The sequence below is a fragment of the Cygnus atratus genome, chromosome 1 (assembly GCF_013377495.2).
Source record: "Cygnus atratus isolate AKBS03 ecotype Queensland, Australia chromosome 1, CAtr_DNAZoo_HiC_assembly, whole genome shotgun sequence".
Lineage (NCBI taxonomy): Eukaryota > Metazoa > Chordata > Aves > Anseriformes > Anatidae > Cygnus > Cygnus atratus.
The window spans coordinates 145,392,060-145,644,756 of NC_066362.1; the positions used below are offsets into that span (position 1 = coordinate 145,392,060).

The 252,697-nt window shown below is 39.3% G+C and overlaps 2 protein-coding genes across 5 annotated transcripts; one reads left to right on the forward strand and one right to left on the reverse strand.

The window, feature by feature from the left end:
- Positions 1-560: 560 nt before the first annotated feature.
- Positions 561-128,713, reverse strand: ATP11A (ATPase phospholipid transporting 11A). Of its 3 annotated transcripts, none has more exons than XM_035565552.2 (30): positions 128,403-128,713; positions 65,347-65,469; positions 53,694-53,783; positions 52,624-52,704; positions 48,993-49,100; positions 45,719-45,847; positions 44,764-44,867; positions 40,615-40,665; positions 38,270-38,334; positions 36,642-36,723; positions 35,397-35,547; positions 34,383-34,580; positions 32,035-32,208; positions 30,460-30,623; positions 30,110-30,181; positions 28,864-28,937; positions 28,544-28,647; positions 27,064-27,245; positions 26,088-26,339; positions 23,337-23,511; positions 22,556-22,658; positions 22,144-22,289; positions 21,144-21,203; positions 20,353-20,480; positions 18,429-18,564; positions 13,778-13,843; positions 13,369-13,472; positions 11,420-11,585; positions 6,842-6,946; positions 4,821-4,948 (listed from the first exon to the last, which is right to left on the reverse strand). In XM_035565552.2, exons 1-29 carry the CDS (start codon positions 128,439-128,441, stop codon positions 6,857-6,859), a joined length of 3,417 nt encoding a protein of 1,138 aa, XP_035421445.1. In that variant the 5' UTR covers positions 128,442-128,713; the 3' UTR covers positions 4,821-4,948; positions 6,842-6,856. The 3 variants fall into 3 exon arrangements, with proteins under 3 accessions (XP_035421444.1, XP_035421445.1, XP_035421446.1); XM_035565553.2 differs by having other exon boundaries at positions 4,829-4,948; positions 6,831-6,946; XM_035565551.2 differs by lacking the exon at positions 6,842-6,946 and having other exon boundaries at positions 561-4,948.
- Positions 128,714-164,001: 35,288 nt separating this feature from the next.
- Positions 164,002-218,518, forward strand: TUBGCP3 (tubulin gamma complex associated protein 3). Of its 2 annotated transcripts, none has more exons than XM_035565548.2 (22): positions 164,002-164,309; positions 173,554-173,661; positions 175,410-175,477; positions 176,476-176,553; positions 177,140-177,357; positions 183,051-183,223; positions 186,029-186,147; positions 189,657-189,782; positions 193,173-193,241; positions 197,439-197,571; positions 198,915-199,081; positions 200,820-200,930; positions 201,339-201,447; positions 206,285-206,474; positions 208,317-208,452; positions 208,867-208,935; positions 210,153-210,288; positions 212,806-212,894; positions 213,031-213,162; positions 213,606-213,746; positions 214,413-214,529; positions 217,371-218,518. In XM_035565548.2, the coding sequence occupies exons 1-22, from the start codon at positions 164,234-164,236 to the stop codon at positions 217,527-217,529; spliced, it is 2,724 nt and encodes a 907-aa protein (XP_035421441.1). In that variant the 5' UTR covers positions 164,002-164,233; the 3' UTR covers positions 217,530-218,518. The 2 variants fall into 2 exon arrangements, with proteins under 2 accessions (XP_035421441.1, XP_035421443.1); XM_035565550.2 differs by having other exon boundaries at positions 164,048-164,309; positions 201,339-201,444.
- The last annotated feature ends 34,179 nt before the right edge of the window (positions 218,519-252,697 follow it).

The window sequence follows — 252,697 nt, forward strand, 5'->3', positions numbered from 1 at the left end:
GTAAATATGCTTGCATATTGTTTGATAAAAAGTTCATATATGTGCAAAATCATTACTCTAAAATCTTTATTATGGGAACTGAGAAAGCAATATACAAACAATGTGCCTAAGCACCAAGAAAGAGAGAGGCACCTAACCCAGTGCTCTGAACCGCTTTGTAGAAGCACTCTAGGATAGCTTCGGTCTGACTGCACGAATACATTTGCTGGCATAATCTGTAATGGTTTTGAAAGTACAGGCACTCTCCCATGATACTGTACCACCAACCAAAAGAAAATTATGTTTTCTGTGCAGTCAGTCTATTTTGTAAGAACACCGCTACCAACTCGGATGGCAAAGCAGATTGTTTTTGCCTTTAATTCTGTTTCTTTAAACTGCCAACATTGCAAGAGAAAGGTGAACTAGCTCAGGGCACCCAGGACAGCAGAACTGTAAGGAAATAAAGATCTCCTCACGCGTAGCCTACTAGCTTAGTTTGTAAAGAGCTTCAGCACCTACCTAGTCTATGTGGCAGGAGCAAGGCTCTCCTAGACTGACTAGTACCTGGTACCTGGTAGTAGTCTCCTGGTACCGAGTTGTGCTAGCTTTGCAACACCCCCCTCACACCGTTCATCTTCTGGTCTTCTCTGACAGGCTATGGGTAGTCTCTGAAAATAAATGCGACTACAAGCATATTCAATAACAGAGTCAGACACCCAATCCATTTTCTGTTCTCTACTTACATTTTATTACAGACTAATATGAAATCATTTCATATTCATACTTGAATTGTTTTAATTACTCGTGAGCAAACTTAAACCAGTCTTGAATGTTTATATTTATTGCAAGCAGATCCATGTCTCCTGCTTATATATTCTACATAAGGATCCAAAATGTGACTGAATATAAACAAGTTATATTTGGTTATCTACAGAAATTAAAGTTAAAAATAGCACTGAAAAGAAACTTTACAGTAATGTATTCACACACTGACTCTTCAAAGCAAATAAATGAAGTGGTATAGGATAATCTAAACATTAGATTTGAAGGCTGATTTATTTTCAAATAAATGCACCTATAATTGTACAATTAAAAACAAGTGTCAGTATTTGGTGCTGATGACTACAGACATCTTAAATGTTTAATGCACAGAAAACTACCCCCCAGCCCCCATACAGCACTTTCGCAGATTCTACTTTACATTAGATCATGAAAGGACATTTAAAATGCAGCGTGTACATAGCACAGAATTTGTCAGAGACAACGCATATTAAAATTCTGTGAATTTTCATAAGGTAAAAAATTAAAGCTATATAAACTGATTTTTAGATTATTCTGCAAAGTAGAATCACATACTTTTTCACTTTCATAATACTTTCACAAATTTCCATTAAAGCTTTTTTTTTTTTTTTTTTAAACAGAGACAGTAGCATGAGCACAATGATCCCACTGGCTTCCAAAAAGAAAAGTAGTACAGTTGGCTCAATTAAGCTATTTTTAACTTTTATATTTGCAAACCAGTTGGGACAAGACAGGCTAATGCAAGCAAGAAAGTAAACTGTAAGCTTTTATATTAAGTGGCTGAACAAACAATTATTGTACATTGTAAAATTAAAAAGATCCATGTCTTTTGCCATAAGCCACTGCAGAAAATATATGGACTTCAGTGGCTGAAAAGCTTGAAATACTTTCTAAGTCTTCACATACATTTGGTTAGCGCTTACCAGTTTCAAGACATTTATAGAAGCAGTTATGGAGACATTATGCTGTTAAAGCTGCAACAATTTAAACAAGGCGAGTTAGGAAGTTATATAGATTTTTATACTTTTCCCCCTTAATTCTTATAATATATAAAAATCTGTCTCCTCTCAGTGCCCCATCCATAATAAAACATTCTAATTCATTTTGATCTAACTTCTACTTTTTCATCTCTGAATTTTACGATCCATTTACAGCGAAACTCCAAGTTACCACCTGCTGCAGTGGACTAGGTTTGCATGGCAAGAGTAACAGGGACTGAAGCAAAAACATAGCAAGTGAAACCGAGTTGATGTCATTTGTATTTTCCATTGAACGTTCTATTTTAACAAACAGTACCAACTTTTAAAGGTAAAAGTATTGCTAAATCAAAGCAGAAACTTCCACTTAAATTCAAGCATTCTTCCTCCTCCAAAAAATGAACATGGTCGACTAAATTTTCCCAAGCACTTATGTAGGTGTTTTGGCCTGAATAACATTGACGATAATTTCTAAGTGCTGGTCTACATGAAGTTTGCAATGAACTGCTTTGTTAGTAGGCAGAACAGGAATGCAGCATTTTCGAAAGCATCAAGCAAAAATCTCCTTATTTAAGGCTAAAAGATGGAACTCAGTAAGTAAAAAAGCAGGAGGCTTTATAGAATAGAAAAGCTAGCAGTAATAGCACAGCACAGAAAGTATATCACTCTACTTGCTGCAATCACAAATCCCAGCAAAACATGAATAGTTTAGGTGACACTGACAGAGCAACAGACCTATATTTCTAATTTAACATTCATTAGAATTTTAACATTCAGCCACAACTCCACTCTAAGCTAAATTTAAGTGGCCCAAACTCATAAGTATAAAAAAAGCCTTCAAAACATATACTTAAAAAAAATAGAAATGGTGTGTTAACAAATGTATGCGTAAAACAGATTTATAAATAGCTACAGTATGAAAAATATTTCAGTGCAAAGGCAATTTTAAGATTTCTAAAAAATACATTACAAATAATTTGTTAACTACACACAAGAAATTTGTCACTGCTACTGGTATAAAATTTATACCCATATTAACTTTTTTTTTTAAAATATATACACCAGTGTTTTATGTAGGGGACGGTTTGAACTGACCAACATTCAAGTATGCAATGGCGTATATATGTACACACACCCACACCCACATACATATGTATGTATTTCAAAATGTTTCTGCAATGAGGACATTCTTTGAAACTTAAAAGTGCTACATGTTAAATGTTAAAGATACCTTCATTTGTGGCGCTCACCATTAGCCTTTTTAAGTCCTCTTCCCCTATCTTTGGTATAATGAAAATTTCACAACTCACTTTACAATCTCTGTCCCAGGGCATTTTCAATATTTCATTGTTGAACTGGAAAGTCACTCGGAATATTGTGAGGAATACTTCCTAGTAAGTTGATTGATCTTTTATTAAAAAGTAAATTGTCAAGTAAATTATTTTGTCTCAACTTTTTCTTTTTTAAATGCAAAAAGGGGAAATATTTTTTCTCCACCAGCCTTGTCCATTAAACAGACAACTAACAAGATATTGGTCAAGTCTTCCAATAAAGGCTGCAGCCCTGACTCCACATATTTCGTTTTCACACTGCAATGAATTTTTAGCTAATATCCTTCCAGAAGTATTTAATGACTGTGGTTATTAACTGGTTATAAACATCAGGCTAAACTAGATTGAAATCAGATTACTCCTTCAGGTAGTTTTGCACCCCAAAATAAAACACTGGACTAAAGAAACAAGACGAGAACACAGCTAACAGTTGAATTAGTGCAAGGTAACATATATGTAGCAGAGAAAACAGGTACAAGTTGGCTGTCACACTTGGAAGTATTTCAAACAATCTTTGCAGTTCAACTAAATTCTATAATAATTGTGTTCCAACTGTTAGTAATAGCCGTGTGCCACCTACTGGTTTGCTTGCAAAAGGTAACGGCTGGGTACTACATGCTTTGTAATGTATCTACTGAACCAATCAGCTTGTATTTACCCACATAATTAAAAAAAAAAGAAGATTAAAAACAACTGAAAATTAAAAGGATGAATCCAGATAGTAAAATATGCTTATTTGGAAAAATAGCCTTTTTTAAGAAAAAAAAGACAAAAAAGCTCAATATATAATATTTTCTACTATGCATACTTCAAAGTTACAGAGAGTTAAAAAGTGGGAATACTGGTTACCTGCATCTCTGATGAATTCACAAGGACATTTGAGGCAAAATCCTTACATTCAGTTTTTGAGTAGATAGAAACACTGATATCTACCTATTGAACAGCCAACTTGACTTCATATAGCGTGCACATAAGGTACACAAGGATTGTTATGCCTATCTTTCTACAGGGGAAAACTAACTGCAAACCATACATAGCCCTGATTTGGCCACTTACAAGGAAGTGAACATTAGAGAGTGTTTCTTGAAAGCAGATTTGCACAGAGGAAACACCAGTTTGTTCTATAGAAAGAGCAAAGAAAGAAAAAGGACAGAGGAAAATCAGAAACAGCACTTACTAAACATGCTTTAGGAGACTTTCATTGGAGATAACTGAGGTCATCGCTTCTGGCTGAAAATTAAAACTGTTGATCTCAAAATGTAGGTCACTGACTGAAACTATACACTTCAAGTAACAAATAAAATGACTAAAGATGACAGAAGCAATAAATGCTCAAAAGTTTTGACACAGGATGAAGAGAAATTTTAGTGCTACCAGTCTCACAGTACCAGACTGTGCAGATTGTTCATTGCTCCAGTAGTTCAAAACATAAAAAGAGGCCTATCGGCCTGGAAGGTTTCGTACTTCCAGCTCTTGATCCTGTTTGTCTGAACATTACCTCAGACAGCAAAAGCCACGTATAGTTTAATATGTGACATATTTGTTTCCTGAAAAAAGAAATAAACAAAGGTATAGTTTTTAAAGGCTTGAGTTGGTGTTCTGTCATACAGATGTTTCCAAACCTGACCCACTGTAGTGGTAGCCTGCACTGGAACGACAATGCTTATTTGAATAGCCAAAGACAGATGGAAGTACTGAATAATCAATGCCCCTCCAGTGCGTAAACATCATTTTTTTAGAATGAGAATTAGACCTTCTTGCTGGGGAACTGCTGCAGTCATTGCTCCTATATCTTGGGCTTTTCAGACAGGCAAGAGGTGTGAATTCCGAGATGTGGTCTCGGCAGTGCCTTGATGCATTCTGTGAAGGAAAAAAAGCCAAATACACAGTAAATAGATGACTTCAGAGCTAAGTCTAAACTTGCATTCTTTATGTCCTTGGTATATTAATGCCTTTCACCACTTTGGCTATTTGATTCATGTCAAGGTAAAATCCCTCTTTCAGCACGATTAGTTTTATATTAAGACCTGAAGAACTAGGCAAAATTTTACATATAATCTCTAAACCTGACAACGGGCTCTCCAAAGAACAGATGATGACAGAGAGGACTGCTTCCATGTTGACTTTTTTTTTTTTTTAAATCAGGTTTATATTTCCTTCTGCAGTCTCTTTTGGTACATCTTTTTATCTCAGAACTTTTTTTAGTCAGGAATTGTTAGGGGGAATTTCAAGACAGAAAAGGTTCAATACTTTGTCCTGTATTTCCAAAGAGAGGGAAACCTTTACAGGTGGTTAGTGCTAATACAGGAATGTTCCAAAAGATCCATTCACTTGTTTTGTACTTCTAAGTAATATCAGATTTTGGACTTGCTTAGGTTTACATGTAGCATTAGGTACACGTAGACAATTTATAGCACACATCACAGCACCTGGTCTGATAACTTGGTCTAATTGTCCATTCAAATTTATCTGTACCACACGATCACCCCACACTGGCAGAATTGGCACCTCAGCTCAGGAAATACTCAGGACTATGCTAATAGCAGAGTTACATGACAAGAAGCTGGAGTGTGTGAACAGACTAAAAAATAATCAGCACAGCACTGTCCCCAGTGAGTTTATCTAGTGTCCTCATTAAATGTTATGTAAAATTTCCAAGGATAGGGATATGGAGGTTATGTGACAATATTTAAGATAATAATGTATTCTAAGCATGATTCAGACCCGTGTTATCAATCACTCTCTCCATGAATACTATATAAACTAGATAATATTCCACTCTTAATCACTGCCTTCCCTCTTTTCCTGTTAACATTAACACGGTAGCAGAAGGGAGAAAATCCCGAAATAAATATTAATAATGTAGTTTAAGGAAGTTTGCCTACTTTCAATGCCAATCAAAGGCTTGAAATGCTACTCTTACATAACCAAGAGCATGTAGAAAGCTTTCTAATGGCAGTCACTCTTGGAAGAGAGTCAGCGAACTGCACCGAAATACTCACTAGCAGTGAGGCCTCAATTCTTCTAAACACACAAATAGATCAAATACATTAGTACATAAAAAAATAGGTAATTGGGTAACAGATCAGCAGACTTTATTTTGGAAATGTCAGAGGGAGTAGTCATACACCGTATAACTTATTTTTCCTATTGTTCCCGCTATAAAATGAAACAGTTACTGTGTTTCTAAAAATAAAATGGTATTTTTTCTACGCATAAAATGTTGGGTTCCAAGACAAGATATTTCAATCTGCCATGCCTGACTTAGGGTCCTACTCACAAGTAACTCACTTCCTCTTGTATGGTTATCTTCCTGTTTTACCGTCCGCATTTGTTCTATATGTGTATCCAAAAACACAAGAGATGACAGACAAACTGCTAATGTGAGATTTACTTCTGACTTTGTGTATTCTACACCACAGCATAATGTGAGTACGCTCTGCAATAATAACTGCAGTTCTTACAAAACAGATGTTAGGCAACACCTATACATAACACAATGTATGAATAGGATTTTAATATGGGTGTATTGATTCATGCAGACACGTTGTGCTGCCTTACATGGGTGTCTGAGACAAAAAGAGCTTACCTGTCATGTGGAACATCTTTTGCAAAAACTAGGCTCTCCAAGTAAAACGTAATGATTTTGTATCATATTGATAAATTACATCAAAAACTCTGGAGGAAACAGTTGATTTGTAAATAGCACAGATAGAAATCAATCCAAACTGGCAACACGTACAGTACTGTTACCTAGCTTTGATCTAATTATGTCTCGGAAGCTGAAAGAGTTCCTTCAAGAAGTGGCCCATCGCTGTTCACCAGTGCATTTAGGGCTGTTCTATGTCTCATAGTCTTCTGCAAGGATGAGGAAAAACAGTGAGACTCTTGCTGAATACAGGAGAGAAATGTGAATGAATTGTACCATTTGGTACATATATAACTACTGTAGCAAGGTCCTGTGAAGTGACAGATTTTCTGATGGATCTAAAAAGGAAAGGTTATCAGAGTAAAACAAGGTTTCTATTTCTTGCTCCTGAGGTTAACCCTTTGAGACACACTGAGAATGTTTTAATTCCATTTCAAACTCTTAAAAATGCTTAATTACTCTCAAAAGCATTTAAACTGTACCATGACTAAGTACCATGCGCTGTTGTCCTCCCTGCTGACAATAACCTGCACTGAATGAAGGAGCTCTCCTGGATACGATGATGTGACAGTGGCGTAGCTGGACCAGTGCCCTGCAGGGCATGTGGCAGCCACGCTGGTCCAGGATTTCCTTAAGGTCTTCTCTCCCCTAGCCAGTCCAGGTACTCCAAATTAAGGAGTGGATGTCCTGCTTCTCTGCCCCCCAGAACAAGAGGGGCACTGAAGGGAGTGCTACATGAGAAGGTGATGGTGCCAGTGCTGATAAAGGCTGACTTACAACTTAGTCATTGCTACCTGGTGAAAGAGGGCAGGAGAGTTCTTAAGGTAACTTCTATGAGATTCAAATATTGCAACAGCAGGACCCATTTCTATGGGATTCAGATACTGAAACAGCAGGACGCATTTCTTTATTTTCCACAGAAGAGGAGCCCAACACATGACAAAGGCAGCAGTTGGCTGGTCCAATAGGTTTCTAAGAGGCCTGTGCAGTTGTTTAACAGCAGCTAAGCCCATTGAGGAACAGAAGAATGATGAGTCCCCAGAGAGGCTTCCCCAGGCAAAAGCACCGCTGTGGGAGCAGCAAAGGGTAGAGATGCCATACCGAGGCTCATGGGCTGATCTTGTGACTGAAGTGAAAGTGAAGTAAAAAAAATCAGAAGCGAAAAGAAAAAGGAACATATTTCTTAAAAAGGGATAAAAACATAGAAGTTATTTACAGCTCATAATCAAAACACCTGGTGTTTCAGCTAAAGAGTATCTGGGATTACTGAAATATTGCCAATCAAAGTGACAATTAAAAAAACGCAAAGAGAATCATTTAAAGTGAATTTATATTTTTTTATATGAAGTGGCCAAGCTTCTCAATTTATTAGAGAGGGATAAAGAAAAATGAAATATTATCAATTAATGTAAGCTGAATATTAAAAAAGCCTTAATGCTTACTGAAAGTTAAGGATGAAAGAAACCTTACAGCTGCGTAATTTCCAGTTAAAACACAAAATTCAGCTTGTTTCATTGAGCCAAATAGTCACCGGGACTAAGCATGAGACAGACATGAGCAGGTTTTGACCTAAATTAACAAAAGACAACCGATTCCTCCAAAGCTTTTGCAGAATTAACGTTTTAGCACAAGAAAGACGACAGCTTGTGTGTATACATACATATATACACACATACATATATGTACATATGTGTATGCGTATACACACATATGTATATGTGAATGCATACATGTGTATATATGAAAGGATCTTTCAAAAACCACAGAACTAGATCTGGAATGACTAAAAACCTCTGAATGATAATCATGGTAAACAATCACTGACCCCACTCTGGAGTGACTCCACATAATTGAAAAAGTTAGAAGTGTTAAGAATTACTTCAAAGGCTTTCTGCGATCTGATTGCCTGAGCAGAACTAGTTTAGTAATCTGGGAGGTGATGTCTAGCCCTACGTTAATCTTGCCAACTGTTCCAGAAGCTCTTTATTATAAAGAAGATTATATAGTTTATAGGAATGCACTAAGTTTAAAAACAGTTACAAGCTTACTTCAAACCAATCCTAAGGCTCTTAAAAGCCAATTTTACTTAGAATTTGCAATAGTGAAAACACCTTTGTGTATTTTCCCTCTGACTTAAACAATTACAGTATTTTTATTGACTACACATTTTTGAACAAAGAAAGAAAGAAGTCATTTTTTTTTTTTTATCTTAATCATTTAAAAGATAAGGATATAAAAACTGTATTGGAAACCAAGAGTCTCCTAGTATTAAGTCAAAAGGAGCTTTCTTGTAGACCACAGTAAAGCCAAGATTTACCAGCTTTTCTTCTACTTTTATATTAAATTGTCATATATTTCTGGATCTTGAGCTATTTTATTTTTAGAAAGAAGTATAGAATTTCAAAAAATGGAATAGAAGGAAAGCTTGATTTGAAAATGCGTGCTAGAAACAACTTAGTGTAAAGAAGTTGCATTTTCAGCAGAGCAGATATATTAATATATTCCAAAGATTGCTTAAATAGCTTCCAGCACCGTATTTTCTGTATCAAGATAGAACATCAGCATTATCAGAATTATCACGCTTTGTGTGGCAACTATTCCGCTTAGAGATTTATAATGCAAGCACAACGTGCATTCACCTACAGATACACAAATGATTAAAACAGGGCCTAAGAATCCTAGATTCTTGAGGCAGCAAGACTTTGTAAATTTCAGTAAAAATCAGTGAAAAAAATGTTAGTGATAGTGACAGATTGTGACAATGACTCATACAATCTTTGAGATAAATAAACAGAAGGTGGAAAAACCGGAATTAAAAAGTATTTTTTAAAGTATAGTTGGTGTGAGTCGGAAATGGAGATAATGAATACAGTAAATAACTTCTGATGATAAACTTTTTACTGTCTTTTGAATGAAATGGCCAAGCATGCAGAAAGGCAGAAAAAAAGTCACCTTTTGTTCCATTAGAAACTTAGACTGCTTGAAGTCTGAGAAAGCATAAAGATGGTGGACTGCTCAACAGAAAGGCACTGATGTTTAGTCTGATTTCCCCAGAAGATTGTAGGAAGTAATCGTGCACATCATTTATGTTTAAAGCAAGGCAGTAGTTATTTAGACAAAGCGGATTGGAAGACAGACAGAAATAAAGGGAGATAAGAAGAAACACAAGGGATATATCTGGTTAAAAGTCAAAGATTCTATTAAATATTACAAAATCAATATTGCAAGTGTTAAGCCCAAAGTCTGCCTTAAAATTGATTCCTTTTCCAGCTCTAACATATAATGTTGGTGAAATGCCTTCATCTGGGGCTAGGTGTTTGCATTAACCCACCCTCATTCTCTCCCTAGACTTAAATTAAGCATGCAGAACCTACACCAAAATCAACTTGCACAAGTAGCACATATGACAGAGACATCTATTAAAGATATTGAAACAGAAAAATGCTAAAGGCTGATCTGCCTTTTTTTTCTGCTATTCTGTATTCTTTTTTGTTCTGAAGTGGGGCATTTAATTTTAAAGTTAAAAACTTAAGTTTTAATACATGCTGTTTTTTTAAACAGGCACAGCATCAGTATTAGTTTGCTAAGATAGTGTTATATTCCACAGATCACGAAACATGAATGTTAGCATGAGTTCACTACATATTCCTCACCAACGTACTTGGTGGTAATATTTATCACATTTGGAAATATTTATCACATTTATTTTAAGTGTGTGAATTAAAGTTTATTCAACAATAAATGCACATGCAGTTGTAGAGTCCCTTGGTACAGAACTACAATTGCTTGTGTCAACCCTAGATTTAAGGGGACTTCAACAAAATGACATGCTCCTTTCCTACCAATTTTGAGCTTAGCTTATCTTCGCTGTTTTTCCATTTTAGATAACTATGCTCAGCTTGCATGGTAAATGCTAAAACATCTGTATAAGAGATTACTTAAGGAAGTAAAATATATTTGCCCGCTATAAAAATTACTTCAACTCAGGGGTGCAGGCAGTACCCCTGAATACTACTCCATGACAGCAGGAACAACTGCTGTCCAGGCTGATTTAACTGCCTCCTACCTACCCTCAAGGAGACCCCAACCTCCTTATACCCTTCTTATTTCCTCAAACCCGGAATCACATTGAGCCATATGGCTGTCTCCCACCAGCCTTATCAGCTGATTTCCCAGTGGCTGCTGGTACAGGGGTACAGGGGTCACCCCAGGGTTCAGGTATATACCACCATATAAATAACAAGCAGCTTATTTCACCATACCGGTTGGTGAAAGAAGTGACTGGTATACAACCAGTGACATACATCACAGATGGGGAAGCCCTGTGTCTTGTCTCTAAACTTGAGAGAGGGCTAATTATTAAAGGTAATGATAGAACAAGAGGAAATGGTTTTAAACTAAAAGAGGGGAGATTTAGATTAGAGGTTAGGAAGAAATTCTTCACTCAGAGGGTGGGGAGGCACTGGAACAGGTTGCCCAGAGAAGCTGTGGATGCCCCATCCCTCGAAGTGTTCAAAACCAGGTTGGATGAGACCCTGGGCAACCTGATCTAGTGGGAGGTATCCCTGCCTATGGCGGGGGGTGGAACTACATGATTTTTAAGGTCCCTTCCAACCCAAGCTATTCTATGATTCTATGATCTGCGATACAAATAATTACCTCTACAATGAAAAATATTTTACCTGGATTCTTTCTGTTGCTGTAGGCCACAACTGTCTGCATAAGACCTTCTTGAGAACATCTGGAAGAAGGCTGACAGTTATGAGCAGAATTATACCCAGCCACGCAGGACCACTAGACAGCATTTGCATGAACACATAATACATCCTCTGATAATTGAGAAAAGGCCTGGTAGGAAAAAGATTAAACACAAGTTACACTCCAATACACAAGAAAAAAACTGACAATGTTAAATGAAAAAATTACGACACTGATGAAATACTGAAGGTTCAACTTCCCAGTTTGTGGGAATTCATCCCTGCCAGTTTTCCCAAAAGGACATCTAAACATTCACTGACTGGAGAGAACTGTTTTCCTCTTGTCTGCCAGGGTGTAGGTAGTATCAGGCTCTCCTCCAACCCAAGCTGCCTCTCCCTAACAAAGATAAACTAAGGTACATTCCTATCCTGTTTATACACTTCCAATTACTCCTCATCATGCTGCAGATATTTTCCATCTTTCTTCTTCCATTCCCAACCATTCCCTCCTATTTTTTCTGTCATGCACTCTTTTGTATATATCCTTTGAATGAGTCTTGTAGACCACACCTTTCTTCACCTCTCTCATACCTCAAGCACCCTCAAACATCTCTGATGGTCTCATGTTAAGCTCTCTAACCTATTCACCATGTTTTTATCTGCCCCCATGTTCAACGCCCTCACTTCCATGTTTCCCTGCATCTTCATGGCAGTTGTATGGCCATTAAAATTCCATCACTGTACAATAATGGAAACCAGAGGCATGTTTACTGAGAACAAAGTTCTTGACTGGTCAGTTTGTAGAAATACTGCAGTATAAATCCCTCCTACCAGCAGGGCAGTTTTCTGCTAGTTCCCAAAATTTCATAGAAGTCCTTGCATTACAAAAAGGTAAACAAGTTGAACCACATTGTTGGATGTAAATAGCAACATCCCTAATACCTAGCAAGACTAGCTGGAAAACGTTAGCAGGGAAAGTCTGCTACTATCTCTTCTACAAATCGTTTTCATTCTGATAATGATGCAACTGAGCTCTGGTTTTACTGCCAAAAAAACGTTGGACAAGTTACTCATTTGGAAAGGACACACTGAAATACAAAACCTTCCTCCAGATCACTCAAAATGTTTACTTGTATATATGAAGTTGAACAATTCCAGTAGAAGAGATTAAAAAATATAACCTTGTAACTGGGCCCTCTCTATAGGTGAGAAATGCAAATTCAACTTCCTGATGGCAATCAGGGACAGTAAGTACCCGAACCTATGTTTCAACTCAATCTCCTTCCCCAAAATTTCAGTTTCAAGTACACAGAATTTTTAAGATAGAAAAAAACTCACCAGACTTTAACATTTTCAATCAGCTATGGACAAGAGTTATATTATTTCTTAAAAAGCTTATCAACAGTAGAACAAATACCTGAATCTACTTTTCTAAACAACTTGGTAATTAATGAGCTCAAACGTACGGCTCCTGATAATCCACATGACCTCAGTGTTGGTTCTACTCCCTTGCTCTAGTTTAGGCCACTACAGCTTGTTCCCTCCACGACAAACCCACACTGTGGGTGGCTAGCCCCAAGCAACACAGACTTGGCCTACTTGGCTTGGTGACATTTGGCCTCAGAGAGACAGCCTCAGCTACTTGAACCAATAACTCGACTACTTTTAACTGATACCACTGAGATAGGTTTAATGGCAGTCTGAGGTCAGATATTGTCCTCATACTCTAACAATATTTTTAGAAGCTTTTCAGTGAAAGAGTAGCTGAGCATTCTGTAATTACCGTTACTGGTGTGTTTAAAATGTGACTGCTATTAGGAGTTCTGCAATATATAAAAGCTAAATTGAATTCTGTGTGGAAAACAACATGAGATGTGTAACAGGTTTATGCTTCTGAAATAACATTGCAATGCAATTTATATTAGGGTTCATACCAAATAATTCCTCCCCAGAGCAGAGAAAAGACAATGTAGAATAGTAGTGATCCCCAGATCATGAAGTGATTTATCCACGTCCAATAGTGTGTATCTAGTGCAAGCTGAAAAGAACAATACAGTATATGGTGTTATTATTATCTAGAAGCAACAGAATACTTGGTAGAAGTCAAATGAAAATGACACCTTTTGAAAAAAGGTAAGGATTCTGCACTGAATTAGCTGAAAAAGAGATGTTTTTGTTTTTGTTTTTAATTTTGAGCACAGTTAAAAAGGCACAGATAGCAAAAATTCTATGTAAACTAATACCTTCCAGTGTATGGTTGTAGAGAGAAACTGGTATTAATAAGCTGCAACGAGAAAACAAGCTCTAAGAAAGTTTCAATGGATAAAACATAGAATACCTTACCTTTAATGTAACTGTGAATACAAGCACAGTAAACACCAGTGTTCCAAAGGTCCAGTTTCCGAACATCTATAAAAAATGGTTCAAGACAGTTATAACAGGTTACATCTTCCACTACTTCATGAGTTGTCCAGAATAAACCTCTTAAATCTACGTATTGCTTTGTACCAGGAACTGACACTTAACACAACACTGAATTCTTGTATGATCTATACAGTACAAATTGTTCTGGTTTCTTGTCCTTGTGTATGTATACACACTTCATATTTCACAGCGCTGTATGGGATTTGCTGAAGTGTGCTGAAAAAGCTGGTCCATGTGATTGCAAGACTGCCATGAAAAATCCTGGTGATCATGGGAGGGACCAGAGAACTGGAAAAAGCCCACCAAATGGAGGAGAAGCAGCTGATTCACCTGAAAGCAGGGATGCTATTCAGACAAACCTCTATTATTTGTTGAAATGGGCTGACTAATCTCAAACAGTTCAGCAAACGCAAAAGCAAGACCCTGCACCTGGAACAGATTAATCCCATGAACCACCGCAGGCTGAGATCAACTGGCTAGAAGGCAACTTTACAGAAAAGGACCGAGGAGTCTTAGTGGGGGTGAGCAAGTTGAACAAGAGCCAAGTGTGCCCCTACAGCGGTAGAGGCTGACCTCTATAAACTATTGGCTAGGCAGCTGCCAGCAGGTAAAGGGAAGCGATTCTTCCTGTCTATCAGGACTCGTCAGACCACATCTGAAGAACTGCATTCATTTTGAACTGAAGATAAGAAAGACTGTGACATACTGCAGCAAGTCCAGTGGAGAGCAACCAAGATGATAAAAGAGCTGGAGCACATGATGAATGAGGACGAGGGAAACAGGCTTTCTCAACCCCTTAAGGAATCTTGTTGCTATCTTTAACTGTCTGATGGTTGGATACAGACAAGACATAACAAGGCTCTTCCAGAGATGCAAAGTACCAGGAGGAGACATAGCAGATCTCTTCAGCAACAAGAAAAATTCTGCTTAGTTATTAGGAGAAATGTTTTCACCATGAAGGTGGAAAAACATTGGAACAGGTTGCCCAGGAAGGTTATGGAATCTCCATCCTCAGGGATATTCAAAATTTAAAAGGACAAGACCTTTAAGAACTTGATTTTAATTAACCCTGCGCAAAGTAGGGAGCTGAATGGCATCGCCTCTGGGGTCCCTTCCCACCTACATACACAAGCTCAGTGCTAGATGACAAGGGATCCACATGGGCAAGCAATCATACAAATGTCCTGCCTTGGGAAAAACTTTGAACAGAGATCAAAGCCATCCACAGGACAGAAACCTGTAGGTAACCTGCCTGAGATAATCTGATCAAGCAGGAACAGAAAATTATTTAAAAAACCAAACTAACAACTGACTGAAATATTCATTATTCTGAGTAATCATTTCATTACTTTAAAATTACTCAGTATGAGACCAAGTGTACAGAGCACATGACGAAGTGCAGAAAACCTTCAGTATTTTGATCTGAGTTCTACTTAGATATATAATACAATCTTTTAGTAGGGTCGTGTCCATGCTACATTATTTTATGTGCCCTACAAAAATCAGTGGTTAATACCAGGAAGGAATCTGTTTCAGGAACTTGAAATTATGCCAACATTTACTCAATTTCTTCTGGCAGTTAGACTTTACAATACTCTCATGCTGAATCTGGCATCTCTTGAAGAGCCTAGCATCTAAGTTTCTGCACATTGAACAGATATGTCTGTATTTTCAGTAAAAGCTGCAAGATTAGAAAAAAAAATGAAAAAGCCTTCCTTGTTCTATCAGGCCAGATAGGAGGCATTAAGCTGCAACCTAACACTTCACCTACCCATGTTTTTGGCTCAGAAAATGAGGTCATAGCACAGGGACTGCTGTCAGACACCAAGAGTCTGCTAATTTGGCATAGAGAAAATATAAGCAGAGCAATATGAGATGAAGAGAGTTAAAAAACCCGATGGAATTTTCGGCAATGAATCTCTCAAGATACTGTTCATATCTTCAGGCTGTGAATCATTCTTTTATGTTTGTTTATTAACATGTAGTTTATTAACAAATATTTTTATGTGCTCTGCTCCCAGCCTTCCCAAGACTTTCCCCCTCCTTCTGCGACTGTATTTGTTTTATCTTCCATGTTCCCATTCATCATTCTTCTCACCTCTCTTCCCTCCTGTTGTTTTTTTCCCCTTCTGTTAATCCTTTTGACTTAGTTTTTCCTATCTGTCTCTGAACCCATCCTAATAATTATATTTAAAACCATCTGTATCAAATGTTGAAATGAAAAAGTCACACAGGACATATTACTCTATGAGTAAACTGTGATGACATTTACAGTCTGCAATCACTTCTGTGGTGCCTTTGTTTCTTCTTACCTTCCTTATGTAGTTGGTCTCTGACTACATGGTTTTACAACACCAACAATGATGTCATATCCAAAGTGGAACTTCATACAAAAAGCATTGTCACGAATTAGTAACAACTGATAAGAGAGAAATCTTTGGCATCTTAGTTTTGTTTACCAGGAAATGATTCAGGTAGGCATTTATGAAGTAAATTTCAGTGATTGAAAACACACTATTCAGTATTCTAGCAACATGACTCTACAGACTGCAAACACTTTCAAACAGATTTTTAAATACTGAGAAACATCCTGAGGGATTGTGTTTGGAAGCAACGTGAACGGTATGCAAATTTTAGTGTGATACAGGGAGCAATTCAAATAAAAGACATTGACTTTTTACTAGGTTTGCAAAAATGGCAATTAGTTCACTTCTGGAGGGAATGACAATTTTCAAATTTTTGCTTCAGCACCCATTTTAACAATTTGGAACCTAACTTGAATTATCCTTAAGGTATTAGTGTTATCTTTAGTCCTTTTATTCCCTTTTCTGCTTTCTGCCTTTGCCTGTTCCATAATAATGCATTGTTGTGGTAAACCTTTCAAATCCTCAAATCCTGTACTGCCTTTTTCCAGACACAACCATAATTTAAACACTTGGAAATAACCATCGACACCCACTAGCATTCATGTATGTATGAACTCACATACTTATCTCTAGTCCTGGACACTAAAATTTTCAAGCTTTTAAATCTAAAACTGCAACTGTAAATCTGTACACCTCATACACACAAGCATGCATGCTGAAAGGTATCGAATTTTCTAACCCACTCTGACACTCAGGAGTCAGAATGTCTTATCAAGCAATACATTTTACCATCAAATATTAACATGGGTGTCTAGTTCTAGACATACACATTCAAAATTTGGAATTAGGCACTAGTGCTAATTTAGAGCTTCAACAAGAACTAGATTTAATACATGCAACAGAAATAGACTAAAATTTCAAAATGGAACACAGAATACTTGCAGTACAAACCACTTACAAAATTTTGTACAGATATGTGAAGACCGACTTCCAGGACTAGAAATACGAGCTGATGTAGAGTTTTGAAAAACTAATAGAACATAATGGTATCAGAAAAAGAAGTGCTGCAGGGTACAGTTATGTCTAACAGACAGTCGTTCAGTCCTTAGAAAAGCTATCGTCCTTAACAAATGTTCTCTCACACACTAAAGGTTCATTTCACTGATAGATGTCACAAAGATGGCATTTTATGATATTTGAATATTGCTTTTCTAGCAAATGTATATTTTATACATAGACAACAAAATTGTGCAGTTTATTTTCTCTCTCACTTTGAGTTTTTCTCTAAAACTGTTCAAATATTTTATAGCACAAACCGCAGTAAAATTTCTATAGCAGAGTTAGCAACAAAATGTAGGTTCCAGAAAAGTATAGAACAAAATACCAAAGTGCAAGGAAGCAAAAGGTCTTTTATTTTTGAAAGTTCTTGGTTCTTTATTATACTTCATATACCTTAGTATACGTTGTACTCTATATAAGTTCTTTGTATTTTAAAAACATTTAAAGTAGCAATAAAGAGCATTTCTATTTATAGGTTTAAGTGCTATTGTAAAATAGTTATAGGAAATAACTAAACTGCTCTTTAATTAGCAGTTTAATTAAAGAACAGTGAAAGAAATGCGTATCATGACAAATCCGCAGTAGTCTTACCATGTGAGTGTTGGCTGTCATTAGCTGAGTATAGGAAGAGAAGCAAGTAGCAAAAGGAAAAAAAAGCACACAAATAAAATAGACCAACATATCAATGGGTAAAATAAATAAAATGCAAAAGGTTCTTAAAATTTGCATTGTGATTGCAAAGCAAGTAAAGAGAGATTATTTTCAGCTGCCATATGTAATAATTAATTAAAATATTTTAAAAAAACTTGTCATATTTAAGTTTTTTATGATAATTTATAACTGTTCTACCACGACTCTTTTGATATGTTAATCAGATATTCATCAGATGAACATTAAGCATCGGACAGAAAGGTTACTATGTAAATTCTGAAGGAATTCTTGGACTTTACGATACATATTTCTCCTAAGTTTTATCTAGTTCTACGCCTGTTTACTGATATACGGTATTCCTATTAAATAATTCAGATTTTACTAAACAGATAACCCATCTATCTCATCATAACTCATGAAATATTCATGATGACAGAACACACTTGACATTAAAAAATTACCTTTGATCGATACTGACTAAGTCCAACACTAACCTGTCCATTGCTGGTCACAATTGTGTTGTCAAACAAGAAATAGGCACCGAAGAAAAATACCACAGCATCAAACACTCCTAGGAATGTCCAATAAATAAACGCACGCCAGCGCAACAAAGCATTCTTGGCAACATCTCTGGGTAAAACAAGATATATGCATTCATAATAGCATGTTAAAAAAAAAACTTAGACAAACAATGTCAAATTGTTTTTGAAGGAAATACGATTAAGAAATCTCATGTGAAACTGCCACATTTCTCCATAACTCCTCATCAAAATCCTTCCTGAATATCTCTTTTTTTTTTTTTTTTTTTTTTTAATTTAATTTATACTGAACCCTTTTAACTGTTGTCTGCAGTACTTCTTATTCCAACTGTATGGTAAATTCTCCTGGTCTGCACACATTTATTTTTCATTTTCTTTTACAGAAAGTATGTTTTTACAGTACCTGCTGTGCACATGACAATCTAGTGTGGGCTGTAAATAAAAACACTAGAGGTCTCTGGAGACTTTGCTTTGTTTCCCACGGGATACTTTTACACAGAGCATTACAACAAAGCAAAATACTAATTTTATGTGGAACATGGAAAACAAGGATTTTGCAACTGAGTTGAACCTTTAGGTCAAATTGCATTTCTTAAATGTTTTCCCACAAATAAAAACATGGATTAGTCAAAAATAGAACTATTCACTGCCGTATGTGTTCTTATTACAGAAAAAAATTAAATAGTACAAGTTTAGTTCTGGCACACAGAAAGAATATATATCAACTTGCTATTTACCATAAAACACAACAGAGTAAATCAGCACACAATTAAATGAAAACCCTGAATTACAGAAATCTCGCATAGTAGCTAGAAATACTTACTATGAACCAATGGTTTTTAAACGTGTAGTTTAAAAACTGTCTGATGACCAGATTACGTCATTTCTCACTGTATGCTATCCCAGTAAATTAGTAATATATGGTGCAAAACCGTATGTGGCTAACTGTAACCTTACGTGGCTTAGAACAACTGCACTATTGCCTAAAACAGCTTGGTGATAAACTGTTAGATATCAAAAAGGCAGTGTTTTTGACCAAATAGCCTCTGTTAAAATTTCAAAAAAGAAAATGAAAAATCTTCTGAATCACCATTTCTAAACTGAAAACATTTAAAATATAGGAAAGAATGGGGAGGTTGGGGTTGATTTTGACAGTAGTATCCTGTGTTCCTCTTCCATTTCATAGCTAAACAGTATCTACGCACTGATTACTGGTTAGGCAGCTTTTAGCCCTCTACAGAAATGTTTGCTCTTTGGTTATCTAGTGTTACCACTCTCTAAAATGTACTGGTTTTGCTGCTACAAGAATAAAAAAATTGGACACTGTTCCTAATTTAGATGGTTACATGCAGTTTATTACACGCAGGGAACTGTATTTCAAGTGGCTAAGAATCTAAACCAGTCACAGTTTTAATGCCCAGTAGTGAGTAAGCAATATGTATAGGACAATGTTGGAACAGAATATTCCACAAAATAAAAAAAATTATAAAACACTTTAACTCTCAGTCTTCGTTTCTTTCACAATAAAACATGTATATAGTATGATTTCTTTTAAAAAAAATCTATTATTCTATTCCCCATGGTTGGAGGAAATAAACAGTATTAAAATAAATCACATTTTGATTTGTAGAATAGTAATTTCTATTATGCTCTCAGTAACATTATGAATGGTGTGGCTTGCAGTATATAAATATACATGTTAAAAACATGCACCTACAATAGTTTATATACAGTGCATGTGGTCTTCAACCCTTCTGCTGCAGTGTATCTGATGTTGTATTGTACCTTGTGGTACAAAAATCCTGAGGACTTTGGTTATAACAGAGATAGATTCCACAATTGAATAGTCAAGCTTTGGGGTCTAATGCATTAATTTTACCTGTATAAGGAAGGCTCTCTCTTGAGTGTGTCTGCACTGACATGTTGTTCCATTAGACTGTACAAGAGGATAGGAAGGGAAGTGAAGCTGATATTGTACAGTGTTAGATACGCAGTATCATATAAAGGCTGTAGATGGAAAAGAATTAAATCAGCTAGTTTTAATTTTAAAACAATCCACTGCATTACACTTGATTTAAAATGAATGAGTCAATTTCTTCAGAAAAACTTATTTATAAGGGAAAATACTGTTTTCTCTCCTAAAAGATGGTACTCTTCTGGTGAACAACAGTTCCCTTTTTCCCTACTTTTATGCATTTATTTTTTTCTTTTCAACTCACTGAATGACGCTATTTGTCCCAAATTAGTAGTTCATACGTGTGCACCCCAGAAAAGATGACTCTGTTCTTTCTTTTACATTCTGAATTCTAAAAAATGAACTGCTAGTTCAAATACTTATCTTTCAGGATTGCCTCTGTCTGTGATTGGTAAGTTTAAACCTAATGGACCCTACATGTTCCACAGAGATTTCACTTTGACTTGCTGTTTTTGTGTTTCTGTTATTTTTTTACTTTGAAAGAACATTGCTTTTAGGATAATTCATCAAATTAATTTCTGTAACTTAAATTGCCACTAAAAATCATATGAATCAGAAGTAATACTGTTCTTTTTACAATGTGTAAACTAACCTAGAAATTTTATCGGCTGAATAGGCACAGTGTCAAAGGCTCCATTTGTTTAAAAAATGACAGAAAATTCGGCAGTGAGGTTAAAAAAACCAAAAACACTAACCTGTTGTGAAAACCCACAGAAGAACTGATACAAAAACTGAGGAAAAATGAAGCAGACATTCTGAAAGATAAAGTGACACAGTTATCAAGTGAAATTTAAGCACAAATGCATATGCTATATAACAGTATAGCTATGCATATTACAGTTTTGTAACACTAGTAACAGTAAACACTGCAGAAAGAGTAGAAAGAGTTGCATTCATTAAATATCAACACCATCTTTCAGTAATACTGGTAAAAAATACTTAAAATATTTTGAAAGAAAACTTACAGGACTATAGTTTCAAAATTCAAAGGCAATGAATTTGCTATGCAGGAACACAGTTCAGTTAAGGCAAGGCAAAACAAGATGCAATCCACAGTAGGACACAACTTGTGATAAGCAAGGATGTTCATATTCTGCTTAGCAGAGTTCCCAGCAAAGTAATTTTTAAGATGTTTCTAGCTGTGACCCAAACTTCATCCCCTCCTAACTATAGATTCAATCAAACACTGAGCTTGAATTATCCTCTGAAACTTCCTTTCTATAATCTTCCATTGCTTACTGAAAGAACTTTGATTGGATCCCAACATTTCGATGTAATAAAACTATTTAAAAAAGGGAAAGCACATTATAAACTTTCTCCACCCACACTAACCCGATGAATTTAGAAACTAACATAAATTAAGTTCTGCTAAATTCTCAAATACTACTTGTAATTTGATTTAAAAGGCCACTGTAGAAAAAAAAACAGAAGTTAATGAAGTCAGTGCTGGATTTTTTAAGAGAGAAAAGGCAAATTTCATTTTTAACCATAGCATTGATTACAGAATGCACTTATATAAAAGATATTCCACTTCATGATCTGGTTAACAACAATAATCCCATTTCAACTCTGCATCTGGAAGTCAACAAAATCCCTTAATGGAATTACAGCTTTTTGGTACCATTGTCTACATATAGTTAGATATTATCACGTGAATTTTTGAGATTCACATAATTATAAGAAGCATTCTCCTACCTTATAAAAGAAGTATTGCACAAGTTCAGATATTCTAACATAATAGAAATGCCCATGAACAAGCAACATTTTTTTCAAATGTTTAAATTTAGGTATTGCATAGTCACTGTTTCTTGCTGCTTGACGACCTTCTTTGCCAATGACTCCTTAAAAAAAAAAAAAAAAAAAAAAAAAAGGATGAAGCTGTTTAATAATGGAAGGGCTATTTAAAAGACACAAATATTAGAAAAACTATAAAATAATGCAATGACATTGATCTAGTAGCAGATCACAACTCTACCTCATAAAATTCCTGAAGTAAATGCACTAAAAGTTGTCTATAAAATGCAGAATCTGATTGAGACCACCTACTTTAAAGAAGTAATTGTTTTTGTTATTTCATTTTAATTGATACTCTAAAAAGCACACTTACCTATACCAACATGTGCTTCTAGAATCATACTGACATCATTTGCTCCATCACCAATTGCTAATGTGATAGGGTGCTCCTTTGATAACTTAATCAATTTTACAATCTGGAAAAGAACTAGTGTTAAAAATTCATCTATGATGGCTTGGTTATTTTGTATGAGTGTACAATTAATTATAAATGATGAACACAAAAACAGTATTGCCCAGTCTAACTACTACACATTAAGATCATAGGAGACTCTCTGTATTAAAAAATTTCGCCACTAACAAAAAATAAATTTTATTTGATATAAACTAGTATACAACAGTCAACAAGTACTTAAAAATTACATAATGCACACGTTTTTCTATCTGGATTCTTCTAACTTGACTTCCCACTTATATTAAAACTAAAGATTAAATATCACTCCATAATAATAAATAATCCAGGTTCTTGTAATATCAACAGATAGTTGACAATTCAAAGCTTGTTAGATTAAAAAGGAAGCAATTAGTTCCATTCATTAAATATGTTCATTTATCAGCATGTACCAACCATAAAATTTGCACAATATGTACGTAAGTCAAATTCAGGTGCACAGCTGGGTGCCATTTTAGCATACCATTATCTAAATTGCTTGCTAGTAAAAATTAGCCCTACTCATTTTGTTTGGTTTCTTTTTGCTTTTTCCATTTTAGAAGATACAAAAGTGAATGTTAACATTTTAAGATATCGTAAGTCATACAGAATATTAACTTCCAATATTTACATACATATGCTACTTCAGAAAAGAAATACAAACCTGTGCTTTTTGTAGAGGTGCCATTCGACAGCATAACACCGCACTGCAGTTCCTGCAAATTTCAAGAAAGAGCTCTCTGTAGTTAGCTGAGCTCCCATCTTGTCTTGGTTTCATTATTAATGATAATGCCGCTCCATCAATAATTAAACCATAATCTTGCATATCAGTTGAAAGCCTGTTCAGGGATAAAATATAAACTAAGAGTCACTATAAAATTCTCAGTCATATTTTAATGTTGGCAATAGGTCTTCTGTGAAAATTAATTCATGACAAAAATAGTGAGTAGAGAATATTGCATCATTAATACACGTCAAAAGGAAATTCATTGTATAGGATTTCTATGTACGACATTTTAAAATTCTAGCTTAAGTTGAATGCATTCAGTGCTTCAACAGTTTGAACACAGCAATCTGATAACTCACTGACTTGAACACTGAGTATGAGTGTATAAGAAATGGTCTTGCAGTGGCCTGAAAGGGCTCCAAGAAATGCTGTGAGGTAAACTGAGTTGTAGAACATTCCATAATATAGGGGAAAAAAAAAAGTTAAAAAGAAATCCTTTGGTACTCCAAAATCTATTTTGATGAGGAACATAACATTGTTTTTCAGGGGCCTACATTTAAGGATTTTAAACCGTGTTTAAACCATGCTTTGAAGGCAACACTTAAAAGAGACTTGTTGGCCTGGAGAGATAAGGCTACTGTCTGCATTTACAGTAGGTACACTTTGCATTTAGTACAATGACCAAGTCTCATACAAGTATACCTGGGGAAGCTTTCAAATAGCTAATGTGGGCATTGCTAGAAGTGTAGCCATGGTTGCACAAAGCACAGTTTAGCACAATAAAATATGCTGAACAACAAGGAGAGATGCTCTATGCTGAGTGCCACGCTGCAAGAGCAGTTTTCTGTAGCATCCCAACTAGTTATTTCACAGCTCCCTTCCATTTGCCTAAATTACTCAGTAGCCTCAGGCTCTAGCTCAGCAGCGAGTGCTGTATAAACATAAAGTCAGGTTTATTTGTGTCCTAGTTTCAGTGTTCCAAGGTAACACTACTGTGTGCGGGTTTTCAACAAACATGGTTTCACCACGACCAATGAAAACCACTGCATTTATTAATGTTTTTTAACCTGTTTTAAGCATCTCCATCCTCCCTAATAGAAGCTATTTTTGACAAATAAAGTACTGCAAACTATATTTTAAAATAGTTTACAGATACTTTTCAGCAATTTGTTACCATTGGCACAGATAGGACAACACCATTAGTATAACAAAACAGCATTAGTATAACAAAATACCATTAGTATAACTAAAACATTAGTATAAAAAAGTATAAAATCTACCAAAAATTTATCGTTATGAAGTCTAGGCAATGTACTGATCATTGGCCATATCATAGTGAAAAGTTTTGAGCTTGAATTTGAACATTCAGGCAAAATCTTGATATTAATATCTTTGCATATTTTCCAACTCTGCAGCCAAACACAAGAAATTCTGATGAGTCTTAATGTCTAGAAAATTGGTATTGCACAAGAAGGTAAGAAACATGTTTAAACATAAGCTGAAAGAACTGCGGAATGTAAGCTGAAAGTGGAACAGATGATACAGAGACAATTAGTAAGTTATTTTTTAAATATGAAGTTTAAGAGATATATTAAACTGAATATGCAAATATTATTGATTAGACCAATGAGATTTAAGTATAAGGAGAGCTAAGACAGATGCTCCAGCCCTGAGTTTCAAGCCATAAGGCTAAGAGTTTTACAATATCTCTCTTAAAGTATCACAAATACTTTTTGTATTCCTTGTTGTTCCTTTACTATAAATTTATTGTAAATGCATATAAAATGTACATACTAGCTGATTCCACATTAAAAAGAAACACAAAGCGAATACACATCATTACATCTGAAAGACCAACAACAACATCTTAAGATGATAAATTCTTTTTCAGTCTAATTCCTAGTTTTTTACAGGGTATAAAAAGAGGTTACCTAAAGGACTACGTAATGTGTGTCAGCTACTAAGCTTCAAGTAAGTAGCCTAACTTACTACCTGCATGAGGCATTCATATTATACCAGTGGTCTTGCTTTTTAATGCCATTTTTCTATCCTATTCCCTGTTATGTTTCAAGGAAATCATTTCTGCACACGATTCCTATCCTTCTTCTGACATTCAAAAAACACGTAAGTCAGTGTTTTCTGTATAATCTACCTTTCTGTTTAGCGTACTTGAACTATTTTTATGCACACCAGAAGATGTGGTACTATGCTGTCGCCTGTCACCTGTCTGTAAATACATGATAATCTTCCCTAGAAATAGCACAGTAGAGAGACACAGCATAGCTCCCTTAGGACTTGGTCTTATCAAGAAAGTCACGTCATATACTGACTCTGATTACAGAAATAAATCACGTCTGCTTCCCTTTTAGAAGCTTGAAACAGTATTTTACTTTACTATTGCTTTTGCCAAGAATCAGTATTGTTGAAGTGGAAAGATATATAATTAAAATCAGCTGTGACTTTTCTTTAACAGTTCAAGCAGTACGAGTAATGAGATGGAGAGACAACCACAACTGTAAAAATTTAAACCTATATGGAGCAAACTTATACATAATTGCCATATAATAATTCACACTATGATAACAGAAACATTATATTGGTGGTCTTAAGTTATTCAGTCAATCGTTTAATTATTTATGAAATGCGCAGAAGTCCATTCCTAGCTTGAAAATTCAACTTTTTCCTTACCCTGACAAACTATCCCTGGTTAGGCTGTCACTGTGTCTTAGGACGGTTCTGCTTAGATCAAAAAGCACATCGTGTAAACTCTGTTCCTCAATTTTCTTTGTCGTTAGCTCAAGTATTTGTGTATTTCTCCGGAAGAGTTTGCAAGCATAGCAAGTAGCTGCAGCAGTCTCCATTTTGTCTCCCGTCAGAACCCAAACTTTAATTCCAGCTTTCTGGAGCGCTTCAATAGTGTCAGCAGCTTTTTCTTGTAGCCTGTGGAAGTCAATTGACAACAGACAATAGTTTGCTTTGAAATGAGAAATTCAGAGGTTCTTTTTGAAAGCTTTTCATAACCAAATAAAAAAATTCAATAAAATTAGTTCTAAGATTAGATCTAAGAATTTTCCCCAAGGTGTAAATCTAAAAATGCTTAGGGGAGTAGTACATTATGAATGATTTATTTTGACACTTTCAAAGTGCTCAAAGTTTCACCTTTCACTTATACAGCCTAAAGGACAAGATGCTTTATTCCCCAGATAAGTACTTCACTTAAAACAGTTTTAGTTCTTTCAGCTAATGACATCAAACAATGAAGTACTGAAGAGTTATTAAAGTCACCTCCCAGTTTTAATACACAGTTTTTAAATTTAAGACATAACATAGATCCTTCCTTTATTTCCTCAATACCCATTTCATAGTTATTTCTTCCAAAACATTTCCCTACAGTTTGCTCAATAAGGTATAATGCATGTACATTGCTTGACAATACTGATTTTTGTACGTATTGTTATTAAATTACTGTTTTATAAAATTACCATGAGTAACTTAAGTAAACTAGAGATATGGAATTCATTCAAATAAATGGACTTATCTCTAATCCAGAAAAACAGTTACAAGAGAGCCATTAACTACTTCCACTAGCAGACATTTCCTTGTTTATAAACACTGGAGCAAATGTCCTCAACATCCCTAAGCATAGTCTAAGAAATGTACTAACCGATCTTCAACAGCTGTAGCACCAAGTAAAATAAAATCTCTTTCTATCTTCTCATACGCTTCTGCCAATTTCTTTTCCCGGTCCTGGAGGGCCAACTTTGCATTTTGAAGCAGCTTCTGTGCATTGCTATATTCTTCGGCTGTGAGCTTTTTATATGCAACACACAGCGTTCGCAGTCCCTCCTAAAGAATGTAATCAAAAGAAACAATATGCATCCCATACAACTCTTCTTAGACTTCTTGCTGTTTACACTGTAATATTTGAAAAAATTGAATGATTTTACTGTTTACATGAAGAGCCCCACTGCTCATTTTTATAGTAAAGTGAGTATAGTATAATATACTATAATACTAAAATATATAATATTTTAATATACTTTATTATTATATTATAATATAATATACTAAAATACTATAAAATAGGGGTCAACTTGATTCTGTGCTGCCCTGGAAGCAGTTACAACCTGAGGGACAAACTTCAGTCCTCCAGAAGAGAAACAGATCAGCCACACAACTATATGCATGGGATTACCAGGGAAAAGAAGGTCACGCTAAAGCTTTCCTTCCCTATCTTTATAATTAGGCAGGATGAGTCAGAAGAAATAATAATGATATAAATAGTAGCTCTGTAGAGTCGGTCTGTTGATGCTGTGTTGCAGCAGATATAGGGACAAGGACAGAGACAACACATCACAGTGAGTGTTCAAAGTGAAAATCCAACTGTGTCATTTCAATCAAGTGAAAACTAGAATTCAGTTGTGGGTGTTTCAGGCTGGATCAAACTTTTGGATTTGGTGATGAATAAGAAAAGGAGTGCATAGACCACATAAGGGAAAAAAAAAAGCTGTTATAACACAGAAAGAATGTTTTTCTATCTCAAATATATTGCCTCTCACAACACCATTTACCTGGCGCTTTATCTTCATAAACATTATTCCAGTAGGTCTTTGTATAGGTACTTAGTACAAATGCAAGAAGAGCAAGAATTCAGAAAGTTTCAGGACTCTTGCTATTGATAAGGACAGATGCCAAATGTCTGACTGTATTTTCTCTCAGAAGTTTCTGTATGTAGAAGTAAGTCCTATACCCAATTATCTAGGATGAAGAAACAGCTGGATTTCTCTCGACAGACATTGGATCGATATGACGCATGAACACTTCTTTCAGTTTCATTAGCCTCCTTCACTTCCAATTACCTGACAACTGTTTTGTGTAGTAAAACCTACAACATACATCAGTGAATACCTAATGCATTCCCATCTCACCAGAACTGCTACTTGGAAGATGAGATGGAGGAAAAATTCAGATCAGGGAGTAACACAAACTGCTAGGCATACAACCTGCGTGCTCGTTGGTATAGAATAATTTCTGTGCCTGGGAAGACAAATCTGTTACAGTATCAATCAGGAGGTCAGGACACTTAAAATCTTTGATATCACATGAACAACTCAGTAGAAGTTTAATACCCGCTGGAATCTTACCACTGCATTGCGTTCAACTCTGGATCGTATTTGGTCAATTCTGCCTTCTTTAACTCTAGGAAATATGGAAGAATCTGCTCCCTTACAAAACAGAAATATATCACCTAGAAGAGACAGCATGGAATTCAAAACAGTCAGATATATTTGTACCCAAATTAAGAAACCTTTCAAATAGGTTTCTTCCAACAGTTTTATAACATTTGCACACATGCTGATACCCATTCCCCTTTTTTAATGAAAGGCACACAGACCTGATAAACCTGAAATAAATTTAAGTGAAATAAAAACACCTAACAGGAAAGAGCACGTGGTAGTCCTACCTGTTGAAGATTTAACAATTACACTCATTCTCCGTCTCACAGAATCAAAACTCAAAACCTCTAATAATTCAAACCTGAAAAAGAAATAGAATATATTTTTTAAACAACTCTGTTTTTTTTTCAGATACCTAAACTGGGTATTAAAGCTTTAAGCATATGGAATAAAGTATGACTCCTAACATGAAAGGTTATATTGAATACTGTGGAACATGAAACCACTACAGAATGAAATAGCACATTACAAATAGCAAATGTAGAGGTGGGGGCTCATCTGCTAATTACTTGAAACAGAATCTGAATGTGTGATGTTCTGTGATGTTCTTCAACATCTAGTTCCTGAAAACAATCAGTATAATTTATTTTAGCAGAAGACTAGAAACCTTGTTGTAGAGCACTATACTGCCTAAAGAGTAACTAAATCCTTGCCTATAATACCTAGGCATAGCCATAGGACATGAAATACAGAGATGTTTACGCAGAAGTCTTTATTTAATATTCTTCAAATTCTGACTATTCCTAAATGTGCCAATGTAATTTCATGACTCCTCCTCAAGTGTCAACTGACAAGTTAATCAAATGAAAAAAAAAATACTTATTCTTGCCACTATTATAATTGGCATTGTTTTTCTGATTTGACTTGATCCCACGTTCCCTTGTTTTCTAGGAAGAAAAATGAACAGAAACTCCTGCTGTGCTGTTTTTATATCATTCATCAGTTTATATACATTAACCATTTACTCTCTCTCTCTCTCTTCTTTTGCCTAAGAGAACCCTGCTTTTTACAGCACAAACCTAACTATCGTTATTCCTAATCTTTTCAAGATTCATTTCTATAGATATTTTGCTTATAAAATAGATCTGATCTGGCCTATGCCTACAGACTGTGATCCATTTTGGGCTCATACCATTTTATTAAAAAATTACTATTTACCATATAACAAAGGAAAAATACCCATACTTTCTAAAGCTGTTGATCTATAACATTAGGTCAAGAACCACCATGTCACACTTTTGTTGTTATTTTAATTTTTCTTATTTCACATACTGTCAAACTAACAGACTTAAAAATATAAAACTACAGTGTATGTTTAAAATTATAAGTATTAGATAATTTATTTTTATACTAAAATGCACAATTTGTGACTTTTTGAATTTAAATTTAATGTATAGGGAAAGAATGATTTATTAAACATATCAATAAAACTTTCTTTCCTCAGTCTCATTTTGTTGTATTTTAAGCACTCACTTTTCTCTGTTATTTTCCCGATTTAAGATCTCCATGTAATTGTCCTTCAGGCTTAGATAGGTGTAACCAAGTCTGTAAAATGAAACACATATCAAGAGAATGAACACAATAAAAATATAATTATCCAGTTTAGCACGTCAGACAGATTTAAAGCTGAGCTTATCTTCAGAAAATAAACACAACTGTTTTTATTTGATTTATGAATATAATCATGACTGCATATTAAGAAAACCATCAGCTATAGATGATTTGGTGTTTGCTATTAGGATTTTTTTTGCTAAAAACAACTTTGAACTTCAGTGATTAGATCTCCAGATTTAAAAAGTAACTATGCTTAATTACATACATACCTCTGTATTCCCTCAACTAAAGCAACTTCATCAGGTGATGATGATATATATATACGAGATCTTCTTGAGAGATGGTTTTTCTTCAATCCATCTACATTGTCATCATCTTTTACTTGAACAGTGTGGCAAAGACAAAGAGCTCGGAAAAATAGCTCCTCTCTCTCCTAATAAATAAAAGAAATTATTGTCATTATTTGCTATCACTTTCAAGTATTCCATAAAAGCTTTTTTTCTTTTGGAGGCTAGCAATATCAGTGATTATTACTGTTTATTATCACATACAGGCAGTATCATAGGTCACCTGCCCTTTAAGGGGAGCCAAGTCTGTCCCTGTGGTGTCACACAACTAGTTAATAGCTGCTAGTACTACTAACGCTGCCATGCAAGTCAAGCTGCTGATGGCCCTGAAAAACCCAATATGCATCTCTTGCCTCCTCTGAATTTATTCATGTGGTGAAAGTTTTGTTTTTTTTTTTAATTTGTTTAAACTTTGACAACCTATATTAAATACTAGTCAAGGTACAATTCTAGGAGTCCTGAATCCAAACAGAGGGACACAGCATCTGCAGCACAAGTGTTAATAGGGTTTAGAGATTTCAATTTCTTGCGCAGCTTGAACACCTCTCAGATCTATATAAAATAAAAGGAGTTTGGACATTCTGGCAGCTGGAGCCAACAAATTCCATAACGTTTCAGATAGTTTGGCAATAGCAGCTTAGCCATTTCTTGTTTCTGGTTTGAGAGTCACACCAGAAAGAGATTTCTATTTCATGGGTAAATGGCTGTGTTCTAACTGTATCTTTGTTTCTGAATCTTAATCTTCCATGCTGTTCAATACAAACTGTGTCTGTGCCATTTTAATTCGAAGACAAAAACACAGCTACTTTGGGACCGTGTTCAGACGGGTAAAAACCGTAAGGCTGTTGAATTTTAAGACACCTTATTTTGCCACAGTGAAGGTTATGGCTTAAGTATGATCTGAGACTGTATTGACATATTTTAAAATATATAGTCCATTGGCTGTGGTTATCCTGACCATTGATACAATGCTCATCTGCTGACATGTGAATTCTCCTTAACCTTCACTTAATTTAATTTGCTTTACATTGCAAAAAAGCCAAAGCACGTACATGCTGTGTGTAATACATTTCAGATGTGGCTATATTAATTCACTTTTACGAGTAAATGAGTTTGATTATAAACCATTCAATTACCGCATATTCACTCAGTGATGACTGGGCAAGTGTTTGCATTGAACATTCATTTTTCCCCTTTACGAGTTTCCTGCCTTGATTTCCCTATTGAAGCCAATGTAAAATGGAGAAAGTTCTGTGTTTCTTGCTTTTATTTAATTCAGTTTTACAGCTTCAGTAAGTTGGGAAACTTCCTATTAAGCATCTAAATCTTACTCTGAACTATGAAAGGAAAGTGTTCGTGTTGTCATACATTCCCTGCAGGTATATCCTTTGGTTACTGAAGTTCAAGAATGCTATATTTCTACAGTTCCCTTCATCAGCATAATTCAATTTTCATGTTTCACTGTAAAAAACAAGGACCTAGAAAGAGTCACCATACCTTTCCACTTCCTCCTGGAGAAGAATCTATCATATCAATGCCTGTACAATCATGGAGAATTTGGCCATTGCAGATAACATGTGGTATATAAACATGCCCCTCAATGCAACATTCTACAAATTCCATGTTGTTCTCAGTTAATGTTCCTGTTTTATCTGTGAAGACATACTCAATCTGCAAATGAACACAAATTAAAAACAGCAAGAATATGAACAGAGATCTTTCAAGGTATCTTAACATGAATGAAATTTTTACTGGGCTACACCTTCCTTTAAAGATCTTTATGCAAGCTATTTCAGAAAAGGAAGACAAAAATTTATTTTGGAAGTCATCTTCCATGGAAATGGGGGCTCTAAAAGATCTTATCATACAAGAGTACTAGTAAAGCTCTCCTACCAGACAACACTTAAAAATAACGTTTAACATACTTTCACTCTTCTCTCAAGCTCCTTTTTGGTTTTTAATGTCTTGCTTACTGCAAAACAGATACTCAGAGAAACAAAATGAATAAAAATGTCATTTGGCAGGGATGATTACTTAATGTACATGCCTGGATTTGCACCAGTTCCTTTCAGAACAGTCTTCAGGCTACTGTCAGAGTTTCCAACTACAATTACTCTAGTGTAAATGAACACCAAGTAATTATCACATATAGTCATATAGATGTGCATTGTTACTGTCTTGAAAGCATTCTTTCTGTCTCAATACTGAATTTTTGATTCACTTTATCTTTTACAGTGAGCCATAGCATTAAAGGCTAACAACAGCAAAAAACAAAACTGAAAAGTGACCTCACCAGAGCTGTACAAAGGGGAAGGATCCACCTTCCTCCACCTGCTGGCAACGCTCCTAATGTAGACCAGGGGGCTACTGGCTGTCTTTGCCACAAGGGTACACTGCTGGCTCATGTTCAGCTTGGCGTCCCCCAGAATCCCCAGGGCCTTTTCTGCAAAGATGCTTTCCCCTGGGTGGGTCCCACTGTGCCCCATCACCCAGATCATTAATGAAGACGTTAAGCAGGACAGGACCCAGTACTGACCACTGGAGCACTGCACTAGCTACTGGCCTCCAGCTAAACTTCATGCCACTGATGACCACCCTCCAAAGCCATTGATGTTCAGCCAATTTTCAATCCATATCGCTGTCTGCTCATCCAGACTGCACATCAAGAACTTGTCTGTGAAGATTTTATGGGAGGCAGTGTTGACAGTGTCTGCCCATAATAATGAAATGCTTGCACCACCTTTTATCCAAATAAATATAAATGTTCTCTAAAAGATTAATAACTAGTTCAGCTGTACAAAAATAAAGTAATACATCCTCTTAGGTATTTTAAATATTTTAAAAGGAGAATGCCAGTCAATTATTTGACTGGATGAAACTGGTGTCTGGATATTTGGTGTTAGTCTAGCCAGACAAAAAAGGTGTCTTTTCATCTCCTTTTACTTTAAGGAATTTAGATGCTTATATAATCTCCCTCTATAGTCAATGGAGATAAATCATTACCTTCATGAAGTGTTTATCCTTTACTAATACAGTTAACCATGATAGACAGAGCTAATTATCTAGTGTAGCTACTTACAACAACTATATAGGTATCTATAATATAGACACCTTCTTGTATCTATATTGCAGGCACCTATGCCAGGTTAAGAGGGGTGTGCGTACTGGTGAACCTATTCAGTGAATGTGGAAAATTCCCAGACAGCTTAGATTATATGTCTACTTTCTGGATAACTTAAGTTTGGTGAGATGATCCAGCCTAAGTTCTCAGAATCTGCAAATGGTTCAGAGGATATATAAATTTGCTCCTGCTTGAATATACAATAATAATATTATTTGCCAAAGATCTAATAAGAGAGCATTTGTGTAGGAAAAATTAATACAGAACTAATTTTCTAGATTAGCTACAATATATAAAATATTTTATGAAATCCTAAAATGAATTTCAACAATGGAAACACCAATGTAATGAGTAATGTAGTAGTTCTAACTGATGGAAGGGACTAAAGTTGCTTTAAGTGAGGTGATTCTGGGAAGTACTCATTAAAATCAAATTTAGATGTTTTCTATGTTTCAACACTTAGCACATCAGGTCACAGGTGTTTTCAGAAGTTCTAAGTTTTAATTTGCCTTCAACTGACATAGCCAAGAAATCAGAATTTTTGATTCTGAAAATCAGAAGATATCAAATTTGATTTTTAAATTAATCACCACTAAAGAAAATTTAAATCTGCAAAAATATATAGTTGCAATGAATTTTTAAATAAAAAAAAAAATACTATACATCAGAAAAGTTTATTTTATGGTAGAAATAGTTGAAAAATGTATCATTTGATGAAATTTACCTGTCCCAACTCTTCATTGAGATCAGATGTATTTACCAGTGGTCCTTCACCTGTGTCTTCATCAAACATCTCCTCATCCCATGTAAGGAAATAAGAACCAAGAAATTTTTGCATTTCCACAGTGACATACATGGATACAGGAATAATGTAGTTGAAAAGAACCATGAACGCAAGGAAGTCTGTAAATGCCTGAAGAAACTGCCAAAGAAACAAGACAAAAAACCTAATTTGTCATGTACCATCAAAAACTGGAAGGTGACTACTTAGATTTGCAAATTATTTTTTCTAATAATTTTCAAACAGTAAGCAACACCATTCACATCTCACAGTTCAGCACAGAATGCAAACTTTCATGATTTATATCACAACTATTTGGGCATAAAGAAATATCTTTTTAATTTTGTATTTTTCTTTACAAACATACAGTTAGAGAATACAGTTATACATTATTGCTGCAAAGTTCTAGAGCAACTAATGAGAGTCACTACACATGAATGGTGAACAACTACGTGAACAAGGACACTGGACACTGGGAACTGTGCTGGTCTCTAGTGCTCATAACGGTTACAGGACTATACGAAACTGAGAGGTATTATGACAGACATTCCTACAGTAGATTCTTTTGATCAAATGTATGTTATATAATTGCCACTAGTTGGGTGATTCCTCTCAGTCCTATGTTTCTTTGCAAGAGTTGAGCTCTTTTCTTATTGATATAACTCACATCAATAGCAGGAATCTCCAAAAACAAACAAACAGAAAAAAAAACATATTTGCATAGGAGTTTTTATACAAAAACAAAGACCTTGTAATTCTTAATCAGTCTTCAGTTAAATTCAGATATACAACTTCTGTGCAAAAATTCATATATAGGCTTTCCAGAAATATACCATCACCACTGCTGGAAAAAGTAACAATTCATGCCTAGTAAACAAGCAGGCTGTATATACTTTTCAGTAGGATTCTTATAAATGTAGGGTTTAGTGAAACTTTTTTGGTATTTTATTTCCATACCACATTCCTTTTCCTTTCTGGCTCTGTTTTCCAATTATACCATGGCTCATCACGATAGTCTTTACTCTCCCAGACATGCTTCAGGACAGTATTTATTAGTGCTTTACTGATGAGAATACAGAGGTATACAATAAGGAATACATTCATTGATCTAAAAGAAAATCAAGTAAAAATTAAAATGACAATTCCATCAGTGTACAAAATACAGAGATTATTAAAAAAATATACTTGTTCTTCAGCCTAACTTTTGCTGCAAATCTAACAATGGTATGATGTTAATAACTTCTCTACAGTGTTTTCCCAATGGAGAAAATCATTATCAAGGACCATTTTCTATTTAAAATGTTAACTGCTATAATTATATAAGAATACTTGCAAAAGTACTTTTATAGAAATAAAAGTCCATCTAGAACATTTTGCAATGTAGCTGCAATGGCTCAACTGTTACTGTTTCTAGACAGATATAAAAAAGAAAGAGCAAGAACACTGCATTTAAAATTATGTTAACATTAATGCTGGTCATGAACTACAAGCTATTGGTTATATACCACTAACGACAGAAACAGACACATCATCACTCAGTCACTATATAAGAGAAGGGTTGTCAGCTAGTCAGTACATATTGCCTAAGTCAATGACATCCTTTTTTTCCACAAAGTTAGACACCTTACTCAGATGTGATGACTTCAAATAGTAGAGCAGGACTAGAATCTAATCCTCTCTACTTATTAAAGCAAAAAACAAACAAACGGATGAGGGAATTTATGATTTTAGATAAAACAATGAAAACTTGCCACAGATAGGCTTTGTGTTATTGCAGTTGGTCCAAACTGAAAGGAGTTATTTCTACTGAATTCAATTTAATTGTAACGTAAAGTAATGTTAGGATACTGAAGAACACAACTGTGGAAAAATGTCAGTAGGTATACTCTAACCAGTGAAAGAAAAGTCCACTGGAACACCAAACATTCATATCTTAAAAAGGTAAGCACTGCATTAAGGTGGTTTCTTTTTAACATATAATAATAATAAAGTATGGAGAACCTCATCTGGAGTTATATGACTCATTTTATAAATCAAAAATGAAGCACAAAAAAATGAAAATTTTAAGTCCTTTTACCTCTTTTTTTTTTTTTTTACTTTAAACCAATAAATCACATACTTTGAGCAAAATAAAATATCCCCTTTTATTCACTATTCAAACATGCAGTTTTCTACCCCCAAAATAAATATTGAAATTTTTACTTTTCTACAGCAGATCGTTTCTGTGATTTTGACTGGTAATTTAATGCCATCTTAGTTTCCATGCCAGTGTAAATAGCAACACCTGAAATTAGACAATTTGTTTTAATAAAGATAGCACAGTACAATAACTTACTTTAATAACAATACAACTCACTAGATTATTATACCCTGTCATTTCTCCAAGTTTCTATGGTCTGAAGAAAAAGGGTACAGATTGGGATAATACTCAAACACTAAAAATGGCTTAATATTTTGGTTCTTCAGGGGAAATTTTAAGAATGGCAATTTACATGCCATTCCAGAGCCACAGTCTCCAATTCCTAACATGTTCTCTGCTATGAACGGAAGCCAAAACAAAGCTGTATTTTGAATAAATCATCTTGTGTTTTTAAGTTGTTTCTTTTTTTGGCTTTAATTTTAGAATCTAAATTACATGTTGTAAAAGAAAATTCAGCAAGGGCTAAACTACAGGATGCATCCAAGAAGAATAAGAGAAGGCTACTGATTTAGCTTTCCTCAGGAAAATCTAATACTTTATGAAAAGAGTGATCTTCTGATATTACTGAATTCCTGCTAATAATTCAGATTGAGAGACTAACCCTCAGAAGATTAAAAACAACTACAAAAAGCTGTAAATAAGAAAATGGATTTTAAGTGCATATTAAATCAGCACCCCTGCACACTGATAAAAGTAATATAGTTTAGGATACAGATCATACTGGGGTAATGGCAAACACTGCATGCATTACACAGACCAGAAACAGCCACTTACACATCTCTGCCTGATACACAATTTAACTGAGATCTTAAAATCATGCTCTGAAGTTTACAGAAATGCTACAGATTAATTGTATTAGTTATCTATTTCAGATACCAATTAAAAGCAAAGAGGGAAGTTTAAATTAACATATACTTTTAATGCTTTTTTTTTTTGAGAAAAAGTTTTAAGATTTTGATGTTTCAGGCTGAGTACTTCATTGCTATTTATGATCTCCTTTTGTGGAGTATGGAAGTTGTACACGACAGAGGATGATTTGCACCCTTGTCCCTTTCATTACCAGCAAAGAGTTGTTTGTAACACTGCAACTACCCCTACCACTAGGTTTGCTTAAAGAACGTCAAAAACATGTATTTCATATTGTGCTTCCTATTTCTACTAATGTATTAAAACACTTCCATGGAATGAAGACAGATCACACAAACAAAATACAGTGACTAGTGGAAAGTCTAATTTTGAGTCAGGAACTGTTTAGGTGGATTTTTTTTTTCCATCAGCCATATTTATGGGTATCTGTCTGTTTTGACAAGTGAGCAAAACAGATTTAACATTTTTTATCAAGCTTATTACCTTGTTTGGAACAGCATTTATTCACAATGCTTGCTCAAAACCCAAATATTTACAGGAAGAATTCAAGTTGTCTTTACCCCTCCCCAAAATCTCTATAGTCATTGAACATCATTAATACTAACTTTATTGCAATTCTAGAAACAGTACACCTTACTGAAAAGTTGTAAATCAAGTGATTCAACAGAAATCATATTCTTGGTAGCAACTCTAGAATTGTAACTTTGTTTGATGTCTGCTTATTACTTCAGCATTCATTGAAACAATCAACACAAATATTTACCAAAGATTTTTTCGGTATTCTTTAAAGTGGCTCCTCTAAGGAGCAGATTTTCGGATCCTAATGGCCTGCAAAAGACAAACATTACAAAATATAAGTATTTAGAAAGAGACAGCAGGCCTTAATGGAAGCCATCTAAGACAGGAAAGTAGTATTACTCAATTAATTTTATGTTGTGTGAAAAAATTAATAGGTGGTACTTAAAGCATTTAAGTGAATATTAAAAAATACAGATACCTACAATTAAGCTAATAACCTCACAGTCCAAGTCCAGCATTAGCAATTTCATTTTGAAACATGTTGAGAAAACAGTAACTTTCATTTCAACCATGTATGTAGATACCTAAATAAAGATTCATCATCCTAATTGTAAGTTACTTACTTTTAAAAACACTAATTCATGTCTTTTTTAGGCTTGTATAAACTATAGTTTTGTTCATGTTAGAGTTACTTATTAAGTACAATACGTTCTGCCCTTTCATTTCAAGTATAAATGGTATACAAGGTATTGCTTGAAATTTACTGTATACTCTTCATAGCATAAAGATGAATATATGTAAAATAATTTATTGAGAAGTAGGAATTACTGTAAGGATCCCCATTTTGGAGCATTTGTAATACAATCCATCATAGGAGTGCAAAAACAAGGACTACTTTACAGACAGACAACATGCAGAATTGCACAGATGACATTTTAAACTACTGCCAGACTATTTATATAGCAATGGAAAAATAAAAATAATAAAAAAAAATAAACTCAGTATTTTTGGATGTTATTCAAAGTGTTCAAAAATAATAAAAAAAAATAAAAAATCAGGGAACTCTAAAACAAAAACCCCAGGGCTGTACCTCTGATGTTCTGATGTAAAACCTGCTACTATTTCCATTTAAACCAGTGGTGTGATGTTATGTGAATGATTTGGTAATAAGATGTTGTATCCTGATATAGTAAAAAATGCCAACAGTTCTACTAATAGCACTGTCCAAGGAATACAAGCCGTAACACCACAAATTTTCTTCTTGGTCACAGTGTTGGACACAGACCAGGCTATTGCTGTTTTGATTAAAAAGGAAAGTGCTCTTTAGAAAGAATAAGGAAAAAAAAAAAAGGCAGCTTTCACAGCAGACTGTAGCAATCTACTATTAAATGACGTATCACTCAACATGGAAAGGACAGGAGGATCCTCAGGAAAGGATACCTCCTGCCTGGAAGCAGGCAGCTGTCACTGCAACAGCTCATGAGGCCAGGGCTCTGCCTGACCCGCTTATCTGAGAGACCCCCAAGCAACAACACAGCCCAGAACAGCTGAGAGGGACGTGATCTGCTCTGGATGGTGACAAGAGATTTTCACTGCTTTGCAGTGCAGTCATAGATATGTTTCCTTTGGGATCACTGACATGCTCAGCAGCCAAATTTTCCCTCCTCTTTGCTTACTGAGATAGAAAATTACCTATCTACAGACACACTGAGCTTACGAAAATACTTAGCCAGAATGAATTAACTTCCCACATGCTGGGGCCTTGGATATAATCCAAGTGAGACACCTTTCCCTCCTATTGCTTTGCTTCTTTGTGGCAAGGACCTGAACAAAAATCAGGTACACAAAGTCTTTTCCTTGCTAGTACACAGATCTTATACAGAAGAGACATGAAGACTCATGACACTTTTGTACTGCTTTATTTTTATTCTCCATTTGCCAGACAAATAATGTCCTGGGCTACACTGACTGCTCCTTGAGGAGAATCTACCTCACTCACTTCAGGATGAAACTTATTTGCGCACGAGGCAGAACCTTCTGGGTGCCAGACCCAGGATAACAAATCATCGTTTCCTGTACCACATATAAATTCCATTTCCTTAGATGCTGCCTTCTCAAACACACACAACGTTTAAGACTTCTTAGACAAATGTACAAATACAAATCCACCCCTCAGTAAAACTAAACATAACGTTTGGTATGTTCAATCTCCCCGAAGAAGAGGAGGAAGAAGAGGAAAAAGAGAAGGAATAAAAGGAAGAAGGAGAAGGAGGAGGAGAAGAAGAGGAAGAAGAAGAGAAACACAAACACAAAGACCCCCTGCTAATGCAACAATATTATCAAAGTACTGTCAAAATACTCTCAACATCATTTACAAGCTAAATACACACCAAATAAAAGCTTAAGGTAAAAGATGAAATATTTATGATATACACAAGTACAGTCTATAGACTTTTAAGATAAAAATACTTTATATCAAAAGACAAGACAGCACAATGTTGGTAAAAACAAAAGTAATTCTCATTATTGATATCCTAACAATCAATCCTAACAGTGATTACATGTGGGGAAACTCTGTATTTTCCTTACCTTGCAGTAGGCTCATTACTATCATGGTAAATATTTATTCGACCAACAAATCTGCAAGGGAAATATACAAGTAGTTTTATACCAGTGCTAATTTGCGTATTGCTATGTATATCTCTCTCAATATTTCAATTTTTTTAATGTACAAGGACAGGTAATTCTCCTTATATACAGATCTATATACACCACACACATATAAAAACAAAGCAAATTACTCTCACTTTTTAAATCTTTAAAACGTATCCTTGAGAATAGATTATTTTATTGAAAGCATGTATTAAAGTGAGCCAACAGCTTTCAATTGAACGTTCTCTGATTATCCAGGAAATAAACGAGCTCATAGATATACGTATAGATAGAAAAATAAACAGAACAGAATGTCAGTGTAAAGTCTGTATAAAAAAAGCTATGAAAGAGTATAAAATTATGAATAAATCATCTAATTAGACCTATTAGCAAGAATTAACAAGAAAATATTATTGAAACTATCTAAGATAAGTAACAACATAATTACTATCCTTTACAAATCTTAAAACCTACACCTGGGTTAAAACCAAAACAAAACGGAACAAAACAAAACAAATCAACAGCATAAAGCCAATGGGCAATTTTCCATCTAAATATTTCTAAGTACATTTTATCTGTATGTGGTGGATAGACCCCGGACTAAGCACTGACTGACTGCTTGCTCATTACCAGCAGCACAGGAGAGAAAACTGGAAGAGCAAAAGCAAGATATCAACAATTTACTAAGTGAAGGGGAAAAAAAAAAGCAAAGGCAAACGCTCACCAACCCCCATAAATAAACATCTCCAAGCAACACAGACCACCCCCTGCCTGCTGTTATATTGCTGAGCTTGACATTAATATGGCACTGAGTATCCCTCTGGTCAGTTCAGGTCGTCTGTCCTGCCTGCTCCCAGCCTCCTGCACAACCCCAGCCTACTTGCTGGTGGGGCAGAGTGAGAAACAAAGAAAGCGGGAGAAATGGTTGGTAAAGACCATGCTGTTATGTGTCAAATTCCAGGCCACCACTGATACCCAGTGCTGGACAACTACATTGCCCCTGCAGTCAGCCTGAATTTGGCCAGTTAAAATGCTCAAACATCCCACCCTCATGGCAGGAAGTTAAAAGGCACTCCCAAGCAGGCCCTACAGCCCTGCAAGGAAGAAGTTTAAAAGGTTTTCTTCCTCCTGTATTCCAACAATGGCTGCTGGAATAGCTAGAGAGCTCTCGAAATGCCAGGCAACTGTTCATCAGCCAGCTAAGTGTTCTCTAAAGTTATTGTAAGCATCAGGTTTCTCTGGGTTTTCACCTACGAATACCAGCTGAGGTGGCCTAGAGCAGTGGTCTCCACACCTAACAGATCGTGCACCCCTATCAGTAAAAATTTTTGAGCGTGCACCCCCACTATATTTCCTTATATGGGCCCCTCGCTACAGGAAGGACATGGACGTGCTCGAGCGAGTCCAGAGAAGGGCGACCAAGCTGGTGAGGGGTCTGGAGAACAAGTCTTACGAGGAGCGGCTGAGGGAGCTGGGCTTGTTCAGCCTGGAGAAGAGGAGGCTCAGGGGCGACCTTATCGCTCTCTACAGTTACCTTAAAGGAGGCTGTAGTGAGGTGGGGGTTGGTCTGTTCTCCCACGTGCCTGGTGACAGGACGAGGGGGAATGGGCGAAAGTTGCGACAGGGGAGTTTTAGGTTGGATGTTAGGAAGTACTTCTTTACCGAAAGGGTTATTAAGCATTGGAACGGGCTGCCCAGGGAGGTGGTGGAGTCACCATCCCTGGAGGTCTTTAAAAGACGTTTAGATGTAGAGCTTAGTGATATGGTTTAGTGGAGTACTTAGTGTTAGGTCAGAGGTTGGACTCGATGATCTTGAGGTCTCTTCCAACCTAGAAATCTGTGTCTGTGTCTGTGTGTCTGTGTCTTATAAACTATACACATGTACTAGTGTATTAGTACATTGTGCACATGATAAAACACACAAAAATAGAACTTAAAAAAGGATGAGATAAAAATGAAATAAACAGTATTTTAAAGATTATCTTATAAATTGTACAGAAACCTTTTTTTGCTAAAATTTATTGGTAGTAGTTTTCCTAGTGAGACCTACATGATTTAATATCCTTTATTTCTGAAAATTTTGGTTTAACACTTTGTGATTATTAAGGATTTTTTCTTGTAACCTTGAGTAGAATTAAGCACACAGTTGTTCTAAAATATAGAATGATTTAATGAACAATGCATTGGACAGAGCCCTACCACCATAAGCAGATCTACAAGGAGTCTGCAAAGATTCAACATGATCTGATTCCCTATATACATTTGTGTCAGCACCAGTCACAGGAGGGTTGGCATCAGGCACCCTAACTCAGTGGTAAAGCATCATTTTTACTTTTAAGGGACACGTTAAGTATGCTTATTTTTTCTACTGAGAGACCCTTTTCTTCACAGATAAGGTTAGCAAATTCAGAACACTTGCCCCTTTGTAAAAGAAAAATGCATAACATCTCTGTGTGTGACAACTCTGTTAAGCGCTTTGCCAAAAGGTAATCACTCTACTTCTGTGTGGTACAAAAGATTTTCATGGTCACTCCCACCCCAGCTCATAACAAAGTATTGTAAAGATTCTATTTAAAGGTCTTGTTTTTATAAAATTAACCAAATTGATGATATCCTGTAGCACTTTGTGCAATTCTGGGTCCAACCTCCTGACTGCAATAGCTTGTTTGTGACTGATGCAGTGAATGAATTTCACAGGTGGTGCCAGCTCTGTAACCTTACTCTGGGATCCTTTTTTGTATCAGCAGAAGTATCTGCTCCACTAGTAGTTATACTTGCACATTTTCTCTATAAGACATTGTTTTTATTAAAAAGTCATTTGTTGTTCAGAACATATCTTCTCTAGTGTATCTTTATTATAGTAACTCACACAAAAAAGTAGTTCTTTATGTATTCCATTATTGAAACAGAATCTGGAAATACCTTAAGCTACAAAATATTAGAAACATCTGTACTTTCAGCCATCTGTACAGCAATATCCCACACTGCATAATTTATTCTAATTCTTTAGATCTTCAGCAATGTTTCCTATGCACCTTCCAACAGTATTTGCTGGCAAAGGAATGTATTTCATTTTGTTGCCATATTGTTTTCTCTATTATTTCAGCCATCTTTCCTGCGTCAGGAAGAACAAGTGTTTCCCCAATGATATGTGGCTTTTCATCTTTCACTATTCAGTATGAAAGTTCAAGAGAGTCTTCTAAAGATTTATTAAAAGTTTACTGAAATTTTCTAAAGCACTTTGTAAAGTATTGAGTATCGCATGACTTTAAACATCACTGAAAAAAAATGTGGAGGTTTGTCTTCATGTTCTGGATGCTTAGATTTTAATTGTCTTGATAATTGTGATGGTTTCATACAACCATTATGTCAAAACACAACATGCATGTAGGGTGGTGTTCATTGTTAACAATAGCAGATATAAATCAATCTTTCAAATAGTATTCACAATTCACAGTTGTGAATAGAATACACAATTTTGAATTTGTTTGGCCAACTGCTAATGAAGAGCTCGTAGTAAGAGTAGAAGCATTTGCTCTACCATTTTCTTGTTCTCTTGTGCTTGTGTTATTAGTATTAGCTTCAATCTGCAGTTTCTTTGCAGGAATCTTTTTAAGGCACTTGTCCATATTGTGAGGGTTAGTTTAGTTAGAACTAGACAATATAATCTGTAAAACCACTTAACCAGGCATGCACAAACCACCATGCTTCGCAACACACTGAAAGTGAACAAACGAGTTTGGGTGCCTGTCAACCTCTCCACATCATGGAACACCTACTCTTGCCCCAGAACCCTCAAACCGTGGACCCTCTGACATACAGACTGAATGAGGGTGTCAGTATCAATACATACATTAAATATGAGTATTAAATACTTGATTTCTTTCTTATTTTTTTAGATTAAAAAATAAATTAGGTAGAAGTTCTGAAATTTCCTTTGTGCACCCCAATGAATTGTCTTGCACGCTCCCTGGGGTTGCTTTGGATGCTTTCTGCATCTGCTGACCATGCAGATGCAGAAAGGATCTTTTAATGATGATACTGGTAGGGTACCTTAAATGAAAGAGGTAAGAATTATTTTCTTACTTATAAAGGTCAGGCTGAGGTTGTTCACATTCAATGGTAGCATGTAATGCATCAATTTCTTGTTCACTGTGAAATGCCTTTGTATCTTGAACGGCATAGTGAGTCTGGAATGAATAAAAAGGTGTAAATAAGAACAAAAAGAATAAGGACAGATATACAAAATATTAATATGCAGATAGTTCAGTGTGAAACAGACTTACTAGCTTTCACATAAGAGCTAATATTTCAAATAAGATGCACCTTTAAATGTTCCTTATTGGGAAACTTTCTACATTATATGCAGGTACCTTGCAATATACTTACAAGTCAGGTAAACATGAAATTTAAGTACAAAAATATTTGTGAATTATCTCTGTAATCTGCATGCCTATACTGAACACAGACAAGACTGCAAATAAATATCACAGAATGTCTTGGGTTGGAAGGGACTTTAATGATCATCCAGTTCCAACCCCCTGCCACAGGCAGGGATGCCTCCCACTAGACCAGGTTGCTCAAATCCCCATCCAACCTGTCCTTGAACAACTTCAAGGGATGGGGCATCCACAACTTCTGTGGAAAACCTGTTCCTGTGCCTCACCAACTCTCAGAGTAAAAATTTTTTTTTCCTTATAGCTAATCTAAACCTCCCCTCTTTTACTTTAAAACTGTTCCCCTTGTCATATCACTATCTGCCAGTGTAAAAAGTTGCTCTCCATATTTTTTTTATGTCCCCTTTAAGTACATAAAGGATGTTTTGAATCTTTTCATAAAATAATGTAACATAAAATATATAATTTTTTACATAAAATAATGTAATTTTTGAGAAAAATTTAGTCAACTGTCAGAAAATTATACAAGTCAATGTATCTGCTCACAAATATATGCATTTAAGTTACATTATGTTCTGTGTTAAAAAAAAAAAAAGCAAAATGTAAACTTTGCGTTAAAAAGAAAATATAGAACATTTTATTACCTTATGACTGGATTCACCATCCAAACTAGCTGTTGTAACAAAACACGTTCCATCTCCTCTACTACTGGATAGAAATATTAAGTCACATGGGAATGTTTCATCTTCTTTTACCATCACAATATCTCCAACCTAGGGGAAAAAACATTTATCAATCCTGTGTCACCCCAAATTTCAGATTTCAAAACCTATTCAAAAAATCAATTTTTTAAAAATTCGCTGATTTTCTTTACACCAGGATGTTGCCACAAGAGTAAAGAACTACAGAAATATCTCTGAAAAAACAAATTACACCTTGTGAAATGAATCAGGCTTGTACTACTACCCTTCCTCTCAGGATCTCAAGCCATTTTGCAAGTACTGTCTTTTTCAGCTTTGCAACATTATTTCAGAAATGGAAGATACTATCCTTGCTTTAAGAATAAATACAACAAACCATCTATTCAAAAATAGCTGGAGATGTGGGCTACTCTCATTGGCTCGAGCATAAGCATCTCAGAATGTTATAATTAGAGACAGTTGAAAAAACTAAGAATTCCAAGTCTGCCAATGAAAACAGGATAGATTTTCAGCAGAATTTGTCACTAGAAGTCCATCCTATTCTTTATCCATTTAAAGGTGCACAAATTAATTCTCATTAATGCAAACATAGATAGCATGTTACAGTCTGTTAAACAGTGTCATGGAACAGCCAACCAACTATAAATTCAAAAGATAACTGTAAAACATCCTTTTGAGAAAAACAGCCTTCAATAAATTTTTGGAGCTCATCTTTTAAGAAGGACTATAAAAAAAGGTACAAATGATAAAGATATAGTATATGTTTTAAGAATATCAGTTTCAATTAAAAGACAGTAATTTTTGGAATTTTTCATGTAACTCAACATTTCCTAGATATACCTTTATGTCGTAATTCATTATCATAAGATTCAGCTTAATCATTATCCTCACGATACAGCTGAATTCTAACAGCCCTAGCAGTCTGGGAGAGTTCAGTTAATTCTAGTTAAGCAAAATTGTTTGAAAGCAATCAGCAATAGCAACAGGTAAAAATAAAATTATGACAGCATTGATACAATTTACTAAAATGTACTGAAAAGCTAAAATGATGATAAAAGATTTAACTTCTTGTAGATAAGCATAAGGTTTAATTAAAGACATGCTATGACAATTGCATACTTCATGTCTAGGAAAAAAGCTATACTTTAACGAAAAAAAAAAAGGAAGTCTTCGGCTGTTCAAATATAGGAAGACATTAATTCCTTCATATACTTCCTTTTGATTAAATGATTTTTCACATTTCAAGCTGCAGACCCAGGGAAATGAGGATACATAATGAGGTAGTGAAGTGGTAGGTTTCTAACCAGAGGCAGTGAATTTCTTGGCTGCGGCCAGCCTGAACAATATGGAGCCTCCATCCTGAAGAGTAGTGGAGCCTGGCTGACTACTGCATAAGTTGCCTTACTCTCCTAAGTTGTGTCTCTGAGAGAACTTGCCTTTTTGCCACAAAATCATTAGTTATTAAAAACAGTGACATGGTAAATTATAATAAAGCACTCAAAATGAGAACTTATCAAAAGCAGATAAAACACCGTTAGGGCATTATCTTGAATAAACTGTTAAAAGACAGAGAATCCACCTACTAGAACAAACCGTAAGAAATTGTGATTAGTTTGATTTTGCTAGCCCTCTTTACCACTGAAAATATTAATTTAATTGTCAGCTAGCTAAAACACAGTGACATTACTGCAAATTTAACCACCTCTAAAGACCTGGAGGCTTTCAGGTTGCCACTGAAAATACACATCGGAAAATGAATTTTCAGATACAACTCAAAGACAGGAGTCCTCTTAGTTTTGATTTTCACACATCATAATGCTGAATGATCCTTATTATTTACTAATCAATCTATCAAGCTATGGCATACAAATCAATCTGCAAACCAGGAGCAATCTATAATATAACAACCTATTAAAACATAAATTAATAACCTAAACAATTTGCAGTAGAAAAAAAGGCAGGAATCAGGAAAAAAAAACAGTAAACGAAATACCAACAAAAAGGTATCTTCTTAAAATATAAAAGGTGCTTTTTTGACAACATTTGCTAATGTGTCAGTTAAAAAGAAACCTCATATTTCAGCATTTTTTTAACTTCATTTAATCAAGTGTCCACAGGCTTTAGGGGCTGAAGGATCTGCCTTTATATGATCTAGTCTGTTTTCTTGCATAATACAGGTCAGAGAACTTTGCCCTGTTACCCATAAACAGATACCCTCTCTACACAAGTATTTCCTATGCCTGCTTCAGCTATCCTTTAGTTCCTTGAAATACAATCTCTGAAAGGCAAAGAATGGGAGAGAAATTGAGAAAATATAGGCAATGGATTCATTACGGTAATACAAATTCCAGTTATGTGGTACTTCACCATTTTTATCTAGAATGGATAATTGTTTAGGTATGCACATGAAATACGAAGCGCATGATGTTTTTCTACTTCATTTTACTGCCCGGAAGCTCTAGGCAAAAGTTATCACACTCAAAGGAATGGAAAGCAGAAAGGAAAGCAGAAAGGTTGTGAGCCCTGTAGAGCTATTTATGCCCAAACAGGGCAGAGCAGAAAAAGATATTCCTAACAGAGATATGAGAAATAAGGAAACCCCAAACAAATATCTATCATATTTGCTGAGTTCTAAAGATTATAAGGATGACAAGTGCATCTAAGCATCAGAAAGAGAAACAAACAAACAAACACAAAAGACACATTTATTTCTGAAAATAACCCTCAAAACACCAGGAAAGGAATGCAGAAGCATTCAGAAGCTCAATGAAGAGGTTGTGATTTAATGGGTAATGAAGAAAGTATTCTGAATGTGTTGTATTTTCTCTATAAGAAATAGGACAAATTGATAGGATTGACTATCATAATTGGGCTTAAATAACTTACTAATGTGCATACCCACAGAGAATCGCAAATGGAGAAAAGACAAAGGACAAATATCATGAATGAAACATTCCATTAAAAAAACAGAAAATGAAAGCAATATTTATGAGAGAAGAGTTAAAGCAAAGATAAAGCAGAAGCATCTCTAACTTTTTAAAATACTTTTCTCAGAGGCATTCAATTAAAAATTAGTTTATTGAAGGTCTATTTCATGGAGACCACCATGAAAGGTAATAAATACATTTTCTACACTACATTCCTGTGTCATTTTTTTTAAACTAGAAGTGCAATGTAAAGCCTGACTCCTGAAGTCTATGAAGTCATAGTTACTTACTCTCAATTTTCGGCTTTGCTTTCTAACCAGTTTACCATGTTGAATGAAATGAACAGGGCATTGGTTCATTGCATTGTCAGCTTTATGTCGAAGCCAATCTTCATAACCCTAGAAAACAGTGAAATGGAATGACGCAGTGATGCACATTTGGCTATAAAGACACAGAACAGCTCTATCTTGCAAAAAAAAATTTAAAAAAAAATATATCATTAACCAAAATAAGGAACATGAAAAGATTTTCACTAGAACAAATGAAATTGCGATACGGTCATGTTGGACATATGAGAAAGAGCATTCACGGTTACAATTAATCAACAAAATTATATATTTTAATGAAGACATTTTGATAAATAGGGATGTCTATAATATAAAGAAAAAATTATGTTTTTTAAGTGATCGTCTTTTGTTCACATTTTATTGACTCTTGAGTAAGTGCAAAGTACTTATAGAAGTTGCTGCTGAAAAGGCAGAAGTGGAGAAAATATGTTTTGGAAGACTGGAACTCCATCTTGAAGGATGATCAGGTGAGGCCATGACTGAAGGTGGTCATATTTCCTGTCTGTTTTTCACTTACGTCAAACTTTTTAACCCTACGTACAATTTATTAATACTGAAGAATTTTGTTTGCAGAGACTTTGCAGACTAATCTATTTTGATTGCTCAATTATCTTATGAATTTGTGTTTTATAAAAAAAAGTCAAAGTGAAGGACAAAGAATCTTTAACTTTCCATTTGAAAGGTCCTGCAGTGGGTTAAAGACCGGAATTGACAAAGGCCCCAGTGGTTAAGAGATGGAAAATACCACTTGTACTCCATAAAAATTTTTACATTTAACTGTCTTGGGCACATTTGAAAATCAAGTGTAGAACAAGAGTATCACTACCCTGAATGGTCTCAGAGATAATATGGGAACTCACAGAGTCTTTATAACTCCAGTGTAATACAGAAGCTGGTACAGCTGTTCAAGCAGGCCCCAAAGTCTACACCAGCTGTCCAAATAAAGACTCAGGGAGATACAACTGCAGTAATATGCACAGCATGTCATAATCCAGGCTTTGATGGACCACTGTCAAACTACGTTAAGACTCTTAAGTGCAACAATTAAAATAGTAAGAGTAGGAAAGTATACCTAAATTACTAGCCATGGCTTTCATTTACCATAAGTTCTGCACATCAAGAGCTGAATCCTACGATAGAGTATACTCAACTATGCATAGTTAGCACTGTAAAGAAATGAAAACACTACACTGTAGGTTTTTTTGAAAACTAATGTAGGAAAATTCTGCATTTAGTATTACGACAATGAAGGCAGTCAGTATCCTACTAAGGGACAATCAAAACTACCCTCTGTAGTGGGTCTGGTTGGGATGGAGTTAACTTTCTTCATAGCAGCCCATATGCTGCTGTGCTTTGCATTTGGGATTAAAGCAGTTTAGTTACACCCCAAATATTTTGGTGATTGCTGAACAGGGCTTGCAGTGCATTGAGGATTTCTATCCAACCTCCCTCCTCTCCAAAAGGCCAGTAGGCTCTGTGTGGGCAAGAGGCTGGGAACTGACACTGCCTGAACAGCAGACCCCAACTGACCAAAGGGATATTCCATGCCAGTGTGGTGTGCTCAGAAAGAAAAACTCAGGGAAAAGAGGAGGAAGTGGGGACATTTGTGGTGATGGCGTTTGTCTTCCCAAGCATGAAGCATGATGAGGCCCTGTGCTTCAGGAAGTGGCTGGACATCTGCCTGCTGATGGGAAGTAGTTAATGAATTCCTCTTCTTACTTTGCTGGTGTGCACAGCTTTTGCTTTCCCTATCAAGCCATCATTAACTCAATTGATGTGTCTTTTTGTCTTCCTCCTCTTTCTCCCCATCGCACAGGAGAGGGGATTGAGTAAGAGTCTGCTGGCCAGGGTCAACCCACAACATCGTCATTTTTGTTACGGTTTTAGCCATCATAGTCCTGGAGCATGACTAAAGACAGGTAATACAGAACCCCCATATAGAAGTTTTGAGATAAAATTTGGAGCATTCTGACATAGACACTGTCTTGATGTCCAACTTCTTCATTAAACTTTTTTTCCCCCAAAAGACAGAATATTAATACTGAAGCACAAAATAATAGACCTTTCTTGTGCCCATCAAGAGTATTAATTCCTTTGAGTGGCCCAGTAAAAGACGCTGAACATCAAGCTGCTTGCACAAATTTTGCTTACACATTCACATCCTATTTGCTGGTTTTATCTTGCTGCTATGTACTAAAAATGGTTTCTGTCTGGGCCCACTGACAGAGTGAAGATTGAACCGTGCAATGAAATTCACTGAGCCACTAAGTTCTTACACTGATGTCTGTCATGCAAGAGCAATTATCATTAGATCGGACTGAAGGCAAAAAGCCAAACAAATAATAGAAATACTCTAAAGACCAATATCTGTGACTATTACTTTGGAAGCCCAGAGTTCTAGAAACTGTTCTGTGGCTATACTGAAATGGTAATGAAGTAAATGAAAATGAAGAATGCAATATGTACTGCTTATAAACTCACTTGCTAATTTAAATATAGTAAAAATTTCGGTGAGTTAAATTTGTACTTGCAAGGTTTATGCAGGATAAGGTATTCTCTGTCCTTCAGTAGCTGGCCTGAAACTGCTAAAGTCAACAAATTTGGGTCCAGCTCAATCAACAGATATGCAACCATGCTCATTCCTGATTCAATTCTTACCCAGACTAAGCTCTGATAATGCATAGATCTGATCACTCTGTCTCCATATGAATTAAAACATTCTATATTCATCTGTGAGTCCACTAATTTTAATAAGATTCCATCTACATTTAAGGGCTCTTGTTAATTGGAACACTACAGCATTTGGGTTCCAGGTGAAAAACTAACTAAATCTTTTCCTTTTGGTAGTACTACCTTGAAAATGGAATAACAAACCTGTACAATCCCTTACCTGTATTATGCAATTTAAATTCAACAAACCAACTTTTATTAGGATCTTTTATACTCGATGTGGCAATAACAGATTTCTAAAAATTACTTCAATTTTACGTATTAATTTTCACATTAAAAATGAGATAATACTATAACATATTTTCAATGCTAATCTGCAGAAAGCACAGCAGCTATCATTACCAACTGTACATTACCATCAGCATATACTGAAGACTTGAGCCAAAATAATTTTTATTATCTCTTCATTCCGTAGAGGCTACAGAAATCTCAAAGGTAAAAGAAAGGAGATTTATCTTATTATTTTTTTCTGGTTCTTACTAAACTCATTTTGAGTCACTGTGGAAAAATGTAACAGGATGTGGAGAGCTGCTAAGAAATAGACAAAAGTCAAAGTAAACACACAAGAGTGCTGAGTAAACACAAGAATGTAAATGATTCCTTGGAACACAAGGAATTATAAAATAATTTATAAGCTTGTGTTGAGCTTATAGTTGAGCTTAGTGAGACATCATCATGTAACAAAAGCTTCTACTTTACCTACATAAGAAAAACTATTTTCCTGTCAAAGTTCATCACAATAGTTCTATAGGCATTTCCCTGAGACAGTCTAACACAAAAAGGTGGGGTTAAAATGAAATGCTAAACAAACAAAAAAGTTATCTTTAGTTTTACTTTTGCTCACCTGTTTGATAGCTGTTACAGTGATGACAAATAAAAGTGGAAGTCCGCTTGTAACCGGACTAGTAGGTGTATCAATAATTAACTGCAACAAAAGGAACAAATATCTTCAGGTTATATTTTTGTGAATGTAAGCAGTAAATTATTCAAACAAGATGTTTCAGGTAATGTTTTCACCAGTATGTTACGAAGTACCAAGGACCTTTAATTATAGAGAACAGTACTTTAATATAATTTTAAGGATTTTAGGGAGCTTTGGAGGCAAAACCACTGAGCGGCATTTGAAATCAGCATACTGCTGTTTTCTCATGTCATACAATACAGCTGTTCTTAGGCACGCAAGCAGTAAATCCTGAAATACTGAGCTGTGTCTTCTGTAATTACATAAGAAAGAGGTAGAATCCAGAGGAAATTAAGTTATTCTGAGAATCTGCACAGTTTCTTTCTATGCAGTCTAGCGTGTCAAGTGATAGAACTTTTCACTTAATCAATTTTTATTGTTTAATACATTTAAGTATTGTGAATGGTTCAGAATAAAGACACTGAGAAAGCAGCAAACAACTTGAGATAATAATTACAAAAACAAATATTTTATGTATTATGCTAAGCAAGAATTATATAAGCATCCATAATTTGTTTTCTCTACAGGCCTTGGTAACTGTGCAGTTGAAAAATTTCTGCCATGGGATGATTCTGTTATAAAAAAATGTAACTTTTAGCATAACTAATAGTATTTTATTATCAACAATTTATAACAATGGTTTTACTCGTTTCGATGCTTGTTTACTACAAAATAAAAATTTAAAAATGACGCTCATTATATTTAACTTCATCAAGAAATGCCTCGCCATTCAATTATCAAACCAGTGATGGTGTCAGTTTCTCTTTAGGTTAGATTCACATTTACAACCTGGGAATGAAATAAAACCTTTTTTGTCATATTGATAATTCAAAAAACTATCCAAGTTCAACCACTTACCTCCCTAGTCATAAAAACATTGGATTTTTTAACCTTTTCCAGTTCAGTCTTTTAGGAAGAATCCAGAAATTTATTTAAAAATGGGGATAGCTTACCTGAACAAGAAAAATGATGAGAAAATAGAAGTTAGCTATTCTTCTGAACTGCTCAAACAAATTTTTCGGTATAAAGTTCCAAAATGTGTACTGAAAACAAATGCACAGATTATCACTGTTTGTGAGAGAAATATTATTCATATCTTTTGTTCAAAGAATCAGACAAATTCAGAAGTCACAATCTAAGATTAAATCAGACTAAAAATTGTCTTATTTTTGTTACTTTATTTAATAGTTCACTGATATGGAATCTTAATCGAAATCATGTATTCCTGGAACCATACCATTTGCTTCAGGTAGGACTTTGTGAATTGTGATAATCTTGGTACTAGGGACTTAAGGTTTTTGAACAGTAACAACGCTCATCCGGAGATTCAGGTACAGAACAGCTCATTTGAAGATATTGAAGGATTTTTAAAAACATCTTAGTAGCTCCTAACATTGTTTTTAATTCATTTCCATTTTATACGTGTGACTTAAGGAGGTACGTGGCACTCTGAGAGTTAATTATGAAGTCATAGCAAACTGAGTACTAAATAAAAGTTGCCAGCCCGTTCCTTGACTTTGATGCAAACATATTTCTCAAAATAAACTACAGCACTGCATAAGAGTACATGGCTGCATATTTCTCTAATGATTTTACAGACACCTAAAGCTTAATAAAATAAGAAACAGTATATAAAAGTGCAAACTGAAAATGCAAAAATTTCAAAGGAAAAAAACGTAGAAGTTAGGGAGGAAGGACATTCCATCATGTAGTCCCTTCCCTTGCCCTGCAGGGGGTTCAACCTTACTTTGCTTATATAGCTCACTGTGTAGCTCCAAGCACTGGATCAGAGCATTGCTTTTCGGAATGCATGTGAAAAATGTCATCTAGAACTGAGTGAAAACGTATGAAAAATGGCTTAAGAAAAGTAACACTTATCTTATTATTCAAATTCTCATTTGATATATCATAAAATGACAATTCCAATGTAACTTTTGTTTTGAAGAAGACAGGCTAAGAAGCTTCCACTAATTATTTGCTCAGATTACACTGATACATACTGTTATGCAAATTATGCCATGAGCTATACATCTTTTGAGTTTGGCCCTGAAAGCAAAGACAACCAGAGGTCTAGAAGGAAAGTACCTCAGCTCCATCTGAGGGTAAAAAGGATCTCCAAGAAACATGCCTTCTTTGTATGTGAAACCCTTACCACGCAGACTATAGAATTATAGAACTGCAGAATCACAGAAAGGTTTGGGTTAGAAGGAACCTTAAAGCCCAACCAGTTCCACCCCCCTGCCATAGACAGGGACACCTCCGACCAGACCAGGTTACCCAAACCCCCCCCCCGGCCCCATCCAGCCTGGCCTTGAACACCACCAGGGATGGGGCATCCACAGCTTCTCCTGGCAACCTGTGCCAGTGCCTCAGCACCCTATGAGGGAAGAATTTATCTAACCTAGATCTACCCTCTTTTAGTTTAAACCCATTATTCCTTGTGCTACCACTACACTCCCTGACAAATAGACCCTCTCCTTCTTTCTTTCCTGTAGCCCCCTTTGGATACTGGAAGACCACTGTACGGTTTCCCTGGAGCCTTCTCTTCTCTGGGCTGAACAACCCCAACTCTCTCAGTATATCCTCCCAGGAGAGGTGCTCCAGCCCTCTGATCATCCTCATGGCCCTCCTCTGGACTCGCTCCAACAGCCCCATGCCCTTTTTACGCTGGGAGCCCCAGAGCTGAATGCAGCACTCCAGGTGGGATCTTGTGAGAGCAGAGCAGAGTGGGAGAATCACGTCCCTCACCCTGCTGGCCACGCTACTTTTGATTCAGCCCAGGATACGATTGCTTTCTGGGCTGCAAGCGCACATTGCCAGCTTGCGTTCAGTATTTCTTTTACCAACACCCACAAGTCCTCTGCAGTACCATTCTCAACCCATTCATTTCCCAGTCTGTACTCATGTCAGGAATTTTCCTGAACCAGGTGCAGCACCTTGCACTTGGCCTTGTTGAATTTCCTGAGGTTCATGTGGGCCCACTTCTCAAGCCTGTCCAGGTCCCTCTGGATGGCTTCCTTTCTTTCTGTCACATCAACTGCATCACTCAGCTTGGTGTCATCCACAAAGCTGCTGATGGTTAAATCAATGCCGCTGTCCATGTTGCTAACAAAGATGTTTAACAATACCAGTCCCAATACAGACCCCCAAGAAATCCTTTTATTTGTTTGGGTTTAAAGCCTGCACATGCGTAGCTCATAGGAACAAAATGTTCTTTTTCTATGATGTCCCAAAAATCAGTATATATTCTAAATATTCCCTAAGTAAGCACTTACACTGCTTCAGAAGTTGTTTAAATATTGTATCACCTGTTAGCGAGCCAAAACCCATGCAAGCGTACATGCAAAATCTGGGAAGTCAAGTGCTCTCCTCTTGCAATCAGAATACCTTCATCGGGCTGGAATGCTATTCACACTGCCCACTCCCCAGCTACTTGCTTTGGCTGCGGAGTTTTAGAAAGAACTGGTTAGACTCGATTAAGAATTCTCCTTGTACAATAGTCCCAATCATTTAAAGCTGCTGTTGTGATGTGTGACAATACAGAGAAGGGAAGTCCCACACACGCTTTCTGCCTGGTAGTGACAGACAGCAGTATCAGCAACAAGGAAACCTGTTCCTTATAATCTTAGAGATATATCAGTGAGAAGCTGAAGTGGTGATAGTGATACAGACACACAAACAAAATGTAAGTTAGCACACCACTAGAGCCGACTGCTGTGGTGATCTCACCAGACTCTTCAATGGCTACCCACAGCAATAAAGCTCCGACTGGTTGGTTTTGTACCTCTGATGACTGTAGGCATAGAGATTGCAAGCCACAACAGAGACATCCAAATAATTTTTCTTATTACTCCATTATCAAAATACCACATTTCTTCTCTTATTTCTGAAAACAATATGCATAAAATCATACGTAGTGTAACACAACTTAAACTTACAATTCCAGTCGTGGAAAGACAGGATTAAGTCAATCATGGCTTGAGATGAACCTATTCAGAGTTGGGTTTGTTGCCTGGTGATATACTACAGTTTTTGACACACATCTAGAGGGAACACACTAAGTCTATACTTAGAAGAATGTATCCCTGGACTGCAGAAATGATGCCAGATCTTTTGCTCCACAGTTTTGCTATTCCAGTGTTCAGAAAACATCCTAAGAAGTGAAACAACTTAAGAGAAGGTTATCACGTGAAATCTTCCCAGAAGCATTACTACTGTAACTAAACAAAATTATGCATTTCTGTAACTGTGTGCTCGCTAACCTTATTCACACCTCAGCAGTATTCCCAGCTACAGGCACCTGCCCCATCTTACTAACTCTTCTATCCTGTCACTTTGCTAATGCCTTGTTGGCTTCCAACCTTGCTAGAGCCAGTCCCATGTATTCAAAAATATAAAACAGGGTCCTCATAACAATGAACTGATTTAGTTTTAAACATTGCATTTTGATCTTTTCATTTGATAACTCCATTTCAGATTTTTGGCTCACATCTCAAGTTTCTCTTTTCATCCTAAGAGACAAATACTTTCTTAAGTAAAGGTTTCTCATGTAATTACTTGACATAAAAAGCTGGAGCTGTAAAAAAAATAAAAAACACTCCATTTTGCATTATTGAATTCTGTCAACATCTCATTTTTTTACAGTGTATTTTTTGTATTTGTTTTCCAATAGTCATTGTCTCCCTGCTAACCTGCTCCGATTTCATATTCTGACACTCCTCTCCCTCAATACTACTAGATACTTTTCACTGTTTCTTATAGGTGCTTAGAACTATTCTGCCAAAAATTTCACTGTGTTGCTTCAGTCCTGGTTTGCAGACATCCTGCTGTGCTGAATTCTAAATCCTTCTGCAAAACAAGATCCACCTTCAGGAAAAATAAACTCAGGGAAGAACAGAAAAAAGCTAAACAATAAATGTTTGCAGTCACTTCAACTTTTTCAAATGTCTTTCTTTTAATAAACCCAGAAACGTGCGCAAGACTTAAGCATGATCATAGTAACTTCAGTATTGTTAATATAGAGACTTTTATAGTACCTATCAATTATCTGGAGATGATATATTCTTAAGCTGCCAGTTTAACAACTGGACACGTGTATGTGTGCATATATATGCATATATTTTATAACTACATAAATATTACATACACACACATACAGCCATCCTCCTTCAACAGAATAGATAAAAAGAACCGATCAAAAGTTCGACAAATTGTTTAAAAAAATAATACTGATATAAATAAAACTAACTTCAAAGAAATTGTCAAAGTTTAACAGATCAGAGAATTGGCAGAGGCTACTATAATAACTGTGGAAGAAGAAAATCAAGTCAGCTGAAGTCCTAAGCACTGAGTCCAGGCCTGTTTATCGCAAGAGACTTGCTTTTATAACTGTATCAGAAGTTTATAGCAGAACTGATCCATGATATTTGATGTGCTAAATCAGTCTCACCTCTCTACCTTCTTCAGACATCTATACTTACATAAGACTCGATAAAAATGGAATTGTAATATCCACAGAATTCTGAAAAGCACTTTGCAATGTATAGAAAACAACTTTGAATGAATATAGAAAAAGTAGTTAGCTATATTTTAGTGAAAGTATAAACTTGTACTTCATCTGCACACTCCTTGTGACTCCATTAAGGGAGACACCCTTGTTTCTCCACACCACATGATGTAGGGCATGTTACATCACATCAATCACAGTAAACTCTGTTAAATGCAGGGCTTTTGCATGTGACTAAGAGTCACATGTATACTCGGAATGCAAAAATGAAACTGATTTGGGGAAATTAGTTCAAATGGTGTGCACGCATTCAGGGTCTCTCAGGTCAAGGGTAGCAAGCATGCAGGGGAAGGCTCTAATGCCCAGTGAGGTGCACACATTATGATATTCATAAATTCGATCTCTTAACTGTCAGACTAGTGAGTGTAGGAGCACAAATAGACTAACATTTTGTTATACGGTTCCTTAAAAACAGTTAGTCGTACAATAGGATTCCTACTACAAAAAATAATATTCCTACTACTTATCTTTCATAGCTCTCTGTTAATTTAGTCAATTTCATCAGATTCATCAGATAACATGAATCCTGTTCCTGTATCTTCAGGAACTCCTCTGACAAATGCATCCTCCAGCATCTGAAATATTATTCAATTACAATTAAAAAAAAAAAAAAGCTTACAGTAAGGATGACTGTCTAAAGACACAAGTCTCAGAGAGCATTAGCAAAAGAGATGTGAGACAGTGTATGAGGGCAAACAAGCTTCACTGCCTCATATGTAAAGTGCGGAGAATTACACCCATCCTTAAGTTTTCTTCCTTCTTCTCCCTTACCCCTCTTTCCCCACCCCTAAAGTGCAGACTTCATATTTGTATGAAAAACTTAACTCTGCCCCAGCCGAGAATAAAAGATGGCTGTTAATCCTGGACTGAGTCAGTGGGAAGGCAAATGGCTTCTCCTGGGAACACAAGAGGGTTGCAGGGAGCCATTATTCTGGAAATCCCATTCTAAAGAGGATCATGAAGAGCTTGCAGCTCTTCTTAGTTCTCTCTAGGTACTGGGGGTTTTCCCTGAAGAAAACTTTATTATCATGCACTCCATCCCATCACAGGCACTGCTGCCTCTGAGCTGGCACCAGAGAGCGAGCTGATTCATTTAGAAGCATATGAGACTGACTGTAGATTGAGACCATTTACTCTTCTTTATTGCTGACAGCTCTTGCCCCACTCACCCTTAGGGACAGCTGGGCAAACCTGACTATTTAACTCTTGCAGCATCAAATCTACCTTCTGTGCCAGCCAGCACAGCTGCGAGCAGGTGGAGTGCCAGGGCACAAGGTGGGAGCTCTGCATTGTGGCTGCTTTTAGAGCAGATCATTATGTCCACACTGAAAGGCACGCAAAACTTTCCCTGCACCGGTACCTACCCACACGCATTTATGTCTACCAGACCTCTCTGCCCCACAAGGCATGCTGTACAAATATTTGCACTTCACACAGATGACCATGCCGGTTCCCAGTGTGGGCCTAGGATGCTTTTTTGAATTTCAAATATCACTGCTCAGGGCTGTGTTTGAACTCCTCAACTTAGAGCTGCTGTGTCACTTCCCTGTAGAGGCCAGACAAATCCTCACAGTTACGAAGTATGACCTTGGAGAGGTCTGGGACAGCCTGGGTCTCTTCGGGGTTCTAAGTAGCACTGTAGGGTGGAGGTATTTTAATATTTTAATAAGCTTCAGAATTAAGATTTCTTCCAACTGTGGCAAAAAAGGAGAAATTAGAGCCTCACTGCCTCCAGTCTTTGTGGTTTAATAGCACGATGCTGGAAGGAAGTGCTGCATGGAAGCAAGCATGAATGTCTGCTGGAAGAAGGCAACATTTCAACATCCTCTGAAACATTCCAGAGTTACTTAGCTTTATTTATCTATTAGTCACTGAGATCGAGATGACTCACAATTAATCAGATTAGCACTGAAAGTAGCTAAGCTTCTGCTTTCAATTTGATAGGACTCTCAACATGCAGCATTATCGTTTCAGGCGATTCTCATACAAATCAGTGTTTGGATCAGTATGTGAAGAGAAGCCCCAAGGAAGCATGCAAGCAACAGAAGAGATTTGTGAAACAAAATGATTTGTGAAACACGGGAGTATTCTGGTCAGCGAACATTGTCATAAAGCATTTCAAAGCAGGAGTTAGTAATAGTATTGTTTTGCCATCCAGAATTCACATTATTGCTTCTTTTTAAGAACCTACACAGGAAATAAAGCTATAGTACCAGTCTGCATTTCATAATTTCATATAGTAATTTAAATTGAATGAAATCTCTTTGCAAGGACAAGCTCTTCAAGTAACTGTTCTGCATCCACTGTAGAATCAATTTTGCATTTCACTTCTAGTCTTATCCCTCTACTTTCAGCACTGTCTTTCTGGAGGCTTAAGCTCTACTGCTTCCAGTTAAGTGACGGAGGCCCAAGTGTCTTTTGTAGCTGTAAAAACCGTACGAAACAATGGCAGTAAAAGTTTGCAGCTAGACAGGTTCACCAAGGCAAAATAGTACGGACTGATTACCCACAAACTGAAAACAAGAATGAAAGTTATGTTTACATAGCTTCCAAACCCAAAGTTTTTGTAAAGTGGTACAGAAAAAACAATTAGTCCTCCTACAGAGTTCCCACTATTCTTAAATTTGTCAGTTGTTTGACACGCTGGAATGTCTGATCCTTCACTCAGGATCACTCACTGTCTTGGCATCTCTGATATCTTTAGTTCTTGTGGTTCATCCTTTAGGTTCTCTGTCTAAAACAGTAAGCAGCTGTCATTAAACATGTTCTCAGAGGACTTCTTTAACACTGCTCTCTCCAAGATTTTAGTTTTCTACGCAACTTCTCCTCTGTTCAAGAAATACAAATGTATTTATCCAATTATTAGTTCACTGATTCAGCTAGAATTGAATTTGCAAATACCTACTCTGTCTACAAATGAACGAGATTCCTGAAACACAGCAGTTCTATGAAAATACCACATCAACGTCAGGGAAAGGAAATGGAATGTTACAAATTACTAACAAATGAAAAAAGAAAGACTTATGCCATTGTATAAACCCATAGTTAGCCTATACATTGAAAGCTCTGTGCACTTCTCAATCTTAAAACTCTACAGCTTGCTTGTGAAAAGGTACAGACAAATCTGAGCAAAGGCACAAACCAGCTTCCGTACAGGATTGTTGAACAGACCAAAATTATTCAGCCTGGAAAGGAATATGGCAGAAGACCATTAACAGAATCAAGAAGATAAACAGCATACTGGTTGCTCTCAGATTCAAGAACTTGTAGTCATCATATAAAATGAGGAAGTGGGAATTTCAAAATGAAGGTTTATAGTTTTATTTGGCAAACACTTCTACAGTTTAATTGTGCATTAACTATGTATTCTGAAAATACAAGTAGGTTCAAAATGCACTGAAGAAATTCAGTCTAGAAATTCATTAAAAGCAATTAAATACAAAGTCATCACTTTTGGCTCACAAATGGCTAAATCACAGATCAGCAAATACTAACAGAGTGCTGAGGCACCAGCACAGGCTGCCCAGAGAAGCTGTGGATGCCCCATCCCTGGAGGTGTTCAAGGCCAGGCTGGATGTGGCTTTGGGCAGCCTGGGCTGGTGGGAGGTGTCCCTGCCCATGGCAGGGGGTTGGAACTGGGTGGGCTTTGAGGTCCCTTCCAACCCAAACCTTTCTGTGATACTAAGATTCAGTTGAGGGCAAGTATCACTCTATGCTTACTTGTCCTTGCTTTCTTCCCTAGGCATCTACCACTGGTGCTAGATGGGCCGTTGGCAATTCTTACATCATTGTATTAACTGGTCTGGCACACCCACATGCTTCTATGTATGTAAAGATATCCTGTCCTTACTGCCTGGGATACTCTGAGCACAACAGAAGTATGAAGTGCGGACCTTTAGCAAGTTTCATATTAATTATTTTGTAATTTGTCGCTCTTTAGAAGTAAAAATGATAAAAACTTGATGTTATGCTGATTCAGAAGAAGGAAGAAAAGGTTGATTTCCACCAAGTTCTTTTAACTGCTACTGCTATAAAATTTAACTTATCTTTTTGAAACAGTTTTAATAATCAGTAAATACAAAATGTGAAAACTTTTCAATGAAAAAAGCAAATAAGCTCCTGCCACTTCAATTACATTTTCCCCCCCCTCATTTGAAACATTAGGATTTTTCTACCAGCTTATATTTGGCCATGCTGCATCACTATCTTATGATAACTTCAATCAAGGACACACAACAGCTACATTAAAGGCTGACAGCTCCTGCAGGTAAAGTAGCAAAAAATAGAACATAAGAATCCACCTTACAAAGATCACTAACTTTGAACATAAGCCAACTACATGCACAAGCCAAAGGAGAAATTTTTGCTTCTTACTGTTTCAGCACAGCCTTTTTATAATACATCATTAAAAATCATAACTGAATTACAACACATCAAACCAAAAGAGCATTTTTGTCTGCCCAAGGTCTGTTTAGATATAATTTTTCACCACCAGGAATATGCCGTTAAGCTGAGCATTAACCACATTTCACAGTGACACTGCAATATACAAGAAATATCCCTATGTACTGGAATCAAATTATCATCTTGCTGACAACAGGAAGTTTACCTTTGAAGGAAGAGCTTTTCCCTTTCCTAGTTATTTCAAGCAGCTGTATTTATTCAGGACATTTGGACCTAGTGCTTAGGGACAAGATTTAGTGGGTGACATTGGGAGTAGGGCAATGGCTGGACCAGATGATCTTGGAGGTCTTTTCCAACCTTAACGATTCTGTGATTCTACAGTAACACAGTACGATTGATGAGGTTTCCTCATGGTTTTGAGCTACCCTTTTTAGAAACTCGGTTTGTCTTAACTTGGCAAAAGTTGTACTTGGAAGTTCAGAGTTCCTCATCCTTGAAGAACAATCATCTTCTTTCCTGTATAAGCATTAAAGTCCTATAAAACCACAGCTGAAAGTTACTGTCTATCTTACTGATGAAGGACTACAAAAATATCCTTCATGGTTGAAGTAATATTATACAGAGTGCTTGTGTGCATGTATCTTTATTTTAATCTAACAACTGTGAATTTACCATCATAATTTTGTACGTTTCATCATTTTTCAGAAAGTTTAAAGCTGTGTTTATTAAGCTGCATTAGGTGCCCCTGTGGAAGGTTTCTAAGGGAGCGGATGACAAGGACAGAGTGAAAGGTTATGAGCTAGCCGGCTTACAGAACCAGAATCAATGCAAGCCAAGTCAGGGTAGTGATTTACCCAGTCCATCTGGGAAGGAACACGTGAATAATTGAGTTTACTTGAAAGAGACAGTGCAGGCAAGTTCTCATATAAAAACAACTGTCATTAAAGCTGACCTTTAAGCAGTCTAAGGAACTGTAAGTATAATATATATATATGTAACTGTATAAAGGATTTATATAAATTATTCCCTCCTGAAATAATCACCACTGTTTACTTTTACAATGAAGGCTTAGATTATTTATTTAAAGTGCAACAACTTTAATAAACAAACAAGAACTTTGAGAAATATAGATAAATAGCTGAAATATAGATAAATAGCTGAAATCCTACATATTTAATAACGGCTGGCAAGGATCCTTAGTTGAATTGCACGCTAAACCATACTTCAAACCATACTGAAAAGCATGGTAACTTGAATCTTCCAATTTTACTATCAAAAAAGATGTTTGACATCTTCCAGAATGTAGTAGAATCTTTATATTTCAAAAAAATGTTGACAATAACTTACTGCTTTATTTATGCATATCCCAGATGACATGTAGGAGACGAAAAAATACGCAAAGTGTCACACAAGTACAAAGATCTGCAAAAACTGTGTTTAGTCTTCAATCATCTAAGAGGTAATACAAATTGATATGTGGAGCGCAGGATTTCCCCTTGTACTAGTTTGGTCATACTCCACTTAGATTTTTTACTTCATTGCCTTTTGAATAGTCTATCTAATTAAAGATGCCTAGACACTAGGCTGTTTGTCTAGGCATAGGGTCTTTGAATGAAGTAAGAAAGTAGGAAAAACTGTAGTCAAGGAAGGCAAGAAAATACAAAAAATCATGTTAAGAAATGAGACTGTACAGGTTTTATTACAGCTTTGCCATACATTAATGGAAGGCAAGTGTTCAGATCCACTAAGGTATGAGAGCCTTCAGCCCCTTGAGATTACAAAGCTAGTCTAGGAAGATTCTTAAAGTTATCCTGTGGATCTAAGCCACTGTTTAAACAGAATTTTTCCCGGTAAAAGAGCTATTTCATAACTGGGTTGCAGGTGGACCTTCATGAAGATTAAGATCTGAGCACATGAAAAACATGAAGTTCTTGAGGAGTTCGCCATACAGAAAGCTGCAAATATTCAGCTTTCTATGCCACTGGAGGAACAGACCTTTGCTAAAGCAACCCAGTCAGTATTAACCGGCAACTGAGATGTTCACAGAAAACTGCTGAAGCAGAAGGAGCAAGTTAACTAGTCAGAGCGAGGGGCAACTGGAAGGTTTCTAAAGGGCATAAATGCATCATAACTACCAGGAATGATTCATTTATAGATGGGTAACAAAATCGATTTCAAAAGGTTTCTGTCAGTCGGAGCTTTTGAAGGGAACAGCACTGTTATTGTGGAGATCACTTTCTCTGATCATAGTACTTCTAGTACTTTGAGGTGGTGCTCTAGATTACCAAGGATATGGTCATACCCTGGGAAGAAGTTTTTTACTCCAGCATCACCCCAAATGAGAATGACTTGCTCACTCCTTTGTGAAAAAACACAGCATCATTCTAAGACTTTGCTACATAAAACATTAAACAACAACATGAACAGGAACAAAATTACTCATCCAGAGGCAATCTGGCAATTAGTTTTTGTGGAAGAAATCTGAGACACCCTCATTTTACCTTTGCCAGTCATGGTATAGGAGAAATATATAGGAAGTATAGGAAGGAAACCTTGGGGGAAATAAATGAACACATGTACCATAACTGAAGCTGATTTATGTAAACGAGTTAAAGAACACTTCTACAACACAATACCTTTGATGAGACTATCCTGTTATCTGGAAATCTCTGTGGAATGTATGCTTCAGTGCCGGGAGGTGGTTCACGATGCCCCACATAAATAGTCCGACTGTCCACCCAATTCTCTTCTCCAGCACACTATGAGGGGAAAAAAGTCACATCAGTTCACTTTGTATTTCTGCAGTAAGATGAGTCACAGACTGAATTAACTGAATTAACTAATCAGGTGTCTAATCATCAGTGCACACACAGCCATCAACACGTGACCCCTTACTTACCTTCTCCCTTATTTCTCTGTATAATCAAGACCACTAAAAGACAAATCTAAGTCAATTGTCCAAACTCCTCAACTGCACCAAATACCACTTTCCCCAAGGCAAAAAAAAAAAAAAAATAGAATCCATGAAAATTGCTATTCTTTTTAGTTTTATAACTGAACAAAGAAGAATGGTTTAAGATTCTCAGTCAAATTAGTTATTTACCAAGTGGTCACTACTCATTTTACCACTAATAAAAATCAAACTTGAGATGTTTTTTACATGACAAGTACAATCTCATTTTTAACGCTAGCCAGCCATAATATGTTTTTTTTATTTGCAGAAATAAAACGTCTTTGTTTCTAGAAAGAAGCCCTGTGTTCTCTGAAATACAAGCAATAATGATTTCCCGAGACACACAGCAAGTTTAGGGAACCTTAGACTGCCAGGAAAGAACTCAGCTTGTCAGCTCAGATTCCTTGCTCTTTAATGAAAGCTGTGTCTGCAAGTAAAGAAAAGTAGATGAGAGAAATCTTCCTATTCGTTCGTGAAAACCCCCATCTATATCTTAATTAGTAATTTTAAACTTTCAAGTCACTGCAAAAAAAAAAAAAAGCACAACTCACTGCAGAAAAACACTTGCATAAAAACAAAAGGATCAATTTTTTTTTTTAGGGACTTGGATTGTAAAATGTTCATCCCTTAGTCTACAGTTTTATTAATTCCCATCTACCATATGAAAAATACTTCAGATTTATGTATTCTTGTAGAGAATACATTTCATAATCTTTTGATCTGCACGGAGATACCATGCATCAGCTACTTTAACATCACCATTAGGCCAGAGTGGAGTAAATTAAATGTTTAAATGTGTAACCAATTTACAATTAAAATCTGTTTTATGCTGTAATGATGCATATACGTATACATCCATTAAGTGTATGTCCTCGTTTTGGCTGGGATAGCTACTGTGAAGAATGTTAACACTTATATGGGGCTACGCTTTGGATTTGTGATGAAAATAGCAGTGATAACACACCAATGTTTTAGCTGTTGCAGGGCAATGCTTACACCGACTCCAGGACTGTCCAGCTTCTCGTGCTGCCCTGCCAGCAGCCAAGACCGCTGAACCAAACTGGCCCAAAGGGATATCCCATACCATATGGCGTCGTGCTCAGCAATAAAAGTTGGGGGAAAAGAAGGACAGCGGAGGGGGGTGGGATGATAAGAGTTATGATGTTTGTGTTCCCAAGTAAATGTTACATGTGATGGAGCCCCATGTTCCTGCCTAGACATTTGTCTCCCAACGGGAAACAGCAAATTAATTCCTTGTTTTGCTTTGCTTCCCTGCAGTTTTTGCTTTATCTACTAAATAGTCTTTATGTCAACTCATGAGTTCTCACAACTTTACAAATGAGATGGAAGCTTCTTCTCTGCATCTACGACATCTTTGTCTATATAGTACAGTAAATACTGCCCCAAAGTCCTCCTGGGCACTGGTGTTTCAAGTCTCTAAGGTTGACTGCTGCTTAACAAGCTATCATCAGCCAGTTATCAGGAACAGTCTGGGAGTCAGCATAGCCAAAGCACCACTGCCCTGAGCAGCAGGATGCAGCCACACCATTCTTGACAATATGAGAGTTTCATTATGTAGATATAGCCTCTTCCTTTCCAGTTAGCCTTGCTGCCAATAGCTCTGGACATATGTACTTTACTAGTACAGACGTGGCTGTTAAGTCTAAAATAAAATTTAAATCTCAAACTTAACCAAAAATATACACCCTAACATTTCTTTCATTGGTTCACTTCTATGTGATTATTCCTCTGTCATAAGTGCAACACATATGTGAACAAAGTTTCAACATAAATTGTTTAAATGTATGTATAGAAATCTTGCAATGCCTTGAAAACCTGGAGCAGCTATGCTTTTAAAAGTTACTTATGTGGCATGAATGGCTTTCTTGGCAAAATAAATAAATTATATATATATATATAAAGAAAAGCTTGAATTTGAACTCAGATTATTAACCACAGAATAGCTGAGTAGTCGAGAAGTAAAATGTAAGCGAAATAAGAGGCTTCAACAAGAACTTCTGATGTCCCACACCTTTACACTAGAACTAGTTAAAAAGAACCCTAAATAATTACTAATTCTTGCTTATGAAAGAAAACAAAGGTATTATGTTCAGAAGCTATCGAAGGCCGAAGTTACAGAACTAAACAAAAAATTCAAAGGTAAAAGTTTGCTTTCTTATTTCCTTTAATATGTGAATTTTTATTTTGCTTAATTTGAAAGAGCCACTTAAATAACATATGAATACAAATTAAAGGAAGGAAAAAATGGCAGCCATTCTTAAGAAACATCAATGGCCTAGTCACAGCTTGTGCTAAACTATCACTGATTTCAGCGGGAGCGCACATACAATTTCTCTGACATGTCAGATCCTTGCAGCATGGACCTGAAGTTAGAATGTGGGTTATTCTGAAAAAAAGTACACTAATTTTCCCACCAAACAACTCCCAGATCTCTCATGTGGCTTGTCGCAATACAAGCAGACCACCATACTAAAAGCTCAGACCACTCCTGCAGACAAGCTAGGATTCTTTTAGCACGTCAGAATATCGCAGAAGGAAGTAAAGCAGTAAAGATGTTCCCATATTCCACTGTCCTTCTGTGCCAAGAACGGAATCCAGTATCTTTTATCATTTTATTGGATGACACTTACCTTTTTGGTACACTTGAATGTACAGCGCACACAAGTGATTTACTGACTCTTGTGCCAAGCAATACTCCTGGAAATGCAAGAGTGTGAGATATCCCCAAGCAGTAGATCAAATTGTACAGTGTTGATTAATTTTTCATTAAGAAGGACATTCCAAACATCAAAGCAACACAAAGATTACTCCTAATACAGCTAAGTGCCTGACTTCATAGATGATTGCGTAAAGGGCTGATGGGAATTCAATGCATGAATCTTTGAACATCAAGAATAAATCCTTCAGCTTCTCCTTCCTCCTACACAGGCCCAGCCTGACAATCTAAGTCAACCCGACAAAGGTATTAGTTTGAATAAGCATTTATTTTTTTTTTAATTTCACAGTATAAGCTGATCTTTATCCTGACTTAGTTAAAACAGTCTTCTGAGAAATTACTTCTCAAGCTAGGAAGCACAGAAGACAGAGCTCTTTAAACAGAATTCTCCTGCACTACTGTCAATTTTTAAAGGTTTCATGCCCCTGGAGTATTGTGTTATCACCCCATAAAATAGCTTGATGTCACAGCCCAGAATTGGCATCCCTAAAGAAAGATTCAATAGAATTTACTGTAAACAAGTGTATGAAAACCAAGACAAACTCTTCTATTAGCTTAACTGGATCTGGTTTTTATCTGGAAGTGATAAATTCACTGCAAAGTACAACAACACATCTAACTTAATTTTAGCTGTCTGCTAACTCAGAACATTTTTATTTTCCAACATGTTAACAGAGAATCAAAACCAAATGGACTTTACTAACCCAATTCAGTAAGTTGACAAAAACTGAAAAACTCCAATACATTCACAGTTCAAGTGCAAAGTTTATCAGGGAGGAAAGGCTATATTGTTCAGTGAGGTACCAGGGCAATACAAAAAGTAAAATGCAGTATTCAGTAAGACCACAAGGAAACTAACTCGCTTTCACAAAGCAGAAAAAGAACAGCACTGAGTCACAAATGCCATGCACTTAGAAATCAAACCACAACATTTTAATGTCTGGTAATGCTAACCTACAATGCCATACACTTTGAACCAACAATTCTTTTACTTCTCAGATACTTCACATGAGATCATTTACTGAATGACACCAGGGTAATTCAAAGAAAGGAATTTGATGCCGCTGCCAGTACAATAAACTATATTTGTCTTTTTTTTTTTTTTTTTTTTTTTTTTGAGTTCTATTACTTAAGCTTACTCAAGTCCATTAAGGATATAGGCAAGAAACCATGAATAAATCTTAGCATTATCTGCTTCTATTAATAGTATAAAGCTCAGTGTACTGAAACCAAGTTTCATTGGCACATCAGTGAAGAAGCATTACTTAGCTTTTATTCTTTCAAGCAGGGTCAGCAATGCAGAAAGCAAAGGCCAGCAAAAGACTTTATGTAATGCTGAAGAGAGACAGTTAACAGGATTATACCTTAATACATGTACAACTTCACACGAAAATACCAAATATACACACAGCTTATCTCTGATTTTAAGTAAATATATACATCAATCTGAGACTAGCTTAAGATTCATCTTCATGCTATTCTTACCTAAATCTAAATAAAAGCGTATTATTTCAAAAGATGAGGGGTTAGTGTTCAACCAATGACAATAAGAAGACGACAGGAGGACCCTGGCAGCTGTTCGGTCTGTTACAAGGTTAACCTGAAAATGCCCCTAAAATTTTTCACAGTAAAAACAAAACAAAAACAAAACAAAACAAACAAACAACAACAAAAACAATGTTATGGAGTCCAGCAGATTAACCAGTTAAGTTGTCTTCATTTTTTTATTTTAGCTCCTTCCATCTGAAGATCATTTTAGCTCATTAACTAAAATTGGGCATACGAGGGTCATCAGTACTGTGGGTAGATCCTGGGCAGGTAACTGACCTTGAAAGATTCCAGATCTTCCAAGTATTTTTAGTAGAGATTTAACTTATGGTTCAGGAATCGATGGGAGCACTGAAGGACATTTCCTGACTCTTCACTTGAACTACTAATTTGGGTGTAATTGGAAGCAACAATCTTAGATTCAAAATTATATTTGCTCTCCAAATAAAGCAATCACGAACTCTACTAAAAAGTTAATAACGCATTAAGTACAGCTGAAAACTCAGCTAAAAATCTCTGCTGGTCAGGCTGTAAGTATGTTTTGTTGTACAACATTCTCTCCTACTTTTTTGCTAAATGCCTTCTCAGAGTCATAAACAGACTATACAGTAAGTACAGATTTGCCGGCAATGAGTTCTCCACATCAGTTGTAACCTTGTGGATCCAGGCTGTAAGTCAAAGTTCTTTCATACAAACACTTTGCGTTCGTGGAGGCAGGTTTGGCAAATGTCTGGGTGCTTCAGCAAGACACTATTTGATCTCCATAAAGCAGTTAACACCATTGTTAAAACTGCACACCAAACAAAGCTGCTCAACACTTTAGGGTATTAGGATAACAGATACTGATAAGCTATTATCATTTAATCTACATGAATCGTGGCACACAGTCGAAGAAATCTTTCACATGTAGAATACGTTGCTCCCATCTAACTGGATACATTACAACAGGTCTCCATGGCAAAAATGCCTTCAGTTTCCAATTTTTCAATTGGTGGAGAGAAAAAACAATTTCAGGATCTCAGAAAGATGTAACTCTGAAGTGGAAAAAAACTCATTTCAATTTTCTGAAGCATACTGACTTCCTTATCATACCCTAATCACCAAACCATGAGATCATACAAGCTCACCTGTGCCTGGATTTTCAAGTGTCCCAAGTACCTGCTCTTTTACACTTCACTCAGCACCACTCTGCAGGTAAATGTCAGCCATCTCCCTGTGCAAACAACAGTGCAGCATGCAAATTTTCACCCAACCGTCCTAGACCCGATGAAATCCACAGCATTTTAAAGGCAGATCTGACCTATAAATCATAAAAAGCTGAATCCCTCTAAACATTACAAGGCAGACTATTTCTAAAGAAAAGTCTTTACATTTCCTCCAATTGCTAGCCAGCAAAGGAGAAGCAAAATTGCACACTTCACAAAATCTCATGAACGTACATACAATTCTTTGTGGAAATACAGAGTGAAATTCTTGTTCACTTAAAGGACATTAGTAAGATTTTAAATGCTACGCAAACACACCAAGACTTACATGGAGCATTTGAATTAAGTTTTGTTGACAACATTATTTCAGCCCGCCATATGGCAGTGGCAGGAGCAAGCTCGGAATGAAGAATAAATGCGACTTCAAAAGCTGCTAAGATTGTTTACGCCTGTTTCATAGAAATACATAAAAGCACATAAAGTAATTCAAATATATAGTTATCGGTTAATTTCCCTGTAAACTTTCATAATCTGAAAAACAACTGCCTCAATATTAGGTACTATAAACAAGGTGAATTGCTTCATGCAGTTGTAAGCCATAGGAACACATGCCATTAAACCACTAATTTAATGAAGAATTTAATGAAGAACTAAAGCACAACACTTCAGAGGCAACCACAAAAAAAACACTAACAAAACACACAGAACAACTCCCATCCCCCCAAAAAACTCCTCCTGTGGCATTTGGAAAATCCCATGATTTAATTAACACATTTCCTATGGGAGATGTCACAGTCACGGGATCTGTTGTTTTGTACTGCTGCTACAGAGTATTTCCTGGTGCATTTCTTTTTAGCAAGTGCAGTTTAAGAAACAAAGTCTGGTATACCTTAACTATACAAAATGACTAGGTCCACCAGTACATTTTCTGACCAAGCCCTGCCTATACTACTTGTTGGATCCTGCTTTTCTGATCCTTCTTTCCAGTACGGACACCTACCGTTGTCTGCAAGGTTTCCTGTGCATGCAGGCAGTTGGGGAAACGGCTGCATAAAGCGCTGTGACATTGCCTGAACCTTGAAAGAGGAAGTACAGAAATATGATGGAATCATGTACATTTTGGTAACTCACTAGTTAGAACAAATGTTCTGACACGAGAGCAGATATGCAAGTTTCTGTAAAATATGACCTTTTCTGGACACATACTTAATGTAGATTTACTTCCACACCATTCCTCCTAAGCTCCATACTCGGAACAAAAGGTCTCTGCAGATGTGCCATGATCTGGGGATAACTGTATTAGAACATCATCTTGCATGCTGATATTTTAATATAGCATAGTAGACAGTCCAGTTTTTCTTTCTGATCTGCAATTTAGCATGTCACAATTAGCTGAAGTCCATCTCATCTATACTTGACGGATGATGTGATGACAGCGCAGATCCCAACACAGCGGTCTGCGTTCCTCTTAAAATTTACAGTAATTCTTTGTTTCAAATATATAAAAACTAATCTAAGCTATTCAAGCAAGATTAAGATCTTTCACAAGTGATGAGCTTAAACTCCAAATTTTGTTGACGTGCTGGCCCATTAGATGTAGCTATTTGTGGTGCTCGTGATAAAATGGAGTTTCCCTGTTTCCAAGAAAAGTAGCAACAAAAGCAATACGGATAGTCCGACAGAAGTCTTCACCTTTCACACATGCCATCCTCAGGTTTCAAGGAATCACTGGAATGATGGCAAAAGCTAGATCCATAAAATATGCGAATTAGTAGACATGTCTGAAACATTTTGCTCCTTGCTGTCCCCATATCAACAAGATACAGTGGCAAAGAGACACTGTGCCTCCTTGTGCATCTCCCTGGCCCCAGCCAGGAAGAATTGCTACACGGAAATCCTTTCAAGAGCGTCTCACAATTAGAAAGGCAAATGAGAAACAAACTACACTAAGCAGAGCTGATAACAGAAGCTAGAAAGGAAAGTGTCACGAGACACACAACACTTGGTGGCCTTGGCACTTTAATTATGAATCAACTTTACATCCAAGTATCTCCAGGCCAACAAATTCAGGTTTGTGCAGAAATTCTGCAGCTTCTCTTGGTGCTATCTGAAGCTACAAAACAACAAGAACAATTTTGTTTTTTGCAAGGCAACTAAAGAACACTAAGATTTGCACACCCTGCCAACCAACCTCAGTATCTGTAAAGACACTTTTAAAGAGAGATTTTTACAGAAAACACTTTACGGATACTTCAGAATGCAGGTTATTTTACCCTCATAGTTTCCAGGAAATAATTTTATTTTCAGTAATTCATCAAGAAACATTTGAGAGGGATCAAACATTTTAAGTCAGAAAGTGAATTGAAAAATACAGATTCTAAAGAAACAGGAGGACAGAGGCAAAGGAGCAGATTTTAACTTATTTTTCAATGAGTGAAAACAAAACAGATACAAACTATTTTCTTTTACATAGAGACGCTAAATGAATAAGAAAAAAAGTTGAGCGAAAATACCTGCTATAAACCTTTTCAAAAGCACAAATTAATGCACCCTAGGATGATATTGATGAGATAGATGCAACTAAAAGCCATTAAGTGGTGTTCTTAGAGGAGCTTCAGGTTATTCAAGGGGGAAATAGTCTAAAGTATGGTTTAAATTTAGAGCAGTAGGTTACTCTACCATCAACCTTCACTTGGACTTGATCAGAGCTGGCCAAAGCGCCAAAATCCTCTGCAAGGACTTGAGCAAATAGTGAACCTGACATTCAGTTTTATTTGCCAGTCTTCTGTTCAAACACTCATGGAAGTGCCGCTCTCCTTTAAGCGGCCACAAGAGGAAACTCTGCATTTTCACATAATACCTATCCTACCTGTAACATGATGGTAGCTTTGGCAGACCCTCAGGCCAAACTCTTGCTATGACTACACCTAAATAAAAAAAAAACAACGAATTGTCAGATATCTGGCTTAGGTTCCAGAGCAAAGCCAGTTAAAGTACATGAAAGCCCATATCTTTCAGTATTATTTATTACACGTTCAGTATAAGAGATATCTAGGACTTACGAGTTGGACTTTATGATCCTTGTGGTCCCTTCCAACTCAGGCGAATGTTTCTGCAATTCTGCAAAAAGCATCTCATCTAAGCTAGCCAGCTCCCTAATTGTGCAGGTGAGCTATGAACAAGAAAGCCAACTATTGTACTCTGCAGTCAACTGGCAAAGCAGCTAAGCAGGAAACGTCTGTATTAATTTCCGCTAGAGAAATATAAAGCAAGTTTGTCCCTATGAAAATTAGCTTCCTCTTTCTTTGTACACCAGACATGAACTTTCAGTCACCCTGGAAGCCTTTCAAGGTGTTGTTGCCACTTGAGACCATGAGACTGGATGCTTCATGCACTGTGGGACCTAGCTTGATATTTCGAAGCTTTCCCCCCATCCACATTACAGTAATCTACTTTTGTTACCTTTTTTTTTTTTTTTTTTTAGTTAGCAAGTATCAGAAGGCTTCATTCAACTACATTTAAACCTAGAACACAAGTTCTAGGTAAGTGGTAGCTACTCACTGTTGTGACTCATCAGTTCTTGTTAAAAAGGATTTTCATTCCTAAGTGAACACACAGCTAGTGAAATGTTGATAATGGCAGAGAGGAGGCGGGCTATTTTGTGGTATCATTATATATTCTAGTAAGTTTAACAATTTGTAAAATGATGGTTTGCCAGGCCACTGAGATAGTGGTGATCCAAATGTTGTTACATCCACTGTAACATTTATAATATTCTAGGGCATTAGTTCTTATTTTGTTGGTGAATTTCCAGTACAAAATACTTATTGTAAATTCATTTATATCTCAATACATCCTGACATACATATCTAATTATACTTAAACACTGAATTACAGTTCAGTATTAACACTTAACGAACAGTGACTTACTATGCAACACCTTGTTTTCTTTGCTACACAAAGGCTAATTATGAGAAAGGACAATCAAGCCTTAGACCTCTGAGATTCAAGAGAGCTGACAATACATAGTTTATTTCATCTAATGATTGCTTCGTGAATGCAGTTTTATCTAAATCATTATCAGAATTCAGTTTATTACCAGTTTGGAAATAACATTTCATTAGCATGAATTAAATTATATACATTTCAAGTATTACATGTGTCCAGAACAAACACCAAAACACAACGTTCTTATCACTGTCTGCACCACGTATGCAAAGTTGAATTTACAGAAAAACTAAGTTGCTGAAGGCAAAGTTGTCTTTTCCTTTTTTTCTCCCAAATATTATTTGTTGCAGTATACCACAGCAAGGGGCCTTTCAGGGGAATTTTTACCTGCATTTCAGTTTATCAGTGTATGCTTACCTGAGGTGCAACCTTATCAGAATCAAACTTCCAAAGAAAAATGGAAGAGAAAAAGCATTGCATGGATGCTGCAGAAAGTGGAACAGCTAATGTAGTTAGTACATGCTAGTTTTCCACCCCCGTATGGAAAAACCTAGTCTTTGTCAAAACATAACACACAAACTACTTTTACTAAGTTTAAAATGAAGATCCTGCTCAGTTTAAACCAGTGCCAAACTTTACTGCCTCTAAATAGGGCCAGACTGCTAGCCTCCATACTACCCACAGAAATAAATACGTAAGACACAAATGACATCTTCCCTGCATTGCTGGTATGTTTATCAACAGCCTGGAAACCTTGGCATTAGTCAAAATGACAATATTAATTAGCCAGATTTCTACCACGGGCAATTGTATTTTCCATATCCCCCTGTGGTGCAAACTGCAAATTATTTACCTCACTTTCTCTTACGTGTAATTGCTTTTGCGAGCTATTAGAAGTCGCATCATAAACCCAGCATAACTTCATTTTGAACAAACATACCTCAAGAAGAACTTGGCTATTCAGTAAGACAAATGGTTAACCATTTAGCATTAGAAACTACCTTCCTTTATTTCTTTACTTTTCACTGGGTACCAGCACCAAATCCCATGTTAGGTAAATTTTAGTTTGGTGACCACCACCACAGAGACACAGTGTACTTGGATATCAGAAAGAACCCTAAATACAGGTGGTTAAAAAGGTTACTAAAACATTTTTTGAAGCTATTTGAGCATTTCAACAAGCTTCAATCTCTTACACATTTATCCAATTGCACTCCAGTACAACTGTAGCACACTAAAAAAAAAATATAAAACATCACTTCTTTTAACACTGCAAAACAATGCCATTAGTTTTACCTACCATCATATAGATGTTGCAGATGAAATAATATCCTGTTCAATCCCTATGCATAATCATGATGATCTTTCAAATTTTCCAAAACCAGCAGGGATCAGGATAATAAACCTGACTTCAGATAAAAGCTTTTAAAAAGTTCTTTTTCCATCAGTATCTTATAAAATGGCATGGAGAACATCCAGCACCTCTGGGTGTTCACATCAGGATCATGAATAAACCTACTCGTAATACACTAAAAGCTTTGACAGCAACAATCACGAGATTTTTAGAATATTTTGTTTTCACTGCACTTGAGGAACGTGAATTCCATTAAGACTAAATATTACTTGACAGCAGCTTTGATGCACCGAGCTTTTAAACATTTACTTCTACTCTCAAAGAACAGACTTGAGGATTTGCAACCGAACAATATGTACAATAAGTACAATAAAGATTTCACAACTTACTACATTTACAAATGTCAAAAGATTTATTTCAAGAACCAAATTCCACAGTAACCAGTCAAATATTTATAAAAAGGTAAACTACTGTTTTTACTATTTTAAGCTAGATGTTCATACAAAATGAGTATTTTATATTCCAGCTTTTTTTTTTTGCCATATATATTCTCAGCAAAATTTCAAAAGATAAGTCTACAACACAGAATTAATAAAAGTACTAAGTTGAGTTGTAAGAAAATAGTGCCTGTCATTTAACAGTCAAACCCATGGAAAGGAAGTTCAGTAACTGAACTTAGCTAGATCGGAGAAACCAATTCCTAACTGATCAGTGAACATTACAAGACATCAAGACAGGACACAGAATATAAAGGACAGACTTTGTTTTGCGCAACTTAAACAGTTCAGTGCAGACTGGGTGAAGTTTAAATCAAAGATCGTTAATAACTCACATAGGGAATTTCTGCTATAATAAAAGTGAGGAACGCTTAAGTAAAACACTTCTCCAACATGGATTTGGTGACCTGCAAGGTATTAGAAGTTGATTTGCAATGACTGGTTGATCTGAGTAGATAAACCATACATACAGACTATTGCTTATTAGCAGAATACTAATAAAAGCATTAATGGTAGCCAAGAAATTCATAAGGAGATCAACATGGTATGCCCAACACACCTGAAGCCAAGTCCCAGTATACTCAATCCTGTGTCCATGACCATGTCCTGAACAAAAGTATGGAAGTGGAGCCAAGATGACATAAGGTTGCCAATAAAAATTCTACCGAACACTGAAAAATTGCTATAAAGACCAGAGAATCCCAAGCTTAACGCCAAATTGCAGCATTCATTTTTAATGCATGCAGGTGTAGAACATTGATTTATTCACAAAGGACATTTTCATCTTTCACTCTGAAGATACTTCCCCCCAAGTCTGAGGTACTAAAAAAATTACTACATTGTGAAAAGAAAATGAACACATTTATCACTCTTCCTAAATTCTGATTTTAGAAACTGAAACAGAACTTTTGAAACACAATTTTTCTTATTTGTGGGAAAGAAAGGAAAAGCTAAACTGCTTGAAAATTAAAGCTTGGCCTGAGTTTTAGAACTGCTGACCACCTGCATATCTAATTTTGACAAGGAGTACACACTAAACAATAGGACCAACAGGGAAATGGAACTCAATTTTTAACCTGGAGCCAACTTTTACTAAGTGCTAAGAACTAAACCGGATGAGGGGACAGAGCACACCCTCAGCAAGCTGACAGATGGTAGAAGACTGGGAGCGGTGCTCGATGCAGCTGATATTTCAGTTGCTGTTCAGAGGGACTTCAACATGCCAGAGAAATGGGCCCACAGGAACATCACAACGTTCAGCAAAGGGAAATGCAAAGTCCTGTAGTTGGGGATGATAAATCCCATGCTCCATAACAGGCTGGGTCTGACCTGCTGGTAGACGACTTTGCAGGGAAAGATGTGGGGGGTCCTCATGAACACCAAACTGAGCATGAGCCAGCAACGTGCCCCTGGGGCAAACGTGGCCAACAGCCTCCCGGACTGCATTAGGACAAGCACCGCCACGATGTTGAGACAGGAGATTCTGTCCCTCTACTCAGCACTGGTAAGGCCACATCCGGAGAGCTGGATCCGCTGCTGGGCTCCCAAACATGGGATGTGGGAATAATGGAGCGAGTCCAGCGCAGAGCCACACAGGTGATATGGGGCTAGAGCACCTGACATACAAGGGGAAGGTGAGAAGCTGGGTCTGCTCAGCCTGGAGTGAAAAAGGGTGAGGAGGTCTTATCAGAGTGTACGAATACCTCATGAGTAGAGTGAAGACAACCAAGGAAGACAACAAACTCAGTGAAAGGTCAAGATACAACAGACAGAAATTGAAATACAGGAAACCTATGAGGTAAATACTCAAACACTGGAACAGGTTGCCTAGAGCAGCCGAGGGGTCTCCGTCCTTGGAGATGCTCAAAACCCTCCTAGACAAAGCCCCAAGCAGCCTGCTCTAGCTAACCCTGCTTCAAGCAGGAAGGTTTCACTAGACATGCTCCGGAGGTCGAGTCCTGGAGCCAACAGACAGTCCTGGACCACGGACAGAAATTCAAAGCTTAAAGGGAAAGTCCGTCCTGTAGGCTATTAGATACAAATGACTGTTTTAGTAAAAAGCGTGGCTACTTCCCACTTGAAAATGCAAGTCACGCACTGCAGCATTTATCTATAGCTCAGCATGCAAGCTCCTAAATAATACCATAAGACTTATGTCAATATAATTAAAGAACATGGGAAACATGCTTTTGAAAGCTTTTGATGCTTCCTGTATTTTACTCATCCATGAAAGAAGAAACATCTGTATTCTACTTGAATATATCAAAACTCTTCTGTGTCCTTCATGCAGGAACGCCAAGATATTTTTAAAGACTTTTCTATCAAGTCTAGAACTGTACTGTACATTGAGATTAATATATTCTGAGCTGCAATGATTTTGACAATAAAGGCAAAGGAGGTTGTGTAGCTTTGTCTGGGATGAGACGATAAGTATAATCTCAACCTCCACATGTCTGCCATTCAGTGATGCAGAAAAGGTTAAACAACCTTTTGATGTTGCAACCTTCTGAGGTTTCTATTCAGCAGTAAAAGCTTACATAAAGCACAGGAGAAAGCAGCTATTCTAGGCTTTGATTTACTGCTGTCATTTCTTTCATGTGGGAGGGGTGGAGGTGAGTGCTTACAATACATCACTCTCCAAAAAAAGCTTGTGATTACATGTTCTCTTTGCCATAAAACCTCCCTAGGGGCTTGTAGCAATCTAAAAAATTCCCCCTTTTTACCCCAGATAATTTTAAATTTCCCACAACATTAAGTCACATCTGGAAAGAACTAATGAACTACTCCCTAAAGAAGTAGTTCTCAGACTTTGGAGGCCAGTGTTTCCATCTGCCATCGCTTCCCTTAGTCAACAACAAGAAAAACACTAAACACATCTTCTCAGTAGAAGAGCAGAAAGAAAACCAACCTTAGGCAAGAGTCTCTTACGGAAGGCTGGCGGTCTCCCATAGCCCAGGAACTCCCATCCAGGTCTCCCATCCCCCAGGAACCCCTGCCATAAGTAACTCCCCAGTACAAAGTACATACCAGCAGGAAACGTACTTCTTTAGTGCACCTGAAAAAGCACACACGTCCTTGAGGACGTTGCAGGCCCCACAGGCCCTTAAAGAACCAAGCTGAGAGCATCAGGCTTATGGATTTTCTCTGACTGATGATCTTAGGGAAAAAAACAATTCAGCTTGAAACAGAAGGAGAATACTTGAGAAGTGTTACTTCAACTGAACAAGCATCAAAACCATCAACATCTTTAGTATTATCCATTTTAATCTGCTGTACGTGACAAACTAAAGAACACACAAACTGAAACAGACAGTCATTAAAACTGAAAAATAACCTATTTTATATACTTTTTCCTTCAGCAACATTTGACAGAACCTAAAACGTACACACGTACTTCAGAAATGAAAATCATTAAAACAGCAGTGAAAATATTTAAGATTTTTTCCTTTCTTAGTGTTATCTTTTTGAAAAGAGTCCAGTAGACAGATTTGCTTTTTAAAAATTTAGTTTCTCTGCTCAATACAACTCACCTATTCCCGGAAAGGAGTGGTGTGCACTCCCCCCCCAGGCTGTCTCTTGACTAGGAATTCCTGGAACCAGGCCAGGGAACAGAAAGCAAAATTGCAAATGCTCAGGTGCTGCAAAACCGGGCCAGAAAAGGCAATAAGGAATTTTTAGCTAGCTTGCTATGCTTTTTTTTTTTTTTTTTTTTTTTGATATTCCTACATCCAGGAAATAAATGAGCATAAAAACTAAAGTGAACATCAAATACTGTTACTATACTGTAACATGTATTCCAAACAATGCTTATTTTGAAAATACATGGCCATAACAATTCTGTACTGAGTCCCACCTTACCTTAGGCCTTAAGACAAAAAAAAAAAAAAAAAAAAAAAAGAAAACCAAAGACAAAGCCCAAATTAAGTCAGAATCAATGTTTTGTACCCGTTTAAAAATAAAAAATAAAAAAGATAATCAAATATTTAACCGCAGTCTTATCACAAACATGCAATCAGAATGCAAGAGGCATGCTTGGCTTCTGCACAAAAATTATACGATCAGTTTTGTAAAATCTGTATGTTTCGAAGTAGTTTTGACTACACGCTGCACAATTCACAACAAGCATCCTGCAGGCAGGATCGGCCACCCTGAAGGCAGAGAAGATGAAGCAAGATACCAAACTTCCAGTGCCAAAAATAAAATTTCAGGTGACAGCCCAAGGAGTATTACTACAAATAAGATAAACTAATCCTTGGCACTGCCTTGGTTGGTAGTACAGTGTCTTACTGGAGTTATTTCTGTCTACTTCCTAATACTTCCCTGTCTTCACCCCTGCTAAAGGTAAGAAGATTTAATCCATAAACAAGAGGCAATTTCAGAGGGAAAAACTAATTTACTTTTGCCTTCTAGAAACAATCACCCTTTTTGTTTTAGGAAGCACTCTATTGGAAAAATTCCTTGGAAAATTAAACATGACTACGTTTAATAAAAGCAAACTGGATTTCTATGCACAGATCCCAACCTGAATTCTCTTAGCATGTACAGCACAAAGAAAATGTCAACCTGTGTCTGAAATAAATAGCTATGACTAAAAACAAGGAAAGCAGAAAATACTTCCATGTTTATTTTACTTTGTAGAATATGACTGCATTTGAGGCCTTGCCACAGCTAGCAAGCTCAGTTACGATATCCAACAAACGTGCCCTGGAACTAGTTAGTTGCTGCAAATCTAGTGCAGAGAAAGATCAGGAGGCTTCCAGCCGTCCTGCTTTTTTGCCTTTTTTTTTTTTTTTGGCTAGTACATGTGGTTCCTAAGGGGTCAATAATACCTTATAAGTTGAATTCAAATGGAGTAAATATTCTGACTGTGTAAGAGATAATTACTTACTTTGTTTCTTACAATAAGTTGATTATGTGCTTATGTAAGAGGCTATCCGGTGGCAACTGGAACATTTTACTCAGGCTGAGCCAGTGCCTATAGCCAAGGCAGCGCTGCCTGGTGGAGATGCAACTGGAATTTCCCTTCAAAGGCAGGTAAAGTCACCTTCACACCAGTTTGACAAGTTCTGGCACATGCAAAGAATAAGGATATTATGTGGCAAGTTCCATCACAAGCGAGTTAAATATGCTACTGTTCTGACTTAAAAACTACAACTCTTAACAAGATGCACTACTGATAACTCTATTAACACTTAAAAAAAAAATGATGAGGATGAAATCTAGAAGGAAGAAATCTGACTTCAGCTGCAAACTTCTAGAGACAAGACCCCTGGGTGTTTTTGTGAGGACACTGACAAACTTATAAAGCAGATAATGCTTCACAAGCACAGCAATCTTCTTTTACATTCAAAGAATAAGAGGAAAGTATAGAAGGTATGCCAAGATAATATTTGCCCTTAACATTAATCTTTCCAAAAAAGTGTTAAAGTCCTAGAATCATCATGCATCCCAGAGGACTACACCTCTCAACGTTTTATAAAGACACTTTATAGTACAGTGTACAAGTACAGGACAGGTTTCTGTCTGCAGACACATACATCATACACAGAATCCTCTTGGCTCACTGTCCTTTGTAAATAGATTTAAAATACCAACGAAGAATAACCATGATTTCTTTTGTATGAGTCAACATCTTGATTAAAAAAAAATAATCTATATACCTGAATAAATCAAACATTACATTGTCTGCATCAGAGCCTGTGTCTTCCCTTATATATACACTCTATAAATGACAGAGCTATAAAATGAAATCTTAGCACTAGATAAATGCAAAGGTTTGTCCCTGCACATAACAATGCTAACATTGGACTATTACTAGAGAACCAATACAAAATACTAAACTGTATGCTTTCATGTAATCTGTAGCAACACAGTAGAGAGACTTGGGAGATGCTGTAAGAAAGGCTTGCTCTGTCCCATATATAAAACCCATGCTGGCCTAAAGGCCCTGAAAAAACTACAGTATTTCTAGGAAGCTAAGCAGCTTTCAAAGAGTAGTAATTATTTTTAAAAAGTCCCTTTGCCACAAATCTGCAAGTTTAGTATCAAAATTAGATGTTTTAGAAAAATATCTAAATTTTGATTACTCATGGAATGACTAAATGTTTCACTCACACCAAAAACAGTAAACATTTCTTCTTCTCCAGAGTTATTCATGTCTAACTAATGAAGCTACTTGCTGCAGATCTAGTCAAAACATACAGAGATTACGGCCATATTATCTACTTTTTCTTCAAGTATTTTGCAGCAGAAACAACTCATAGGATTGATTTCAGACAACTCATCTTCATTTGCTCAGGAAGCTGAAATAGGATGCGCATCAGAAGAAATTTTCTTTTCATACATGTGCAAAAAAGGAAGTGAATTAGGCAACTGAGACAGAAGGAAGGAGGAGTCATGAAGCAATTCTTTCTGGAGAGCTTGCATCATCCAACAGGTATCAATACTCCGTATTCACATACGAACAATCAAGAACAGAAACAGAATAAAGAAAATGTACATCTGAATAGGTGGCAGAAAAAAATAAAACTTTGTTGGCTTAGTGGAATGAAATACTGTCAAGGACAAAAATATTTTACAATTGAAGCCTGAAACTATTCCACCATTGAAAACACTTTGGATAGATGAATATTCAGCATAGAAACAGGTCATCACATCTTAAAAAAAAAGAATAAATATTATTAAGATGGATTTTAACTCATAAGGTATTTAAGTCTCAGATAATAATACACCGAACAGAATGCTAGTTTCTGTGTTTCTCTCAATTTAATCAGTGTAAGATCCTCCTCCTAATTCTCAGACAACACTTTTGGCTTTTCATTGTGTTCTCTCCAACACTTAAATGTCTTACAATGTAAGTACCAGAAAGGAAGACATAGCATACTAGCATCATTCTTAATGGTACAGAAATCTGCTTACTCCTAGTGTTTCCATTTTTAATGTTACATTCTTATTGGAGGTAAGTGAAGTACTTAGAAATCCTTTTATGCCTCATTTATACATCTGTGCAGATATGAAACTGGACAGATGGGAAAGGATTTTCCTCAGATGTAATGCCAGCTAGAACCTGCATGGATAAAAAAACAAAAGCAACTCCATCTGTTAATAAATATTTCAGTTTCAAGATGAAATTGAGCATTTTCCCCTCTTTTTAATCATTTAATATCAACCTCCTTATTGACATCTCCACTCTGAGATGAAGGTCTCGGTACTTCTAAATATTTTATAGAACACAGCACTAGTATTCCTAAATATTTAATATTTAGTAAATCACTTACGACAAATACATAGAATTTGCCAGTCTTGGTGTATCTCACAGAGGAAACTATACACACTGGACACCCTTTCTGTTATGTTTTACAACCCGTCCAGCCGAAAGAAAGGAAATCACATCGACTTCATTCTTTTTCCTAATTTATTTATGATGTGACTTGTGAAGCAAATTCAGTTGAAGACTGACCTGTGAAAGAAGTGAAACGCCAGCAAGTAGAGGGTTGTGTTAGAAGACGTTAGACCTACATAGTCAAGGTAGAAGAAATGTACGTCCCTGAGAAGAATCCTGAAACAAGTAAAAAGCTTAGCTATCTATGAGATTTTTTAATTCCCCAGTACTATCTCGTGTACTTACAACAGAGAGAAGTAATTCTAGGTAAGAGCTATCACAAACACTAGAAGGGAAAAAGCCCCTACAGTTCTAAAGTCTTTGGTAAGCAAGTGAGATGCTAACCTCCCGACCAGAGGGGGATCTGCCATGAGGTAATCCTGTCTCAGCACCCAGCTCCAGAGGCTGCTGGCCCTCAGCAGACAGAAAGACGCAGCCTAAGCTTGGCATGGCGCCCGCTCACCCCTGCTGGGAGCTGGGGCTGCCAGAGGGGCCCCACAGAACCTTCCAGAAGGCAGGAGCATGACAGGCCTGGGCACAGAGACTGGCTCCATTTACGGCCTCTGCTCGTCACTAGGCGAAATTTAATTTAACGTAGAGCTCCCAAAATGGCAGGAAAGGAAAGGAAAGCAAAGGGAGAAAGGAAGGGGTAGAGAGGTGGCCAAACTCATTGTGCTGTGGGGAAAGAGGAGGGGAGGGCCCCTGACTGACATAGCTGCACAGCAGCACCCCAGAGCACCTGCTCTGAAAGTAAAGGGGTGTGTAGGCAGTTGACGTAGTTCGTGTTTAGACAGTAAGACAGAAACCAGAGTAAAACAGAAAGGGGAAGTCACACTCTGATCTTATAAAGAACTATCTCTATGCTTTCTTCTAGGCAGTCAGGTTTTAACTCAGGAGTATGTAGGTTTCGCTTTTTGTGTATGCATCTGGAGGAAGGAATTGGGTTCATGCAATATTGAGTTTTCTCATGTTAAAAAAAAAAAAAAAAATATTTTTGAAGATCTGACAAAAACAGTGAGTTCGGTATCTCTGCTGTATTAACACACCTGCCATCCTGTTTGACAGAGGATATGTACTAAAGTCTGGCCTGAAACATACAACACAACGTGACTGTTCTCAGACTACAAATGAACACAGGAAACAGGTAGAATAGCTCTGAATCTCTGGGGCCACCATAGGAGGTACTGCTGGATCACGTCAAAAAGCAGTGACTGTCCAGCACCTGCTGAAATCCCAACCTTGACCCCTCTACAGTTGATTTCAGGTGAGTTTGGCAGTGTTGGTCACACACAAGTAATGCTACCATCCAGGAGAGTCGCCATGCCCTCACTCATGTGACAAACACCAGTGTACCAATGCACTCAAATTATTAAAAAAAAAAAAATCTTTATCTGAAGGAAAAAGTGGACACAGGAAAATTGCATCTTCCATACAAATCCACTGGCACGAGCTGTAATTCTGCTCTGCTAGAGTGCATTAGCCACCTGAAGAGCCTTCTGCAGCCATGAGCTACACAGTAGCCACCACCACAAGGCAGAACAAGCATCGAAAAAGCAAATTCTATGTGAGACAAAGATTACTATCAGCCAAATCTTCATAAGATGCTGTAAAAGCAAGAAAAGAGTTTCTACCAAAAAAAAAAATAATATAGCACTGGAGATATTCATGAATTTAGAACTTAGTTTACAGGCCTGGAGATAGGAATGTCATCTTACAGAGAAGGTCACGCATACCACCTAGTGAAGCACGTAATCGGATAGACAACCTCTGCAATAAGTTTCAACCTGCACTGGGGATGCAGTGATGTGGAAGGCGTGTTATGTAGCAGCTACAACCTTAACAGTGCAAAGGGTCACTGCCTTTGCTGTTCTGGGCTTCTAAAGATATGGGTATTTTCCCTTGCTGTAGGGGATAAAACTTCCCCTCCCACCTTGTACACAAACATATGTATGCATTTGAAAAATATGAGATATCTTAGCAGAAACAAAAGGTATTTGTGACCTTTTTCAAATAACTTACGCTGAGCAAGAGTCATACAATATTTGAAGTCATAAAGCAGCTCATGAAAAGTGATCATAAATCTTTCTCAAGGCAGCCTTAAGTTAGCTGAAATGTTTATTTTTAGCCCCTGATAAGACTTGCACCTATGGGACCAAAATTTGTTCAATGATATACTGTTAAAACTGAATTAGCATGGAATTATACATAAGAGTCAAAACACAGTCTAGCCCCATATCGCTACATCATTCATCTCAAACTTCTATTAGTGTCTTTGAGCCTGAGCTTTTTAAATACTGTGGACTGATTTATACCACTGAATCAGTTAAACTGTTAATACTGCAACTGAACGTGAAACAATGTCGTCCCTCTCAGCATCAAAAAAAGGTGATGCCAATAGTAAATATTGCACTGATTTCATCACTTCATTTCACAGTAAGCCTGAAAAAAATCAGTAGCTACAAGTCTTGGAAAGCCCCTTCCTTTATGCAGAACCAGTTACGTCAACTGAAAATTGGACAGTGTTTTCATTGCTTTTTTAAAAAATGCATTTAACCTGTGTTCATGGGCTTCTAAAACTCATTTACACTATTCTTAGATTGCCATTGTCTTTTGCCACAAGTTAATGAACTCCCTAAATTAAAATAAAGTTCGAAGGTCTTTCAACATGGTATTTCACTTTAAAGTATTAGACATCTAAACTGAGGATGGCATCTTCGATCACCATGCAAAAACTTACATCTTTCCCATTATATATAGAGCCAACATTTAATCAGCTTTCTGTTTTGGACTCTCCAACATCGTTTAAGTAGTTTCAGTCTCTGAAATGATCACACACCAAAAGATCTAAGAACACTCTTATTCTTTTGAAATCTCTCCAAAAAGGCTATTCTTCTTTTATTGCTAGCTTGTCATTATTGGTTGGTGCCATTTCCTTCAAAAACAACAAAAAAGTAGCACTAAAACCTATTGATTTGAGAAGTTCCACTCCAGTAAGAACACATTAAATTCAGACAAACGATAAAATTTATTGGATTGTCCAATCACCTTTGTTCAAAAATTCTCTAGGTTACAGAACAAGAACAGACTAAGAATAGAAATCATGCTGGTGATTCCTTAAAATTAATAAATGACTGAGAAGGCCAACATTAGGCCCATATTTTCTTCAAGTCACAAAAAGTAATGCAAATCAACACACATCAAGTCATTACTTTCATTATTTCGGTAAAAGAGAATGAGGGAAAAAATAACAGATTACAGCTTTTACAAGTTGCTCCAATTACAATTACTTTCAGAGAAGCAAGTAAGACAAATTTAAAATTAATAATTTGAGGTGGGTTTAAAGAGATTATTACCAGACTCCCAAAACTAAAACAACTGACTAGCCGACATTCATTTCGGAACATCTTGAAAATCACCCCCCCGACACTTTACTTTTCCCTCTTGAGCCCTCTAGAAACATTCATAGATGGACACTCAATACTAAATGTACCAGCTGCATCTTGTAGACCAGATATGATAACAGAGGAGCTTCCACATGCAAGCTCATCATTGCTGCTCCTTTCCAACACATAGAAATGGAAGAGGAAAAAAGCACTAAAGGTATTTCAGTTTGCTTAGAATTATACCAGTGTCTAAAGGTAAGTTTTCAGGTATTTTCTACAGGTTATTTAAATACAAGTACTATTTCTGAGTATTCGTAACTACTGAGACTGGGGCAAACGTATGATACCTTTTTTGCCCTAGAAAAATAAAAAAAAATCACTTACTGCATTATCACATTCAGCTAAACATATTTTGCTTTTCCTCCCACTACCAGACATAGCCAAGAATCAACCATGCACATCTAGCTTGTACCAGAGTACCTATAACAACCATTTCAGTCTAGCACTTAAAAATCTTCTGTCTGCTTATCCTGTACGTTTCTTTAGCCATATGAAGTATCAAACCAAACAGCCAACTAGCTAAAGAGAAATGAGAAGTCTAATTAAACAGGAAAAAACCTATACATGCTGAGCAAAGAAACCTTGGAGCAGGATCTAAAGATTCCCTAGCTCAGGCTCTAGAGAGCTCCAGGGGATCAATTTCCAAGGTCAGAGGACCTTCAGTGTCCAACCTCCAAGCACAAACAGGAGAGAAGCCCCAGCAGAAAAGTGGACAGTGTCCACAGAGTCCCCAGTGTCTATCGGGAAAGGTTGTTTGACCACAGATTTATTTTTATTTTATTCATTTTACCAAAAAAAAGTAACCATAAATTCAGCAGGTTGTCAGACTGTTGCACTTAAGTATGATGCTGTCACACAAGTCCTTTCCACTCAGTAGCTGCTGCTTTGACTTAAGGTTTTGAAGGTTCTGCAGCATGTTAGGCATGATAAGAAACACTGCTGAAGCTGCTAAAAGGTAGGGAACTTCCCACATGACACCAAAAATAAAGACCTGCCACACAGAGGGGAGGATACTTCACGCTTCCAAAAGGTCCTGGTGCTTGGCTTGTTATGCAAACTCAGAAACAGCAAAAAACAAAGTGCCCCAAACATGAGCAGCCTCAAGCACAGATAAAGCACTTCGCTCCTCTGAAGGTCCTCATATTTATCAGTATCACTTCCATCTCTACCAGGGATCTATATACCACTGGACAAAATCAAATCTGATAGCATCCTTCACTGAGAATTACTATAAACCCAGTCAATGACAATACAAATTCTTATTCCTTACCGGAACAAACATCATCAGAAAAATACAGAATATTCCCAAGCATTGCCTGATACAGAAGTCAGAAACTTTTTCCACCTCTTCATTTTAAGTTAACACAAACACCTTTGTTGCAGGACTATGCTACTTTCCTTTTTTCTTGAAAAAGCAAAGCACTTGAAATTTCAAACATCAATTTCTGTGCTCCAAGTAATTGCATAATAAGAGATTAGAAGTTAACAGAACACCAGCTGTTACAGATAAGACCTACTTGTTGAAACAAACAAGATAACTGCTAATATTAATGCATAAATCCATTGCAAATGTTTGCAAAAATGAGTAAATCTATTTATCTGCAAGAACAAAGCAGAAATGCTGCAGGTTTTCTGCTAGACATCAGAAAGGAAGACTCTTCAGTCAGGACATTATAAAGTGCTACACAGTGCCAAGTTAAAAAGAAATTTAGGGTTTCAAGTTTCCTATTCAGCTTCATTCCTAATTGTGTTCAAAGGGACATAATCTAAGCAGCTGTGGTGGGAATTGTTCAGGATTATTTTAGAAGAAAATGCTTTTATTAACAAAAACAGTTCCTCTTTCATGAAAGAGAAGTAAGCCATAGCATAAGCTGTTAAGTCACCCACACGTAATACAATAAGAAGCATCCCCTTATGCAACGTGTCACTTATTCAATATTTAATATAGCTTAAATTGCCATAACCTAGATGCACGGCAAGGGAAACAAAGCATACAACACAAGCTGAACAAAAAAAAGTTTCTTTTGTAGGACATATGAAAGGACCTCTAAACACTACTTGTAAGTTTAGCTCTACGTTTTTATTCTTTCAAGACAGCCACACGAGATTTTTTTTGTTTTTATGAAAAAATACAAGTATTTTAATAAAATCCTCCTCTGCTTTTCCACTGTTTATATTTCTAATTTCAGTTAAGTTTTCTTCTATTGTATTCCCCCTATGAAAGCATTTTTCCACATCCATCCTGAAGAAAGGTTTCCATCAAAGTCAGTCTCATCCTGTTCTTGCAAAGAAGTGGGCTCATCCTGTTCTTTGCTGGTATACAACATTAACACAAAAGACCAAAAAAACTGACTATAAGAACAGTTTTACCTTGAAAATCTTCCCACTCAAGATGCGAGTGGGTCAACACAAGAAAGCAGTGTTTAGGATATCGTTTTAATAATGAATGGAAGCTTGAGGTAGGTCCAGGATCCAGCCAGCAGCAGGACCACACACGGACATGTAGCACGGTGTTGCTTTTGCATCAGTCCCCAGAAAAAGATAAGGAGTGCTGCATGATCTGTTCTGGGTTTTCTACTTTTTTAAACCAATTTTATAAATAGAAAATCAAGCTTGATATCTTTCCTCCTAAACAGGAGCAAGGAAAAGAATACAGCCTATAGTCCTGCATTTTATTACAGCAAAGCCAAATGCAATTCAGAATAGAACCACAAATCAATTTTTTTTTTTTTTTTTTTTTTTGGTGGAGAAGTGCCTTAAAATGAAAGACTGGAAGCTGCAATCTGCCAGGTAGACTAAGTGGTATAAAACCATGTGCCCAGTGGTCCTTAAAATGCCAGGCAAAAAAGTCAAGCAAGTAAACAAACTGGGAGACAGACATTCTGCATGGCAGGACGACCAGCAAAGCAAAGGCTATGACTACAGTACACGAAACAGCTAGGGCTCGGGTGAAATTAGGATTACCCATACCACTAATAAGCTTATTCCCAGCACAGTTCTGGCTTGTGCTCGCTACCACATTGTAAGATGCCTGAGAACAATGTAGGGAATAACAGAGGACAAAAACGATTCCCCCACCAGATGATATGGTGGAGTTCAACCTCTTTTGCCAGGGAGGTGTTTTGCTGTAGGGATGGGAACTATTCCATGACACTTCTTCAGATCAGAGACATCCCCCAGACTGCTTTATTTACTAGCATGAGAATGGCCAAGGAAACCCACAAATAAACTGTGATCCCCTTCCCAAATCTGTGATTACCAGGTTTCAACATCTCAACCCGTACATCCAGCAAATACAAAGCACCTGTTCCTTCCATTACAACAGCACAGATGGCACAAGGTTCTACAGGTGGCTTGAAGCAGACAACCTCCAGAGGTCCCTCCCAACCGTGCTGAGGGTCTGTGATATAGGGGTAAAAAATATATATATTTCTATATACACACACTAACTTCATCTGGACAGAAGTATAATATTTAGAGTGCATTTGCACATGCGTGGGATGACTTCATCTTTAGAATGAAACTGGATAATGACCTCTCCAAAATTCAGAAAGCAGTGATGTATGAGGAAACAAGTCAGGGAGACGGTTTTATATGCAGATGAACCAAGTCCAGGTGTTGCCACGTACCTGAACAAGAGCAAGTGTCACACCTTAATTTCTTGGGCTGGGAACGGTATGTGTTAGGCCACAGTGGTAAACAATGTCTGCAGCAAGTTTTGAAGGAAAGAATAATTAAGGGTAGAGGCAAATGGAAGACAGCACAAAATGCAGTACGGATTTACCTTACAGGAACTAGACCAGACCAACACAGGCTTTTTTCTTCCCCTGAATTTAAATACTTGGGTGATGCAGATCTGTCTGGTTTGTCTGGACATCGATTCAGCATTTGATGAAGTACCACAAAGCCACTGATTAGGTAAAACCGAACTTTTCATGGATACGGTAAGTGAAGGTTTTCAATAAAAAGTCTGGGATTAGTATTACAATCGAAAACCTTGAAAACTATAGCAAAAAAATGCAATAAAATTTAATTGTACAGCGTACAAGATGAAGCACTTCTAATGACTAACAGCAAGAATTGCAGTTATAAGCTGACAGTTTATTAGTTGGGAATGAGACAGGGGATGAGTTGCAGCCTGTAGAGACAGTACTGTACTGATGTCATTATACAAGGCACAGGTGAGATGTGTGAAATATTTGACCCTGGTCCTCCTTACTCAAATAGCATCAACTTACAGTAACACAGACATAGAACTGGGTTATGTCAATAATTAGAGAAGAAACTAATTGTAATGAAACTAAATAATTGTAATGAGAAGAACCTAGACTACCAAGGCTTGGATGGGTTGGGTGTGTGCTTCACTGGATTATAAACTGGCTGGGTGGCTGGGCCCAAAGAGTTGTGGTGAATGGAGTTAAATCCAGCAGGAGGCTGGTCCCTACTGGTGTCCCCCAGGGCTCAGTACTGGGGCCAGTTCTCTCCAATATCTTTATCAGTGATTTAGACAAGAGGATCGAGTGCACCCTCAGTAAGTTTGCAGACGACACCAAGTTAGGTGCGTGTGTCGATCTGCTCGGGGGTAGGAAGGCTCTGCAGGAGGATCTGGGTAGGCTGAGGCCAACTCTATGAGGTTCAACAAGGCCAAGTGCCGGGTCCTGCACCTGGGGCACAACAACCCCAAGCAGCGCTACAGGCTGGGAGATGAGTGATTGGAAAGCTGCCTGGCCGAGAAGGACCTGGGAGTATTGGTTGATAGTCGGCTGAATATGAGCCAGCGGTGTGCTCAGGTGGCCAAGAAGGCCAACAGCATCCTGGCTTGCATAAGAAGCAGCCTGGCCAGCAGGTCTAGGGAAGTGATTGTCCCCCTGTACTCGGCTCTGGTGAGGCTGCACCTCGAGTACTGTGTTCAGTTTTGGGCCCCTCGCTACAAGAAGGACATTGAGGTGCTCGAGCGAGTCCAGAGAAGGGCAGTGCAGCTGGTGAAGGGTCTAGAGAACAAATCTTGTAAGGAGCGGCTGAGGGAGCTGGAGCTTAGTCTAGAGAAAAAGAGGCTCAGGGGAGACCTTATTGCACTCTACAATTACCATGAAGGAGGTTGTAGGGAGGTGGGGGTTGGTCTCTTCTCCCAAGCACCAAGTGGTAAGATGCAGGGAAATGGCCTTCAGTTGCACCAGGGGAGGATTAAGTTGGATATTAGGAGAAATTTCTTTACTGAAAGAGTTGTGCATCATTGGAGTAGGCTGTCAAGGAAGTGGTTGAGTCACCATCCCTGGAGATCTTCAAGAAACATCCAGATTTAGAACTTAGGGGCATGGTTTAGTGGTGAACTTGTCAATACTCAGTTAAAGGTTGGACTAGATGATCTTAGAGGTCTTTTCCAACCTGAATGATTCTATGATTCTACCTTGGTCTAGGAAAAGTCTAGGAAACCTAGGAGTCTAGGAAAATGAAGTCTAAAAAGGTGTGGTTGTACAAAATACATCAGAATAAGAACGAAACGATGAAAAAATACCAAACCTAGCATCCCAAACTGCTCTTCAAGTCTATACTTGAAATGTTCTTCCATTCCAGAAGACTTCCTTAACAAACATGCTAACACATGACTAGACAGAGGACTACACCTATATGTCTGTATTTCGTGGATATACCTTTTGCACAGTCAGAATTGGCAATACGTCAGCACTGAGAATTAGTTCCCTCCTCAGATAAAGAGAAGCAGCTCAGATTTTGCTCATTTCAATTACGCAAGTCCAGCATGCTGTGTACGTAGCCTCCAAGCAGAAGAGTTATAGACCTCACACTCTCAAAACCACCTCAACACTAAGAAGTGGAGCCTTTACCAATTGCTATGGAACAGCTTTGGATACTGAGGAGAAAATGCGAAAATACACGGAGACCAGCACGATTGCAGAATTTAAGTTCAAGCTGCTGAACTACAACTAAAGTTACTGAAATGACCTCTGGTTATCAGTGAGGGTATTTTGTTATAATCAGTAGCACCATAGCTAAATACATAATTTTTATAGAAATGATTTTGAAGTTCCTGGATGAGTGGCAGTATCATACCGAAACAAAGAGCCTAGGGTTAAAAACAAGTGCAAGTGTTTTCTTTGCATAAACAAAAACCTATCCATAAGGTATCAGTGGATTCCTGCCCAAGAAAACAGTGCCCGAGACTGGGAGTATCCCGAGAGTATTATATAGGGATGATGCATGATGTCAGATGTCTCAAACATCTTCCTGTAATTATACTTACGTTACATTACAGTAGTTTTGCAACAGGATTTCTACACAACGTTTTCAGGGTTAAAAAGGTGACCAACTAGGAGCACCCTGAGAACAGCCATCACAGTCCGTAAGGCAATCTGTCTTTCTCTCCTGGTTTCCTGTTGGGCCATTCTTAGCTTGCAGCGCAGACAAATGATGCAACTTCTGTTCTTGTATCTGTACGATCAAGTCACTATTGTAGACTCAGTACAGCTAGATGAAGCTCCACTTCTGACTGGGCAGCTGTTGCAGCAAGACACAGATAAGAAAAAAGAGGGCAAGAGCAATTCCACAGGAATTTCTTGTGCCTCAGAAGGTGATTATGCTTCTTGGAGGGAACATTTTGCTTGTGGCACTGTCACTGAATTTCAATTCAACAGGTTATTCTAGTGAAGAAAATGAGCAAAACAGTGATGGCATGCATACCTGTCTAAGCTTGCTAAGCTATGGCTAATGGAAAGCCATGTAAAAGTTTGAGAAGACCTACAGATAACCTTTTTGGGGGCTGCCATATCAAGAGTAATGCATTTAATCTCCCACAAGCCTCCACTATAAGAGTGGCCTACCGACATGTAAGTGAGAGGTAAAACTGATGTGCTCAAAATAAACAGCTGGTCTCTAACAGCATTTGATTCACAGGCCACCAACCCCTTGTTATTTAGTGGCTGCAGGCAGCAGCAGCTGAAGTTTTAGTGTTGCCTAAGCTTTTATCAGTTACCAAGAACGGCACTGTCAATGGTACTACTACTTGGCATCTCGATGGCTCCCTGGGTAAAGTGTATTCAACACTAAGAGGCAGATGACTCCTAGCTCATGGGAAGTGACTGGGTAAAGGGCCAGAAGTACAGGTTTACACCAGAAGACCATCTAACGTCAGTTTGACTGCACTGAGCTTGAACTTGCCATGAAATGAAAAAGATAAGGCTTTAAACTATATCCTAACTGCACACATGAATATATATATGCACGTGCAACACCCAGAAGCCCAAACACCATAGCAGTGTGTATGACAAGGGAAGCCAATAAAAACATACAAAAAGTTTACAGTAAAGAAATAGCAATAAATATAAAAGTTGTCTTTAAAAGTCGCCACAAAAGCTTATTTGATACTCAACTGAAAACAAGCTAAAAATGCCGCCTAACTTTATTAGCACTGTTAAGCACTTTTCAGACATGCCGATTCACCAGGATAGCCGTCAGATATAAGAACTTTGCTCCTCTGGAGCAACAGATGGACACTCAAATCAAGTTCCAACAAAATATATTCTTAAAGAAAGTAGTTTAGGATGGCATGGGAGCAAAAGCACTTTGTGTAGAGAGAGACGAAAGAATTAACGTTGAGGAATATAAATCACCTCAAAAGGCAAAGCATGCTCTGAGCGGATGAAGATCACTAGGCCCAGTATTCTCATTTTCAATGCAATTCATGAGCCCTTTCAGGCAACAGTATTGTCTGTGAAACAGCACCACAATGCTGAATGCCAGAAGCAAGAGAGGCTGGAGTGAAGAGGAAAAATTTCCCGAAGGAAAGGAGGGGTCATAAAGAGAAAAATGGAAAATAAGTAGAAGTCTTCTGAGAAACGTTATTTCTTCTAAGCATGGCATATTTAGATGTTACCAAACTAAAATTCTTAGTAAACATGATGCTACCTTAAAACGAAAAGTGATACACGAAACAGAGAAACTACTCTATTCCTGACAGAAATCCATTTCAGACAGATGTGCTCTACTAGCAAATTGCTAACTGGCACTGACGCTCAAACAATACATAGATAAGATTTTTACTTTATACTCCATAATTTTATAAATGCTTATCTGTTGTTTTTCCAAGTTTGTTTGTTTGTGGGAGTAAACCGAGATAGCAACATTGCTGGAACTGCTTATTTTTATAAGCACTTCCACAAATACTGCAATTTGCTCGCACTGATGCTTCCATACATTGATTTTAAAAAGAGGACCTAGAAGCTAGCTTAAGAATACAAGGCTTTATTCTTCCCACACATTAAGTGAGAGAACAATGACGACTGCAGCTTTGAGAAGACAGTTTTTAATTCTGAAAGCAGAACCCTTCTGTGAAGCACGAAATCCTTCAGATAATTTCTACTGCAGTGGCATGGACAGGAAGTCACACGAGCTTACTTCCCCCAGTAACAATACAGGTACATACACTGACAGAATCACCAAGACTCATTCCGATCTGAAAATAAGGCAATAGTCCAAACCCTGACTTTACCAGAAAGTATTTTGGGATTAATTCTCAACTATTTGATGCATCCAATGCCTTAAGGTAAGGAGGAGAGAGGGGAAAAAAACATAAAAGCAAAAACCATTGAAAATCTACATTTCAGAAAGGCTACCAGTCTTAACCACTTCACATATTGTTTCTTCTGCTCAGATAAAGACGTGTATATCATTTTAGGCAGTGACCCACATCACACAGCACTGACTGCTTTGACAATGCTTAAGTAGGAAATGGAATTAAGCAATTTACTGTGTAAATGGTAAGCCACAAAAACAACACAACAGAAGCAATCTAGCGGTCATGTTTTTGTTGAGTGTCAGTTAGCACACAAAACAAAAATAAAAGGATTCATAATTACTTTACCCAATAAAGTTTGGCATTTCTCACAAAGACGAATTATCAGGGGTTGATTTCATGAAGCTTTTTGCGTAGAGATAAAACTGGCATCCACACAAACTGCAAATGAAGCCAAACGGTTTTACCTCTAAACACATCATTTCTCAGTCACAGTCCCTAAAGGCAAACCTGCTCCAGCCCGCTGCAATCTTAAACCTGTCATAGCTGACTTCCACATATATTCTTGCACGAACTAAAATATTTCTTCCTACATGAAAATTTTAAGTTGTGACAGCAAACTAGTAATGAATATTTGAAATTAAACTCAAGAAACATTTGTCTACGGTTTGTAGATCACTCCTGCAAGAAACACAACCAGTGCAAAGACTGAAAAGCCTCATTTTTATTCAAAAAATCTGGACCTAGTATGGATTAGGCTGTCTTTTAAACTGGAGTTTAATTCCCCTCTAACAGAAAGCCTTTAAGAAATTCTGCACATTCAAAGGTTTAAGAGCAGTGCTGGGCCAGTACTAAACTTTCAAAGCAGCTGGAAAAACAACCCTGATTACTACCAGAGGAAGTGTTTTGTAAACTTTGAAAAGGCTGGAGTTTCCTTGAAGCAGATAAAAATGGGATAATCTTCAGAAGAGTACATAAAAATGTTAGAGAGCTATATATAGATATCTGAAAGCTAGGTCACCTCCCATTCTTACGGAAAAAGTTCAGTATATCAGACATTAGAGATGGTAAACAATCCTAACCTCTATATTAAAGAAAATGACTATAGTCTCAGTTCAACAAAAAATAAAAGTTGCAAACTTATTTTTCTACTACTAAATAGACATCTAATTCAAAAAAGCTAGACCAGGAAATTATAACAAGATTAAAAAATGCAAAATCAAAAACCCAGCTTGAATAATTACATTTTATTGCTATGTAAATCATTCCATATGAAAAAAGCTAGTTTCATAGAATTGCAGATTACCCTCAGTTGTAACAGATTGAAGCATACCAGAAGACTCAACTATTGCTTTAGTTTCTTTTCACAGATTTTCATCTGAGGGAGAAAAAAGTCTTTCAGAAGCAGTCCTCTTAGGATACAATTTCTAACACTGTAAAGCAAAATCCTCAATTTGTATCAATTCCCCCCTCTGAGTTTGTTGGATGAGCTCTAAATATAGCACCGTGTTTTAAATCAGACTATCCCTGATTACGTAAAACTTAGTTTAGAGTTTGTCGCACTAAAAAGTGACCTCTATTTTTTCATACATTTCACTGACGACTGTTCAGAAATCCTTCTCCATTAGGGTAACTATTTCAGCGCATCTGCTTTAAATAATCAGTTGCAGAAAGCATCAAGAACAAGACTTCTTCAATGTTTTCAGCCCATTAAAGTTGCATAAATTCAAAATACAATCCTATTCTTTGCTGTCCTCTCTGCTGCTCTCCTCTCCTGAATACAGGTCCTAAAAGACAACAACAATATTTTGAAAGATTTGAGGTGTCTTCTCCCCACACTTTTACAGAAAGAACACTTATTATAATTGCAACTTGATGCTCTGCAAAGGGTGATGAGCTAAACTGATATACAACAACCTAAACAGCTCCCCCTCAAAAAAAGATGTACCAGTGAAACCACAGAAGCGAGATACCCCAAGCCATCAAGTATAACAGCAATTGTCCCCAGCTGTCTCTCTACTGTGGTTTACAATGTGGCATTTATCAGTTTTTACTTACTGTCAGTATTGCTTTTGCTGTTTATGTACTGCAGCTATGGGACATTTTTTATTACTAACTCTGGCCTTGTGCTTTACAAGCTGCTTTACCTTGTGCTTGACAGTCTACAACGTTTTTCCTTCGATTCTAAATCAATTAGAGGAGAGAGAGAGAGAAAGAGAGAGATGCAGTGGAAATATCTATTTTTATACTTACTGTTCTCAGGTTGTCTTTTTTACTAGAAGCAGTTACTCTCGATAAACACACAGACACAGACACAGACACAGATTTCTAGGTTGGAAGAGACCTCAAGATCATCGAGTCCAACCTCCGACCTAACACTAAGTACTCCACTAAACCATATCACTAAGCTGTACATCTAAACGTCTTTTAAAGACCTCCAGGGATGGCGACTCCACCACCTCCCTGGGCAGCCCGTTCCAATGCTTAATAACCCTTTCGGTAAAGAAGTACTTCCTAACATCCAACCTAAAACTCCCCTGTCGCAACTTTCGCCCATTCCCCCTCGTCCTGTCACCAGGCACGTGGGAGAACAGACCAACCTCCACCTCACTACAGCTTCCTTTAAGGTAACTGTAGAGAGCGATAAGGTCGCCCCTGAGCCTCCTCTTTTCCAGGCTGAACAAGCCCAGCTCCCTCAGCCGCTCCTCGTAAGACTTGTTCTCCAGACCCCTCACCAGCTTGGTCGCCCTTCTCTGGACTCGCTCGAGCACGTCCATGTCCTTCCTGTAGCGAGGGGCCCAAAACTGAACACAGTACTCGAGGTGTGGCCTCACCAGAGCCGAGTACAGGGGGACAATCACCTCCCTAGACCTGCTGGCCACACTGCTTCTTATACAGGCCAGGATGCTGTTGGCCTTCTTGGCCACCTGAGCACACTGCTGGCTCATATTCAGCCGACTATCAACCAATACTCCCAGGTCCTTCTCGGCCAGGCAGCTTTCCAGCCACTCATCTCCCAGCCTGTAGCTCTGCTTGGGGTTGTTGCGCCCCAGGTGCAGGACCCGGCACTTGGCCTTGTTGAACTTCATACAGTTGACCTCAGCCCATCGCTCCAGCCTATCCAGATCCTCCTGCAGAGCCTTCCTGCCCTCGAGCAGATCGACACACGCACTTAGCTTGGTGTCATCTGCAAACTTACTGAGGGTGCACTGGACGCCCTCATCCAGATCATCGATAAAGATATTAAAGAGGACCGGCCCCAGTACCGAGCCCTGGGGGACACCACTTGTGACCAGCCTCCAACCAGATTTGACTCCATTCACCACAACTCTCTGGGCCCGGCTATCCAGCCAGTTTCTAACCCAGCGAAGCGTACGCCAGTCCAAGCCCCGAGCAGCCAGTTTCTTGAGGAGAATGTTGTGGGGAACGGTGTCAAAAGCCTTACTGAGGTCAAGGTAAACCACATCCACAGCCCTTCCCTCATCCACCAAGCGCGTCACTTTGTCATAGAAGGAGATCAGGTTCGTCAAGCAGGACCTGCCTTTCATAAACCCATGCTGACTGGGCCTGATCGCCTGCTCGCCCTGCAAGTGCCGCGTGATGACCCTCAAGATAATCTGCTCCATGAGCTTTCCTGGCACTGAGGTCAAACTGACAGGCCTATAGTTCCCCGGGTCTGCCCTCCGGCCCTTCTTATAGATGGGCGTCACATTGGCTAGCCGCCAGTCAACTGGGACCTCCCCCGATAGCCAGGACTGCCGATAAATGATGGAAAGCGGCTCGGCCAGCTCCTCCGCCAGTTCTTTCAGTACCCTCGGGTGCATCCCATCCGGCCCCATCGACTTGCGCACATCCAAGCTCCTTAGCAGGTCGCCAACCATTTCCTCATGAATAGCAAAGGCCACATCCTGCTCCCCATCCCCTTCCGCCAGCTCAGGGCACTGGGTATCCAGAGAACAACTGGTATTGCCGCTAAAGACTGAGGCAAAGGCGGCATTAAGCACCTCAGCCTTTTCTTCATCCTTAGTAACTAGGTTTCCCCTCGCATCCAGTAAAGGATGGAGATTCTCCTTAGTCCTCCGTTTCGCATTGATATATTTGTAAAAGGATTTTTTGTTGTCTTTAACGGCAGTAGCCAGGTTGAGCTCCAGATGAGCTTTGGCCTTTCTAATTTTCTCCCTGCACAGCCTCGCTACATCCTTGTAGTCCTCCTCAGCGGCCCGCCCTTTTTTCCAAAGATTATAAACCCTCTTTTTTCTGCTAAGCACAAGCCGCAACTCTCTGTTGAGCCAGGCCGGTCTTCTTCCACGCCGGCTCGTCTTTGGGCACGTGGGGACAGACCGCTCCTGTGCCGTTAAGATTTCCTTCTTGGAAATACAGGCAAATACACAATACAGGCAAATAAAGGTCATGTCAGTAGAAAGACCTATTCTTATCCTGAGAACAGTGGGCATCATACAATGCTTTTCATATTATCCGGAAAAAAAAAAAAATCCTCTTTCCCACAGTTAACATTCACCTTGCAAGTTATTTTTGAATTTGGCCCTTCCTCCTCAGACTCCAGGTGAGGTTGGGAAAAGATGATGAGCAGAAGAGCTTGCACATGCGACAAGAACAGGTCAGACAAAGGACGAAGGGCTCAGTTAAATGACATCTGCAAGGGAATAAACCACATTGGAGGGGGGGCAGTACAAAAATACAGAACTGATACAAGCGTAAACCAAAAAAAATCTGATACTTGCAGTATCAGAACTGTGATGCTTTTTTTTTTTTTTTTAATAAGTTTGAGAAAGACTAACCCCACACCACTTTCAAACCCACAGTATCTCATTATTGAATTACTTACTGTTAACAGGCTTCCCATTCTTCCCACTTATAGATCTAGTCTTTTCTAAGCTTAATGTGCACACTTACACAACTCACGTTGAGAAAAAATCATTTCCATCAGGTTGAATATGCATGAGATGGAGGTAAGTTTAACAAACCACTTTATCTTTAAAGTGAATCATCTTGGAATGGACAGAGTTTTGAGAACCAACTTTTTTAGTGCCTTGTAATATTTGTTCTATTACTTACATGACAAGATAATTTATTTTACATTTTTTCTTTGGGATGCCATAAAAAATTGGGAGGTCTATTTGTCACCTTTCTGTAATGCATAGGCTATAATTTATTGAGTTGCATGGCACCTAAATAAGTACAGACAGCATTAAACAGAAAATACAGAGCTTTAAACTGAACTGTTTTCCAGATCTATCCAATCCACATGAGAAGAATTCTCTACTATTATGTTCTCACACTACTGGGGTTAAAAAAAAAAAAAGTATTACCCAGAAAACCGTCAATTTCTGCTACAGTTTGGGGGAAAATGAAAAAAGGGTTAACAGACTCAATTCCTTACATCAAATTAAAAACGAAAATGAGTTTATGGCAGTTTACAGATGATGATCAGCTTTTTCTTCTACTACTCGTAATACCTGACTGCAATTTACGTTAGGTGCTCATCAACCATCACCACCTACAAGGATGAGACTGTTCAGCTCAACCATTTGATGAATCATTCAAGCTGACAGACATTTTCCATAACCACAGTTGTAACACCTGCATTCTTCATCACAAAAGCAAAGGCTTAGCCATCAACCTGACCCAGAAACACTCACAGGTTCTCTGAAGAAGAAACAAGATCCTTCCCTTTGCGAAGGTGAAAGTTGTGGCCAAGGCTCTCACATTTTCAGGCCTGAAGGAAGGTGTCTAAGTTAAAGCTGGGCTGCTTTTAAAGCTTCTCCTGTTGTAGATGAGTGCTGTAAGTTACTAATACTTCTACTAAAAATGCTGTTAATCAGGTTTCAAAGTTCACATGCCCAAGCTAGCCCACAGTTGTACGTTTATATATAGATAAACCAAACATTTCAGTTTTACACAGGAAACAATTATTCATAGACAGAATTGCTGATACTTTACACAGCAGCCTTGAAAATCTGGGTATTTCTGCAGTGCTTTATTTTCTTAGAGCATCAATCCTTAAACTTTACCGATTGGGAATCTTCTTTAAGATCTTCTGAAACCTTCATAAAATCCACTATGCAACGCATCTTTCCATACTCATGCAGTCATTTCTGTGACTGACATCCCTTTCATTAAAGCAATGGGACTTACAAAAAAGAAAAGCACACCATTCAGGTCTATTTTCCAGAAAAGAAAAACCCTCCTGATTAAGTTTTAGCCACAAACTTTCCTCTCACTGCTCAATCCTATTTAGCTTTTCCTCAAATGGAAGTCACACCATAGTGATTATCCCAGTCACCCTTACTAGATTTACTCACAGTCTGAAGTAGCGACCAAATACACATATAATATCCAGTGCACGAAGGAATCACAGTAATGATGTTTTCTGTTCCATTTTCTACATCATCCCTGAAGGCTCCTGCCATTGTTTCCATTTTTGATAGCTACTGAGCAGAGAACATATGCTTTTGAAGAACTACCCGCAACTACTATACAATTTCTCCCAAAGGATCACAGCTAGCTCTCTGTTATGGCAGACATAAGCAGAATTGTTTTCATCCTCTTCCTTCAGCATGTGTTACTTTGCATTTATCAATGCTGAATTCCACCAGCTATTTATTGTTCGTTTTCTCTGTATTTTGAACTCCTTTTGTTCTCACAATCAGTTTTGATTGTCCGATTTTGTATTACTAGCTGGATGTCAGCATATTTCGCTCCCTTTTCCAGATGCGTGGATTTCCTGAGAGCACACATCCTTGCAGATTACAATGGCAATACCTCTGTGGAAATGGACCATTTATAATCTTGCCATTTTCTCACCTTTTAGCAAGTTATTAATACAAGAGGAGGCATCTCCTCTTAACCCACAACAGCTGACTGCCTTTAAAAGACAAGACCTCCTGCCAAAGGCTATTTACTTTTTTTTTTTTAATAAACCAACATGCATTATACCGGCTATTATACCACACTTCCCCCTTCACCCCCCCCTCCAGATTCTAACTGCTTTATGAGGTACGAGTTCTAGCTTAAAAAAAAAAAAAAAAAGGCAAAAAAAAGCTTTAATCTTAACTATATTTGTGTGTTTGCAGAATTTATTATACTTTACTTCCTTCAGACTCCCAGATCTATTTCCCTCCGAGGCCCATACAGTATCACACTTGTACTTTCCACAGCCTGATGTGACAGATTACATACTACAGATTAAAAATGACACTTCTATATCTGAAGCGCTTTACAACTTCAGCGAGTATCATCTGGTCTGCGTGATGTCCTCCTATTCGTTTTACTGACTCACTATTAAAAGACAGTTCCTCTTATCCACAGCCTGCAAGAGTACCTTCGAGTCTGGGCATTTCCACAGCGAGCAGCACTGCAAAGAACTCACGTGGCTTGTCTGCTGAAACAGCACCGCTCAAGAGCTCCTTCATGCTCCGGTCACTTGACGGACTTCAGCCTTCCTAGCATGCTGCCCACTGCCAGTGTTAAGAGATATGATTTTAATTTCAAGTTTGCTATTCTCTTCCTCCTCCTCTTCTCTTAGATACAAGTTCCACTCTTCAAAAGACTACTACCACCAGCTTTCTTCACTACATGATCAGTAGTTTTTTTTCCTTTCGATACATGTTACTTCCAAGTCTCCAATATGCTGTCTTCATCCAGCCTTCATGACATATGCAAGGCTCTTACCTTCACAGCTACACCTCCTCACTGCTTCTTAATGAGCTTCACTGTTTCTATAAGACTTGATTAGATTTTCGGGAAGACGGGGCCAGGATAAGTCTTACACCTAAAAAAAATCGGGGTGGTGGTGTTCACACAAGGACGCCAAATAGCACAATACAGGTCACATCTGCAAGATGATAGTTGAGTAGCATCTTAAACCAGACTTCCTGCCCTGTTTAAGACTATAATATCCTCTTTGCACACTGAGGCAGAGGACCGAAGAACATCCATGATGGTTGAACTGTTGTCTTTACGTTACGCCGAGTTGAGACTTGTTCTTCCTTCTCCCCTTTGAAAGCAACGACATTTTCCTGCTACAACTTTTTTTTTAAGCATTTTGAAAAAACTGTCAGCATTCCAATTAGTCAGTCAACAGCACAGCTCCATTACCATACCCCTCCGCCTCCTTTTAAGGCATATTTTGATCCCCATCAAGTAACACATCTTACATTACTCACAGATGAGCTGCCTCAGTAGGAGAGTGCTGTATGATTAAGGACAATTGGGTAACCCAATTCCTACCTATTTGCACCCAAATAGGGCTGTGTCTCATTGATCATCTTCCTTCCACCGAGTTCCTCAAAATGCTTATAGCATCAGTACACTCATTTTAAAATAATAGGCTGGAATATCTGTTTATTTATTTATTTATACGAAGGTACACAGCATTTCTGATGAAAGCACAAGACCGCTCTTAAGCAGCTTTTCCATTTTTACGCACACCATTTGAGGACTTCCTTTGCTGAAACATTAAAATTCAGGAAAGAGGCAACAAGAAAGAATAAAGGGACAAAATATTTTTCCTCAGGGCTTTCATCATTTCCTGAAACACCCAAGGAAACTTTTCTTCTGCAGTTTTTAGTAGAAATGTGAAAAGGCCGTTTACAATACAACTAGCACACTTTTTACATTTTGTTTATTTATGCAGCAGTTTTTGACACCAGATAGAACGCATCTGCAATCCTCAGGACTAAAAATCTTTGCATTTTTCATTCACCAGCCCCTTAACTGTCCCCTCCTACACCTCCCAGTAGTTTTTAACTGAAAAGCCATTCAGGCCCTTTGCAAGTTCCTGAGAGATCTAACAGCTCAGCCCACCTTCATTCAGCAACGCTGCTTCTCAAACATTGCCTTATGACAGCTCCTTCTCAGCCAAATGTTTTTCATTAATCACTTCAGTGTCTTCACCGGCATGCAACAACCCAGCACCCTAAATTCATCCTCTCCAACAGTATTAGACTGCTCCTGAGGATACCTAAAGACTCGTTTCTTACCTGAGACATACCTTTTACTTATTTTGGCTCCTTTGAGATTTATCTTTCAATTCCCCATTTCCATCATAGTTTCTTAGCCTCTTAACAAATACCTAAGTTAGAGTAAGAACGACCGAATTCTCACTTGCAGTCTCAAACTAAATTCAGTTTAGCTCCTCTCTATCTAAATATGTAGAAACCACAATTCAACCTGGATACTTCCATAAAACATTATCAGCACACAGCAAAATGCTAGCATTCCGTTTATTAACGGATCAAATTGAACTGTTGCACAATGTTTAATTTGGTAGGCCTTTTTGATGTACTTCACTAGCTGTCAGGCTCTCGATGCCTTTTGCTGCATAGTCTTGAGATGTCAAAGCTTTATAGCCTACAGCTACTATGTCACTTCATCTGGTTTTGTATATGAAATAATGAAGTGGGCATCAGATCACTGAATTCAGCCTCCTTGAAGGGTGAAAAATTCCAGTCAGATCAGAAACTAAGTAATGTAATGTGGCAGCATTTTGTTAATAGCATGAAAGCAAGTAGAGCTTGGAATAGCTTTATTATTATAGTAATAATGACATATTACAGTATGTTCCCCTCCTCCCTCCAAGTATATAGCCATTGTTTCTAGAAGGACAGAATCAAAATCTTTTATTTTCTAGGCATGATTATTTCTTTTTCCAAGAGTTTGGAGCTTTTTTGTTTAAGAACTATCATCACCAGTTTTAACAGAAAGCCCACTCTATTGAGAGCATTCACTTAGATTCTAGTTTTCACCATTGCCACAAGGTTGGTTGCTTGGCGAAGTTGCTTGTCTTGTCTAGAACTCTACTTCAACATTGGTTATGAAATAAACAGCAAAAAGCACTTCAATGAAATTGGTACGACAAGAGGTTTCATGTCTGCTGCAAAGGATCATCCAAATCTATCAATTCACTAGAACTGGAAAATGACAAGTCGTAAAGCATGCCCAGTGGTGACCTGGCTATTCTCCCTAGGTCAAAATTACAAGGAGTCCTGAACAGATTCAACAAGTATGGGACTGTTATTTGAGTTGGTTTTTGTTGTTGTTGTTGTTGCTTGTTTTTAAAGCTGTAATTCCTACCTGGTAGCAATTATATACATCATCTCTTACCCTCCTGAGGACCAGGCAGGTGAATAGCTAGCTACCTTTTTATAGTTCAGTCCACAAACTGACAGTCCACAAACTGACACAGAGCAAGACCACCAAAATAATAAAACTTAAATGATCTTTTTTCGTAAAAAAACTACTACATCAGAATTGCAAACTAAATGTCTAACACAGCTTGTTCTTTTAGTCACCCAACTCACCAGCTTTGCTTGGTAATGTAGAGCTATCAGTGGCAGGCCACCATTTAGCTTCGAGATACTTGGATGCCCTCACAGGATACTTCATCTTTGATTTTCCCATTTACGCTTAAGGGCTTAAACCAATTTAATTTTGTTCTTGGTAACTCTAAACTGCATGCCAGAACCAATGAGAGCCCTTTGTTTCTGGTGCCTTTGACTTGTCTTAGCTAAAGCACATTAAAGAACAACGCAGATGCTGAAATAAAAAATCTCAGTGAATAAAGGGCTGGTGTTTACTTGCCACCAGGAGACACCTGTCAAGCTCAACTTTCTCAGCAGCAGAGCAGATGATCGGCGACAGGAGAGCAACGCTCTCCCCTTGAAGCAGACTCACAGTGTGTAGTACTAGTCAGAAGGAAGGAAGCCTCAGGAGACAGTATTTTTGCTGGAGAGCACATAATGGGAAGGGCGTTCCATAGAAGACATTGAAAAACTGTGCCAGTAGTGGAGAGAATGAAGATATTTATTCACAACGTGTAACAGCAGCACACCAGATGTGTTACAACATGAAAGCTTCCAACACACACCCAAACAATGAACAGAGATTATATTAGGGGCCCATCCTGAAATACCTCTATAGTAAAAAGCAATTTACTTATTTTTCCAAGACACACAGAAGTAGGGTAACATCTACATGCATTATCGTAACACAGCACAAGGGATTCATCCTCTAAGATAAACTCCCAACTTTTTGACGAGTGCAATACTGAATAAAGGATGGTAACTGCCAATAAATGAAAAAAAAAAAATAAAGTTCAAACAGTTCACCTAACCACACTTGAGCAAGTTTACCTTTTCCCAAATGGTGTTAACAGCATGCACTACGACCAGATCCAGAAGACAGATAAAGGAAACCTGAAATTTACTTTCAAAAATATTCTGTACTTTACGCAGGCAACACACCTTCTTCCCCCTCCATTCATTTCTATCTCTACTGCAACAATATCAGACCAAGAGTCACATCACTCTAGGTCAACGTTGTAAATGTGGCACCATAAGCAATAGTCGTTACTATCCAAGCAGTGGCCTTACTCTTTTCTCTACTGATGAGGCTTTTATCAGTATCTCTGTAGTAATAGATGAGTCTAATGTTAGCACTGCGGTTATACAGTAATATTGCTAATCAAGAGAACAAAACGTACTTTACAGTGCATTCATCAGGGAGGCATTTTTCAAACATAGCTCTGCTGCAATCAGAGTCTTCAGGGAATTCTGCAGAAACGAGCCGAGAAACAATACTCTTGGTCTCATGCTTCCTGACTCGTGATACCTTCCAGATTCCTAGATATCAGAAAGACTTCTCTTCATGCAGTACCTTTCAATGTGTCCTATCAAAACAACCTGTGGAATTTGGAATTAATCAGTTTAAGCTTAAAGATCAACACCAACAATTGTCATTCTTCAAACCTTCTAAATAGAAGATGCATGAAGCTAAAGTTGACATGCTAAGTTCTCACAAACAACCAAGTGCTGTGTAGCATTTTAAAAGTTTAACTCCATACACCAGATTGAATTGCAGTTCATTGCCTACCTATCACATTAGACAACTGAAAGTAGGGAGAAAGTTCAAGGACAACACAAATGCCTGCCTGCAACTGCAAGCAACCACAAGTATTCAAGAATACTACTAGGATTTTCAACAACAAAAGCATTTGCTCAATGGGCAACTTTTTTTTTTTTTTTTTAAGCTTTCACTGCAAACAGCTAGCTGATCATTAACTATTTTGGCAGAATCTGCTTATACCACCCTTTCTCTAGGCAATGGGTTTTAATCAGGGGGCCACCTGAACCCGGGTATTTTCCTCCCTCCTTATTTCAAGGAGTTGAACAGAGCAATAGTAATTTATTTCAGTGGCCTTTTCTTAAAACAGCTTTCTTCTAAAAAAAATAAGCTCCATTAAAAAAGGGGAAATCCAAAAAAAAAGGCTCCATTAAAATAGGGGAATATTCTGAAGTTACTCTGATAAACTGAGTAAAACCACTGGATTTTTTTTGTCTCAGTCTTAGAGGAGTTTCAACACCCCATTTTCTAGAATCAACCTCTTCCTAGTACTCTGAAGAATCACACATCTACTCAAGGTTCACACTTGCACCTTGGCAAAGGGAGTGCCAACCATTTAGAGCTGAACTTGGATCAACTCTGCTGTTAGCTTACTAAGTGGTGAATGGGCTTTAAAGGCAGCCGTGAACATGATGGCTCCTACGTAAGACACAGGATCTTCCTCCAAGCTGAAGGAAGTAATGAGCCTTCCCATGAAAGCAGTAAACTTAGAGTGTGCTAAAAGAGTTTGTAGACAATGCAGACAAGAAAGTACAGCAGAGAGCTACAAACATTTATGAAAAGGCTCTTGAGTATGAAACCTGGGAAAGAAATGCATCTCTTAGAAGCTCAGACAGTGGCAAGAAAACCCCTGGATTCAATCAGATGTGAGTTAGAAATTTGCAGAAAAAGCAGATGATTTAACGAAACAGCTAAAGACATAGCGTGTAGCATTAAATAAAAAACATTACTTGGCTGAAGGCAAAATTATTTCAGAAGCACGAGAGTTGATGCGTTCAAATAAGGGATACAGAAAAAGCTCCAACTCTCAGAGAAATACAGGGAATTGGAACAGTGATGCACCTCTGTTTTAGTCATTTAATTTCCTCCTCTTAATATCTATATCCTTGGGATGTAAAGCATACATTTTGCTTCCACAAAAAATAATAATAATAATTTAGTTTTATATGTATGTGCATATGTATATACACACAATATACTGTTGAATATTCATCTCCCCCCTAACACAGACAGCTTAAAATAAATTGTAAAATGAGTCTACCCAGTAAGATGTTTCAGAATACAAAAAACTCAGCCCTGCAACTTTTTCCAGGTCAAGCAATAACAACACGCACATGTCTGCTCTATCTTTCATTAAGGATATAGTATGCCCAACAACTGTTAGGAAGTTAAGTGGCAAGGCTCTATTTTGGTCCCCCGTCAGAATAAAGAATTGGCAGAGATACTGTGTGCCATTGGCAAAACTGCTTTCATGCATCTTCTGAAGGATTATCACCATAACAAAGGTGAGTGATTCAGTCATATTTCTCATATCTAATAGTGTCCACCACTTAAAGCCACACCACCACCGTATTTTGAAGCAAGCTACAGTAGATTAAGCCAAATCTAATGACCAGTTCAAAGAAAAAATCATTAGAACTGCTTTAATGATGTTGTAAAAATAACTCGTATTATTCAGACATTTATTCAAACTAATTTATAACCTAAAATGTTACAGAAAAATCACAGATTATTTTCCTATCCTACCTAAAATAGAACAATATCAGGCTCTTAAAGTAGAATAACTATCGGCATTTTCAGAGGGGTTATTACTTCAAGAGCAACGTAATGTCTGTGCCTAGAACTACTTTTTTTGAAAGCTCACTTGCACAGAAGTGGAAAGCTGACAGCCAGATATACACATGCACTCTAATGGCTTAAGAGTTTATTTTAAAGAAAAGCAAAGACAATACTGCATTCCTACTGAGATGAAACAAAGCAGAAGCTTCATTTTTATGGTGCTTAAATTCCTTGAGCATCCTTGGGATCTGTCTTTCCCTGTCCGCAAAAAAAAGATATCTCCAAATTCACTTAAGAGTTGCTGGACATATTCATGTATTTTATAGAGAATATGAACTTACACTCCAGACACACTCAAACCTATAAAATGTGACTTATACTCTTGTTCGGAGTATAATAAGCAAGAATGGAAATTAATACTAGCAAATAAAAATTAAAAAAAAAAGTATGATAAATAAACTCTGCATTGCTAAGGTATAGAAGAAAGCATATTTGAACTTTGTACTTTAAGAAGTACAGTTCTCATTTATTTGCCAGGCAATCTCAAAAACTACAGAGATTTCTCATCAGACCTTCTTTACCCTGAACTGGGAAAGGGCCATCTCAGTATGTTTCCATCTTTAACACAGGTTCAGGTTTGCAACAAAAATTTATTATCCGTGAAGACAGACCTGTGGTCCGCAGGGGGGGAAAAAAAAAAAAAAAACAAAAACATATGAATATGGTGATGTTGAAAGGAAGCATATTCTCAGCTGACAGCTACCACCTCAAACGGTTAGCCCTTTGCTGTGAGAAGTAGGTGAGCTCCTACCTTCCCCAGAGGTCTTCACGTTTCTGTTCAGTCTTAGTGCTCTTCACGCCATGCAACAGAATCTGAACAATGAGAGTGAGGAATGGGAAAGGGGTTCTCAACTGATTAAACATCCACAAGCTTCTGCTGAGAGCTCCTATATCTCAGGACAGAGGGCACTCACACAGTTTTGTCTTCTGTAACATCCTTACCTCCTTTACCTTATACAACTCACTGTTTCTGTTCACTCCTTCCCTAGTTCGTTACTCTGCAGACTTTCGTTTTGCAGCTGAACAAGGAAGAGTGTTTTCCCATGCTCAGCTGTATGTTTAAAGTATCAACCACGCATGCATTGTGCATTTTCCCTTTCCATTTAAGCTGTAGCTATGCCAGTAATCATCATCTTTAAACACTAGTAAATCACAAGCAAAGTGCATGTTCCAAGGTCAGCTGATAGCTGTGTTTGCCATCTTAAAAATAAAAAAATTAAGTGACAGTTCCATTACTAATACTTTCAAGCGAACAATTCGCGCCTTTCAGAAAAAGGTTTACAAAGCAAGTTCTCCTAAAATTCAGTCAGCTGAAACATGGAGCAACAGAAGATAATACCCAGTGTCCAACTTGTACTACAGCTATCATCCTGGATGAAGAGCACCTTCAGTCATAAAACGGAATTAAAGTTGCTGTTTTTTAAAAAGCCCTGCTTAAAACTTACCTGCACCATTGATGTCTTAACTAAACTGAGACCAATCATCCTGCTATCTATGTATCATAAACCAAACAAACTCAGTCTCATTATGTGCAGCGCTTCATAAAAAATTTAGAATGGCAATTTCCTTTAGATCAGGACTTTAGCCCGCAGAGAACAAGAAATCTTTACTATTCTTATTAAATATTTACTATATGGCTGTTCTGGCATCTTCACAAGAAACACTGCATACAAATGTTATGCATTAGAAAAATACGAAAGCTACATTTAAAACACTTAGAAGATGCTGGCAAGCGGACAACAGCTGGGAAACACAAATAAAGCTGACAGCCCAACTTTCACTGCTGATTCTTTCCAGGACAAGCAGCAGCCACACAAGATAGCTTATCCCTTTGCTTGGAGGTCAACATGTGTCAAGTCGTTTTCCATAAAATGGACATTTGTCTCTACCTGAACAAAACTGAGGAACAACATTTTTAGTAAAGCGAGACGACAATCCATTTGTTTCTCCCTAACAGCTTGCCATCAGTGTACATGATTCTCGAAGTCACAAGAGTTTACCAGCTTCGTGTATGTATAAAAGCAAATCTACCTCCCCTCTGCCACAAACACTTTTACCTTCAAACACGTAAACCCGCCAAATCTAACTCATCTAAATCTAAAGGAGTGTAATGCCCACATGATAACCCACGGATGATGCAGAACGTGGAGGCCTTGAAGTAACACGCTGTCTTTGGTATGCCATTCCCTGTCACAGAAGGAAAACTTCAATGTCATGTTCAATATTTCTTTAGATGACTTCAAGCTTTTACATTGCTTTCCTACCAGGTGTAGTATAACCATATTCCAGCGCAACAGGTAAACGTAATGAAGAGACTAAACAATCCCATTACATCTCAGGATGGGAAAGCACAGCCACCTACCCCACCAACACCCACATCTTACACTCCAGCAACAGCCACCACAATCACTGGTTTCTGGCAGGACTCGTCACACACACAGTAATTTAGCAAGCCAGTCTGCAGTAAGAGGACAAAGGAAGAGGCCTTCCCCCCCACCCCTTATTCATTGCAGAACTGTCAGAGGACATTATAATGCACCACAAACTCCTCTCCAAGCCACGTGCGAAGCAGCTCCAGCCAGCACCCTACGAACTCCCCAGCCCAAGCATCAGCGCAAGATTTAGACAAACAAAAATATTCCAATGCAGAGCGGGATCAAAATAATGCCAGTTGGAAGAGTTTTCAGATGATTATCCCAGGTACAAAGCTTGCCTTCCAGCAGGTGTGCCAGGCCAAATTTCAAGCATTCAGCCTGAGGTCAAGGCAGCTATTTCAGGGCGCCTGGTTTCTGACAGAGCAAAACGCTGTCCTAACAGCAAGCAGCCCCCATTCTGAGAGCAGAGGCTGAGAACACCCACACTTCCGCACTGTGAAGAACGAAGTAGCCCTGAGCTGCTGTAAGCTCATCACCCCAGCTTCCAATCCTCTTTTGCTGCCAGTCTGAACTGCCACTTCCAAATACATCAGACAGATGCCCAAGAAATCGTGAACTACGCTCCTTCCTAGCACAGCCTGCCAAGACAGCTGCACCACTGCCTGCACTAATAACTCGAGAAGGTACTAAAATAAAATTTTGGCACTGTTGTCCACCAACAGAAGGTACTCCTACCATTACAAGAGACGGCTATCATTGTGTTTTTCTATTTAGTAGAGAAATGTCAGGCAACAATATATTTAGTAACTGAGCATGGCCTAATCCTTTCGGTCATGCGCTTCAGCTCAGCCGGAGGAAGGTAACAGCGGCATGTTTTGTCAGCTGCAGATCTCCAAGCCCCAAAGGCAGCAGGATCCCCCCAGGAAAGGAGGGTCAATATATCCGTCCTGCACAAGACCCACCACACAAACAGCTGATTTGTGTCAGCTGGGGATCAGATGACCCAGATCAGCTCCAGACTCCCGGCGAAGAGGGAGGCAACTTCTCTGCCAGGCTGCGAGAGTGCTTTTGGAGTTCGCTGCCCTGTTTCCTGTAACAGCCCAACAGGGATGCTTGCGAGAGGATAGACAAGCTAGGACAAAAGCTACAGAGAAAGTCTACAGGTCTAAAACACAAGGAAGATAACTGAAAGGATAAAACAGGAGGCCTGAGCAGGCAGAAGCCTGTAAGTAAGTCTTTTCAGGAGAGACAGGAACCATAGTAAGATAGCTGAGCTGGCACTAAAGGGAAACTGAGGCACTGGAGTAAGACACATCTGGGCCTAAAGACCTGAAGGTTACTCAGTGCACGGGAGAACAGCACATCCTGAACCACCTGGAGAAGCAAAACTGAGCAAACAGTGCTTCAGCAAGCCACGTGATACCATCCAGACCCAGGGTTGTATCCTCTCTGGTATAAACTCTAGAGCCCAGCCTCAGAATGTAATCCTTTTCAGGAACATCAGTGCTTTAAAGGCTGCTGCAAACAGACTGCATGCCCATGTGCTTTGCAAGGTGAGATCAGAATTTTAAGCACATTTGTTTTACTTCCATTAGCAAATAGCAACAGCTTACTTGTTTAATGTAATTGGATGGAAAGGCTGAGCCCAGTACAGGAGGAGAATTAATCCCTCTGAAGTATTCTCAAAAAGATGAAGCAGAATCTACATCCTGGAGTAGTTTGTCACAAAGCTTCCTGCTCCTCTTTTAGAACCCAAATCTTTTAAGAGAGCATCCCACAATTTAAACCACTTAGGCAATCTACTCGCACTTTTAAAAAAAACCACTCCAACAGAAGCATGAACGCTGCCCTAATTTGCCAATTTAGTGGTCAGCTCTAAGTAAGAGTCCCAGGCAGCTTCAACTGACCACATAAGTAGAGGACAGAGATGTATTTATAGCCCGCTGTCCCTCAGCCACCAGCTCAGAAACCACAGAAGGACACGCCACGCCACATGACTTAAGCACGCGATATCAAGTGCTCCGGCTTCTCTTCCTGCCCAGGGCTCCCTCTGTTCCACTCCTTCACCTTCCTTCTCCCTAAGATTTTAAAACAGAGAGAGAAATCCACTGTATTCACATGCCCCAAACTACTTTAAGAAAACATAAGCCAGGTATACTGAGATCAGGTAGTCTCCTTTCATAGTTTCCTTCCAAATAGTCAAATGATCTTTGCCATCTTTTATCCCGGTTAGGGCCTCAGAAACTTTCCAGATGCTTGTCAGGCTCTTAACGCAGTAAGAAATCTTTCAGGAACAGCTTACAGCCTGTTGGTTTGATCCAATATTTTATGGTAATAGGATTGAATAAATAAGTCTCTTTACATGGACAGCCGGAGCTCACCCGCCGTCGCCTCCCACTTCCTCCTCCCGTTCCCACGCCGCGCACACTCCTCGTTTCCAAACCCAAAAGCAGCTCCACAGTAACTTCAGAGCACGTGCACCCCCAGCCAGCATGCCACAGGGACACAGCCACCTCATCAGGAAAGCTGAGACCAACAAGCCTAAGTCTCAAGGACACAGGCATTTTCACACCATTTGTTACTAATTTAAGGCCAATAGCTTCTCTCTTCCAGCCGCTCAGGCCACGCTTACGCATCAGCAGCTCCCAAATTAAGTTCTTTATGGAAAAGGGTACGCACCAACTGCGATTTTGGTTGTTACAGGATTTTGTTTAAACTGAAACAACAAGAGCCAGGAGAAATACCTTAACCTGGTCAGGTTCATTGCTATTAAAGCCTTAACTCCGCCTACGGTAGTTTTTACTGAGCTCATGTACACAGGGAAGTTGCTGTGAGCCTCTATTACGGCAATCTTTAAAACATGAATGAACAAACACATCACGCAGTATAATTACTGCTCAGAATAACAACTTGCTGAGTCTGTAGGTTATCACTAAGATCTTGCACAGCTTCATCCACAGAGCCTGTTTTAAGCTACGATGTCTTAGTACCATCTGGTTGGAGAAGAACATGATATGGCTGCAAGAGAGGCAAGAAAACATTTTCTTCTTTAAGAACTGTTGATTTGTTAATCGTAATTTATTTTAGAATCAAAATAACACAGGTTGAAAGGGATCTCTCCAGGCCATCTGGTCACTTTTTATAGAAAAAGTTAAAAATTATATCAGACATAAAAATGCTTCAAAAACAAATGTTTTATTGCTCTGCATACTACACACAGTCTACTAGACAAAGCAGTGAATGATCCAACCTCCTGTTGGCAGTAGTTGCTCTGCTTCAAGCAGACTGGGCAGGATGACCCTCAGAGGAGTTCTGTGCTCCTACACCACATTGCTGCTCTCCAGTGCTGAAAGAAGAACCCAGCACAAATCAGTAAGATGGTAAACTGATAAACTGACTACATTCTGCTAAAAGGCCCCATAAGAAATACAGCCGCACAGGGCTTCTGAAATCCTGAATCTTATTCTGTGATGGTTTCCTCCCCTCCCACCCTCTGAAAGTTTTAGAAACACAAAGTTTAAATAGTTATTTTCAGTTTACAAATAAATGAATTTGTAATATCCCTAGTGAAAGACATCAGGTACATCCTGTCTCCATGTGGAAAAAGTCTTGATTTTTATGTTTCTGATGTTGGCCTTCACACAACCAAAAAGCTTTCTTTTACCAGTTCCCACAGCTGCCTGTGAAAGGGCTGAAGGTGCTCGGGGTTTTTACAGTCCTGACAGAAGACTCCTGTGCTGGCTAGCATCCCTATTGCAATAAAACATGTTCTCATATGCACACAGGAAGAGATGCTAAGCATATAATGGCTGCTCCATTTTCCCCACAGTCATTATGCTTTGATTGCACTTAGAGCTTTAGGAAGGTCAAGCCACGTGGCACACGAGTGCTACCAGACACCGCACGTCACAGGGTTCATTTGGGGAGGGTGGCTGGGTTTTAAGTAACGCTCCTTCCAGTAGGCAGTACCCAAATTCTTCTCCTCATACCATAAGTCATAGAGCTCCTTGTCATTCCCATGATGTGTTATCCCTCCTCTCCCAATTACTCCTTTTCTGATGCCAGATGCTATCCACAAGGCAAGCCAGTGTTTCACGGATGTCAGCAGCTTGCCAAATCAGCCCTGACTCACGGGTCATCTCCTTGGTACGTTGCCACATCCCAGCTCAAATCAGCACCTAAAGAACCCCAGCACGGGGCAGCACTCCCTCCCTCACAGTGAAGCTTTCTCCTACTACACGCTCTGCACCTGCAAACCCTAAGCAAGTGACCTTCTCATAAACGCACCCTCATACGCATTGCCCCGTGGTCTGCCACTCAGTGAAGTAAAATTATAATATCTCAACAAGCCAACAGCACATGCACAAGAGGAGGGAAATGAACAAGTAAACAGACTGCCCAGGGAGGTTGTGGCGTCTCCTTCTCTGGAGATATTCAAGGCCCATCTGGACGCCTACCTGGGCAGCCTGCTCTAGGGAACCTGCTGTGGCAGTGGGGTTGGACCCGATGATCTCTTGAGGTCCCTTCCAACCCCTACACTTCTGTGAAACCTGTCTCCACTGCCAAAACTCCTTCTGACAGCTCTTCAAAGCTCAGAAGAGCTCTGTACAGAGCTCCCATTTGCTCTTTTCTACATGCTGTGAGAAACTGCGAAGTCCAGACCATGGCTTTTACCACCGTAAGGAAGAGGCGACACTTGGCTGCCTGCAGCAGGAACAGGGCCACAACGGGGGGGCCTTCCCACCCCGGGGCAGATCTCGGCACCCTGCACCAAGCAGGGAGCTCCCCAGAGGCCCCGAAGCCCACATCTCCGCTCTTCCCCTGAGGCCTCAAAGGCACATATGTGGATTTGGAGGTGAAGAGTTCAGTGGCACTGCTTCCTGCCTTAACACCAAAGTCAACTCCAAGCTGCATAACCAAGCAGCTGCTGTTCTGCAGCAACCAAAGCCCTCACCAGCAGCACCACGTATTCTGACTGGGGGCTGAAGGCAACCAGCTGAAAAGCCAATGCTGCAGTCTTACGAGTCTTAAAGCACTGCAAGCATTCACAAACGTCTCACCTCGTAACTCAGCTACAACCGTGACTCAACCAAACCTTGTCTGGTTTTAGTCAATTTTAACACACACAAAAAAAGCACGGGTAAAAGCATTATTACTTTTCGTTTTAAATGCCTTAAAGTTTGTTCTAGACTGGAAAATGGCAAAGGAATACTGATATTTTAATTTCACACACCCAGCAGAAGCCTAGCCTCGAGTCATTTATATAGTTAACTAACATTATACATACACTGACATAAAAGCTCTTTGAACAAGTTTCAGCAGATACCATTAACACAGTAAGTCAAAATGCTCGTGGTGGCCTTTCCACTTCTTAGGGAAGAAGTCAGAGGCTGGAACCCTCCTAAAAAAAAGACAAGCACTTCACATTTGAGACCTCCTGGGCTGAAAGAGACAGGAGATGCAAAACCACAACCCAGGTTGCCCTTCATAAAGCTCTGTCTGTACCTGCCTATGTTCATGTGCATTGCTCCACAACAGCATCAGAAGCTTTCCCTTCATTTCTACATCATTACAGCCACTAAGCATGCAGGCTTAAACTCCTCATGTCAGACAAGAACTGGAAGCATCAACAAGGCAGCGTATTTATGCATCATGTTAATGTGACTGAGCAGTGCTGGGCTAAGGACAGAGCTTCTCCCATCTCCTTTCTTCCCTCTTGCTGCCAACACAGAGACACCTCTGGGCCAACAAGTATACCTGGTCACCCAACAGCTCCACGTAGGGAACATTCAACACGTTCAGATGAACAACACTTCGGCATTGCAGGTGAAATTATGAAATTATTAGCCCTGTTTTTTTCAGTCCTAGAAGGTAAAATAAAAGAGTTCAGCAGCTGTGCTCAGAAGAAGTGTTAAGAACAAAGTCCTCTTCTATCCCAGCTTTAGTGCCCTCTCCACCCCTAACTCCCAACTATGATACTGAAGACGAGCCACGTATTTAAGTGGCTACAGATCTATTGTACAGAAGATAGATATACATTCCTGCAAACAGCTTAGAGTCAACAAGGAAGAGTAGGCTGATCCCAAACTCTTAGATCTGCTCCAGTTTAAGGTAGCCAGGAATTAGCTGAAAATTCAGTACGAAAGGCTACAAACACTAAACGTTCTTGTCAATTGGGCAGTATATTTAAAATCCAGCATATAGATTTTCAAACATTAAATTAGCTTGACAACATTTGTAATACTCGTTAGCTGAGAAATTTTTGATTCTTCTTTAAACCTAGATGAAGAGAAGCTTTTTTTTTTTATTAGAGTTAAGCTTTCCAAAAAGTTTCACATTGCTGGCCAGGAGGCTGGAATGTGAAAGATTTTGTAAATACTACGTGCAATCTTAAAAGTTCACTGATAAATCAAAAAAGGATACACGTAACTTGCTAGAAAGGAACTGTAACTAATCTGAAACACCAAACACTAATGAGAAGCAATAGCATTTCAGTGCATTCTATGTTTACAGAGAAAATGCTGAACGTTAACCTGAAGAAAAGCATTAACATTAATCAATCAAAATCTGCTTATAGCATAGGGAGCCTTTCTGAGCAAAGCAAAATGCCCTCCCTGAACTTATTTATACTACATTTCTGCTAGCATCAGCATGAAAGTTAATTATTCTTTTAGTTATGACTTGGTCAATACACTTGCTTTGAGCCTACCTTTGCAATATCTTCTCTCATACCTATCATATTTCACATAATGAAAGAGGGCTGTTTCTACGTAGGCATATTTTTATAGTAAGATTAAACGGCAGCCTGGCTTATAAGAGCTTTCGTAACAGTGAAATTTAAAGTAGTCTGCTCTCTCTTAAAAAAGAAATAAATAGCAGAATGAGTAGTACATCAGCTTTCCCAACAATCTGTTTCCTCTGCCTTTGCTGTACTTTACCACTGACTTGATGTGCCCTTTCCTTCACCTGACAGTAAAGTTTGATACCCGGCCGATCTACTTAGGCTATCGAAAGGACTTCATCTGAGAGGTGCTAGGGTTAAAACAGCATCTGAAGGTAGAAGGTATGCACTGGCATAGCATCAAGCCAAAGCCATAAGCAAAGACATCAGATGTATTTTAACAGAAGACCACAACTTTCCTTGAAGTCAGCTGGAGCGCTCTAGAGCCCAAACCTCCACTGACTCAGGAAACACTTTATTTCAGCCTGGGCCAAGGAGCCCACTCCAAGTCACCTCACAAATAAAATGAAATAAACAGACTTCAACTTTTTCTGGCCCGTCCTTCTTCACGTGTATTATCATATATTCAAGTGTATTATCATATATTTGGGGGTTGGACACGATGCTCTCTTGAGGTCCCTTCCAACCCCTACAATCCTGTGATTCTATGATCATTCAAACAGAAGAGTAGATCGGACCCTCTAGACTACTGTTCTGGAGAAAACAAAACCAAAGAAACAGTGATTATCAGTAACCTACCTGCAATCGTTAGTATTAAGTGTAAGGTCACAAGAGCAATTTCTATGACATCATTCCAATATCCTCTTTGTAGCTTTGCTGCGTACTATTCACACCTCATGAAAGTCATTTGTCACTTATCAAATGTCCATTCTTTTAACCAAATCTCCTCTGAAATGCACAAAACAATTTTTTCCTTTACATTAATGCCATCTTATGCACATCATGTTTTCCAACGGTGGTAGTATTTCTCATGGTTTTATTTTGTAATGACCTCCTGCCAAGTACAGCAGCCTAATGTCAGTTATCAAATGCCATTTCCAACTCAGATCCACCTCAAGAGAAGCCACATAACCATCATGAGTGGCACAAAAATCAGTATACAAGCATAGATTACCATTAGTGTTTGTACTTAATCATAATGTTCATTTGTGCAAGCAACTTATTAATAGTACTTTGAAAAGATATGAAGGGCTACGTAAAATGTTAAGAATGAACTGAAAGTTGCTAATGTAATTCAGATAACAAGAAATCCATTTCGGTTCATCTACGCATCCACTTCACAACATAAATTAGAGGCATTAGAGACAAAGAGCTACTGGGTAAATAGCTCAATTCCTTTCCATGTCCTCTGTCCATCCATATTTCTTTCTGGACACGTACTTCACACACAGTTTCTTTTTCTGCATAACTGTTTTGATTATTATTACCATTAATCTTGCAAAACTTCACTGGTGCTTCAACAGATGTGCTTTTCAGAGGATTTCACAACATCCCATCTTAGTAGTAATGTAGAGGAAGAACCTAATTGTCCTTAATCCTCTATTTTAAATAGGTTAGATGAAATCCTCTTTTGACTGAAGCAAAGAGATTAGTCGGTGCCACCAGGAAAACAAAACACTGTTCTCCCCTCACCCCACCCTGTACCTAGATGAGTAATGATTAATGAAAGAAACAAATTAACCAGTCTCATATTTCAAAGAGAGAAGATAATCTATGGGGAATAGCAGAATAAATGGAAAGGTGTCCCTATGAAACCTCCCAATTCTTCAGTTCTCATGCTTTTAAGTAGCTACAACAATAACATAATAAGCACCCCAGAATGTAATTTCGCAGTATGCCTCAGTAACTAGACATAACTTGGCTTAATTGTTGACATTGCTTTCTCTTCTGCTACCCCTGATTATTCCCCACACACTCCCTGTATTCCTCCATCACTTACTTGTAGAGGTGTGCACGTGTGCTCTCTGAAATCGCATGCAGTTCCTTTGGCAGTGGGGAACACTTACCAGCAAAGAAAAAGGCACACTAAAGACAAGGATTACAGGCCCATGTTGGCACTCAGTTTTCTTCCTGTGACAGTGTTTCCTTACCTCAAAGCTTTAAACTGCCCTTAAAACTTCTCTCTGTAAAAGAGCTGGGCAATACTCTCATCCCTGTTGTAAAGAAAGCTGAAGGAAGATCAGTGAAATTAACATCCAGATTCGTAAAAGATACGTAAGTGCTTTAGTAGCCCATGGTCTTCTGTGAAGTTCCAAAGAAACTCCCTAGCCCCTGGCTCATCCCATCCATCTCCTAAGACAACCCAGGCTAGGTTGCCAGCTTCTCCTAGAAGGCATGCATTTTTAAAATAGTATCACAGAAAATAGACACTTACAAAATTAAAGTCAAAGTTAAATTGAACAAAAGCTAGCAAAGCACATTTCACGACAACTCCGGGCACGTTTGGGCCACAGGCGCCTCAGAGTCATTACTGAGAGGGAAGAAGAAACACAGAAGTGGTATCTGCGTGACAGAGAAAGGATCCTTGGTTTGCCTCGTCTACCTGCAGGTGTTGCCATGGCAATTATAGCAGGGAAGATAATAGCATTCCAGTGTCATTCTGCCTCAGCTCGGGATGAACTTCAGCTGAAACGTCCCTCGACAATTACACAAATAGAAATACTACATTACACTGTGTAATGGTAAACCAACAGAATAAGTATTATTCTGGAAAAACGTAATCTGACTAAAAGACTTAAAATGATGAGAGGCAGGCCCTCTTGTTCAAAAACAAACGGTAACATCAAATCCAGTTGCGTAACAGGTGCCAAAACGTCCGCTCCGTCTTTCTGTGGGGGTGCTTGCTTTGTTTCCTCTCCCTGCCACCGCTGCACGCGACACGGAGGAGGCATGGCACTGCTGGTCAGGTTGCAGCACCTCAGGGACACACGTGTTTCCCAGTTGCATTTAAGTCTGGTTAGCTTAAACAGGTCTGTTATCCCCATCCTGACAGCGCAAGCAGTAGCCAGCTATTATATTTGTGGAACCCTTAACTTGTCAACCCAGTTTTATTTATTTTTTTTATTAAGTGTTCCAGCTTTAAAAGGCTGACTCATTAGAAAAATCCCACTTCACCTTGCCGCTTTTCTCGTTTCAATTACTGTTACGTGACAGGAGCAAAGAATGAATGAGAAGCAGTCAACAGGGATTTTAAGCTATAAATGTGCTACGCTGTACCTTACCCTCTTCCATTCCCAAGAACGATTTTGAAAAGGCTTCCTGCTTTCAGTATCGATGTTCTGCTGTCCCCCAGAAGAGGCACAAGAGCAAAACTGTATTTCAATAAAAAGAACTGACAAAAGACAGAAGTGACTATGCAGTTCCCATCACTGAAGAAAAACTGCATGTACTTTTGATGCTAAAAATGGCAAGGTTAGGAGTTCTTGATCTATTTTAAGTCACTGAAACAAACTCTGATAGCAGCAAACATTTCATTTGGAGAGTTGAAATTGCAGAACTATCTGTTGCATATAGGTGAGCAATATTTTGTAGTCAATAGCAACCAGCTTATAATAGTTCACTTGCAAGAAGCCAGAGACTGTTTTACAGCGTCCTATTTTCATTCATTTAGTCTCAAAAACAAAAAAAAATGTTTTTCTTGTATAAATTAGCTAATTGATGGGTGCGGGAGATGAACGAAGTCCACACAGTTCTCCCTTTCCTTTGGGTTGGGGGGTGGTGTTTGCTTGTTTTGCCTCAGATTATAGTGAAACATCTGAAGAGTACATTACAAAACAAGAAAGAATATACAAAAAGGCACTACTAGTGTGCAAGAGCTAGTTGGATTTGCAGAAGCACCAAATCCCGTCAGCCACACTCAGCGTTTCAGCAGAATTAACTCCTGAGGGAAGCAAAGCTTTCAAACTTCCCCTCTTTAAAAGCTGGGCTGAAAAGCATCAGATCAGCACACAATACAGAGCGATTCCCCAGGAAAAACAGCAAACGGGAGAATAACAAGGCAATGATGCCAGGGGGAAACAGGAATTGAAATAGGAATTCAGGAGTTACCCATGCTGTTTAGACACATTCTGTCAGCCTTCTGCACCGAGAACAACTGGCATCCACGAACAGCAAAGCTGAAAGGCGAGATGGGAAGCCTCAAGAAAACATCGTGACGCTGACATCCACAAGAGGTATCAAAAGTGCGTTACATACCAGGGATAGAAAGAACTGCTTAAAAAATGCAAGATACTGATTACTGGCTTGTAAGCACATGCCTAGCCCCTACTGAGAACATCTTTTGTACAGTTAGGAAAGTTTGAATACAGGCAGGATATAAACACATTTATATGGCATTTAAAACAGCTTAAAATTCTGTCAAATCATACTCCTGGAAGAAAAAAAAAAACAGCCCTTTTATCTTACTGTAAGTGACAGCTAAGAAAAACAGCGTTCATTTGAACAGGCACCCCAACTAAGGAACATCTAGACGGTGCTCATTCAGCACCAGCCTGCAAAAGAGCAGGAAAAGCTGAGTGACTACGAGGAAAGGCAAGAAGTGGAATGAGAGCGTGCCCTCAGATGTATTAACTGAGCTCAGGAAACTGTAGGTCATCTGAAATGCTTGATAAATGGACCATTTTTTAGACGAGTAATTCAGAGCACTGAGGCTTGTAGTTCCTCCAACTTTCAGGCCAAAGCAGTTGATACAAAGGTTGGTAACGCTACAGATGAAAAAACCCTGAAGTTTATTTATTTATATTTGTTTATATCAAGACTACATATAAAATACTTAGGAAATTGATTAGAAAACAGCTTCAGAATCTTTCTGCCAATAAAAACAACATTATCAGTTAAATCAGTGACCAAAACTCACAGGCTACCATGAAATTTAGCGGTGAACATGCTAAAAACCCCTAAAATAACTTTCTGGTTAGACTAATCGATCATCTTCTCAAACTACGATTAAAGCTGACCCACTTCTGTAGAAGCAGCAAATACAGCAGCCATTTGTAAACTCATTTATTCCATCCTCCCAAAAGCAGATTTTTCTAAAATACCTGCAGAACGAACAGACCAGAAGCTTCCCAGGGGACCGAGCTGTAATAAATCACTTTCCTTTTCGAAGTGAAACTGCATTTGCTGATATACACATTTAGAGATAGTTGCACGGGCAACAGACACTTAACACCCAGCTTCGTAATCCTGAAGTAATAAGAGAAGCAATAAAGTGGCAGGATTACTAAATACACTACATAACAGAGGCAAAAGCGTTCAGTAATACGGACCTTTGACCCAGTAGTTATTTATTGTGGCATCCAAAGGCACCAACCTGGGCAGCAGCAGTTACTGATGAGGGGCCAGCTGTCTCACAAATACAGACCAGACTGTTGCCTTCCGCTGCAAGATGTTTAGTGACCATCTAGTGTCCAAACAAACATATGCTAAGAGTGACATTTCCCAGCTTGCCCGGGCACATTCGAATCCACAACATTCAGGCATACGCAAATCCACATTCAGACATAAACAGCTATCTGAATACACGAGATATCTGCACACATTTTATTAAGCTCAGGAAAAATAACGTTCCTTTTAGGAATGGTATAAAGACTTATTTTAAGAGTTAGCTATCTCTCAGCTATAAAGAAGAACTTCAGAAGTCTCAAGATCAGCAAAAAAAAAAAAAAAAGATTACCAGACAAAGCTAACGCAACAGCAGTTACATGGGCACAATATATTGCTTAATGCTATCTAATGAGTATCCCAAATAACCCAACCATAAACAGAAGGTAATCTTCTATGAACATGGTGTTAATTACGATGTCCCCCTCCCCAACCCAGATAATTTACTGCTTTAATATTAACTAACAAGCCTCTCTCACCCCTGAGCAGGCTCGGTGTGATGCTTACGGGACAGCGCGCATTAACTCAGCCTCCTCAGACCGTCAGGCTGCCCTCCCTGGGATAGGGCACGTCTTTGGGGAGCGCCCAAACAGCCCAAGGGTAAGACAGAGAAGCGCACTGTCTGATGCAAACGCAACGTCCAGAAAGAGAGGTTGTGTTCTAATAAAGAGTACGCGATATCAAACATACCCCCCACTCCCAATGGGGATTTTTATACAAACCTCATAATGGTATTTCCCCTCTTTGGGAAGGTAATCTAAACGATGCAGTCGTCAAAATCTGTCTTAATTACAGAAGGCTTATTGTGATTCCGTGGTTCCATGTAGTGGAAGCTGTATATAAAGACGTTCTACTCCATTATTCAAAGGTGCCTCTAGTACAGTGGATACCATTTAAAGCAGCAAAATACACAGGCTAATCTCAGACCCAATTAAAAATTTGCATTGTTATATTTCAAACTGAAGGATCAGAAAGCATTTGGAGAACTACACTGAACTTTCGGTCAGCTGCACTGCAGTGAAACAGACACCTTTGGCACAGCCCGTTATTCTTTAACGGAAGCCCTACAAATTGTGTATGGCCGCAGCCATGGAACGGGGAAAGTCCTACAGTGAAAGAAGAAATCCACAGGATGACCATAAAGAGGCCGAACAACAAAATGTCTTTTTAGAAATTGGTAAAAGAGATATTACTGCCTCTGTCCTAGGAGGCTACACCATCTCTTGGTGAAGAGATACAAGCTATGTTATGAGGAGCGTGCTGAATATGGCCCCAACCCACATCACTGGCATGTTCCGACACCTGGAAGATACAACAAACATAAGAAGCTGAGCGCAGGTGGAACAGCAGACATACTGGAAAGCACTAAGCAGAAAACTGACTTCAGCTTGAAGTGGCAGCACCCAGCCATCACCACGCTTCCAAGCAGCCTTTGAGATGCGCGCTATCACACCGCTTCAGGGCGCTGACCGCAACAACAACAAGGCGAGGGGGTTGGGGAACCTTCCAGCACATTCGGGACGCGCTGGTATGTCACTTACGTCTCCACGCCCTGTGACATACAGCAGAAGAGAAAGAAAAGCCGTTACACAGAAGTCTTAGAGATTGTTGCACGAGAAGCTTCCATCAGTGCAACGCAACTGTTTGTTACCCTGAGACCACGTGTTGCTGCCCTAAGAGCTCCCAGCTACCTCGACAGCATCTCCAGCCTGAGCTCACCTGCTCCAGGGAAGACTGCAAGCAGACAAACCTCCGGCACGACCTGGAGAGTGACCATCTGCAGTCCTAGGGCACCAACTGCCAAGCCGGCTCTGCACAAACTTCTACTTATCCCACGCGTGAGCTCACCTGGACACATGCTCAGGATGTACCACCCTCCCTGGTCTCCTGCTGCCTGGTCTCCCTTACAGGAAAGCAGCCTGGCAAGAGGCAAGGGCATCCGGACTTCTGAAGCGTATCTGCTTTGTATATAGCTTGGGTGGACAACTACGGAGCAGCACCGCTGACATGTGCATCTGCTGCTCATTTACAGCAGGCAGTTTCAGGCACGGCACTCAAGCTACTAATTTTCATTTTCAGTGCTGTAGCTGTACAAAAATAGTTGAACCATAGAAAGAAGAGAAAACCACACACACAGTTATCAGCTTGCCAGATTTAATGGCCTTACTGAAATGATGAAACCAGGTTTATTTACAACAGCTTTTTCCTAAATGCTCCCACCTTGGAAGAAAAAGTCAAAAAGAAAAAAAAACACCAAGAAACTGACCAGATAATAGAAGTGCAGCAGAACAAGAAGCAACAGGTAAAAATATACACGTCAGCCTGGAACAGCCAGGCAGTCACCGAGACATAGCCTACTGGCATAAAAACAAAGCAGAAAGTAGTGTGATCTAGGAAATATGAACGCTTCCTCACACAGGCTAAGTGTTTTGTCCAGTTTTTAGACTGCTGAATTACCTTCATTAGCAGTGTGGGAGGGTGATGACAGTCTGCAACTTAAAAGCTCAAGTGCCTTGTTATTTTCAGCATGCTATCTTCTTACATACTTCTTTGTGTTTTAAAACAAATCCTGTAGTTAATCTCAAGCCTGTTTCAAACATATTCAATGCTTAGCTTGAAAGAGAGGTTAGCAACAATGTTATGCAGAAAAGATTTGCAGACCACGGTATGCTCTATGCACAATGAATGCAGTGTGATTTCCAGACGGTTTGTAAAGGCTCCAAATGTAGGCACACACACAAGAAAATCTTCAGCTAAATCCTACAGTTAGATCAGCACTGAGGGATCACAACACCTGAACCGATCCTGCCTGTTTCTAAACAGAGCTCAGCACGGTTCACCTGAGCTTTGCATATCCACAGAGACTTCTGCTTCTCTCGTTGTATTTAGTTTTCTCCTCCTTCCTTCCCCCGGGGTTACTTTCTAAGGATCCACATACACACACGACTGCTTTCAGTACTCACCTCTCCATTCTCTCCTCACCTCACAGAATACCCTAAACAGCGAAAAGATCCAGTATAATCTTTTCACCTCTACCATTTTTCTTCTTTCATACACAAAGAAGACTTCAGAGCATGTGTTACGTGACCATATCTCGACATACACAAAACTAAGAGTATTCACTTTTGTTCGGTCTGAGCACGAAAGTTTCCTGACTTACAGTACTTCCTGCACGGGAGGAAGGGCTGTAAGCATTTGGAAATACGGAGTGACGGGAGCTGCTGGGGAAGCAAGGCAGAGAAAGAAGCCAGGCATTATTACCTCTCACTCCTATCGCCTCCCATTTGTTTCTTCCGCATCCCCAAGGAGAAGCTGGAGTTTCCCTGCTGCTGCCTGACCCTGACCATGGCGTTACAGACCTCTGCGCTTCCCGGCGTCCTGCCCCACGGCTGTGATCGTGTCAGGAGTTCAGTGAAACCAGATTCTCACTCACACACCTCGGTCTACAACTGGATCCACTCTCAAAACACCACCGAGTTGGGTGGGGGAAAACGCGGCGGCCACCAAGTAAGGTCAACTCTCCTTCCCCCAGGCTTCGCGCGTTTGATCTTCACCACGCACATCTCCCAGAGGACAGGCTTATTTCTCAACATCCACCCCTGCCAGCTTCACAAAACGCAGCTCGACTCAAAGAATACGACCAAATAAAAATAAAAAAGGGAGTTTTTACCCGCCGTGCTCACCACGTCTCCGAGGCTCGCCCCGACGCGGGGCGGCCGGGGAGGGCTGAGGGGAGCCCGCGGGCACCCCCCGCCCCCTCAGGGGCACCCCCCGCCCGCAGGGGCCCCCCGAAACCCCCTCCCCGAGCCCGGTGCCTGCGGCGCGGAGCGGGCACTCACGTAGCGGCTGACGAGGGTCCGCAGGAGGCTGCAATCCATGGCGGGCGGCCGCCGCTGCCCGGGCGCTCAGCACGGCGCCGCCGGGTGCTCGCTGGTGCCGCCGGGCTGCCTGCCTGGCCCCGCTGCCCACATGCGGGGAGCCGCCGCCACCGCCGCCGCTCCTGGGCTAAGCCTCGCACCGGTCTCTGCTGCTGCTGCTGCTGCTGCTGCTGCCGCCGCCGCTGCGGCGCGGTGCCCCGCGGCCCCTCATGCCCCGCCGCAACGCCTCGCAAGGCGAGCGGAGCCCGCAGCCGCCCGGCTCCGGGGGGAGGGCTCGCCGGGCTCCCGCCCCCTCGCTCTGCCCGCCCCGGCGGGAGAGCACCGAGCCGCGGCCGCCCCCGCGCCGCTCCCCTCGGGCGCGGCCAACGCAGCCCAGCCCAGCCCGGCTCTCCGTCATGCGGGGCGGGCGGGCATGCGCGGCCCTATTCCTTTCCCTAGTTCCCGTCTTCCATCGTCTCTCCGCCTGCAGCCGTCGTGACGGCGCTAACGGCCGCCCTGGTTGGGGAATGGCACCCGGAGCCCCCCGGGCTGCTCGGGCTCCTGCCGCCGTGAGGCGCGGGGCGGCTGGGGGCTTCCCCCCGGCCCTAAGGAAGGGGCGAACGGAGAGCCTCAGGGTCCGGAGCCCGCGGGGCGCAGCCCTGATAAGCCGAGTGCAGCTGCTGTGGGTGAAGGGATTGGCAGAAGTCGGCAGAAATGTGTCTAAAGAGAAGCAGGAGTGTGTCTTTATCGCCCCCCCCCCCCTCTTTTTTTTTTTATTTTTAATATCTGAAGGAATTCCTGTGAGGGCCTTTGTTTTCCTCAGCTGCTGTGGTTTCATGCACTTCGTAGGTTTAGGAATACCAAAGGGCTCGCTCAGCCTTGCTACAACTTTGTACTTAATCTTAGGAAAACTGCATATTACTCTATGGCTTAATGTAAAAGACTTTAAGGTAGATAGGTAGATACTTTCTCAAGGATTGACTGGAACTTACTAATTTTGTAAAAGTCAAACTATTACTGAAGTTAATTGTAGCTAAAGCAAGCAAAACCACTTTATTCCCTTTGACAGCAGCCATGTGGGCTGTTCTCTATCACCCAGGTTGTGGTGTAAACTGGTGCATTTTTACTCCTTTGGTTTTCGTGTTGGCACAATTCAGTGTTTCTCCAGACATGGTAAAATCTTCTAGACCAAAGAGTACCTTTGAGTACTTTAATAACTTTTAATATGACCTGAACAGCCACATCTTTCAGCAGGCACTTGGTGTGGGTCGCCACAGTCTACCTCTGTAGGGAGGAAAAAAAAATACACTATTTAAGATCATCATTTAAATACTAAGAAAAAGGGCATATGATGGATTCTTTCCAGGTCACCTTTAATTTAGATGCATTATATATGTTCAGCATTTTTTATTACTGGTTAGACTGCAAAATGTATAATTTAACGTGCAGTAAGTGCAGTGTGGTCAAGCTAATGTTGCTGTTCCAAATCTGTAGTGATGTTGGTCTAAATCCAGTTTTTCTTCAACTCAGTTACTACTAATAATTTATATTTGTTTTGTAGCACCTGTCTTTTTCATGCTCCTATTTACAGACCTAACACTTCCATAACGTAGGTCTCATAGGTTTTACATTTCACTTTCAGGAATTAATCACTGAAACTGAAAGGAAAAAAATAAGAGATGTGAAACAACAGGAATTTTTCTGAGAATGAGCAATTCTGCATCAGTTAACCAAAATACTTTCTTATCACAAGAAAGTATTTACATGAACAATTAAATATTAATATAATCTATGTGTGTATCCTCACTCTTTAGGAAACCAGTTAATTGCAAAAATGACCAAAGAACCTAATATGTAAACACAGAGTGATAACATCAAAATATACAGAGTGCTGAACTGAAACAGGATTTTTTTTTTTAGTATACTTCTGTCTAGCCCTTCCGTTTTCCAGGAATCTATACAATACTTGTATTTTGTAATATTTTTACAGGTTATTCCACTTTTAATCAAACCTTGCCATTTAATCAGTCCATCGTTTTTAATGACATTGCTTCTTACCTAGATTTTGAGTGAAATCAAATTTCAGTTATGCAGAAAATCACTTTGTAAAGTTTTTTTTTAACACTTTCAGGTTTTTTTTTTGTTTGTTTGTTTTTTTAATCCAAATACCACAATACACTTTCCACATAATTGTCATTCCTTTGTAGAAACTGGTAATTTACTCTATCTCCTTTTTACATCAGGTAGCAATTTGGGTAAAATGAGGTTAAAGACCTGTACTCCTACAAGTTAAAAACTGCAATATCTATACATTTTTTCCATTGGAGACTAGCCTAGAAGCCCATGTTAGTAGTTGCACAGTGTGTTCCTAAAGGTCAGTGCAAGAAGTTCACCTGATGAACAGTTAACACCAGCTCTGTGTTGAGCATGATAATCACAGGAATATTTCTGAACTCCTTGCTGTCTCCTCATTTTAGGTAACCAGGATGGGGCTGCAAGGAACATTTTCCTTGGATTCAGAGCCTGAAACTCTCATAGGTGCAGGTCCCACATGGAAGCACAGTTTTGTTATGTGCTCAAAGGTGAAAGTGGGACCAGTGCTCCCATTCTCACTTCCTCCCTCCGTCAAGGGCAGGGGGACAGGGAACATGTCTTCGGGTATGCATTTGCCATTTCCAGGCTGCTGCTCAAGCTAAGCTGAGACATTGTGTCCTTCCTGTTGAACCTGTGACACTGTGCTGTTAAAAACCAGACAGAACAGGAGGACAGCTGGATCCTGAGCACATATGGAAGCAAAATCCCAGCCTGCATCAGTTGGCCTTTTCACTGCGTTTCCCCAAAATGAAAACCTAAATGTACAGCCCAGAAATGAGCATCAATAGCCTCCTGGAAGTAAGCACAACGTGCCCTTGCTGACAGAACTGCCTGTGTTCGGAGAGCTGAGCAGCAGATGTGTATCCCTTTTTGGAGTGACAAGTTTCTCCAGGGTTAGTAAGCAACAGAGCAGAGTGTTTAGGTCATACTTTTAGACTTCAGTGCCTCAAATCTGCCAAAGTCAGGCCTAAGTTGCCTGAGTCCTTTATGGGATCTAGCCTGAAGTGACTCACGGAAGGTCACATTGTGACTTAACAGTTGAGCGAAAAGAGGAGCCTTGATCGTATGGATCATGGATCTGTTCTGCCCATTATGCAATGTTTTACTTGTAAGCAATTTATTAAACTAATAGTCTTTGAATATGCCATCACATTTAATTCGCTCTTATTTTCTTAAAATAAATCCCTAAAATTACCTGTATGCTATCTCTACTTTGCACAACCTAGCTGTCTTTTCTAAATGTCTTGCTTCCTTTCTGACTGTAGATCAGGCTTCCTATTCTATTGCTCTTCTCTTTTCTTTCCTGTTCTTAGGGAGTTATTATTTCTTGTATTTCTATTATATCCGTTACTAGCCTCTCAGCCTTCTCCTGCCTGCCCAGCTGAGTTACCAAATGCTCTAGATTTTACTACTTAGCACAGAATCTCCCATCCCTTCTGATTTACGAATCATATCAGTACCACTCTGCTTGAAACATTAAGTAGCATTAAACACCAAGGTGAATATTTTAATGTGCAAAATATTTACTCTTCTAATTTACAGCTCTATTTTCTGCTACTTTGCAATCCTAATTTTGTTACTCTTGTTTATAATTGCACTGAAAATGTTGGGAAACTGGTCCAACGGCAGCAGCTCACTTCATCCTGAATTCTTTCCTTGAGGCAGTGATATGCTGAAACTCTGGTTTAATCCGCCTCAGCTTCAGAAGGTGGGAAGGCAGCATTTTAAAACATGTAGCAGCCAGGCCCCAGTAAAGTTCCCTGGTTTTCACAGGTACAGCGGTGATATAGGATACATTGACAATAGGGTGGGTACCAGAGGCACTAGAGGTCTCAATGTTGAGATGTTTAACATCTGTGTAGATTGCTGCTTCCTATTATGTTAGTGGCTACATACCTCTCGTAGTCCTGGGCAAAGTGGCTAAATACTTCGTGAAAATACTTCATGAAAAAATTGTAAATGCTATGAGTTGACTTGGACATATGTGATAGCAGCGTGAGGAGACAGAAACAACTGAGATTGAAAAGCCATTAATCGTATGCAGCTCATCTGCTTGAGCGACCGCTGTATGCTTTGAGTGAAATTGCTGATCCTGCAGTGTTACTGGCTTTTCCCCTACAAATATTTCACATCTTAATTGTGTCTCTCCCTCTGTTACATTTCTGAAAAGCTGATCAGAGGAACAACTTCTTCTCTTTCTTGTGTCTACACCATATATTTGATCTAGTTTATTTTTATTAATAAGAGGAATTATTCCCTCCGTGGAACAGATGTTGTGCATTGATCTATTGCAAATATTATTTTCTCACGTCCTTCTGAGAATTCTTTGTGAAAACAACACTCATTTTCAAGAGCATTTGTCGTACTTTAAAAACATCTCCCTTCCTTGTGTTTATTGTAGATGTACTTCATGTGGACAAGAACGTGATTAATGGCTATTGTAGTACTTCAAGGGAACAGTACCTGTGCAGGGGAGTTGACAAATTGAAGGTGAAGCAACAAAAAGTGTGAAGCCAAAGCAAGTAAAATGGCCAGCATCAAACCCTTGGGCTGATGATCCTATTCAACAGTAGAGTGGCCCAAAGGACAAAGGATTAAGCTCTGGAGATTGAAGGTCACTTCACTCTTCTGTGACATTCTTTGTCTAGATCTGCTTTTTCTCCAGAAAGTTCATATGAAAATGAGAAATATTTCATACTTTTTGATCTCTCTGTTCCTAACCTCTGGCAATGATGTATATCTTCTGGTATACTCAAATGCTAAATGCACTGTCATTATGACAAAATAAAATTCCCACATCCTTGCTAACAAAGGTGACCTTTGTTACACAATTTCTTAACAAAATCCTCCAAAAGAACACAGGTTGGCTTCTAAGTATCAGACAATCAAATGAGTGGATGTTCATTAAAATAATTTGACTGCCAGCTCAGGCAGTTCTTTGCAATTACAACCAAGGTTTGTTCATGTGTGTTACCTGCATACATATTACCTAATGAATCGCAGGGAAATCTTGGCCGTGAGCAAATACATCTTTGCAAGAGATCCAGTGCCTGGCTGCTGCAAAGTAATCCTTTTCATCGGGAAAGGCACAGCATTCAGGAAGATCTTTCTAGTGACGCAGAACAGTAGAAAGTCCAGTCACATGGACCATTTGGAAGACTTGCCCATCACCGTGAAACAGTGTGGTAAACTCATTAGAAGGAAAAAACCGGCTTCCACCAGAGCAAGCTTCTCATGGGATGAGATGCTGTTGGCTGCTATGGTTACTAATGTGATGTTCCATTTAATTCCTTCTTCACTCACCTGCTTTCCTTTTCAAGCACCATACACAAGTACCTTCCTAGATACTTGGTTTGGAATTGTGACAAATCTCATTAGCAGCAGCCATGCATAACCAAAGAAGGGGAAAAAAAGATACAAACGAGCAGAGAATAAACAGGAGAAAGGGAAGTGCTGGAATGTATAGGTATTATGAATAATATTCTGTCCTTGCTTCTGTGTGAACTTTGTGTTCTCTTCGCTTTGGATTTGCATTAATGTTAGTCTTGCCTTATGTCTCTATTTTACACTTCAGTGCCTTGATCCAGCAGTGAACTCCCCACAGTCAGGCTCCTGTGACTGTAGAGCTGAGTGCAGCATCAGGATCTAGATGAGGAAAGTATTCTGTTTTATTTTTGCTTTCTTAAAGGGACAGAATATTGTTTTGATTTTTCATTCTATTTTTGGTAGCACCTCACAGGTCTGGTTTCCCTCCTTACATACAGTTTTTTCACATTTTTCATTGCTCTGATGAGTCTGTTCTAACTGTTTAATGAGTTCTACACTGTGAAACTCTCAAATTCTTTAAAAAAAAAGAAAAAAAGTATCTTGGGGCTTTTTTCCCCCAAAGATCAAGAAACAAGAGTTTACTGTTTATAAAGCATGTGAAAATTCCTGTAATATTCCATGACAATAACCAGAGGACAACTAGTATTCATCATAACATATTTCCAGTCTAAGAAATACTTTTGAACAGTATTTTCTCACAATAGAAGCACATAGCTGATCTTCAAAAAGAAGAGTAAATAAATAGGATATCACTTTCTGGCTACTTTAATGTCATCTGTAAAATTACCTTTGTTGTGATGTAGCACTCAATCGAAGGTGGAAGAAATTTTTAGTGGTTTGTTCTTTCCCACCAAATAAGGCACTAAATATAGCAGTATCAGCAATCTGGGCTTCAAAAAAGCTGTGGTTCAGGTTTCTCAAGAATATCTGCATTTTCTCCTGCCTGTGTTCAATATGTTTTATAACTGTTTATTTAGGAAGCATGAGTAGTTACAAATCAATACATAAAGTACCAGAAATATTAAACACTACAAAAATGAACTTTTTGCTTAGATAAAAGTGACGCAGGATACAGTCATCAGATTTTCCAGTTTGAAAGATACAACCGGTTGGAGGACAAATTCCTAAGAAAGGGACACAGCACTGCAGTCTTAGGGCGATCTCACTTGTCCCACATAGTCGTCTGCGGACCTTTGCATCATCCTGCTCTTCCCCTCGTTCCTGGTTATTATTAGATGCTGCATTCTCACAGGCGGGGAGCGGATACAGCAGGGGTGGAGTGGTGTCGGGAGGAGGGTGTTGGGGGAAAGGTCCTTTTTTCATCCCTGCGCCTCTTGATGGTCCCCCACAGGCAGTAGGACTGGAATTAGGATGGCCACATTCCATATTCTTTCTTTTCTGTAGGTAAATCCTAGCTGACAGTGGCACAGAGCCCACCTCTTTCATTTGCTTTGTCCAAAAGGCATCAGCGTTTTCTTTCAGATGAGCAAAAATACCAATATTCTGCATTTTTAGTGATGCTTTCAACATTAATGCTCTATGCACGGCTTTTTCATATGTGTGTAGCAAGTATCAAAACCAGCTGCTAAGGCCGCAGCTTATGTGAAGTGGTTCTTTAAGATGCTGCTATGTTTTCCCTTACTGCAGCTAGGTCTGGCTGATCTTCTCGAGCACTGCAGAGGCTCGGCATGGTGAGCGTTGTGTGTACTGGGCATCTTGCTGTGAGGGAACGCGGTGAGACTTAGACTTTTGTAGGCAGGCTCAGCGAAGTGTACGAGATCCCCGAAGCTTTCAACCATGACAACATTCAATTCCATCATGTCACTCGCAGTGAAATGTGTAATGGCCACAGCCATTGCTTTTTTTTTTTTTTTTCTAACTACAGTAAAGTTTGTTACAAGTTTGCTCCAACTTATCATTTGTGTATGACTGTACATTTGTGTATTACTTGTCATTTGTGTATAAACTGTTGTAGTTAAGTAGACCGTAATTTTAAGAAGAAGGATTCGTCCTGACAGATGCACTAACACAAACCTTTACATTCTTACGAAAGGGCTTAGAAAAATAAAAATTAGAGTTGCATAAAGAGACAAAAATAAAAATTTTATTAGCATTTTTATTGCCTTATCCTTCGTCCTCAGCATATCGCCTATTGACTGGTAAAATATTTCTATCCTGTATATTTACAGAAGTTTGAATTGCACATTCTCCTAAAACATTCCACTCATTTAAATCCTTTGGAGAGGAGCAGGAAGAAGAGACAGTCTGTTACAGAGTCTGGTATTCTATATGGACAGAAGTATTCACTGGAAAATCTGGGAGGTGCCAGAGATCTCCCAGTATCTTCACCAGATTTACAAGTGAGAGGAAATTTCTGTAGCTTGCTGAGAGTGAGGAGGTAGCTTTGTATGATTATGACAGCAGTTTGCCCCCACACAGTAGGTGTGCTTTTTTTGCACTGAAACTTTGGTTTTCTGTATCTTTATTTCATGTAGTGGTTGTTAGTATTCCATGCTAATTAGAAAAGGATTAATAAACTGTGGTGACAACATTCATGCTCTGTCATGATATTTCCAATAGCTGTCAATTCTGAAACCAGGAATCACACCTGGCTGATGGCTGGGGAGAAAGGAGAGCTGCTCAGGAATGTCTACATGGTGTGAAATGCCTGGCAAGGGAAAGATTTTATCAAGAGGCTGTGGTCTGCAATGAGCCAGTTTCTGCTGAGACGTTAAGTCTGTGCAGACTAAGATGACTTCTGAAGAAGCTCGTTTGTGTGCAACTGGGCTTAAGGTCTTGTTAGGCAAACCAAAGCTTTTTCTGACTTTGTGTTTGCACTGGATTCTAACCTGTTTGCTGGAACAGGCTGTCTTTGCAAGGAAGTCAGACAGTTACCACTCCCTTCTGTGGCTGAAAGTCTCTGCTGGACCCAGGCAGAGGCTGCTGAAAAAGGGCGTTTGACCTTCCAGTGTCCAGACAGGTGGGACCAAAGGAAATACACCTAGTGGGAATTGTTCCAGGGAACTGATGCTTAATAGTAGGAATCTAATAGTGGAGGTAGATCGTACTACCAGAGACCATCTGAGACGGATGTATCTGCTAGTATGCTAAATACTCTGATTACATGCCACCAACTGTACTTGATGCTCTATAAATAGACTTCTGTGGATACTAGGGCAGTCCTGCAGCAGTCATTCACTGTTGACTGATCTTAAAAAAGTCAAGGCTACTGTTGCTTTGGCCCGTTTTTGTTCTACTGCTTCTACTGTAAAGCTGGCTGTTACTGGAAAAGCTGGAGGTGTTGCAGTACGTGTGGCATGATTTGTATCCTCTGTGACTAGGGATTTAAGCTCCTCTGGTGAAGGGAAATAACACAAACTACCTTCTTGAGCATGCCTTTTTCTTTCGTTTCCTAAAGTAATTGTTTACTGGCAGTTCACTACCTCAAATTAGGCCACCATGAAAAAGATCTGTTGCCACAGAAGGAGGAATGTAGCTGAAATTTCCTATACATGGAGATACAGTTGTGATACAAAACCACACGCAGCATGAGTGCTGCCCTGAATTGCACAGGCCTGCCCTGACTCATTTGAGCCAGGAAGTGGATGTGAATGTGTGACATTTTCAGAACTAATCATCCTGGCAAGATGAGTCGTATAATGGATATTGATTTATAACTGGGTGTGGGAGGATTTGTTCGTTATCGTACTACTATTGAAATTGAATTTGATCAATTAGAGATCAGTTTGCCTCCTCTTTACTGCGAAATTCATGAGCAAAGAGCGACTGCATGTGCTACAGAAATTTCAAATTTCTGCCTTCATTTTCCACATTACTTAGAGGAGGGAGTAAGGGAAATGTCAGCTTTTTCCACTCTTTCTTGCTGTGTCCTCCCCCTGCTTTGGAAAGAAGAGCTGGTTCAGGCTACTGTAAAGGCCAGATATCAAGGGAAGATCCCAGCAGTGGGAAAAGTGATTTATAAAGGCTTCCATGCTTTGAGGTCATGAATCAGGGATTCTTTCTTTGCAATACGTTGCCTTCAGGCTACCTTCCTGACTTTGCCTGCTACTGCATAGTCCCACTGACGTCAGTGGACTGGCATGGGTGTAGCTGAAATTAATTTGCTCGTAACATTCAGCACATGTTATCAATCTGAAAGGCTTCTTGGATTTCTGAGGAGCTGCCTCAGGAGTGAAGGCTGATAGCACTAGAGACAGAAACAAAGCCTTATGGAAGTAATTGAGTAAGATTTGCATAACTGCTAGCTGGAGAAAAGACAGATGAGGGGAAGGGACCTAAAGATAAGACGGAATAGAGGAGGGATGGATATTTGATAGCTTCTTATTTTATCACTGAGTTCCTGACCTAATTAATTATAAATGTATACACAGCCACTTACATACAAACTCCTTTTTTTTTTCTGTTTAACATTTTGATTACGGTAATGCCCTTTAGTACTAGTCACTGTATATACACACGCAGTGATACAAAGTCATGGCAGCTGTCTAATAATGCGTAACCCTGTGGCTGATACATTGCATATATGTACATACAGCATACGTATGTGATGATGCAATGCATATATAGAGAGATATGTACATAAAGTAGAACCTGCTGCTGAAAAGGAATTGGAATATAGTAGTAGCTGGAATTGTATTACTACATTATGTTGCATATCCCTTAAGAGTTAGAGTTACGGGACATATAAGCCAATTTTAGTCCAGAAGAGGCGTATATTGTCTGAGATCACGATTAGACTGCTGCCAGTGCCCAAGCTAGTGAGTGTAAAGAGATTTTGAATTGGCGCTATTACAGCTCTGTAGTTTTTAGACAAGCCCTTAATGGCACTGAAAGCCTGGATAATAAAAGCATTTGTTAAGTCGTAGTACTTTCTATTCAGTATCATACCCAGCAGGCAAACGAAGGCTGTGGGAATACTATGTTACACTCAGAAAATTTTAAAAAGCAAACAAACAAAAGTTTATTACACGGCTGTGCATCTGCTGGAATCAGCAGGACGTATTTAGCTGTGTTTATATAGAAAGTAAACTGGTAACTGGGCTTCAGCAAAAGTCAGTAAAGTACTCTGCTGGGAATTTTTTTTAAGAACCCTTTTATTTTAGAGTGAAAGCATATTTTGGCATTTCTTTCCTGCATGAAATTGAAATTGGAAACTTCTACAAATATGAGTATCAAATTGGTTTATGCCTGTGTTCATCACATAACCAAAATACCGTAAAAATAACTTTGCCGAATAGTGCAAGAAAATCGCATTTAGTAATAAAACTATAGTTATATTCAAACGCCTGAAGAAGGACAGGGTGTATGCCAATAATGGTATAAAAATGCGTTAGAAAACCTAGTTTGGGATTTTTATATTAATTAGTGGGCAAAGAATAGAAAAGAACAGATAGTATGAGACCACCCTACTGCTATTATCCTTTTAAAGAGGCTCCTATTCCAAATACACAGACATTATTACTTAAAATAGATAATACTTACTACCCCTTTTACTGAGGTACTATTTTTACTGAGAAAAGCATAACTGTGCTTCCTTTTTGCCCAGCAGTTTTCCCCTTTTTGCAACCCAGCAGTATGATTCTGCATAATGTCCTGCACGATATGTGGTTTCCAGGTGTTCCAGCCACTACTGACAAAACCTAACATGGCTTTTCTTACATAGCCTGCTAACTTTGCCAGCAAACGTGAAGACACATGTTGAAATTTCCTCCACGACTAAAGTAAAAAACCAGTGCTTTCTGAGAAAGCATCTTTTCCTTTTCCAATAAGCTTACATGCTATTCTTCCCAAACTGACAGGCTCCAAGGCTGCCAAGTTGGAAAATTTGGCATGGCTTTCTCTCAGATCTCAGTGAATTGTTCATACATCTGATGTAGACACATATGAGGTGACTGACTTATAATGCTTGACTTTTTGTGTCCTTGACATTTATATCTTAAAACTGAAATAGGCTGGGATTCCACAGCACTTCATTGCAAACAGGGAGGTCCATCCCTGTAGACTTCATTTGCGTAGTTTAAGTTTAATGGTAAGGGGCAAATAGCTGTAAAGTAACGTAATAGCACTCTCCTCTCTTATATAAGGCATTGAAAACTCTGGAGATGTATTGCGTCTGACAGGTAGGTATCAATAATGTCATAATCTGATGTCAATCATGCTGAGATTACTTTTTTGTGATCTGTTTCAGCCTGGCAAGGGGAAGGCAGGAGACTCCAGTTGTACCTGCTGCAGAATATGTCAAATAACGTGCTGCATATTTCTTAGCTTCCATTTAATATGTGAAGAAAGTTGTAGTCCGTCCCAGGCTACAGTGATAAACTAAAAGGCTGGGGGGGGGGAGCAGGAGAAATCAGATTTCTGAGGATGGCTTAACTTCCCTAAATCTGGCCAGTAAAAATCATCTGTATTATATGTCATCTGAACTGTTAGGTAAAGAGAAAGGAAACCCCAGAAATGCTTCAAAATACCATTTTGATCCTGTTTTTGAAAAAGGATTATATATAAAAAAAATCTGTCTCCTCAATAGAAAAAGGAATAGAGTGACTTTCTAGGATGCTCTTAGCTTGAGATCGCATTCCTGAGAAGCATTATGCAGCCAGGAAAAAAAGCTCAAGGAAACTAAAGGACTTGGCCAGATTTACAGGATCACTTATTAAAAGTAAATCTCTGATGGAAGGAAACATTAAAAAGCCAAAACAGTCTCCTGGCATCTAGAAGGCCGTACAATTCCTGGGCTACTCAAAGGACTCAAGCTTCCAGAAATTAGATTGTTGTTTGTGCTAATATGACTTATAGGATGTCATCAGAATTGATGCTGTATGCTAGAAAATCTGATGCTAAAGTTGTGACAACTGTGATGTGATAGGAAGAAGAGGCCAAATGCAGATTAAAAATGAAGCCATGTATTAAGGCCAATAGAAAGAAGAAGACTCAGTTCTATAACAGTATTTTAGGAATACAAGTGGAATTTTATTAATCCTGCATCAAGTCACTGTTTCAGGAAGATCACTGTAAAATGATACTGTGCTTCATCCAGAATGAATGCATTAGTCCTGTTTAGAAGAGACAGGTGTAATGATAAGCACAGAGAAGAGACAGGTGTAATGATACTGGCTGTCAGATTAGTCCAACATACATTTAAGAGACAAGAAGGAAATTTCTTATTTTTTACAAGCTTTTACCCTGTTTCCATACTTGAGACTACTAAGACTTTGCTAGTGATAGGAGCTAGAGATAAAATTAGATGAAAAGGTCTTTTTCTCTGGAGAGTGGAGGTGCTCAGCCTTCCTGAAGAACACAGGATGATCAGGAATATAAACGTTTTTTCAGCCTCTGAGCTCACTTTAATTATGGCAAGTTTTTGTCTCCTGTCTTATTTGAAGTCCTTTCATTTATGAAAAACTCTAGGTCAGAGAAGATTACAGAGATTAGACGTGGCAATCATAAAGACAATTATGTCCCAGAGGAAATACGTTTTATAAAGTGTTGGTTCTACTTATGAACATAGCAAGTGTCTAAATGTAAAGAACAGTTGGTTCTTTTCCTTTCTGTGCAACTTTAGAAAATATGCCTATTTCTTCTCATCCTAGTTTGTCTGTCAGTGATTGCATTGTTCTGGAAATATTTGCATGCAGTTTTTCTCCTACTGTTTCTACAGATTTCAGGCTCAAACTAAGTATATAGCTGCAATTTTCACATATTCTGTATTCTCTAATACCCTACATAACAAGGTTCAAGAAAGGATTATCACGAGACTGTCTTTCAAGATAACTTATTTTGTAGTGCTTCATGTTGAATCCATGAGTCCAGACGTATCAAACCCACAAATTTTGGCTGTGTTTCAAGTATATGGCTTGAAATCATGTTTGACTAAAATTAGATCACAGATTTCAGTTCAGAAATTTCTGCTTGTTCAGCCAAACTGGAGCTTAGTGAAACTAATTCAAAAATACGCTGGTTCTGCCAGCAAAATGAGAGTATCTACACTGCTCTGCATGCTACTCAGGCTTTTTCTTTAATATTTTATTTAACTGTAGCTTAAACTGTTGTGATTTTACTACATCTATCCTGTCTCAGTCGGACATGATTTTGTATGTTCACCGGGTTTAAACTGATGTCATATCGGACAGAGACACTGAAGACAGTGTCAAGAAACTTGGGGTAGCAATCATTGCTTGAAATTTCATCAAATTTATATGTCTGTTTGCACTTAGGCTTCTAAAAAAAACCACAGTCATATACCGTAACTAAATACACCTCATTTTAACAAAGAAGAAGAGAAAAAGTACTACTAATGCAATTACTGACTTCGTTGTGGGTTAAAGCTCTTCCAGCTCCCCATTGGTCTACATTGATGGGAAGGTAATTGGTCTCTGTGCTGAGAAAGCTGATTATCTTGCCCAGAGCCTTAGAAGTCTGAGCAGGAAGAGGGTCTGAAAGATTTAGAAAAGATGTAGACCAGAAGAATCTTCATATGAGAAGACAACTCAAAACTGTGCGAAATCTTTATTAAAAATGTGTTCTTGTCTTACATGCTTCCTTTCCCACCATGATCCATTACTTACAAATGTTAAGTATGCTGTAATGCTGTCTTATTTTCCAGGAAGAGGAAAAGTGCAGGAACCGAATAGATGTTTGAAAGGCTGAAGTAGCTGGGGTTGAGTATGGGACATAGCAGCCTGAAGACCAAAGAGAGGGAAAACAATGGATTCCAACCCCAGATCCAGCGAAGGCTACAGGGACCAGGGAGCTCAGAGCTGTAATTAGCCTAATAATGGTGAGAGCCAGAGTCTCTTGTTTTCTTGGTCTCTGCCCTCTCACACATACAATTTGAGAAGAAGTAACTTGGTTAATGATTGAAAAAGCAGGGCTAGGAATGGCTATTCCAGAAAAGTTCTATCATAACACAGGAGAAAGTCAGACACACCTCTGCATAATAATTCGGGTAAGGCCCTGCTGGAAGGAATACTTAAAGCCAGTCAGGCCAGACACTCTAAGCACATAGAAGAGGAAGTCTAATACGTGTATATCCTAACCATTGCCCTGCTGTGATAGACTTCAGTCTGTCAGTTCATATCTACTCCAGCTTTGAAAAAATTTCAAATCCTGTTGCTTCAAAGGCAGAGTGAGCTTGATACTGGCTAATATGTCATACTGGAATAGCTGACATGTGAATCAGTATCCAAAACATTTGCTCTTTCATGCTCAGCCAGGTGCCAGTGAGATCAAAGTGGCCCCTAAAACCTTTGGTTTTATTGAGGAGAAATTGGGAAATTTGAGAAGACCCTGAGTAGACAGATGAATGAGAATGTTGTAAGATGCAAAAGACACAGTGATTAAAAAAATCAAGACAGCTTTTTCCTGACCTGAATGATGTTTCAGATTCAACATTGCATTAATGAAATTCTGAAGAGTATTAGACTGGCATCTTTCATATGACGATGAGGTCTCCAACTTCAAAATCACTCATAGAATAAGAGGACTGGGATATGAAGAACTTTGGATACCAAAGGACAAAAGGGTTTTTTTTTTTCTTTTTTTTTTTTTTTTGATACTAGATGCCTGAGGGGATCAGAAGACTAAGTCTGAAAGTTGCCTAGAGGATTTTTGCTTTTAAATTATATACTACCAAGAGAAAGATACAGGGAGGTATTTGTTGTTGTTGTTGTAATAAACTATCCAAATTTTTAACCGCCTACTCAATTGTTATGGAGCTCAGAATAGGCATATTTTCCTTGCTGTTGCTTCCAAGCTGGCCAGATTTTCAGTCTTGCTCTGCATGAGCAAACCATTTGCATCATACTCCTCTGTGTTTTTTTTTGTTGTTTTTATTTTTTTTTTGTTTGTTTGTTTGATTTACAGGCAGAGCAGTTTCAGGGGTGGAAAGAGCACTTTATTGCTAACAGAGTTAGATCTTAAACCATTAAATCTTTAAACCTTACACGTTAAACATTCTTAGCTGAAAACAATAGACAAAAAGTGCTCCCTCTTGAGTACTTGTTTCCAGACCATGGGCTAAAGGATATAAATAAAGGTTTAACCATCACTAATACAGAAAATTATACTAAAGATACTTTAAACAGTGCTTTGAAATTTGCTGGACTACTAGCTTCATCTCTCCTAGCAGTGGCAGGCAAGAATACCAAATATTAGGTTCTATGGTAGCTGCCTAAGAATAGTCTTTTAATGGAAAAATTGATCAATGGTAACCAATAGTGTACATCCAAATCTGTATTATATAAGCTTTTATTTAATATGCAAAGACTGAGAAAATAAACTAGAAATTTCTCTGATTTCCTAAGGTATTTGTGCCTTTTATGTAGAAAGAAGTATTTTAATAGTCTACAATATTTTATCTTTTTGTATCATTGCCTGGAATGTATTTTTTCTTAGAACAGCACTGTGAGGCAGAGATAGTACTTTTCACTTGCCAAAGGAAACTGAAATCAAACATGCATGGGGTATTTCATGTGTCATTCTGTGTCTTGATTTTAGAACCAACTTCCCATGTAATTTAAATGGAATTTTAGATTGGATATTTGGAAGAATGTATTTACAGAGAGGGTAGTCAAGCACTGGAACAGGGTGCCCAGGGAAGTGGTGAAGTTGCCATCTCTGGAGGTATTTATTTATGAGATGTGTGTACATGGCACTAATGGACAAGGTTTAGTGATGGGACTCGGTAGGTCGGGGTCTTCTCCAATTTAGATGATTCTATGATTCTGATATAAGACCTAGTTGACAGCAGATGATATTACCTAATGTTCAAAACAACATTAAAAGCATCCCTTTTCACAAGGTGTAGATTTTAACTGTGGAAATTGTCATCACAGGCTGATGGAGAAACCAAAAGATTAGATTCAAAAAGTGATTCAAGAAGGATTAAATAAATGTATAGAATAATCATGGAAGAAAAATACTTTAAGGCTTACTAAACTGAAAGATGCAGTCACTGATTTAAGAGGTCTATAAGACTCAGAGTATAAAAAGTAAAGGGTGGGAGTCTTGCTGTATGTTTGCTGTGAACACCGTGGATGGTGTTTGTATCAAGGATATTGCTTAAGTTTAAATTGGGTACAGAATTGCATTGCTTTTATGATACTTCTGGGAACATTTAGTGGGAAGAGGCAGATGGATGATCCTTTATCAATGCTTCTCAGTAAAGTTTGCTCAGTCTATGAAAAAGACAATGTATTGTGGTGTCCTGATTGTATCATAGGTGAACAGCAGAAAAAAAAAAGGTCCTGCTGGTGAGGAAAGTTGACTGTGTTTGGAATTTAACTTAACTGTAACTGAGTTAAATGCAGTAGGGGATGATAGAGGTTTGTGAGGATGAGTGGTTTGTGAAGAGTTCTTGTATCACGTAAGACAGATACTAAAAAGATTCGCACTCATAGTCTTGGGACGTGCAGAGGTGTGAAGAGAGATTTTGGCAGTAATGTGTTATTTTACATGATCTGTGTTCCCTTGTGTTGCACAGTGCCTGAGGTGCCTTTGCCTTTACACTGCTAAGGGTCTTCTCTTTGCCCTTCTGCAGCCTGCCTTTCCCTCCCAGCTCTGTGCTCCTGCCCCCACGCTGCCCCACAGAGTGTGGGGCAGTACTTTTCCCTTGGTGCACCCACACTGTTGTTCTCAATGCAGGCTCACCCCTGCACATCTACTGCTGTGGTTGTGGCGGGTTGTCCTGGGGAGCAACCTACACTGGCAGAGTCTGACCTCTTTGCTCCCCAGGAGCAAAAGAGTACCAGGAGAGGATGCTCCTCAGACGATCTGCCACTCCTTCTTTTCCAGCTAGCCACTGAGGACTGTTTTCCTCCCTCCTTTCCACCCTCCCCTTCCCAAAATGTAACATTCAACATGAGAGCTAATGTGTGGTATCAGCTGCTAATAATTGCCCATGCAATTGCCCCTCCAATCCTTTGTGCTTGTCAACCCGTCTCAACATCTTCTGTGCGAGGAACTTAATCTTTGTCAGTTTAAGGGCATTTTAGATTCTTACAGTCTTTGTCTCTGGTAAATACATTTAGCAATCTATTGACACCCTCATTATTGAGAGGGAAAATAATTGCTTTTAAAGCTCCCATCATATCTGTTTTTTTCTCTCCTGTACTTTTACATAAATGCATCCTACTCTCACAACTAAAGTCTAGCTGACGTTTGACTTTTATAGAGGAGGAAATGCTGTCTTGAATTACCACTGGGAAGAAGAAGTTCCCTGTCTTCAGTTGCAGAAGAAAGAATTGTAAAAACTATTACTTCCTGGATTGCTTGCCTGGATAAAGACCAAGTCTGTCATATTTGCCCTGGCATAACCTTGGAAGAAGCTAAATCCCAAAGAGGTATAAACCCACAGGGTAAGTACAGGTTAAATTGTTTTTCAAAGTAACTTCACGCTGTCAGCACTGATTCTTCTATTTCCTTCAGAAGTCAACAGATATTTATATCACTGGAGATTGGTCTTAAAATTGGTTTCACAAGTAGAAACTCTATAATATGCATAACAGTGTTGCTATACAGCCGTGGACCAAGGCATCTTGATTTTATCAGCTATGTTAATCATCACTATTTTTATAGGGAGCATTTATATAATTGCTATAGGGATGTGTAAATTGGGCCATTGTCAGGACTAAAACCAACCACATTTCTGATGGGTAAACTTATTTTAATAATATAAAAAAGGATTATATTTGAAAAGCTATTATATTTAGTAGAAAAGGAAATAATTGCGTCTATTGTTGTGTAGTATGCAATTACTTTCCTATCTAGTATCAAAGATAATTCTTCATCAATTTCAGGTCAGCCCTGTACTACCACATATAAATTGGCATTTGAGAGAGTGTTGTGTTGTGTTGTGTTTTTTTTTTTTTTTTAAGGACAAACAAACATCCTTTTTTGGAATACTGTTTTTAACAAGGTAGAATGATTAAATTCCTCATCCATGAGAGAAAGCTGGTATTATTTTTCTTTTATTGCATATATTTTTTAAACTGATCAGACCTGTTAAAAAGACTTGAAATCCAGCACAATGGCAAATACAACAAAATTAATCTTATTATTTTTTGTTTAACACAGTATAATTTTATAAGTTTTTTCCCTTTTGACTATAGCTGATACACAGCTGCCTAGCATGAATAATACTCAGTGGACATCTGTGGCAGCTAAAAAATCTAGAAAACTGTGAAAGTTATGCCAAGACAGTGAAACTAATGTAGCCTGCTAATTCATTTTATATAATAATGCAATCACAGTTGACAATTTGACCACACATTTTAATTGAGTACTCATTTTTACTTTGTTTTGTATGAATATCCATTCAAGTGTTTAAATGAGAACGCTGCGGAGAGCAGCCTTTAAAATCTTTGCTCTGCTATAACTGTATTTTAAAGGGAAATGTTTATCTTGTGTTTTAATTCATAGAAGCATAGAATATTCTGAGTTGGAAGGGAGCCATGAAGATCACAGAGTCCAACTCCTGACTCCACACACGGAGAGGTAAACCATATATCTAAAAGCGTTGTCCAAATGTTTCTTGAACACCAGGAAACACTTGGGATCATGACCACTTCCCTGGAGAGCCTGTTCCAGTACCTGATCACACTCTTAACCTCTCATGCTAAATATTAGTGCCTTACATGATGTTTTAGCTGTTGACATATTGATATTTGACACTTCAGCCTGCTTCTTAATATATATCTTGTTTTCCTATATATCATAAAGGTGTATGGTCTATATCACTGAGCTGCATATGATCACACAAATTTATAACCTACATATTTGTATGTCAGATACATAAATGTTGTTTTACAGATCAAACAGCTTCAAGTATAGAGATTTTATTGCCCCGACTTAAGGCATTCCTCTTATGATACAATCATAAAAATCTTTCAAAATCCTGTCACTTAAGTCATGGGAAGACATTCAAAATTAATGTCACGCAGAATCTTTCTCATCAGTTTCAGACTTGTAGCACTGGAGCAGGCCATTTTCATTTTGTATGAGCAATTTTCATTCTGAATGAATGGAATGTGGATCAGTGTTTCCCTATTAAGAGATGGTTCTGCCACAGCTCATCTTTTCCATCAATAATAGATACCTGATATCCCTGAGAGATAAGAAATCTTAGCTGTTACTGCCGTTTTTCAGAAGTGTTTCAAAATGAGACTGAAGCAAAGGTTCTTCTGTTGGCAGCCTGAGTCATTACTTGACTTCAGTCACTTTGCAGATGCAAACAGGGTATGCCATAAATACACAATCATTTTTAAACTGTACTTTATTAAGTCTTTAAGTTAGATATCAGACATTCATCATCTGTCAGAGGCAGATTTATTGGGGTTGGCTAAAGGAACTGTAGGTCCTTCTCTTCCCACAGCCTATACCATTGGCACTATCAGCCTTCATCGTGACAGTGAAAAATTATCTGTACAATAGTGTTTCTCCCATGGCCACCTCATTACAGTTAAAGCCTATCCATGACAATGCCTTGATTTACTCAAAACACTTCTAATTTTCTGTTAAAGCCTAATGATACTTCTCCCTGTCTTTTCTTTGCTCTGACAAAGCACAAAGCATGGCTGTAGTTTATCAGCTAATCCGTTGGTAGGAATCTTAGAAATATGCCATCTTAGATTTGATTGACATCGTGATGCTGCTTTCAGAGTGCTGGGGAATATGGAGGTGTCTTTCTGAATGCCCTAAGGTTGTTTGTTTTCTAACAAGTTTCCAGCCAATACAATCAGCCATATAATTCAGAATCAGTTTTGCAGACGTTTTCACTGTCCTTGGAGTAACTGTGGTGCTCCAAGTGCTGTTCTACTACTGACTCTACAGAGCAGCAGTGGCCAACTGCTTCTGAAGGGGCAGAGATTCAGAGGTGATAGCAAGGCCAGCAAGGGTAGGGATCTCACCAGCAAGGGCCCCATCCCACTGCCCCCCAGCTGGGGCAAGTTGGTCAGGAAATCAACCCACAGATCAGGGGCAGGTCTGGTGAGGATAACTAGCATCAAACACAGCCCACTGCTCACTGGGCAGGTCCATGATGACAGGGCAGGGCCAAGGTCAGACTGGGAAGTCCAAGGGTCAGGGTTTGGATCATCAGAGTCTATGACCAGGCACAGATATGGCTGGAGATGGGCACAGCAACAAAATAGTTCAGGTTAAGCCTGAAGGCCCAGCCCTGAGAGCCCATTTGCCCCATTAACAAGGAGGTGTGGGGTGGAGGTCCCAGGTGAGGTTTGTCAGGACCATTAAGGCCGGTTAGTGCAGTCTAGGCTCTGGCAGTCTAGGCTCTGACACAGTTTTCAGTGGAAGAGAAACACGTGTAGAGGCCAGAATGGAAGTGCAGACTCCAGGACATGTACATATTCAGTGGTGTTTCTTACAGGAGGACAAGGCCATAGCAGAATTCTGATCAGAATGACCAATTTTCATCCTTTGCATAAGTGAGAAAAACTATGCTGAAATCCACAGAGTTGCATCAGGATTAAATGTAGGCTGTGAAGCAAAATGAGGAAGAGACCCAGCGCCACAAAGAGTTAAAATAGAAATGTGTGCCGTGTACCTAGAGTCTTTATGGTAGCAGCTGTACTTTCTCAGGAAAATGGCCAAGGAATTTATAAGGATGGCTCTCATCTATGCAAAGCAGATGAGAACCTCTTCTGAACAGTAAATAAACTTGCTCCGTCTTATGTTCAAGTCATCATCAATACTGGTCTGTCAGTGACCTCTAGTTAAAGGTCTTTTAAATTTTGGCCTAATTATTGCCCACTTTTCCTATTAGTGAAATGCCATAAGTATATATAAATCATTAAAATAATAAAAATAATACATATGCAGAAAAATGTCTGTTTTTACAGGGAAGATCTAACAAAAGAGTTCCCTTCTGCCCTTTTCATCAGTCTGTTACCAGTACGCTTTTTTGCTCTTTCTCTTGCATGCACACAACTGCTCTTCAGAACATGATCATTTCAGATCTTAGAATAACATTTCACCTACTTTATTCGACATAGCAGTCTAAAAATTCACGGGACATACATTTCTAGCGATGCTGAGTGCTGACATAATTATGCTATGGTTAGCATGCAATCCAGAGGAAAGGTTTGGTAAATACAAAAGGCTGCTGTTGTGCATTTAAACTTCTGAAAAAATAAATTATTTTTAACCCATTCACCATTTTTATATACTGATGTGTGTAAAAGGTTAACACTACCTCAGATTAAGGGGATAGAGCATAAATCTCATGGTGGAAAAGCTGATGATAGTCTAAAAGGACATATTCTCCAACTACTTGGCAGATGTCAGGACTAACACGTGGGCATAAGATGTTATAAAAAGGAACTAAAATCTTCCTCTTCTTCCTGCCTGCTTCTCCGGTCGGAAACCAGGTAGGTTTTTCAGCCAGAAAATTCTTGTCTGTGGGGGAATGTAAGATTATGAATCTGTTTTGTCATGAAAAATCTATGAGAAAGCATCTTTGCTAAAAGTTCTGAAAAGGCAGGTAATGGGTCATCATAACCATTCATTTATTGCATTGCACAGGGGCCGGTTTTACTCTTTGCTACCTTCGCATGCAGCAGCAGTGCCGAAGAAGAAGCTGAGGGAATTGTTTGCTCGTTCCTTTTTTTTTGTATTTACAGTTAGTTCTGTGTAATTTAGTGGGAAATTTACATGCAGTTCCTGGTAACAATGCATACTTTGCCTTGCACAATTCTTTTACCACAGATCTCAGCCTGGCATTATTGCTACAGAGGCTTCTCTGGCCGGAATTCCTGGCAAGAATTTTCAGGAAGGATTTGCTTGCAATTAGCTGATAGAAAGATATAATCAATGATTACTTGCAGGAGAGAGCACAGTAATCCATTGTCAATTTGTAATGGGAAAAGAAGATGGTCTTTGTGATCGTTCTTTAGTCACAAATGTTTAGAAAGTTAAACCAAAGTAGAAGTGGTGGTGGTGTTGCTCTTGACTGTTTGTTGTTGTGGTGGTGTTTTTTTTTTTTTTCAGGTTAGCATTAAGCTATGTCTTTTAAGAAACCTGTAGAAAATATAGCTAAAATGTTCTTTAAAAACCATTCTAGATTTCATTTTGTGCATCACAGTTGTGAAAGTCTGGCCCCATCTTTCCTATTTGGCAGTTGGTGAAGACTCAAGGTATGAAAATAATTTCTTCTGCATGCATCATTTTTAAAAAGTACCTTTTTAAAACCAGATACCACAGGGAGATAAAATAACAAGTGCATGCTGGGGCCTCTCTGTGGCATGGTCTGGGCTCTATATGAAGCACGTGCCCAGAGTCTGAGTTCTGATACCATTGAACATGGGCAAATTATGTTAAGATGGCTAAATAGTTTCCGCCTCTGTCTGTTCTACTTCTTTCCTGAAAGATTGTATTTCCATGATAAGGGGGAGTAAAGAGCCTAAAAGTGCCTTTAAAATTGCATGGGCTGAAGGTAGAGAAGGCAGCTGAGGTGTATATATTCCCGTGAAATGTGTGTCACTACACTAAAGAGAGGAAGCAACTGAAAACCAAATGAGCTTTGAAGTTCTGCACATCCTTTGTTTCCCCTCTGCTACAGGCCAGATAGATCCTATTTCATTTATTATTAAAACTCCTCCCGAACATCTGGAAATTGATATCAGGGAAGAACATATTTACCATGGAAAAGTGTTGTAGGATACCAGTGAGGAGAATGCGACTGCAAATGACAGCGGGAGTGTTTTTATTTCATCCAAGTTTGAAATTGGAGAAGAGGCTAGACTGTTGAGAGCAACTCTAGCAATGCAATATCCAGTATCGGGAGAACAAAATCCTTTTGTTTCCTGACCTCAGCCTCATCAAACAAACCCAGAGAAAAGTGTTATTGAGCTGGAGGAATTTGTTTACTGGAAAGAATACTGAGGCTCTGCGACGGCATCTTACAAAACTAGGGATGGCACAGAGCAGACCTATTCTGGAGAAGAAAAACAGCAGCGATGCACAGAGGACAGCGACGTCAATGGAAAATTAACTTTCATGAGCTATGAAGTAAACCCTGTCAATAATTTTGATTCCTTTATTTAGCTGACAGCTGTACCTAAAATTGATCTCAATTATACTGACGTAAGATGTTTTAAGGACTGTTTAATTGACATGTGCATTTAATTCTGTGTGAAATGTTCCAGTTAAATATGCTTGTGCCTTCAAAAATGCATGATGTGGTTGAGTGAATAATGGTGAAAAATATCTATCCAAAACTGATGTTATTTTTCTATATTGTAGAGCTAATGAAGCTTACTGTTTCTCCGTGCTTTTCTGCAATGAGCTCTGGAAGCTCCTGATCATCTTGCTGTGATATCAAGGACTTTCTTTACTATTTGTGCATTGCTTCCCTACCAAAAGAGCTTCAGTGGATGAATATTCTTGTACTCTGTATCTTGATGTCCATTCTCTGATATGTGCAATAATGTTAATCATCTGAGCTTCATACTTTGCTTCCTGACTGCAATAATACATTTCCTCTGTGAGTTTTTTTTTTAAAAGAATTTCCGTATTTGTATTAAAGTTTATGGTTTTTTTTTTTTTTTTCCTGGAGTTTGTGGCCACTTTTGAATACTTACAGATTAACGTAAGTAACAGCAGCCAACTGAATCCTCTGTTTTTTTCTCTGTTCTATTATTAGTAAGGACTTTTTTTCTTTTTTAATTTAAGTATCCTACAGATTCTATTCCAATATATTATCAAGATTTCTCCACAGCTTCATTAATATTTCGAAGAAATATGTACAAAAAGACATGAGACTAAAAGAAATTGGGGAATAATAGCTTAAAATTTATTAACTGTGCTTCTGGTTTACATCTTTACCCTTAGCAAAAACAAACTAACCAACAAGATGGAGCTCGTCATCTGAAAGCAGTGATACATTCTGACTTTTGATAGACCCCTCTCATCCTGCAGGTGACCTGTACACAGCAAAAAACCAACAACTTCAACAAAACATACGCAATAAATCTTAGGACCCTTCCCCACACCTGCAGAAAAGAGTCGGGTAAGCAGCTGAATCTTGCAGGATGTCCTGAAGGTCATCATCTCAACCTCGGGCTCTCATGCACAAAAGCAGCGAAAGCAGGTGCTCTGCACACCTCATCTCACACACCCTCAAGTGACATCACGCTTTTTTGGTTTGACATATTTCCTCTGGCATGCCTGCCAGTGTCATGTCGTCTCATGCACTTGGGGAATTTGTTGATCTAGGAGAGGAGAAAATATCGATTATCTGCAGTCCCGCTGCAGATTCCCATAGGGCTGAGACACGATGGTTTGATAGACTCCAGGGCTCAACACAGCCTGAGAAGCGTGTCATTTTATCAGGCTTCTAAGGAAATGATGTTGGAGGTGCTCAATTTTATATCGTCTATAGTTAGATCTGACTTCTGCAAACCCTTTTATTAGTGTCTGAAACTGAACATCGTCTTGAGATTTAAATTGTGGATGTTATTGTCTCTTCTGTCCAGCACTGATCGTCACAAGCTGAAATCTTGGATATCTACCTAAAAAGCACTGACAAGTCATTTGACACTGAACAAATTGTAATCCTTCAAATTTATTTCTGTGCCCATCCTCTTTTCACAACCTATTCTCCTCCCCCACTGCTACAGAGCCCTGTTACTCTGGTTTATATGTGGCAAAAGCGCAGACCGGCAGATGGGCCTGCTCCATATTTAATGCCTTCAGGGGAGAGGAACCCAGGGAGATGCAGAGCATGTGTGCAGTCCAGCAGCAGTCTCTCAAGTCAAACCCTCTTAAGTGAACGAGTAGAATGGCCCAAACAGCTCAAGGAGCTACACTTCTGGTGCAAGAAAACTTGCTTCTCTCTTAGAAAGTTATGAAGCGTTCAATAAACAGCAGCAGGAAGAAAAGAAAGACATCTGTCTGCTGTTTTGCAGTTTTTTTTTTTTTTTTTTTTTACCAGCTGAGATGATGATGTGTGAGTCTGGAGAGTGAAGCTGCTGCTGTGTGGCTTGCCTGAGCAGAAGCAGAAAAGCTTGGGGAGGAGCCCGTGCCCTGGGGTGCCCGTCGGGAGGTTGGGTTGGTGTCTGGGCTGTCTCTGGGGTGCGCACCATCAGCCGCAGTCTCAGACAGCGGGCAGGAACCAGGGCTGGGCGGTAAGCAGCTAATGCACCCCGTAACAGCGATGCAAAACCCAGCAGCCCTCTTCCTCCAGGTGAGACATACAGTTCGCACTCAGAAAATCAGCATTACAACCGCGCGGGCCATTTACTAGCTGGATGCTACGTGCCCTTCATCTTCGCTGGTGTGCAGCAGCCGCTTGAGACAAGGGCTGCCCTCCCTGATGCGCCGCTCGGTTTGTGCCCTGCCTTCGGCAGAAGAGCCCAGCCGTGCAGGAGGGTTTTCTTTGCCTTCTCTAGTGCCACCTGGCGTCCTTGCTTTGAATGGGGATGAGCTTCAAACCGTTTCTTGCATTTATCTATTTATTTTTTAATTTACAAGGCGCTCCGGAGCTTCCTGCCACATCTTTCGCACGTACGCGAGCATCCTCTCCCTGCGTTAGTGCAGGTGCACAACTCGAGGGTTTGGGGGCAAAGCATGTGGTTTGCCTTACCACAGCTCTCCTCCTTTCTGACAACTGGCTACCTTCAGCTGGAGAGTCCAACTAAACACGCTTTTACGTTCCTACACCAGCCACCCTATAGCAAGGCTAACATGAGCATCACCAGTTTCACAGGTTTGTGCTGAGAAGCAGCAACAGGTTTGTGATCCAGCTTACCAGTAAGCTGCCATGGCACAGAAACAGCTTTCAAACACGAGGTTTTAGTGTGCTGTTGTTTACAGCAGGAGAATATTAGATTCAGATCCTGGGGCTCATTTTACCAAATGTCATCTCTCCGTGTTTGTGTTTTTCTTGTCCCATTTTTCTCTTGGCTCTGGCACTCTTGTGGGCTCACGTCACAGTTGTTCAGCTGCACCGTCTCACTAGCTGGCCTGTACAGAAATATAAACGGGAGGGCTCACCAGGACAGCTCTCTACAGCTTGTGCTTATCCTTCAGCCACATGTCCCCCTGCTTTTATTAAATTCCATTGTAGAAGACCAAGTCTATTTTAGACATCAGAAGTCCAGAGCTTGTTGATTATTTGCCCTTTCCATCATTTCCAGCTGAGAGTTGGTGGTTTTAAAAATGTTTGCTTTCTCTGGACAGCTTTGCCCATTTCCAAACAATAATTAATTTCATACCGACCCAACCTTTTAAACAGTCAATGCTGTTGCAACACAGGTGAGATAAACACAGTCGTGGTGTTGTGTTGTCTTTGGTAAAGAATTGCTGGAAGTCCCTGTCACACAGAACCTTACCTAGCAGCAGCAAAAGGAAAATGAAAACCCTAAGCCAAGGCTGACTGTGTGGCAGTACTCCAGCCTTGCTTATGCAAGGTAGTCCATAGTTACACAGCCACAGGCTTTCTTGAATAACACCATTTTTTTCGAACAGCTTCAGGTACTGTGAAGTCCTCCCACGATGAGAATGACTGCCTTGCTCTTAGCTGAAGATACCTGGGCACCTGGAGTCCTGAGGCATCCATAACTGAGTGCAGGCGCCTCACATTATGTTAGTTCAGGAAAATTTCTGACTTTCATCCAACATTGATGTTCCAAGTGTTAGCTCACACAAGTTGAGTTGTTGAAATCCTTCCTTTTTTCAATCGAGTGGGCTGTGATGGTCTTATTCTGCGTAATGCTCCCCATCTTATCTGTTTGATCAGCAGTTCCGTCTGTTTTCTGTTCTGTTTCTGTGCAGCAGAGGAAGCAACTGGGAAATGAAATGAATCTGCATAGTGTCCTGGACCGGACTCTGCTTTGATTATTTGATCACATATTTTCTTGTGGTGTAAGGTAGAATGATAATCCGTGCTATTCAGGTCTGTAAGAAATTGGAAACAACTGAAGGCAACTCTCATTTATTCAAATTAACAGCAACTCGTGGGAGAAAAGATTTTCCTAAAGAAGATTATTAGAAGACTTTTACACAGAGATTATGTCACTGTTACTATACTCTCCTTCATAAAGCACTAATGGTAGCTGTAATCATAATCCTGTGAATCCCAATCTTTATGAGAAAAACTAATCATTCCCAGTTATTTGGAATATAGCGTTCACTGTTCTTTCTTATACTGAGGAGAAGAGGATTTTCTGACTTTTAGAATGCTTTTGGCATTAGAAAGATAATAATGATTTCTTTCCTCAAGTTTAAGAAACCTGAACAATCTGTTCATAACAAACATCTGTTGCTGGTGTGTGCTCTTGAGATGTGCTGAGTACATAGCCCCATCTTTAAATAGAAAGCAGTCAAAGGATAATTGCAGCATTTAAAAACACTGAAAGCATTCTAAGTAGGAAGGAAAGATAGGTCTGTGGTTAAAATATAATAAAAAAGAAGATCTGAGTTGTTTTCTGGGCTTGCCAGATATTTCCTTTATAACCTTGGGCAAAATGCTTCACCTGTGCCTGTCCACACTTCCACATTTGATTCTCTGTGAAATGGTGATTCTAACCCTTGTCTGCCTCCAAGAATGCTGAAATCGTTTGTGCACAACCGAATGCTCTGAGATAGAAGGTGTTATCAGATTATTGTTATAAATGGAAACACAGGGTATGTCCACATAGGTTCTCTGTTAAAAGCTGATCCAATTACATGGAGGAAACCCATGAAACAGGGTTAAAAAACCTCATTCTTAGAGGCTCCAGTTACTATCTGCACGTATCTGCTCCTGTGTGTTTATGTCTGTGGGAGCCCGACTCTCCTAGAATATGCTTTTATCTGTCTCAGATTTTCAGGAGGAAGAAAGTGGTGAGATTTGTTTCTCATCCACGAGTAATTAGTACCTTTAAGAAACCTTTGAACAGTAGAACACAGTGGAAGTTACCTACAGAACTGCCCTGCCACATGAGGGGAAATGTTCAGCAGTTAGGAACCAAACATGGTTCTCCTGCTAAACCACACACTTCAAAATCAGCAAATTTGTAGTTCCAGTGCTGTTCTTTTTATCTGTAGCCCTACTATTGCTGCCTGTTCAGTGGTGGCTGTAACAAGCAGCACTCTGACGTTTTATAGCATCATCTGCTCACCTCAGCATCCAGAGCATGTGATTTAGGCTTCGATTCACAAGACACAAGTCTGACACCCACCGATGTTTTAAGCTATGTTTAAGCCAAGGAATGTATTCCTGCATCCCTTTGTAAATCCAGGCCTTAAAACTCACCTTGTTGGACCAATTTATTGCATTTCTTAACTTAACAGAGTATGGTAGCTTTTTAACCAGCCATAGCAAAGTGATTCAATAGTTTAGTATAGGAAGCAGAGAAAAATACCATATTCACTAATTTAGATACACAGGATATTAATCATCAGGTTACAATGTGGCAGGAACAATAGGAATTTTTCTTATGCTCTTAAGAAGGCTATGGACTGAAGTTAGTTTGTATCTTTCCTTACAAACATCCACAAGTTCTTCCTAGTACTGTGACTGAAGTCAGTGATCTTCAAGGTTTCTTGTGGAAAAAAGCTCAGGCTGGTATGAGATGGGCTTTATAAGATGGATGATCAGCTTCATGAACATGAATGGTTCACTGAAGTGAAGAGCAGTTTTTCTTCCAATGTTCGCAGGAAGATGAACCTCAAGATGTGTTCTGCAGGAGCTATTGTTACCTTGACAATAATTTCTTTCTGGAAATGCATGTATTGTTAAACAAGTGACTAATCACTGTAGTCAAAATAAACCTGCCTGAAAGAAAACATTTTTAATCTATTTTTTGAAATTGTACATTTAACACAGCTAGAGATATAGTTAGTTTCATCATTTCCTGACAAGTTCATTAGAAAGAAAAAGAATGAGTATCAGGAAAACTCTCTGAACACTGAGAGGGCAGCAAAAAGATCAATAAACTTTTTTAAAAGCATTACAGAGCAAAACCTTCAGACTGACCCCTTAAAGAGTGCGCTGTCAGAAAACTGCATAAATAAAGCTGGTTAAAATAAATCAAAAGATGTCATTTGCTTATCAACTTACGAATACTTTCAATATTTTTTAAAAAGCATAGGAAGAATCGGTTCCTTCTTTCCCAACTGGTTGCTGTCTCTTCTCCTCTATGATAGGAGGAAAAACCTAAACCTTGACCTTGAGGCTTTCACACAGACGTGAGAGTTGCTACTGGCATGAGACACATGCACCTGGGGAAAAGAGTAAACAAAGTAAGGTTAATAAAAAACAAAAAGTATCTCTGACCTTATTGCTTTATAGTAAAATTAGCTTCAACAGCAACAACAACAAAGGAGAAAATTGATCCAAAAACTCCAATTACCCTGTCATTCCTGCTTGCAAAGTATTGCAGTGCTTTGTAAAGCTTTGTTATTGACTTATGCTATATTTAATGAGTTATTTTTGCCTCATGATATTATCACATTTATAGAACTAATCTCATTACAAATGCATAAGTACATATTTTTTGATTGGTCTGCTAGATAGCATCTTTGGATTCAGCATCTTATTTTGATAATTTCCCCTCCTCTTTCCTTTAGGGCTGGGAATAGAGCAGTGCCAGTTGGGAAGGACCTTCAACCTTCATCATCGAGTCCTGCTGTCAGACTGCTGCTAGGCAGACGCCGAGTTAAAACGTGCTGTTCAGAGCATTATCCTAATGTCTCTTCAGGACAGACAGGCATTAACCACCTCTCTAGGAAGCCTGTTTGCCCCCATGTTTGACCACCCTTATAGTAAAGAAGTTTTACCATCCCTTTTACCAGCTTTGTTGCCCTGGCCTCTGGATGCATTCAGGTATCTTAACAACCTTTTAAAATTGTGGAGCCCAGAACTGCACACAGTATTCAAGGTGAGATCACACCTATGCTAAATACCATGGGAGAAAGATCAAAAGCCTTTGCTCTAAGATATGGTCAAAACTCTTATAGAAAAGCTGTTGTACACCAAATGAAACATATATTTGGAAATATTAATCCAGCTTTATTACAGAGTTTAATTTCCCAGGCTCCTTTCCAAAATTATTATTGTTTTTAAAAATGAAATACTTGTCACATTTTGAAAAATATTTTGACAGCATTTTTTTTTTGACAAAAAAGAAGTGTTCTTGCAAAACATTGTCACTAAATCACTTTGTGATGGAAGACGACTTAATGAGATTTTTTTCCTAAAGCTCCATATACATAGCATGGCTGTCATGCTATGGGCAGCACAGGAACTTAGAAAATGTCAAGTAGTTTGAGGTTATTGGAACACCTATTTGCTGGCTCCAGTTATACTATTCATTAGAAAGATATATAATGCCCATGTAATCAATAACATCTAATATTGAGTGGGTTTCAGTGTACGTCTGTGTATATGCATTTTGGAAAGGAATTCTGTTCATGGCTAACAACATCTCTCCTGTGAGGAGAAGCTGAGAGCTGGGACTGCCCAGCCTGGAGAAGAGGAGGCTCAGGGGGATCTCATCCATGTCTGTAAATACCTGAGGGGAGGCTGCAGAGAGGACGGAGCCAGGCTCTTGTCAGAGGCCCTGGGCACAAACTGGCCCCCAGGAGGCTCCCTCTGAGCACCAGGAGCACTTCTGTGCTGTGCGGGTGAGGAGCCCCGGCACAGGCTGCCCAGAGAGGCTGTGGGGTCTCCTCCTTGGAGGCCTTCCAAAGCCGCCTGGAGATGGGCCTGGGCAGCCTGCGCTGGGTGGCCCTGCTGGGGCAGGCCTTGGGCCTGGTGGCCTCCAGAGGGCCCTGACAGCCTCAGCCATCCTGTGGTGCTGTGAAGTACTAGATTGATCTGAACTTATCAGTGGAGAAGAAAGACAGATGTGCTGAGAAGCAAAACACAATATGACAGCTAGTACTATTTGTCAAAAATGTTGTTTTACTATAAATACTGAAAAAAGTTCCAAAATAAAAAATTTAAATGTCCTAAATTTTGCCTTCATATAGTATACATCAAAGCTTCTGACATCCCTTAAGTATTTCAAAACAGGTTTCTTTTTGGATATACCTGTTGATTCAATAGACTTTGTGTAGGTATACAGCATTGTGGAACACAGTTCAGGCCCTTCGATCAACGGAACAGCTTAAGTGAAGAGTTTTGAAAACAGAGAAGTGGCTGAGATATTGTTAAAGTTGCAACAAATAGGCTACAACACATCACTAATAAGCTTAGGATGATGGTTAAACTGTTCGGATCGAATTCTCTCTTCATCTGAGCCCTACTCATGCACAGGGAAAATTTCATCTACCTGAAATCGAGTCGCAACAGCTCGCCCATAAACTTATGGTGTTTCAAAAGTTAGATCTGCAGGCACCTTTAAGAACCTTTTAACACCGCAAGATGCAGCATAGCAGGGCTCTAGGTGTTATAGGGTTGCCTGTGTGGAAATATGTACTTAGATACAGAAGCCAACTGGTGCTGGATCCAGCTGCTGGTCCTCCAGGGCTGCCATGTGCTAAGGCACAGGTAGCATCCTCCACTGTCTCCAGCTACTCTAATTCTTGACATTGGTTATACGACACTCAAAATTTGTCTGTCTGGCACAGTGAAATGCCGGAGGCGTCGGCATGATGTTCTGCTGGTCTTGGTGTGTCCCACCAACAGCTAAAGCTATGTAAGGTATTGCACCCTGCAGACATAACCATAAAGAAGTTAAGAAAACAAGAGCAATTAGCCCTCGGGGTTTTTATAATAAGAAGCATTTTCTTAGCATTGCTGCTTCAATTTAAACAGATGAACACCAAAAAGGGCTGTGATGCCCTCTAGTCTGATCTTGTGTGTAACACACACTCAACAATTACTCAGTAGCTTCTGCGTCAATTTGTATTTGATTGTTAAGTTTGTAACAGAAGGCTGATTTAAAATGCTGAAGATATGGAGAGAGTGTCATGCCCTTAAATGTATTTCTCTACCGATTAAATATCCCTACTGAATTTAAAACACAGATTTTTCTAGCCTTAGTCTGCCAAGCTTCAGCTTCCATCTTCTACTGGATCTCACTGTACATTCTTCTGTTACAAAGCTAAGTAGCTTTATATCAGAACTATCAGAACCATCTCCCTTATAAGCTTCCTTCTTTAAGGTTCTGTGGATGAATAAAATTCCTTGTTTTGTCACTGTCAGACTTTTAAAAGCATGCATTCAGCTACACTAACTGATGTATTTTCTGCATTAAAACAATCTGAAGGGTAATTACCTTTACTTTTTTTTTTTTTTTAATTGTGCAGTGCTCAGAGGCCAAGCACTGTTGTGAACTGAGCTTACAGCTGTACAATAAGAACAAGTAGTTGATATTTTTTCTTTCTCACTTTTCAAAAATGAAACAAATTAAGACGTGATTCTGTATGTCCATAAAAATGCTGGGGAATATCTTAAGCTGATTGAAGTGACTATAGTTTTACTGGAATTGGTACAGCCATGACAACCTGCATATGCCAGCAGACTGCTTCATCAGAGCTAGCATTGCTAAGGCAGGATTGCCAGGCTGCTTCTTTTCATGAAGAAGAAAAGCAAGGAGCTCTGTGAGCAGTGGAATTAATGTAGCTTGTCTTCTGTATTTCCCAGCAGCTTGCACCTTCCTGCTTATTTCTGACAACTTCCCATGTTATTTCCAGAGTTCTCTGTCCCGTACATCTTCAGTTCCTGCATCTTCCAGATCTGTTGAACCAGGCACGAAGTAGCTGGTACTTCAGCTGGCTCAGAGCTAGCTATAGCTTGCTGTCCAGGATGTGCATACCAATTGGGCAGTTTGCTAGCAGCAAGCAGAATAGGGAGAACCAAGTCCTCCTGTCCTTTCATTTTGAGGAGGCACTAACTTAGACCTTAGTACTCTCAGCTGACTTCTATAACTCAACTGACTTCTATAACATTTTTATTAAGTATATTTACGAGCTCTCTCTACTAATTTTGTTTGAAGTTCCTCAACAGATCCAGCAGTTACGAGGAGGCACTGACACACAGAACAGCCATATAAGCCTCATTCCTTAGGAAAAAGAGGCTAGAAATGAAATAGTATATTCCCAGTAATGTAACAGAATTGACTGCTGTTACGCTATTTCAGCAGCATAATGTAGGATGTAGTTTTACTGGAGCTGAAAAGCTTAAATTAGCAATCATACTTGTGCTTGCAGACACACTTGAGTAAGGCCATTTTAACAGCATGTTCCTATCAGAGAATCACAGAATGGTTTGGGTTGGAAGGGACCTTAAAGACCATCCAATTCCAACCTGCTGCCATGGGCAGGGACACCTCCCACCAGACCAGGCTGCCCAAAGCCCCATCCAGCCTGGCCTTGAACACCTCCAGGGATGGGGCATCCACAGCTTCTCTGGGCAACCTGTGCCAGTGCCTCACCACCATCTGAGGGAAGAATTTCCTACTAACTTCTGATCTAAATCTCCCCCCTCTTTTAGTTTAAAGCCATTACTCCTTGTTCTACCCCTACACCCCCTGACAAAGAGTCCCTCCCCAGCTTTCCTGTAGGCCCCCATTAAGTACTGGAAGGCCACTGTAAGGTCTCCCCAGAGTCTTCTCTTCTCCAGGCTGAACAAGCCCAACTCCTTCAGCCTCTCTTCACAGGAGAGGTGCTCTAGCCCTCTGATCATCCTCGTGGCCCTCCTCTGGACTTGCTCAAATACATCCATGTCCTTCTTGTGCTGGGGGCCCCAGAGCTGAACACACACTCCAGGTGGGGTCTCACAAGAGCAGAGTATAGGGGGGAAAATCACCTCCCTCGACCTGCTGGCTACACTTCTTTTGATGCAGCCCAGGATATGGTTAGCTTTCTGGGCTACACGTGCATGTTGTTGGCTCATGTAGAGATTTTCATCCACCAGCACTCCCAAGTCTTTCTTTGAAGGGCTGCTCTCAATCGATGCTCCATCCCTGGAGGTGTTCAAGGCCAGGCTGGATGGGGCCTTGGCCAATCTGATCTAGTGGGTGACATCCCTGCCTATGACAGGGGGGTTGGAACTAGATGATCTTTAAGGTCCCTTCTAACCCAAGCCATTCTATGATTCTACAACTCATTACCTAGCCTGTATTCATGTTTGAGATTTCTCCAACCCAGGTGCAGGAACTTGCACTTGGTCTTGTTGAGTGGCATGAGGTTCATGTGGGTCCACCTCTCAAGCCTGTCCAGGTCCCTCTGGATGGCATCCCTTCCCTCCAGTGTGTCGGCTGTACCACTCAGCTTGGTGTCATCAGCAAGCTTGCTGAGGGTGCACTCTATCCCACTGTCCTTGGCATTAATAAAGGTATTGAACAGTACTGGTCCCAGCAGACCCCCAGGGGACACCACTTTTCACTGGTCTCCACCTGGACTTTGAGTTGTTGACATTAAGTCCCTGGTTGCAGCCATCCAGCCTATTCCTTATCCACCCTTCAAATCCACACCTCTACAATTTAGAGACAACCTTGCACCTCTATAATGTCTTCAGACTTTAGAAATATGACACAACTAGTACTGCTAAAATTGACAGAAAGAATTTGTAATACCCATCCACAAGCAGTAACAGGGTATTTGCCAGTGACTGGATTCCCTTAGAACTTAAAGATTTTGTAGAGCAACACCACTTCCTGTCAGTTTTTTTTGTTTGTTTGTTTGTTTGTTTTGTAGATGGGAACAGTAGATGTCTTAATGTCTTAGATGTCTTCGCTGCTTGGTGGAGCAACCCCTTCCATGACACCATGTCCACCTGAGGTAACGCTGGTGGTGGCACTGGGCTGCCCATGCTTGGCAAGCCATGGAGAGCTGAACAGAGGCTCTTTTGGTGTTTGGTACCAAAAAAATAATAATAAATAAATTAAGATTTGAAGCCTTCCCTTCACCTAGTGGAGGTGCAACCCCCTTTATTGACACGGGATGACGTTCTGCTAACTTCATCGAGTTACACCTTGCTTCCCAAGAGCCTAAACCCAGCATCAGGAGGACTTGAAGAGCCATCCCGTGAGCTCTAACCCTGCCACTCTCCTACAACCCTACTCGGCTGTCCCCGCCGGCCCCACAACGCCGCTCCCACCCCCAAAGCCCAGCGAGGGGCGCGCCCGGCGCCCGCCATTTCCCTGCCGGCGGGCCCGGGGCCGGGCGGGCGGCCGGGGCCCGGCGGCGGGGCGGAGCCGGGGCTCGGGGGGCGGTGGCGGCTCCGTGCTGGGCGCGGCGGGGCCGCCCCTCGCAGCGGCGCTGTGGGTGCGGGCCGGCGGCCGCTGCGGCTTTCGGCGGGCTACGTTAAAATGGCGCCGTAGGCGAGCGGCCCAGCGCGCTGCCGGCTGCTTGCGCGGGGCGGCGGGGGCCGCCTCTTCGTCTCCCTGCCGTCTTCCTCCTCTTCCTCCTCCTCTTCCTCCCCGGCAGCGATGGCGACTCCGGACCAAAAATCCCCCAACGTTTTGCTGCAGAGCCTGTGCTGCCGCATCCTGGGCAAAAGCGAAGGTAACGGCTGCCCGCCGCCCCAATCCCGGGGGGGCTCCGGTGCCGCTCCGGTGTCGATCCGGTGCCGATCCGGTGCCGCGGTGGCCCCGCAGGAGAAGCGGGGCCCCGGCCCCTTTCTGAGTTGCTCTGTTTGTGGGCAGTGCTCGGCGGGGAAATTCATGACCTAGCTTTCGTGGTATCCGTTTTTTGAGCGGGAGAGGGCTTTCTGCCATGTTATTAGTAGCTCTGAAGTGCCTTACGTGCGCTCTTTTCCTTCTGAAAAGTCACTCCAGGTTGCCTTTGGGTATTTGCATGATAGTGGCTGATACCTTTGAGTGTTGACCTGTTGTACAAAATTTGGTTCAAACTGGCTAAAGCGCGGCCTATAAATGAGTTATCTTTAAAATGTAGAAAACAAGTGATGAGGTGTAAATTACCTTCCCCCCCCCCCATGCTTATGCTTTTAGAGATCTGAGTCTAGTTTCCGTTTCCATTTTCTAAAAAAAAATCACCTGCAAAGCCATGAACATCCCATTTCCAGAACTGTCAGTCTGTAGGAATTCAGTGTCAGGAATCTCTGGTGTGAGGTTTTTCTCAGGATGTGGCTCCTACTCTTCCCCTACCTCCCCCAAATCACTTTTAGCTTGTAAGCTGTGTAACACCTCATGTGCTTTTATGTAATCATATGTATTTTGGTAACTAGTCTAATTGTATATTAAAGGATATTTCACATCGGCCTACAGTTCCAAGCTGCTATTATAGCTTGGCTTTTAAAGCTGTTTCTCACTTTTAAAATTCCCTAGAAAACATTTCCTAATACAGTTGATGTATGCTTATATGTAAGAGCGCTTCAAACTTTTTCACTACCATAAATCTCAAATTTATTGTGCTATTTCTGCTTTAAAAAATAAATAAATCGTCTTTATGGCAGTGCTGGAACCCTCTTTTAGGCCATTATTTCTATACTGCTGATGCTGAATCCGATTTTCTTAAATTTGAGGGTGAATTTCAACTTAATCCAAGCTTGTTTCTTGGTGTTGGGTATCTTACTTAGGTTTATTACGCTTAGAAAACTCCATGTTTATCAGTTATGGTACAGGTAGTGAGGAGAGGTGCGCCACTTCTACTGACTTTACGTGTAGCCTTCTTTTTCAAGCCTTAGTTTCTGTACATCTCCCTGTCTCCTGACTGGAGGGTGCCAGCCGGATGTGTGAAAACATGGAGGAGAACTCTGATATTTTTAAAAAATAAGTGCTGAACCTATTCCTGTATGGTGAGATTCCACTCATGTAACTAAGATGTCTCAGGTGTGTGTGACAAAGGAGAAATTTTGCCCCAAATTGTGGTAAGCTGCTGTGTGCAGCTAGTAGTCCACTGTCCGCTCACTTACCCGAGAACTTATTAGAATCCTTCAGCTCCTACTGAAGGATTTCTTAAACAACTTAAAAAAAAAAAAAAAGGCTTTACGCACTGCACTTATTGTTGCCCACAGTTTTATGCATGTGGCAGATTAGAAGCTCATATTTACATGCTCTTTATTCTTGTGTTATAAGGGACTTGAGCACTAAAGACTCACCCTTTTAACACGAGGCTTCTCCTGAAACAGTCAGCTGTAGCATGCGTGTTAGTATGTCAGCAGCCCAGCTACTGACAGACAGTTCATAAAGATAATAATGCAGGAGGTCTTTGTGGATGAAATCCCAGTCATGAAAGGTGTTTATGGCTTTTTTCTGTGTTACCTAACATCTAACTGGTTTTCAAGCTTTTAACTGATTTCATTTCAGCACTGGACAAGTCTGAAGTACGGTATTGGCGTGCAGTTAGTGGTGTGCATGCAACTTCTCCCATCCTTGGGTGCTGATGAAGTTAAGCTGCTTTGTATACACATTCTCTCTTTTTTTTTTGAAACAGGTTTTACAAGTATGATTAGTTTGGTCTCTGTTAAATGATTTATGATGTGTAATTACTTTTGTGGAGTTTTTTGGTAGAAATTACTGTAATAAATTAAAAATAGTCACAAGAAGCTGTAGCTAGGTCCACACAGTCATCTTTAACCACTTATGTGGTTATCCTGCTGTGAACTTCTTGAAATGCTAGCTTTTGATACCTTCCTAGAATAAGTGCTCTAGTAAAGCACAAGTTATTGAAGTAATTAATATGGATTAATAATAGAAAGGAGCTGTGATTCGTTGATCTAATGGGTCTTTCTGCCTGTACACTTGCTGTGCTTCTCTGTACTTCAGAAGGCTTCATTTGCTTGGCTACTATCCTGCTCAGCGCTTGTTTGCTATTATGTTAGCAAGGCAGCTATAGCTTCAGTAGGTGCTGAAGGGTTCAGTTTGTGATGTCTGTATTGTAATAGTGTGCCGCAGCTGATGTGAGTTACGAGTGGTCTTACTCTGCAATGCCATGCCTGAAGCCTTCAGCAAATCCGATCGAGCCCATTGTCAGCTGGGGGATCTGCTTCTACCTGTGACATCCTGCATTCCCCACTTGTCTGAGATCTGTGTTGAAGTGAATTTGTGTTGTGATGCACTGTGACAGCAGAGCTGTCCAGCAGTAGAGCCGTTCTTTCTCCATCCCTGATTTTGGGACCACCCACTATATAGATGGCTTCCCGCGTTTCCAAAATCAATCAGCTGCATAGTCCTAGTTGCTGTTTGTTTGTTTGTTTTTTTTTTTTTGGCAAACTTTTCTGCGTCTGAGCAACTTGTTTCAAGATCCGTTGAGGTATGTGAAGAACTAAAAACCAACCAAACAACAAGCATATGTCAATATTTCTGTTAGAACGAAGGTTTGAAAGACCTCTGTTCCTGTGCTATAGCCTAAGTGAGGGCTGGAAGCCCTCTCTTTTTGTGGCACCATTAGTCTGCAGCCACCAGTCCCAGTTAGCCGGGGACCCCGGTGCTCTGTGATGGGATTGCTGGCCTCACTCTTCCTTACATACTCACAGTGTCTAAGAGTTGGTGGGCAACCTTTCTGGGTTTATCCAGTTTATCCACCTCACTTTTACACTAACACCTGATCTTGCAGAGAACTTGTCTGCCTGTGCAGTAACTTCCATGACTTACTTTCTTCCTTATCTGTGGACTCCAGCAGTTGTACAAGGCTGCATGCTGCTCCCTGAGCATGAATTTAATGCTCCTGACAGAGTTTCTTGTTCTTAGCTATCTTTTGGAAACCTCTTGGAAGTCTCAGACAGTCAGACTTTGTAGACTGCCGTACTAGTTAGTGTGTCAGTTTTAAAAGCTCTTAGTACATCAAATGATACTGCTGTTAATATTAAAGCTGTATATCCCTGTTTTTGAAGCCTAAAAAGATTTTTGTATGTCAAACTCCTTTAGTGTTTGGAGGTATGCGTGCTCTAGAAAGTGGTATTTCAATCTTTGGAGAGGAATCTGCTATCAGAGGCCTTTGCTATGGCCTTAATTTAATCTGTCATCTCAGTGGTTTTCTTGTTGTTACATTTTTATTTTATTTTTAAGCTCCGAAGAATTGGAAAAAAGTTTAATTTTTTTTGGGGGGGGAGTAACACTGAGTTTATTCAAAAGATGAAATGGAGGTTTAATTGTCACTTTGCATTTGCTTCTGTTACTACATACAAGTTAGATGAAAGGTCATAGCAAGGGGAAAGTTACAAGCAGACTATCTACCCATGTTGCTGATAGTTCACTGGGATGTTCCTCACATCTTTTTACAGACAACGCAACAAGAACCAGTGATATTAACAGAGTTAAAGAATGGTTGTGTTTCATGTGCTGTGCTTCAAATCTTGTGCATCTCCTGTGAGTAAGGACAAGTGTGTGTGTGTGTGTAGGACAGGAGTGTGGATACTTAAAGGACTGTTAATTTAAAATAAATTCTAAATGCTTCAATAAAAATTAGTGTTAGAGACTATTTGTTCATTTATGTTTTATATATTTTTATTACTCTTAATGAATTTAGCTATCTTAAACTTCTCTAAAGGTGAAGGCCAATAGAAATAGAATCATAACATTGCTTGGCATTTCAGACTGGTATTTTAGCTTATCAGTATATGGCATCTTATATTAATATAATTGTTTTCTTTCCTGATAATTCGTACTGACATAAAGCTTTTGATACAGCTATGATGCGTAAAGAAGACGTAGCAGCATTGCTGTATTGATGAAATCAGGAGCTGCTCGCAGCATGTGTGAGCAGGTTCTCAAATTTTACAGCTTTGATGCTTAGTTTTGCAACAGTAGCACATTAGGTGTTTAGCAAACACACTGCTACTATTAAAAAAAAAAAAAGCTTTTTGTGAGCATGCGTTAGCTTACAGTAACGGTGTTTGAGTATCTTTCAGCAATAGTCATTCATTACCACCCATGGAACATTGCGTGTGGTTTAATGTCATTGTTTTTCAATAATGCTGTATCTCTATTTGAACAGAGCTGTTGTTTGGGAAGAGGCAGCTGTCTGGAAGAGGAAATAATGGAGAGCTTGCTAATTTCTGAAGTGTTTTAAGAAAGTGATTATTGACTGGTCTAGATGAACTTTCTTTTTTTCAGAAATGTCCTCTAGGTTTCACTTACAGGCAAGTTAAAATAACCAAGTGTTTGATCTCTAACAATCATAATAGTTTCGTGGTTTGAAACAAGTCCTGAGAACAGAAGCAGCAATTGAAGCCTTTTTTCCCTTTAAACTTAGAGACCCGTAACCAATTATGTTGGAAAAAAAGTGTAAGACTGCGAAGTGAATTTCAATCCATTTCCTAGAGTTGTAGGTAAAGTTAAAAGCTGCTTCTTAGCAAAAGACCTGCTGGATTTCAGTATTTGCTCTGAAATACTGGCTTCTTGGAAGTATGCTGCCCAAGTGATTCTACTTTTTCTTCAACTTTTCCTTTGAACTTCACCTTCTTGTACTACTCAATTCTTTTCGTACTACCAAATTCTTCTTATGTATTGCTTCTCTATTTTTTTGCCTGTGCTAAACTTGCACTTTGTGTGACTTTAAAATGTTATCTGCCTTTGGAAGCAGTTCAGTTTTTATACCTCACTGTTTTTAGGAAGGTATGAATGGCTGGGTGGACTGTGGATCTCTGAGCTATTGATAGCTTGCTCCGCTCAAATGAGAGACTTTTTAACTTTTTTTGTGATTTGCAAGTGCTGTTGCTTTGTTTAACTGTATGGCTGCCTACAGGTATAATTAATTTTCTGTGTATATGCATATTACCGAAGGGGTAATGTCCGTCTTTGTCTGCTTCAAATTATTTGATCAGGCCTTTGGAAAATGAGTCCTGCTTGGTGTGGTTTCCCCCTTTCCCCTGTGAACAGCTGTATCAAGCGCCCTGCATCACATCCCTTGAACTTGCTCTTCCATAACAGATTTATATTGAATGACTTTTTGATGGAAAGGCACGTGCACATACATAGGCACACACCTGTGTGTCTTAAACCTGTCTGCTGTCTCAACAGCTGCTTTTTGAAGAGGGAAGCAATTAAACGTCTATTAGTTATACACGATGCAGTTCTTTATTTTTACTGACAGAGATCAGTATTAAGTCGTGCTTAATCGCTTCATGTATTGAAGTTATTTTACAGACTTGTAAGAAGTAATTTGCTGCTGAGGAAACTCCCTTAGCAAGGAGTTCTGCTTGTAAAAGAATCTGGACTCTATATGACTAAAGCAAGAAAAGCTAAATAAAACATAGTAAAAATAATAATAATAAAACACAACACTCTTATGACAATGCTGTTGCATTTCCAGTGCAAATCTGTATGTGTAGCATGGATAACTTTGGGCCATGCCATTAATAGTGTAACAGGTTTAATCTTCAGAGTTTTTTGATGGAATTGTAGTCTTTCAACTAAAGATCTTTCCCACATGCCTTCTTATGATAGTATGGAAAAACTCTACTAGGTTTCTGTGTTTAAGTAGTCTTGCTATAGTTAATGTTGAAATAGAAGGTCATTTATGACTGTTGTCAAAGCTTCCCCATTAAGTAGCAGATTTTTTTTCTTGTACTGTTGATAAATTACCTATTGTGTTTTTTATTAGATTGAGAACTTAGGTTTAAATGTTCAAGACTTTTGTCTGGAAACCTGCATACAAATCTTTGTCTCTGTCTTGCCATCAATATTCCATTGTAACAGAAAACGAAAAACATAGATAGTCCTAAAAACTCTGGTGTCAAAGGCAGATTGGAAAACATGCAGGTAGTGAAGTCCATGATTTTTCTTCCATTATTTTGAAGGTAAGTCTGTATTCTGATATCTTTTTCTCATGCACATGTGCACAACAATACAACAGCAACAACAAAAAAAAGCCTTGCAGCCATGTATAGCTAGCTGTCTTCTTGAGTCAGGTCTCTTGAAGAAATGAGACTCCAGAGAGTCTTTAAAGACTTTGTATGTATCTTTGCTAGATTTTGTAATCATTGCATCAGGTGATTATGAAGTACCAGATAGTAAACTCACTTGATTTCTCTTCGTATGAATCTTGGTTCATTTGAATTTAGTCTGAACCTGTAAAACCACAGGGAACATCAGAGAAGAAGCATAGCACTTTAATCTTTTTTGAAAGACTGATAATTTTTTTCAGAAACAAAAAGAAGTGAGTAAACAGTAAATACAGCCTTGCTTACAAAGGAAAAACATTATGCATTGCTGACTGGTTTAAAAAAAAATAAAATAAAACAGTGCTCTGATTTCTATTTTTTTTCTCTAAGCATTAGACTTAGTAATTATCATAACATACACTGAGAAGTTAGCAGAAGCAGCTGAATGAGTAATGCTGTATTGTCCAGATGCAGCAGGATGTTGAATAATAAAATATGTAGTAGACTTGAAAATAAAAACACTTGTTAAGATGCACATACTATGATATATTGCAAGATTACAAATGTGTAGGAAGTAAGTTGATTCAGTAAGGTTATGAAAGTTTGTCTCAGGTCTTCTCTTCAGTAGAACCTCAGTGTTTTTCAGCTGCAGTGGTGCCAGCTTGTTCTTTCATTCCCTTTCTGTACTTTCTCTCATCAAAAATTTCTCCTGTCAAACACGTCTCTGTTCCTCCAAGCTCTCTGGCTTCAGTCTGGGCAGGAGGCAGTACCTGACACTGCTAAACCTGTGCTGACAGACCAGTGAGACTGCCGAACTGCTGAGCTTGTGCTGCATTCTGACCCCCTGGCAAGGTTATTTGGGTGGTGGTTCTGCCAGTCGCCTCGTGGAGACCTCTGGGATTTTTGGCTTTTTTTTTTTTTTTAAAGGGTGGTAAGAGAGGGTGGTGGAGGTGGGTGTAGAAATGAACTCCTAAACATTGTTTTCCTTAGAAAACCGGAGTAATGCGCCTCGTTAGTGAAGAGAAACTCTATGGGGAGGTGCCTGTGGCTTTGCTGTGGTTGAATTTGTGTGTGTTTTTAAGACGCCTCTTTTTTTTTTAATTGCTTCCTTTTTATGTTTTTCTATAACATTGACCTAACTTACTAGAGATCTTTTTCGCTCTCACACTTTTTAGTCCATAATCAGTTTTTTAATTATTTAATCTAGGCACATTTTGTAATGATCAAGTACTCTGACATTAACCCTTGGACCTTATCCTGACTTTAGTTCATCCAGGTCATTTGACTTGAAACTCTCTTTAGCAATTTTATTTTTAAATTGTAGTTCTAATCGAGTCACTATAACAAAAGATATCTAAGAAAAGATACCTAAGAATGACTAGAGAAACCTAACTGTCCCAGCTTCTCCTGAGGGCACAACTGAGGAATTAACGGAAGATACAATAACTCTTATTATTGTCTGGAATAATTTAGTGCAAATAGTTAACTGACCCAGCATGGTTTTTAGGGGCCTGTTTCCCTACCTGCCACTTTAGGAAGTCTTTCAATATCTCTGATTCCAGTGGACCTTTGTCCTATTCCATTTCCCTTTTCCTTTTGATAGTGTTTGTCCAAACCAGCATCCCTTCTTATTTCCTTGGCTGAACCATTGCTGTACCAAGTTTAGTTTGCACTTCAGTTTTCTCTGTAAGTTAACTGCTTAGCTGAGTAGAACGTGCCTTGGCATGCAGCGTTTTTATATATAAAACGGACTTAATACCTGGAATTGAGTAGTGTTTTTCCCTGAAATCAGGAAATGTGTAGCTGACGCTACACTTTGCCCAGAGAAGCTGTGGCTGCCCCATCCCTGGAGGTGCTCAAGGCCAGGTTGGATGGGGCTTTGGGCAGCCTGGGCTGGTGGGAGGTGTCCCTGCCCATGGCAGGGGGGTGGAACTGGGTGGGCTTTGAGGTCCCTTCCAACCCAAACCTTTCTGTGGTTCTTTGTTTCTACACACTTAGGTGCTTTACTTTATGAGAAAAGTTTTCCGTTTGTGTTATTATAGTTACTCCTATATGAGGATTAGAAACTTATCCAGCACTTTGCACTTCAAATGGCACTCAACGTGTCCATAGGGTTAACTGCTTGATTGTCTTCCATATCAATAAGTGGGATTGTGACTAAGCTGTAGGGGCATTAATGCCGAGCTGTCCCTATCTCTGTGTTACCAGATTAATAATCTTCCCACAAAGCAGAGATGCTTGCATCAATATTTTTGGCAACGAGATTAAAATTAGAATCCTTGCATGATGAAAGAGTAGTGGAGGGAGATCACTGGCTTGTGGGTTATGCATTGGAATAAGATGCAGGTATCTCTGAGCTAGCTTTGACCTGAAGTGGTAAAACCATGTAAACTGGTTTTAAAACAAACAAAAACCACATCTGAAAACAACGCACAAACTGGTAAAACCACTGTTGCAGACATCTGAGTTCACATCCACAGGTAGGATAACCCAGTTTGGTGCTGGATGAGAGAATGTACCTGGTGAACATGGCTGCGTTGTTCCTATGTGTACCCAAATTGCGTGACTTTGTGCCCAGTCCCGCAGGGCTTCAGGCTGTGGAGAGCTGCAGGGCAGCTTCAAGATTGCCAGTGCTCTCTTAGACTAGGCAGACCTAAGTGTCTCTTCCATCAGAACAGAATAGGAAAGGTTTATTTACAAATTTCTGTGTATTACTCTTTATAGGGTATGTATAGGTGAGTGTGTTTGAAATATCTGCTCACTGGTAAACTGGACTTCACTGCCCTCTGGTTAGAAGTGCGTCTAAGGAACGTAATATAGCAGTACCTGATCTAAGCTGGGTACATTTATGCAAAATTCAGTCATAGCAAAGTAATCTTATGTCTTTAACTGTTCTGTTCTTTCCCTTTTAATAGAAATTCAGCAGTCTGCTTAACTGAGAGGTTTTTTTCTTCTTCCTTTCAGCTGATGCAGCCCAGCAGTTCCAGTATGCAGTGAGAGTTATTGGAAGCAACTTTGCTCCCACCGTTGAACGGGATGAATTTCTTGTAGCAGAGAAAATCAAGAAAGAACGTACGTGCATCTTTGTTTCTTAGATATGTGTGGAAGTTTTTCAGTAAATTATCTAACCATTTTATTCCTCTGAAGATGGGACCACACTGCCTCACAGACAGTTCTGTTTGTTATGACTGTCCTTGAAAAGCTTGTGATAGAAATTCCAGGAATCCCCTAGTTGCCGTCCCTGAGTGGCTGTTTGTATTAACAGTTCTGATGCTTCTGAATGCTCAGCTTAATTTTCCTTTGCTGCAGTATGAATCATTTTCTCTATCTTAGCCACCACAGAAATAAAGAACAATTAATATTGTACTTCTTTAATTTTAATATTATTTGGACTTCATAAATTCCAGTTTTGGTTTGGAAGACTGATATTTTTGAGGTGTATCTTAAAATATTACTGTTTGGCATAATTAACTTCATGAGCACCTGTGTGAAACCTAATGAATGAGCATTCTGGGGATGGATGGAGTCATTGTTCATACAACTTTCCTGATATTTCTTGCCTTCAGTTTTTCTACAAGTTTATCTACAACCACCTTCTCAAAGCCAAAGCATTAGACTGTGATAGTATAAGTTAAATTGTGGTTATGTTACATTGTGCTCTATGCTGCTTTTTTAGTCAGGTGTTACTTGGTGAATCCAATGAGGTTGTGAGGCATTCCTTTTAAAAAGCCAGATAATGATTTCAGCAGCTTCTCAGCTCTTCTCAGCTCTCTTGTAACCTTTTAAAGCACTTTTTTTTTTTTGCTAAATCAGAGCTTCCATTACTTCCTGATAGGCAAATAAGCCCATCAGAGTTTCTCCAGATGCAACTCTGAAACACTGTATTCTACAATAAACACTTCTGCACATTGCATTTCTGTGTGTTTTGGCCAGTACTAAGCAGCACGTCAGCATATACCCTTGTTCTGCTTTTGCCTATTCCCTCAACAGGCAAGGAACAATGAAGCTGATTTATCTCCCTCATCTTCCTTCTCCCCAACTTCATCTTCTAGTTAGGTGTTAGTGGTCATGATTGGATACATCCCCCTAACTTTATATTTATTTTGGAGTTGTTTTGCAGTAGGTGACTTGTTTAAATGTACTTTGCAGTGGCCTTTAATATTAATTAGCACTTCTAATGTTAAGCAGCAATTGTTTTATTATTAAAGTTTCCTTAGATCTTGTCTTACCTTTTTTCTAAATGTGACTTTCTGATATGAAGTTAGTTTTCTGAAGACGTCTTAAAGCTTAAAAGTACTCCTCTGACCAAAGACTCCTATTATATAACTGGCTGTAATCAAAACTGTTATTTTCCTTAATATATAGAAATTCTGTGACATTGAAGTTCTGCTTGGCTTTGACCAAGTAACGTTGCTATTTTTGTTTCTTTCATTGCCTAATATGTAAATCACACTTTGTTTTCTAAATTGCTTTATGACATTCTTACCCGTATCTGTTTTCAGTTGTGTTAATTCCCAAAACCTACAGAAAGGTAAGCTAGACTTCAAAATAACAATAATAATAAATAATAAAAAAAATATTTAAAAGATGTCTCTTGTTCTAAGAGAAACAGTTGCTTGTATTAGGTCACTCCTGCTGCAAGAACTTTCAGGGGCAGGAGTGCAGATAACATGAAAACAGGCAAAAGTCTGAGTGACAAAAGTGAAACAGTTACCCAAGAAAACATAATTATGCTTATGTTTTCCAATTTACCACAATATATAATTTATGATGTGATTACTATACTTGTTTCAGTTCTTTAATCTGTATTTTTTCTTCAGTTGTACGACAAAGAAGGGAAGCAGATGCTGCTTTGTTTTCAGAACTCTACAGAAAGCTCAGTTCGCAGGTAGTGTAATAAATGTGTAAAGAGACTGAACGCGCACAGGCATTCTTTTGATGTTATAGAGCTGTTTCTGGACAGCTCTTTTCTGTTTCTTCTTGTTTTATGGCAATGCCTTGCAAGTTTTTTATTAATCTAGGGCTTAAACAGTCCTCATGCTTCTGAATTTATGTCACAGGTTTTTATTGTTAAAGGTTAAGGGTTTGCTGGCTTTGGTTCTGCTGACATTAATATAAATCAAAGAGTACTGTGTGTTGGTATACTGATTGGGGGAAAAAAATGTTAGTGTATAGAAGCCCATGATTCATGATAATGAATTGGGTAAAAGGAGGTGAAGATGTGAGGACAAATTTATCTGAGGTAGGTGAAAAATAACTTTATGGAGAATCCAGGACAGATTAGCAGCAGTCAAGTATTTAGCACAATAGAATATGCTGGGCAGTAATAAGATAGTTGTCATTTGTACGTCGTTTTTTTCACAACAAAAATTAATGTAAAAAATGTTTTCTGTGTAACAGAAAATTTACCCTCAGTTTGCTCTCACCTTCAAACTTTTGAAGCCTCCCTGAAAAGGAGGGTGAAGGGGAAAGGGAAGAAAAGACAGTTCTTTGCTAGCTATTGTACCAAAAGCTTCTTTACTTTTAGGTTAGAGTTGGATCTGAGTCGAAGATGTTTTAAGTGGTGAAAGTGTGTAGGAATGGTGGTAAAAGTTCAAATCTATAAAATTGTTTTTCTTAGTAGCAATGAATTTTAAATTTAAGTACTTACTGATCTCAGAGCATGCGATAGTTCATGACATGAACGTAGTAGAGAGAGCTCATAAAATAGTGTTACAGAGGCTATATTGCACACTCCCAGTTTATTTAGGAGTGCAGTTCCAAGCTGGTGTTAGTTTTATGGTAAATTAATTTAAATGTGCACATTCTAGTAGACTGGATAATAAAAATTATAGATCAATGAGTTGGTTGTAAGTCTTTATAAATTCTTTTTTTTTTTTTTGAAAGGGCATTTTGAAAAATAAATGGTCAATACTCTACCTCTTGCTTAGTCTCAGTGAAGATCCCCGTAAGCAGTCTAATAAGGTAAGTGAGAAGATACTGGCTAGTTCTGAGAAAAGGTGAACATATGTTCCTTAGTTTGGGTGTCATTGAGTCACTGTCCAGACTTAAACGCTTCTAGAAACCAGATCATGTGTGGTTGTTGTGTGTGAGGCTAAAAGGAAGAATACATTTGGCACAAGTGTTTGTGATTTTTTATAAGTGAATGCAAAATTGAGCTGTCTATCACTTGTAGCTTGAGCTGTGACTTTGCTAGATGGTTTTGTTTTCTGCTTGGTGGTGTAATGTCTGCTCATGTACTAATGAGTTTGAAATGGAGTAAGGAGAGGAAAATTCTTTCTCTGGTTGTAGCTCTGCTAGAGCCAAAGTGCTTTTAGAGTTACTGCTATTGACAATTCACAGTCAAAAATAAGCGATGTTGCTAAAAGGACTTTTGCTTACTGTAAGGGACTTGCTCTTTTGTCATCTTAATTTTAGCAAAAAAAAAATCTTAGCATAATCATGGTCTTCAGTTATTTTTGCATTCTTGAATATTACACTACTGTTAACTTAAGACATGACTTAGAACAACTCACAAAACTCTTCTTTTTCTAACTCGCTTCCTTTTCAGGTATCAAGTTATGCCACGCTTTTTGCTCAAGCATTGCCACGGGATGCTCACTCAACCCCTTATTACTATGCCAGACCTCAAAGCCTTCCGCTGAATTACCAAGACCGCAATGCTCAATCTGCCCAGAGTTCTGGCAGCATGGGGAGCAGTGGGATCAGCAGCATCAGCCTGTATGCCCTCAATGGGCCAACGCCAACTCCACAGTCGCTCCTTCCAGGGTAAATTAAGCCTTTTAAGTTCATAAATATGTTTGGAGAAGACTAGAGATTATCTGCTTTTTGTCCTCTTCCAGTTTCCTCCACCACCACCTTCTCTGCAGTTTTATGTAATCTGGGATAGCCTATCTTTGATCCCCTTTTGATGACTGTCATACAGTTAGTTGGAGAGGAAACTGGAGACCGTTTAAGTATCTGTTCCTAGGGGTCCCAGGGAAAGGGATTTCCCCTTGGAAACAAGGGTTTCTATTTGCTTCCTTCTTAGGATGAAAAGAGTAGGAAAAAGCCATCTTCTATCTTGAAACATATATGTTTTTAATCTTTGGGTTGTTTTATGGCAATCCCATTGCTTTTTCAAATGATTTTTACTTACTTGAAAGAAAAAATCAAAAAAATCTACTTTGTAATTGGCAGAGATTGTTGTTAATGTAGGACACTACCAAGCAGTACCTTTTCTACCAAGGTCTTGGGATGATGGCCTATTTATATTGAAAAGAATAAAGGCATGCCATATTTAGGTCAATGTCAGCATCCTTTAACTGATTTTAGCATCAGTTTAGCATTCTTGACCTGTGATAAATGATACAGCACAGATTGATGTCAAAATAAATTTTCTGTGTGGGATTTTGTTACAAAATCAGCTTTTCATCTAGATTTTCAGTGTTTTGTTCTTTCTGTTGAATCAGTTAAATCCTTAGGACTTCTTGTCACTGTATTTCCTTCGTACGATGCTTTTTTGACAGTTACAGTACACAAACTTGATCGTACTTACAGGCATAGCTCATGTTCTAATGGGAGTTGCCAGGGTTTGTTTCTAGCTTCTGTTTAACATGCAAATGTTCCTAAGAACAATATTTTGGAGAACAAAGTTCCTTGTGCCAAGGATTTACCTCTCTCTCACCATGCCATTGTTTGTAAGAGTAATGACAGATTTATTGATGTTGGCCTGAGGAGTTGACTTGCACACGCGCAAAAAAAAAAAAAAAGGAAGACTCAACAACAAACAGTTTAACCTAGATTTGAAATCAATGTGCTAAGTGTACAAGCTCTTCTAGTTGCTTATTTGTAACCGTTATGTACAATTCATCAGAGCATAATCTTCCATGTAAACAAGCAAGTGAGAGCCATGTCCAGGCATATTCTAAACTCTGAAATTGCTGTTTACATCAGTCTAGTCCATTACTAATATCTGTAGTCCTCTTAGGGTCCATGATTTGGTGACACAGCTGATATTTTGGTGTTGATAATGCCTACTGGAAGGTGCAGTTGTGACCAGACTTGAACAAGTACCCAGAGGTGTTCTAAAGACACTGTCCTCAGGCTGATGGCAGGTGCCTTTATGATCAGACTTTGGTTTTGCATAGGTACATAAATGCAGACATCGGACTTTACACATCATATTTCACTTTAATAATGAAGCTATAACTGGTTCCTTCACCTTCTCTGGTTATCAGCCTACTTCCAAACTTGCATTTTTAGTTACAGCCAGAAAGCTGTAGTTAAGTGATTCATTAAAGCACCCAGTAGCTCATGGGTTTGATCTAAACACTGGAGAAGGTGTCAGAGGGAAGGAAGGAGGTAAGTATTCTTCTTAACAGCCGAGATACAGATTGGGTGGTTGTCTGAGGTAGTTAGGAAATTGGCTAACTGCTCAGAGTGGGGTGTTCAATGTTTTTTTTACTCAGGCTGGCAGCCTGTCATAAGTTGTGGTCCCACAGGGACAGATACCATGCCTACGCCCCATGCTTTTCAACATCTTCGTAAGTGATCTGGGTGATGGGACTGAAAGCACACTCAGCAAGTCTGCTGATCTTAAACTGGGTGATGAAGTAGACGTGTGGTGGTTTTACTCAGCTGGGCAGCTGAACTCCACCACAACTGCTCTCTCACTCCCCCTCCGTAGAAGAAGAGGCTGAGAAGAAAATATACTGGAAAAAAACAACTTGTGTTGAGATAAGGATAATTTAATTAAAGGGAAAAGGAAGGGGGAGGGGGAAAATTAAGCAAAGGCTGCGTGGAAGCACAGAGAAGAGAAATTACTCTCTACTTCCCATCAATGAGTGTTGCTTGGCCATGTCCCAGGAAGCAGGGCCTCAATACACATAGCGGTTGTTGGGAAGGGTGGGTGGCTTCATAACGAGAGGCCCCCTCTCCTTCCCCTCTCCCACCTTTTATTGCTGAGTGTGACAACACATGGTATGGAGTATGCCTTTGGTTTTAGGGATGTCCCCTCCCTGCCTCTTGCCCACTCTGAGCCTGCTGGCTCGGGGGGGGTTGGAAGGAGTCCTGGTGCTGTGCCAGCATTGCTCAGCAGTAGACACAACACTGATATGATACCAGTGCTCTTCTAGCTACATGTGCAGAGCACAGCACTGTGTGGGCTGCTGCAGGGAAAGGTAACTCCATCCCAGCCAGACCCAGTACAACATCTCAGTAGGGAGAGTCATTTACTGAGACACCTGAAAAGGCTGGAAGAGGGGGCATGCATGAATTGTACTAAGTTTAATAAAGACTCATGCAAGGTCCTGTACCAGGGACAACATAGCTGAAGAGCTCAGTACAGGCTAGGTTCTGTGTGGCTGGGAAGCAGCAGGGTCCTGGTGGACAAGATGAACATAAGTTGGCAGTGTGCTGCTGCAGTAATGAAGGCAAATTAGATCCTGGGCTGCATCTGCAGGGTCATTACTTGCAGAGATAGAGATGTGATCATCCTCCTTTACTGCTCAGTGTTTGTCAGCCTACACCTGGAGTACCGTGTCCTGTTTGGGTCCCCAGAGTTCAAAAAAGATGTGGGCAGACCAGAAAAGCCCCAAAGGAGGGCCACAAAAATGATCCAAGGGCTGCAGAACATACCCTATGAATCTGACACATGAGGGGGAAAAAATGGCAAAAAAAAAAAAAAAAAATGCAGTGCAAGAACATGTAAAGCTGACCCCTCTCTACATTCTGTTCCCCTTAAGGTGCCCTGCACCCCAGCTGTAGCCTTCTGGGTGTCAGACGATGCACCCTTGCTCACCCTTTTTAATGGCAGTTTACAGAGCTGCCTTCAACACGCTTGTATAATCCTCTTTTCAATCTGTGGATACTGCCTTCTGCCACAACACCATAGGGAAATACACTTTGCAAGATGTCTGCTCTTCTGTTTTATACCAACCTCCTGCTCATTTCACAGAGCGCATCCTTTCCTCCCAAAACCATTCATCAAATCCCCCAACTTCGCATCTGGCTTGTCCTCCGTTAGCCTGGAAGCCTCAGCCACAGCCCCCTGAGCCTTTTTCTCTTCAAGCCTCACAAAACTCAACCCACTCAGCAGTTGTCTACGCTCCTGAGGATTGTAGCTGACCTTCTCCCTCCTTAGTGTCCACCTTCCCTAGGCCGAGAGGCAGACCCCCGCACTGCACAGAGCCCTCCAGCTCCCGCTGACACCTGCTGCCTTGTTCCCAGTGCCCACCTTCCTGGCACCCGACTGCGCAGCAAGCCCAGCCGTGCAGATAACTGCCTACAAGGACACCAAGGTTTTTTCCTGAGTTGGGCCAGCAAACAGCAACAACTCCAGAGAAGGGACCACAAAACTAATTAAGGGGTTGGAGCATCTGATGCGTGAGGGGATGCTGAGAGAGCTGCGACTGTTCAGGCTGGAGACGAAAAGGCTTGGGGAATCTAACCAGTACGTGTCAGTACCTGAGCAGGGAAGACTGAGCCTGACTCTTCTCGGTTGTGCCCAGGGAAAGGGCAAGAGGAAACTGGTAGAGCTTGTGACATAGAAAGTCCCACTGAAGCATAAACCTTCGTTTACTGTGAAGTGGGTCATGGAAATCCATGTTGTGGAACACTGGAGTGGGTTGCCTGGAGAGGTTGTGTAGTGTCCAGTCTTGAAAGCATTCAAAACCTGCCTGGACAAGGCCCCAGGCAACTTCCTCTAGTTGACCCTGCTTTGAGCGGGCGTTTGAGTTGGTGATCTCCAGAAGTGCCTTCCAGCCTCCACCATCCTGTGATCCTGATGAAGTATAGGCAGGTATATCAGCGAGGTTATTTCATCTGTCTGCCCGCTTAGGAATATCAGCAGAACCTGTGCTGTTCCCAACGTATTCTTGGTCTGACCTGTTCAAACTGTTCCACCTTATAACAACTTCGCTGCTCTCTCCTTAGTCCTATAGCCAGTGAACTGGGCAACCCAAATCAGATCTTTCTGTGAGTGTTTGACCCCACGTGGAGTGCTGCATTCAGCTCTGGGGCTCCCAGCACAAGAAGGACGTGGATGTATTAGAGCGAGTCTAGAGGAGGGCCACAAAGGTGATCAGAGGCCTGGAGCACCTCTCCTATGAGGACAGGCTGAGGGGGTTGGGGTTGTTCAGCCTGGAGAAGAGAAGGCTCCAGGGAAACCTTATCGCAGCCTCCCTGGGGCCTACAGGAAAGCTGGGGAGGGACTCTGTCAGGGAGTGTAGTGATAGGACAAGAGGGAATGGCTTTAAACTAAAACAGGGGAGATTTAGATTAGATGTTAGGAGGAAATTCTTCACTGAGAGGGTGGTGATGCACTGGCATAGGTTGCCCAGAGAAGCTGTGGATGCCCCATCCTTGGAGGTGTTCAAGGCCAGGCTGGATGGGGCTTTGGGCGACCTGGTGTGGTGGGAGGAGTCCCTGCCCATGGCAGGAGTAAACTTCTCTGTATGTTCATGCCCTTTTGTTTCTTAATGTGCTTTCTTTTTGAGGTATAACAGCCTAAATTCAGTGTTGTGCTCTTGCTGAGGCATTACAAATGCTAAACACAACGCTGTTGCTCTGTCCTGCAGGCTGTGTTCTTCTCCTCAGTTACAATAATGTAAGTTTGATGCTGCTTGGCCATACCATGAATTATGGTGTGGTGAGTGAGAGGGCAAAGGAATTCCTCCACCTTTATACATGAACGTTTGTGTTGTAGTCTTGTTTTATCTCTCACTACAACTGTGTTTTCACAGCTTTGTGGCATTCTTTCAGTGCCTTTTTTTTTTTTTAATATTATTTTAAATAAGTGAACGTTTCCAAATGTTTACATTCAGGTAGGGGAAGATGGAGGATCTGTCAGGGGCAAAAGTCACTTGTAAATATTTTCAACTGTGTTTTCATCATCATGGTACAGAAATAATCAGGAAGCTAATTCCTACTCTTAAAATTTTTGCTTTTAAAGCTGTTTTTGTGAGAAGAATGACAAGTTAGAAAGGGAGGGAAATTGAACTATCTAGATGCTCCCTCCTCCATCACATCTTCAGGCGCTCGATACAAACTATCCTAAACAGAGTAGAAGGAAAGTGAACTTCTTTTTCTTTTCTTACCTTTAGTTCTGTCTTGCATGTAACTACAAATTCAAGTAGGAATTACTTTTTTTATTTTTTTTGTAGTTTGAGATAGGAACAATTGTATTCACTTTTAATCCACTTCAGCATATCTATACAATTCAGTGAATTAAGTACCTCATTCTCTGATATGAGATAATATTTGTTTAAATTTGTTCTCCCCTTTCTTTGTTCCGGGGGGGGGAAGGTAAGGTTTGTATGAAACAATAAACGGCTTGTATGTTCTGCACCTTTTTTAATGTTTCTTTTTTCAATAAACAAAGCCCTCAAGTTTAGGGCATCTTCCATAATTTGCATACCCCAAGCCAGTTGATGGATATAGAGTCGAGGTTTTCAAGATGTTTCTTCCGTTTTTCCTTTTAGACAATCCTATCAAGCTCCAGGTGTTGGAGACTGCCTCCGTCAGCAATTAGGGTCACGTCTTGCATGGACTCTAACGGCAAGCCAGCCTTCTTTACAAAGCGCTACCTCAAAAGGCTTTTCAAATACTGTCTCCCGTGGTGTGCCAAGGTCAAGGCGAGAAGGGGATACAAGTGGTAAGCAAAGATGTATTTGTTAAATTTATCTTTCTACAAAATTTAACTTTCTAGATGAATTGTTTTCTCTACAACCACCAATATTTTTAAATGTTTTTTGAAATAGTTTTATAGCATGTTGTATTGTTTGAGTTTTTCTAAAATGTGTCCGATAGAAGGATAGAAATAAATATGCAAGACAGTAGTGTATTTGGCCACAGTTGCTTTAGTTGGTTGTTAATTTGTTTTTGCAATGTTTGGTTTGATGTGTTTTGGTTTACTTAAACAATTATGACTGTATTGCAGGGTTTGTCAGAATCAAGTGATTGTGGTTACACGTAGCAGTCACTCTTGTGATGATCAAAAGATGCTACTGCTTTTAGAAAGTCAGAACAACAATTCAATGAATAGAATGATGAAATACACTCATGTATTTGTGATTCAGTCTTTTAAAACTTGGAATTGTGCATTGGAATACAGAGCCTTGAAAACTATTTATTTTTTTTAGTTAGTAGATTGTTTATGGTAGTTTTATATAGAGCAATTGCAATAGGTTACTATCAATTAGAAAAATAGATAAATATTACTCATTTACTTCTTTAAGTAGCTGTAAACTTGAAACTGATGTCTGGAGGATGTATTCTGAATTTACGCAAGCGTAACTAAGGAGGAATTGTTTACCGGATCATCTCTGCAGCAACTGCTGTGGAAGTTTCAACCCACTCTGCCTTTACTATAAAAATGGGAGACTGTTCTGAGTAAGGGAGCTAATGGCAGATGTTATCATCCTACATTGCTGCTACTGGCTGCTTTAAAAAAAAAAGATGAGGTGTTTTGTATTTTTAATAACTCTTCTATAGTGATGCAGGGACACTTATAAGCTTAAAATACGCTCTATCTGTGAGCCCCAGCAGAACTTACCATGTATTTTAAACTCCATCTAGATTCTTTACTGGTTATAGTACACAATGCAAATAGAACAGAGTTGTACTGGCGTGGCTCAGGGCAGCACTGGGCAACTAGAACCTAATTAACAATACTGTTGATGTGCAAGAGGATGGACAGACTTTTTCTCTCTTTCACATCTAGCCTTGCCTCTTATTTTTGCTGTACTAATTGCTCTAAAGAGCAGTAGGTCTTGTTTTCATTGAGTTAGCCAGCCATGACTCCTAATCCCTATGTGGAATAGGTATAAGGACCAAGTTTTCTTACATGTAGGCACCTGCTGAAGTAGTAGAACTGTACTCAGATGAAAGACTATTTTCAAGAAGACATATTTCTGTGAATAAAATTCTTCTAACTACAAGTGTTTTTTTTCTTTTAAAGTTTGTTGCTGTTAACTAGAGCTTTTTTATTACTGTACCTACACAGACAGTGTAATCTGGAGCATTGCTGTACCATTTAGCAATTGAAGGAGAGTGCACTTAAATCTTCTACCATCTCACTAAGAGTTCCTAAAAGGAACTAGCCACTCTTGTGTACATCTTAGACTTATGAAAGGAATCTGAATTTTAAAGAGCATCTTAAGGTGATGACTGCTTTTGCCAAAACAGGAATACAATTTATTTTTTTGTTGTTTTTATGCTGGGATCTGCCTGGGAGGCAGACTGATGAGAATAAGAGTGCTGTCAAATTTGGAAGAAGCATGTTGAAGCATCTCAATTTCTGGATTACTATCAACTGGAGAGTTGAAATCTCTACAGTCTTGGTGTCGTAAATGAAGTCACAAAAGTAGATGGTGCTATCTAGCCCAGAACATGTGGGAATAGTTGCAGGGACCTGCATGGCATCTTCTTCAATCTTTTATTTCCTTTAAATCAATCAGTATCCCAAGTCTCAAATGTAATCTAACATCTAACTAGTTACATGAGCAAGACAGCAGAATGTACCTAAACGGGGCCTACAGGAAAACTGGGGAGGGACTCTTTGTCAGGGAGTATAGTGATAGGACAAGGTGGAGTGGCTTTAAACTAAAAGAGGGTGGGTTTAGATTATACATACGGAATAAATTCTTCACTCTGAGGGTGGTGAGGCCCTGGCACAGGCTGCCCAGAGAAGCTGTGGCTGCCCCATCCCTGGAGGTGCTCAAGGCCAGGCTGGATGGGGCTTTGGGCAGCCTGGTCTGGTGGGAGGTGTCCCTGCCCATGGCAGGGGGGTGGAGCTGGGTGGGCTTTGAGGTCCCTTCCAACCCAAACCATTCTGTGGTTCCGTGAATGCTGCAATAGCTTTACTAAATCAGAGGTTCAGAAATTGTATTTACTTTTTTCTCTTTGCCAGCTCTGTAGCTGTTATGCAGCTGGCAGCCTGATTTTGATTAATCTTTTTACACTGAACAGTGGTGTTCAGCATTGCATAACGCTTTTAAACAGGCAGTTCTCTGTTCTGAATTAACTCTGATGATCTCCCAGCTGAATGTAGAAGAGATTACTCTGTCAGTCCAAACTAAAAGCTTCAACTGTGTTGATGAAGAAAGGTGAAGTTACTGTGACGCTTGCCTCAGAACTTGCTCTGGTGATTGAATTAGAGAAGATAACAAGTTTAAGAACTCGCTGAAGTGTTTGTTAAAACGCAATGCGCGCCACGTCACACTAGCTGACCAGATCTGAGACAGTTCTAGGTATTGGTAGAGGCAGGCACAGGGAATTACTGGCTTTCCTGTCAGTTTGTTGTATTAAATGTCAGGAAAAAAAAATCTTTGCAGGTTATATGTACAGGTTTTCTGGCTTTCTTTTTTTTTTTTTTGCTAGGCATCTACATAGTTTGTTGAATCTGTGATCCAACTTAATTGTCCCAACAAATCTAAATTCTGTTTTCTTTTCTTTCTAGGCTCTGTTGAAATAACTGAAGCAAACCTTGTAAGAGATGTTTTGTATGTCTTCCAGGGAATAGATGGCAAAAACATCAAAATGTGCAATTCTGAAAATTGCTATAAAGTAGAGGGAAAGGTACTGTATGGGGACTTGTATTTCATATGTCAGCAGAGTGGTGTGTAAGGCCAGAATAGCAACAAAAAATATGTAGATAAAAATACTAACTGAAGTCATTACTTGCTCTGCCCCCCCCCTTTTTTTTGAACAACAGGGTAGTTTCAATTACTATTAAGCTATCTTCTATTTTCAGTCAAACACTTTGATGCCTTCAGCAGGATGAAGGAAAGTTACCATCAAACAAATGCAGGGGCAATATGAAATGGAATTGCCTTTTTTGGAGAATGAAGAGGGAAACCCAGATGGTTGAAGTTCACATGTACTTTTGCCTACTTTCTCTTTAACATTTGGAGGCAAAGATATGGAATTCTAGTATTTTATATTGTGGCTGAAAGATTGAAAGGAACATGTCTGTTGCTGTTAGCGTATTGCTCAGTCCAAACTTTTGTGCATACACGTGCATAAAAATAGGCACACAAATGGATACCAGGTCTATTATTATACTAGGAAAGTCTTAATTTCAGAGTTTAGAATTGAAGAATTTTAAAATATTAAGTCAGTAAAATCAGGACATTGGAATTAGTTCTGATTGCTTTATCCTAGCTGCTGTGAATGAAGGAGCAAGACTGGAGAACAACTATAGCTATCACACTGAGGACTGGAATTTCTTGTGTCTTTCTGTTTTAAAGAGCAACATAAATGTGCTGATATGAATTTAAAGATAATTGTCTGGGTTGGGTCCCAGAAAGAAACCCGCATTTTACAAGTTGTCCAGAGGTAGTACCCAAGCCGACCTTTTCTAGCTACCAAGATAGACCCACAAGAATTAAGCCAGTACAAAGACTTCTAAGTTAAGGCTTAATTTGAGGATTTTGGTCATCATTTGCCTTCATCAGTGTATAAAAATGAATGTCAAGCAGATGCAGGTTTTTGACCACATTTTTATTGGATAAAAATCAGCAGCCTGAGTAATAGCATGTATGCTAGCCACTTGATACTACGGACTTGATTACAACTTACCAGAGATCAGATGAGGTCATGCAGCTGGTGCTACTTGCTTTAGTATCTTCTTGCTATTCAGTATTTAGAGGATACTGCATCACAATTCAGTTTCAGCTCACTAATTGCTTTTCATGTTCTTGGTCGATTGGGAAGACAGTGCTTCTGATTGCATTAAGAACTTTATACTATGACAATATGACTTAGTCCCAAAATAGCTGGGAGCTGCTTTGGGGTCAGTTCGTGTTCAAGAGCACAGTAGACTTATGATATCTGAACTGACTGCCTTTTCTTTTTCTCTGTAATAATAGCAAAAAGTGAAATATGTAATTGCTCCCCTCACAGCTTTATAATGATTTCTAGGGCTGCTTATGGGGGGGAAAGGGGAATGAAAACCTTATGTTTATTCAAGTCTTGTTAATAAATGGATTGCTAAGGATGTCATCTCCTACACCTGCAGATGCTGCAGAGTTTGTAATTCCTCAACACCTGCACTGCGTTAATTAAGTTCTGTATATAAATTAAATTATATATGGCAGAGGAAAGATAGGGTCATGGATTTTTCTAGAGGAATGTGGAGAAAATATAGTAAGTGCTATCACTAATTTTGCAATGGATTTCATTACTTCTCTGCATAAATTCCACATCAACTAGGCTGGTTTGAGGTGAAAAATTGTGTCACTTCAAACTCCTAACTATGCTAATACAGGGAGGTTGGTTATTAGATACTTTGTGGTCAATAGTGCTGTTTCTTGAGAACTTAGTGTCTTTTGGGTCATTTTTGTGAAGTCAGTTGTCTTCCATCCTTCTTCTCTGTTGGCACTTGTACTGAGCTACAGTGAAGACTAGATTGACTGATGACCCGCAGCTGGAACTTTTACTGATGAACGCGGAGTAGCGTACCTACTTTAGTTGTGTTGACTGCATGTTAGGCAAAAAAAAAAAAAAAAAAGTCAAAGCATATAGTTTTCCCACAGCTGCACAAGTTCGTGCACAGAAAAGGAACAGTCTTCTATTTTTTTTAAATATTACAGTATTTTTTTCCCCCAGAAAGTAACATACTTGCCAAGCTGTTGATTCTTGCTTGAACATTTTCTAGTATCAACCTTCTTATTAGGTCTGCTGGTGACTTTCAGCACTGTATAAGCCAGCAGCTTCAGATTGTATCTAACAGATACAAATACAGTAGCTCTAAGCCAATTTTGCTTGTTCCTCATTTGATTCTTGGGGATGTGTAATTATGCTTAATGCTTGCCAAGCACTCCTTAATGGTAGATTTCTAAATAGCTCTTATGTCATCACTTTGGTTATAACTGTGGACAGTGTTTTTATCTGTCAAATCATAATTTATCCTACAGAAACTGTTCAAGCAGTGAAAGCTGGTCCGTACAGTCAAACAAGAGGGCCAGGGGCTGAACTCTGGTCTCACGATGAAGTGCTGCTGCCTGGTTCAGGTCCACACTGCTGTGGCTATCCTGCGCTGTAGCTGATTTTTATCTTGGAGAATGTACTGCTAGCTAAAAGGCTAAATGAGTGAGCTAGATCTCTAGTTGGTTTGTTAGTGCACTTCCTTGCTTTTGTTTGGACTGTTCCAGTAGCTCCCCAAGTCAAAATTGTCTGTAAAGATCAGATAGGCCCACGTGTTATGGGCAAAAGTCAATCTCTGCCTCTTGGCCTAATGGATAAGTCATATTCTTTGTTTTTATTTGTCAAACAAAATTTTGCAAACTCATTCACATGCGTTCTTGGGCAATGTGATGAAATGGGGTAGAAGCATATTCCTGGCAGGACCAAGAGAAGGAGCAGTGTCTTACGCGCTGGTAGTTTGAAGGAAGAAATGTGCTGTTTCAGGAGAAGAGAGTAATAGTTAAATAGGCTGCTGGGTACTAAGGCAGGCTTGCAGAGTTAACTGAGATACTTGGTAAAAGAAAAGGAGGAACAATCTAGAAAAGCTCAGAGATGCTGGTGATTAAACAACTTGTAAAAGCTGTTACTGGTGCATCTGACTTAAACTTAGAATTCGGATTCTGTAAATTTTAGTTCCTGATGCCTAGTCTGGCATTGGGTCACTTATGTTCTATTAAAGATTTGTTTTATGTGTGGTAGTAACTAATTATTTTATTTATTTTTTTTTACTGGCTTCAGTCATTGACACCTTTATCTGGAGACCTAATATTTTCAGCATATCAGGATAAGATGAAGTGTGATTCTGAATCACCTTTCTGTTACTGTCATAACTGCCTAATGTACAAAGAATGTGTGAATACTGTAACATTTAGATTCCCAAAAGGGAAACTCCTAAAGTTGCCAGTAATATATTTGTTGCTGATTTATTTCCATGGCTTATGTGTATAAACTTAATGTTAATTACAGGCTTGTCTGTGTTTTTTGGCACTATCTCTGCTGTAGAAGTTAATATGATGGTTTCCTGAATTGTCTTGTTTTGTGAGAAAGAGAGACTTCTGTGGAAACTTCCGTGGTGTGATTTGACTTCAGCTGACAAGCTGTTGCTTCTGTTAATTTTGTAGGTGAGCTTGTCCAAATCTCTCAGAGATACTACAAGTAGACTCGCAGAGTTGGGATGGCTACATAATAAAATAAGAAAATACACAGACCAGAGGAGTTTGGATCGTGCGTTTGGACTTGTGGGTCAGGTAGGTCAGCTAAAGAAAACTGACTTTGCTACAATATTTTGGTCTTGTTTCCTTTAGAAACTGCTTAGTAAAACGCAGTACTGGAATGGTGGCTAAACTTTGGAGAACTTGTAGCTTGGATCATTCATCCTTTCATTTACACCTTTCATGGACTGCCACTGTTGGTATGGGTCTGAAGGCAAAGGAAAGGCATTTGCCCTTGATGGTCCTGAGAAGGGCTTGCTTCATTTATAGCAGGAAGGTCTCATGCATAGGTTCCTTTTTTTTGAATCTCACGTATTTGTTGAAGCGATAATGCATTTTTATAAACAAAAGCATTGGTTAAGTGGGATGGAGACATTTCTAAGCTAATTAATCACTACTTCAGTTGTTAAGGTGACCTCTGCAGGAGATGCTCTTGTCTTGTCAGCTAATGTTACGCTCATGTGTTAACACTGCGCTAACTCTACATGAAAATGCAAATACCCTGTTATCTGCTGCTCTTTCTTTTGAATACAGCATCAAAAGAATGTCAAATTTTGTTTTTATAGGTTTCATCATCATGATTTGTAGTCTACAGTAACTTCACAGCTGCTGTAATACCCAAAACCACATTTACTGCTAAGGCATTCCCGTTTCCTCTCACTTGCTTCCTCTGTAAAACTGGATATTATCCCTTCTGAGTCGACAGAAATGTTGTCCTTGCCTCTAGCCATAACATCCTACCTAACCTGCAAAGAAATTGAAGTGCTTCTCCCTTCAATCTAATTTTTCTTAAGAGGTCAGTAGAGACACTGTAGTGCTTCCTACTTTTCTAATGTTCTATTCTGTTCCCTTCTGTCTCTTATTCTAAGTAACCCTTTTAGTCACATATAAATTATTTTTCTAGTAATCCAATGCTAATTTCCATGGTTTATATAGTAGTGTTACTGTATATGCGTTTTTCTTCACTCTCCACCTTCTATCTGGGTGAAGTTTCTTATTCTTTATCTAGTTACTTCCTGCTTATGCTTATTTTTACTGTCTCTGCCTTTTATCTTCAAGCTTACAGTAAGGAGAGAACTTTAATTCTTCAGTGAATTTAAATGTGCAGTATCTCAGTTATCATATATAGGTTTCAGATTCTGAGCAGAAGGCTGTGCAGCTAGTTAGCTGAATCTGCATAGCCCTGATGCTGTTAATTTTGCTTGAGGCAAGTATTTATTATACTTCTAGTGTGTAATTGTACGAATAAAATATTTCTACTCCTACTATCAGTATCTGGACAAAAAGAGTATGCGTTACTGCTCTTCATTGCTTTTATAGCTGACAGTTTCAGGTGCTGCACAGTGTGCATTAAGAATTTGTGCACAAGAATATATTGTGCATTCTGAAGATTATTTTGTTACTACTTTAAATGAGTGCTTGTCTAAGCACATGTTTAAACCACATGTAGGATAAGATGTGGGCAGGATAAGATGATTGTTTTTTACCAGGCAAAATGTCAGGAGCAGACAATTATTGAAGTAGAGAGACACCAATATACTGCACTTTGACATTTGCTGCTTAGTGTGGAAGTTTTACTTTGTCCTCAGGAACCAAAAATAATAGTCAGCAATGAAATATAACTTGCTTTATATTTTGACATTTTACCCGTTTAGAAAAAATATCCAGTTGAGGTAATGGGCATTTTAAACTTTTTCTCTTGAGCAAGCATTCTTTTTCTTTCCTGAGTCCTCTTTTGCTGTAGATGAAATCAGAATTCTAGGATAATGTCCAGTTTTCTTTGGCATTTTAGGAAACAAAAATCTGTAGTTCATAATGCAGGAATTGGCACTGAATGTAAATTTTAACTTCTAGAACTTCTCTGAAAAGTAGATGGACAGGTAGATCTTAAATCCTTTTGACCACTGAAGTCAGTGGTACTGTTCTCACTTTTTGTGTAGATGCATACATAGCATATTTGAACGTTTTCTTGGAGTCTCTACTCTGCCCTCTGTCTTGACAAATGCTACTCTAACAGGTTCAAAAATGTACTGAAGAAGCAAGTGAGAAGAAATGAAAAGTGCAGTCACACATGAGGGGATTTCTTTTTGCCCTTCAGTATCCTCTGGAATAAAGTGAATTTTGTATTGCTTTCTAAGTGATAAAGTTGAATTGAAGAAAGGAACTTTCTTTCTTCAATCAAGGATACAATGGCAAGATTAATTTTTTTTTTCTAGGCTTTTTAGAATCTTATCAGGTAGGCGTCTTAGCAGGAAAGAAGATGTATTTTTTTATTGTGCTTGTAGTAGTGATTTCTTGCTTGTACATACTGTAATGAATAAATATTTTACTTCAAGCTCTTGGGTTTGTGTGAGGTTTTTCTTTTTCTCTTTTTTCTTTTTTTTCAAATTACTTAAAATGGGTTGAGGGGAAGGGCCTGGGGAAACAATTTAAAAAAAAAAAAAAAAAAGGTTGGGTGCTCTTGATGTTTTAAGCTTTCATGAAAATTGTACCTCTTTTCTGCTTGTAATCTGTTAAAATAGATGTCAAAATAATTATCTGAGAATTGTTTGAGAAATAAGTTCTGAAGAATTTATGTGCACACAAGCACTCTTCAAACGAAGAAAAAAGTGTTTGAAGTCAAAAACTTTCAACTTTGTCCAGAATTAATGAGTTGTATTTTTACTCAATTTGAGAAAATGTTGCAGGATTTTTTTAGTCTATATGCTAAGTTAAGAACAAAACCAAAAAAAACAGGTCTCCCAAACTATAGAACACTATGCATTACTGAACAATTATTCTGTCATGAGTTATTTTTAAAAAAAATCTTTATATATTTATCTTTAAGTAGCCCCAAGTACCCGTTCTATGGGTTTCTTAGGATATTCTTGGTATTACTCATTTCTTGCATGTCAAGTGAAAAGTACCCATTGCATGGCTGCCAATGTGTAAAAAGCCAAAAGATTACTTGATCCAGCAGCACTTAGTGGGAGTATTCTTTTATGACCGTTGTGTTTTCTTGTTCATGTCATATAGTCTGTACTATGCATATAATGATAGCTGCCCGACTTACATTCCGTTTTTAGAGGCCTTTTTGAAATTGAAACTCTATTAGTTTATTACATAATGCCTTTTACATAATTATTCAAAAAAAGTTCTTTGGGGTAATGTTTCGATTTGCACATCCCTATAGTGACTATGAATGTCTTTATTGAGATGATGACCAAGTCTCACGACAATGTGCATATATTCTTGGAAAAGGACTGCATCCCCAATGATAGCACTTATATGTTGGAGCATTTTCTAAGATTTGTGGTGAAATGTTATTTTTAGCTCAATTCCTTTTAGGACACTTCTAACTACTTTCACAGTATGATGATGGGATAAGAGCTGTTCTAGATGAAAGCAGAAAGATATCTCCTGATGATTTTTTTTTTTTTTCTACAGAGTTTTTGTGCAGCCTTACATCAGGAACTCAAAGAATATTATCGGCTTCTGTCTGTTTTGCATTCTCAGGTAAACTAGGAGGTTCTTATTAAACTTTATTATTCAAACAATGTAAAGCACAGCAACTCCTAAAAGGTGTACCTTTGGAAAGGGAAGAATGTGTAACAGTTGCTATTGACAGTGGATGCAGTTCTGTGTAACTTGTGCATTACTTACTCTTTGGATATATATATTTATCAATGAATATTTTTTCTTAGAAATTCACTGTTATACGATGTTCTACATAAGCAAGAAATATAATGTGTTTCTAAGTCTGTGTTCCCTTTTTGCTTCACTTTGTCAGTTTCATTGCGTGATATTTTTGTCATTCAAATCCCAAACAGCATGAGGTGTTTGTGAAGGGTGAAAAACATTCTTTCTGTATTTCAAGCAATGCATAGTTCAGTAGCTAGGAACAAGGACAGTTTCAACTTTTTGTTTTGTCTGAGGCTGGTTGTACATTTTCCTTGTCCCTTCGGCTGATTGAGTAAAATGCTTCAATGTTACATTATTTTTCTGTGCTGTATAGACCAACTCAGTGGTGATAATCTGCAGTTTGTCCACAAATTTGTATAGGTATGTGCATCTAGATGCTAGCTCTAAAATAAAAATCAGTTTTCTCTTTTTTTTTCCTTTGATATGTGCTTGCTTTTTTTTTATGAGACTTTCAAGGAATTCATTATTGCTAATTGAGAAAAAACTATTCTGAGAATTAACCCAACATTTAATTAAAATGCCATTTGAAAGAACAAAGTAAAAGAACCTATCATTTAAATCATAGGCTTTTGTATGCTTTTTCAAAGCATCTATTCATTTTTTACTCACTTGCAGTTCTTCAGCATTTCTAGCTTTGGATTGCCTGTCATTTGTACTTAATATTTTCTTCCTGGCTATGATCAGGTTAACCTTTTTGTAATTATTTCCTGCTCTGTCTGTAATGTGTTTGGTCTCTTGGCTTGCTGTAGCTTTGATTTATTCTAACTTTCAAAATGTTTTGACCATGAAAATATTTCACTTGTTTAAAACACAGCTTTCAGACCTCTTTACCCTTCCTGCTCCACTAAACTGTTCAAAAGGAGAGAGGAGTCTGATGGGAGGAGATGTATGTATGTAAGCAAAAAAGGAAAGGAAGGTTCTACTGTCACTTACCTTCCAACTACATTTGCCTTTGTGCTAGGCTGACCACAGCAAGCAGCCAAGCACTCATTCCATTCTGCCTCTCACTCCTGTTTTTTGCAGGATGGAGAGAAAACGGAAGGCAAAAACACTTGTCAGTCAAGTTAATGATGGTTTGATAGGGAAAGCAAAAGCTGTGTGCACAAGCAAAGCAAAAAAGAGGTTTCATTGGTATTTTCCAGTTACAGAAAGAAGTGCAAAGGGTTTTTGTTTTTCTCAAACATTCCAAATAAAATCTTTCACTATATCTTCTAGATTCCCTTTAATTGTCTTATTTCATCATTATCTGTATTTTAATAGCAAATTCCCTCTCAGCTCATACTTATTTTAGATCACTCATGCTACCTTGATGTTCTTCTGCATTGACTTTAATCTTGTCAAACTTTACTTTTCAGCAATGCCACGATGTAATGACAAGAGGTGTCATTTCCAGGATTCAGAAGGAGCTTGTTCTGTTTTTCTGTTTCTTTTGCTGTACCTTCCAAAGAGAACAGAACGTGCTACTTCTTTCTCTTTTATCCTTTTTCCCTATAGAATTGCAATTTTCCTGGAAGAATCTTTTTGGGAGATAACCTTTTAATCAAGTTGTCCCAGATATAATATACATTCCATTATAAGGTAGTATATATAAGTATATAAGGTAGTGTTTTCAGGAATTAGAGGTAATAGTAGATTATGCAGTCTACACACTGGAGCTGTCATTTCATGTAGAGATGTGCACACCCAAGTGATCCTTTTCAAACATCTTCCCACTTATCTACCTGTGCCGTTGACAGAAGAATTTGATATAGAAATAAATGGGCCGGGTTTTCTTGCTTACAGGAAGCTCCAAGTTTTCATTAAGTTGAATTCACTTACGGAAGCATTAGGCTAAATACCTAAGTTATATGATAATAACTCACCTGAACTAGGTGACCTTTGTCCAAGGGTTCTGAAGGATTTCAGATGTGAAATTGCAGAAGAAGAGGAATTGCGTGAAGAGGAAAAGTCTCAGGAGGGCTGTGGCTGAGACTTCCAGACTAATGGAGGACAAGCCAGATGCGAAGTTGTGGGATTTGATGAATGGCTATGGGAGGAAAGGTTGTACTCTGTGAAATGAGCAGGAGGTTGGTATAAAACAGAAGAGCAGACATCTTGCAAAGTGTATTTCCCTATGGTGTTGTGGCAGAAGGCAGTATCCACGGATTGAAAAGAGGATTATACGAGTGTGTTGAAGGCAGCTCTGTAAACTGCCATTAAAAAGGGTGAGCAAGGGTGCATCGTCTGACACCCAGAAGGCTACAGCTGGGGTGCAGGACACCTAAGAGGAATGGAGTGTAGAGAGGGGTCAACTTTGCATGTTTTTGCACAGCATTTCTTTTTGCTATTATTGGAGATAAAGCAATAGTCCATCTAGCCAGTGTTCTGACAGAGCATGGCATTTCTTGCATTCATAATCAATCGGACAGAAATTTTGAAGAAACAAGTCAGTGTTCTCAAGACTTCTGCCAGATTATCCCCGAGGTGAGCTTGATGACTTGTCTACTTTCTTCTAAAATGGAAAAATCTACTTTTTTGAAAGACACCGTCTTGCTAAATTTTTCACTTTGATTCCTTGACAAGATGGGGGATTGTGTCTTAGAATTGAGTGCATAATGCATTCCTGTATTCATGAGTCCATACAGCTTGTTAGATTAGGAGTTCAGTTAGCTGCAGTTCGGGCACAGTACATACAAGAATCTCATCAAAGGGTTCTCTGTTATCTTTTTCTCTCTAACTTTATTTTACATCTTCAGAGCTTTCCCCCATACATTTTCTTCCCCTGAAAGAGTCTTCTTGTGTGTACTGCGTACTATTCCATAAGCTTTTCAGGTCTTTTCCTTGCAGACTGTTTTCAAATTATCAGCCCCTTCAAAAATGCACATTCATGATGAAGATGTTGCTTCATAATCTCTTCCCTAGTGACAAAGGGCAGTTCTTGCTTGCATCTGCCTTATATCATTGTCAAGTTCCAACTTTTTCCGAGATTAGTTGTTTTCTTTTTTTTTTAATAACATAGACCCACGTTATTAGCAGTTATATTCTTTTGTTTTGCTAGACTAAATGGGTCTTGCTTTTTCTGATCATCTCTGCTTTTGTTCCGCTTGCATTTGACAGCATTCTCTGCATTTTGAGGCTGTGCATGTTCTTGAGCATAGCCAACCAGAAATCAAATGTGTGTAAATTCAACTGACGCATTTGACAAAATATGTGCTAGATTAGGAAGCAAAATCAGGAAGTTGAATGAGTTGGTTGTAGCATACAGGAAGAAATAAATCATTTTTTCCGAAGACTTTATCTGCTTGGACTGCTTTAGGGCTGCTTGCTTCTATATTCTTAGGTTGTGTTCCTGTCCCGCTTGCTCCATCTGTGCTTGTACGAGATGTACATCTGCATCTCGGATGCAAGAATTTCATTTGTATTTTCCATGGTGTTGTGAGACTCATATGCGTGGTAGTCACATCGTGACAGTTATTTCTCACCATAGATGTTTGTACTGATGGTAGCAATTCCTTAATCTCGCTATATAGCTAATTTAAGTTCTGATGGCTTTTCAAGAAAGACACGAAACGGAATTTGTACCGTGTTGAACTAAAGTAAGTTGTCTGTGCAGTAATAAACACTGTACCTCCTATATCCTTCGTGTTTTCCTTCAGATGTTTTCCTTTACTCTTTTCTGAGTATCTCTTTGGCTAGTGTTTGCTGTCTTTCAGGATCTCTGTTCTCCTTTGTCCTTCTCTCTTTTCGTGACTAACACCTTGGTTTATTTAACTTTCTTGGTCTTTGCACTCTGTCTGTCCTATTACACTTCTGCTCATCTCTATCCTTTCAGCTGCACTTGATTCTCTGTTTCCACCTGTGTGGCTCTCAGGTTTTGGACCAATGATTTTTATAAAAGAACATATAATGGTGGGTATTTCAAGTGTATTAATAAGAGCTAATGTCAGAACAAAAAGTATGAAACACCATTTCATGCTTCAGTACTTGCCAGTTTTGTTCCTTGATATATCTATCTATTTCTAATTCGATCAGCTCCAATTGGAAGACGATCAGGGCGTGAATTTGGGACTTGAGAGCAGTTTAACACTTCGTCGTCTTCTAGTCTGGACGTATGATCCTAAAATAAGGTTAAAGACCCTTGCAGCACTTGTTGATCACTGCCAAGGTCTGTTTAATGTTCATTTGACATTTTGGGGGAAGTTATTTAACTTTTGAGTGGTTATGCATGCCAATTATAGATATCAGTAATGTTACTGATGTTAATGTTTTTGCACATTTTGAGTAGCTAATCCTCAGAAGTATCTCTCTTTCTCATTTTAACCAGAAAACCGATCAATTACAATGCTGTATATATGCGCTTAAACTTGTTTTTTTATTTTTAATTAGGGCATGCATAAGATATTCTTCAAATTCTGGGGACATGATTTTCACACTGTTTTCAGTTCAATTTTAGTTACCTTTCAGAGAATATTATACTGTGGTAAAACCCACTAGCACACTACAAAATGTCTGGCTCAGTCTTTTCACTGCTATGAGTATTCCTCTATGCATGTTGCCATATACAGGAGGGATTTGCAACTTTTCTGCAGGTTTATGTGAAACAACAAAACTTCACAAATCTGCAAATAGCATGTGGCTGTGTTAGCAATCCACAAGCAAGACCTAAGGAATGGTGTTGGAGTTGACCAAAAGTTTGGCCACTAACCAACTTATAAGCTATGCTTCTTCCTGAGGGTACATCAGCTTGGCTGTCTTTGAAAATAAATGGAGATTACAGCCCTTTGGAAAGTACGTCTTAACTGAAAAAGTTTGTATCGCCTGTTCTACCTTGATTATTGGAATTGCTGACAATTTTGGGAGGAAAAAAAAAAAGAAGGCTTCACTTTGAAGACATTCATGAAAACTTTGAATGCTATAACGTGTGCTGCAAGGAACTTCTAAGCTGTGTAGCATAACAGCAAAACAAGTTCTAGATCTATTTCTTTTTTCTTGGGGGGAGGAGATGGCTTCTTACCGTTTAATTAAAAGATGACCGGAGATACTGCCTAAAGGGGAACTGTTGGGGAGACCTACTGAGAAGCAGAAAAGATGTGTTTGTTTATGATGCACACAGAACATCTGAGAAAGTCAAGACTGAAGGAAACAAATGCTGAGGCTCATTTAATGCCCTTCTAATTGGCGTGATGGGGAAGAAAAGAAGCATAAAGTCCACCTTTGTGGATGATCTGACACTGTATATTTTGGATTCCTCCAAGCTGCAATTTACTGGACAGAATAATGTGTCAAAAAACTAGGCTTAATGCTTCAGTGAGATTAATGTTTCATGCTTTAAAAGCTAACCATTCCCTGTCAATGTTAAAAAATTTACTTTTGCTACATTTTAGAATCACTATTCAATAAGCCCTAGGTGACATCTGACTAGTTAAAATTGATGGCTGCTGAATTTAAGTGTAGTGTATATATTTTTCTTTCATACATTTTTTGTTTCTCTCTCCTATGATCTTACAGGGAGAAAAGGTGGTGAACTAGCTTCAGCAGTTCATGCCTATACTAAAACAGGAGATCCCTACATGAGGTCTCTGGTTCAGCACATTCTTGGCCTGGTATCCCATCCTGTACTGAATTTTCTTTATCGCTGGATTTATGATGGAGAGCTGGAGGATACATACCATGAGGTAATTCTTACATAAGAAATATTTCAACTCTTCATTTGGTTTATGGAAGAGTCTGTGGGAAGCTTAGAGAAGAACTCAAGAAATAGACTGTGATATAAACATATATTAATTACTCATATTATACAATAACAACATAAAATGTGACGCTTCTTCATGGATTCACTGTTTTTGTAGTGTCCAAACGTTGTGGAGATGCATTATGTTGTCTTTGATGAATCGTATCCTGGGTCTGTTTAGTAGAGGCAGAATAATGGACTAAGGGTAGATACTTGCTTCTGAGGAAAGTGTCATCTTTGTCTTCTTTCCTGCTTAGTGTAGCAATAGTAATGTATACAGAGTTCTTTAACTATTTAGAATGCTAATCTTGTATTCCGATAAAAACTTAATTTATTCTGAAGTAAGAGACTGAATATTCTGCTTTGACTACCTGTTGTTATCCCCAGCCTCATAAACAACTTTAGTTTGTCAAATGGGATAGAACAGGTTTATGGTTGCAGATTTTCTTTAGAAAATCTACTTGTATTTGTTGTAACTTCTATAACAGCGCCTTCTAGTAACGCTCCTTTTCTTCTTAAAGAGTTTTTATGTCTTTTTAAGCTTTCCCAATTATTTTTCCCATCTCCAATCAGTACAGTCTTGTTAAACTGAGATTTTGTTTAGTTCCAAGAAGCCAAAGAATCATCTTCAAAATGAATTGACCACTCCTGAGAAGGATCTGTGTAACTTGACTTGGATGTGGAAAGTGGTGTCTGATTTCTGAAACTGTCCATCAAAATTCAAATGAGTACAAATATCACACATGGCTGATCTTTAAGTTCATCTTGAGCAGACTTGCATAAAATATCTATGAATCTTTATGTCCAAAAAAGTGTAAAAGTGTAGAAATGTAGACTTCTCTTTCCAGCTACCCCTCAGACTTGAGAGGTTGGGGGTTTTGGTTGTTTTTAAATCATTCATTAGCTTTCAACTCTTTGTCTGCTTAAAAATTTATATGCTCGCTCTGAGAGTGTTCTTAATACTGCAAATCACTGTTGGATGCGTGTATATTGAAAGCTACTATTTGTCATAGATGATTTTCAAACAAAAACAATCGACCATTCTTGCTTGAAGTGGTATTTGGACGGGGTGAAAAAGTTCTCGTCCCAAAAATTGACGTCTTGTTTGACTGGATGAGGACAGAATTTTTCCACAACTCATTTTAATAAAACTAATTGTGTAGATTTAGTTTCTTACATATATGCAAGTATTTTCTTATGTAGAGCTGGGAGACCTTGGCATTTGATTCCTCACTTGCTGAAGGATTTCTTGTTATTTTCTGCAATTCTGCATCTCCTAAAATAGGAGAAAGTCCAAAGGAGGAATGAGTGAAAATAGAATGAATAAAATAAAAGCATATTGCAGTTATATTCTGACATTTTTCTCCTACTCTAATTGCCTGAAATATGCTGTGTGCTTCTGTATTTCCTAGTGGATGTTTTATGGATAGTACATCTTTCCTGAGGTAGTCAAGGTTTCATAATGTACAGAGGAGATTAAATTATATGAGTCCAATTTTCAACTTTTTTCTTCAGAGTTCATATTGGTCAAGATCCAATCTGAATGCCAGTTTCCAGGAAAACTTTAGCTTTTCTAGTCAAAAGAAAAACTAAGAAATAATTTTTTCAGTTTTCGTAGTTCACAAAAGGAAAACGGGGAAAGAGTTTACCTTCCTCTTTTAAATATTTATTTCAATCTACAGTTTTTTGTGGCTTCAGATCCTACAGTTAAAACTGATAGATTATGGCATGACAAATACACTTTGAGGAAATCGATGATCCCTTCTTTTATTACAATGGAGCAATCAAAAAAGGTATGTATTCAAAAATTAATTTTCTGATGATTTGTTTGTCTATGCTGCTATTTAGGTTCTTATTAAGAAAATGGAGACCAAATTTAACAGTAAATATTCATCTTAAGAATAACAAAGTTAATAGAATTAATTTGCTGAGGAAGACTATAAGACTATTTTTTCCATTCTCTAACTAATAATCTTTATTTAAGGAGATCTTGAGAGGCGAAAATGTTTGTTTCAAAGCGTTTTGTGTTGGCAGTGGAGTTCTTGGTTGCCGTGGTTGGGATTGTAAAGCTAGGATTGACGAACGGTGACAGAATACTCTGTTGTCCTGCTGGTTGTGGGTGGCTTTTTTATTAGCTTTTAATCTTATATGCAAGTCACTATTAAAATTAAAATATAAAAAAAAAAATCTCTCATTTTCAGGTTCTCCTAATAGGAAAATCCATAAACTTCTTGCATCAAGTTTGTCATGATCAAACTCCATCCACAAAGATGATTGCTGTGGCAAAGTCTGCAGAATCTTCAAAAGGTGGTAGGGTATCAGTGTTGGTCAACTTCTTCCCTTTGAACTGAACTCTGTACAATATGTGGTTTAGACTATAAGCTGACATTTTGGATAGTGGGGTGGAAAGGAGTACAAAAGTCCCTCCCGTTTAAAAGATAGCTTTTTAATGGACACTTGCATTTTACGGAACACGTTTGAAGATGAGCATGTGTAATTTTCTTTTCTTAATAGATTTGCTGGATGGTTGGTTGTTAATATACTGGGTTTCTGAATGAAACCAGGCGTGATCAACCTGCTTTCAAATGACTTCAGGTGGGTGGGTAGGATGAGAGCAGGGATGTTCTCAAGTGCCTCTGTGAGAATTTGGTAATTGAGACTTTTCGTCAAATATACATCATATGATTCCATCATAATACTGTGAGTTAATTCTGTGATTAAAAAAAATAAAATCAAAAATCCATTAGTTGTAAATAAGAGGATGAGCGTAAAAGCAGTCAGGACAGAAGCCTTGCTGTAAATTCATTCTACCACTATAATATGCCAAAAGAAAATTGAGTATGTGGGAGGCTAGTAAAATTATTTTTGAAGTTCATTTAAAATTGAAGTGGCCAGTTATTGAACATTAAACCAAATCAGTTTAATTTCAGAATTTCTTCAGGTTATTTCCTCTTACTTAGAAGAAATTTCAATTCTAATGCTTGAGAGTTTATATGCCATTTATAGTTAATCTTTGGCGTATCCTTTACAGTCAAATTAGCATTGTTATGATGAAAGAGAGCAAATACCCATAGAAAGCACTCGTGTTAGATGTTTAAAAAATTAGCAAAGAAGGTAAGGTAATGCCTAGGATGCTGCTACATCAGGGAGAAGAAAGTTTCTTCTGGTGAAATGATATTTTACTTCTTTAACTTCCTTATAACTTATATACCGAGGAGAGCCTAATGGTTAAGATGTAGATGACTGTGATCGTTTCTGATGCTACTGAATAGTAGGTTCTAGAAGTGTAATGATGTCCTGCTAGTATATCCAGCTTTTGTTAAATGCATTAGCCAAATATTTTTCAATCTAGTTCTTTACTTAGTTTTCTAAGAACATCCTTCTTTGCAGTTTTTGACCTCTTGTATAATACTTTGTGTTATTCCTGTTCTCAAATACAACTTTATCACAGCTAACTTAAAACCTTGGCTTTGTGAGGTTCTTCTTTTTTCTTTCTTTTCTTTTTCTTTATGGTGATCCTTGGATTAGTTTTTATATTAACTCTTCAAACCACATTAATGTCTGTAAGAAGATTTCTTTTTTTTTTTTTTTTTTTTTGTACCACGTGCAGTGGTTGCCTAGTCAACTAGCTGCTCTTAAATTGCAGAGAAGGGGTCAGGCTTAGGTGAATAAGGGCTGTAAATGCATTTGAAAAGTCATCTTGCCAGCCACTCCTGAAAAAGGCAAAAATGTTATTGGAATAACACTACTTTCACCTCTTTACTCAGAGTTTATGGCCATGCTTTTCTGATTTTTTTTTTTTTTTTGGTGTATGTTTCTCTTACATTGATTGAATGTGTTGATGTTGGAAATGCATCCTGTCCTCCTTGTTTGTGCCATCTGACAATAAACTGAGCATCTCTTCAGATAATTACTTATAATAAAACGACAGAAGGATAGAGTGCCAGACTGAATTTGAGTGCTATTTCTCACTTTAATTCAGAACGTTTCATGGTTTTGACTGTAATTTTAACTTGCTTTGGAATCTTAACTCGCAGAATCACAAAATCAGAATGATTGAGGTGGGAAAGGGCCTCTGGAGGTCACCTGGTTCAACCTCTTGCTCAAGCAGGCCCACCCAGAGCAGGCTGCCCAGGACTATGTCCAGGCAGCTTTTGAAGATTTCCAAGGAACGTGACTCCACAACCTATCTGGGCAACCTCAGTTACCTGCGCAGTAAAGAAGGGCTGCCTTGATAATCAAATGGCTCCTCTGTGTTTCAGTTTGTGTCTGTTGTCTCTTGTCCTTTCACTGGTCACCATTAAAAAGAGCCTGGCTCCATCATCTTTGCACCCTCCCGAAGGGGTGGGTGCAAAGACGTTGTTGAGGTGCACCCTGAGCCTTCTCTTCTGTAGGCTTAAAATTGCCACTGCTCTCAACCTAGGGGAGGTGCCCCAATCCCTTCATTGTTTTTGTGCCCCTTGGTTGGACTCTCTCCAATGTGACCATGTCTCCCTTGTAATGATGAGCCCAGAACTGGGCACACAGTACTTCCAGGTTTGGCTTCACCAGAGCTGAAGAGAGGGGAGGGATCACCTCCCTTCACCTGGCAGCAATACTTTGCCTAATGCACCCTAGGATACCATTAGCCTTTTTTGTGGTGCTTGGCTGGCTCATGTTCAACTTGGTGTCCACCAGGACCCTGACGCCCTTTCTGTCAGGTTGCTTTCTGTCTGGGTGGCCCCTGGCATGTCCTGGTGCCTGGGGTTCTTCCTCCCCCGGTGAAGGACTCCGCGCTTCCCTTTGTTCAACTTCGTGAGCTTACGGTTTTTAAACTTCTTGTCTCTCCTCGGTTTTCTTTTGATGCCGAAGTAAGAATGGTATAAAAAAAAAAAAAAAAAGCTGCTATCTGAACGTGTGTTAAAAACAGGAAGCCAGAGGTGCAGAACAGAGTAAAAGCTGGCACTCCAACCTCAAGTTTGGGAACTTCTGAATGAGGATTTGCCCAAGACCTCTACATTCAGTAGCAGCTCATAGACCTGTCTGTCAGCGCTGTTTGCCTTTTTCCTTCCAGACCCATTTCTTCCACTGTGTCCCCTGAGATAAATTTACACAGCTTTAAAAACTTGTGTCTAGGCCTCTTTTTGTTGATGTAAGCGACTTTTTTACATGTCAGATAGGGATGGTACATTGCCTGTGCTGGTGTGCATGTACGCAGAGATGATGTGTTACAGCTATGCAGGCAAACTTGAGTTTTCCAGACTGAGATGAAGGGTTGTGGTTAGGTCACTTCTCTCAAGGCAGAGGGCTTGTCATAGACAAACGAGGCAACTGCCTGCTGTTGGTTGGCTTTGCCTGTCTGTGCATTGGGCCAGCCTGTGTGCCTGAAGGTACTTAGCCCATGACTACTTTTGGGCTGGCTTGTTCCTGCTTTTGCCGTGTCTCTTAGGCTCTCAGTATCTTGTGAAAAGACTTTTAGGAACAGATCACTGCGGTGTTGTAGCTTACTGTGATCTCTCTGTGAAACTCCTCTTTTACCTTTCCCCTTCTGGAAATTCTTCCTTTCTCCTCTAAAGCCAGCCATAAGGCACATCAAATGGCTGACACCACTTTGTGTGCAAGCAGCCACGTTTGAACTCATCTTTGAAGACAGCAGTTAAGAGGCCAGGATCTGCTGATGGGGAGAGGAAAAAAATTGGACTTGACTGGACTTCCTTAATGCCAAGTTGCCCTATAGCAGTGAGACAAGTGCATTTGTACCAGCGAGACAAATGTGTTTGCACCAGCTAACGGTTTTCCCTTTCTCCCAGCCATGGGTATGGTGTTGTTACGTGCTTCCTTATGTGAGCAATACAAGAGTTACTTTGTCAAATCACACCAGACTTCTGCCTTGACCAGAGTGAGTAGAGACTTTTGTGAGGTATCTGTCCCTCCTGGTTTGCTGTCAATGACTGGAGAAAGAGTATTTTGGGGACTCCTTGCCTATGGTCTGTATTAGTTCTCGCATCTCCTAAGTTTTCACGTGTTTCACCTGACTAAGTAGTACTCTGCTATGCTCAAATTCCCTACACCGGCAATGCTATATACAGGTATATCTGTGAATTCTTTACATGTGCTTGCACTTGATGTCCTGTGGAGAGCTTCACAGGTTATTGAATGAAAGTTTGGAAACCTCAGTGAGTCATTGAACCAGACATTGTAAGGTCTCCCTCAATAAACAGTGAATTCTTTGTTAGAATTATTGTTTATTTACTTGGTTTAATAGCAGTTTATTAACTGAGGCTAAATCTTAGCAGAACAACATGTAAAACTTGATTCTAATATTTAATGTCTGCAGTATGGGTTGAAAATAATCCTTGAGCAGGCAACCCCCTGTCTTACACTCAGTTGATTCCTGGACCTCTAGTTTCTACCTTTTAGTGCAATTTTTGTAGAATTAAAAACTGTTGAAAGTGGGAGTATATCCTTTAATGATGCGGAAGGTATCACGCTTGGCAGTCCGGTATTTGGAGTTTTGCTCCAGCTTGCCTGAAGAAGCCGTACTTTTCTTCTTGCTATCTCATAACAGCCTTTTTGCAATCCCTTTCTTAACAAGCTTGTAGTTGTAGAAAAGAATGAAATACACTCCCTACTAAACAGCTATGTCCTCTGTCCTATGTCCGTTTGCCTCCAAATTGCTATGCATTATATGTGGAGAAGAAAACACCAGGTTGCTGTCGCTCAGACAATGCAAGCATTAGGAACACTTCTCTGTTGAATGTTTTGACTGATTCTTTGAAGACTTTTTTCTCCTACCCTTAAAAGTGACTTTAATTCAGATCTGCCTCCACCAAAACTTTTATCTAACTCTGCGCTTTTTGATATCTTTCAAATAATTTGATTCTGTAAACTGCAGTATTTTAGCAAACTAAAAGAAAATTCACTTTCCATGTAGAAGCGATGAAATAACATGAGTTCATATTGGAAGGTACAGGCTGCGCACAGATTAAAAGCAGTGTTGTTGAACTATAGGCTGCTTTAGACTTGCTTTCACTTTGGTTATGCCTAATGTATAATAGAGTGGATGAGAATAAACAGCAATTTCTCTGCTGGTATGTTTCAATTTCAAAGCTTGTTTGCCTCATTTTTTTGAAAAAATACTAATTTAATTCTGATTTTTTTTTTCTAGCTGCTGATTTGTTCACAGATCTGGAAAATGCGTTTCAAGAGAAAATTGATGCAGCTTATTTTGAGACCAGCAAATACTTGCTGGATGTCCTTAATAAGAAGTACAATTTACTGGAACACATGCAGGCCATGAGACGCTACTTACTACTTGGTCAAGGAGACTTTATCAGGCACTTAATGGACTTGCTCAAGTAAGAGAATAAGAAGGGTAATTATGTTAAATTTCTGATGCTCCCAAATATGCATGATCAGCATAGAAACTGTTTTGCTCAGGAGAGGACACCTTAAGTATCTTATTACTCAATGGTTTACTTGAACATCTTTTAATTTCTATTCTGGGTTGAGTTTCTTTGGCCCTGAGACTGAAATTTTGTTCTTTATGGTAGGAAGTACATACAGTACCATTTTGCAGTGTCTTGAAAAGCTGTACTAACATAGCTTTACACTGAGTTTGTGACAGCCCCAAGGATGTTTGCACTTTGCTTCCTCCTGTCAGCAAATTTAAGGAGAAAAGTTCAGTTTCTGGTACTCTTGATGCCACGAGTTAGTATTGTTCTGAATGTTATGCTTCTATATTTTGGATGTGTTTGGTCTAAAACATTGTGTCAGAACCTCTCAGTGCATTTTTAAAATTTAATTGATGCATCAGCAGCTTCTGTTTTAAGCACTCAAGTGTACCTACAAGTATCAGTTTCAGTACATTGCATGTATTTGCCAGCTGGCTGCTTCTACATGCTGGTGCTTCTGATGAAACTTAGTCTACCAGAAAGGTCCTCTACAACGTTTTCCCAGTCTAGAAGGCAGGCTTGGTAATAAAGCTTCCATTAACTTGTCTGTACATGACCAGGCTTTTTTAAGTGAAAAACAGGGTGAAGAACAAGGTTGGTATGTGGAATCAGTATTGCGTTTGAGGTAGAAGTAGTGAGGGGATTTCTGGTACTGGTATGGGAGAGGATTGCAAGGCACTTGCTACTTGCATGTTGCAGCTCCTTGGAAAGTTTAAGTTGCGTGCAGGTGGTGGGTTTGTATTTTTTGTCAGCAGTTCTAACCCCGTGAGATGGCTATTGGTTAAGTATCCCAAAATTGTGAAATAAAATCAGTTTGATGTGCTAATGAGTTAATCTGCCTCCTTTTAGATACAAATGCAACTCAAATGTCAGAATAGCTATGCTAGCAACCCTGGTAACTTGAAATGAGTGGCATTAAATCAGGATTAATTTACTCCTCATGCTGATGTTCAGGTGAATAGTTGCACACAAATAGACAGAGATGTTTTGATCATTGATTTGCTTTGTGGTTAAGACTCAAACAGTAATATGAGAGGTTTTGAAATTTTCAGGAAAGTGTTTCACTGTGTGCTGCAGTCAGTACCAAATTGCTGTTGCAGAGTATCTCAGTAATATGCCAGTATGGCACTGCTAGGCAGTTGAGGGAAGTGCATTTTTTTTTTTCCTGCTCTACTCTGCACCGATGTGGCCTCATCTCAAGTAGCATGTGCAGTTTGGGGCACCACAATATAAAAAGGTCATAAAACTATTAGAGAGTGTCCAAAGGAGGGCTACAAAGATAAAGACAAAGACAGTGAAGGGTCTAGAGAGCAAGATATATGAGGAGCAGATGAGGTTAATTTGGTTTGTTCAGCCCAGAGCAGAGCAGGCTGAGGGGAGGCCTCATGGCGGCCTGCAGCTCCCTCACGAGGGGAGCGGAGGGGCAGGCGCTGAGCTCTGCTCTCTGGGGACAGCAACAGGACCTGAGGGAACGGCATGGAGCTGGGACAGGGGAGGCTCAGGCTGGGTGTTAGGGAAAGGTTCTGCACCCAGAGGGTGGTTGGGCACTGGGACAGGCTGCCCAGGGCAGGGGTCATGGCACCGAGCCTGACGAAGTTCAAGAAGTATTTGGACAGTGCTCTCAGACACGTGGTCTGATTTTTTGGGTGGTCCTGTGCAGACCCAGGAGTTGGACTTGATCCTTGTGAGTCCCTTCCAACTCAGAATATTCCATGCTTCTATGACTTTTTGTTTCATAACTTCCAGGCCTGAGCTTGCACGACCAGCTACAACCTTATACCAGCATAACCTGACTGGAATTCTTGAAACAGCAGTGAGGGCAACTAATGCGCAGTTTGATAATCCTGAGATTCTCAAACGATTGGATGTTCGACTTCTGGAGGTCAGTTGCATCATGGTGACTCTCACCTGAAACATTACTGAGTAAAATTACATAGTGTGTATGTGCGTGTGTGTACACAGACACCTACGTGAAACAAAATTTTGATATGTGCATGTAGTAAATACTATTTCATCCCCTCTTTTTCCATAGAAGTTTACTCTGAATTATGTAAACCTCACTTAATAAGTCTTCTCTTCCTATCTTACAAACATCAACAGTTAGGTGAGATGTATCCCACCCTTGTGTCAAGGTTTATTTTGGCTTAATCTGCTGCTTTTGGCAACAAACTCCTGTATCCCATATTAATGTGGATGCTTGCTTTTTCATGGTCTGTGGGGAACAGAAGAATAAGCACCTCTTGAGCGCTAGCATGCTCTGGTTATTCACTAAAAGTAGTGTATCTTTTTAATACAGGTATCTCCTGGGGACACTGGATGGGATGTCTTCAGCTTAGACTATCATGTTGACGGACCAATAGCAACGGTAATGTTGTGTACTGCTGGTTGTGAACATGTCTGAGATACTGAACTGGATTGCTAAATATTTTGTTGTTGAAATATCCTTTTTATTCTGGAGTGTAAGATCAGATAGACAGACCCCTTTTTTGGCATCGAGGATGCACTCACTATATAAACAGTAAGCCAGAATCTCAGTTCTTACAAACTGAAATTGAGTGCTGAAAAGCTACATTTAAAACGTTAATTACTGAAAATCAGTAATGAATTTGTTCCAGCAGAGATTTTAGCAAGTACTTAATAAATGGAGTGCTCCTCTTCTTCCATTATCACTAGGCTGTAGCAGCTGCTTCAAGATAATTTGAAGGGAACTGGAAAATGTATTCGGAGAGAACCTATTTGTATTACCTAAATAAAATTTTATAAGTATTGTTCATAGGAACAACTGAGAAAACAAATACATTCATAGAATCAATAACACAGTTGATCAGAACGTATTTAGCTTCTGTAAAGACATTTTAATATCAAAATGTGAGTCTGACCAGCAAAAGGAATTTTCACGTATATGTGTAGTTTGAAAAGAGTGAAATGTTTTGTCTTTATCACATTTCCTCCCATATGGGATTGGAAGTGCTCAAAACCTCCTACGAAGTGTTTGCCTCCTAGTATGCGGACTTCCAATTTTCTTCATGCCTTTTTAAGTTGGCATGCTGGTAGAACGGTAAATACATTGGTACTTTCTCAGCCTACAATGAAATGGAACTGACAAAAGCATCAGAGCAGTACTGAGGATTTTTTTTTTTTTAAACTTCAACTTACTTTTATTTCAGTATAGAAAAGATGCCTATGTGGAAGAGTAATTTATAGAGAAGCAAATATGCTGTAATGCATTTCTACTTCATTTTTCTTCAGTCTTCTTAGGAATGTAATGTGAAAATACTGACAATGTGGGAATCCTTTTAGTGTTAAAATGGAAAAAATAAAATGGCAGTGCTGTAAGCAGGCACAGTTGAAGGGCGCTCTGGACCAGAGCAGTGCTCTGTGCCTACTTGAACGTTAGGTAACTCGGTTCAGATCTTGAAGGAGGGTCTTCCGAAGAGCTCTGAACTTTCCAAGGATTTGTTCCACCATATTTACCAATAAACTGCATGGGTCAGAATAGACAAGACTGCGAAAATCTTCTTTGTCCATCAAAACACATGGTGTCTCTGTTAAACTGATGGTCATCTTTTGTTCATTTTATAGGTGTTTACACGTGAGTGCATGAGCCACTATCTGAGAGTATTTAATTTCCTTTGGAGAGCAAAGCGAATGGAGTATATTCTTACTGATATATGGAAAGGACACATGTGCAATGCAAAGCTTTTGAAAAGTATACCAGGTAAGAGGCTTAAGTGGATGACATACTTGTAAACTGGATTTAGATTGCTGTAGGTTATTTTAAAACTATTTAAAGAAAAGTCTGTTATTACAGATGAATTTTATATTTTGTTGCTGTTATTGACTGTTTAATGACAGATGATGATGATGGTGAAATAGCATTATTGGATATGGAGGTTTCCTGTTTGTTTTACTTAATCCTGGGTTATGAGTTTTTGTAGCGATGGGCAAATGAAACATCCCATGTCTCTGGAAAGGTTGTTACTCTTTCATCCCCTTTTCTCCATGTTCCTTGATGACTTTCCATCCGTACCCTGTGCCTCCCTTTTCCTTGTGTTGGAAGTACTGAGTTTCATAGATACACGCTTCCAAATTTACCAGTTTTACCTTCACTTGTTTGTTTTACTTTTATTTAGCTAAGAATAGAAGAGGCTAAGATAAGACAAATAGGTGTTTGAGCAGAAACACAAAAGCTCTTGAGTGTATAGTGACTTTGGCATATGCTTAACGGGTCAGGACTTTTTGATCCCCCTTCTCAGCTGAGAATACAGTATTATTTTTGAGCATCTGTACTGGCTCAATCTTGACTTTTCTGACCTAGTTACGTATTTTTTTGGTAAAAAGTAGCTATTGAGGCTTACAATTCTTTGTGGTGTAGTAGTGTTTACAAAAATATATTTGTTTTTATAATTGGAAACTGGGTGGGTGGGAGTGGACACCTTGGCCTCAGGAAGTCACTGGTAAATAAGCTCTTATAAAGATGCTCCAGTGTGAAAGGCTGATCTCTGGGACTATATGGGATGACTTTCTGTTTCCTTTCTGCTTCTGTGAGATAGGATTACTTTACTGTCATTTCCCTGTCCCAAACAAGTGCTTGTTTGACTCAAAGCCAGTGGTCTATTGTTTTCGCTCCTTCTGTTCCCTTTGAGACTAGGGTGCAGTTAACAAATTTTATTCTCATCACTTGAGGGTCTTCAGGCAGGAACTGTTTCCTACTGCTAGAGTTTTGCTAAATTCTCAGATGACCTCTTTGGGAGGCTTTTCGTATACTTTGATACAGAGCAGTCTTCTCTAGTCTTTCTGAGATGACATCTCAGTTGCTTGTCAGCTTCAGTTTTGGCTACTTTTAATTAACACAAGCATTTAAAATGCTAGTCAAGATCTTATAGCTATTGTTGGCAGAAAAAGCCTTTCATTCTATTTCAGGGTATGTGCCTCTGACAAAGGAGAGTGCGTTTAACAAAGACCTGCCTTCTGCCTGGAGGGACAGGAGTCTTTCTCACTCTCTGGCATGTCGAAGTTGGAAGCTGTGGATAGATTTATTTTTTTTTCCTGCAATACATGGAGAGTCCACCCCAGCACTGATTTGAAAAAAAGCAGAACTTGCTTTATTTTCTCTTTCTTCCTTCAGAACTGTACCTTGTGCTTCTGGTCACAGCGCAGTAAATGGAAAACCGTAAGTGATAGGAGAAGCAGCTGCAGGGTGTTGTTTTTTTTTTCAGCCACCAAGAGGTAACATTGACTTTCTAGGGTAGCTTTATTCACCATTTCCAAAACACCTTAACAGCTAGGGATTTTAATGTTTTAAAGGAATTCTTCTAGACCATAGTGTCAAGCTTGGACTTTTCCTATCAGGAATTTGAATAAGAAATTACAGACGTATCCAGCAGATACGCTGAAGAATTTCTGTTGTGTAGCCAGTTCTGAACTTCTTTTAATTGACCCAATTTAAAGCAGATGCAATAAAATATGTTGGGGATAGTTTTCCTGCAAAGGCGTAAGAAACAAAGAACGGAGTACCTTGTTGTGCTGTCATTCAGATCATTGGATGGTTCTGTAACATCCTAGATATGAAAATGTAAAATTCCTTTTGTAGCAGTCACGTAACTTGGCAAATTACTTTGGCAGCTTTTTAGAAGTGAATGCCTCTGTTTGGACATCTGCCTGATTCTGGAAGGATGAGTGAGGTGCTCTGTCTTACAGGTTAACAGCTGAGGCCAGCAGTGACTTATCTGTGGGTCTCTGGTGGATCAGGAACTTGAGCCTGGACAACCTGAGTCACAAATTCCCTACCCTTGTTGTAACCACCCTCTCTTTTGTTCTCAGTGTGGTAATACAAAATACACTGTCTGTCTTGTGAAGGCTAATGGCAAGGGGTATGAGAGACCTCAGAAGCAACTGCAGATCTGTGGCCTTAGATTTTCAACCAAAAGACAGGATGGAACATTTACTGTATTTTGGTCCCTTGGGACTGAAAAGGTTTTTTTCACTTTATGATACTCTGAAAGTTTCCAGCAGTCTGAACGTACAGTTGGTGTCGTCTTTGGCTAATGTTTTCTAGGAGTTAATTGTACAGTGTTCTTTGCTCATCTGTTGCCCGCCAGTATTGCTGCTACAATCCAAGACTAGTGGCTGTTTTATGAGGTACTCAGTTTGGTAGAAAAAAGTACGAGGCTGGTTTGATGGCTGTGCCTGTCCTTGCAGTCTTTAACATGCCATCTCTTTGGATTTTTTACAGAGCTTTCTGGGGTGCTGCATCAGTGTCACGTTCTGGCATCAGAAATGGTCCATTTCATTCATCAAATGCAGTATTACATTACATTTGAGGTATACTCTATCCACACAATTGGTTGCTTAAAAATGAAATACTTTTAATATCCTGTATGTGTTGTGTGTCTTAACTTTCAAAGAGCTTGTCATCTAGCAAATCAAAACAGCCCAATCCTGAATCATTGTGCTCCAGGTGCTTGAATGTTCGTGGGATGAACTCTGGAACAAGGTCCAGCAAGCTCAGGACTTAGATCATATCATTGCAGCTCATGAAGTTTTCCTGGACACGATCATAGCTCGGTGTTTGCTGGATAGTGATTCTAGGGTAAGTCTTCTCCTTTGCATTATTAAATTGTAATCTTTGTGATCTTGGCGTATGGGTTAGGGTTAGTACCTTCTTCTCTTTTGGTACAGGAGCAAGGGGAAAAGTCGGTTTTCTCCCTGTCATATTAGACTTTGTTATGGTAGGCTGTGTACTTATTCCTTGCACGTACTGATAGATGTTGATCATAAAACTTGTTGCAATATTGGTGAGTTTCTTTTGGTTCTGAGAAGCTGCATTGTCCTGCAACAACTGACTTGGAACTTTGCAAAACAGTCTCTCCAGCTGGCTGTAGAAACATTTATTTTACATTTAAATTTAAAATTAATTTAAATAAATTAAAATTTACATTTTAATTTACATTTACATTTCTCAAGAGTGGTAGTAACTTAAAACTCTTTTGCTGTAGAGCTCTTTCATTGTTTTGTTGCTGAATCGCCTCACAGGTACTTCTCAACCAGCTTCGAGCTGTTTTTGATCAGATCATTGAGCTCCAGAATGCCCAAGATGCCATGTACAGAGCTGCTTTGGAGGAGTTGCAGCTGAGGTTACAGTTTGAAGAGAGGAAGAAACAACGTGAGCTTGAGGTACAGTAAGGAGATTATTAAAACATGAAAACGAATTGAGGCAGATATATTTCTCTTTTTATATCTAATATGGAGTTTTTTGATGTCATCTACAGCTATGACAGAAGTGAAAAATGTATCGATACAAACATAAAAGTCATCATCAGTAGCTAGTGTATTCAAACGGAATCCCTGACTGTCACTTTTAATTTCTGTCTTGCCCAAAACCTCTAGGTAAATAGATTTTTGCAGTGGTCTTTGGAAGACAAGAAGTTTAGGACTGTGAAGGAAATGGTATAATCTTGAATATTCTGAACATTCTTGCAAAGAAAGCCGTAGCTGCATGCCTGCCTCCATACTGCCAGTCCGTGGGATGTGCAGTGCTGGTGGGAGACTCACTCGCTTTGCTCGTCTCAGTTTTCTGTAGTAATGGCAGTCTTTCCGTGAAGAACATGAGAACAGCTTCTATACCTTGCCATTCCAAAGGAGGAATGTTAGTAACACACCTTGAATATTTTCATGTGCTGTACAACCACCAAGGGGATGGATGATTTCAGTATTGGAAGCTCCACGTTTAGCTCTCTTTGGCAGTGTTTGGTTTGTGAGCACGATGGCTCAGCCAGGCAGAAGGTGGGTCCAGTTAGCTGTCATGTGACACTTGACTTCTTATTCATTTGGTTTGTGTAGGGCAAATGGGGTGTAACTGCATCAGAAGAAGAAGAAGAGAACAAGAGGATGAAAGAATTTCAAGACTCCATACCCAAAATGTGCTCACAGCTGCGAATACTCACTCACTTTTACCAGGTACCCCTTAGCTATTCTTTTTTTTTAATATGGACAATGAGTTAGGTAGAAACCAATCTCAAATACAGACTAGGTGTAATTATAATATACTCACGTGTGCTGTTTGTGGATCTAGGTTTTCGTTTCTTTGCTCTTGTACTTAGATGCCTGCATTCACTGTTCCACAGTAGACAGCAAGCTTTGTGATCGTGTATATTCTCTTGTTAAAGAGGAGGCTTGCATGAAGTCCCCATGATGTACCTCCTTCTTCCAGTAGTGGAAATAAATGCTTTGGTGTAATCTGAAAAAAATAAAATCCCTTCTGCATTCCATTTCCTCTCACAATCTTTGCAATTCATTGCTGTTAAAGACTGTGGAAAGGGCCCTTATTAAGGGCCCATCATTTGATTATAAGGGCACTGAGATGGGCAGTGTCCTTAGGAAAATAAGCTGTTAGATGTTGGGGAAAGCATTGCAGAAAGCAGTGAAAGAGGGGACACAGCACTGTGTGCCACAGCAGCCCTTCAGGGTTAGAGCCCAGGTCAACTGAAACCCAGAACCTTCACCCTAACCCTTTTCTTGGCTTTCACACATGAGAAATTCTTGATGTGGTGTAATATGACTATTAACTACTATTATTTATCACCTTTGGCAAACCTGAAGTTAGGCCTTTTTTTATGATGTTGATTCTGAGTTCGACTGAAAGCTGTAGGGTCGTCTTGTTGTCAATATTTCCTATATCTTCTTTATTAATTAGTATCTGTAAACACACATTTAAATGTAATAAACATCTAAGTATGCATTGTTTCCCTAGGTAAATAAATGACGTTGAAGCGGTTTTGCTGGGTTGTTACCCAAATTTTCATTTTTAGCTTGTAAGAGTAAGTTAGGTTCTTAATAGCAGTTGTAGTCATGGCTTAGCACCTGTACATGCATGTGCACGGCATTTTCCAGCCCTTCTATCTGATGGTTTCCACCAAATTCATTTCTGTATTGACTATAGCTTTGCCAAGCTAGAGCTGTCCTGAACGAAGTGCTGCATTGTCAAAAGAGTTAGTTCACATGGAATTTTGAAGGAAAACAGAACAGTACACCCTGGTTAAAAATACTGATGGCTTTTGTTGACAGCTGTAGAGATCCTGAGCTTTGATATGAGGACTTCAGATCTGGGAAGAATTTGCCTCCTATGTCCAAATATTGCAGTTCTCCCTCCCAGCAGAAATGGAACCGAATACCTTAAGAGGTGTAGGCTGAGGGTAGATTATGTGCTCAGTGGGACTGCTACAAGCTGGCAACGTACCTTTTGTCAGCTTGGACTGCAGCAGACTTGGACTACAGCCCTACCATGGATTTTTCATGCAGGACCTTCCTGGCCAGCCTTGGTCATCTTTTGGAAGTAATCAGGTAGTAAATGGGATGTGCCTAATTCTAGGCATGTTCGCACTAGTATTTAGTGGAGATCAGGAATAAGATCTTGAAGTGAGTTGTCCCAGTCCCCCCAGAGTTGTATGCTCTCCTGCGTGCTGTGGAACTCCTGCAGCCCCTTGGCTAGAAGTGTGCCTCCAGCTTCCCGAGTGCAAGTCCCAAGTAAAAGCTGCTTCAAATACCTGGCCTAGCCCTACTCTGCAGGTGCTTTGCTGTTCTGGGGTGCTACTTGATAGGCACAGCATACATCAGATGTGTATTTTTAAACAAGCAGTGGTTTAATGCTGGTCTGGCCCGCATTGTACCTGCAACACAAAAACAATAAGGTTGCCTGTTTGGACAGGTTGGGTCCTGAATGTCTCCCAAAAATGGCAGGCCTGCCCTGAGGGCAGGGGCACAGAAGTGCTCCCCTGCAGCCCAGAAGCCTTAGGACAGACTGGAGAGTCCCAGCTGGGCAAGCAGGGTGGTCTGTTTGAAAGTATGAAGTGTGTATGGCAGAAGTTTGAAGATAAAGTGAAATTACAGGCTTTTCGTAGAAAGAGTGAGTCCCGCATAACTTGATTGCTAAAATTTGAGTACAAATTCTTGTGCTTGCCATTTCCTGGCATCCCTCTACCTCCTTGCCAGGCTTGGACACCACCTGGCATGCCTGTGCAAAACACACCACTGATGTCATCTTAGCTGTCTCTTTTATTTTTTTCTTGTTTTTTTCCTATTTTTTTCCTTCTTTTATTTTCTCCTGTTTTTTCCTATTTTTTCCTTAGCTCTCTCTTTTATTTTTTCCATGAGCCAGCAGTGTGCCCTGGTGGCCAAGAGCGCCAATGGGATCCTGGCGTGCATTAAAAGGAGCGTGGCCAGCAGGTCAAGGGAGGTGATCCTCCCCCTCTACTCTGCCCTGGTCAGGCCTCACCTGGAGTCCTGTGTCCAGTTCTGGGCTCCCCGCTACAAAAAAGAAAGGGATCTCCTGGAAAGAGCCCAGCGGAGGGCCACAAAGATGATATGGGGCCTGGAGCATCTTCCCTATGAGGAAAGGCTGAGAGACCTGGGTCTGTTCAGCCTGGAGAAAAAACTGAGAGGGGATCTCATCAATGTGTATAAATACCTGAGGTGTGGGAGACAGAGGGATTTGGCCAACCTCTTTTCAGTGGTTTGTGGGGACAGGACAAGGGGCAATGGCCACAAAATGGAGCACAGGAAGTTCCGCACCAACATGGGAAAGAACTTCTTCACGGTGAGGGTGATGGAGCACAGGAACAGGCCGCCCAGGGAGGTTGTGGAGTCTCCTTCTCTGGAGATATTCAAGGCCCGTCTGGACGCCTACCTGGGCAGCCTGCTCTAAGGAACCTGCTTTGGCAGCGGGCTTGGACCCGATGATCTCTTGAGGTCCCTTCCAACCTCTACAATTCTGTGATTCTGTGATTTTTCTTTCTCATTCAGGGAATCGTCCAGCAGTTCTTGGTCTTGCTGACAACCAGTTCTGATGAAAGCCTTCGATTTCTTAGCTTTAGACTGGACTTCAATGAACATTATAAAGCAAGAGAACCAAGGCTTCGTATGTCTTTGGGCACTAGAGGCAGACGGAGCTCACACATGTGAAACAACTGCTAAGGACTGCACCTCGGTATCCGAAGGATGTTGAACCTCTTGTTGGACAAGGCAATCAGTGTTGACATAATAAAACCAAATCGTGCGTGATAGGTGTCCACCATTTCTGCAGACAACATGTTTTCAGTCATGTGATCGTGTGACACTATATAGCAGAGAGCAAAAAAGTAGTTGTTTTTTTTACACTAACGTTTATAGAATTATCAGAGTAAATGGGCTTATTAAACCTCTTTGAATCATCCTTAGGTCATCCTTTTAAACAAATGCCAATTTTATTTGAGGCTTTGTAAGCTCTCTCCACTAACTTATATTTGTGTTGAGGAAATCACTTCTTTTGTTTTAGAAGGCATCATTTCCTTTTTTAACAAGAAAATAAGAAGGTTATTTTTTCTATATGTAATTGTTCTATTTGAAAAGAGCTTTTGTTAAAGCCAACAGATCAGGACACAGACCTAATGTCCTCGTTAAGAAGCTATCCAGCATTTCATTATGCTGATTTTCAGTTTTGTGATGTGTTTGACTGTGTAAGAAACTTTGTATCTGGAGACATAGACTTATATTTAATTTTTTCTTTGTTTTCAAGGTTTACAATTTGAAATAAAAAAATCTAATAGGTAAATTATGTGGTTCCTGTACAGCAGAAAGCTATAGAAGCAGAGCCAGGAGTGAATCTATTGCACAGAAGATCTAACACAGAACAGAAGTTAAAGCCTCAGTACAATAAAAGGAAAGTGTCAGTTAAGATTGAAGGGATTGAAATAATTGATGTTCAAAATCTGATGTGTAGAAGCAAACTGAATTGGGTAATGTTGACTTCGTTCTCTTCCCTTGCCTATTTTTTCATTGTAAATATTTATATATTGCTGTCCAGATGCTGGGGAGAGGAGGGGTTGTTCTTTTGCAAAGTTGTCATTCTATCAGGTCATTTATTATGTTTCACAAGTACAAGCTTAGAAAAATAAAAACACAACTATCTTTCAAACATTTGTTTCGCTTTTTGTAATTGACAGATTATGATTCTTTGACAGGGCAAGAAAGGAGCAGCTTCCAGTTAGGAGTGCATTCGCCTGCGGATTCCTACCCACTACAGTCTCTTGGTACTAATATTATCTATACTTACAGTTGTGTGCAATTTGTTAACGAATCCTTCCCCTCAGGTGAAACAAGTCTGTGGCCTTTTTTTGTCCTTACTTTGTTCAAATCCCTGGTAAGCAGAGGCAACAGCCAGGCCACTCAGGCAAGGCAAGATATGGCGATGAGGGAGGTGAACTCCTGTGGGAGTGATGCATAAAACTGGCAGCCCTGAACTGTCAGGTTTGCCTTCCAGGATTCTGGTGCTGGTGGAAGCAGTGCTCCCCAGAATGGTACAATGCAGGCCTTGGGGTTCTTGGCTTTTGTTAAATGAAACATATAACCCTGTGCCCCTTAAAGAACCTGTCAATGCACCTAGATTCATGGGAGTATTTGCAGGCAGCATTTCAGCCGTAAGGAAGTACAGACCCTGAAGCAAGCGATAATCAGTGTGCCGGAGGAAAGCTGGAGGATTCAGAGCTCGGCATCATGTCATGAGTTGCTTTACAGGTAGGAATACTCTGTCTTGGTGCGTGTGTGGTGGGAGTGTAGTATTTTTACAGTGTCTGAAAGAACTAAGAAGCTTATGGGACTGTGTTTTGACCAATACCTTTCTTCCACCAAAAACCACTCAAAAATTTACCTGCATTGACACTCTTTTCCCCATTTCCTTGAGGGACATGTTACATAACCCTGTATGCCATTAGACAATCCACAGGCCAGAGATGCAGCATAAATGTCAAAACTAGAGGACAAGTTCTAGGGGAAGGTTTAGTCCTCTTTGCTGCTAAAATTATTCCAGCAGGACCCAGGAAACCCTATGGTAGCTATCAAGCTGGGAGCAATCATTTTGGGGTGATTCCAGAGAAATCCATTGATTGGGAAGAGTCGTCATCATCAGCACTGCTGGCGTTGCCCTCTCTGCCAGCCACACTGAGGGGAAGGAACACTTTGAACACAAGGCACAGAATACACGGGACAGCAGGGGCAGGGTGTGATCGGGCTTCCCCTACCTGCCTTTGTCCTCCCTGCTCCTTTGTGGGTGGAGTCAAGTATTTTGCCCCATAACCCAGCAGCATTAACATTTCTTTCAATGTACGGTTCGTTTCAGATCCTACAGTTGAAACTCATCAATGATGGAGTAATAACCACACCTTGAGGAAGTCAGTAGTCCCCTTGTTGAGTAAAACGGAGCAATGACACCAAGATGGACAACTTACGGACAACAAGATATGTGAACCTTCTAATCATCTTTTGGCCCTCTACTGTTATGGCTAGATTCTTATCAAGAGAATGGATCAAAAGTTGAACAGTACCTACTTCCAGTCCTCCTTTGGACTTGGAAAGAACTATATTAACAGGATTATTCGTGTAACAGGACTCAGAAACTATTTCATCTTTCTTATTTTCCTGTAACTGATCTTCCTTGGAGCACACTTTTTCCAGAGGACTTATTACTATATAGGCAAGATTTCAATTCAATGAATGAGAGGCTATGAAATTATGGCTATTCTTTGGTGGCATATTTTCAGTAATCAAGTTAATAGTGTGATAATAAACTACATAAAGAGCAAAGACTTCAAAGTGGAGTAGAAAATTGAATCATAGAATATCCTGAGTTGGAAGGGACCCATAAGGATCATTGAGTCCAACTCCTGGCACCACACAGATCTACCCAAAAATTCAGACCATGTGACCAAGTGCACAGTCCAAACGCTTCTTGAACGCCAACAGGCTTGGTGCCGTGACTACGTCCCTGGGGAGCCTGTTCCAATGCACGACAATCCTCTCAGTGAAGAACCCCTTCCTGATATCCAACCTGAACCTCCCCTGTCGCAGCTTGACACCGTTCCTGTGAGTCCTATCGCTTGCTACCTAAAGAGAATAGATCAGCACCTGCCCCTCCACTCCCCCTCGCGAGGAAGCTGTAGACTGTGATGAGGTCTCCCCTCAGCCTCCGCTTTTCCAGGCAATTCCAATTGAGACCTGATGCATTTATAATTAAAAGCTGGGCTACGGAATAACCCAGCCAGCTCTGCAGGGAAATACTCGGAAGTAGATGGAAGCAGTTACTGAGAGCTTCAATTTCTTGGGCAATAGCATCCTCTTCTCCTAAGTCTGCATTGGCATTACATGTACCTGGGGAAAAGTCCTCACCATGCTCTGAGTGCATCTGGCTGGCAGATGGAGAGGACCCTTCTGAACGCCTGGCAGGGAATGAGTGGAACAGCACTCTTGTCTCTTCTTCAGCAGCCATTTCACCAGGTAGCCCAAAGCTGCCAGAACGAGCAGGGACCCTGGGACAGCCAGCACCACAGCTGCACAGTGCTCTTCTGGATCTTTATGATCTGCAGCTCTGAGGTTTTCTCAGCACCAGTACCTGAAGGAAATGAGGCAGTCTCGTGTATTTGTGAGTTCTTGCAAATGCTTCCTAGGGGCACACACTGGTACAAAACTAGCCATGCACATAGCCATCAGCAGGTCCTACTGCTCTCATGCACGGCAGAGCATCAGCAGAAAGCAGTCTTTTCTATCCCACATGAACAAAAGATGGACTTTAAATGTGTATTCTGTGAAGTGAATGAAGAGTAACTACTTGCCCTGCAGTCCCACTGAGGCTCAGGGAGGGGAGCAAGCTGAGAGGCAGGGTAAGCAGGCTTCTGCCAAAATGCAAGATATGCACAGCTTCCTAGTGCAATATCTTGAGCAGAAAAATTCCCTTCCGTGCTGTGATAGGCTGGATGAGAGAGGAACTGCTGGCAATGGAAGGGGGTGATGGAAGGATATGGGATTCATGCATAGGTGGAGATACCCACAGCAGTAGAGGGGCAACAGTTAGCTTTTGAGAAGAAGAAAATATCAAAAAACAAATATTTAAGGCTTTCAGGAAATTGACAACTTGCCCCTGGGATGCTCAGAAAGCTGAAGAGCAGTATCCAACTGCTGGAAAAAGTTGTCATTACCTCTTTTGGTAGACTTCAGCAGCAGCAGCTGCACAGGGGCCTGGTGACCTCCTGGGTGTGACCTGGCAGCTCTCAAAGGAAGGGACTGTTTCATGAGTTACCCTTGTGATCACTCCAGGCTTCAAAATCTGGATCCCACTGAGAAGAATTAGGACCAGCAGTAGCAGCAACATCTGCAACCAAAGGCAGAAGAGAACGACTCTTGTGGAATACTCCAGTAAACCTCAGCTCTGCATAGCAGGGAACCCAGTTTAAACACGCAGTTAATGCCCAACACTTGTTTTGCCTCGCCACTCATGAGCATCTGGCAGAGGGTTTCTGTGTATCGGCACAGAACCATCCATGTGTGGAGCCGCTGGGGGAGAGGACTCCCAGGAACTCACACAAGCTGTAAGCTCAGCCCCAACCAGCGATTCACTGCCAACGCAGCCAGCCAGTACACAAGGTTGGAGCGACTGGTGCATCTGAACTCTCCTTTTTCACGCATGGCGTTTTGGCACCTCTGAGCATGAGCTGAGAACTTATTAAAGTACATTCCACATGAAGGCAAGACCAAACATCAGGGCTTACTCTACAAAGTGAGGAAAGACTGACTGTTTACCTCGGGGATAGATCAGAAGCTCAGGAAAACAGTAGTGCCAAGATACAGAGGCTGCAGTCAGAGCTGTTAGCAAACACAGAAGGGAGTTTTTCTTTCCATGTAGTGCGAGGCTTCTACGTAAGGGGACAGCAGAGACTGGCCAAGGATCATGTTGTGCTGTGGTAGCTACATATCAGTTCAGCTTCTGCCAGGTACAGAGGGGCCTGCGTGAGCTGTGGCCAGGGTCCAGACAGATCTCCAAGGACATTAGCAGCTCACTCTTTGGATTCTCTGGAGGCTCAGGACCAGCATCCAGTGGAGAAGCGGAATAAACACTGCCAACATGAGCACCTGGGTCAGAATACAAAGGAGAAAGGCTTTCATGCTGTGTTGCAGTATATCCCATCACAAGGGATCTGCAGTGACTGGAGGAGGATGGTGGGATCCACACACAAGTCCAGATTCCTTCAGCCTATGGAGGAGCCTGGGTGAGCTATGGCCTGGGACCTGGCAGCTCCCCAAATGTTGCCTCGAGGCCACAGGTACCAGCCCTGCAAGGACCAGCTGGTCGGGCAGACACGCTGTGCTTGCTTACGGGGAACACGTCCTTGTGGCCCTAAGCTGGGATCCAGGGAGAAGCCATAGAGCCACTGCCCTGGCCCTGTGGCAGCCCTGCCGGGCATCCCCACAGGGCTTCTGCCTCCTACCTGCCCTGCAGCCATGGTGCCAGAGCCTCTCTTGCTGCCCACCCTACCTGGGTGCAGTGCTGTCCAAGGCACAGCCTGGGTGTTTCTGGCACACAGGGCCACCAGGAGGAGGAGGAGATGGAGACGTCAGGTGGAGGTGGAAGCGCTGTATGCTCTCCCCATGCTGCCTCTTGCCAGCAGTCAGCACCCATCTTGTACCATCGAGGCCACGAGTGCAGAGCATGACTTCATGGAGCCTTCACAGGGTGCCTCCTGTGGGGCAGGTTTGAAGCACGGCCCCATGAAGGGACCGATTTGTGCTAACCCCTTGCTTTACCCACTGGTTTGAACTCTCTTCACACCAGGGCCACCCTTCTGCGTTCAGTCAGGGGCGCTTGGCATGGAAAGTGTCTTCGGCCACCCAGTGTCCTCACGGGGCAGGTTCGTGCTGCTGCCATCTTGCCAGGACACCTGTTGGGAGCAGCTTTAGAAGTAACCTGACTCTCACGAGAAAGTTCTGACAAAATGGCTGCTGAGCGCTGACAGGAAAAAATGTCTGCCAGCCTGGGAGCTTGGCTGAGAACCAGAGGTACCTTTGAAGGGTGTGGGTGGCGTCCCTGAGGTGCAGCTGGACACCTGAAAACTGGAGACATCCTGAAGATATCGTCAGTAAAGACAAGAAACTGAGGAGCAACTTATGACCTGAGAAGATGAAAATTAGTCTGAGAAAAGGTGGAATCCACCTGAGAAAGTGGAAATCAACATAAGAAATAAAATTTTGTTTAAGGAAAATGAAAGAAAATAAGAATCATCATCATCTATTGGCTGTCTCAGGAGTAAGAAAAAGAATACCACCATCTATTCATTACCTGAAATGGTGGTATACTACACTCTTATGTTTCATGATGCAAAAAGGGCCTTATTTTCACCCAAATGGAGGTTCTCTCTCTGAGAAACTTCCATGTGCTGCACATGTTCCTCCTGTTTACTTTTTTAAGCAGGTTGAAGCTGTGCTGGAATGTCAGGTTATGACACTTCAGTGTTGACTCCTAAACTCTGCAATGGTCCAAGCCCCGTGACATGGATCAGCTTCAATGAGACTCTGTTACTTTCGTCCCCTTTCTGGGTCCAATTCTGGGGGGAATCAGTCTCTCTGAGCTCAGTTTCTAAATGAGAGCCTTTGAAGCCAGTATGACGTTGACTGGCCCCCTTCTGAGATCGCTTTGATGGGCTTGGTACTAGTCATTTTATGGTTATAGGCATATATAAGTATACTTATGTATTGTCTTAATCAGTATAGTTATGATAAAACTATACTTAGTATGATTTTACTTGATAAGTATATTTGATAAGTATACTTGCTGTTATTAATACGTTTACTATCCATAATAAGTATATTCGCTTATTATTGATAAGTTTGTTGAACCTATAATACCAGTGTCTTTGCTAATTTATTACTGATTTTGCTACCTATAATTGCCTTTCAACGATGTCTAATTGCTGCTCCTATTAATTAGTGCTATATCTTTAGTATGTGTTACATATGTAAATGCTTTCTGGTAATATCCGTAATACCTCATTATCTTTCTATCTATGTTTGTTTTATTAATCAGTCTACTTGCTGGTGGTGATTTGTGGTGATCTGTAATAAATAGAAATCTTTAGCAAACCAAGTCCCTGTGTCCTTCTGTATTATGGAATCCCCAAGGAGTGTCTGATGTGCCAGAGTCCTACTGCCACACAGGGAGACCTGGACCAGCCGTAGAAATGGGCTGATGTAGTTCAATGGCCTTATGCACTTCATGGAGAGAAATACAATGTCTCCCCAATGTAATTGGGGAGGAACAACAACGCTGGGGGCTTACATGCCAGAAAGCATGGGGAAGAGGCTCAGGGGGATCTCATCCATGTCTGTAAATACCTGAGGGGAGGCTGCGGAGAGGACAGAGCCAGGCTCTTGTCAGAGGTGCCCAGTGCCAGGACCAGAGGCCCTGGGCACAAACTGGCCCCCAGGAGGCTCCCTGTGAGCACCAGGAGCCCTTCTGTGCTGTGCAGGTGAGGAGCCCCGGCACAGGCTGCCCAGAGAGGCTGTGGGGTCTCCTCCTTGGAGTTCTTCAAAAGCCGCCTGGATGTGGTCCTGGGCAAGTGGCTCTGGGTGGCCCTGCTGGAGCAGGGCTTGGTCCTGGTGGCCAATGGAGGTCCCTGCCAACCTCAGCCATTCTGTGAGTCTGACTCCAGTGCTGAGCCCATGCCCCATCTCTAGTCATCACCAACCTCTTTCCCTCTACGTTGCATACACTGCTGCGTAGCTGAAGGCCCTGCTGTCCTATGGGGCACAAATTTCTCTTCACAGTGTTCTTGTATCAGAAAATAAAACAAACATAGATAGAAAGATAATGAGGTATTACAGATATTTCCAGCTGAAATGTCTCCTACACAGCAGAGACTCCTACACAGCAGATATGCTTCTTGTTCTTACCTATACACAGCCAGGCTTGTGCTGTACCACCACGAAGGAGAATAAAGTAAATGTGCCAAGGCCACTGGGTCAATGCAGGAAAGTGCTCCTGTGGCTAACCCAAGCAAAACAGAACTGCTGGCACATCCAGGAACCAGGAGTGTGCGCTCTCACACGCACAGTTACACAAACCCACTTATTTGCAACCTCACCCTCACCGTCTTGCACGTGCTCGCATTTTCCCCCGCTCTTACTGCATGTGGGCACAAATGATACTGCCAGGGGAAGCCTGGAGGTATCAAAAGGGACTACAGAGCTCTGGGGGCCGTAGTCAAGGGCATAGGGGGAGCCAGGTGGTGTTCTCCTCAGTCCTGCTGGTGAGGGAATAGGATGTGAGGAGGGCAGTGATAGGACAGGTCAATAACTTGCTGCAGAAGTGTTGGTGGTGAAGTCTGAGGATCAGCACCTGCTTGGCAGAGATAGGATCCACCTCACTACATGGGGCAAAGTCCTTTTTGCCCATAGGATGGGGTGGCTGACCTCCTAAGGAGGGCCTTAAACTAGGAATGAGCAGGGAGAGAGAGAGTAGCCAGCAGCCCTGAGAGGGAGCGACAGACGGGGTTGCTGAACAAAAGGGCAAGGGGTGAGGTTGAACGGATGCACGACATGGACTCCTGATGGCTCGTGAACAGGAGAACCTTTATTGCCATTTTTCACCACTACATATACTCTCCCCGTAGCCCCACGCGCTGTCCACGCACCCGAATCTGTCTTACAATTGGTTAGAGACCCTCAGACACGCGCCGCGAGCCAGCCAGCAATTGGCCACTGCCCAAAGCTCATCTTTAACACTGTAGCCAGTTTACTTTATCTCCACCTTGCTCAAGTTTTTGGTTCTACCGCTGTTTTCCTCATTATCTCTAACTCAGGGATGTGTGAAAGAGCGCAAAGCCACCTGCAAATTCCTTTCCCACACGAGGTGATACAGAGGGACCACAAAATCAGCAAAATGGGGCAGTATCCATTTCCTGCTATCATGCTTTTCAATTCAAGAAAAAGCGTTAAATAAATAAATAAATAAATACACCACCACCAAAAAATAGCAGTAAGTGGGACCAGAGTCTGTTCAGTTATTGAAGAAGTGTGCAAGACTGCAGCATACTGAAAACTTGCTTGGAATTGAATTCTCCCCAGATTCTTTATTTAGTGTCTGAGGTATTATATGTGCCAGTGTACCTGTTGTGTCAGTCATTTCTGTATAATGGAAATGATGGATATACAACGTGTGCCCATGGTAGAAAGGAGGATAGAAATGGGAGTGTTCCTGTAAATGCTTTGAGATGCATTAGAAGATCCTGAGGTGGGATCTGATTTATACACTTGTCAGAATGGCATAAAAGGAAGAAAAAATGAAGTCCTATATCAAGGTGGTGGCCTTAAATATTATTTCATGTGAGGTATTTAATATGAGGAAGAGATTGTTGTTCAAATCTCTCAATAAGAGTTGCTAGTATGTTTCTTGGTATATTGATTAGTACTCATTAGTTTGAAAAAGCAGAATGTAAGGAACTAGCAGTGCCTCACAAGTCCTCACAAAGTATTTAAAGTTGATAGAAGTGAAGGCCTGCACGTGCCTTACGTGTTAAATGTAAACTGGGGAGCCGAGTTGTTATAGTGAACTGGAACGTGCAGCATGAGTCTGAATTCAGAATGAGTTCATTCTCTCTAATGCAGAAGTCAACCTGAGCATTTAAAAGACATTAGAGGGAAAACGTATCTCCATCATTCTGATTAGCTCTGCATAGTCTTGTGTGGTGTAGCCCTCCATCAGTACATTTTCTTAGGGGAATGAAAACAGTTAAAAATGTCAGAAACGCACACACACACACAAGGTAGTTAAGGCACCAGAAATGTTAATTCTCTAACAGGCAGCTTAGATTAGCTAAAAATATCTCCTGCTGGTTTCCTTTGGGAGGTTAGTGGGGTCACCAAAAGCCTCACACTGTTGTTGCAGAAAGCAGAAAGTGTCAGCATCAGGCTCTGATGAGCTAAGTGAAAGGGTCGTAGGGTTTGTGAGGGACCGCTTCTGGCCGAATTCAGTAGGGGCTGCGTCAAAACTATCTACAAAGACCATTCGTTTATCACAATTTAGTTACATTTTTGCAATCCTTTAAATATAATCTGTGTATTAAAAGTCGTGGTATAATTTCTCTTTCAGAGGGAATGAAGTCAATAATCACTTTGCAAAGCCTTTTTCAAAACAATCATGTTTATGTCATGCTTCATAATGTGATTGAAAACCACCCAACGAGACATAAAACATTATGTCAGTTTCCTACTAGAAGTTTCATCACAGAATTACCACCTGTCTACCCTGACCTAGTTATTCCAGAGCAATGTGAGGTTTAACCTTTCCAAGACTACCAGCTGGAAGTACAGTGCTAATTGGCAATGTGTTTTGCTAGAAAGCCTCACTATCTTCCTCAGGTTATCTTCTTCACATACATTTTCCTATGGAAAAATAAATAAATAATTTAGAATATTTCGATAAGGAAAAAAAAAAAGATATATTATTTCCCTGATCTATCTGAGAGGTGTTTTTGACTCTTGAGTGAGTCATAAAGACTTTATTTTACAAGCTTTTGAAAAGTAATCTTGTATTGCCAGAAGATGGTGTGCTTCTACCACATCATGCTGCAGCCAGGATGAGGAAGGGATTCCGTTTGCAGTATAATACGGGCTGTCCTGATAACATAAGCAATAATTAAGATGAAATCAGTTAACGTGAAACCAGAAGGAGTTTGTGGTTAAAAATAAAACAAAAACCACTCAAAAACCTCAGTTCATATCTATTTGTGAATGTGTGCATGCCTTTATCTATTGTCAGGCAAATTCTGCATCTGATTTCAATGAACTTGTTTATAGAGTCATTTTATCAAAAGATGTTCATAAAATAATATTATTAAAATATATACTAAATTAGTATAGGTTTGCACCTAAGTATCATTTACTTAGTTTCCTTTTCCTTTATGTAGACTTTGTTGAAAGTTTGATATTAAAGCTGTCTTAGGTGTGAAACTATTTATTCTATAAAATGTGCAAATATTTGCTTTCTGTGCAAAAGCAGTAAAAAAAAAAAAAAAAAAAAAAAAACGAAAAGTTTTCATCCAAACTGTTCTGGCTATTAATAAATGCTGCAGTCTTAAAAAAGAAACAGTTTTCAAACCTAGCAGAGCTACACCTTTACAGTATACTCATCTGAATGGTATCTCCTTCCTTCCTTTCTTCCTTCCTTCCCTCCTCTATCCATGGGAGGTCATGCACAGACTGACAAGGGATAAAAAAACCTAATTTTTAGGCCTTTCTGATGACATTTTAAAAAGTGGTTAAAGCACTCTTAATAACGGGCCTAATTTATAAGGCTTATCTTATTCTTTGGCTGTTGAGCTGGTGAAGTGCAGTGTAGCAGATGGCATCATGAGGGCTATTACTTTTGGATGTAAGTAAGTGGTTGAAGTAGATCTCTTCCTTGGATTTAGGGATTTTATAACATAGATCTCACATTTATGCATTTAGAAGGAGAAAACAACAGAACAAGCAGTACCATTTCATGACTTCTACTCACTGGAACTCCAAGCACAAAGAGCGTATGGGTGATGCAGCATCAACAAAGAACACGCTTTGTTGGAAACGTATGCTTTGTCCTCTGTAAAAAGCCGATTTGGTTGCCCAGCATGGTTGTTTATCAGTTTTTCTTGGAGGTAATGTCAGGGTTGCTGGGGCATGTATGCTGAGCAGAGAAGCACAGGACATTGATGTACTACAAAAAGCTACAGACCTGTCTAGCTCTATAGGCTGTGAAGAAAAGGGGTTGTGTGTGTTTATTTTGATTATCAGATGTTTGCTAATCTTAAAATGAAGAACAGGATAAAGTTTTCCATTGGCTGCAGAGGCTGAGACTAAAGCAAAATAATTCTTCATTTAGACTAAGTTAAAATATAGACATTTTTTGCTACAGATTTTTTCAATACTGGGTTTAAAAACACTTTGTCTTCACTGGGAAGGATTATCAAGACTGCTGTACAGCCAAACCCCGACAGCCCTGAAGTTCCTTGGAGAACTGATAGTGCTGATGTTGCAAGACCAACTTGATACCATTCCAGCTTTTGCCATTGGAATTCAGTGGTGTCTGTCAGCAGAAGAAGTTGTTACAGGTCTTGTGTCTGGGATGGCACAAAGGAAGCCAATGAAGGAAATTAAATACTCATACAGCACCCTATTTATTTCAAGGATAGGAACTACAGTGACAAAAAGCAGTGTTTATACACAAATATTCGAAGCCAACTGCAGATTGGGACAATGCAAGTGTGTGTCATGTTTTGAATGTCAGAGACATGAAACAGAATAATAAACTTAGGTTGTCAAAGGGAGAGAAAATTTAAAGAACCCTTTGAAAATTGAAAAGAATGGGAAATCTGACAAAACCAGCTTTAAATCTTCATCAGTACCACAGTGATTTAAGTCTTTTACAGTTTCCCAGCCTGTAGCAATAATACATGGTCCTTTCCATAGCAAATGGAAATTTGCTGAAGTTTACTTTTCTAGGTATGCATTTAGAGGCAGATCACTGACTGATGTCTGAAAACCACTGCGGTATATTATTGGCAGAGTAGGTACTACATGGTTCTTCAGGAAAAATACAGAAAGCAAGTATATATTCAGTCTGGAAAAGGTTTAATACATACAGATGGATCCACTCTGTCTTTTCCAACAAGACTCATTTCACACTGCAGTGCCCTGGGCTGGCTGAATCTGAGTCTCTTCTAAACAAAACACATGTTCACGCGTGTTGCTTTGCCCAAACCAATAAGCCCTCTTTAGAGGATTCTCTTTGAAAGCCCTCTTGGTTTATATTTTTCATATGGCCAGAACAAAGTCTGAACTGTCTGCAAAAAGCAAGATGGATGCATAGTTAATTAGCATTTTGGAAAAGGTTCTTTGTTTAACACAAAGCAGAAAGTTATCTGTCTGTACCAGAGAGGTGGGAACTCCCGTTTTATTCAAACATACCCTCAGCAATAGGATAGCTCAGCTCTCCAGCTATGGTATTCTGGTGGATGAGGGGATATAGATATTTAATTTGATTCCTAAGCCTGTGTCCAGTTTTAAAGTCAGCGTGTTCTTAACAGCAGGAATGAAGCAATCATTAGCACAAGATATGCTATCCCTCATGAAGAGTGTGCCAGTCTCACTTGGAACTACGGGAATGCATTAAAAACTCATCCAACTAATTAAATAGACCCAGTTTTAAATTCTTAGATGCACGTAAAAATGAGAGCTCTTATGTCTCAAACATAATCCACAGTCAGATTTTACAAAACAGCAATGTTTTGTAAGAGAGACATCATTAGCAGCAGGTGTTCTGCACGTGGTCAAAAGGAGGATCTCCATCCTGCTAGCATCACTTGGCGTGGCATGTACTACTCAGCAAGAATGGGATTTGCAAAGTTAAACACCCTGATGTAGCCTGGAAGATAGATTTCACTGACAGCCACAGGATATAGATTTTCTTCTTTCCTCAGCTGTCCCTTAGAGGTAAACATAAGAATCCTTTAAAATAATTTACAACCAGTAAGAATACAAGCTCCTCAACTCTGGGATCAATCCAGTACTGATAGAGAAACCCCGCTGTAGACTAGAACCCAGGTAGTGCTGTCCCAACCAAATCTGGGCTCAAAGAGTATATGCTATGTCCCCATCATGTGGCCATGATGTCAGTCAAAGTGGATTGTGTCTGCTTGCAAGGAACTGTGCGAGATTTTGGCTATTCCTCTAGGAGGAAGCCACAGAGACATCGGGAGAAGCATTGAGGAGATCACTGGCAATGATAAATAGCTTTGAAGAAGCAATCCATGAAGTAAATTTGAAGGAATTAAATTCAATTGAACTTGAAAAAAGAAGCCAATAGTTTCAGGAAATAGCTTTATAGAAAGTTGCTATAAGGAGGATTTGTGATCAGTTTTTTGCCTCCTATTCAATGAAATTTGGTGTAACTGGCAAGAAAGGAGCTTTGGTTGTGCACAGGAGAACATTTATTAACTTTAATGACAGTGACACCATGGAACTAGTCTCCTAAAGTAGTTCTGGAGGGTCTTTGATTTGCTGAAAAAGGTAAAAACAAGCACCTAGTTAGGATGAACCAGGGATGCTAGAAACTACCGTGGTGCAAGGAGTTGAACCACTAGCTCCTGCTGGCACTTCTTTTTTGTGAATTTATAGGACTTGGTCAAGCACTAATACTGAAAACATCTTTTTAAGACACCTGTGTGATCGGGGATGAATGCAGTCATTCCTGTGTCCTGCGACTGGAAGTACTTCAGCTTTTCTCCATTCACTTGAAGAACACTCTACCTCCCTCAGACTTGCATCACAGCCACCCCTCCTTAATAGGCCCTTTGCCCCTGCAGCAACTACCATCAGGGCTCAGCCATTCTTACTACTCACTGTCACCTTCTTGTCTCCTTTACATCCCCCTCTCCTTGCCCCTGACTGACCTGGTGCGAATACATTGCTTTTATCCTCATTAATAGCTTCTGCTCACAAGCATTTCAACCTGTCTTGTAAGGAAGAGGACGTGTCTTCCAGCAAGCGGGTTACAGCAGCAATCCAGGACAAAAATGATGCTGACTGAAATGTAATTGCACTGGTTAGTAGAACATGTGCAGAAGATTAGTAGAGTATGGCACAAACAAATCTTGCATCAAGAACTCTGAAAATACTTTTAATGAAAAGGAGGAAAAAGACACCCTACAAAATTTTAAAAGGTTGGTGCCTTAGTGATACCCAGAAATCTGAAGCAGATCAAGCTGCACTCTTGTAATACCTTTCAGACTATACGAGAAGCCATGGTTTTGATATCTATCCGTGATCTATCTGTAGTTGTGGGCAGTCAAATAAGACTCTGGAAAATCCACAATGTCATCTTGCTTTTACTAAAAACACTGGGAGTTTAGCGTTCCATGAAAAAGGAATTGGTCCCTCCTCTATTTTTGTGAAGTATTACTGGTTGCAATCTTGGTTGCAATCGTATATAATTATTGCACTAAACCAACCTAGGAACATATGCAATTAAAGCAGAAATAGTGCTTGTGTCATTGCTAGGCTGGAGATGAGAGACTTCTGCTGGCAGCTTTATGGCTAGCACATTCCATCCCTATACCGTGGATGGTTTTCAGATCCTCCTCCAATCAGTGCTCATCTGTAAACACTACCTTAGACTGGATTCAGCTCAAAACCATTTAGGAATGTCTGGATGCAACTACTTTTCCTATGGCTCAAGGAAACATTCTGTGGTTTCTCACTTGGGACATAATGGATAATTAGAGGTGGAACACATTTAGTCTTAGCTATCTGAGCTGAAATTTTCCATAGTTACTGGCTGCTCCAGGCTGGGATTTGCTTCCAAGAATGAGAGAAGAGAAAAATAAGTTGTTTTGACCAAGTTTTAATACACTGCTCTGTGAGCCGTAGAGCCGTTGAAATTGTGTGTGATGGATTTGTACTGTGGATGGGTTCTTTGACCTCTGCTAAGTGTTGAATGAGCACTGAGCCTTTTTACCTTATCTGCACTAAGAAGATCTCTCTCCTGTGTCAGGGTTTTTATGAAACTTGTAGAAGCTTGATACACTTGAGGCTTCTATCACTTTGTGGAATTTGGTTAAAATAAGTAAAGAGAGGCAGCTATATCTGAGCAGAGGACTACCTAATGTGCACAAGAGTCCACAAGCTCTTTCCTTCGGGAAAGAATGTTGAAAATCTAGGTGGTGAGAAACATTTTTGAAAACTCCTACTGCCCACCCTGACTCCAAGCAAAGTGGGATGGATGCTTTGCTTCCCCATCATGAGGAAAATAGGAGCCTAAAACTGGATAAGCAACCCACAAGAGGACTGTGAGTGGGGAAGAGTAGCAGGGAAGAGACTCACTTTGCTATGTGGGGAGCACAGCATTTTTGGACAAGTGAAGTCAAAAAAATCAGCACAGGAAAGCCTAAGGGAGCTAAAAAAACAATCAGAGAATAGGGATGGAGACAGCTGGGACAGATGCAATTAAGGACAGCATCCTAAAGTGTGTTCACAAGTGGGCTGATTAAGGTTACATAACCGTAATGTCTAAGACATCCTAATTTTTTAACTCCTTGACTTTGTAACTATAAAGTTATCTTGAAGTAGTATTTTGGGGATGTATTTTAATTTATATACCTGAAAATAGGCCATCTTAGTCTCTCAGGCCTTATAATACTGAGCTGACCCCAAAAGCTTTAAAATTCTGGTTGCAAAATGCAAACTGTGAAGAAGATGGGGCACATGGCACAATGTTGCTCTTTGCAAGCTCTAGCTCAACAGTGGAAACCAAACTCAAAGTCTGGGCAATTCCCAGTAACGCTTGGATGTTGATCTGGAGGTGGCCTAGAGCTGTTTATTCATTTTACATTTACTAGTTGGCTGGAAAACTGTGCAGAGGAAAAAGATCTAGGGGTGCTGGTCAATGCTTGCCTGAACATGAGCTGGAAGTGTGCCCAAGTAGCCAAGAAGGCCAACGGCATCTTGGCTTGTATCAGGAATAGTGTGTCCAGCAGGGCCAGGGAGGTGATCATCCCCCTGTACTTGGCTCTGGTGAGGCCGCACCTCGAGTGCTGTGTTCAGTTTTGGGCCCCTTGCTACAAGAAGGACATGGAGGCCCTGGAACGTGTCCAGAGAAGGGCTACAAAGCTGGTGAAGGGCCTGGAACACAAGTCCTGTGAGGAGCGGCTGAGGGAACTGGGGTTGTTTAGTCTGGAGAAGCGGAGGCTCAGGGGAGACCTTATTGCTCTCTGCAACTACCTGAAAGGAAGGTGTGGGGAGCTGGGGGTCAGCCTCTTCTCAACAGGTAACTAGTGATAGGACTGGAGGGAATGGCCTCAAGTTGCGCCAGGGGAGGTTCAGGTTGGAAATGAGGAGCCATTTCTTCTCAGAAAGAGCAGTCAGGCACTGGGACGGGGTGCCCAGGGAGGTGGTGGAGTCACCGTCCCTGGGGGTGTTCAAGGAAAGGTTGGACATGGTGCTTAGGGACATAGTTTAGCGGGTGACATTGGTGGTAGGGGGATGGTTGGATCAGATGGTCTTGGAGGTCTTTTCCAACCTTAACGATTAATAAATAAATAAATACAATTAAATTGAATAAATATCTTGAATTCTTAATTTTACATTGAAGACTTTCCTCTTCCTCCTTTTCTTCTTACCCCTGCCCCAACAAGTTTAGTCTAAAGCCTTTAGCCTTACTTCATACTTAAGGCAAATGTCCAAGAGAAATGTTTTCCAATTTTGTCAGCATATGTTGAAAAAGGTGGGTGCTATTACAGCTGCTATGTTTTTACAGGAAAATAGCCACAACCCATAGATACTGTGAATGGCCTGATCTTGTTAGCGTGTTTTAAATGACTCAATTCGGAAGAGATGTTGCGATAACCAAGAGCTGAGTGCTGATTCTTCTTAGTGTGGCCCTTGCGTGGGACTGAGGCACTGCTCTGCCTAGCTTCAAAATCAAAACCCAAATTTAAAGCCATTTCAGCACTGAATGACTGCTGAGCAAGAGATTTTGGGGTTCCACCGTTGTACTTAAATTGTAAAGAAATTATCTTTTGGATCTGGCCCCTGCTGACATAACTCAAGACTGTCTGGTCATCTTATGTGTGTGGTGAAGTCTATACATCTCTTTTTTTTGAGGGCCATTAAAGGAGCTTACTCCTGTATGATTGGAGCATAATTAGAGGTTGCCCTCATTACAGAAAGTCCTCAGAGCACCCTGTTGAGGTCATTATGTCTCTCGTCACCCCAGGGCCAGCTGTGAGATCAGACCAGGTTGCTCACGGCTTTACCCAGCCAGATACTGAAAAACTTTCAAATGTGGAGACTGCATGACCTCCCCGTCAGCCTCTCCAACTGCCTGCCTGTCTTGAAAACATTTCTCCTCATATGTAGTCTGAACCATTCCTATTTCAGCTTATCCCTGTTATCCATCACCCCCTGCTACGCATGGCTGTGAAGGGCCCGGCTGCCTGTAGGCCCTGGGCTGGCTGTGAGGTGCCCCAGCTGGACAAGCGCCACAGGCCCAGCCTCTGCTTACAGGGCCATCCATGCTCAAGCCGTGGCCATCCTGATGGCCTCTGCTGAACTTGCTCCTAGTTGCTGATGTCTTCACTGAACTGGGGGCACAAAGGTGTATGCAGACCTCTAGATGGCCTGTTTAGTCCCAGATGGTGGGACTTCCCTTGAGCTACGTTACTTGCCAAACTGAAATCCTATTCTGTTATTAAAAGAGAAGAAGAATTTAGGTTTTCTGTTATACTCCTTTCTTTCTTTGTTTCCCAGCTGTTTCCATCCCCTGCTCACCCCTTTGTTTCAGTGAGTCTCCCATTATTTCCCAGTAACAATGCAATCACTATTAACAGTAAACTAAAATAACCTGAACAACAAGGAAAACATAATAGAGATTCTGTAGAGCTCTATTTGTGTGCCAATGAAGGGGTGAAGTGATATTGAACTACTTTTTACGATAGTATAGATTTTAAAGATTCAGCCTTTCATAATCTTTACATTAAAATCACCACAAAAAAATGGATGGAGAGTAGTGAATAATACTGTATTAATATACATCTGTATGCTCTTTGAAATGATCTTAATCAGGGCAAGCACTTAAATTGGATGACTGTGTATCCGCAAGGGTCTTCCATTTAAAAGATTTTATTATAATAGGAAATATAACTAGTGGGATAAAAATATACCAAATCATTATGAATGCCAGCTTATGATTAACCTATTGCAATCTATTAGATGTTACCAATGGTGAATCTGAAATAATCCTTTCCATATAAAAATTTTACTGTTGTATCAAATTTTGAAATGGTTCAATGCATGTCTTTTCCAAAATATTCAGGTAGAGGTATAGCTAGCCCAACAGAATACCTTTTGAAATAGGAAATGAATGCTGCAACAAGGGAAAAAGTACTTTCTTACATACAAAATCCTTCTCTCTTGAAAGTACATCCTGAGGTGATGTGTAGAATGTTTCCACCTGTGGTATTTAATCAGCTCATCGCCTAATAGCTGTTGTATCCCAAAGTATCTTTGATGAAGAGCAGATAAGTGTTCCCCTTTATTTCCAGAGCATTTATAGTATAAGGGTGTATTTTTATCCGATATGATTAGAAACTTTGCCAACTTCACACACAATGAGAGGATATATACAAAATAAAGACAGCTTGTTTGTGCTGAAGATTGCCTGATTCACTCTGGTGTATTTCCTGTACGTGATCAATGTAGTCGTCTTCCCATAATGCTATTGATGTTCTGCTAAGTAGTATTCTCATCCTGCAATTTTCCTTTGACAAGTCAAATCTTCAATATCATCCTTTCTGTTAACAGTACAGTTTCTATAAAGAAACCAGAGGATAATAAGCTGCCTAGTGTAATTCTGGTAATGCTATAGTGGCAAGCCTTACAAAGAAAGATTTGATTGCAGTTATTGGCATATGAATCTTTGAACTTCCAAAGCTATTCAATGTGCATAAATGATACAAGCATGTGGTAATGACTACTTCTTGCTATTTTGACTGCACTTTAAAAATAATGTAAACTGTTTTTGTGCCTATCACACTATTAGTGTTGCACTAGTCCTTCTGTGTATTTCTTACCTTACATATTTTGAAAGGCAGTATACAGTGTAGTTTTGTAATATCTGCTAGGCAACAACAGAAGATCTTGCATGTGCAAAAGGACATCATTTCTTGACTTACAGGTCAAAATAAAGCTTGTTATAAAAGGCAGATTGTAATTATAACTAATCTTTAATCTTTCTGTTAGTTTTTCATTCACTTCAGTTTTATACTGTTCAGTAGAAATAAGCATGTTTGCTAAGTTAAAGTACACAATCGGATGTTTTACAGATATGAATCTGCATTCAGAAATGGCCACAGCACAGCAATATAAAATAACAAGCACAGATGGAACTAGCAGCAAGCATCATTTCACACAACATGTCTTGATGATGAAGCATAAACACAAAGTCTCCAGATTCACTTGCTCATGCACCCACATCCTGCAGATGAAAGCACTCATGCATATTAAGAAAGCTTTAAGGTACTTGCAAAGTCTATCAGAATAAATCAATCTTCCAGTCATACGTTTTGTTTACGTACCCAACAGGTACTGAAAATTCCCAAGTGAATTCACGTCTTTGTAAGCAGAAATTAAACATGTATTTCTTAGCAGTCTCATTAATTTTAGTGATGCCACACATAAAAATTGATCTGCAAGGCAAGGGCTTCATGGCTAAACCATAAATACATCATATGTTTGGCCTTCCTTGATATCTTAACTTAGGTGTTAGTCTAATATTATGCTATATGACACCTATAGTAGTGTTTCTATTGAGCCATTTGGAATTCCAGGTTATTGTAACTGCCAGGAGAAGAGACACTTCAAAGTTAAAAACAAAACCAAGCAAAACCAAAAGAAGGAAAAGAGGGGTGGAGATTCGTCTTGCTGTTTAGGATGATTTGTGTACTTTTCTTTCAATTAGCTCATGCTGCTAGCAGAAGGGGAAGAAATATCATATTAATGGCAAATGTTAGGTAAATTGAGAAATCAGACCTTGATGAACTTAGCTGAAATTTAGAAGGCTTCTAAACATCACAGAAATGAAAATCCAGAACCATGTTCATTAAGGAGTTGGGAAGAGACCGAGTAAGAAGTTCTGGGTAGCATTTATCTGGAGGAGAGAATTTGAGATGACTTTTGGTAAGTTTACAAAAAAAGATTTCATAGTACCATCTTCAGTTACAATAAATTGAGATTCACTGACACAAGAGATTACTTATTATCATGTAAGTATAGGTAAATGTACAAATGTAAAAAAAAAATACATATATATTTATATGTCAAAGTATGTATAAAGCTACACATTGCAAGAGTCTAACAGTAATGAATTGGTTGCTGCTTTTGAAAGCAAATATGCAAATTGACTGGAAAATAAAAAAAGAGCAATTCAACAGTAAGCCATGAAGCCTATGCCTACTTCATTGCATTCCCGGGGTTGTACAGGGAAATCAAGTCTATGTATCCTGCTCATGAAATCAGAAGTAGCCTTCTGTAGAGACAGATAGGAAGTCTCACTAGAGAAATAGCTTTTCCTTCCTGATGACAATGCTCCTGTTGTAGCTGTTCAAGGTATACTACTGCTGTCCCCTGGAAAAACAAACAAACAAACAAACAAACAAACAAACAAAAACTATCTCTTAGAGATAAAAATTGATGTCCCTTCCATTCTTTATAACTAACCATTTGTCCCAGAAAAATGATGCCTCTTCTTTCAATGTTTTCTTTGACGATATGCACAACCTCAACCTTTTCTGCCTAATGTTCACTTACTTTCTTGTTGCTTATTTTTGCCTGAATTATTATTAAGAACTGTCTGCAGAGTTTAGAATACATCACTAGTTCACTTGTCCTGCTTTTTTGTATCTATTTCTAATCTATGGACATCATTTTATTTTAATGTAATTTTATATTAAGGCGGCCTTTTCGTCATTCCACAAAAGTTACTCCTAACTCTTTCCATGACATATGACAACTAACTGGGCCTTTTGTCTGCAATGCTTCATTTTGTTCTTGTTTATAATGCATTTTACATGTGATCATTTTGCCTAACTACCTTATTCTCTGTCATTTCCCACAATGCTTTTTTGTCTTGAACAGAGGTAGCTTTTTCAACATATTTTGCCAAGCTCATTTATTTTCATCATTAAGATACTGAGGATAATCAGAGTAGGAGTTAACGTATTAACATCTCTCTGTAGAAACTGGCCTTTTATTTTATTCATTCCTTTATGTCTCTTAAGTAGTTTTAAATTTCTCAGTGGTTATCATCTCATTCCACAGTGGCCTTGAATCAATGCAAAGCAATTTCAGAAAATATACCTGCAAGCCTCCCCCCAGTCATAAAAAATAGATGACTATTTTTGTAATTCCTCCCTCCACGTGAGAAGTTAATCACAATAATCTTTTAATCTATGATGTTCTCTTGCTCTGGTATGATTGAAAATAAAAAATATTCAAAAACGTGCAGTCTGGCTACCCTCATCCCATTCCTTCAGATTTAAAATCTCATACAAAGCCGCATTTGAACATATGCATTTCATGACCTTGAATGGCCTTGAAACTCCTTACAAACTTGTATTAGGAAAATCTATGAATGAATGAGACTCAAATTCCTCAAAGCTTGGGAATCCAGGGATGTTGCACTTCTGTTCCCACCTTGAATGCACATCTCTGAACCCATTTTTGTCTGGGCTGGAGGACTCTGACTTTAACATTTCTTCACTTAGCCTTTCCACCAATGCTTCTGGTTGTTTTCCTGTCTCCCCATTTGCAATACGATCCTTTAATAGATCTACTCAGAAGTTATTTCTACATTGTCACTTTCAGAATAAAGAATCAGTGTAAATTAAGAAAGCTAGCCAAATGCTGACTCTTTCTCAAACTATGTACAGATCACATCCTGCACTTTCCAGAAGAACATCTGGTATAAAAACCTTACTTCCGAAATTGCAGTCTATAATATTGAATGTAGAGTAAATCAAAGCGAATGACTGACTGCTTAATAGAAAGAAAGTCTGAAGTGAAGGCAGTGAGAAATTAAAGGAGAAAATCGTAAAGTACGTAATGGTGAGCCACATTAAAATCAAGGCTTCTGAGTGAAATTAACAATCTAGAGCACTGCTTGAATGTAGAAGCAATGACAAGATGCAAAGGAAGCTTTATGCTGCAGTAAGGTGCTTTAGTCTTTCAAATATTCTTGCTAAAAGGGTGAGAGGTAAAACACACAAATAGTTTGTATAAAAGCATTCTTCACATGCCAGTAGGTGGAAGTAGCTATTTTAGCAAGCATTTTCTCTCTTCCCTGCAATGCAGCTGACAATGTCAAAGAAGCCACAGTTGGGAAGTTTACAGCAGACCTTACACAAAGTCCTCCAGAATCTGTGGGGTTTTACAATGGACTTTGAATTTGCTGCCTGTGTATGTAAATGAAATGCTTTCAAACCACAAACCAGAAAAAGGGAAACCTATCTCCTATCAGGTTAGAGATTATTAGCAGAATTTCAGGCAATGTGGCCTGCCTCAAAATCTAAAAGATTACTGATTAGATTAGACTAGATGACTTTTTCGGATCATAAATTTTCAATGAAGTAAAAACACCTTTTCTCACATCTGGCAGTAAATATTTCAACAGATGCTATTGTTGAGCTGTCACCTCATTTGGAATTTTTATCTACAGAGAAGCAAAGTATAGACAGCTGAATGTAAGATGGCTAGTCAATCAGAAAATGTGAAAACGCACTGCTAAGAGGAGTAAATTAGGAACCTTGATCCAAAAAGCAGTGAAACCCATTGAAGTCCTCCTGCTTGACCTCACTTAGTTCTGGGACTGTTCCTAGGTGGGCTGACAGCTTCACTTGTTTCTACCTCTGCTGATTTTCTGCAATTATATTTTGTAGTTTTCCTTCTAATATTAATTCAGGCGGAAAAGCAGCTCTGTTAGATGTACTTTGTTTCCTCCTTTTTGGTAGAATCATGTTTGATGTAAATTGAATATTCTGTTTGATGTATACAACAAAAAAAAAATCTGTGACCCTATAATTAAAGAGGTTCAGCATATATAAGGCATTATACAAGCCTTCCTAGAATGAGAACAGGAAATGGTTTGTTGTTGTTTTCTATTAGACCAGCATTTACAGATTTTGTTCTGCAGAATCTCACAAGTAATTAATCAGCATAATCCTTGAGGTCTTTAAAAATATTCAAATGTAACGGCTTATTTTTGCATCATCAGCAAGAGATAGTTGCTTTTTCTCTTGTACAATTAAAACTTACCAGCCAAACTGTGTGTCAGCCTAGTTCCAACATAACTCCACAGTAAATCGAAGTCATCAAGAAAAGCAATTCCAACTCTACTATGCATCTCTCACTGCCATGCTTCATTAGTTACAATACCAATATTCACAGAAAATGTGTATGCAGCATAAATATGGGAAAGAATGGAACTTATATTCTGGTTGCAAAGCTCAGAATCACTTGAAACTTCACATTTAGAATAATTGATATCAAGAATGGGTCAGATAACACCCTTGCAAGCAGTCTTAGCTCAGCAGTTCACTCTCAGTCACATCCTGTAGTATGAGGAGCTGGCTCCCTCCATTTCAGTATTATATATTTCAAATCATTCGTAAGAGAAAGGAGATCAAAATGTATAAACAGTTCACTGAAGATATAAAAAAATACTAACAGTACCTCATAATAAATTACTGATTTTTTCTTGGTAGATTTACCACTGTCACTACTTTACATTTCCTAAAACTCTGTAGCTGCTTTTGTGATGTACTCACAACAGTAAATCTTTGAAACCTGTGATAATTCAGTGTATTCTGTGGAACATCTTTCATTCATTTTCTTATTTCTGTGTTTTTGCCATCCTCACAAACCATTTGTGCTTTCACGTTCATTTCTGCTCTTCAGGAACCTGAATCAGAACCCGAAAGCTTTCTGTGTTGCTCAGCCAAGATGTGAGCACACCAGCACAGCACTTAAGGCCCTCACATCGCCCTGGGAGAGGCAGGTAAGGTAAGGTGTCTCAGTTGTGGCCCTCAATAGACATTACTGTCAATTTTATTTAAGAGCAAATTAATTCTACAAAAGCTTTAGCTTTTCATTGGAAAATGCTGTTTGGGAAAAAGTTTTATTGAAAAATCCCAGAATATCTCTAGTTTAATTTTCTTCAAACTTTGTTGCCTTAAGTAGTATTTGAGTCTAGTAAATCTGTCTGATTTCATATGGCATCCTAACTCAGTTTCTAGTTGCCTATGTAGGCTTACACACACTGTTGCAGAAGGTTCTTTATTGGCCTTTCAGGTGGCATGGTGAGTTATTATCATTAACTTCAGTTAAATACAAGACATTTTAAAACTTTTCTTCTCCTTGTCCTAGGTCCAGGCAGCTACTGGAAGATTGAACTTTCCTTAATGTGTAATGCTATAAAAACAGACTGGAGGAGGCTTAAAGAAGCTTTCATTTTATCTCCTGTTGCCCTTGGAGGTGCTGGAGATTCACCTGCTACTGTAAGAACTTGCAGCTTTCTGTTCCTGGTGCAGGGTGCTGGAGCACTGCTGCAATGCTACGAGGCAGCCAGGAGTATGTGCTGGACCCAGCTAACTCCTGTGCTCCAGCCTGATGGAGAAATTCTTTTTATTTTCCCAGTTGGATGTATTAACAGCCAGTCAAAGAGCTGTGGAAAAGCTCTCACTCACTTTAAGCTTTCCATTTCTTCCAGAGGAATCATATTGCAGAAATAAATTATACCCTTTGGATTAAAAATATGGAAACACTTAAGCAACTCTTTCCTGAGGGGAGACCCACAAGTATTCGCCAATTCTGCACACAAAAAGGAAGAAAGTACAAGCGTGTACTATTCTGTGTATTCTTAAGTATAACAGATACAATTATTCTTAGAAACTGGTACAAGGAATTGCATGGTTTGTGTATGATACTGGAGGTTCCCACGTATAGTTTAATCTTGCAGAAAAATGTTCTTGCATTTAGAAGAATAATAGTGTGGACAGTTTCTTAAGTCTTTAAGAAGAGTTGCGACAACTTAAAAAAAAATGAAATCAAACAACTGATTTTATTTTCCAGCATTTCTTCAACAATTCTTCCCAAAGGGTTGGTCAATAAATCTCAAACCAGCCTTACTCTGCTATTACAAAACCACCATTAACTATGTAAGACTTTTGCAAAACCAGTGCTAAACAGAGACAGAGAAACTGGACCTTTGCCACCAGCCCCAGCTCTGTAGACCTGCTATTATAAGAAATGATCCCCCTTTTCAAGAACAGGAAAAATCTCTCCCCTGGTGACAAGAGCTATGTATTTTACCTATTCCAAAGATTAGGAGAATTTAGCAATGGAAAAATAGAGACTTTTTTTTTTCCTCATTCCAGTTAATGTATTTTCAAGCCAAAGTTTCAATCACCATTTCTATGTATAATTTCTATGTAACAACCAGAATGCTAGTTGTTACATACAACAAGAATACTAACAGGGACAGATTGCTGATTACCTTGAGCTACAGAGAACAAAGCGTGAGAAATATGAATAAAGCAGGAAGAAGGAAGGTGTTAGATGGGCACACCAAAATTGTAAAGGTACGTTTATATTCTGAAGCCTTAACAACAGGCACTTTTCTGATTCTGTCTCATTTGTCTGTAAAGGAAATGGGGCTTTCTGTCAACCAGTGCTAAACACCTCAGATGATCAGTCTGAGAACAAACGAGGACCCATGATCTCTTGAATTTCTCAGTGGAGTGGGAGACTTGTGTTGTTAAATGATGTTGTGTGCTATGTGTTAGCCTATATCTTGTGCATTTATGGGTTGTCAGTTCCTTGAAACCCTCTGGATAATCTAGGAAGTACAATATCTTTGAGGTCCATTTGAAAACCTTTTCCCCACCACATTTTTTCAGAGGCATGACAAGAGCAACTAAACAAGAGGCTTGAGAGTGTCCACAAAGAAATGCTGGCAGAGGCAGGAATTCCATGCTTTTTCCATCCCTTTAAAGGAATTTCCACCAAACTCAAAATTTGTCTCCAGGTAAATTAAATTGAGTCTAGCCATATCTTTCTTAATACACTATAGAATACAAATCTTTGACAGTTTCAATTAAGTTAGATGAATAAAGATAAATTCATATTGACTGAAATAGACTAAAATTCCTTGAACAAATAATTATGGACTGTACGTTCTATCTGTTAGATTAAATAAAGTCTTGTCTCTAACCTCAGTTAGCATACCTGAAAAGATTTCTAATCAAGGAATGCCTGCCTCCAGTGTGTGTTGCAAAGCAAAATTAACTACTTTGCTATATTAGTTGTTTTCTAGAAAATACTTACAAATATTTCATTTATAATGAGATTCTTATGCAGACTTCAGGCTGTGCCATTGATTAGGAAATATTAATGTAGGTGTGACATTTCTTTATTTCTGAAACCCTTGGAGATTCTTAGAATCGATATAAAAAGTCTATTTTTGAACAAAATAGTATAGAACTAGTTTTAAATGCAGGATTGTAGTGGAGACTGGTCTAATATGGCCACTGTGGCACTTTCATGAATAGCAAAGAATAAGTATGGCTTCCTAAATCAAGCACGATGCTATAGCTGATATCCACATTTTTAACCCAATGGAACAAACCAGTGAAGAACTTTTTTTTCTTTCTTTCTTTCTTTTTTCTTTTTCTTTTTTTTTTTAAATGTAGATTCATATGTCAAAAAATTTACTAAACCATGACAATACATTTGAAGAGGAAAAAATTTACACTTTTCAGGAGTGAAAAGTGAATCATCACAGCATATATATTCGTAAGTGCACTCAGCTCAAACCTCAATCTTAATACCTATAGTATAAATGTCACCTTGTCAAATGGAGAAGCTAATAGCTGAAGGCAAGTAGGGATGTTAGAGCTGAGTGTAATTTTGAATTTCAAGGTATGTTAACATAAGTAGAAAAAAATCATTTGAAATATTTCCTGTTTAAAGGAATAATCTTTAATTTTCCACCACAGAAAGGGTGGAGTTCTGTGGAATAGTGACCAATGATCCATGCAATTATTTGCTGATACATTTCATTTTTATTTTCAGAACTTCATGACAGTGTCTGAGGCAGTTTTCACTTCAAGCAATCAGACTATAAAATGAAACAGTCTTCATTTATTTCTCTGAAGATCATAATTTAAAAGCATATATATATTTGGGTATTGTCTTTTGTAATGGCAAATGCCGGTGTTTCTTTGTTCAGTAGATTCTGGAAAATGTTTTTTGATAACTGCAGTATTGTAAGTGTACACAGTACCTTGTAAGTTCTGTTCTGAGAAGAAAACATAGTTTATATGAGGATAAGGCTTCTTTGATAGAAATTAATTTTATTAGTAAATGCTTGAGAAATCCACCATAGAATGCAGAAATGTTCTGAAAGATTGACATTTAAAAAAAGAAAAAAGTTTGTCCCTGAACGGGCTTGGAATCCCTTTGTCAATGGCTTGCCTGCAAAAAACATTGGAGACAAAATCAGGCTGTGGACATAGTAAAGAAGCAAACAGTGAGCACATTTCAAAACCTCTGTTTCTTAAGATCAAACCTCTGATTCTAAAGATCAACACATAACCAGGGAAGAAAGGATATAGTAAGGGCAAGAGAAGAAGAAACAATTGAAAGAAAAACTTGAAATATACAAAAGAGGACACTGATTGTAGATACTGCTTCTGCATAATGGATATGACTTCGATTTTAGCTCTAACTTGTATATGGAAATTTAGAAGATTCTGATATACAGTGTGTTGGGTATGGATGCTAGGAAATTGGTAAAAATTTTGTTTTAATCATCCTACAAGGTTCAAGAAATATATACCAGCTCTTATAGTTAGGTTATAAAACACCATTTTGTGGTTTACTGTTGCACATATCACATAATACGTTTCAGTCCTTTTCACATTGATATATGAAAAGTTTGTTTTGCAAAATAATTTCAGGTTAATGGTAATTATACACAGAACTTTTGCAAAGACAATCGGGTATGTAAATTTTTTCATGTAATTCTGGCATATTGTTACTAGAAATTTGGTTTGCAGCTTCTGCCACCTGTCTCTATCAAGATGGATTGTGAAAGGCAAAGCAAGGAGGTATGTTATCACAGAGCTATCTGTGACACAAAGCTAAATCACCTTGTGCAGATCAAAACGTGCTGATAAAACAACATAGCAACTTGTTGCTGAATCACAGGAAGGAAGTCTATATACTGATGCAAAAGGAAGTCTATATACTGATGCAAAGTATCATAATAGCTTTCAAACTCTTTAGCTGTCAATATATGAGATAAGCTGTATTAAATTAACACAAATATCATAGAACAACTTTATCTAAACCTCACATTAACAAAGATAAACACACACAGTGATTTATTTCAAAGACTAGATTCCTTCAGCTGCTGCTATAAATCTATATATGCACTCTAAAGGCAAGCAACTAGATAAAGCAGCATAGCAGATTGCCATATTTACTATGGTTTAGTTAGCGTTTTAAAGCAATATGAGGTAGCACTATGACTAAAGAAAGAATAAGGTTTATTTATATTTTCTTCCTGAATAACTACAAAGAAATACCTGCAGCATTTGCAGTTTTTGTTCCGTTTCTTCCTTGCATTATCCACATCTTTCATTTTAAGAAGTTTGTGAGGCCTTGTCTGTAGGGGACTTAGAAAATGAATGTATATGCTTTTTCATGTTTTAGCAATCTAGAAATGCTTGGAAAAACAAAGTCAGTGGCTGTTATTAGGCTAAGTAAATAGTAGCAAGTCATGTGGCAATGCAGTAGCAAACGTAAAATGAAATAATAATAAATTTAATAGTCCAACATTTATTTCAGATGAGCACTAGTCTGATCTAAGTGCTCACTACTGGTTGGAGCATGTTAAGAGCGCACTTTTTGGTTTAATTTAATAAAAAGATTGATTTCCAAAAGCAATGCAATTTGTGTGCTCTGTCTCACAGCTCTTTGGTATGAATGAAAGCACAGTAAGTGGAGATGACTGGGAGGTTTGCTTCAAAATCACTTCCTACCTGAACTAAGTCATTCATGTGGATACATCCTTAGATTTCATATTCTGGATCCAAAAAAACAGGCAGAATGGTTTAATATATTCAAAATGATACTTCACACTTGTAAAAGCTATTTGGCTTTTCATCATGATTTGGAATTCAAGATTTCAAAATCTGAAGCTTTTTTTTTTTTTACAAGAAAACCCTGTTTTCTATCTATCTGACCTGGTCTGCCAGCTATGTGGACTGAGACAATTCATGAGAGAATCCAAACCAGCTACAGCAAGTTTCACTCAAGGCAGTAGATATGCCTTTTTTTTTTTTTTTTTTTTTAAAGTTGTCTCATCTGCTTTGCTCTGAAGTCTTTCATCTTTGTTCAGAATGAAAACCTCCACTGGCACTTAAAATCTTTGGAGATAGGATGAACAGTAAAGCATTAATTTACACTGGTAATTGATGTATAAATTAAACCACATTCTCTTGAGAATAGATGCTTCCAAAGTAATATTTTTATTAGGGAAGTTATACTGGCAGTTCTACAGCAATATGCCTTTCCCTGCAATGCAAGGCTCTGAAGCTAAAATAAAGCAAAATTATTTAGCAAAATGAGATTCAGACAGAAGGGGAAGAGGGTTAGCAGAAGACATTTGCTAACAAATACTGCAATAAACAGGTTCTTACCTCACCTTCCTGTTCTCCTAGTACTGCAGGGTAGGATTGATTCTCATGACTGCGTGCTTTTTTTACGCATGTTGTGCTGGAGGCAATTCTTAATTAGCTAACAGATTAATTATTTAGTTAATGTTCTGGAAAAAAAACAATATGGGAAATCTTATCACTACCTCCCACTAATTTCTGTGGGCTACTCTACAGTATGGGTGAACCAAAATCCACCTTGTCACGCCTCACTTCATTTCCCCAAAACAGAGAGGGATGTTTCCTCATGTTTTTTTCCCTAGCCATTAAAGGCTACAGTGCACAAAATCACGAAGCCTAACTCATGACTCCCTCAGCTGTGTCCTCGTCTCTTCTTGCTGCAATAGGGAATCACTGGGGGAAGCTGGAGTTTCCCTATCAATGACTGTGACCGGTAGGTTGCTAACTAACCCTTGAATTATAAGGGCTTCACATAATGAACTCTGTTTTGTCATGGTCAAATTGTTTTTTTGTCTTCATCTGTGCCTTTACTTTCATCCCAAAGTTATAGAGATCTAGTTTTGTGTCCTATGTCGTGCCCTATGGGAATTGGTGTCTGTTCCTGGAAGGAGGTACATTGGAGCTGGCCCAAGCTGAGCTATTCATATTAGGTTTATGCAGCCTTTTGATATGTTTATTGCCTTTTATATTATTTTATCCCACCTGAGATATCTGCATTTCGGTGGCTTGTGGAGTCAGTGACTCCTGTATGGAAGGAAGGATACACCACCAGGTCTGAGTGGTCCTGTAGTAAATTGGATGATGTACGCACAAAGATGGCATAATTCCGTGGCCACAACTATGCAATGTCAAGGCACATGCAGGACAAGGAGGTGATCTGAGACAGCCATCATGGCTTCACCAAGGGCAAATCATGCCTGACCAATCTGGTGGCCTTCTATGGTGGAATGACTCCATCAGATGACAAGGGATGAACAACCAATGTCATCTACCTGGACTTCTGTAAGGCCTTCAGCACAGTCCCACATGACATCCTGGTCTCCAAATTGGAGGCAAATGGATTTGATTGGTTGGACCATATAGTGTATAAGGAATTGGCTTGAAGGCCGCACCCAGAGAGTGATGGTCAATGGCTCTGTGTCCATGTGGAGGCCAGTGATGAGTGGTGTCCCTCAGGGGTCTGTCTTGGGATTGCTGCTGTTTAATATCTTTATCAACAACATAGGCAATGAAATTGAGTGCACACTCAGCAAGTTTGCAGATGACACCAAGATGAGCAGTGCAGTTGAAACAACAGAAAGAAGGGAAGCCATCCAAAGGGATCTGGACAGGCTAGATAAGTGGAACCATGAGAACCTAATGAGGTTCAATAAGTCCAAGTACAAGGTGCTGAACCTGGGTCGGGGAGTCCTCGACACGAGTACAGACGGGGAGAAGAACACATTGAGAGCAGCCCTTGGAGAAGGATTTGGAGGTTCTGGTGGATGAAAAGCTCGACATGAGCCAGCAGCGTGCACTTGCAACCCAGAAGGCCAACTGCATCCCAGGCTGCATCAAAAGAGAAGTGGCAAGCAGGTCAAGGGAGGTCATTGTCCCCTTCTACTCTGTCTTCATGAGGTCCCACCTGGAGTACTGCATCCAGGTTTGGGGCTCCCAGCACAAGAAAGATGTGGACCTGTTAGAGCGGGTCCAGAGGAGAACCATGAAGACGATCAGAAGGCTGGAGCATCACTCTTATGAAGAAAGGCTGAGAGAGCATGGGATGTTCAGCCTAAAGAAGAGAAGGCTCGAGGAAGACCTCACTGCAGCCTTTCAGTACTTAAAGGGGACGTACAAAAAAGATGGAGAGCAACTTTTTGCTCAGTCTGATAATGACAGGACAAGGGGGAATGGTTTTAAACTAAAAGAGAGGAGATTTAGATTAGATGTTAGGAAGAAATTCTTCTAGGGGAGTGAGACACTGGAATAGTTTGTCCAGAGAAGTTGTGGATGCCCCCCATACCTCAAGGTGTTCAATACCAGGTTGGATGGGGATTTGAGAAACCTGGTCTAGTGGAAGGTGCCCCTGGCCATGGTGGGGGAGTTGGAGTGAGATGGTCTGTAAGGTCCCTTCTAACCCAAGCCATTCTGTGATTCTATAACTCCTGAAAAATTCTTAAATTTATTTTGGTGTTTTTGTATTTCTGTATGTGTAAAAAGGATGGGATGACATATCTAAGTCATCATTCCCAGAAAAATATAGCTACAAAGATGCCTTATCATTTGGTTGAGAGTTGTAGGCAGGGAAGGAGTATGTGTGAAAAAAAAGTCATGGTTTTTTTCTTATTTCTGGCATACAAATGGGAAAGTGAGCATAGGAATTCCCGGATGCCTTTGATTTCTGCTAATTTGATGGCTTATTTCTAGTAAGTAAAACTGGAAACACTTTTACTCTCCTGTTCAATAAAATACCATCTAATGCATATATTTAAAGCAGTGACTAAGTAGTTCTCTACTGTGTTAAGCATATCCACCTGGGACAAGGCAATCCTGGCTGTACATCCAGCCTCTGGGACAAGGGGCTGAAGAGCAGCCCCACAGAAAGAGATCTGAGAGTTCTGGTTGACAGCAAGTTGGATATGAGTGAACAGTGTGCCCTGGCAGCCAACAGGGCCAACCATACCCTGGGGTATGTGCATCAAGCACAGCATTGATGGCTGGTTGAGGGCAGGGATTGTCCTGCTCTGCTCTGTGCTGGTGCAACCTTGAGTGCTGTGTGCAGTTTTGGGTGCCGCAGTGTGAGAAGGACATAAAACTATTAGAGAGTGTCCAAAGGAAGGCCACAAAGATGGTGAAGGGTCTGGAGGGGAAGATGTATGAGGAGCGTCTGAGGTCCCTTGGTTTGTTCAGCCCTGAGCAGAGCAGGCTGAAGGGAGGCCTCATGGCGGCCTGCAGCTCCCTCACGAGGGGAGCAGAGGGGCAGGCGCTGAGCTCTGCTCTCTGGGGACAGCGACAGGACCCGAGGGAATGGCATGGAGCTGGGACAGGGGAGGGTCAGGCTGGGTGTTAGGGAAAGGTTCTGCACCCAGAGGGTGGTCTGGTACTGGGACAGGCTCCCCAGGGCAGTGGTCATGGCACCGAGCCTGCCGGAGTTCAAGGAGTGTTTGGACAATGCTCTCAGTCATATGGTCTGATTTTTAGTTAGTCCTGTGTGGAGTCAACAGTTGCACTCACTGATCCTTGTGGGTCCCTTCCAACTCAGGATATTCTATAATTCTATGATCAACTTCTCATAGTTATTATTTATTCAAAGTTAGTTGTTAGCATTTTCTTGTAGGCCTGAAAACCTTAGGGCTTTTTCAGACCATCCATAACATATCTGAAAAACCTGATCACGGTCTTTTTTTTTTTTTTTTTTCTTTCTTTCCTGAGGGGACAGAGAATAGTTAGCTATAGGTAATCCCATCTAGGTAGCACGAGGATCCCCATTCAGTAACAGATATATGGTCTACCATCTTCCTACGACAGACAGGAAAAAGCTGTGTGGATAGCCTTAGCTGAAGCATGCAGAGCTGCAGGGTGCTGAATAACCCTGCAGGTAATTACTGCCACAGCCAGTTCCATAGATGAGAAGATGATGCAGACAGACCTGTGCCTGTGCATGGCTTAATGTAAAACCAGGACTGGATGCTGCTGTCATTGCTTTGGTACAATGCAGTAATCTTTCTGTTGAAATTCCAGAAGGTGCAGTTTAAGTAGGTGACATGACAGTAAATTAAATATTTTGTGTGCAAACTAAGTGGGGCATTTGACTTCCTAAGCAAATATCTGCACATGCATATCTACAGTGCAGGTATCTACATAGGGGTTGGGTGTGTGGGTATTCAATATAGGCAGTTAAGTCTAGTAGCTACTTAGTTCACCCTAAGTTCATGTGGTCATCTGAATAACTTTCTCAACTCCCTCAGTTTTCCTGGATATATATTCATTGACTACAATGGGAACTTAAACACCTTACTTGGATGAAAATAACTGCAAATACTGCATCTTTAATTTAGGTTCTGAAGCTGACAGTGAATTCCATGAAAAGCATCATCCCAAAATTCACTGACATTTTGTCTCCTTGAAATGTAGATGCATGTTATAATTACATTTCACCCAACTCACATTGTTAAACAATGAATATAATAACAAGTTTTGTAATAGCACATAAAAATGTCCCAAATGCTAATGCACATGAAATAGGTCTGCAGCTGTTATTTGTTCTGTTTTTGAAGATGAACAGGAAAAAGCAAACTTGAGGTTAGGCAAAGACTTGGTCTCAGCCTCATAGTTGACCAAGTGAACTGAAAGATATCATCAATCAATTTGTGTTAAGACCAGTTTCCAGAGCCTCACCATCTTCTGTCTGCCCTGCGTAAGATATTCATATTAAGACACACTCACAATATATAAAGCAACTAGTTCACATTGACACAAACATTGCAGAAATATTGAGAGAAATATAGCCTGAGACTAAATCCACAGCTACAACAGTTTTCCAGAGGCCTAATTTTCAGTGTCATCTGTGATGCTGGACTATACAGGAAGGCTTACTATATGAGGTCTGGGAAAAAAAAGTAGCTCCTGAAGTGAGCAGTTATAGCAACATGCTATGAAGGAAGCTACGCAGCAATTAATAACGTATCTTTAAAACTTTGTTCAAGTATGGCTACAAACAGCACTTGCTTTGGCTTGCCTTATAACAATGATGTGCATTTCCATCCTCAAGTAAGCAGTTCAGATGGAAAGAGAATACTATGTTAAATGGTTCCTTTTACTCCATGCTGCCCTTCCCCAGTCTCACAGAGCTTGTCATATACGCCCTCCACACCATAGTACTAGAAGGCCATGTGGCACTTGATCAAAAAAAAAATAAATCCAGCAGTGATAGATTTTGACAGTAAAATCATCAGTCACTCTTCGTCTGAAGCATGGTAATGAAATGTAAGCAGGACTCTTGTTTTTGAATGCAGAGGAAGCATTAATGTT

Coding starts and splice junctions, on each gene's coding strand:
- TUBGCP3 (XM_035565548.2), top strand. CDS start 164,234: ATGGCGACTCCGGACCAAAAATCCCCCAACGTTTTGCTGCAGAGCCTG. Junction 210,289..212,805: donor GCTTTTGAAAAGTATACCAG/GTAAGAGGCTTA, acceptor GATTTTTTACAG/AGCTTTCTGGGGTGCTGCAT. Junction 213,163..213,605: donor TGCTGGATAGTGATTCTAGG/GTAAGTCTTCTC, acceptor ATCGCCTCACAG/GTACTTCTCAACCAGCTTCG.
- ATP11A (XM_035565551.2), bottom strand. CDS start 128,441: ATGGATTGCAGCCTCCTGCGGACCCTCGTCAGCCGCTAC. Junction 38,335..40,614: donor AGTAATGAGCCTACTGCAAG/GTAAGGAAAATA, acceptor TGTCTTTTGCAG/GCCATTAGGATCCGAAAATC. Junction 4,949..11,419: donor CAGCAACAGAAAGAATCCAG/GTAAAATATTTT, acceptor TTTCCTTCACAG/AATGCATCAAGGCACTGCCG.